Below are 238,641 nucleotides of genomic sequence, written 5' to 3'. Positions count from 1 at the left end.
CTCTCTCTCTCTCTCTCTCTCTCTCTCTCTCTCTCTCTCTCTCTCTCTCTCTCTCTCTCTCTCTCCCTCTCTCCCCTGCTGTCATCCATGACAACTCTGCATGCCTGCTGGCAACTGGCCAACTGTCAGGGAGAGAAGGGCTCCATGGTGGGCAGAATGGGATTCACACACCTCCCTTCTGTTTCCCAGACCCTGGAGCAACCCAGAAAAAGCGACGCTGCCCTCTAAGCTTCACTTGGATGTCTGCGTATCTACTTCCCAGAATTTCCTTCTTCTCCACTAACCTATGTCTATGTCCCCTGGGCCTCCCTGACCCCTGTGCCCCCCATGCCTTTGTCCTGTACTCGTGAATGATCTAGACCGAGGACATGGGGCTGTCCGGACCCTCTCTGGGATGTCCAACAGTTCCGTGTGACTCTAGGGAAGCTGGCTCTCTTTTCAGTCTCTTCATTGTGACCCCGGGGTAATCTTTCCAAAATTTTAACAATTACAAAATGTTTATATTTGCATGTGACATCAGTGGTGGGAGAAGACAGAGCCGAAGCCATAGCAAATGTTCCAACTTCTAGTGTTCTCTGTGCTCCAGGAACTGTCGATTCACAATCTGATCACTCGGGACAGATCTACTACTCAACCTTAGGCTGACCATGGAAGCACTGAGTTTTTGTCATTCATTCATTCATTCATTCATTCATTCATCTATTTGGAACGGAGTCTCATGTAGCCCAGGCTGGCCTTGATCTTGATTTTTAGCTTGGGATAATCCTAAACTTCTCCTCCTGGCACCTCCCCATTGTTGGGATTTCAGGAGTGTGATTCCAAGGGCAGCTGATGCTTTTGTTGGGGATGGAGTCCAGAGCTTCCTGCATGCTAGGCTAGTGATTCTCCACTGGAGCCACATCCCTAGCTCTAGCTGAGCATTCACAGGCTTTGTACCGAAAAGCGAGACTCAGTACAGTCATCAGTCCCATGCAGGCTCAGCTCAGCAGAGAAGGCACACGCTGACACCTCGGGCTTCAAGGAAATACCGTTACCGTTGACCCGTGTGCTCTGAGGAAAATGGAGAGGCAGTCCCCTCCTCCCCGGGAAATGGCATTTTGGCTGGAGTTCCAGGCAGCTGTCATCTCCATTTGAGCTCCCAGAAGGAGAAGGAGCAAGGAGACTCTGGGTGTGGCTGCAGTCCTCACGGTGAGACGAGCAGGTGACATGGGGAGAAGAAAGAAGCCGCACGAGGCGCCTGGTGGATTCAGGAGCCACCTTAGAGCTGCCTGGCAACCCCGGGAGGCCGCAAGCATGTCCCTCAGACCTTTCCCAGCCGGGAGCTGTGAGAGCCTGGTGCTCACCCCGGTTCTCAGGCTCACTTCTAAGAAATGCTGCCCAACGGTTACTCAGCACTCTGCCCCATGCCAGGACTTGAGTGTCCCGGAGACATAGTGGTCAGGTCTGTGCCGTGGTTGTGACTTTGTGAGGGGCAGTTTCTTTGGGCTCCTTTTCTGAGGCTTCATCCTGCAGTCGGTCAGCTCCCTGGCTTCTGGGCCTGTGTGGTTTGAGGCAGAGTATCGCAGCAGGAAGCCTGTGCTGGAAAGAACCATCTCATTCTGAGGAGGGAGGGGGAGTGGGAAAGAGAAAGATGGGGGCGGAGGGGGGGAAGCTCTTTGAAGATAGTGCACCCAGCCCTTCCTCCAACTATACCCTACTGCCTGGCTGTCTATTCGGCTCTTAGGTCATTCATTCAGTCAACTCCCTCATAGTTGAAGAACTGTGGGACCAGGTTACCCACTGGGGACCAGCCCAACGTGTAAATCTTCTGAGAGTCCAGCAGCACGCTAGGGCTGCAGGCAGCTGAACAGGCTGGCCTTGCCCAGAAACGGGGCTGCCAGGGTATCTACACAGTAGCGAAGGTATCAGTGAAGAGTGAGGTCTGGGGGTGCTCCTAACGGAGGGAACAGTGCTGCACGGGCACTCAGTGGGAAGAACGAATGTGTCCCCGATCCAGTCTATGATCAGTGTGTGTCCCTGATCCACTCGACAACAAGAATGTGCTCCCAATCCAGTCTATGACAAGCAGAGAAGCCAAGTTCAAGGTTGAGCCGGACTGACTCAAAAAGTCTTAATTTCTGAGACGTCCGGTTTCTACTGCAGAGTTCAAGATGCAGATGGGGGATCACCACGCAAATGGGGATCACCACGCAGATGGGGGAATCACCACGCAGATGGGGGGTCACCATGCAGATGGGATCACCACACAGATGGGGGATCACCACACAGATGGGGGATCACCACACAGATGGAGGTCACCATGCAGATGGGGGATCACCATGCAGATGGGTTATCACCACACAGATGGGGATCACCGCATTGATGGGGGATCACCACATGACGCTTTGCAGAGCTGTGGTTTCATTGCTGCAGTGCCTGGGGCTTTGAAAGCTGCACTTAAAACACAAGAAGGGCTCTGTGGCCTGGCTTTCCTGTCGGGACTGCTCCTGGGGGCCCGTCAAATCCCAGAATGCCTTTGTCTTTTTTTTGGCATCTCCAGCTCTGTAGTCTTCCTCTGTTTTCTTTTTCCTTCCAAATAATTATTTACACGGAGCATAATTAGCAGCTAGGAACGGCATCTCTGCCAGGCTCCCTCACTCAGTCCGCCTTTCTCCTCTCTCATTTGAAGTGATGTCTCTTGGAAGACGGACATCAAAGCCGCTAAGAGTGTTTTCACACAGGGATTTTTTTTGTGTGTGTGTGGGGGAGTAGGTCTGGCAGAACAGCAGAGCGCCACCTCCTGTTTGTCTCTGCCAGTTTCCCAGCCTGAGAGGACACCCACAGCCCAGATGTGGCCACAATAATACAACACTCCCCTGAGTAGGGGTTCCCTTTCTTGGGATCAGACTCTCTGGATCCTCTCACCATGGGTCTGTTGTTGAAGTGCGCACCTAGTCATCTCAAATGCCGGAGGAGAAAGAGGCCGTTCAAGGAAACACACCCAGGTTGCAGTCATGGCCTAGAGGTCAGGAGCATGAGCTGAGTGGAGCAGGCTCCAGTGGGGGACGACGGATGGGAAGGGGCAGTGGATGGGATCCGGGTGTCTCAGAGACTGAAGCAATCCCTGAAAACTGGGCCCTGGTTTCCATGGCAATGGGACCCAATATGGCTGACCACTTGCCTGTTGGTTCTTGAGACAGGGTCTCTTGTAGTCCAGACTGGCCTCTCTTTCTACGCAGTTGAGGGTGGTCTTGAACTCTCGAGGAGCCTCCACCTCCTAAGTGCTAGGATTGCAGGTGTGCTGGGACTGGAATCCACATCCGTGCATGCTAGGGTAAGCTCTGCACCCACTGAGCCGCAGCTCAGCCCAGGCGACCTGAGTTTTCTCAGGTTAACTTGCCAGTTTTCATACAACAGGTTGCCAGATGCTTCCGGGCCTTGAGAAACCACAAAAGCAGGGCTTGATTCAGCCCGGGCTACCACTTGTCAGCTTCTGTTCTGTTCCAATCCCACTTTCATGCCAGCAAGGGAAACTGAGGCTTGGGAGGTGGTTACTTAGCCATTATCTTGGGTAAGAGACTGAGTTAGGACCGGAATCCAAGGATTGGCGTAGCTGTGGCTAGCCTGGGCATTCAGTCATCAGTGCCTGACTTTGAGAAGATATTCAGATTAGTTCTCAACTAAAGAATGACCCCTTTCTTCTCAGTTGTCTGCGCTGCTCCCTTGCTGTGCTGGGTGTCATACATCCTCAGTGTATTTGATCAGAACTCTGGGTACAAACCCACCCATCTTTGCTAGCTCGCCAGCCCCATCTCTCCATTCATACAGTTCAGTACCTTTGCCTATGTAATTAGGATGATTCTCTACACACATGCCCACAGGCCAGCCCAGTGTAGACAATCCCTCATCGAGGCTCTGTTCCAGGGGCAATCAATTAAAACCATCGTCAGACTTCTTTAGGAACTATTAGCAGATCTGAATGGTTGTGTTTGAGTTCGCCCAAGAGTGATAAATCTGACTTACTAACAGGGCACTTGCCAGGACTCTCGTTGGCATTTCTAACCACTTCCCACTACCCCAGCATGCATGGGTGTGTTAAGATGTCCTACCAGGATGTAAGCCAGCAAACTGACCAGCATAGCTGGAAAGGAGCCCTGTCATATGCTATCCCTGCTCTGATCGTGTGGGGTGTCTTTCCTCAATCACTCTTCAGTGTTTGAGGCAGGGTCTCTCACAGAACTTACAGCTCATAGATATGGCTGAGCTGGCTTGGCAGTCAGCTTAATGGATTCATCTTTCTCCTCTCCTCACCTCAATTCATTGCTAAGCCGGCTTCTCGTCACAGTTTCTATAGGCCCTGCTATAGAAACGACCAGGATTGACTTGGAAAGAAAAAGTGTCTCTTAGCCAAATGGTGTTTCCTGCTGGAAGTGTCTGGGAAAATGGGAAAGCCAGTTGACCAGAGATGGAAACCAACTAGCCAGTCCCATCTGACATGCAAACAGAGCTGGGTGCAAGCTGGGTGTGTCACCTTCCTCTTCAACTGTCCCTGTGACTCTGTGACCTCCAACACCTTGGGTTACCCTGTAGTCTCTGCTGCCTTGATGATCTTTTCTGCAGAGTGGGGGCCAACTTCTTCATTCAGGGGACAGGGTTGGGCCTGACAGGGTCACCCTGAGCTCCTTGCTGATGCTGAGTGGTGAGGCGATGCTCCCTTCACACCGGATGTCCTCATTTCTGCCATTGTTTACCCCAGTACCCTGTGCTCTCTGCCCATCCTGAAGGAGGGATCGTCAAGTTAGAACTGCTGCCCAGCCTGAAGGCCTTGCAGTCTCTCATTTATTAGCTGGCCTATCATCCAAGCATCGTGTTGGCTCGCAGTTGAGCCCAGTAAACCACCTGTGGTCGGATCCAAGCTTTTTGATCTTGAAATATCTCAAGAAACAGAAATCCAAGAGAAACACAACTGTGGCAGAGACTGATGTGGGGAGAACGATGCCTGGTGGTCTGCCCTAAGTTCCCCCTAGAGGTTACATGGCTGAGTCCTGGGTACTGAGCTGTGGACCAAACTCTTGGGTATCAAGGATGGAGGATGGACGTACTGAAGCTGCTGTGCGCCAGCTCCACATGCAACCTCCTGCTTCCTAGGAGCCATAAAAGGGTGAAATGCCAGCTGCAGGACTTGCCCCTGGGGTTGTCAGCTAAGGATTCAAGGTCGGCAGGGTCATCTTGAACTAGTACCATGTGCCTGTTGCAAGACAAGGAGGCTCTGCTTCCTCCTTGTTGGGCAGTAGGTTGCATTTTTGAGAAATAGTGAACCCAAATTTGCTTCAGCAAAAATGAAAATTAAACAGGAGTTAGCGGCAGTTACTATCGCATGTGATGAAGAGGGTGGTGGAACGGACCCTCTTTAGGTGGAGGGCTCAGGGGTCCAAGAACCAGGGCCAGGGATCCCGGCTCTGCACCACACAGTTCTGATGTTCCTCTTGGCTTTGCTTTCTGTTCCAGAAGATTCTGTCCCCCTTAAGCTGTTTGACCCCTTGGCCTACTTGCATTGTTGAGATTCTCTGTCCCCAGTGGGAGAAAGATCAAGGCTTCCATGAGGCTCTCAGTAGAACAACTCAGTTCATTCAGACCTTCTCTCAACCCAGTCAATTACTGTGGCCTCAGCTGGGGACAGTGGCAGTAGACCTGCCCCACCTTCACTGTGGGAGAAGACTCTGAGATGAGAGGACACTGTTAACAGAAGGTGGCCAGGGAAGGGAGAGGGTGACAGTCAAAACAACCACCGTTTACTATGCTGAACAGGGCGCCAGCCCCAAGTTTTGTAAGATGGTGTTTGCACACAAGTGCACACACACACAAACATACACACATAAGCCCACATACATACAAACACAGAAACACATAGACACACACACACTGATTGGCTTTGGAAAGCACTGTAATCTCATGCGCACACACACACACACATGCATGCACACACTGATCATCCTCGGAAAGCACTGTGATCTCACGCACGCACACACGCACACATGCACACACACACATGCACGCACACACGCACGCACACACTGATCATCCTCGGAAAGCACTGTGATCTCACGCGTGCACGCGCACACACACACACACACACGTATGCACGCACACACTCATCACCCTTGGAAAGCACTGTAATGTCAAGGGCATCATATTTTCAAGGCTCCGTCTCTCAACGCCCCGAACCCCGTGTCTCCTGGGATATGTTGGTCATCTCATCTTTAGCTTCTTCAGAATCAGTTTACATCCCAGCAAAGTGAAGACGTGGACAAAGCAATCCAGAGTGGGAGTGAGGGTGGAGTTCCTGTACCAGAGACTTGAGCTGGGCAGTGGTGGGGGGAGAGCAAGCAGCTCAGAAATGAGCAGAGATCACCCTACATGGCCGGGGCAGAGCTTGGGTAGGGGATCCCTCAAGAAGCCAGCAGCTGGAAGGTAGTGCCTGTGCCAACTCTGTGGGGGATACATCTCAGACTGCCTGTGGTCTCCAAACACACAGAGGCACCATACCCAAAGCTCAACAGCTGGTTCCATCAAGGCTGGAACTCACGGCATTTCTCACAACCTTCTGGGCCATGGCCCCAGCTGTTGAAATCCATCCACGAAAACAAAACACATGCCTATGGGTTTAAGATAGAGAAAGTGATGCGGGGCACTTGAGGTGGGTGAAAGAGGCTGAGAGGCTGAACAATGACGGGAGACATCCGTGTTATACATCAGGAATCTCCCGCTTGTGCCTAGGAGGTATGAGGGCCAGATCATGTCACCAGTGCAGGCCCAGGGTCCCCAGGAGAAGCAGTATCAGAGTAGGCCAGTCCAAAGAAGCTGGGGGCACAAAGAATTGACTGCTGTATGTGTGAATGAATGTGTTCATGCACATGTGTGTATATGTGGGTGTGCATGTGTGTACCTGTGTTACATGTGTGCATACACATGCCACCCTTGTCTTCATGTTCCACTCGTTTCTGTGCCTGCTGAGCTGGATTCTGCCAGCAGTCAGCTGCCCCAGGGGCCTCGATGCCCTGGCCCAGCTCTGGGATCAGCAGATGCCTCCCTGAAAAGGGCCAGGTAATAAAAAATTTTGACTCTGTGCTCACTGAGCTATGGCCCTCCTCAGCTTTCCTGTCACAAGCCATAGTAGCCTCGGACCACAGTAGAACTCAGCATGCATACCAACAATGAGGTGAGACACCCAGAGGAGTGTGCATGCATGTGTGCACGTGTGTACTCATATGTGTGTGCATGTATCTGTGAGTGTGCGCATTGTGTTGTGTGTGCATGTGTCTGTGAGTGCATGTGCGTCTGTATGTGTGTGCATGTTTGTGTGCATGTGCATACTATGAGTGCATTGCATTGTGTGTGTGCATGTATCTGTGTATGCATGCGTGTGTGTGTGCGTGCGCACATGTGCACTAGGTGAGGTTGGCCTGATGATCCCTATCCTGGAGAGGTCAAAAGGGGGTGCTGGGGAGGTGAGTGTCCCCTTCATGCCTAGCAGTCCCTGAAGGACTGTCCTAACAGCACAGTTATGGGCTCATAGAACATTTAAAATCTTTGTGTGGTTCTAAACTGGAGTCTCCCAGGATTCCAGTTGGAGCGATTGCCCCAGGCTGTCACAACAAGCCATTGCATTGTCACTACACGAATCTGTAAGACATGTGACATGGTGCAACCTCAGCCCACACCTCCTTCAGCCTTCTCCGAGGGCGACACGTAATTTCTTCTTCTTCCCATAGCCTCTGTGAAGGGTGAGAGCAGTGGGGGGTTGATTTTGAATTGCACATAATAAATCCTCAGAAGAGGGCTGATCTTTCATTGGTTTAATGAGGCTGGATGCTGTCTGTGTGATTGTGAGAATAATTCTGTGAACTGCCGCCCTCTTGGGGGGTCTGAGGATGGAGCTAGAAGGCAGTAGCAATGGATTCAAGCTGGAATAGATCCAAAGGTAGCATTTTGGCTGATTAGCTAGGGGAGGTGTCACCTATGTCTCCAAAGTCAGGACACATCTAATACCCATCTGAGCCCTGCCAAAGGGACACTCCACACTGCATGAGAAAGAGCTCTGTGATCGATTGGTAATGTCTGCCATGAATATGAGAAAGTGGTGACATCCTTTCCCTGTCCCCTTAAGGTACACCTCCCTAAAGAACTCTTTGAAATTGCTAAAGGAGATAGGGAGTCTCCAGGCCTTTGCACATGCCTTCACCTCCCAGCCTGGGTGGCCTGGGCTGGACTCATCAAAGCTCACCAGCTCTCTCTCCCTTGCTCCAGTTTTGGTCAGATTTTGGTTTCCTTTTCTAAGTACTTTGGCTCTGTTGGTAATGTCTCCAAGAACCAACATGTGACCATGGCCCCCAGGCTGGCCACACAGCATCTACAGGAATCAGGTGATACCTGTCTGAGTCATGGTCACATCTATAAACTCCCATACCCTATTGCCCATCAGAGGCAGACTCCACCAGACCCACCTGCAGCCTCCCCCCCCCCACCTCGGCTGCTCCTGCAGAAGGGAGGAGAGCAAGGAAGAGACATCTCATATAGAGGAATCGATACACAAGATGGTTTCTTTGTAAGTGGTAGGGATCGAACCCAGGGCTTTATGAATGCCAGGCAAGTGTTCTGCCCATGAGCTACAACTAACCTTCAAAAATGAACCATGTTTATCTTTCCGTCAGGGCTGGCTTAGCCCCCGAAGCCCACGTGCTCCCCCCTGCACAGCTCCCCATCTCTCCTTTCAGGTCAGACTGGCACCCTCCTCTTCAGCTTCAGAGACACACCTTGCGTCTTCCTGTTCCCAACCCTCCCAGTCTTATGTGTGCTCTTCCTGGTGGTTCCCATCTTTGTATCTTGATGCGGTAAACATAAACGGTAACATCACCTATCACCAGTGTGAGAGCAAGTGGTGTCGCAAGTACTCGGGACCAGAACTGTTCAGATTTCAGAGCCTTTCCCCCCTTTTTCTGGTACTTGGAAATGTTTGCCAAGACTCTGATTGAACATCCTAAGTCGCAAAATACAAATAGAAACTGCCCCCAAATTAAAAAAAAAAATTGGAAAATCACAGGGTTAAAAAAAAAATCGGAAAATTTGGAGCACTTCTGACGGTACACTTGAAGTAGGAGCGCCTGTGTTGTATTTCAAAAGAATTTACTTTGGATTGGAAGAATTTTTTGCAACCAACAAAAATGTTGACTGCAGACTGCCATACTGCATATTCTTTGTGTTACAGAGAGGGTCTTTGACAGTGTAAATAAACAGGTTTGATTTTCTTGCAAAATCCAGCTCACTGGGAGTTCCTAGCTGTAACTATTTAAGCTCTGCAGGAAAGAACTCCACGATTAGTTATGTCTGCTCTGGTGTAGATTAGGGAGGTGGTGACAGGCTTGTCAGGTATCAGCTCCTCCCATGGTATGTGTCCATGATTACCACTGAAACCACATAAGCCGCAATGAACTCAGAACCTAGACTCCAGTTTAAACACGGGTTTAAACTGGCTGCGTTGGTAACTAACTGGTGGACATGGACAGGCTTCTGGGTCTTTCTGAAAACCTCCACTGCATTAACAAGTAATTAATAAGTCTGAGATCAAAATAAAAAAAAAAGATTTAACTTACAAAAGAAATTGAAAGTGCTTCCCCAAAGGAGACCCAACTTTTTGAAAAGGGGGGACGACTTTGGCTACCACTAGAAAGACTTTGGGGTAAATCGGTGCTCGGAGCTGGGTGGGCGGCCCTGTGTCCTCTCCTTTGAACTGAGGACACATTGTGACAGCCTCACGAGGACCAAGTGTGGCGAGGCTGTGAGTCCCTTCCCTGGGCTCTGGTGGGCACCCGAGGAGCCATTTCCTGCGGATCGCGTTCTTGGTTCTCGTCTTTCACAAGCACCCTGGTACCAGAGCAATCACCGACTCCACAGATCCAAGGCAAATGCATCCCTTTGAGAAGATCAGAGCGATTAGGGCTTCTGACTGCATCCTTCAGAGCAGGGACCCCAAGAGAGGGAGGGAAGGGTTATCAAAAGACTTCTGATGTGGAGGAGGCTCCCAGGAGAAAGGCCCACTGGGCCCCTCCTGTGCTGAAGGTCTATGTATTTCTCAATGAAGGAATGCAGCTCCGTGGGGCCTGGCAGGCAGGCGGCTCTGCAGATGGGAGCTGAAGGCTTTCAGGGATTTTCTGTGCTATTCTGTAGCTCTATGTACAGTCTGCATCCCCCGTTGGGCCAATTACTGACTTAAAATGTTGTTAGCAAAAGGCAGGCACACTCATTATTGTAGCAGTGAGCACGAAGGCCCAGTAGGTTCCTATTTATGCTGTTGCAAAAAGCTTTTCTTACCTGGTCCTTTGTGTGTTTGTCACCAAAGGCGTCCAAATCACAGGACATTTGTCCTAGGTGGCTGACTATCCATCTCCTTTTCTTAAGCCTCTCTCTCCTGCTCTGCAGGGGTCGTCAGGACTGGACTGCTAGGAGCCATTTGGGCCAGGAGGAAGCTGATGTTACTGCCAAGAAAGATGCTAAGTCAGGTGGGAGTGGATGGAGAAAAAGAACAGGATGGAAGTGTGGGTCAGGACCGTGTTCTTATACATCCAACCGTGGGGAGATCACATGATATGGGAACACCAGTGAAGGGATTTGAAACCCCCACAAGCTGTGAAGAGGAAGTAATATCCAGCCAGGGGACTTGGGTTCTAGGTACCTGTTTTGATTTTGAACATGTCTTTGACATTTCCTGGCTCCCACTTCTGCAGATAGATAGAAATGCCTGCCGAGGTCTGTGCTGTGTTCTGCACCTGCAGCGGTATGGACCAAAGCTAGCAGAGAAACTCAGTTCCACAGTGGGTGCAAAATATGGACGCATCCTGGACTCACCAAACCTCCAGGCACAGAGCTCCAGCTCCAGCTGCCTGGGATGTCTCCAAGTCACCCAGTCCATCTGTCCTTTATTAAATTATTTTATATTTTCAAAAAATTGTGTTTGTGTTTGTTTGTGAGTATGGTGAGTGCATGCGTGTGCATGCATGGTGTATATATGTATGTGTGTGCATGGTGCACGTGAGTGTATGTGTGTAGTGTATATGTGCACGGTGCATGTATATGTGTGGTGCATGTATGTGCATATGTGTGTGGGGGGAATCCATGGCACATGTTTTTGTGCATGGAGCATGTCTGTGCATGATGCATGTGTGTGTATGTGCATGCACATACATGTGGAGGACAGAGGACATCTCAGGTGTTGTTCCTCAGGCACTGTCCACCTTTATTGAGATAGGATCTCCCACAGACCCGAGGCTCAACACACAGGCTATGTTGGCTGACCAGGGAGCTGCAGGGTTCCACATGCCTCTGACTTTGTAGAAATGAGATGCAGGTGCTGGAGTCTGACCCTGGTCACCATGCTTACACGGTGCTTTACTGACTAGACAGTCCTCCCAGCTCCTTGATCTTATTCTAATTCCATGATATCTTATCGCAAGAAAGCAATGCATAGAAACTTTCCAGCCATTCAAGGTTGCTCTCTGTCAATCAGGGGACAGAACAATGCTGTCACTTTAGTTTCCCAAGCAAGCAGAGTGAGTAAAGTCCACCCTTGTCCATGCTCCTCTGCTCTACAAGGCATGGGCTTCTCTCTTCCCAAAGGTTCCTGTCGTCTGCCATAGCCATGGAGTGCTTATGGATGTAACACGACAATCGTCTCCTTAGCAACGCCACTCTCCGGGATTCGAGTAGACAATCCTTTCTGATGCTCCAGGTTGCAAAGCTCCCGACCTAACCCTGGTGCCTCCCTCCCCACACTGGTGCACAGAACGCCACGCAAGCAGGAGAACCACGTTCAATTCATGTTCCTGGAGGCTGCTGTTAGTGACCTGGGCCAGCCATGCAGTGGGTACAGCTCCGCACCGGACCCCTCCCTGTTGAACTTAATGCTTTAAACAGAGAAGATGCTGGGCTTTCTAGAACTCTTACTTTGTAGGTTCTGATTGAGGTGCCAAGATGATGACTGGCAAAGGATGGGGGTGTCTGGTACCCTCCAGGGTAGTCGGTCACAGGCAATTCTGGGCCATGCAACATGGGTGCCAGGAGCCCAGGTTCTGCAAGAGCAGCAAGTGCTCTTAACTACTGGAGCCTTTCTCCAGCATCATATCAAAAAAGGACCTCTCTCTCTCTCTCTCTCTCTCTCTCTCTCTCTCTCTCTCTCTCTCTCTGTGTGTGTGTGTGTGTGTGTGTGTGTNCCCTCTCTCTCTCTCTCTCTCTCTCTCTCTCTCTCTCTCTCTCTCTCTCTCTGTGTGTGTGTGTGTGTGTGTGTGTGTATGTGTACTTGAGTACACATATGCACGCCACATACATGCAGGTTCCTGTGGAGGCAGGATGAGGATGCCAGATGCCCCAGAGCTGGAGTTATGGGTTGTTGTGAGACACCCACTGTGGGTACCGGGAACTAAATGCATGTTCTCTGAAAAAGCAACAGGCTCTCTTACCTAGCCCATTAAATACATTCTCTGCATGTTGTTTCAAGACACCAGATGAGCCGGGTGTCATCACCATAAGGCACAGAAGTGATGGGGTCCCATAGCCCATGGCAGAGCCAAGTTCTTCCCATACCTACCCCAGTAAAAATGGGGACAGATCTGGACAACTCTATGAAACAGACTCAGCAAATGCTTGCCTTGTCTCTGAACTTTGGGGGGTGGGGTTACAAAATAAGCCTTGATTCCTCTCCAGGATGTCAGCTTACCTGCTGCGATGACAGAAGCCGGTGTGATGGGGATCTTCAGGGCACCACACACCTTTGCTTTGAGATGTGGAGGCTCCATCTCCCCACACCACTTCCCTTGCAGTTGGCTCTGAATTTGAAGCTGATCCACAAAAGAAAACTCACTCTCTGGCTTCTCCACAGTACATTTATCCAAATTAATCACAGCAACAGAGGGCAGAACATGTTGGCATGGGGCTCGGCTGTCTGGGAGATTTTCATGGCAAGGAACGCACCTGAGGGAGCACACGGGGCTTGGGAGCCAGGTGGGCTCTGCGCTCATTTTACTGAGCCCTGAGAGGAGCCGAGAGCAATTTTGTGTGGGACAGAAATGAAGAAAGGAGGCAAAGGGCAGCTGTGGCATTGGGAGAGCCACTGATTTGGGGCACAGGGCAGGGCAGCGCAGGGCACAGCAATCAGAGGATGTGGTAGATGTGTTCGAGGCTGTAGTGACCTGGGACAACACTAGCAGTCACATTAGGATCCCACACCACCTCCAGGCACCTCTGCCGCATCGGTCTGCAAGTCCATCGGTGTCCAGGCCTGTCCACCTTCTCCGCCAGGGTGTGCTCATCTTTGCTCTCCTTCATAGGCCGTTCCTGTTGTTCTCCAGCCCTTTCCACGGCTCTGCTGTGCTTCTGCAGTGATTGGCTTAGAAGGAAAGTCTATCCAAACCTCCCAAGCTTGTCCCGTCATCAACTGACAGCTTGTAGCTGGCACTCCCATCTCTTCCTAGCTGGGTTCCGTCTAACCCTGCGGGCTCCTGGGTTGTGCCAGACCCGCCCTTCCTGTGGGGGGGGTTTTGGGGTTTTCCCCCCCCCCCCCCCCCCCCCGTGGACAAGCATCTGCTTCCATCATCCACACACACCCTTGGGCCCTGCTGCCCTTTGGACACCAACAAGGCTTTGATCTTCAATCCTGTGAAACCTCAGGGACACTTTAGGTGACCATAGATGTAGTCAGCTGTTCTCTGGGCTCTTTATTCTTTTGTTTCCTTGGGGCCAACCAACTCCCAAATAACCACACACAGAAACTTAGTTCTTACTTATAGACACCCAGCCTTGCCTTGGCTTATTTCTAGCCTACTTTCCTTGACTTAAAAGATCCCATCTACCGTTTGCCTCTGAGCTTTCTCCTTTCCTTACTTCTGTATATCTGACTTGAACTTTTACACCGTGACTGGCTGTGTGACTGGGTGGATGGCCCCTAGCATCCTTCTCTCCTTGTTCTTCTGCTCCCTGACTTTCTCTCAGCTTTGTCTTCCTCTTTTATTCTCTCTGCCTGCCAGCCCCATCTATCCCTCTATCCTGCCTCGCTATTGGCCATTCAGCTCTTTATTAGACCGTCAGGTGTTTTAGACAGGCAAAGAATCACAGCTGCACAGAGTTAAACCAATGCAACATAAAAGAATGCAACACACCTTTGCATCAGTAAACAAATGTCCCACAGCATAAACAAATGTAAGACATTTTAAAATAATATTCTACAACACATGGATTTTGACTTCCATTCCTCAGAGGCTTCAAAGCATGTTACACAAATAAATTCTAAACACCCCTGCTCAAGCCCAGATTTACTAAAGGGCTGCTTACGGGGACACAGGCTTTTGAAGTCTACACCTGAGGCTGTCAGTGGCCATGCTGGTGCCAGCCATGAGGTCACAGACATTGTGCTGAGTCACTGTCTGGGAGGTGTGACACAGCATAAGGGTGGCGATGCTATCTACTGTATTTGTTATTAGGTAAAGCATCAATGACTGTTTCCCACACAAATGCGCTTTACAGAGAAGTAGTGAAGGCAATTTGTGTGGGGACAGTAGTCATAGTAAACTCAAGGACACCCTGGGCATCACCTTGTCCAGCCTGGGTGTGGCTGTGATGCTCACAGCCCGGAGGACTCACAAGATGACTCCCATGCCTGCTCTCCTCAATGACCCCCCCCAAAGAATCTCGACTTGTACATCACAGATAGTCAGTTCCCCTTCCCACTTCTTCTGGGTCTGTGCTGAAGCTGCCTCAAGTGGGGCCCTCCCCAACTCCCCATAGCTTAGCCTGGTTGCTGTTATGGTGATAAAACACTGGCCAAAAGCAACTTGGGGGGTAGAGTTTATTTGACTTATGTGACTAATGTGTCTCAGGTCATACTCCACCGAGGAAGGCTAAGACAGGCACCCAAAGCAGGAACCTGCATGCAGAAACCATGGAGGAGCATTGCTTATTGACTTGCTGCTATGGTTTGCTCAGACTGCTTTCTTATACATTCCAGGGCTACCTGCTCATAGGCGACCCTGCCCACAGTGATCTGGGCCCTCCCACATTAATCGAGAAAGTGTCCCACAGACTTGATTACAGGCCAGTTTGACAGAGGCAGTTTCTCCAGTGAAAGCCCCTCTTCCCAAATATGTCTAGGTTTATGCTAAATTGACACCCCATAATACCCACCTTTAAACTGTCACCATCATTGTCATCACCATCATCATCTTCTCACCTCAACACCTGACTTCAGCTTCTTCTCATCTCTGGACTAATGGTCTTAGCCTCGGCTCCTTGGCTCTCCTCACATAGAGCCTAGGGAAGGAATGTTGAATTCACAGAAGATGTAAATAATTGGTAGTTTTTGCCATCTCTCGCCATCACTTGTTCACTAACTTGAGCAGAGCAAGTTTTCTGCAGGAAAACAAAGCTGGAATCGCGACATCACCGCTGATGCCATCTCAAAGCTACTTGGAGCAGCTTGGACAGTCGGAGTCACTCGGACACCTGCATCTCAGTCTTGGACAATCGGAGTCTGGTCGTACACCTGCATCTCAGGCTTGGACAGTTGGAGTCTGCTTGTACACCTGCATCTCAGTGTAGTCAGCATCTGGTGCTGGACTGCTACAGCTGACCTCAAAAACATAGTCCAAGAGACACACAATCCTGGATGTTGGTAGGACGGAATACAAGATCAGATTCAGCTAGAAGTATTCATAGAGCCCCTGGAAAATGCTTGGCGACCTATCCATGTTGTGGCTTCTCCCAACAGGTACAGGGAGAATATTTGTGATCTCCTTGGTGTGTTTTTTAAAATAAAGAGATGAATGTGCAAAAATGTTCACAACCAGCCTTGTGTTTTCTGTGTCTGCGTGTTTGACCCACCAGATCAGAGAGATTCAGAAGAAACAACACCTACACTGAACACCCAGAGACTTGGTGTGCTTGAGTTTTGGCTGCCCACAGTAGGACATAGAATCCATCTCCACAGACACTGGAGGATGACTGCATTTAACATGGCCCCCATTTGTGCTTTTTTAAAAAAATACACATTTCAAAATTTGTGCATTTTATATTTATACTTGTTGTGTTTAACAAGTCTATCAGGTTTGTGAAGGAACACATTTAGCTAATTATGAAGAGAGACAAGCTTGTTAGGGACGACAAGCAAGGAGCCTCTTGGCTGGTTGCCCTTCAGCTTCAGGTTCAGAAGAAAGACATTGCTCTCTCTTAGTCCTGCTTTTCCCAAAGTCAAGCCTAACTGCACCTCCAGACTTCTCTTTAGGGAGGAAATTACAATTACTTGGAGCAAGACCTGTTTCAATTGCAGTGTTATCCTTTATTGGCCTTGTGACTTTGGCCAAATTTCTCCCCTCAGGTACCTCTGTTTGCTTTCTGCAAAATGGAAACAATTGTCTAAGTGTTGCTTGCATATAAAAACTGAGTGACCACATATAGACTAAATACCCAGCATGCATCAGAAGATCATAGATGGCATTGTGACTGTTTTGGTGTATGTCTGCCTCTGGGGCTACAACCCATATCTAGACACTGATTCACTCCTTCTCTCCTCAGAACCACGTCTACTACTGAGACCTTTCTGCCAACTTTTCTATCCAACTAAAGCCAGCCTCAGGGTCTGCAATGGGACCCATTAGTGGCAGGAACTTCCAGGGGTTTCTAATCAAGGCCATGACATCCAGGGCTGGAAGATAGCTCTGTCCGTAAAACACTTGGTGTGCAAGCATGAGTACCAGAGTTCGATTCCTAGAGCCTACATAAAAATTAGACATGGTGGGATGCACTTGTGACCCCAGTGCTGGGGAGCTGGAGACTGTTGGATTACTGGGATTCACTGGCAAGCCAACCTAGCCTTATTGGTGACCCCCAGGACCAGTGAGAGATCCTATCTTGAAACATAAGGTGGATGGCTGCCCTGGAAACCTCTTGAGATCGATCTTAGGCTTCCACAGAGGCACACACACACACACACACACACACACACACACGCCACACACACATGTGCATGTTCACACAAAGGCACATGAATGTACACACATTCACACACACGCATACACACCCATGCATGTGTACACAGCACACGAGTGTACACACATGCACACACAAATACACACACATGCATGTGCACACAGACACATACACGTCACAGAGGTATGTGAACATACGCACACGTGCACAGAGGCACATGAGTGTACATGCACACACACATGTGTACACACTAAGATTGAGTCTGCAATGAAACACAAGATTCGTGGTAATCCTGAGTAGGAGTGAAGATGACTCTGACCCTCGTGTCCAGATGGGGATCATGAGGTGAACGGCAGTGGCGTAGGAGTCAATGAGAACTAGAGCACAGCTTCTCCTTCATCATCCTCCATGTCATGCCCGCAGGATAAGGAGCCTGTGAATTGCCCCAGCCTCGCCCAGGAGTACTCCTGAGCTCTACACACCTATTTGTCCACAGTCTGGGCTTAGCGCCTCCTACTCAGCCTGCCTTGCTACACTGTGACCACAGTTCAAACTCACATTTGGAGCTTGCGCTGCGACTTGTGGTGCAGTTATCTCGCAAGGGCATGTCCTTGCATCCAGGTCCAGCTACAGGTGAATGGCTCCTGTCCCTACACTGCACGTCTGCATCCAGGTCCGGCCACAGGCGAATGGCTCCTGTCCCCTACACTGCCACCCATTATGTGAGTAGCGGAGTTGTCAGAGAGGTTGTGTCTTTAACAAACACCCACCTGGAGCTCGCCATGCTCATTCGATTTCTGATCTGATTTTCACTGAAGATAAAGGGGGCTAGGCCTCTGGGTGCTGTCCTTGATGAGACTTCTCGTTTACACTCTGGAGGTCAGCTCTATGCCCTGCACATCATAGGTGCTTCCCCACAGGTTTGCTGTCCACAGCTACAGAGGAGGAAACCGAGGCTCAGAGAGTCCAAGTGAGGTGTGGTCTGAAAACAAGCTTCGGCTTCTAGAGTCCCCGGCCTTCAACCACTCAGGTCTCCAGTACACACGTGTTCTTAAGCCCCAGGCTTGAGGATTCCATGGTGAAGGAAGTGGTCACACACCTGTGCCTGTGGGTCAGGAGCACATTACTGTGAAGGATAACCAACTGCCTCCTTTTTGCCAAGAGCTTTGAAGTGAACAAATGCATGCATGTCCTTTATCTCATCTGGGGTGAATATGCTTCACTTTCGATGGTTAAATAAATAGCAAACGTGACCTGCGCGTTTGGAGTGGCCTGGCATTGAAAACATATCTTTTTGACTCTCTTCCAAAACCAGGGGCTGGTGTTTGCAGCCCTTGAAGCAATTGCATTTAAATTAAATTACTGTCTTTCCATTCAGTTTAGCCTTGGCTTTCTACTGCTCCCAAATATTCCTTGGGTGGCTTTGCTCTCCATGGCCATCACGTCCTCTAGTGGACACAACACCTCCCTGATCAAGATCAATGTCTGCCTGGCATCATCTGAAGGACAGTGTATGTGTGTACATACAAGTGTGCACACACATGTGAACACACAAAGGTGCACACATACATGCACATGCATCACACATATGCGCGCGCACACACACAGGAGACAACCAGCAAGCTCTCTTACACTTGGAGGTCAGTTGCATTTTTTGTGGCTCCGTGGGACACAGTAACATTGAATTTTCACTCTTGTTACTGCTTGGGACCTCACAATAGCATGGTCAGATGGTGGATCCCAGCTGTAGAAGAATCAGTCACGGGGCTGCAGAGATGCCTCAGTGGGACAGAACTTGCTGTGTGAGCACAGAGGCCTCACTTTGGATCCTCAGCATCCACATGGAAAACCAGGTGTGGTGGCATGTGTCTGATTTCAGCACTGGGAAGACAAAAGGGTCCCCAGCGCTCCTTGCCTAGTTGCTCTGAAAGAAACAGTCAACTCCAGGCTCATTGAGAGACATCTCAAAAACAAAAGGTGGAAAATCTAGAAAAAGATTGCTAGAGCAATAGCAAGAGATGCCTTACATCCATGGCTGTAAACATGTACTTGTATGGGGAACATGCCTGCACACACACATGCACACTCATTCATGTACACTCATGCATGCACACTCATGCATTTTCTGCACTGCTTAATTTCTGCCGAGAAAGACCCTGCAGGTGGGAAGTAGGAGGCAGCTACAGGTAAAGTCCCAGAAGCCAGCCAATAAGGACAGCTATGATAGCCTGCAACAGGTGCACACTGCTGGTAAGTCCCATGCAGCCTCCCGCATGTACCAGCCTCACTGGCCAATGACTGGCTAGGACAGATGCACACACACACACACACACACACACACACACACACACACACCATAGTTCTTCATTGATTCTTTGGGAATTTTGCATCATGTACCCCAATCCCTCTCAATTCCCCATCCATCCATATTGGCTCCGTACCACTGAAGCATCCCTCCCCCAAAAGAACCCAACATATATTTTATTTAACAAAATATTTTTACTTGTGTTGTATGTGAAGTCACTAACGGCTCACTCTTCATTTCCTTCATGTGACTTACATTTGCAGTCTGGCCTGCACTTATGTTCACGGCATATCTGAACTTGGATTGGCTGCATTCCAAGTACCCACAGCCCTGTGCAGCTGTTATACTGGGCAGAACCAGGCCAGTTTATGGCCCCAGTCGCCGTCCACCATATTGGTGGCACCCCTCTCCTGAGTGAACTGTGTCCTTCCACGGGTGGGACATATGTAGTCACACACACACAGGCAGATGAGAGACAGCGACAATGGTGCTGGGTGGCCCTAAGATCACTACGGACTTCTGCAGTTCCAATTTCCTCTTTCCCAATGCCTGCACTCTGAGCTCTTTGCAGGGAGGGGGACACCAGGAACCAAGGAAGGGGACATGGAGGCTTCTCAGGGTTTCTACAGTTGTGAAGAGACACCATGACCACGGCAACTCTTATAAAAAAACATTTAATTGGGGTGGCTTACATTTTCAGAGGTTTAGTCCATCATCATCACGGTGTGATGTGGTGGCGTGCAGGCAGTCATGGTGCTGAAGAAGGAGCCACGTGTCCCACATGTAGGTTTGCAGGTAAGAGGAAGTGGTCTGAGGTATAGCTTGAGCGCGTATGAGACCTCAAAGCCCACCTTCACAGTAACACGCAGTAACACAAGGCCACACCTATTCCCACAAAGCCACACTTCCTTGTAGTGATACTTCCTTTGGGGGCCATTTTTTCAAACTACCATAGAGGCCAACTTGGCCATCCAGCTGAAGTCTAGCTGAACTCCTGCCAGCTCTAGCCATCGATCACACAAGCAAGGTCCCTTTGGAGGTTCCCTTTGTCACCACCCTATCCTGTTCCTCGGGACAGAAGCACGTGGTCAGTAAACTGCACGTGACCCCCACTAGTGCCTTCAGCTGCTCAGTCCCAGGCAGTTCATTCCACACCAGGAACCAGCACAGGGATGGGGAGGGTGGGAGGATTGTGAGTCGGGTAGCGGCCTGATGTGACTTTGTTTTTACCAAGATCACTCTCACTGTTGGGACTGGGAGAGCCCCAAGGAATAAGGGTAGAAATGAGGTCTAGGTGAGCAGTGACCACATCATGCATGGAGGGACCCCTCTGCTGGGGACTGTGACTGGAGTAGCAGGTGACAGTGGACAGCAGTGGGGTATTTGATTCTCTCCCTCTTGTGTATGTATTTGTATATGTGTACATGAGTGGAGGCCGGAGGTCAACCTTGGGTGTCTCTGACACTATCTCCCTTGGTATTTTGTTACAGTCCCTGTCACTAGCCTGGAGCTCACCACTGAGGCTCATCTGGCTGGCCGATGAGATTTGGATTTCTCTGTCTCCGTCTCCCCAGCACTGTGATGCACGCTGGCACACACAATTATTTTCATGGAGGTTCTGGGTTTTGAACTCATGGCTTTGTGCTTGCAAGGAGAAGTGCTTTACTGACTGAGCCATTGCTTCAACCTCCGTTCAGGATATTTTCATGGTAGAGTCGAAAGTCCCCTAATTGGCTGGCAAAAGTAGTAGAGAGAGATGCCCAAGATGTTTGCAGAAAGCAACAGGCCTTTCTGCGTGTATAGTGTCCACTCACAGTCATTCCGAGAGTCTATGCAGGTTGAAAGGTAAAGTCCCTGCACTCCCTTGAGGCCACTTCCCAAGCTCAATGAGTGCACACCAGCGACGTTGACCCCATGCCCCAGCTCGAGAGTGCACAGTGATGGACATGAATTATTAACACTCACCTTAAGGTTCCCTGGCAGCTGCTGCCTTCAATTGCTTGCTCTGATTCTCCTCCCCCTCCCCCGGCCCCAAGCCCTGGAGGCTGCCAGAGTGCCACAATTGCCTCATCTTTACAAATTGATGCCTAATGAAGTTGGAAGCATAGACAATGTTAAATGGCCATGGGTTGGCTGGCAGAGTCAGGCTTCCCTGCAATAAAGATTAACCACTGTGTACTTGTTGATCTGGCTGGAGCAGAGCCCTGAGCTTTTCCTGTCCCCACCCCAAGGGACATGAACTGCAGAGCTCACTCACCGCAACCGTTTTTGTTTTGTTTTGCTTTGTTTCGCCACGGTAATGCTATATAACAAACAGTCATGGTAATCCAGGAGCATGCAGAACTCAGTGTGAACTGCATATGTGCCTGGAGCTGGTAGCCAGGTGTGTGGCTTCGTTCTGAAGTCTCGATGGATCATTTGCCTGTCTCTGCAAAGGCCTGTGTGCTGAGCTCTGCATTTTGCTTCAAAAAGAATAATTCAGTGCGTATCAGTGAGGCCCATGGCTGCTGCACGGTGCCTAGCTCCTGGGACCTCCAGGCTCCTCACCAGCTTCCAGACTATGATGACCAATTTGGATCCAAGACTTTGGCTAGTACTGAACCCAGCAGAAGCCACAGCCCAGCCATATCTGGTCCTCGCTGGAGTCCAAACAAGGGCATCTTTGCCCCCGCATCAAGTTGGCTTTGTTGAGTCCAGGTTTAAGTCATGAGCAGAGGCTCAAAGCCTAACCTATCTCCAGCAGGTGCTATATCTTTATGGGGTTAGAAGCCTTTCCCTGCCCAAGTCCATCTTCCCAGACAGATCTTCCACAATAACCTTGTTCTCACACCTAACTCTTTGCATGTCTCTCGTTTTTCAATGAGCCAGCTGACAGACCAGCTGGTGAGGACCAGGGTGAGCTGGTGAGCTCTGTGAAGCATCCAGGAAGCTTGACTGTGCCCCCAGAGCAGAGACAGGTATGGAAGCCTGCAACCAGCCTGAAGCCCAGGCTTTTCCCCTGCAATGCCCATTGACTAGAGAAAAGTCTCATGGGGAGGAAGTGCTCTACCCTTCTGGTAGGACTATCAAGGTCACACATCAGTGTGTCAAAATCAGGTGAAAGAAAGGAGACTGTGGCCATTGCTGCAGCTGACCCTGGTCACTGCCATTGAAGGGATGTCCACCAAGCCAGCCTTGGAGCCTTGACCCCCGTGACTCCTTCCCCCGCAGATCTTCTTGCCTCCAATTTGAACAGTGCATTTTACCCAGCCTGCAGCAGCCTCCCAGATCCTCTGTCACCCGTTCTGCCCTACCCTGGTGCTCTCTGTACCATGGTGGAGAAATTCTCCAATCCGCTGGTCAAATCCAGATCCAAGCACAGTCATCAGCTCCAGATCAATGTTAAACAGGAGGAAGGAAGTGAAAAGTAGCAAGAAACCAAAGGAAAGGTGTCCTCCACAGCAATGGAAAGAGGATTCACATCACTGAGTGACTGGATGACCCTAGGGACTAAGCACAGACATGTCTGTGTGACTTATGCACCACCGCACACCTGATCATAAGAAGGAAGACAGACAGGAAAGTTCTAGAAAGAAAACTGGGAATGATTTTGGTGACCTTTTAGGTTTTATGACCTAATATTTCTTAGGAAGGGCTCACAGAGTATAGAAAGTAATGGAAAAGAATAAACAAAGTGGAATTCACAAAAAAATAAAAATGTCTGCTTCATCTAAATACACCTGCTGTTGGCTTGAGAGATGGCTCAGCTGCTGTGGTGGTTTGAATGAAAATGGTCCCCATAGGATTATATATATTGAATGCTTGGTCCCCAGTTGGTGGAACTGCTTGGGAAGGATTAGAAAGTGTGACCTTGTTAGAGGAGGTGTGTCACTGGGGGTGGGCTGTGACATTTCACAAGGCTTGCACCATTCCAGGTATGCTTATGGATCAATATGTGAGCTCTCAGCCACTGCTCCAGCACCGTGCCTGCCTGTTTGCTGCCTTGCTCTCTGTTGTGATGTCCACAAACTCTTCCCTCTGAACTGTGAGCCCCAAATATACTTTCTTCTCTAAGTGTCTTACCATGGCAACTGGCAATAGGCTTGCCTTAAATACACCTCCCCCCCCCATTGTTGTTATTTTTTGAGACAAGGTTTCCTGTAACCCAGGATGATCTGAAATTTTCTATGTAGCTGAAGCCGATCCTGAACTCCTGCCCTTCTCTCCTGTATCCTTACAGGTAGGTGTGCACCAGGCCCAATTTTATACAGGACTGGGGACTGAACCTGGGACTTTGTGCATGCTAAGCAAGCACTCTACCAATTGATCCACATTCCCAGGCCCCTGAATGCATTTTTAAGAAAATAAATAGGCATGCCACAGACTGGGGTAGGGTGAGGGGAGAGGGGCAACCTTCTAAAACAGATCACTGACTAAGGACTTGCCTACGGAAAATGTAAAAAATCGTATAACTGGGTGATAAAGAGACAAGAGCGCCAGGAAAGACTCGAGCAGATATTACATGCAAGAACACGTGCAAATGGCCAATGAATACTTGCAAAGGTCACTAAGCTTCATTAGACATCAGAGAAATGCCCAGTACGAGCACAGCAGACTGCCGGGCAACACCCAGAAGGGAAATAGAATTGCCAGCCATAGCCACTGTGGGTCAGAGTGTGGAGGACCTGGGTCTCCCCTATTCTTCCAGGGAATAGAATGGACATTCCTGATGGAAAGCCATTTGGCGATTTATCACCAAGTTAAATGCATAGTACTATAGGCTTCTGATGCTCAGCCACTAGGTGTTTGTCCAGGAGAATGAGAACAAAAGTCCACAGAGATGAGCCCAGTGTCCCCAGCGAGACGTCTCTGTGAACTGGGAATGGTTGTCTGTAGGAAAATCATAGAGCGACTGTGGCTTCTTTAGACAACGAAAGCTTATTCAACACTTAAAATGGACTACTACTTCATCCAGCAGTTACATAATTCACTCAGTGAAGGAGGCCTTTCCCCTAAGCGGCACACTCTGTCTACAGGAAAACCTCGCTGTGATGATGGGCATGGGGGCAGAGGTGGCTGCAAGGGACAGAACAGCAAACGGTCAACTGAAGTGAATAAACAGTTTAATTTACGTGTGCAAGTCTCTGTGTGTGAGTATGTACATTTGAGTACAGTGCCCTTGGAGGCCAGAGGAGGAGGTCAGAGCCCCTGAACATGGTGTTCTAGGATCATGGCCTACCTGGCTTAAGTGGATGATGTGAACCAAACTCTAGGGTGCTGCAGCGCGTTCTCTAACCACTGCGCAGCCTCTCCCGTACACAGAGATGTGAACTGAACTCTAGGATGCTGCAGCAATGCTCTCTAACTACTGTGCGGCTTCTCCTGTGCACAGAGATGTGAATCGAACTCTAGGACACTGCAGCACATGCTCTAACCACTCACTGCACAGCCTCTCCTGCGCCCAGTGATGTGAACTGAACTCTAGGACGCTGCAGCGCATGCTCTAACCACTCACTGCGCAGCCTCTCCTGTGCCCGAAGAGATCAAGAAATGACAGTGTTGATGGCATTTGTCAGAACAGACAACAGCATGCTTTCCCTTGGAGGGCGCCACTGTATACAAAGTAGACCTTCTCAGGCAGTGGCACACATCTTTAAACCGCGCACTCGGAAGGCAGAGGCAGGTGAATCTCTGTGAGTTCAAGGCCAGGCTGTTCTATAGCGCTAGTTCCAGGACAGGCTCCAAAGTTACACAGAGAAACCCTGTGGGGGGTGCGGGGAGGGGGAGACTTCAATTAAAAAGCAAGTTAAGAGTATTGTCGTTATTTTCCACACGACACCCATCATTACCTTATCTTGTCACTCAGCTGTTAGGCGTTCTATAGATGGGGCCCTGTTCCTGAGCCTTGGGGCTCCCTGGTACACAGCAAACGTCCCGGAGGCATTTGGTGAGTGCATCCATAAACTATCAAATGAGTCAACAAAGGGGAGTAGAACGGAAGAGACTCCAGCTTGGAGAGACCAGCCCTGTATTTACAGCCCTCCGGTGTCTTTGTTCTCGTTTTTTTTCTCTGGACAAATGGGGCTCTGAACACTCTGGTCTGTGTATTTACGTGTGGCCTGGAGGCTGCTCGGGTGCTAATCAGCATCCCTAAGAAATCCCTTACCTTTAGAAAAAGAGGACATAAATATTCCCTAGCCTGCGGCCAGAACAGCTCCACCAGAATTGGGGGTGGGGGAGGCCCAAGATCAGCTTTCCCCTGCGCAGTGACAATTGCTAGGGGCCCTGGAAGGAGGCAAAAGCTGGGCACTGGATGGATCCATTTCTATCGCCTGGCCCCCGGTCAGTTCTCTCTATTTTTCACAGGATGTTGGCGGAACCGGCCCTCTCAGCATGCCATATATTAAATAAATTACTCAATTATTCAACACTAAAAATATGGCTGTTATAGATCATGTGGATCATTTTTCTTCCGGACGGACCAGACAGAACATGTCCCTACAGGATTCCTCTCAGAAGCTGTCTGCTCTCTGTCCCCTTGCTCACGTCATTCCATGGATGTCAGAGTCCTAAAGGTGTTCAAAAGGCCATGGCCGCTCCTGCCTCGGGGCCTTTGCGCTGGCTGCTCTCCCTGCCTAGGAAGCTCTTCCCCAACTTGTGGACGTGGCTCTTCCCTTGCCCTTCTCCTCACTGGGAACATTGCCTGGGCTGAGCTGTTTTCACCGGCTGACCCCGTGTGAGGCTGTGCCCACCACTGGGAGGGTGTTTTGTCAGTGAATAGCTTCAGCATCAGTCAGGAGCTGGGTCCTGAGTGTCACAGCTGGCAGACACAGTGGTGACCTGGGAGGACACAACAGTTGCTTGAGTGGACTTTAACTTTGCAGAGGGTTGTGGGCTTTGCTGTACCATCACAGGGAGTGCATAGTGGAGGCTATGGAGAGACTTGCCGCCACTTGGAAGTCAAGGAAGCTGATGTCTGAGGAAGAGGCTCACCTGGTGAGCTGAAGGCAGGTGAGGCAAGTGTGAGCCCACAACCAGGAGCAGCCACTGCTACACTTGGTATCAGTTTGGCTTCAAGCACTGGGACTCTACAGTGGATATAGAATATGTTGTCATAGCAACGGCTATGCTTTAGGAAGCCATGGGCTCTCTAGTCATTTGATGAAGCCAAGAGAACTTGAGAAAGTTCGTGAGATGAATCCAGTACTGCCAGTGTCATCTGACCTTCCAGGAGAGAAACTGAGCCACAAGGAGACTCTAAAGTGTCCCCATCATGTAACCAGCCTGCATTTGTGGCCCTTCGGGACATAGAGGGGTCCAGTTTTTGAGAGAAAAATTAAGACACACCAACAGGATTTTCCTCTGCATCCTGGTTACTTTCAATCCTCACAAACCCTGTATGAACACCCTACTCCCTCCCCCTCTAGGAGGCAGCAAGAAAGGGGGAGGGCACCTGTGGTCCACTTTGGTCTCAAATTGCTGTGTGACTTTAGGTGATGGAGGCTCCCTCCCTGAGCCCCTTTCTCTGTATGAAGGTGATGGGACCAGTCTGCACTGGTTACAGGTAGACCCGCCACAGTGTCTGCTCTCAGCCATAGGCAGTACTTTGCCTGTCCCCACTAGGGTTTCCAAATCCCTGCTAGGAACGGCGTTACCCAGAGATGGTGACCTACAGCTTTGGTGGCTACCCAGCTCCAAACAAGATGGTCAGTGGATCTCCAGCAGTGAGAATCATTTCCAGGTCCTTCTTGTTTCTGGAAAAGGCTGTCTGCACTATTCAGTAGCATCCTGTGCCATGGCAATTTGCTACAAGTCATTCCAGCCACCGGGCATGATGTGGGATTCCCTGAAGACAGATGGGAAAACAGGCTGGACACACAGGGGCATGTCCCCCACCTTTCCCATGTGAGGCTAGACACACAGGGGCATGTCCTCCGCCTTTCCCATGTGAGGCTAGACACACAGGGGCATGTCCCCCGCCTTTCCCATGTGAGGCTAGACACACAGGGGCATGTCCCCCGCCTTTCCCATTGTGAGGCTGGACACACAGAGGTATGTCCTCCACCTTTCCCATGTGAGGCTGGGGATGGGGCACTAGAAGTGAGCATCCACTGGGTCAATAGCTGTGCTGGGGCCAGAGGTGGTAGACACCTGCCACCCTAACTCAGGAAGGCAAAGGCAGGGGAATGCTGAGTCCAAAAGCTGGACATTGTTTCAGGAAGACACTCTGGGGTAGGAAGTACTAGAATGAGGGCGAGAGGAAGCTGGGATGATCTCGGGGCCAGTCTATGCCTGATCCCAAGGACAGGGTTCCTCACCAGGAAAGGGGTAGTTCCATGGCCCAGGAGCTAGACGCAGGGGCAGTTCTGTGGCCCGAGAGCTGGAGGAAGGGGCAGTTCTGTGGCCGGAGAGCCAAGGAGGAGACAGCTGGTAGTCTAGAGCTGGGGAAGAGACAGCTCTGCAGCCTGTGGGCAATTCCCTCCAGCTGCCCTCCTATCTAGAGGGCCAGGCTTGGTCTGCTCCATTATTGCCAAGATTACTGTAATCTTGTCTCTGAGCTCTGGGTTCAGATTCCCACTCTTGGCAGCTTCTGTCTTCTCTGAACTTCAGTGCCTGGAGTTAGAAAGGCATTTCCCTGCTTCATCCCTGTTTGAGTATAGTCTGAGCCCATTAGATCAGTGGCCTTTAGCAATGCAATGTTTCCCATACCCTTTGCAGCAAGCCTGGGCAAGATGACCACAAACTTGGGGTTCTGGGAGAAGAGGGGCCCCATATGCTACCCCACTGAACTGAGAGTACTGGGGTCTCACTCAGCTAAGCATAAGTCATTTTCTATCTCCCATAGACACTGACCAGGCAGGGAGCCCCTGACTCTGCCTCTTGGGGATGTCACCCAGCTCTGGGCTTGGCTCAGCACAGACACACAAGGAACTGGGGGTAGAGGTTGGTGACAGGTCCTGCTAGCTTGTTACCTAGGCTGCTGCTGTGCTTTGAAGCTGGAGTTCCCCGACAGGTAAATAGGCAGTCAGGGCTAAAGAGGGGCTGCCTCTTCAGCTTCTCAGGTTGCCCACGGCCTTCCAAAGACAGCGGAGGGAGCTCATCCGTGGACCTCCGGGCAGGGTGGAGGTTGCCGGAATGGAGAGGTGTTGGTTACTGACACCAAGCCTCAGGAAAGCCGCACCTGGGCTCCTCTGACCTCAGAGTCTGCAGCACTGTTGCTGATGTGTTTTGCTGGACGGGTAAGTATTAACTAACTTCCAAACAGCCTGGACACCGAGCACCTTTGGTGAAATTTTCCTTTCCCTCCCTTCCACTCTTTTCTTTCCTCCCCTACCCTCTCCTCATCCCCTCTTTCCCTTCCTCTCCCCTCCTTTTCCTTTCCATTCCTCTTCCCACTGCTCCTCCCTCCCCTCCCCTCCACTGCTCCTCCCTCCCCTCCCCTCCCACTGCTCCTCCCTCCTCTCCTTTTCTCCACTGATCCTACCTCCCTTCCCTTCCCTCCTTCTATCCTTCCTTCCCCCTCTCTCTCTCTCTCTCTCTCTCTCTCTCTCTCTCTCTCTCTCTCTCTCTCTCTCTCTCTCTCTCTTTTTTTTTTTTTGAGACACAGTCTTATGTATTCCAGCCTGACCTTGAACTCAACTATATAGCCCAGGATAACCCTGAACTTCTGATTCCCCTGCCTTGCCTCCTGATTGCCGCACTGGTGACAGGTTAGTCTCAGACCAACCACTGTCTGAGCCTCACTTTGGGGATTTTCTCTGAGTCCCTCTAGCACTGTGTGTCTAAGCTCTTCCTGAGACCTGGACACAGAGCTCAAAATGCCCTCTGTGTGGAAGAGGAGGTGTTAGTTGTGGCCACTTTCCCACTGGGTGGGCTCTGCAGCCCGGACATCTGGTTTGTATTGGAGGATGGTACATTGGTGTGTGTGTGTGTGTGTGTGTGTGTGTGTGTGTGTGTGTGTGTGTGTGTGTGTGTCTGTGTTATTCTCTGTGCATGTAGGCCACAAGCAGATGTCTGGTGTATTATTCTTTTAAAGCGGGTGTGTGTGTAGACAAACACAGGACAAGACACGACACGCGCGAAAGGAGGAGACAAGACACGCGGCTCCCACGTGGGTGCACTTTAATGGGGGGGAGGGGGACACGATAAGGGACAGGTGTGCAAGATACACAAGGGTAAAGGGCAAGAGAGAGAGAGAGCGAGACCTCGTGGAAGCTCGCTTTTTAACGGGAAGCGCGAGGGTATCTGGGAGAAATGTCCTGCACCTGTGCATGCCTGGGCGTGCAGGTATCCGTAATCCAGGAGGAGTCTGGGAGCTGTAGTTTCCAAAAGGAACAACATGATATCTTCCTGTCTCTCTACACTTGTTATTTGAGCAAAGGTCTCCTGCTGAACTTGGCACTCTTGGATTCAGCCATACGAGCTGGCTGGCCTAAGGCTCTTCCTGCCCCTGACTCCCCGGTACTGGGTGATGCTTTACTCTGCCTTTCCACATTGATTGTGGGGAATCTGAGCTCATGTTTGTACAGCAGGACTTTGACTGTCTCCCTGCCCTGTGGTGGTGTTTGGAGACAGACTCTGGAGAGCACAGACGGCCTCCAGCATGCCTTCTTCCTGCCTGACCTTGGTACTAGGATCACAGGTGTGAGCCACCAGGTCTGGCGTAGCAAATTGACTCTTAATGATCCTCTTTAGGACGTCTGTTCCTGACTGAAGGAGGAAAGCCTCGTTTTTATTAGCAGGTCTGACCTTTCTGGAGGCGTCAGTGTATGTAGTGGAAGCTGATGACGCTTTTCCTCTATAAAAACATGTTTCTGAGAATATGTGTTTCCTCAGCTTTACTCTCCCCACAGTCTCGCTCTCCGGCTGTGGATTTGTTTCCTTGCTTCTTGTCCCAGTCTCTGCAACTACAAAGTCCCCCACAGAGAAGCAGGGCCTTTTGCCTGTCCCTTTGCCTTCCCATGTGTCCTCAGCATGGGGACTGGTGCCCGGTACCGAGTGGGTAACTACAAATCTTGGTGGAGTGAGACTCAGGTATAGAGAATCTTCCAGGAGCTCTTGGGTTCCAGGCTCAAAAGAATCATGAAACAGAGAGGGCCCTATGAATTTATTTCCAGTATCCAAAATAGCCTTGCTTTGGGAGCGAGACTGGGAGAGGGGAGACATGTTTACCTGATGGTTACACAGATAGCTGCATTGTTATTAAAGTGTTAAGCGGTCACAAACTACTACACAGTACATGCCATACGTCAAACTGTGATCCTCTAAAATGCAAGCCATCTTGGTACCATCTAAAGAGGTCTTGTTTATAGCAGGCCTTTAAAGAAGGGATCATCACAACCAAGCGGTTAGGGTGGGCTAACCCTAACTGACCCATCCTGAATGTGGTGAATGGAAGTTTGCAAGTCCAGAGAGACTACAGATGGACAGACAGAGTGAAGGTGTATGAGGACAAATAGACAGACTGAAGGTGTGTGAGGACAGACAGACAGAGTGAAGGTGTTTGCAGACACACAAACAGTGAAATCTGTACGCCAAGGAGGAGATGTTCCCTGACAGAGTCAACATCTGTGGCCCTTGGTTTCAGCCCCCAGGCCTTGGTATTTCCTGGTGAACCCCCGTGGCTGAGGTCTTTCGTCCTGTACGGTTCTTCTGTGGGTCTGAAGAAAATGATGGCATTCGTTTCACCCATGTCTTCGAATCTCACTGGACTCTAATATCCAGTGTTCCCATTCCGGAGATATGAAACAGAGGCTCACGGAGGCGAAGGACTTAGCAGAGGACCTATGATCCTTCAGCACCTGTATGTTCCCCACAGCCATGCCCAGTAGGCTTTTGTGTCATGCCCCCCTTCCCTACCAGGACCTTGAACCCACAGAGGTCCTGCCTGTTCTTTGCAATCCCACTGATCACTGTTCCCTGCCTGGGAACTCTTGGATGTGTTCTTTGGGAACACAGGAGTCCACTGCACCCCAGGTGTGCTGCACCTACCCCAGCCTAAGCCCTCAGCCTTCCTCCTTCCACTGTCCCCACAGACCATGCTCAGAGCGGATGTGTTTTTTCTTTCTCTCGCCCGTTGTTTTGTGTTTATTCTTACACCACAACAGAGAAGCATCGAAGTCTAACAGGACGCCAGACCATGACCTTATCTAGAGACAGGCAATCAAGTTTTAAAACGTTCATTACGGTGGGTGCTTACAGATGTGCAGAGAGGGGAGTTGGTGAGAGGAGTCCAGGGGCAGAGAAGGGGTTCCCAAAGTCCTCAGAAGGCTGGCCTCTTGATCATCAGCATCCATCCCCCAGAACTGAGAAGTGACAGCCATGCTCCCATCCTCGGGGCTTCATTACCGCCCCCATAACCTGGCAAACAGGACACACCCACAGTCCACACAGCCACTCACACCACTCAGACACAGTTGGGAGGACTTGGACACACAGGAAGGAATTCAGGGGCCCTACAGTTCTGTGTGTGGCACACCCCCTTGGTTCTATTTTTGTAAGAAGAGGTCTTTGCTGTTACCTTTCAGGCCTTTCTGTAACACTGCAAGGCGACAGCTGCAAAATGCTGGCCCGGCAGCAGTCACACAGTGCGTGGTCAGTGACCACTAGCTGGCTGTTCTTAACTGGTGATTACTATTCTGACTTCTTCGAGGGGATTGAAAGAAAAAGGTATCTTGGCTGTGAGGCTGGAAGATGTGCCCAATGCAGTTTACGATTCCAGTGTGTTGAAGTGTGGGTACTGGTGCTGAGTGTGGGAAGGGCTGTAAGTGGGAGGGGCCGTGAGTGGGAGGAGCTGTGAGTGGGTATAACTGAGCATAGAAAGGGCTCTGAGTGGGTAGAGCTGAGCGTGGGAGGGGCTGTGAGTGGGAGGGGATAATTGTGGGTAGAGCTGAGTGTGGGAGGGGCTGTGAGTGGGTGGAGCTATAAGTAGGAGGGACTGTAAGTAGGAGGGGCTGATTGTGGGTAGAGTTGAGTGGGGGGGCTGTGAGTGGGAGGGGCTGTGAGTGGGAGGGGATGATTGTGGGTAGAGCTGAGTGTAAGAAGGGCTGTGAGTGGGTGGAGCTGTAAGTAGGAGGGGCTGATTGTGGGTAGAGTTGAGTGTGGGAGGAGCTGTGAGTGGGAGGGGATAATTGTGGGTAGACCGGAGTGTGGGAGTGGCTGGGATGGGAAGGACTGTGAGGTGGGAGAGGTTGAGTGTTAATGGTGCTGAGTGTGGTAGGGGCTGTATGGGTAGGGCTGAAATGTGGGTGAAGCTGACTGTAGGTGGGGCTGGGGAGTACATATTCACAGGTTCTGGGACACACTGGTCACATATTTATGACCTGTTTGTGTGCTCAGGGTGTTGGGCTCTTAAGGGTTCATGTGTTCTTGTACACTCACAAAGAAGAGCAATAAAAATGACAGGGCAGGAAGGAAGTAAATGTGTGCATACAGGGAGATGGAGGACAATGATCTGGGCCCAAGATATGACTCAGTCAATAAAGTACACAAACATGAGAGCCTGCATGTGGATCTTGGCTTGGTGGTCCGGGTGGTTTGAATGAATGTCCACCATCGGCTCCTGTGTTTGAGTGTTCAGTGTCCAGTTGGTGGCATTGTTTGGGAAGGTTCAGGAAGTATGACCTTTGGAGGAAGTATGTCACTGAGGTGGGTTCTGAGAGTTTAAAGACTCACACGGTTTCCAGTTGTTCTCTATGTTTTTGCTCGTGGTTCATGATGTGAGAGCCCACACATTCTGGCTTAGCTCCCATGCCTGAGACTTTCTACCGTGATGGCGATGGACTCTTATTCCTCAGAAACCAAGAGCCCTTCCCTCTCTAAGTTGCCTTGCTCATGCTATTTTAGCCCAGACAGAAAATTGACTGCACAACTGTAATCCCAGCACTAGGGAGGGAGTTGTCCCGGATGCCTGGGACCAGCCTGGCAGGCGGGGTTAGTCAGTGCACACTCAAAGAGCCTCTCTGTCTCAGAAAACAGGGTAAAGAGTGACAGAGGAAGCTACCCAAAGTGGACTTCAGTCTATGGTCTGATGAAGAGGCAGGCCAGGGCTAGTAGACATGGTGGGAGGGAACAGACAATTAACACACCTCATTAAGTCCTTAAGCTGGTCCCATCCTTTGGGAACTCGCTCTGCTCCCCCATCTACTTCTCAATAGAGTCCTGAACAGAGAAGTCACACAGATCCCAGGGACGCCAACTTTATTTAATACAGACCAAGTGTATGTTCAGCATGGTGGCCTGCTGGGGCATGTCTCTTTGGGCCTGTCCCACATCCTGAGGGTGGCCAGGTTTCCTGGCTCTGGATGGAGGGCCCCATGAGCTTGGGGGTCTCTCTCTTTCTCTCCACAGGTTTGGAGTAGGGCGTCTTTCGTGGCCCCGGTGCTGGCGAGGCTGGAAGCAAACAAAGGGGAGATAGAGAATGAGGTGCAGGCTGGCAAGTCTGGCATGGGGAGGCTTACCAGAGAGAACACGGGATGAGGGGGGATGCCTCTGGAGGAAGCAGGACAGATTTCTAAGGGGCTGCTGTTATTTGGATCTGAGTGGTACCCAAGGCCCAAGTCTAAAGGCTTCTTTACGTTATGTTTGTGGGATGTGTAGAAACTTCCAGTTTAGGGGTCCCATGGGCTAATTGGGGTTACTCAGAGGAGCCCCTGTAAGGCCACTATAGATCCTAGTATCTGCTTCTCTCTCCTCTTCCCTGTCTACCCTTGTAGTACTCCCTACATGCCCTAAGCCATGGAGCCATGGACCAAGCTTCCAGAACCCTGAGCCGCTGTAACCTTTCCCCTCTGTGAGTGGATCACAGGGATGGGAAGGAGCCCACGTGGGACACAAGTGTCAAGGTTAAAGCAACCTGCTCTCCACTGAGCTGAGGCCAGGCTGGTTCCATTGCTTGTATTTATTTGTGTGTGTGTGTGTGTGTGTGTGTGTGTGTGTGAGAGAGAGAGAGAGAGAGAGAGAGAGAGAGAACACGCGAGAGAGAATGTGTATATGTATGTATGTGTGTGCATATATGTACATGTGTGTGTAAAATGTGTATGTGTATACATGTATGTTTGTGGACATCCTTTCTCTCTCTCTCTCTCTCTCTCTCTCTCTCTCTCTCTCTCTCTCTCTCTCTGTATGTGTGTGTGTGTTTGTATTTGAGACAAGGTCTCATTATATATCCCAGGCTGGCCTTGAACTTGTGACCCTCCTTCCCAAACATCCCCAGCATGAGAATCACAGGCATGTAACACTAACCCAGCTGATCTTTTAAATTCTCATTACTGGTTACTGTCCACTAGCCACCCTACTGGAGACATAGATGTTGATTAGGTCCCATGGCTCACCCATGGTCTCATGGTTAGCAGTGGGGGGGGGGGGGGGGGGGGGCTGGAGCTGGGGTATGTCTGGGCTGTTCGGTATGGTTTAGAACCCCAGCCTGGGAATTTGGGAGACATGCGGGCAGTGCTCTCCAGTAGAGTGAACATTCTCAGAGAACTTCCCTCAGAGAGAAGAGGGTACTTGAGTTAAAAAAAAAAATGGCAGAGACAAGGTGTCCGGGCCAGTGTGTACCAAGCACCCTCCCCTTGTGGATGCATGCCCTTTACTTGGCCTTTGAAACTGCTTCCCCTGTCCCTGAGAGCATAATAATGTAAATGAATATCAGATCTTTACTCAGTAATTGAGAGCAGAGAGAAGGCCAAGCTAAGTCAAATTAATTTGCTCAGATATAGCCCGAGCTGGTCTCTGCAGAGGGGGCAGTGACTTGACCATGGGCTGAGGGTACCTCTCAAAGGAGCAGGTGAGCGTGAGCATGGGCTTCCAGGAAGCCTGGGGGCTGTGGCAGTGCACACACTGAGACCTGTGTGCCACAGCTACGTTAGTGCTGCCTGTGTAGGGCATACAGAACAGCAACGACTTCCTTTCTTAAGACACCTGTGTGGTGGACCTAAGGACGAGCCTTGGAGAGAGATGGGAGGATTCTGGAGTCCAGGGCCTCAGGCCTGCCTGGGTGATTTTGAACTCTCTGATCCTTAGTCGGTCAGCCTGGGAAATGGGGATAAATGGTAACTAGTGCTAATCACCTCGTGGGTTATCGTGAGTAGTGAGCCGTGGCTGATACATGCATTTGACAGAGGTCAGTCTGCATGGGAGGGACACCCGTCCTGTGCTTGACTTGGGGAAGAAGCAGGATTAGGGCTGGGAACAGAGATGAGGTGGAGAAAACCTGGCTCCTCTCTTGCTGGGCTCTGGACTCTGCACATGTTTCCATCCCATCCTTGGGGTACCAATTCCTCTCTACAGACAAAGCCAAAGCTGATCTCACTGTTTGGCGTGCATTCTCCAATCTGACCTTCGGTGGCTCAGTGAGAACATTCTGTAGACAGAATGCCCCACCAGGCCCCTTCAGTTCCAAGTGGAAAGAGGTTAAGAAAAGAAGGCTTAATGGGGCCACCAAAAGGCCTGCACCGTCTTTGTGTGCATGTGTACGTGTGTTTGTGTGTATACATGAGTGTGCCTGTCAGAACAAGAAGGACAACCTCAGGAGTTGTTCTCCAGGAGATATCCACCTTGCCTTTTGGGACAGTGTCTCTCACTCAACCTAGAACTCACTAACTAGGCTAGTGTGGCTGGCCATGAGCCCCAGACACCCACTGTCACCTCTTCTCTAGTGCCGGGGATACAAGTGCATGCCACTACACTTGACAATTTTTACGTGGGTTCTGGGGATAGAATTCTAATCCTTATGCTTGCAGGGCAAGCAGTCCATTGGCTGAGCCACCTCCCCAAACCTGTCACTCACTTTCGCATGTGTGTGGATGCACATGTGTGCAGATGTGTGAGCACATGCCTGTGGTGGTCTAAGACTGACAGCGAGTGAAGTCTTCTAGAGCCTCTCTCCATCTTAGATGCTGAGTCCGGGTCTCTCTGAACCCAGGGTTTGTCTGTTTGTCTAGCCCAGATGTCAGGCAGGGTTCCTCGGTCTCCACGTCCTAGGTTGGCCATCCGCCTGTTTGGCTTTTACATGGGTGCTAGGGATCCAAACTCAAGTCCCCATACTTGGAAAAGCACTTTAGCCACCGAGCTGTCTGCCAATGTCTGTCTTCCCCTCTGTCAGCATCACCCCCCCCCAGGACCCCTGCTTTCCGATAGACATCATATAGTGCCGCATGTGACTTTAGCTACAGCCCTGCCACCTTGGAGCAAGCCAGCCCAGGATTTCCCTGGAGGCTGCCTGGCCCGGGGCTGACCTAGCTTGCCGTCCTTACCTGCACCAGCCCCTACGGCTGGAGATACTTCCTCATTATGCTCTCAACGTCGTCACCTTTCCTCACAGCGCCAGGCTCTCTGTGCTCAGGGGACATCCGCTCACCACCGTCACCTTGGAGTCTTGGGACCCTTGGACCACTCTTGATGCTGTCTGAACTTTTGAAGGATATGATGGAGCTGGAGGATGAGGAGGAGTCAGAGAGGTGAGCAGGGTCCTCCTTAGATTCTGGGTTCTTTTTCAAAATGGTCTTGATCCCCGAGAGAAAAGAGCGGTCGGCCTCTTCCGTCTCAAAGTGGACGTTCAGATGTTTTGAAGCCTCCTTCCCATCTTTGGCAGCCTCGGGCAAAGCAGAGCCGGGTTTCCTGATAGCTGGGAGAAAGTCTTCAAAGTCCACTTTGGTCTGGCGTCTGTGATTGAGGCTTGGAAGCTTCCAGCTTAATGGGTCACTGTCTAGAGTTTCCTCCAGCAGATGAGAGAACTGGCGGTTCTGGAAGACGAGAGATTCCTTTCCAAGGTCTAGGCCTACGGCATCATCCACAGAGGACTCCAGACACCGCCTCCTGGGCCGCAGGGTAGGTGATAAGAGTGGGTCCCTGAGTGCCATGGGGGAGCTGGGGTCCCTGAGTGCCGCAGGAGATCTGGGGTCCCTGGGTGCTGCGGGAGAGCTGGGGTCCCTGAGTGCCGCAGGAGATCTGGGGTCCCTGGGTGCTGCGGGAGAGCTGGGATCTCTGAGTGCCGCGGGAGAGCCCGACTTTCTCCTTGTGCTGGGTCCGGACTCTAAGAGGGACTCACAGGAACCAACCCGTGCCTTCTGCTTGTAAGGCAGCAGGCCGATGTCCTCAGTGTCCTCTGAGGAGATACATTTGAGACTGGTGGACCGTGAGAGACCAGCTGTGGCCTTGGGGATTCCCTCTGCTCCCAGAGGAGATTTTGCCCGGGTCCACATTGAGAGGTCTCCCTCATCGCTGTTGGCTCTGCCCCTCCTAAGCGAAGACGCCCCAGTGGTCTGGAAAATGGGGAGCGTGGGTCCCTCCCCCAGGTGCAGAGAGGAATGCTGGCCTCTCTGGGCCCTCTTTCTGCGGAGCTCTTCCACAAATTCCGAAAGAGCAGCCGAGGGGCTCGGTAGTTTGTCCCTGGGCGGGGGTGACATAGCCATGCTCTGAGAAGTGGGAGACGAGGACAGAGTGCCTGGTCGCTCTGGGGTGGCTTTTCTGTGGACAGCAAAGCCTTCTCCATCCCCCAAATGGTAGGGCTTTGGTGGGAAGACTGGGTGGAGAGACACAGAACCACCCCTTGAGGTCTCTCTGGGAGTGTCCCAGGCTCCACTCAGTGCTGATGATAACGGTCTCAGCCTTTCAGCATCTCCGGCCTCTTCGCTTACCCTGTATCAAGAAGAAAGATGCAACCGCTAGAAATGGCAATTCATACGATTTTCGAGTACCACACAAGAGCTACTGAGCCCAGGCGTGAGCATTATTTTGTCCTTTGTAAAGGCGGTCCCTGCTGCAGCCTCAAGTGAATCATGTGATTTGATGTGGAAACTCCAGCTGTGTAAATGATTTTGTGTTGCTTTCTGAGATGCAATTTCTATCTATAATTAAACGCGGCTAACTAAGTGCATTTGAGTGGATCGACACTGGGGCTACTATGGATGACTGGGACTTATGGGGCATTCTGTCTGACACAAAAGAACATCCCTCCAGAGCCTGGTGTGTGATAAGCAATCCATTTTTCCATGCTTGCAGGGGAAACATGCAGGGTGACTTATTCAAGACCAGACTCAGAGGGTGACTCTAACAAGTGGGGTGCTGGAGCATTGGGTAGCACCCTTGTGTCTTGGTGAGATACTTCATGGGACCTCTGATGGCTTCATGGCATGGAGGACAGGGGCAGCTGAGAACATTTTCCTGTGAAGGAAAAGATTCACATGAAATCTTGAAGCCAGAGGTTGGGGAGCAGGGGGCAGGGGTGGGGGTGGAGCGGGCAGTTTCTATTCTGGGATGCAACAGCCTCTATTGTTATGTAGCAGTGTGTGGCAGCCCTGCATCATATCCCCAAAGTCAGAGCCTTGAGTGGTGTGTGTGTGTGTGTGGGGGGGGTGTTCTTTAAAGGAACAAGGTGACAGGCCAGCAGTGTAATAAAATACTTCTGCGCTCCCTTCTTAGGGAAACAAGGCCCTGTCCACCCACCACTGAAGTCTTGTAATTTATTTTAGAAACAGAAAGGAACACCAGATGTTAGGGCTGGGAAAGGCAGACAAAGCTGCCCAAGCAGGCCAGCAGTGAGGTGAGAACCAGGTGTCCTCAGGCTCTGGCTGCTTGTTGGATCTGTGACAATGGGACGAGTAAGTGTAGGGGCTCTGCCACATGCTAAAGGTGGCTGGGATGCTGCTAGGAAGCTTTCAGAAAAGCATCCTGCTCCTGGCTGGAGTTTGCCACCTCCACCCAATCACATAGGGTAGTTCATGGGGGAGTGGAACTCTGGAATCTAAGGGTATAACCACACTGAGGTCCCCAGAAGAGATGATTGACAGGGACAGGAGGGGACAGCTAGGCTAGAGGGCCAGGTCTTTGCCAACCTCCATATTCTTAGGTTGTGATTATACCCCACGGGAGTTAGGCAGTGGAGTCTTGGGGGTGACGATATTTGAGGGTGAGTTCTTGTATGGGATCAATGTCCTCTTTCCACCCTTACACAAAACTCCAGGGGTGGGGGGATGGTTCAGTTGGTAGAGTGTTTGTCACACAAATGTGAGGCCCTACATCTCAGCACTGAGGAGGGAGAGACAGGTGTTCCCTGCAGGTCACAGCCGGCCAGGAGCTCATCAGTGAGCTCCAGGCTACTGAGAGGGCCTGTCTCAAAACCCGAGGTGGATGAATTCTGAGGCTCCATCTGAGGTTGATCTCTGATCTACACACACACACACACACACACACACACACACACACACACACACACCCTAGACAACCCAGTTACCCCATTCTTCCAAACTGGGATAGTGAAGACAGCCACCCATGAGCCAGACAAGGAATCTACTGGGGCTGTGAACTTGAACTTTCAGTCTGCTGATGCTGAGGAATCAACTTCTGTGGTTTGTAAGCTGCTTGGACTGTAGTATTTTGTTATCATGGCTCCAAGGACACTGGAGGCCAGAGCCTCACCCATCCCATGGGTTTCTCTCCTAGGGGGTCCTGCCAGCATGGCATCTGTGAGACGCTGCCAGACCATCCAAACAGTTTCATGAGGATGGAGCACAGGGCTGGCTGCACCCATTGTCCCCTGCTCTGTGCTGCAGACTAGGCACAGCAAGGATGCACAATGACGAGCCAGGACCTCCCCATATTCAGCCTCCGTTCTACGTGTCCTCCTACCCTTCAGGGAGCCCTGATTTCCCTGTTCTGCAATGTTGGCCTCATGGGCAATTGGTTAGGGAGAGTCAAAGACTCCAAACTCATGTCAGCAGGACATGCCTCAGCCCTGTACTCAGTACTCAGCTGGCTCACACGAGGTGCTCAGTAAATGGTGAGCTCAGTCAGGGTGGAGGAGAAGGGAAGGGGCAAGATGAGAAGAAGGGAAGGACAGAGACACCAGAAGAGAAAAGCACTGGGGAGAGAAGCTGCTGTAGAGGGGGGGAGGCACCTTGTAGACCATCATGGGGTGGGGGAGAGGCGTGGACTGGAGGGAAGATGGAGGGCCCAGCTGGTAGGGGAGAGGAGGGTGAGACAGAGGTGAGGGCAAGAGGATGGAGAATTATAGGAGGGACTGTTTTTTTTTTTTTTCATCTCTGAAAAAAAAAAAACAGAGGAGGGTGGGGAGCAGTATCAGCCAGGACCTCAGACGGCGGTCTGCAGCTGTGTGTGTCTATGCAAGGTGCAGGTGGTCCAGGCTAGTGGCCCTGATGGCTACAAGTGTGGCTTGGCTTCATGAGCAGGATCCAGGGCTGAGTCCCGCCTTCCTGGGAAGGTCTGATGCCTTTGAGGGATCAACAGGGACACAAACCGCAATGCGTGGATTCCTGGGGGGACTGCAGAGGATGGGGTGTTGGGTGAGAAATAGAGAACTCCTTCTCAGCTCCACTGCACAGAACTCCACGCCCCCCACCCCCATTGCTCTCAGCCTTCCCTGTTGTTGTCTGCATCAGCTGTCTGTGCATAAAGTTCCTGTAACCACATTCTGTGCATACACTGTGGGATTTATCGGTCCAGACATCCTCTGGGCTTTGGGGAAGAATTCTGCCTCTGCCACTTGAGGCTGGCAATCCTGTCCTGGCTCTATAACCTTCAAGTATAGCCTGTGTTCAGGTACACAGGCCTGGGACACTCACTCTTGCCTTTCAGGTGTCCTTCAGGGTGGCCTGGCTGAAATGCCCTTGCCAGATTCCCGTGAGAGATGTGTGGCAGACAGTAAAGATGCCCACCTGACTCTCAGCCCTGGCCAAGGAGATGCTGCAGCACTGAGGGCTCGCTGAGTGGCTGGGACAATGAATGCCAGTGATGGGGTTAGTCTCTGAAGAGAGGCTCCTGAGATATGCGGGCACTTCTGCAGCCTACCCCTTAGTCACTCCAAAGGACAGGCATTGAGGTGGCTCAAATACAAAGATGGTCGATGGTCACAGCCATGGCAGCTTCAGGAACATCTGTGCTGGGCCCTGTGCTGGGATCAGGGAAGAAAACAGGCTGGCATCTCTCCCACTCCTTAGCAACCATGAGAGGTAGGAGTTTTGACCTCCAGGTAGAAGAAGGGACAAGGGGACCTTGTCTGGTGTTGTCCCGAATGACACTGCCATTGGGATTGCTGCCTTCCATTCTCCAGGCCAGAATTTCCTCAGCTGAGAAATAGGGGAGTTACATCCACCTCCCAGAGTTACAGAGAGGAAAGCCCCGTGTTAGAAGTATCTGTTATGTTCAGCGTCGCTGCCTGGATTAATGCCCTAGTCCACAGTAGATGCTTAGTAGATCCACATGGAGTGAGGTAAAGGGGTCCCAGTATTCAGAAACCCCATGAACATATACTGAATCCAGAAGGGTAGTCTTCAATCCTCTGGCACACAGTAGGTGCTCAACTCAACTGTGTTCAGCTACTAGTGATGCTCCAGTGCTTATCACACAGTAGGAATCCAGTAAATGCTGGTAGTGAAGCCACAGGGACGTTATACAGGACATTCTGTGTGTGATGGTGAGAATCCATAGGATAGCTACACAGGACACTCTGTGTGCTGGAGAGAATCCATAGGAATGCTATACAGGACATTCTGTGTGCTGGTGAGAATCCATAGGAATGCTATATAGGACATTCTGTGTGCTGGTGAGAATCCATAGGAATGCTATACAGGACATTCTGTGTGCTGGTGAGAATCCATAGGAGCACTATACAGGACACTGTGTGCTGGTGAGAATCCATAGGAATGCTATACAGGACACTGTGTGCTGGTGAGAATCCATAGGAATGCTATATAGGACACTGTGTCATGGTGAGAATCCATAGGAGCACTATACAGGACACTGTGTGCTGGTGAGAATCCATAGGAATGCTATACAGGACACTGTGTGATGGTGAGAATCCATAGGAGCACTATACAGGACACTGTGTGCTGGTGAGAATCCATAGGAACGTTATACAGGACACTCTGTGTGCTGGTTTCCTGATGTTACAAATGACTGTTAGGTACACTAGGATATAAAATCTTTGGAATATTGGAATTTCCAAGGTTAGAAAAATGAGTTTTTAAGCGAGTAACAGTGGGTTCAATCCTGGCTCTTCCCCTTTCTGGGAAGGTGCCTTAGGTCTCAGGGTCGTATTAGGAGTGAGAGATGAGCTGCTCTTGCTGGTCAGCCTCCATCTACACCAGAGCCTCAGAGAAGGCAGCACATCCTATACTTTTACCGCATGTACTGTTGACCCGGGCCATCAGCAGGTTCTGCGTCCATGGACTCAGCCAGACAAAAACTATTTTAAAAATAACCATGACAGCACCAAACTTGCACAGATAGACTTTCTGTCATTGTCCTTAAACAATACAAAGACCCGACTGCTCTTTAGGTTGGTGAGGGCAGAGTGTTGGCATTATAAAGTGACAGGGCATGAGGGGTTCGTGGGGGGTCTGTGCAAATCCAGACCGTAACACAAGTGTGCATCTGTGGGGGCTTCAGAAGCCAAGTCCCCTCACACACCTGGGTGAGTGCATGCTGATTAGCTTCAAAGTGTTGTTCCTCATTAATCTGATCTTTGCTTGTTTGTCCTTGAAAGCTCTGACATCAGGGCTGAGGAAGACCCAGGCTGAGCACAGACGTTAAAGAATAAACAAGACCTACCCTGGCAGAAGAGGAGAGGTGACCTCTGTCTATGGTTCACACGCAGAAGAAGCCAGCTGCAGAGATGGGATCACCTAAGGGGCATAGCCTTCCCCTGCCAGGTTGTCTCATGGATGTCTCCTGTGTTTTTATTCTGAGCTTGGCCACCACAGCTATACTCCAGGGACATCAGCTGCTTCTGGTAAAACCTCTGGCCACGTCTCCCAGGTCAGTGTCACTGCCCTACCTTACACACAGGAAAACTGGGGCTTGCTGCCATGAAACCACTGCTCACGGTCTTCCTGAAAAGTGGATTAGGACCTGGACCAGGACCCTCAGTGGTAAGACAGCAGTCACTCCTTGCTCTTTCCAGGTCCCGAGCCCTGAAGGCTGAGGGATGGGGGCCCTTAGCCAAGTAAAGTTTTGTTCTGTTTTGCAAATATTTGCTAGAAGTCCGTCATGACACAGTGCGTGAGAACGGTCAGGTCCGACTCACCAGCCTGGAAGCTGGCATCAGACACAACTACACAGTGGCATTTACAATTCCTGCCTCAGCGTCCAGCTAGAGCCAGAGCCAACTGGAGCTGCAGGAGACTCCGTGCAGAGGCAACAACACTATGAATCACCCCAGGGGTGAGCTGTCACCCCCATTTTGTACCCACACCCTAAAACTGTAGAGCAAATAAAAAAGATGGTGCTGTTCTTTAACACTGGTGAGGTCTGGGGCGAGGAATCGGCTCCCCCTGAAGATGGCCCAGTGGCACAAGAGCCAAAATCCAAGAGGCAAATGCTGAAGACTGGCATGGTGCCTGGGGCTGCGCACAAGGCACACGTCCCTCGGCTGCATTGGCACCACGTTCCCCTGCAGCATATGCCTTTGTCATCCATGAGGCTCAGAAACATGAAGCCATGGAACACATGATACATGGAAGGATGTGGGCTTAGCTCCTGGTCACTCTGCTGCCTTACCGCTTATTGTCCCATTTTATACATGAGAAAGTTGAGGTTCAGAGGGGACAACACACTTGGTGAGGAAGCAGCTGAGCTGAGATCCTAGTCTGGTCAGTCTGCCTCAAGACTGGGCTGAGTTACAGAAGTGGAAGACTGGCTACCTGTGCCCTTGGAGTGAAAATCTTTGGTGCAATTTTGGGATGCATTCATAAAGGTGGGAGGGCTTGCTGTGCAAGACGGTCCAGGTAAAATGCTAAGCTTTCAGAATGAATGCAGCAAGGGGTTGGCAAGGGAGCCTGTTAGTTGTACTGAGCCCGGAGCACAGACTTTCTGGAGGTGGAGATGAGTCAGGCTTTGGAGGAGGGGAGGCAATGAGTGGTGTTGATGGTTGGAAGGATAAGCGTCTGCAGGAGGGAAGGTCCCGCCCACCAGTTATTAGTCGATTCCATCTGCAAAACTCTCTGAGGCAATGACGACTACCTACACATGCAGGCAAGGAAGTGGGGTTCAGCGAGGACAGCAGGCTGAGAGGGAAGGTGTGAAGCAAGGAGGACCAGGGTGATTGAGTCAGACACATGAGTTCAGCAGGAGGCTGTCCTGTGTGCACTCCCTCCTGACTTGTCAGTGTGGACACTCCAGTGACACAGGCGTGACACAGGGGGCAGGATGGCTGCCAGCCTCGTTTGCAATTCCTTCTGCTGCTCCGGTAGATGCCAGCCTGGTGAGCTGCCTCAGGGGACCCCACCCACAAATCTTCCACAGGGCGGCAGAGCAGCCCAAGCTTTGCCCATGCCAGCCTCACAGGTACTGGGAGTGTGGCAGGGGTATTGGGGGGAGGGCTGTCAAGTTAACTGGAGACTGGGATGGGTAGAGACAGATGTAGGGAGTAAAAAAAGCCTAAAATGGGGATCAAAACCCAGATAAACATTAGGGCTCAGTCCGTGTCCTATAGCACAACACAGAAGCCAAAGCCTACTGGGACTTGTGATGGATTTTGCAGTAACTAGAGGACTCTGAAGATCCAGACACATGGAAATGGTAAATTAGAGGAGATTGGAGGGCCTTGATTTGAACACTGCAGATTGTACACACATTGAATTATGTCCTGCGCTCTAAAAATGTGGGCAAAGGCTGTGTCAATGAAAAAGAACCATTCCTAGAAACTTGATCCCCAAAATCCATTTCAATGAAGGAGGCAGAGTGTAGGGACTGAGTGTAGGGCCAAAGACAAACAGATGGGCATGTAATGGGGTACCTGGTGGGGAAAATTGGTCAGGAAGCCCCAGACTTCTCCAACACAGACAACTAAAGTCAATAAGTATTCCCTCCTAAGATCCTTCTTTTTAAAACCTAGCAATGTGAGACTGGAGACGACTGGGTGAAATGCATATTGGGATCTGAGATGACGCTGTGTGTTTGCTAATGTCTGTATTTCTGGGATCACCATGAGGACGAGGGTGCTTTTAAAAATCCTATATTTGTATGATTCTTCAATGATCAGTCCCACCGAGAAGACTATGGTTCTGAGGCTAGATTGGTCCAAGGGCATTCCTTCCCCACACGCACACACACACACACACACACACACACACACACACACACAATACATCCCCACCATTCTACATTATAATTTCATGTTTACTCATGTATGTTTTCCACAAACAAGGAGTTTCTTAACTACACACATCTTTCCTTTCTGAAGTCCCAGAATCCAGAAGAGGAGCCTGAAGGGTTTCACGGACAGGAGGTCATCGAGAGCTGAGGAGTGTACTGTGGGGGTGGAGGACAGCTGTGTCTCTCTCACCTAGGATGCTTTATTCAAACCCCAGTCAACCAAAGCCACCTCCTGTGACTTAAAAACAAAACTTCTAAACCCACTTTGAAGATGTAGTCTAGAACACACTCTCCAGAGCATGGCCTCACTCCTATAGGATGATATCCACCTCCAGATAGCAGATCTGTGAAGGGCTGCAACCTTTCCTCCCGGAAGTCCTCCATTCTACCCCTGGACAAAGAACAGGAGGGACCTTCCCAGCCTTGCACTGGAACAGAGTACACACTGGTTCTATCGGTGAGTCTTTTGAATGTATTTTCTCTAGGATTTGAAAGAATGCAACCTCAGACATGAGGTGTGATTAAAGTCTATCTGGATTATGGATTTATGTGGACCAGCATTTCTTAGGCAAATCTTCAGCAACTGTCATTTCTCAGACTTAGACTTCAACTGTTGAGTCAAGGTATAGACTTATTCGTGAAAACACTCAGTTTCCTCTGACAGTGTAGTTCTAAGTGGATGGAAATTATTTATTCATCCACCCACCCGTCCGTCCATCCATCCATCCATCCATCCATCCAATCATCTGTCCATCACCCATCTATTTACCTTCCTGCCCATCATCCATCCATCCATTCCTCCATTCATCTCCTCATCATTCATCTGTCTTTACATCCATCCTTATATGTGGCCAGAACCATTTACTTAATACTTCCATGCTGCAGGCTGGGAGTAGAAGTTGAATAAGCAATCATTCCAAGGAGCTGACAACCTAGAAGAGGAGGTGACTTCACTAAGCTATGACTAGGGGCAGATGAGAGAATCTGGTTTGCATGAAAACAAAACAAAACAAAAATCTATTGATTTAGCAGAAGAAGTTTGAAAGTCTAGAAGAACCTAGATGGAGCGAACCAGGCCACACCAAATCTTTACTTAGGAACATCATACAAACAGAATCCGGATTTAAAGAATTTCAGAGAAATAGCAAGGCACCCAGGAACTGAAGACGGATTCTAAAAGAGACAGTGACACACTGAGTGTGAACAGTGGTGTGTGGGACTTTCCTTGAAAGTCGGTTGTTGGTTTCAAAGAACCCAGTGGGCTCAGACTTTCCAGGCAGACACTAGATTGTATGGATCCATTCAGCTAGGGCAGGCTGTACTTGCCCAAGAAGTGCTACAAGTGTAGTGGCATGGGTTCCTAAGTGATCTGGGTACAGAGGGTCATGCAGTACATGACAAATGACGCTGGCACAATGTGGAGAATACATTTTCTCTAGAGTCTATACGTACCTCTCTCTACATCCTAAACTTGCTTCCAGTGTAGAGAGCAGCAAATTTTAACCCTGACCTCCCACCACAGGCTCCAAGCACTGTATAATTAGACAGAAGTCTACAGTGCCCTCAGGATGTGAGGGAATAGACTCGTGGTTTCAAAGCCAGCAGGCCTTTCTTCGGCAGGACACAAAAATACTAACTATGAAGGGGAAATTATGAGTTGGGTCACAGTGCAGTATTAAACATAAAGGAGAGATTATCGACTTGGGTGACGGTGCAGCTGAAAGCCCTTTACCAAAATAACAGTTGATTGGCTGTAAAAGGCCAGCCTCTGATGGAGCGGGGATCCATTTCCCTATAGAGAATGTGTGTCTGGAAAAGACAGATTTACTAGATCACTAACAAGACAAAACTGGAGTGGGGGTGTGGAGGGGAAGTGCAAAGAAAAGACTGAAGAGTCTTTGTGAAGGAACACCTTGGCTGCAGACAAAGGCAGAGATGCAGAAAACAGACTAAAGCTGATATGTGTCTCTAGTCATTTCCACTAGAATAGCTACTAGTTAATGATGGCAGAAGGAGGTTCCTAAGGCGCATTACACCAATGACTCTGTGTCACCACTTGGCTGGAACTGACAAGAGCTGCAGTGTTCCTGGGAGCCCTGGGCTGCACCCTTCCCAGAACGGCATCGCCCTGCAGCAGAGCGCATGCGCCCAGTCACTCACTGCAACAGCACCTCTCCTGGCAGTGCTCAACTAGAAAGAACCTAAATGCTCACAGATGTTTCAGAGAAACCTGTTTGCCAGGCTAGCTGACCAGAAAGTCTAAGAAGAAGCAGAGAGACTGAATGAAGGTCACCCAAGTGCTGGCTGAAGACCAGGAGAGAGCTGGAGGCCACCATAGCAAGACAGGATTCCCACACTGGAGTCAAGAGGAGGGGTTGTGTTAGGCCAAACAAAGGGGGGGCTGTAACCAGCGAGGTTGCCCTGGCCTTTGACCTATAAGCATGTGCAACATCTGTAGGGAAGGCAGTCTCCGCACCACAGCTGTTGGGACCAGCCTCCATCACAGCTGTTGGGAGCACTCAGCTGACAATTGGGCTAACTTTATCAAAATGAACCACTCCCAGTGCAAGGAGGAAAACCACGTGACAGGAAGGTGGTGGTGATGTCTCAGATGGTCCCGAATCAAGAATAACAAAATTACTACTTACTCACAGCCGAACATCACAGGGCAAGCTTCCTTCTGGTGGAAGGGGTGCCATCATGTGGGTCCTAAGATGTCTGGCAGTGTCTCCCATCTCTACATACTAGAGACAAGTAGCGACCGTCCCCACATGGCCAGCCTTGTCCCCGGGAAGAGATGCAGATGTCCTGGGAAAGTTACTATGATATTACCTAGCCCTAAGCCTGATGACAGCATCCGGGATGTGACAGGTTGTCACCATGCACAACACTGCCGACCAACCTCACAGGCTAAACACAAACATGGAAGGGCAGAAGCCTGGTGCAGGAAGCACACACATCAGGGACTTCCATAAAGACCCTCCTCTCCCTAGAAAGACATGCAACCTCTTCCTGAGAGGCCCGGTTGCTAAGGATGTTCAGAGTATATTAAATCATCCTGGGCTTCAGTTCTAGGAACACAGAGAGGGTAAACACTGGGCTGTAGAACTAGGGTAGGCAGAGACGACTAAAGCCTTCTTTGAGAACGAGCTTTTTAGCTAAGACCCATCCATTCACATATCTATAATTAATGAGCTAATTACAAATGAGTCTTATCTAATCATGGAAACAGCCCTCCTGACAGGTCCTTGGCTTTAGTCTGGGGCAGAGTAATTGCATTTCCTTGAGTAATACAACTTTACTTAACAAACAATACCCTGTAATTTAGATTTTTACTAATTCAAGGCAGACAAATAAAATAAAACCAAGTGGGGCAGGGTGGGGTGGTAGTGCTGGTGTCTAACTGGATCATTTTCTTTAAATAAAAAAAAAATACCAAGCCAAGAGTATGGGCAGAGTGTTTATAGAAGGAAGCCCCTCCGCCAAGGAAGGAGTAAAGGTGCAATGCCATCTTTTAGCCAGACTGAGGCAATTCATTCAGTAAGCACAGTAGTAATTAGAGGAGACCACATAGCAATTAAGAGCTCCATGACTGTGTGAGGTAGACTCCTTCATATAGTGACCACCACCAGCCTACCATGCTGGGACCATCCACAGGTGTGGGCCCAGGGAGAACCCAAAATGCCTCAGTGTTGATTATGGACTGACCTCAAGTAATCAGCAATGACTGTATGCTGACTGACAGGACCCCAGCATGGACCCTGGATGACTGACAGGTCAGCAGCGCTGACTGTGGATGACTGATGGGTCACCAGTGCTGACTGCAGATGACTGACGGGTCAGCAGCGCTGACCGCGGATGACTGACGGGTCAGCAGCGCTGACCGCGGATGACTGACGGGTCAGCAGCGCTGACCATGGATGACTGATGGATCACAAGTGTTGACCGTGGATGACTGACAGGACCCCAGTATGGACCCTGGATGACTGACGGGTCAGCAGTGCTGAATGTGGATGACTGACGGGTCAGCAGCGCTGACCGCGGATGACTGACGGGTCAGCAGCGCTGACCGTGGATGACTGATGGATCACAAGTGTTGACCGTGGATGACTGACAGGACCCCAGTATGGACCTGGATGACTGACGGGTCACCAGTGCTGACCGTGGATGACTGACGGGTCAACAGCGCTGACCGTGGGTGATTGACGGGTCACCAGTGCCTCTCCTTAGAAGGGATAATACTTTTTTCCTGTTTGTTTGAGTAACTCGAGCCTCTTTTCACATCATGTATTTCCACTAGAAAGCCTTGCAGACTCCAGGACTCCAGGCAGAGCCACAAATGTTTTTTGAATCATCACTTTGCTAGATGTCCCCAAATAAACTAAACCCATTATAATTCAAACAGAGCTCACCAATGCCCCATTTCCCCACTGAGAGAGATGGGGTACCAGTATGTATCTAGCCCTGACCTCCTGCTCCAAGAACCCCTGGCTCAGTCTGGAATGAAGACCACAGGCTGGGGACACTTTTTGGTTGTGAGGTTGTGAATGGCAGCATGGTTCCAAGCCTCGTGTGGCCAAGCCATAGCTGTTTACATTTCAGTACGCAGGCAGTCTGTCAACCCCACCAATAGTGAGGCTGGGGATGAAAAACAGGACAGAGCTGACCAATCAGGCAGCAACAGGCAGAAAACATAGCAGAAGTCAATCAGGCTGGGTAGACGCCTTGTAGATAAAGCACTTGCCACCTGCCCAAAGGTGAAGACTCCAATGTGGATCCCCAGGACCCATGAAAAGCCAGAGGAGACAGGTGTGTCTGTAATCCCAGCACTCCAGCAGCAAGAGGGGAGGCAGAGATAGGACCCGTCCCAGAAGCCCAAGGCTCAGCTAGCCTGGCACCCATCTGTGGATAGTAAGACCTTGTTTCACATGGAAGACAAGAACCGACACTGGAGCTTGTCCTCTGACTCCCACACGTGCACCATGGTACACGCATGCCTACCCACGCCCTGCAAAAGAGAATCAGATCTATCAGCCTTCCCTCCACCCTTCTGTGTATTCCTTGCCTGCCTCAGTTTACCTATCGTCAGGCTCCCTGCCTGCTTTTTGCTCCAACACGCACTAGGGGCTGAAACCCCAGACCTTCAGCCCTACAACACAGCCCATCTGTCATTTTCCACAGTGCTTACTCTGTGACAGGACGACAGGACGCGGCGGGTCCTGCATGCCCTTACCCTGTGACAGGATGCGGCAGGTCCCGCATGCCCTTGGCTCTGGATAGCAGCATCACCCTTTTAACTGACCAGTGAGGGGCCTTCAGATATCTGCTCCTCAGGCACTTCCCTGTTTAGTGGCTATTTTTAAGCACTGATTATGAGCCTGACACTATACTATATGGTGAGGTCCAGAGAACCAAAGACAAGGCTTGGAGCCTTTGGAGTTCAGAGTCCAGTGACAGACCAGCAGCACCCAGAGCTCATCTGCACAGTAGAACAAGTGCCAGAACTGGTTGAGGGACATTTGGGAGGCACAGTGGAGGAGCGGCTGGCTCGCCAAGGACTCAGAGGTGGATTCCAAGACGGGAGATATATGAGCTGAGTCGTAAGGCAGAAAAAGAAAAGATATAATAAAGAAACACGGGCAGTGTGGCCACACTAGAGCAAAGACAGCCAGAGAGCAAACAGGAACAAAGCAGCAGGCATGAGAAAGGCTGCAAAGTCACAAGGGAAAAAGGGAGAAGGTGACACCACAATCAGGGGCAAGTGTTCCCTGGAGGGCACCATCAGCTAGCTTACACATTTGAACGCTACTCCATAGGGCATATGTCAAGGCAGTTGATCATAAGCCAACAGTGGGCATGGCTGTGATTTAGTAAAACTTTATTGACAAAAACAAGATGAAGGCCAGATTTGGCCTGTGCCGTGGAAACCAGATTACCATTGTGGAGGGACCACTCGGGCTGAAGTACAGAGGAGGGGATAGAGGAGGGGCAGGTTGCAAAGACTTTGCCAGAGTCCAAGAGAGGAATGACAGTCACGGATGTCAGGTGTTGGGGTAGCTGTGGGTGCAAGGGACCAGCTGAAATGGGGACAAGAAGCTGAGGTGAATTAAGGGCTACAGCCGGAGTGGTCTGATGCCTGGAAGAACCCCCGCGGCATGGGTGACGCAGGTGGGTGGGAGGGATGACTGCCGTCAGCACACCTTAGGGGACAACAGGTATGAGAGACACTCTCCTGAAAGACTGGGGTACTCCAGCGGAAGAAGTTCAAAGTCTGGGGTAACACAAGAGCCACTGTGCTGGACTCGAACACTTGTAGCTGGGGAGTCAAAAGTCACAAGAGAATGAACAGCTCTTCAGGTAAGGAGAGAGAAAAAGAGCCATGTGGGTGACAGTACCTAGGTACACTAGCATTTTGGGGAGGGATAGGAAAGAAGAGACCAAAAACCCAAAAAGGTGTTTGAGGGGCCCTGGGAGGAGAGATGTTGGCATGGCTACAGAGAGCTGGATCTTCTGATACTGAAGAATCGCCAAGAAAAAAGACAGGTGGGGAGTGGGACTCTACTGCGCCTCTCTAGAAGCTGCTGACATAATAAGAAAGTTCATGGAGGCGCACAACTTCAATCCCAGAACTGGGGAGGCAAAAGCAGACAGCTCTCTGTGAGTTCAAGGCCAGCCTGGTCTATGTAGTAAGTCCCAGGACAGGCAAGGCTACACAGAGGAAAAAGAAAAGAAAAGAAAAGAAAAGAAAAGAAAAGAAAAGAAAAGAAAAGAAGGGAAGGGAAGGGAAGGGAAGGGAAGGGAAGGGAAGGGAAGGGAAGGGAAGGGAAGGAAGGAAGGAAGGAAGGAAGGAAGAAAGAAAGAAAACAAAAGAGAAATGGATGAGAAGAATAACAAAAAGTTCGAAGAATTAAGTAAATATGTACATGAGACCCTGGGAAACCAAGAAAAAACGATCAAACAGGTAATGGAAACAGTGCAAGAATTGAAAACTGAAAGGGAAGCAAGGAAGAGAACACAAAGGGAAGAACAGCTGGATATGGAAAATCTAGGCCAACGAGCAGAGTCTACAGAAACAAGCATAATCAATAGACTACAAGAGATAGAAGAAAGAATCTCAGATGCTGAGGACACCATAGAGAAAATAAATGCACTGATCAAAGAAAACAGCAAAGCCAACAAATTCTCATCACAAAACATTCAAGAAATATGGGACACAATAAAAAGACCAAACCTAAGAATTATAGGAATAGAAGAAGGAGAAGAATCACAGCTCGAAGGCCCAGAAAATATTTTTAACAAAATTATGGAAGAAAACTTTCCCAACATAAAGAAAGTTATCCCCTTGAATATTCAAGAAGCATACAGAACACCAAACAGACTGGATCAAAGAAAAACTTCCCCTCGCCATATAATAATCAAAACACAAAATAGACAGGTTAAAGAAAGAATATTAAGAGCTGCAAAGGAAAAAGGCCAAGTAACCTATAAAGGTAAACCGATCAGAATTACACCTGACTTCTCTATGGAAACCATGAAAGCCAGAAGGTCCTGGATAGAGGTACTTCAAAAGCTAAGAGACCATGGATGCAAACCCAAACTTCTGTACCCTGCCAAGCTAGTGTTCACTATCAATGGAGAAAACAAGACATTCCAGGATAAGAACAAATTTAAACAATACGTAGCCACAAATCCAGCTCTACAGAAAGTAATAGAAGGAAAATCGCAACCCAAGGAATCCAACAATGCCAACACTGACTACAATAACTCAGGCATCTAGTGAACCTTCACCAGCACAACTCAAAGAAGGGACACACACACAAACTCTACTACCAAAAAAACAATAAGAATAACCGGAGTAAACAACAATTGGTCATTAATATCACTTAATATTAATGGTCTCAATTCACCTATAAAAAGGCACAGGCTAAGAGATTGGATACGAAAACAGGATCCAACATTCTGCTGTTTGCAAGAAACACATCTCAACCACAAAGACAGGCATCTACTCAGAGTAAAAGGTTGGGAAAAGGTCTTTCAAGCAAATGGTCCTAAGAAAAAAGCAGGTGTGGCCGTACTAATTTCCAACAAAACGGACTTCAAACTAAAATCAATCAGAAGAGATCGAGAAGGACACTTTATACTCATAACAGGAACAATTCATCAGGATGACATCTCAATTCTGAATATCTATGCCCCTAATATAAAAGCACCCACTTATATAAAAGAAATATTACTAGAACTCAAGGCAGACATCAAACCACACACACTAATAGTAGGAGACTTCAACACACCTCTCTCTCCAATGGACAGGTCAATCAGACAGAAACCTAATAGAGAATTAAGAGAATTACTGGAGGTAATGAAACAAATGGACTTAACAGACATCTATAGAACACTCCACCCAAATAGGAAAGAATATACCTTCTTCTCTGCAGCTCATGGAACCTTCTCAAAAATTGACCATATACTCGGAAACAAAGGAAGCCTCCACAGATACAAAAGAATATCAGTGTCCACCTGTGTCTTATCAGATCACCACGGATTAAAGTTAGAAGGCAACAACAATGCTGCCCCCAGAAAGCCGACAAACTCATGGAAACTGAACAATCAACTACTGAACCACACCTGGGTGAAGGAAGAAATTAAGAAGGAAATTAAAGTCTTCCTTGAATTTAATGAAAATAAAGAGACAACATACTCAAACCTATGGGACACGATGAAAGCAGTGCTAAGAGGAAAGTTCATAGCACTAAGTGCCCACTTAAAGAAAACGGAGAAAGCATACATTGGGGACTTAACAGCACACCTGAAAGCTTTAGAAAAAAAAGAAGCAGATGTGCCCAGAAGGAGTAGAAGACTGGAAATAATCAAACTGAGGGCAGAAATCAACAAAATAGAAACACAGAAAACAGTCCAAAGAATCAATGAAACAAAAAGTTGGTTCTTGGAGAAAATCAACAAGATAGACAAACCCCTATCCAAACTAATTAAACAACAGAGGGAGAACACGCAAATAAATAAGATCAGAAATGAAAAGGGGGACATAACCACAGACACAGAGGAAATTCAGAGAATCATTAGATCTTACTACAGGAGCCTGTATGCCACAAAACTGGAAAATACAAAAGAAATGGACATCTTTTTAGATAAGTACCATATACCAAAGCTAAACCAAGACCAGGTGAAAGATCTAAATAGACCTGTTAGTCGCGAAGAACTTGAAGCAGTTATCAAAAATCTGCCCTCTAAAAAAAGCCCAGGACCAGATGGTTTCAATGCAGAATTCTACCAGAACTTCCAAGAAGAGCTAATACCTATTCTCCTTAATGTATTTCACAGTATAGAAACAGAAAAGTCATTGCCAAATTCCTTTTATGAAGCTACAGTTACCCTGATACCAAAACCACACAAAGACCCAACCAAGAAAGAGAACTACAGGCCTATCTCACTCATGAATATCGACGCAAAAATTCTTAATAAAATACTGGCAAACCGAATTCAAGAACACATTAGAAAAATTATCCATTATGATCAAGTAGGCTTCATCCCAGAGATGCAGGGCTGGTTCAACATACGCAAATCTATCAATGTAATCCACCATATAAATAAAATGAAAGAAAAAAACCATATGATCATTTCATTAGATGCTGAAAAAGCATTCGACAAAATCCAACACCCCTTTATGATAAAGGTATTGGAGAGACTAGGGATACAAGGGTCATACCTAAATATAATAAAAGCTATTTACAGCAAACCGACAGCTAACATTAAATTAAACGGAGAAAAACTCAAAGCCATCCCACTAAAATCAGGAACAAGACAAGGATGTCCACTCTCTCCATACCTCTTCAATATAGTGCTTGAAGTTCTAGCAATAGCAATAAGACAACATAAGGGGATCAAAGGGATTCGTATTGGAAAGGAAGAAGTTAAGCTTTCGTTATTTGCAGATGATATGATAGTATACATAAGCGACCCCAAAAACTCTACCAAAGAACTCCTACAGCTGATAAACACCTTCAGTAATGTGGCAGGATACAAGATCAACTCGAAAAAATCAGTTGCCTTCCTATACAGTAAGGATAAGGAAACAGAGAGGGAAATCAGAGAAGCATCACCTTTCATGATAGCCACAAAGAGCATAAAATATCTTGGGGTAACCCTGACCAAGGAAGTGAAAGATCTATATGACAAGAACTTTAAGACTTTGAAGAACGAAATAGAAGAAGACACCAGAAAATGGAAGGATCTCCCTTGCTCTTGGATTGGGAGGATCAACATAGTAAAAATGGCAATTCTTCCAAAAGCAATATATAGATTCAATGCAATCCCCATCAAAATCCCATCAAAATTCTTCACAGATCTGGAGAAGACAATAATCAACTTTATATGGAAAAATAAAAAACCCAGGATAGCCAAAACAATCTTATACAATAAAGGAACGTCTGGAGGCATTACCATCCCTGACTTCAAACTCTATTACAGAGCTACAGTATTAAAAACAGCTTGGTATTGGCATAAAAACAGAGAAGTCGACCAATGGAACCGTATAGAAGACCCTGACTTTAATCCACAAACCTATGAGCAACTGATTTTCGATAAAGGAGCTAAAACTATACAATGGAAAAAAGAGAGCATCTTCAACAAATTGTGCTGGCAAAACTGGATTTCAATCTGTACAAAAATGAAAATAGATCCATGTCTGTCACCATGCACAAAACTCAAGTCCAAGTGGATTAAAGACCTCAATATCAGTCTGAACACACTGAACCTGATAGGAGAGAAAGTGGGAACTACACTACAACAAGTGGGCACAGGAGACCGCTTCCTACGTATAACATCAGCAGCACAGACAGTAAGGGCCTCATTGAATAAATGGGACCTCATGAGACTGAGAAGCTTCTGTAAAGCAAAGGACACTGTCGCTAAGACAGAAAGGCAACCCACTGACTGGGAGAAGATCTTCACCAACCCCGCAACTGACAAAGGTCTGATCTCCAAAATATATAAAGAACTTAAGAAACTAGACTGTAAAAGGCTAATCAACCCAATTATAAAATGGGGCACTGAGCTGAACAGAGATCTCTCAACAGAAGAAGTTCAAATGGCCAAAAGACACCTAAGGTCATGCTCAACTTCCTTAGCGATCAGGGAAATGCAAATCAAGACAACTTTAAGATACCATCTTACACCTGTCAGAATGGCTAAAATCAAAAACACCAATGATAGCCTATGCTGGAGAGGTTGTGGAGAAAGGGGTACACTTATCCATTGCTGGTGGGAATGCAAACTTGTACAACCACTCTGGAAAGCAGTGTGGCGGTTTCTCAGAAAATTTGGGATCAACCTACCCATGGACCCAGCAATACCACTCTTGGGAATATACCCAAGAGAGGCCTTATCATGCAACAAAAATATATGCTCTACTATGTTCATAGCAGCATTGTTTGTAATAGCCAGAACCTGGAAACAACCTAGATGCCCCTCAATTGAAGAATGGATGAAGAAAGTATGGAATATATACATATTAGAGTACTACTCAGCAGTAAAAAACAAGGACTTCTTGAAGTTTGCAGGCAAATGGATGGAAATAGAAAACACTATCCTGAGTGAGGTAAGCCAGACCCAAAAAGAGGAACATGGGATGTTCTCACTCATATTTGGTTTCTAGCCATAAATAAAGGACATTGAGCCTACAATTCGGGTTCTTAGAGAAGCTAAAGAAGAAGGAGAACCCAAAGAAAAACATATAGGCATCCTCCTGAATATTAACCTTCATCAGGCGATGAAAGGAGACAGAGACAGAGACCCACATTGGAGCACCGGACTGAAATCTCAAGGTCCAAATCAGGAGCAGAAGGAGAGCGAACATGAGCAAGGAACTCAGGACCGCGAGGGGTGCACCCACACACTGAGACAATGGAGATGCTCTATCGGGAACTCACCAAGGCCAGCTGACCTGGGTCTGAAAAAGCCTGGGTTAAAACCGGTCTCACTGAACATAGCGGACAATGAGGACTACTGAGACATCAAGAACAATGGCAATGGGTCTTTGATCCTACTGCATGTAGTGGCTTTGTGGGAGCCTAGGCAGTTAGGATGCTCACCTTACGAGACCTGGACGGAGGAGGGTTTTCCTCGGACTTCCCACGGGACGGAGAGCCCTGATTGCTCTTGGGGCTGACGAGGGAGGGGGAATGGATTGGGGGAGGGGGAGGGAAAGGGGAGGTGGAGGTGGGGAAGAGACTGAAATATTTAATAAATAAAGAAAGAAAGAAAAAAAATAACCAAACAAACAAAAAACAAAGAAAGTTCCAGTGAAATGATGAGGGCAGGTTTTGGGATGAGGTAAACTGAGGCACATAAATGGAGAGAGGAAGTGGAGACTTGTAGACTTCCCTTTCAAGAAGTCTGGATGTGAACAGAGGAAGAAAGGAATCAGTCAGACTGTGAAGTGATGGACAAGACAGGAAGGAGAGGACCCTAGAGCAGGGAGGGAGGAAAGGGAAGGACGCAGGAGAGGGCAGGATGCTGCATGGAACAGAGTGTTAACTTCTCACCACTGAGCACTGTGTGCAGGTGGCTGGGGCCTGTCAGCACATAACACAACCTGTGACCGAGGCTGGGGTTCTGTTGGGTGTGGAATGAGGGGCAGGAATAAAGGCTTACTGTCCTTGTGACTCTCAGTGCTCTAGAGACAAAAGCAAGGAAGTGATAGAGCCACCCATTTGAACAGGTTCCAGCAGGGGACAGTCTCAGAGGGCCAGAAGCAGGTGATGGGCATAGCAGAACTCAGGTAGCAGCAGCCCCCACCCCCGCCACCCCTGGTCAGCCATGCAAGCACGTCTGCCAGATGTCCTGATGGTGTTCCTGAACCAAGTCAACTGTTGCCACCAAGACATAAGCTCCCCCTCTGGGGCCGTGGAGGTAATATAGTGTCTGCCTCTAGCAGGGCTCACATTTATCAGTGGCAACTGCCTGGTCCCAGCTGGCCATAAGTCACAAAGCTTTAGGTGTATTTCTCTGGCATTGACGTCCTCTTGTAAATAACATGGGAATGCTCTCAGCTCCTGGCAGAAGCCTGCCTTCTCTCTCCTGTTCTTAGTGACCTTCTTTTTTTCAGCGAAACTGGAAGAGTTCAAGAAGCTCATTTACGGAGTCCTGCCAAGCACAGGTGTGTGGGAACCCTCCCCTGTCTATGGTGGGCATGGTGCTGATTTTTGTGACAGTCAAGTGCCCTTGACCCAGGGAATCAGCACCTAAGGACACAGCTTTGTTGGAGCCTGACAAGACAGTGACAAACATCTAAGAAGCCCCAAAGGCTGAACCACGGCATCAGTTAGATAAAGCCTCTCCCATGAGGATTCAAGAAGACGAGATAGAGTCAGGGCCTGTAAGGAAGGAGCCCCAGGCAACTGTGGATGGAAACACCATAAGAAGTCATGAGGAGCACAGGCCACACAGTGCATCGTTTATGCCTTCTGAAAGCTCACAAAAGTGCTCTTGGCTGTGAGTGTGAGAGACGTTTGTAAGTAAGTATGCAGAGAAAGGCATGGAAGGGTGCCCACCAAACTGAAGAGGGATGGACCCTTTTGGGGAGAGTGAAGGTTAGGGAGTGGTAGGGGGTGTTCTTCTGTTGTATCCTTAGCTTCTTAGTTTTTTAAAATATTGAGTGATTTAAGATGAACAGTCATGCACACCCATGTGTAAAATGATCCTAAGATGATTCATTTGGCTTTATTCACAGTAACAGGAAATTAACCCTTTATCTGATATAGGTTTGATGGTATCCTTTCTTTTCTCGTCTAAGTTTTTCAGACAAAAACTAATATTGTCCTTTTTTTCATAATAATAATATTTATTGTTATTCAATTTTTTTTCTAGTGGATGTTTCTTTTTAAAACTCTCAGCTTAGATACTTTAAATCCAGCCACAAATAGTCATCTGAAACTGCACATAGGTTTAAATTCTAGTCCCTTGTAGGGGGAAAGGAGTCTAAAATTCTGTGTGATAGGAACCCACATGGAGAAAGTCTCTGTATTGTGATAAGAGAGGACAGAGAAATAGCCACGGTGATTAGCATATACACCAGATTATTAGCATATTAACCAGGTGGTTAGCATATCAGCAAGGTGATCAGCATATTCGCCAGGTGGTTAGCATACCCACCAGGCAATTAGCATATTCCCTGGGTAATTAGCATATTCATTGTTCATAGTTTTTGAAAACAGAGAGTGGTGGTTATCTGTGATAACGGGTTTCTGGGCATGCCTGTGGGAGACTTTCTTGATGTGCAAAACTCTCTTAATCACTCCTCAACTGAGATCCTGGTCTGTAAATGGGGAAAGGATCTCAGTCCTAAAATGTATTCATCCAGAGGCTACCTCAGGGGTGCTGTAGCCCCAGCATAGGTAGACAGGTATGTAGACATAGATAGGTAGGTAGGTAAGTAGATACATACATACATACATACATACATAGATGTAGACAGACATACAGATGAGATAGATAGAGATACAAGCAAATGAAAGTCCTTTGAGCCAGCGCTTACAATCGATTTGGGTGACAGATTTTCATTGGCAGTCCTCAGTTTCTCTACCTTTATAGTGGGCACATTGAACTAAATCATGCCAGGATTCTCTTCCAACAATAGCTCTGCAGAATTTTCAGTAATAAACACGCTTCAAGGAAGGGTTTCAAGTCAGAATAACTGAGTTGAAAACTACAGGTGGCCACGGTGTTAGTGGAAGTGGGAACTAGTGCAGTCACTGGAAATTAGTGCAGAAGTTTCTCAAAACGGTCTCCCTCCCCTAGACAAGCACCCCAAAGACTCTCTCTGACTATGGGGATGCCTGCTTAGCCATGTTCATTGCTGCCCTATTCTTAGCAGCTAGGGAATGGAGCGAGCGTAGATATCCATCAGCAGGAGTAGGTGAGGAAGATGTGGAAATACACAGGGCAATATTACTTAGCTGTAAAGAAAAATGAAATCAAGAAATTTACAAATAAATGGATGGAACTGGAAACACCTACAAAAGTCAAACCTCGCATGCTCCCACTCACGAGGGCCCTCTCTTTGAATCTTTTATTTTGTATGCTTAACCTGATACAAGTGGAAGCTAAGAAACCAGAAACAGGCTCCTGGGGTGGACAGCAAAGAGAGGAGGGATGGGAAAATACAAGTAAAAGGGAAGGGCAGAGGAAGAGTGAGGACAGAAAGGCTCAAGCATAGGAAGGGGAAGGCTTAAAAAATGAAGGGCGCCTGAAAAAACTGCATGGAAACCTAGGATCTTCCGGTGAAAGGAAATAGTCAACCAGAGGGGACAACAGAATACAGGTGCCATGGAAAGAGAGAGAAAAAACCACAGGGTTAAAGGTTAAGCAGAGAGAGGAATATTGGAGAGGAGAGTGTATTCGTGTTGGGGGGAGGATAATAAAAGCCAAGGGTACACAAGGAAGCCTTGGAAATCCACTAGTTTGTAAGTTAATTAAGAAAATATGATACACCACACACGCACACACACACCAGTTTCAACAGAAGCTCTCTGTACGTGGGTAGACAATGTGATTTCCAGAAGACATATGTGAAGTGGAATTGTCACAGCCAGGCATGGGACACCTCCTTAGCAGTCATGAGTCAGGGAGGGCTCAGAGGTCTCCAAATCTGCATGAACTATCAGCACAGCTCTTGGATGTCCATCCTAACTACACGGTAAGACCCTGTTGCTGAGGGCACCAGTCAGTTCAGGTGCGAACCATAGAGAAACCAGGAAACTCTCTCCTGTGGCTAATGTACTGTGCAGGCTGTGGGGTAGAAGCTGGGAGGGAGCTTACGTGGGCCATTCTGGGGAGCTGGAAGGAGGTACTGGTGGATGTATATAATTTATATATATATATATATTATAACATGAATATGAATTGAATAACATAATATGAAACTTTTAAAGAATAAAATAGTAGTAAGATGATTTAAAAAAAAAATAAAGAAAACATTCCAGCATTTCAGGACTTTATACCCGGAGTGTGGCATCCAGCAAGCCCCTACCTAAGCGCTCCTGACTGTATTGCATATTAATCCTTAGACATTGTCAGCATGAATAATTGATTCTAGAATTCTCTACCAGGTGAGCAATTTGCGGTGAGGCATGTACAGACAGCGGCATTGGAGGAATTCACACCTAGGTTCAAAGGCCTTTCCCCTTGTTTGATGTGAGACACTGAGTGAATTACTGGCCCTCTCTGGTCACAGCAAATAGTAAACTATTGCCAAATATAATTCATATTTCTACTCCAAACTCTGGTCAGTTATTCATTTTCTTAGAGAGAAATGAATAACTGGACTATAGCTTGCAAACCAGCCCTGGGGACACAGACATAAAGGCTATGGGCAAGGGTCCCTTACTGCAAATGTGCCAGCGCATACACCTCCATGCTGGATACAGCTGGCTTGACCCAGGACTTGCAGGGGGCAGAGCAGGGAGCTCAGGAGATGCTGGAGGGCATTGTCTAGGGCCTCTGGAGATGCTCTGCCTGAATGAGGGTCAGACCTGCTCACCCTCTGTGGTCCTCGGACCATCTGTAACAGGTGAGCAGAGTCGGCCACCTGGGATTCCTCGGGGCACCAGGTAGATGCTTGTGTTCTTAACTCAGCACCTGGCAGAGCTCTTTCTAGATGCCAGCTCTGGAAGTCAGCTCGTTCAGTCTTCATCTTATGATATCTGACAACGGCCTGACTTCCTCACGAGGGCACAAGAGCAGAAAAGTCAAGTGACTTGCCCAACTCATATAAAGGATTGGAGTTGTGAGCTCTGCCTGCAGACCATGCATTGACCCCCATCCCACTCTCTCTTATGCAAATGGGGGGCAAACACCTTGGAGCACAGTGATTGGTGATGGGTCCTCAGACATGGTCACCACTTTCTGACTTCTTCACCATGGACAGTGGACTCAGCGGAAGGGAAGACGTATCCTCTTCTACACAGTGGATTTTTCTCTATATACTGATATAATCAGATATCCTGGTCCTTGTGAGGGGCCCATATGTCCCCATTCTAAGCACCCCAATTTAATGTTTCTTGCATCAGATATTTCAACCTGAGATATTCTTCAGTCAGCTGCCATTGGCTGAGCATGTCCCAACAAGGGTCTGCAAGGCTCCACCTAGTCGTTTTCCTGAGATACCCCACTTCTGGGCAAAGGCGGTCAGAGCAGATTGGGCTTGTCTGGGTCTGTTCCATACGGTGGTGGCTTTCCCATCTGTCACTCCGGTCCCTCTGCCACCACAGCAGCAGGGAGTGGTTCATCTTAATTTCATATCTGCTGGACCCATTGTTTCTGACTCACAGACATTAGGCCCTGATCACACCAGGGTCACCCTTGCAAGGGAAAATAAGAGAAACACAGCGGAAATGCAGAGAGCAAAGGACAGAAGTCACGCCACTGGGGAAGGACTGTGACATCCAATGAGGAGTTCTGCTACCGGCAGTCTCGCGGGTTTGTGGGCATCCTACTTTGAGTTATCACCAAGCCATGGGTGGGACTGCAAACTGGTGAAGCCACTATGGTTATTAGTGTGAAGAACCCTCAAAAAACTTAAAATAAATCTACTATATGACCCAGCCATACCATGCCTTGGCATATGCCCAAAGGACTTTGCATTTTCGCTTAACCATTGTCAAGCTCTTTGCTGCTCTACTCATACTGTGGAATAGAGAGAAAAACGAACTTTTCAGGTAAAAGGATGGAGCTATGAAGTTGAGTGAGGTAACCAAACCAGACAAGTGTCACATGCTCTATTTCACCAGAGGCCTCCAGTTCCAGATCTTCAGAATGCGAATAAAGATCCTGCAGAATCCAGGAAAGTAAAACAAGACCACTATGGGTGTGGGTGGGGGCCAAGCAGAATACAAATGATCCGAGAGAAGAAATGAGAAAAGGGCAACTCTAATTAGGGGAGCGGAGGGAGACATGTACAGAAGAAGGCGGGAGGAAGATAATAACAGGAGGGATGTCTGAAGTCATTAGGACTCAACTATGAACTATCTAAAAGTACCTATAAAGCACACAGTCAGTGACTGAATCAACTTATGCAGCTTAAATCATTTTTCATTTGAGCTAACAATGCTCTTCAAAGCCAAAGACCATCTAACACAACTTCCAACACCGGGCATAAAAAGACCCCTTTTGGGTTGTTGGTCAGGGTTATCCGAGAGACTCCCAAAGCACTGTAAACTGTTGCTATTGCCCTTGGCTGCCTTCAGAGACACGTCCCTACAGCTGAAGACACCACGCACTTTGGATGGAACCCAGAGGACCTGAGTTGGAACTGACCTGGATGCCTCCTTCCCAAGGACTAGCTTTCATGATAGAGAAGGAGCCACACAGGCTTCCAAATGAGTGAGGGGAGCAGCGGACAGTCCTACCCAGCTTGACGCCCCTGGACTGAATATGACAGTGAGCACACAGCATGATAGCACCAGGAGCAGGGGTGGTAGGCGTACCTCGGTGTAACCAACAGCTCTCTAATTGGACTCAAGCCTTGCTGAACAAGAGGGAAATACTTGTACTGGAAACCTAGCCAGCTACCTAGGGCTATTAGGCATGGATCTTGGAGAAGATCCTACAACAGTCACTTTATTAAACCAGAATAAACCCGAACTACACTCCACGTACCTGTCCTTACAACCACAGATAAGTGTAGTTCTCAGCCCTCATCAAGAAAACCTCTCTTTGTAACATATGGACACTGTTACAGAAAGCTACAACCAATCAAAAATGCAGAGCTACGGAACCTAATCTCAACAGATACATCAAGACAACACCTGAACCTAAGATTTGGAGACCACTGAGAAGAAGGAGCAGAGTGATTCCAAGAGCAAAGGATCGGGAGTTCTCTGTAAGACTGTGTTTCCTAGCAATGTCAGAAGCTGCATCCACGACATACCACCAATACAACTGCCCAAACATGACCTGACAAGAATGACCCCAATAGACACGCTAAAGTGGATGGTAGTGTGTGGGCGGGGACCATGAGGCCTCAACCCTCACAGAGAACTGGAGGCAGCTAAGGAGTGCTGGGAGTAGGAGAAATCATCTTTCCCAGACAAGAGCACACCAGCTGAGCATCCGATGCCAGCTGGTCAGCCCTGAAAATATACACCTACAACTGACTTGATTCAGACGGAGCCGGTCTACATGTATTTAGGAATACATGTGCATGCACGCACACTTACATATATGTATCTAACAACAATTAATGAGAAAGAAACCATAAATTTGAAAGAAAACAAGGAGGGTTATCTAGGAGAGTTCAGAGGGAGGAAAGGGAGGAGGGAAATGATGTAATCATATAATCACAAAATAAAATAAATAATTAAAAAGTTTTTTGTATTCTTAATTATTTGTAGGCTTTTATGTCTAAATTGTGTATATACACTTGAGTGCAGTTGCCCTAGGGGGTCCAGAAAAGGCCATTCAGTCCCCGGAGCTGAAGTTACAGGCAGCTGTGATCTGCTCGGTGTGGGTGCTGGGAACTGAGCTCCGGTTCTAGGCAAGTCTTGCTGGGCTGTCGCTCCCACCCCCAGATTATAAAATCTTACACTCAAAACTTAATCAAATTTCCCATAAGAAACATAGCTCAATAGATATTTATTTTTTATCTTGTGAAGTCTATAGCTCACCATATCACAAGGTGTCTTCAAATTTCTCAGCTCAAGAAATCCCCCTGCCTCAACCTCCATAGCAGCTGAGATAAAGGGCACTGAACCAGTGTGCCTGGCTTTAGTCCAATTTTCTTTATGACTCCACTCACAAACAACAACTAAAAGTGAAACAAACCGTAACTGACCATGCTTATTCATAAACCAAAGACTCGCTAGTGTGACACCCGAGACAGGAGCAGCCATAAAGAATTCCTTGTCCACACTGAACTGTTCAGAATAACCGATGCTCCGTGCCTTGTGGATGTCTGTGTGGCAGCTGCATCCTTACTGCTATGTGAGTTGGTGACCAGCATCAGACTCACACTTCTCAGCCCCTGAGAAGACAAGCAACCCCCTTAAAGCAGCCACACAGCTGGGAAGGGGTGGGCTCCCTGTCCCCCGCCCCCCAGGTCAGCCTGTAAGCATTAGCCTTGGAGCCATCAGCCAGGCCACAGGCCAGGGCTCTTACCTGGGACTGAGGAGAGAGCTGCTGACAGCCGACTGCCGAGAGGGTGTCCTCGCGGCATCTGTGGCTAGGGACAGGGAGCAGCTCATCCAGGACTGTAGACTACCCTCTGGCTGGGAGCTGGTGACGGAGACATTGTCCCTAGAAGCCAAAGTTAGGACACTGATCACAGTGGCAACCACAATAGGACCATAACCAGACCATCGCTACACGCTGTGAGCCTGGGCCCTGCAGAGCATACCACAGGCAATGCTGTAGACAGAGAACTGGTACCGGCCTGTGAAATGGGAGGAAGTACTGGCACTTGGAGGGGCCAAGCTAGAGCGTAGATAAGGTCACCAAACTGGTGCCCGATGAAGTCTGGGTGGAAAACTCACTTGTTTTCATCCCAGTACCCTTAGATTTAATCATAGCACTCTTGGGGATGTGTGCACACACGCATGCACACACACACACACTGAGATGTCAAGCTTGCCATTGAATTTTGTACCAAATGATACGTTCATGGGATATGCAGGGGCGAAGGTCCTCAGTTCTCCCTTACCCTTTGGGGATCGCCTTGGCAAGTTGGGTCTTCTCTTTACCAGGGGAGGGCTGCACAGCTACTCATATGTATGTGTGCACACGCAAGCGCCCATGGGCCTATACATGCACAAGTGTGTGGCTTGTTTATGTGACACTGAGTTCATCACCACAGGACAGGGGCTTGACATTAATCCTGTCCTCAATATGGCTTCCTAGCAGAGGGGATACATATGACTGTTGGAAGCCACGAAATGAAGGCTCTATCACCACGTACAGAGAGGGGCAGAGGGCCGGCTCACAGATTGAGAAAGGAACCCCCATTTCCTTCCTGAAGGAAAAGTGAATCAGGGTGGCAGCTAGCCCTGCCATGGAAGATGAGGGCATGGTGGGAATAGTGTCCACACAGGTGTGCAGGTCAGGAAAGGTCAAAATACAGACAGTAGGAAAGCAGGAACCAGAGGATCAGAGGCCAGCAGGGAGCACAGGTGCCTCTCTGAAAGGTCTCTCTGGGCAACAGGGAGCCACTGAAGGTGTAGGGGACAGTGATATGATCACCCCTGACTTCCCTCTGTCTGAGCTAAGTCAGGCAGGTAGACAGAGTGTGCCCCCATGAGGTCCATGCTAGACCAGGAACCCAGAACTTCACAGGCATTGCAGAGAGTTCTCCGGGTGGAAGCCAGCTGCACAAACAGCCAGGGCTTCCCTCTGCAATCTACACGGGGACATACTTACTCCTCTTTTCTGCTGCGGCTGCCACAGTCCACGGCCGTCTGGACACTAGGAGAGATACAAGACGAGGCCTATCATGATTGTGCAGCCAGGACTGGGGACCTGGTCTCCAACACTGCACATGCCTGGGTTTGCATCACATTTCCTCCCTTAGTCGCTGTGTGGTTGTAGGGCAGTGAGCTGTCCTCATGAGCCCTCTGCCTCCCTTTGCAAACCATGTGTGATTACTAATATAGGGGTGTCTGCCTCTGCACTTGTTCAGCACAGTTTCTGGAATGGGGGCAGCCATTATCACTACCCTTTAAAAACACAACTGGGGTGAGGCTCTGGTTGAGAGCACTGGCTACTTTTCTAGAGGACTCGGGTTCAACTTCCAGTACCCACATGGGAGCTCATAATCATCTGACAACATTTCCAGGGGTTCCAATGCTTTCTTCTTACTTCCAAGGGTACCAGGAACACACATGGTAAACAGACATATATGTAAGCCAAACACTCAGATAGAAAAAACAAAATCAAACAAAATTTTGAAATGCATCTGGCACTGCTGGTATTAATCATATAGTTATTGACAAAATGTCTGGAGCTTGCCTCGTATTCTTTGGAAAGCCAACAAATCAAGGCACATAGGCAGGATAGCTTTCCGATGCATTGTGGGAAAATCCTAATCTAATTACATCAGTAGCTATTCTTGAGGGAGAAACACTGTTCACACACTCTGCCCACACCTCCTGCCTCTATTTTATAGATGAAGTTAGTGCACTCTTATGCAAGGGCACTGAACCTCCAGCTCTCTGATGATCACAGGGCATGCTGATAGTCAGTTTGCCACAGCCGCCAAATGGGGAGCAGGCAAGACCAAAAGCCCCTGCATGTAAGTTGCCTTAACTCTGAGTCCTCAGACTGCACCTCCAGCCACAACATCTGCTGGGATTTGGGCAGGCCCGAGGAGATGCGCTTGTTGTCCCTTTCTTCCTCTAAAGATCTGCCTCCTTAGAGGCCTCATATTTCCAACCATCTCCCCAGTAGACTGATGCCCTCATGGACCACAGGCATGTCTTCCACATCCTTCCAAACTATGACTCACAGACCAGAGAGCCACAGACCGAACTTGATCAGTTCAATAGCAAGGGGCCACACACGGCACCACAGCAGCAACAAACTATTATTTATATCGAGTACGTGTTTGAGAGAGGGAGAGAGACAGAGAGAGAGAGCATGTGCATTTGAATGTGTATGTGTGTGTGTGAAAAAGAGAGAGAGAAAGAGTGTGAGTGTGTGTGTGAGAGAGAAAGCATGCGTATTTGAATGTGTGTGTGTGAGAGAAAGCATGCACATTTGAATGTGTATGCAAAAAAGAGAGAAAGAGAGAATGAGTGTGTGTGTGTGTGTGTGTGTGTGAGAGAGAGAGAGAGAGAGAGAGAGAGAGAGAGACAGAGAGAGGATGTGCATTTGAATGTGTGTGTGTGCATGATGTACGTGTGTGTATACATGAGATCAGCCTTATCTTTCCTCAGGAGCCATCATCCATCTTTGTATTTTGAGGCAGAGTCTCATTGGCTGGAGTTCACCAAGAATACTGCCCAGGCATCAAATCCCAAGGAGCCTCTTGTCTCTGCCTCCCCAGTGCTAGTATCACAAAGCTTGTACCATCCCCCTGACATTTTATGTTTTTTTAAAAGAAGTACAGCAAGCACTATGGGCATTGTGCTGTCTTCTGGCCCCTCCCTACTTTTACTATAAAGGTGTGCCCATCACTGCCTCCATGCTACACAGAGCATAGCTGCTGCAAGCCTTCATTTCCTGACCCAGCGACAGCACAGCTTTTTTTGGTGCAGGACTGCATGGAGATAGGGCAGTAGGGTCCTCAGAACCCACATGTGAAGGTCTAATCTCAAGGGCTCATTTCCCTCTCGGTGAGGGCTCATTCTCAGTTTGAAACCTGCACTACTTGGACCCACTGGGGCAGCTCTAGACAGTCGACCTAACAACAGAGCGTGCGTGGGTGCTGACACTCATCCAGTCTGGATCCCTGAGGGCTGCTGTGGGGACTCAGCATTCAGAGCCACTACCTGCCTCCTGGAGGGACTCTTTCCTGTAGAGATGCGGCTACTGTCTGCGGTCATGCTGCAGTACTGTCTACTGGTCCACACTGGCTGTGTGATGCTTTTGGACCTGCTTTGTCATAACAGATTCCACAAAACCTGTGAGTCCCATCCATGTGATTCCTGACTATCTGACTTCCCAATGGGCTCAGCCGCTAAGGCAGAGAGGCCATGGTGTTTGTTCCCTGATTTTCTTTCTGCTGCAGGCCACTGGGCTGTTTAACTTGCTGCAGCCTCCTCTATGTGACCACCCTCCTCTTTCAGAATTTATACTTTCTCTTGCTCTTTTAACCCACTGGAAATTATTGGTCCCTTTCTTGGCCACCCCTGGATGCTATCCCCTCTGTGGCTCCTACTCCACACACAGCTTTGTTAGCAGAATCTTCATATGGGTTTGGCCTTCATGCTCCGGCAGATTGCTCTGATGGTCCAAGTCCATGATGTTTTCTAGCCAAGCAGGGAGATCTGGGTTTTCCATGCCTCAAGACTGCACCATGTAGCCTGCCATTGTGGGAGAGGTGATAGAGCCGAATCCATCTCACAAGAAACAAAATTGTAACTACCATCACTGAAGCTACTCCCCACAACCCCCACCAAGCCTGTGCTTGGAGAAGGCCACGTTCAAGTTAGTAATCCTCTATTAAGGGCAACTGGAGGCTGAAGAGCTGTCCGTGGTGCTGACCCGGTTAGCTGCACAGGCAAGACTCAAACCCTAGCCCTTGGCTGGTGTTGGCAGTTCTGACATCTCGGTCAGTATTGTTTTCCAAAAGGAACTCGTGCCAAGAATTTTTAAAGAGGCATTGGTGAGGATCAAGGTAATTGATTAAATGTCTTCTAATATATTCCTTCGGGGCACCTTTGCCTGACAGCCACAGTCTAAATGCAAACACAGCTTAGGAAGCAAGGCCTGGCTTCATTTGCTCTGTGTCAGTGACTGAGAGAAGCTCACCATCATGGCAGCCCAGACAAGAACAGAGACCTTGATATGAGATAAAGGGCATATGGCATGTCCTGTGTGATAACAAAGCCACCGTTAGCTGGCAGTAAGGCCAGCCTCAAAACCAAGGCATGGCTCCATCACTTAACACATGTATCATTTAGACACCTGTGAGACTCATTTTCCTTATCTTTAATTTGGGAAAGATGGTGATAGGAGCCCAGAGATTTCTGTCAGGGAGTGCCAAGCAGTAACAATTGTCTTCCAGGAAGGGCACACGGCATCATCATCACCAGTTCCTGTGCTGATGGAAATAGACACAGTGAATTGTGGGAGCTTTTGCTCTCCGGGAATCTATCTTATCAGCTTAGAATCTTATCATGCTTAGAAAGCCAGGAAACCTGCACAGCACTGTTTAAACATGTACTACAGGGCACAAGGACTCACACTGTGACTCTGAGTGTCAGCCTTCTTAGATAAATGGAGAGCTCATTCAAGCTGCTCTTCCAGGTCAGGTCATGTTCATCACTCATGGGTATAGCTATAAGGAAAGAGCCATGGGGAGAACTGTCCTCTCATACAGTGGGAGACTTCACATTCTGACCAGGGCAAGGGCTTAGCAGTGAGTAGCTGACTCACAATATATTATCAGGGGGCCGGTTTCTGGTTCCCTCCAGATCTATCTGCCCCTATCCCCTCCACAGCCTGATGTCAGACTGGTTATTAGGATGTGTGTGTGTGTTGAGGAGTGCCCTGCTTCCGGTCTCCCCAGCCTCCCAGGACATGCTCGCTCACTCCCAGATTGTCCATCTCAGATGGGCCCAGCAGGAACTGACACACTTGGGTCTGTGACTCTGAAGTCAAGGGTAACCTGCAAAACCCTCCGCATCCTACCGCATCCCCAGGAAAGGCAATAGGCAGAACAGCTGCAGATTCTGGGGCCAGGCATAGATGGGGTCGCCTGTCAGTCAATGCAGTCCTTTCATGACCTATGAGCATCTCCCAAGCCTGCGGGACAAACTGACAACATTTCCCCCATTAATCTATGGAGGCTGATGCCACAGTCTAGCCGACAGTGCCAGCCCCTGGTGCAGAGTCACACAGTCTAGCTGACAATGCCAGCCCCCGGTGCAGAGTCGCATAGGCTTAAACACCGCTGTGTGCTGCCCGACTTTCTGAGTGCATCTGGGAGCGATCTCTGCTCCCAGCCTGCAAGGCTTGCTTCATTAAGATCTAATTCCATGTGAATTGTAGAATTGTGATTTGGCATAATGTGAACGAGTCACTCAAAGACTCTCATCTGGCAGTTTGGAGAGTTAGGTTTTTCTCTCTCCCTTGACTTCTCCCACCTCCCTCTTCCTTTCACACCCCAGTGGTCTGAACCCTAATTGAGAATTTATAAAGAAGTATTTAGGACCAATCCTTCGGGCTCCAATCTGAATCTCTTATTCAAGGTAAGCAGGTACAGCCTAGAGCTTCGTGCTGCTGACACGGGCACTGTGCTGTCACTGGGCAGCAGCTGGGAGCCCCGTTCTGTGCAGCAGACCTAAAGCAGTGCAACACATTTTTCTCTTTGTCTCCGATAGTCAGTGCTGTTCCTCCTGGGTTGTCCTGGTCATTTCCTTGTTGGCTTGACACAAATTAGAGTTGTCTTGGAAGAGGAACCTCAACAGAAAAGAACACCTCCATTCGAGTGTCCCATAGATGAGTCTGTGGGGGATTTTCTTGACTAATGATTGTGGGTGGTGGCACCCCTAGACAAGCGGTCCTGGATGTCATAAGAAAGCAACCAGTAAACAGCATTCCTCCGTGCTGTCGGCTTCAGTTCTTGTCTCCAGGTTCCTGCCTTGAGTCCCCGGTCTGACTGCCTCTGATGATGGACTGTGATGTAGAAATGAGCTGGAATGAACCATCTCCTCACCAAGTTAATTCTGGTATGGCGATGACCAGCAATAGAAACCCTAACCAAGACAGTGGCGAACAGCAGATCTGAGCACCCACTGACTTGTTGGGACAAGCCAGGACTCTTCTGTGCATGTCTTTTGCTTCCCACTGTCTGGAGAACTGAGAGTCTCAGTGGGCTTCAGCAAAGTGTCGTGAGAGAAGAAAGAGGGAGAGGGGAGGGGGAAGGTGAAGAATGGAAAAGGGTGAAAAACTGGGCCTCTGGCCTGAAAGCCCTCCTCCGGGACCTGAATCTGACACGATCCTGCCGTGGGATGCTTCACTGGGCTCAGGTGGTGGCACTGCTCTGGGGACTGTGGGAATAAGGCAGAGCCTTGGAGCTGTGTCACCCTCAAAGGTGACCTCAGCTTCTGGTCCAGAATGTGAACATGCCAGGCTGTATGACCTGTGTCTTCTTTGCTGACACACTGCCTTCTACAAGAGGTCACACCTATGAGTCAACCCTCTCCTCCCCTAAGAAGCTAATGAAAGTCTCTGGTGCTTTCTAGAACATTCCTCTCTTGGTCCTTGTTCATTTTTCCTCAAAATCTCCTCTCCTGGGTCTATACTGCTTCCTCATTAGTGACCTGGGGCCACTTACCCCAATGATCACCTGCCTTCAGAGGCCTTTTCATTCCCCCACAGAGCCAGGCACATGCTTCTGTTTCTGAATTTGTATGAATTTATCTAACCATTTATATACACACCCCAGCATGCAGGCTGTGTGAAGACAGCCCCATTCCTGAACTGTTCTCCATCCCTTAGTCATTCAACAAACCCAGGCTTCAGGCACGGTTCTCATCTCAAACCCTGATATTTGGCTCTTCCCATGAAAAAAAAATCATGGTTGACCTATAACCCTCTCTGCCTGCCTCGCCTCACCTGCCAGGCTTGAACCCTAACTGCAGGAGTGGTGGCACTCAGAAGGCAGGGGCTGGGGGATCTCTGTGAGTTCAAAGGCAGCCTGGTCCATGTGTTAAGTTCTAAGATAGCCAGGGCTGCATAGTAAGAACATTCCTCAAAGTCAAAACTTTTCTTTAATGAAAAGAGGTTTACAAAACTTCTTAAGCTGGGTTCCGACTCTACACAGAGCTAAGGTGCCCTGTGACTTGGAACGTCCCAGAAGCCAGGGTCCTTGGAATAGAAACACTTTCTCCCCAAGGCCTGCAGTAGTAAAGAAGAGCAAATGCATTGGGGCTGGCAGGTTCTCCGTGCAGTCCTGTAGGTGGGGACAGAGGCAGCAGGGCCGTCAGGAGGGAGCCACGCCTTCAGGCTGCTCACCACAAGCCTATGCCACAGGTTGCGCCATAGAGATGCAATGGGGCAGAAACAATGCAGGAATGGGCATAGTGCTGGCAGGATAGACACCCTGGAAGGGCAGGGACAGCAGGGGAATGGGCCACCACTCCTTCCTGCCAAGATGGACTGTAGCCCCTGAGCCCGCACTTAAGTGGCCGATTCAGTTGTGGCACAGCAGCAAGAACGTAATGAGCACAGGCCTAGGACTGGACAAGCAGCTTCTCCAGGACCCCTCACTGCTCTCTTTCCATCCTCCTTGCTCATGTCCAACAAGCCAGGTCCCATGCTTCACAGGTGACAAGGACTTCGTCATCTCTCTTCCTTCAGTCCAAACAAATCAGCTATGCCTGCAACCCTCAAGAATTTTGGGACCTTAGAAGATGCAGCCTGGGACTTCTAGGGACTACAGAGCTCTGCAGGGATCCCACCTCTGACCCAGCCATCACCAGTTACCTTTCTGTATCACTATCACTAGACGCCACCTCTTCCAACGCTGCCTGCAGGTCTGCGATGCGCCGGATGGATGTCTCCAGGTCTGCCTGCAGCGTTTGCCTCACAGCGGCCAGCTCCTCCACATACTTCTCCTGCAGACATAGACCACAGAACCCATTGGACTGTCGTAACAACTCCACCCCACTCCAGAGTCCCTGGCATGAGGGGACACCCTGAGCAGAGCTCATTAGCAAATCCTTCCCAGGCTCTCCCTGCAGATGGGGAAATGTGAAGCCCTGGGGGGCCCAGACAGGTACAACATGTTCTACACAAGAAGGGATAGAGTATAGAGGACCCTCCTGGCATGCGCCAGGCATACAAAGCTAGGTCATCCATGCAGGGCATTGTGAGTGTATGTGTCTAGAGACATGCTTGGATTTATGTCACCATCACCCTGAGATCTCAGCCATCTTCAATGGACCAGTGAGTGGGTCAACCAAGATGGCTCAGAGGCTCATGGGGGAACTGAGTATGAAAGATGGACCTGGTGCAAAAGGTATGGGACAGCAGAGGGCAGGCTCTGCTGGCTGGGCCGGCATCTTCTACTCCCGGGGAAGTTCCAGGCCATGGCTGGCTATGTGCTGTAACACCCACCATGCCAGTCACGGACCAGCCCTCTGGAACTGCACGCAAGCACTCAGATACGTGCTTCCTTTCATAAGAGTTTCCTTAGTCATGGTGTTCACAGCAACAGAACAGTGACTATGACACTACACAAAGTAGGATTCCCTAGTGCCCCCCCCCCACAGAGTGACAAACTTGTCAGGCATTTACAGGCCACTTTCTGTTTGAGCCTAGCAGGTGAGTCACAATAGTCATCTCACCTCAGAACTGAGGGGCTGAGGCCACTTAGCACAGGTGCTGGAACTCCAGCTTAGTGTTCCTGACTCCCTTTGTGGTACTCATTCACTGAGCTCAGTACTCTCAGGTACTGCCATGACCCAATTTTGTCCTGACTCTTTGGGATACCTCTGATGTCCACAGAGCATCTATTTTTCAGTTTTTCCTTTAACACCAAGCTTGTTGATGGAAGGTGAGTTGGCTCCTGGAGACTTTAGGTTAAGTGTGGAGAGAGAGTTGGCTACCATACCTTAGAGTACACTGTGACATGCAGCAAGCCAGATGTTGCTATATCCCACAATGCACCAGACTCCCCAAAATAACGAATCATCTAGCTACATCCAGAATTGCTCTTCTGGAAATGAATTCCACAGGGGATAGACCAGAGGCAAAGCAGGGCCTTGAACATGAGCCCAGGGCAAGTACGGCCAATGAGATGCAAAGCTGAAAGGCTGAAGCTGTACCCAGCATTGGGATGGTTAGGGAGATCACAGAACGTCGCTTTAATGTCATTAGATGAACGTTAATAAAAATGTAGCAAGGAGAAGGCATCCTTGAATACCATGGAGTAAATAGAACTACCTAAAGGACTGTCACCTGGGATCTACAGCAACCACACACAACACACACACTCATTACATACATACCATACCTGACATATACATCATCATATACAACATACTCACACACCCCACATACACCACACACACACACACCATATACACACCACACACATACACCATACCTCCCCACCATATATACCACATACACACACAACACCACAAGACTGAGGAGCTTGGAGTCTGAGGGATATTATGGGTGGGGTAGGGTAGAATGGGGTGGGGTCCTGGGAGATTTTTTTTAAAGCTGCTCTGATCATCTGGTTTCTTTTTGGTCGACTATTCAAGGTAACACACATAGCTAATGATGAGAGTGTGTGCAAGGTGAAGATTATGGCTCATATTTGAGTGCAATTCCCAGACCCTCCACCCACTCCGGCAATCCTGTGACAACAGACAACTTCCCAAGCTTCTCTGAAGAAACTAAGGACAGAGGCATCACTAGAGGCAGCAGAACAGGATCTGATCTGAACCCAATCCATGGGGCTATTCATCCCAGTAACCCAGCTAGGACCATAGATGTTTTCCATCACTGGAATGAGCTCGGTCAATATTCCTGTGTGGACTACCGCCCCCGTTCTCCCCACAGGAAGCTGGCACCTTAATGAAGGCATGTAGTCTTTCTGACAGGATCGAGCATTGCAGCAGGGATAGCCTAACGCCAGGATAGCCCTTCACAGAGATGAAGGGGGAAGAGAAATGTGGAGAACAGTAGGGCAGGGTCAGCTTACATTTCAGGTGAGCCTGCTAGCCACAGAATGCCCACCACAGGGTTGTACCCAGCCCCAGACCACAGCCAATGGTTAGAAAGGGACATCAGGACAGTGGGCATGGGAACGGTGAGTCAAAGTTCATACAGTAACAATTGCATTTTTGGAGAAATATGAGTCTCTGCTGTAGCTGGAGACCACTCATTTGTTCCTGGCTGCCCAGACCCAAAATAATCACACAGAAACTATATTAGTTTCAATACTGTTTGGCCAATAAATTAATCATATTTCTAGATAGCTCTTACATCTTAAATTAACCCATTTCTATTATTTTATAGTTTAACATGAAGCTTATGGTTTGTTTTTTTTTTTTTTTTCGAGACAGGGTTTCCCAGTAGCTTTTGGTTCCTGTCCTGGAGCTAGCTCTTGTAGACCAGGCTGGCCTTGAACTCACAGAGATCCTGCCTCCTGAGTGCTGGGATTAAAGGCGTGCGCCACCACCGCCCAGCGAAGCTTATGGTTTACCAGTAAAGTTCCTGGGCATCTGTCTCCTTCAGTGGCTACATGGCATCTCATTGACTCTGCCTTCTTTCTCCCAGCATTCAGTTTAGTTTTCCCTATCTAGCTCAATTCTGCCCTCTCATAGGCCCAAGCAGCTTCTTTATTCATTACTCAATAAAAACAACACATATACAGAAGGACTTCCCATATGAGGAAGGTGTGTGGACCAGGGACTTAGGGATCTGTGGCTCCCTCGCCTCTACTGCCCCCATTCTCTACTGCCCACATTTTATCTGCTATCTGTGGGGAATAGACTCAGAGCTCCTGCTTCTGCTTGGGAACCTGGGGGAGTCTGCTGACTATAGAGACGAAGACATCAGTTCCAACACTGTAAAGCCCAGCAAGGGCAGACAACATAAAGCCCCTCGCCTCCATCAGAACCTAAAGAGATAAAACACACAATAAGAAGGGGCCAGTTGGAGGCAGCTGGCTTGGGCTGGGGACCGTCAGCCTCCTTATGAGATCCAGGGACAGATGCCTGCTGGTATGGCACTCACATCTGATCATGCTGAACCTTGGCTCGGCTGTCCCTCAAGAGCACAGCTGTGTTCTGAGGTCTGTTTGAGCTCAGGACCCTCAGTTGCTAGTCCAGAGCAGGAAGAAGCTCAGGGGTGAGAGGTTAGTAGGATGTAAGCCTGTGTAGGTATGTGCATGGCAGAACTCCCACAGAAACCCACCTGATGCTCAGACAGGCCTACAGCGCTGAGGCAGGAAAAGAAATAGCCTCTACATGCACCACTGCATGCTGCATACTCTTTTACTGCCCAGTCAGTAAAATGCACCTGCTCATTAAGTGAACATTTATTGAGCGCCTATTGTGTACCAGCTTCCGCGGAACTGACACTGTCACAGCACCTGATCCACCTGTACTGCTGACACACGACACATGGCAGGCAGACACATGTTTAGGGTAAAGAGTCAGTGTTACTATATGACTCTCAGTGACAAAAGACAGGACTGATGCACACATGAATGCGCACCAATCATATATATTCACCGAGATAAAGACAACACTGGGCAGCGTGTACTCCTGGCCCGGCATCGCTCGAAGGAATCCGGAGCCCTTTAGACTTCCCGACTGATGCCTTCCCAGGGGCACTCCAAGCATAGCCACTACATGGGAAGCAGTTCAGACGATAATTAATGTCAGCAATTAAAACCGTCTTTGCTCCTGACATTCAATTAGAGGCTAACACCAATATACCGGTGCTGTCTGTTGTTTGCTGTTGTTTCTTTACGCAGAACACGCTGCTCTCCAGAGATCTCCTCTTGTCGGAGATGAGAGGGAGCTTCCCCCTCAGGCTCCTTACCCCTGAGGCACTTTCTCCAGGTTTGGTTAACCTGTGCCAGGGTTTGCCTAAAAAAAAAAAAACAGATCTCACAACACTCCTGAAGTTCATCCATCTTGCTGTTTTCTGACACAACAAAGACTCCTGCTGGGTAGGACGTGGGTGTTCGAGTGCACAGGTTGATACACACGTAACTATTGCCAGTGGCTTGCTTAGTAAACACAAGCACACATCTATATCTATCAATATCTATGTAATCAGCAATGGCAAATATTTTCTGACTTCAGCTTTGTAGCCCAGGCTGGCCTTAAACTTTCCATCCTCCTGCCTTCGTTTCTCCAGTACCTGGGCTTATGGGCTTCCACTATCACACCCAGATCCTGTTCCAATATAAAAATCCAAATGGCCTTGAATGTCCCATGGACAAGAAGATCCCCAAGCTGTCCTGAAACATGCTGAAAACATGGAGTGTTTTTATATTCAGCACATGTGTTTGCAACATACCATGAGCGCGTGGTGACTACTGTTGAGTTAGTTCATAAATGAACGTCTTGTTCTGACTAGCACTCCTCCGAATGGCTGACATATCTCATCTTGCTTAATATTAATGAGATTCCTTAGATCCAAGCACCGTGGAAACAGAATATGACCGGAGAATGTTGAATTACTGCTGTGGCCATTCTCCCTGGCATGAGCTATCAAAACATGCTTATGTTTTCTTTTTATGCTTTTCCAGATTCTCTACAGGGACGACAAATTCCATGCATTATGAGAAACTTGGAAAATGGCCTTCATTTCTCTGGTACACTGCAATTGAACTTCTCTCTACCTGCTCAAGAGTGAGAACGAGCCAGCTATCAGCAGGGAGCAGGGCCAGGGAGCCTGCAGTTGCTGCTCCACGAGGTCATTCCTTTAACCATCCAGAAAACACGCTGCTTCATTCTATTTTTATGGTGCAATAATAGATGCAGAGAGACTCATCAGAGACCTCATTTTAGTTCACTCTCTGTGGCTATAATAGAACACCCGAGACTAGATAATTTATATGGAGAAGACGTTTAGTTTGGCTCAGGGTTCTGCAAGTCCAAGGGCATGGCACCAGTATGTGCTTGGCTTTTGCCAGAGGCTATATGCACCTGACAGAAAATGGAAAAAGAGAAAGGGCCTGAGACACCATCATTGAGAACAAGGTGGTGCCAGGGTCCCTTGTAGTAGTTGTTGACAACTACTCTGGAGGCCGTCACTTTGGTCTTCTGAAAGAACTCCGGTGTGTGGGCATGTGTATGGGGGGAGGTGGGTGTGTAAAACCTTAACCCCCACCTCCATAGACCACAGTACCTCCTAAAGGTCTCACCACGTTTTGGTACTGTTATTTGGATACTTAGAAGATCAAATATCAGTTGTTCTTTGCAATCAGATTCAAACCTTAGCAGATTCCAAGGACACGCTGGTAGAAAGGAGCAGGGAGCCGGATGTGGCCGTGCACGCCTTTCTTTGACCTTAGCACTCGGGAGACAGAGGCAGGCAGATCTCTGTAAATTTGAGGCCAGCCTGGTCTACATAGAGATCTCCAGGACAGCCAGGGCTGTACAGAGAAATCCTGTCTCAACAACAACAAAAAGAAAGCGGCAGAGACATACACATTGAGACAAGTTTACAGAGCCGGCAAACATCTAACTGTTCCTCCTCATTCATGCCTGGTGGGTCCCTGCACAGACTTAAGCAGCCAGGGGCCAACATCTCTTCTCTTCACCACCCAGCTGAGTGCTTCGGCCTCCAGCTGGCCTATGCTTTGCCTGTTAGTAGCAACCAGAATGCCAGACCTTATCACGCCTGAAGTGATGGCAATCTGCCCAGGAGTGCCCCTGAGTCCTCAAAGAACACAGAGAGACATATGGAGCACAATAGGTTTTCAGCATGAAGTGTCACTTCTGTGCTGAGGGCTTGATCGTCAGCTGGTGGAGATGTTTTGAGAAGCACCAGAAACTTTAGCTGGAGGAAGTTGGGTTGCTGGGCATTTGTCCTGGCACCATCTCTTTGCCCTGCCCACTCCTGTCTCTCTTTCTGATTCCTGGTTGCCATGAAGGAAGAAACGTTGCTCTGCCATGAACTCTCACCACTACAACACTCGGCCCATCACAGGGTTCATCGCGCACACCCCACAGGGTCTAACACAGTAAGAACATATTTAAATCCAAGGCTACACATGCTATAAACCACAGAGAGCTTCCTCAGAGTCAGTACGCAGAGCTGTGTCCGTGGAGGCCACAACTGTATCTCAAGCTGATTTTGGAAGCATGGATGCTTCAAGGTTAAAGGGGTCCTGAGAGAAGCTGAGGTTTGGCACTGTGTGCCAGGGTCGGAGTCATTGAAGAGACCATGAGAGGCCACTGATGAGGGTGCAGCCTTAGCTGGAGCAGAGACTCCAGCATATTCGAGATGGCAGGCTATGGTACAACCATCCAGGTCAGAGGCAGGTATGGAGTGGAGCTAAGCTCTGTGTGCTGTGAATGACATGGCTGGGGAGGTGGGGTTACCTAAGCCCTCCAGAGCCCAGAAGATCATGAGTGAGCCCAAAATGCTGGACACAGAGATTTTTATACTGTTGAAGTTTGGCTTTGCTTTGATCTGCTCATGACAATGCTCTGATTTCTCCCCTCTTAGAATAAGGAAGTACGTAAGTTATTTAATTTTTAATTTTACAGGAGCCTACAATTAAAAGACTTTAAATTCTTTTTTGAGACAGGGTTTCTCTGTAGCTTTGGAGCCTGTCCTGGAACTAGTTCTGTAGTCCAGGCTGGCCTCGAACTTACAGAGATCCGCCTGCCTCTGCCTCCCGAGTGGAGTGCTGGGATTAAAGGAATGCGCCACCACCGCCTGGCTGAGACTTTGAATTTTTAAAGAGATCTTGGACTTTAAAAGTATTAGAATGTTTAAAGACCATGGAACTTTTAAAGAAAGAAAAGATCACGACTTAATAGTGGTGTGTTTGTGTGTCGGGTTGAGAAAGGTCAATTGCACTGGTTAGTTTCCGTCAACTGTCAACTTGGCACAAACTAGCATTGCCTGAGGAAGGGAACCTCAGCAGAAGAAATCACCTCAATCAGACTAGCCCAGAAGCAGCAGGGGCATTTTCTTGACCCTGAGTGTGGTAGGAGGATCCGGTCTATTGTGAACACTGCCACCCCTGAGCGGGTGTCTGTGAGATGTGTAAAGAAGCAGGCTGGGCCAGCCACGGAGAGCAAGCCAGAAAGCCACATTTCTCCATGGCCTCTGCATCAATGCATGCCTTATAGAGGTTTTGTCCTTACTTCCTTCAGGGAGGGACTCCGACTGGGATGTGTAAGACAAAGAAAACTCCCCCCTCCTCCCCAAGCTGCTTTGTCACCGTGTTTATAGAGCAACAGAAGACAGACTAGAATGGATTGGGGTGGATCAGGGTGGACCAGGATGGAGTATTTCTAGTTAACAGAATCTGGGTATGATTAAGTCAATCTTTACATTAAAATGTTAACAATGGTGAAAGAACTGAGGACTTTAGTGTTGTAATCAATTTATAGCAAGTTATTACTAAAACTGGTCTAAAAGTTTAGTTTCCTATATAAAATTGATGAACTTTTCAATAGCTTTTAAAGGGAATAATTGATATAGAAACCATGAATAACAATAAATAATCTGCCCTTTTTCCCAGTTGTTTGTCACAGTAGTGGGAAGTCTGAATGACAAGACCTGGGGTAGCTCAGTCTGAAAGCATGCGCAGAGCGAGCCTGGTGGCCTGACTCCATCCCCAGAAGCCATGTAAGAGCCCGTGCAGGGTGAAGAGTGTGGGTGATCCCTGCACTCCTGGGGGAAGAGGGAGGTGGAGGCAGGAGAAGGCCAGAAGCGTGCCAGCCAGCTAGCCTGCTGTATGCCTCAAAGCACCCTAAGTTGTCCTCTGACTTATACACATGTGCAAGGTCTGTGCACACATGAGCTCACACACACAGACCTGAGAAGTCCCTCATTACCGGCATTCAGCACATGATCCTTTGGCTCCACAGCAATGAAAACCAAGGCACAGGCAGCACAGAGTGTGCTCTGAGTTTTGAACCTGGATCTTCTCCTGAGCTCAGTGCCAGCCATCCTCACAGTGCGGGGCAGTGCCAGCCACAGCTCCTGGTTAGTCACACAATCAGGAAGGGGGACTGTAGCGGGCAGAGTGACACCCAGCCTGCACACAGGAGCCTTGGCTCTGGACCACACGAAACCTGCCTCTCTGTGAGAACTGTGGCAGTGTCCACTGTTTGTCACCTTCACTTCCTGGTGACAATGGCAGTTCTTGCTCCTTGGCAAAAGCTCTTTGTAAGAAGAAAAAAGGAATACCATGCGGATCCACTTTACACATCGTACAGCACAGTTCTTTCTGGTGAGGATGCGGGAGCACAAAGGCCACCAATGCCGCACGGGCAGGACAACCTCATTTTCCAGAAATGAGTCAGAAAATATATTACCTTTTGGTTGAAGGTGAAAGGATTTCAATGCTCACACCGAGGGAGTCAGATGAATCAGAATAGAAACTGCCCCAAGTCATTCAGTCCCAGGAATCTAATACAGGGGGCTGAGCAAAGGAATTGAACAGGGAATCAGTTTCCCTCATGGTGGGAAAGGAGAAGCCTGAAGAGACCAGCTTAACTCAGATGCTAATTTCTGTGGTCCAAGTCCTTTCCAGATGTGGCAAGGATCCCCAGGTGGGTAAGTAGGCAGATGGACTCTCTGCGTGTCATTAGCAAGATGCTTGGAGAATGCGGGCAAGAGGGGCCATAGGAGACAATGGTCAGCACACTGGGGAACACCAAGCCTGGGGTGATTGATACAGGCCAGAGCAAAAGAGGCCAATGGATCTTAAAGCCAGAGATGCAGGAAGCAGGACAGCAAGGCTGAGCCAGGGATGAGAAGAAAAGTTCCGGCCTTCCCATAAAGTAAAGCTCCAACAGTGTTCCCTGTTGGAAGCTGGCTTTGGGAGCAAGAGGACCCATAAGGAGATATGGAATGAAAAAATGTTACAGCTTCCAAGAGTGCCCAAGGCAGAGCCTCCTTCTCTGCCCCACCCCCACTGCCCCAAGCAGCTTCCTGCTAGGCAATAGCTGAGCTGAGAAAGGAGGGAATGGCAGTTGAGTGGTTCACAGTCAGAGCACCCTGGCTTCATTATTTAAGATATAAGTGATGTCTCCGGCTTATAAATTCCCGCCACACCATCTGCCAGATCTTTTCTTCATCTGTAAATTTTGAGGAAAAAGGTTGTAAGACTTCTAAAATTACAGCTTTTGAGTCTATGTAACCCAGTAAAAAAAAAAAATCACAAATCTGTATTGTGTATCAGTTATTTATTGATGTGTAACAATTACTTCAGCTTGGGAACAGTAAATTATTAGCTTATGTGATTTTTATAGTGTGGAGGGCTCAGGCTTGGTTTAGCTGGGTGGTTCTGGCCCAGTGTCTTTGCAGGGCCAATAAAGGTCTCTGGGTGCTGCCTATGCCAAAAAAGGACCTACCTACGTGACAAGGATCTCAGAGTGAGGAAATTATCCACATGGGCCCCAAATGTCATCTGAAGGGCCCTAGGAAGCAGGACAGGTGTGGCCTCAGAGATGGAAGCCAAGGTTGGAATGGTGCCGACGTGCACTAAGAAAAGTGAAGACATCATCCCGAGACCAGCAACCAAGGCCCTGATTTGAATCCCTTCGCGTTGGATTTGGGCTTCTAGCCTCTATACTATCCAAGACTCAGGCCGCACTGCCTAATGCCCCCATGTGGACATCTCCAGTAGCAGCAGCATGGGAGTCTCAAGGTGTCTCTTTTGAGGTTATAGTCGTGATGTCAGCCGGGGCAGGCCTTGTCTGACGTCAGGTATGACTGAACCTAGGGGACCTGTTTTCAAGGATACTCGTTGGTCATTGATGTGGGTTTGGGCTGCAGGTCTCAACTGCTGTCTGGTGACAGGAGTTCAGTGCTCTGTCTTGGGGTTGGGTGATGCAAGCTGTGTCAAGAAGATACCCTCCCTGATGCAAACAGCCCAGAGAGAATAAGACAGAAGCCTAGAATCCTCTACAGCCTAGTTTAGGATGGGGTATGTTGTTTCTGTGGGAGCCACACAGAGGTTCTCAAGAGCCTATTGGAGGATAGTCACCAGAGGGACACCAGATCGTCACAGTCAGAAAGCCCACTTACGAGGGAACCCTGTGTCCATTGTGACCATGAGCCAAGCACAGATGTCTAATGGCTGAAACAAAGTCCCTGCATGTCCCAATCCTGAATACCTCAGGAAGTAGCTGGGTGTTGACATCTGGCCCTTAACAGGGGCCACCATGCTAAAATGAACTCACAATCTGGGTCCCAACTCAACAAGGTCGACAAGCCTTGTGTCATCCTAAGATGGCAAATGTAGGCCCAGAGACACACAGAGGGACAGAAAATGCAGACGCTGAGCCTTGGAATGACAACATGTGCAAGCCAGGGGACATCAAATCACTGGTGCCTGGCAAAGTTGTCACACCTGTCGTACTAGTGGCATTCACAAGCTGAGACAAGATGATTGATACTTTGAAACCAGCCTGGACCACATGCAAAATTGTCTCAAAGCAACAGTATCCAATTATTCCCAGTCAACCAGCCAGAAGTAGGTGAGGCTTCCAGAGGGACCTGCAACACCTTGGCTTTTCAACTTCTGACCTCTGGGACTGGGAGTCAGCACCCATGTGCTATTTTACTGGGAATTGGTACCTGTGGTACCTGTGTGCTGTTTTAAGTCCTCATATAGGGTGCCATGTTATGGCCCCAGCAAACTTAGAACCATAGGTTCTTTCTGTATCCTGTTAATTCAAATAGAAGCCACAGGGGGACTTGGAAAGCAAAGAAAGCGAAAGGACTGAGTGGCAGCTCAGTGTGTAAAGTGTCTGCCACACGAAGGTGAGGGCAGAGAATGAATCCCAGCTCTCCTGTAAGAAGCCCGATCTGTCTGTACTCCCAGCATTGGGAAGGCAGAGACGGGGGAGTCCCTGGGGCTTCTGACCAGCCAGTCCAGCAAAGAGGGGCTGCAACAGGGGAAGAGGTCAATGTCTGACCTCTACAAGCGTTCGTGCACTTGTATACGTGCAAGAATACACACATACAAATAGAAAGAAAGTAGGAGCAAAAAGCACCTTAAAATTACCCTTAAGTTTGTCACTTCCTATGGGACGTTAACAGACAGGCAACTGAGTTGTTTAAGAGCTGGGTGATGAAGATCTAAAGTGCGGAAAGCCAAAGTCATGGGCTCAGTGAAGTTCCCACTCTGTCAGCCACGCCCATCTGTGCACAACATGGAGAGTAAGAACAGCCTGTGGACCTCAGGTCTTCACCCTCTCTCTAAGAGCACCCCTGACTCCCACTGTGCTGTTTTAATGGTGATGGGGCTAGAACCCTGGCCCCTGCCTGCCAGGCAACACTCTACCGTGTCTTCTTGCACACAGACTCTAGCTACCAAAAGCAAGGAGATGCCAAAGTCTCTGATGGTGAAGAGGGGTCACCAGTCTCCCCTGATGAGAGGCACACTCTTGAGACTCTCACAGGGAGCCAGGTATAGTGGCACACACCTTTGAATCCAGCACCTGGGAGACAGAGGCAGGTGGATTTCTGTGAGTCTGAGGCTAACCTGATCTACATAGTGAGTTTCAGGGCAGCAGAGCCAGAAGTAAGACCCCACCTCAAAAAATTAATTAATTAATTAAAAAGAAGACCCTAACATGGAATAGGCTATGAATGAGGATATTTTGGGCCTTTGGGTAGATGGGATTGGAATCAGGGTGTGTGATGTCCCTGTGGGACATAGCCTTGGGTCTTTGAAAAAAAAAATGCCAACACTTCCTTAAAGCCCTTCACAGCTTTCCAGTCCCCAAACTCACTCCCTTCCCCCATCCTATGTCCTCTGCTTCAGTGACCACAGAAAGGGGTGACAACCTTCCCAGTGTCCACACACAGCAAATTTCAAAATGTATTCACACTTCCTGACCTAGAGTGAACTCCAACCTCCTGGCTCTAGATTTCCCAGTCACCCACCCACGCCATCATTTCCCAATGAAAGAAAAAAGCTATTTCAATTTTTCTGCTCAAATGCAAATATGACATCCGAAACACCCAATCTTCCTGACGAGAGAATAATTATATCAATATAATTAAGTCTCAAATGCAAAGATTATCTTTAGCACATACACCAGCATGACGCGTCCCATGGCAGAGACCACTGCTCCAGCTAGGGATTCTCCAGCTGCCTCCGGCATGTCTTCCTTCAAATCAAGTCAAAGTTCTTCTCCGCCCACGGGCTCATGCAGTTGCGGAAAGAGGGAAATTAGGCTCCCGGAATTCCCCAGTGGCCACTGAGCTTCCCCTCCAGAGAGCTTTCTCAGGGCTGAGGCTGGGACTCCGTTGGTGCTGTGTTCCTCTAGAGTGCTGGCAACCCCGGTTCAGTCCCCAGGATTACATAAATGGTGTGTGGCCATGCACACCCGGACTCACAGCGTTCAGAGGGCAAAGGCAAGAGATCCAAAAGTGCAAGATCGTCCTTGACTACAAAGATACTTGACACAGCCTGTAAGTACAGGAGCCAGAAGAATGTCACTGCAGGAAGTCGCCTGGGCTGGTGGGACCTGGAAACTGACACCATCTGTCTGCCTCCCTTATGCTGTCTGTGCCTGTCTGTCAGTTCCTTCCCTTCCTACAGAGTGATGTCCAGGGACCTTCAGCAGTACCTTCTGCAAATGAGGTCATGACAGGCCATGTTCTACAGTGACACTTGAGCCCCAAATAGACTGCACATGTGATAGTGGTACCAAGAAGATGTAACAGTGCAAAAGTTCCCCCTTGTGTACTTGTGTGACACTGATGTCAACACACCTGTGTAGCACAGCTGTGTAAGGGACAGAGTGGTGGGTGATATCAAGAGACCGAGTCACTGACTTTGCATCTCTTTTGGCCAGGCTCTCAGCCATCATTTGAGTGCACTCCTTCAATGTATAAAAGATAGTGTTCTGCTTTTATGTTGGTTGTAATAAAAATACCCCAAAATAGAAACTTACGGGGAAAAATTGTTCATTCACACTTAGGGTTCTAGATTATACCCCATCCGTGTGGGGAAGTCAAGGCAGGAACTTAGACACCTGATCATGTAACATCAAGAGTGAAGTGAAGAGAGAGATGAGTGCATGTGTGCACGCTCACTTGTTTATCCTCTCTTACACAGCTCAGGTCCCTGGGGCCTAGGGAATGGTGCCGCTCACAGTGGGCTGCATCTTCCCACATCAGTTAACAACGATTTCCCATAGACATACCCACACCATCCAGTGTACAATCGCTCACTGAGACTCTTCTCAGGTGACTCTAGGTTGTGTCAAGTTGACAGTCAATGTTAACCAGTGAACATCTAACACTGAAACAATCTACTGGGCTATACCGACAACAGCCACTGCTCTCTGGAAAGACTGAAGACCATGTGAAGTGGCTGTCTCTGCTATGTAGGTCTAGGTAAGGGCACTCTTCAGGATTTGCACCCAAAAGAAATGGCTTGGTGTACTTCTCAGAAAGTCCCTCTGTCAGTCCTGACAGGGGACTGCATAATCACAAGGCCTCCTTCTTCCCCTAATAACTAAGCCAAAGCTACCCACTCCAAAAGGCTGAAGAACTCTCCCAAATGCTCCAGAGAGCAGGGAGAGAAGAGGCCTCCTGGGCAGGCCAATCCTCATCAATAGTCCTGCATTGTTACATCTGTTCTCCCAGGAGATCCATCAGGGAGGATACAGAGAGTTGCTGCTGGCACTGGCGATCGATGCCAGGCCCCAGCTTCCCTAGATCTGGAACATCAATGCTGTCTAGCTGAAAACCGGGGTGGAGGTGGGAGCTACTATTGGAGACGACAGTGCATGCGACATTAACGGCAGAGGATGCCAGTGAGCAGCGTGCAGCCAGGCATGGTGATGACCGAGAACAAGACAATGGCATCTGGGATGATGGGCTCCCATCTGCTGGGGTGGGAGATGCCCTGTAGTGCCAGACGTCACAAACCCAAAGTCACAGCGTCACAAATGGACTGCTTGGCATTGTTCCAGCCACAGTCACACTCTTATTCATCCTCTAACTTGGGGGTACCAGGTAGTCCCCAATAGGTTCTGGAGAAATTCTTATCCTCTGAAACACAGGACTCTGATCCTGAACATCAGGCATATCAGAGCCCAGATGTGAAGCTGAACCCTGACCAGCCCTCGCTATGTGGCCTCCCCTTCAGGATGGAAAGCCTCTGCTATGATGAGGAGGTTCTGGAGTAAAGGAACTTGTGGTTGGCACCAGATTCTCCAACTCAGCCCTGGGCCACCATATCCCCTATCACCTGGCTGTAAATGCAGAACCTTGGACTGGGCATGGTGATACCTCCCTGTGACCTTTAGCACTTGGGAAGTGGAGGCAGAGGATTATAAATTCCAGGCCATCCTGGGCTATATGGTGAGACTTGGTTGAACAGAACAAAAGGAGATGAGAGAAAGAAAGAAAGAAAGAAAGAAAGAAAGAAAGAAAGAAAGAAAGAAAGAAAGAAAGAAGAAAGATGGAGGGAGTGAAGAAAGGAAGGAAGGAAAGAAGGAAGGAAGGAAGGAAGGAAGGAAGGAAGGAAGGAAGGAAGGAAGGAAGAAGGGAGAAAGAAACCTAATACTATGGAAATCAGAGCAACAATTAAAAGCTGAAAGTGTAGAATGGCCGTGTATCCCTGCTGTGCCCCTGGAATGTACCCTAGGGAGAGTAAGACAGTATCTATGGAGCCACCCTTCGGCTCACAGTTGCTGCACTACCCAGAGTGGCTGATAGACAGAAACCATGGAGGCACCCATAGGACTCACAGTCAGTGGCGCTCTGTTCAGCCACAAAGAGCAAAATGGTGACCTTTGTAGCAGTCTGGGTGGAACTGCGGGTTTCCAGATCAATAAAGCCAGACTCAGAAAGACAAATATCATGTCTTTCCTGTTACAAGTGACATGTATATAAGGTGTGTGCATGTACATATGCATATGTGTGTGCGTGTGTGTGTATGTTATGACGTGAAGAAGAAAAGAAGCACTTGTAGGGAGGAAGAGAAGTACAGGAGGAAGCAAGCGAGGATGATGGGAAATAAGAACAATGATATACACACCCAAGAAAGCCACAGCGAAGCCGCATTTTGCATGCTAACCAAACCAAAATAATAATCATAAAGGACCCGCAGGGCTGGTGAGAGGGCTCAGTGGGTAAAGTTGCTTGTCCCCCGTTCTGTCAAAGACCTGAGTTCAATTCTGGGGACCCCCATGGTAAAAGGAAAGAACCGCAGGATCCCCCAGGTGTCCTCTGACCTGCACATGCATGCCTTGGTATGATTACACACACGTAGTCATGTGATTTTTTTTAAAAGTTTTTCCTTTTTATGAGGGTGTCACTCTGATGCCTCGCCCCTTCTGTCGGGTCAGCTTGGCTGAAGCCACCTCCCCTGGAGAGTCCTTTGGGTGACACTGGGAAAACAGGCCCTACACTGAAAGTACAGGCTTGGGAGCAGAAGCCACTGATGACCCAATAGTTGTCAGCCACCTGGCTCTCTGGCCTTGGGCAAGGCCAGGCACTCTACTCAAGAAGCCTTCCCTCACACTGTGTAAACAGAGATTTAAGAGGTCGTTTGGGCAGAAGGCAGAGTTCACACTTAATCTAAAGGGCCCTGGAAAGCATCTGTGTTTGCATACCTGCCAAGAGAGGACCCTCACTGCTCCCAGGCTGTCTGCCCCGTCCACTAGCTACTGCCACCCTCACAACATGGGGAATCCAGCTCACTGCACGGCACGTGAGGCGGTCTATGCTTCCTCTGCAACTTTTGCGATGTTCCCTTTGATAGAGTCTAAAATTATAGCAGCCACTTGGCCACTCACGGTCCATTTACCCATTTATTGACTCCACGGGGAAGAAAAACAATGGCTGAGCAGTACACGCTCTTCCCTCCACATTTCAAGGTGATGGCCGGGCTGTGCGTGTCTCTCACACAAACAGATCCATCACAGCCTCCTCACAGCTGGGGCCTCCTGGGCTTGCAACCCATTCGTTCCACCCTCCCTGGCACTTGGGAGTGCCTGAGTCTGATGAGGATTTGGCGAAGCATTGCCACCGAGGGCCTCCCATTATTTTTCTTCAGTCTGCAGTAAGATGCTTCCCTGGGTCCTGGCATTACCTTAGCCTCAGACTCTCGAGACACCTGTCTTGTACCCTCTCTGGGCATCAATGACTCTTCTGGGGAAGGCAGTGGCCTAAGCCAAGAGAAACTGTCCTTCAGTTTGACTCTGTACTGGAGTCTGATATTGTGTGTGTTTGTGTGGTGTTGGCTATTGGTGTCTGATATTGTGTGTGTATGTGTGGGGTTGTTTATTGGAGTCCGATATTGTGTGTGTATGTGTGGGGTTGGTTACTGGAGTCTGATATTGTGTGTGTATGTGTGGAGTTGGTTACTGGAGTCTGATATTGTGTGTGTATGTGTGGGGTTGTTAGTTTTCATTTGTTTGTGAACATTTGCAGGTCTAGGAGATACCTATAGATTTCTTAAAACTAGGTACATGTTGGAACCTTTTCAGCCTTATGCTCCAAACAAAGCAGTGCTGATAGCCAACTGGTCAACCCTGGCTCCGCACATGTGTTTGTCAGTAGAGTTCTGTGGATGCATCCATGCTTTGATTGCAGACAGTTCAGAGGCCAAAACAGAAAATGTGTGGTCTGAAAAACTGAAATTTGAGAACCAGCCTCGCAGACAAAATATAGTCACCCTTCAGACACCTAAGAGGTCCATAATACCTGGAGCCTGGGAATCTATGCATGGATGGGGTTTCTGTACTGCAGGCTGCCTTCGATGAAATAACTTGAAGTCAGCTGCATCTGGGGCAGGGGGCATAGCAGCTACACAAACACCATTTCACAGGGCTCAACTCAAAGGTTTAACTCTTGTTTGTGACTCAAGGGTCTCTCATTCCTCACGTTTCCTGGTCTTCAGATTCTAAGGTGTCAGGCCTTAATGGCCAAGGATGCTGTCATCCTAAATGTCAAGATTTTGTGGGTCTGAATGACAAGCAGCCATATGGAGAATGAGACAAGCTCTCTAGTTAGGGAGCAGAAGGCATGGGTATTAATTAGCCAGCATCAGAGTTTAGCGACTGAATTAATCTTTTTAAAAGGGCAGGCTGGTTTCACCTTGTAGGGAAAAGATGACACGCAGATGGGAGTTGACAGTGTCTTTGCCCTGGACATCCTTCCATAGGGACAACTGGGATGTAACCTGAAGGCTCAGAGGAGGCTGAATGAGGCTCGACTGAGCACACGCATTGCTCTGGGGACTCCACAACAAGTCCCTTCTTTACATCTCATCTATGATAAGAGACTGAAGATGGAAACTAAACAGGCAAGGCACGGCCAGCTGGAGAAGCCCAGGAGGAAACAGAAAAGAACGCCAAATGGAAGGGAAGAACCTGAGTACCGCCCAAAACGCACACCTAGAGGTGGTACCTGCCATCCAATATGGTGGCCAAGCATGGCCACTGAACACTTGACCTGTGACTGCTCAGACAGGTTGGATTTTACATCTTGTATCAATGGACACCACTCAAATTAAAACAGCCCTGTTGGATGGAGCTGCAAGTTTAGCTAGAACTAACCAAAACAAGCTGGCTTTGTGGGGCCAGGGTCTTTGCCTACTGAGCCTCGTGGCACCTTGGTATTCACATGCCATAAAGGCACAAGAAGCATTATGCTTGTCTGTTCTTTTTGATTCATCCATTACTCCAGGGAGAAAACTGGAGAAATGGCAAACTAAGAGCTGTTGACTCCTTAGCTTCCACCCTCACTGTTTCCATGTCGAACACTCTAGAAGGCCTTTTGGTCCTGCATCTGAAACCTGACAGACTGAGACGCCACTACCACCCATCCTTTCTATGAGAGCATGACCTGTTTTGCATATGCAAATATGTTACAGAACCACTCGATAGCAAATACCTGTGTATCTGCCTGGTGACATGGTTGATGTGGGGAGCCCATGCAGGAAGAGTAATAGCAAAAATGGAAAACCAGACAGATGTGTAAACAGGCAGAGTTCAGAACCAAACTATGTGCTTGGGATCTGGACGGAGGAGACTTTGTGCTTCACCTCCCCCAGCTCTGAGGTGACAACAGCATCAAGGGTCACCAAGAGTCGCTAAGGAGTCTGGAGTAGAAGAGGGACTAAGAGTCTGTGTTTCTATAGCCAGAGCTGTAGACCCACTATTACACTTGAAACACCAAGGTCAAAGGTCTAAAGGAAACAGGAGACAATTCAGCCAAGTGAGGCCTACAACATGTCCAGGCATGATAAATAATAGGATGCTATGGGAACAAGAATGGCCAGTCCCGAATCAATAACAGAAAGCCACACCCACTCTAAGAGCGACTCTTGTTTTACATATACAAATGTGTCAGACAGCAGCAGGTAACCAGGACCCAAATTAAAATCAGCCCCAGCTGAAGCAAAACAAAAGTCAGGGTTCTGTTACACTTCTTTTTGCCCTTGCTCTGGTCAAATAAGCCACGACTGTCAGATGCCATCACAGGGAAGCCGTAACTGTCCCCAATTCCCTGTATGAACATTTCACTCACTAAAATTCAACCTATTTCTTTGATTAGTTCACCGTGTGGTGGCAGACTGGCCCAGCCTTGAAGGTCTACCCAATCTTAAGCCACAAGGACAACAGTTCCCTCCAGCAATAACTTGCTGTAAGTACTTGGACCTTTCCAGATAATAACATACTTACTGCTGTGAAGTAGTGGAAAGGGACCAGCTGAGCCTGGGGAGGTGCCTGGCTGAGAGAGGAGGAGCCTAGCCGGAATGGAGAGGTCAACTTTGAGAAAAATCAGCACCTGTGGATAGTCAAGTGAACTGCAGAAGGATCTGCATAGCTGAGCTGTGACCAAGGCCAGGGGCAGGGTGAGTAGAGGGCTCACGCACCACTTCATAGGTGCAAGGCATTGTCTTCTCATTGCCTCAGCACCCCATCTTACAGATGAGGTAACATCTTACAGCTGATTAGGGCGGCGATGATGATGATGGTGATGATACTGATGGTGGTGATGATGGTGATGGTGGTGATGGTGGTGATGGTGGTGATGGTGATGATGGTGGTAATGGTGATGATGGCGTGGTGATGGTGGTGATGATAGTGATGGTGATGATGATGGTGGTGATGATGATGGTGATGATGGTGGTGATGGTGGTGATGATGGTGTTGGGGGTGGTGGTGATGATGATGGTGTTAATGGGGATATGAAATTGATGATGGTGGCAGGGTGATTTTCATGGTAATGGTTGATCATGGTAAAAAGGATGGTGTTTTTGGTGGCTGTGTTTATTAGAGGCTTTAAGAGGATAGGCAAGACCAGGCAGGTGACAGTGTGGAAGAGCTAGAGTGAGGGTTTCAATTCAGCTCTTAGAATCAGAAGCCAGCAAGTGCCAGTGGCCAATCCAGCCATGTAGCTCAGGTGGTACTGGGGTACAGTGCCCCCCATTCTCTCACGGCCACTGCTGCTTGTGTGCTGTGCTGCAAGGGCTATTTGTTCTCTGACCCTTACAGCACAAACTTGTTGACCATCAGGGTGTTGCACCCTGTTGATAGCAGCGCTCAGGGAAAGCACGCAGAGGTGAAAGCCCTCTACTTTTTGCCTTTGGTTTGGTAAGAAGTGACATCAGCCTTTTCTTCTTTAATCTCACAAACACACGAGAGGCTGGAGGATTTCCCAGGAGGGTCTGTTTATAGGCATCTCTCCAGCAGGATAATGGTCTCTAAGGCATAGACAAACTAATCACACGGTACCGCATCATCCCCCATTACAAGCGAACAGGATGCGGAGACTGCACCCAGCTGAGTAGATGTCAGTGCGGACAGCTGCAAATTGCTTGAACAAGGACAGATGCAGCCTGTTTTCGCTTTCTTTTCCATTTGAAAACTTCGCAAGGGGGAAGATGAGAACACCACTAGGGAAACGAATGTGCTCATTCTGATTATCAAAGTGGATGTCGGAGGAGCCCAGTGGCAGGCCAGGCTCCGAGTCATTTATCTGGAGCTCAGCCAAGGAAAGACTGGGGAAGGGTGTTCAGTGAAGCTGCTGGGGTCCTAGCCCAGAAGAGGTGTTTATGCACTCACAGGTTGAGGGGCATAGAGTCTGGGAAGGCCAGGAAGGAGCCCAACCTGGTTGGGTTTGTTCCTGCTGCCCAAGGGGCTGTGTTGGAGAAGCGCTGGGAGACTCTCCCATTGTTTTTACTCTGGTGGTGATGGTGGTGGTGCAATTGGTGATTGTTGTGGAATATTATATTTAACTAGGCAAAGATGTGTTACGTTTGTTTAACGATGTAAGGATGCGTGTTTAATTACATAAAGATGTGTTGCATCTGTTTCTCCTTGCCTGCCTAAGGCACCTGATTGGTCTAATAAAGAGCTGAATGGCCAATAGCTAGGAGAGGAATAAGTGTGGCTGGCAGGCAGAGAGAATAAATAGGAGAAATCCAGGCAAGGAAGAGGAATGAGAAAAGGAAGAGAGAACCAGGCACATGTCCAAGGCAAGAAGTCAGGCAGCCAGCAGCCAGTCAGACACAAGAAGCAGTGAAAGTAAGTTATTCAGAAAGAAAAGATTAAAAAAAAAAACCCTGAGGCAAAAGACAAAAGAGAGAAACAGGTTAATTTAAGTTATAAGAACGAGTCAGAAACAAGCCTAAGCAAGGCCAAGCATTCAAAACTAATAATAAGTCTCTGTGTCATTTGGAAATTGGTTGGCGGCCCAAAAGAAAGAGAGAGCCTGGTACAGGTGACTGTAATGATAACAATGGTGATGATGGTGGCTATGATGGTGATGGCGGTGAAACGGTGGTAACAGTGGTGGGGTGATGATCTTCATGATGGTGTTGATTTCTCATCGTGATGAGGAGGGTGTTGGTGGTTGTGGTTTATTAGTTAGACACAAAATCAAACCCAAGACTGACTGACCAGATGAATGAATGTGACTTTTGCTGTCTCTAAAGAAAACTTCCTCACCTGTTCTGGAAGTAACCTCGTCACCCACATTTCCCCTGGCACCCGTAAACTCATTGCCCTACCAGCTGGGCCTCCGTGGGACTACTGTTTTGGTCTGTCACGCACGCTGTCATGTCTCCCCAGGCAGAGTCACACACAACAGTGAACGGCCCCCCAAGGAGAAAAGGAAAACACGGGTTCCCATTCCTGTCTTTGAGCAACCCTGCCCACAGTGCATCCCAGCCCCAGAAACAAAACCAGAAAGCAGAGGAAAGGAGATTGAAGCAGGGGACAGGAAATGAAGCAGAGATGAAATCTAAATCAGAGGCCCCAGTAGGAGCCAAGGCATGTAGCCGTGGCTTCTGCAGGGGCATCTCAGGGCCCCCTCCCTGGGAACCACCCTGTATTCTCCCAGCACTAATATTCTACTGGTCCAAGCTTCCTCCCTGACTTCCTGCTATGAGGTTACCATGGAGCTGACTCTGCTCTGCATCAAGGTGGCACACATATCCTAGAACTGTCTGATCAGACGGAGATCACATCCTTCAAGCACCAGAGGGCCATTCTAGGAGTGGCCATAGAATGAACCTAAGTCAGGGATCAAAATCCACAAGGCTTCGTCCGTATTTGGGGTTTGGATTGTTCGGTTGGGTAGGAAGTGCCCTCTGTTCACTGTGTGTGATGGAATAGTCATTTCTCAGTGTGGGCTCTGTGGTCCTGAGATGGGACGCCAGCTGCAAAAGGACCATCAGTGCAGAGGGTGGGGAGAAACATCTAGCCAGGAGTCTGCTGGGCAGTGTTTAAACTGGAGCCCTGGTTATAGGGTGTGCCAATCCCTGGGGTGTAAATATTCCCATGGAGACCAACACCAGGAAGCTATGGTGATGTCACTGAAAAGAGCTGAGCAGAACTGTGAGCAGTTCTGGCAAGCTGCTACAAACCGAGCCCAGGAGCCTGCACTGAGCCTGTAGCCATCACAGAGTCTTGAAGCCCAAGGCTGCTCTGTTAGGTGACCTGTGAGTTCCCTTTTGCATACCCCAAACAGAGTTTGTAGATTATGTACAACAACAACAACACAAAAGCCACAGCCTTGACAAACTCACTAGTACTTCACTCTAAACACATCCCCTTTAAAACACGAACTCTCCTGTCCAGCCTACTCTGCTACCCCATCCGTTGGTGCAGCCTCACGTTCTAAGTTTCCTTCTCCCCATTAAGACCAAAACCCGTTTCAGAATCACAGAAAAGGACATCCATATCTCTCGGAGTGAGGCATAATCTGGACAAGGAGGAAGTCGAGGCAGCAAGGCTGACTTATCAGACCCCGGATTTCCCTGGACCACTGTTTTCTGAAGGATGTATAACTTAAGGATGTCGACACTGCTCTCCTAGATACCAGTCTGCTGGGCTTCCCTGAAGTGGGATGGAGGGAAGTTTGATCTCATCCAAGCAACCCGCTTTGGATTGATTTGAATAATCTAACGTACACCTGCAGGATGCAGTCAGTGCCTCCCCCTTCCTTTTCTTAAGTAATTAACATTGTGGAGTTAAATGACTTTAATTCCCAGCAAAGTGACGCGAGTGTAGCTGATGAGGTCTCGGGGGACAGGATCGCTATCTGCTCCTCGGTGCGCGCCATCCTGAGACTACACACACAGTCTGTAATTGGTATTAGCAACTGTAAATTCTGATTAATTGCCAGAGAGCCACTTTCCAATTGCAGAAACAAAGCCACAAGCCAGGGAGTAATGGACCCAATTATTCCTAGGTAGGCTTTCAGTAATAGATTTTTACTGTCCGGATGCCTCATCTCGGAGGCAGATGCAGAGAAACTCATTTCATTAGATGCCAGCACCTTCTGAATTGTGACGAGCACAGTCAGTGTCTGGGACTAAAGACGGCGTGGAAGAGACCTATTGCAGAAGCACTGGAGGCTGGAGAACCCAGGGCCTTAGCCCCATTTAAGACCAAGTCGTTTTGGTACTGGAATGCTAATAGGGGCCAGGGAGTCTATCAGAGATCACGGTTACTGGGGGTACATGGAAACCCCCACGGCTGCCCTGTGGATGGAAAGTAAAGGAGTCTGTGAATGCTGAGCCTTCCTTGTGTTGGGCCATTTGGATTACACAGAGATAACGGTAATGGGCAATAATTAGGAAACTACCTCCCTGTTGGGGGACCATAAAATACATTATTTACACCTGGCTTGTGGCCCCAAATGCCCTCCATATGGAATGACTTTTTAAATACTTCACTTCCCAGTCCAATTAATTCATCTTTCTGAGCTCAGGTTCACATTTGCAAGCAGAGAATGCTCAGAGCTTTTGTAGAATAAATCCTCAGCCCTGGGCTGGGTGGAGCCATTAATGGGCTGTGTGCCAGTCCGAACACTGGACACTTGGCTCACTGAGCACAAAAACAATATAAAGAAACAAAAGCAAAGTCCAACACAGAACAGGGTCTGGCTTTCGACTTCTGAGGGCTCTTCTTGGTTGAGGGCAGAGTCTGGGAAAAAGAGGAAAAAGTAGAGAAAGGGGGATCTCTAGGAAACACAGTACAAACAGAGCTGAAAGAGTGGCCTGCATGGCTTGCTCCAGAGTTTTGTTAGTGTGTGCATGCATGTGAGTGTGTGTTCATTTGTGTATATGTGTGTGAGAGCGTGTGTTTCTATGTGTATATGTGTGTCTTCTGTGTGTACATGTGTATGAGTGTGTCCCTGTATTATGTGTGTGTAAGTGTATGTGAGTGTGTCCACATGTGTGTATGTATGTGTCCACGAGTGTGTGTGCGCACATGTACATGTGCGTGCCTGAAGTCAGTCTTGGCTATGTTTCTCCAGGGGTAGTCCACCATGTGTTTTTTGAGACAGGGTCTCTCAATGGGACTTGGAGCTTGCCACTCAGGTTAAACTGGCTAGTCTGCAATCTCCGGAGATCTCCCAGTCTCCACAGTGCTGGAACTGCAATCATGCACTACTGATTTCTTCCCTGGGTGCTGGGTGGGCATGGAACTCAGGTCCTCACGTCGGCACGGCAAGCACTTTCCCCACCGAGCTCTGGTTATACCGAGCTTACAGAGCCGTAGGACTCGGGCCTTCTGGAGTGGCACATTTGCTTTTGAAAAGAGATAGTGGGCCACGAGATTTGATTTCACAGCCTTCCGACTCGAAACCTCTTTCCTTCCGCTTGCCCGGGATCCTCTTAAGCAGAGCACTAGAGCCCCACCCCGTGTGGTTCCCACTCTAGAAAGACTCGCAGGCACACGGTGCTAGCAGGCTTGTTATTAGACTGTCAGCAGATTTGCAAGCAATGTGTCAAACTCTGCTATTAGTAAAAATTAAATCATATGAAATGTCAGTGAAATAATTATATCAAAAAAAGAATGTCACATTCCCCCATCTCTACGAGCACTTTTCTGTGACCCGAGCTTCTGGGGCTTCTCTTCTATCTGTGAGGGGATGGTGTAAGACAGCGTCCAGTGTGCCTGGAGCCCCACTGTGTTTAGTGAACCGTACTCAGCTCCAGGTGGGATGTTTTACACCGTGGGCATGGGCAGACACAAGAAGCCAGGAGATGTCTCCATGAAGGGTCAGCTGAGCACTCGCAGGCCCTCACTCCAGTTTCCATCCCAGGGTCTGGTGGACGCTGTGAGATCTAGCTCACTCATGCATTATGCCTAGGGAAGCCTTTTTCTTTAAAGGAAAATGGATGGACACAGAGGCGGGGCCAGGCCCCTCATTTCCTTAAGGCCAGGATTTCTTTTCATTTTTTTCCCCATTTGAAGGTGGAAAATGCACCCCAAAGCAATGGAAGATCCATAATTCATGGGCATATAAAATTGATGCTGGGTTTAACAGAAGGAGAGCTGTAAGTGGCTGTCATTAACTATTTATGAGCCTGCCAGGGTGCTGACAAGCCAGACGTGGGGAGGAGATCACACCCGTGCTCCCATGTTTTATTTAAACATTATTAAAAGTACACAGTCTATAACGAGGCTTTCAATTTCGCCCAGATTGGAATCCACTGTGATGTTGCCTCTGGGTCTCCAAAGGTTACCACTAGGTGCTCATGGATGCTACTGTCCTTTTTCCCTGTACGGGAACTGAAGTTTCTCTCTTTTCCCATTCTGGACTCTGTCTTCTCATGCGGCCCCTCTTCAGCTGCCTTGGGACCTGGGGTATATCCCATGGTCTCCCTCAGCCTCAACTGAGTCATCTGTAAGATGGGACATTGCACAGATGTCACCCTTGTGGTGATTGTGAGAATTTGATCAGACCTCTTTGAAGCATGTGACTTTGCCTCTTTGGGATTTCAGCAGTGTTTGGAGCCATTTTTTGATGGTGGTGCTATTTGTTCCTAGTGAACAGAGGACAAGGATGCTACTACATGTGCTAGACTGTACCCCACAGCACCCCACCCTGAGAATAACACATGTGCTAGACTGTGCCCCACAACACCCCACAGCACCCCCAGAATAACACATGTGCTAGCTTGTACCCCACAGCACCCCCCCAGAATAACACATGTGCTAGACTGTACCCCACAGCACCCCCCCAGAATAACACATGTGCTAGACTGTACCCCACAGCACCCACCCAGAATAACACATGTATTAGACTGTACCCCACAGCACCCCATCCCAGAATAACACTATAGTTTGAAAACCCTATGTTACACAATAAAAAGTAATAATTTTTGTGATTTTCTTGAAAATGAACTTCAATTAGTAAACAGCATGGACCTTAGATGTTTTGAGTCTGAAAATAGGCCTTAGAGAGGCTTAGGCCTGGGTTCAAATTCTAACTCCGTCACTTCCTAGGACTTAGAGAAGCTGCCTGATTCCTTTACTGGTAAAAATAAAGGATGAGACCTGGATGTAATGCCCATGGCCCAGAGCCTGGCAGGGAGAAGTGGAGGGCACCCACTGTCACTGCCACCCAAACCACCAACTGAACTGAAAAGATTCGTGGGGGATAGGACACAGAGCAGGGTGAGGCAGATCAAGCTAGAGGGAAGGAGAGAGCCCAACTCTGAAGGGAGAGGAGAAAGAACACAAATGGAAACTCTCAGTGTCTGCCATGTGCTATTATATGGGCATTTCTTGTCTCTCTCAACTTTACAGCCACTTGATGGGCAAGGGCTGCATCCCGTGTCTCACAGGTGCCAGGAAGTCATGCAATCCTAGCAGAGACATCCAAGGGTTTGTTCCTTCTGCCGCCCTATGGACGGCTAGGTGGGACTCCAACCCCCATTTATATCCATTTGGAGCCTCAAAGTATGACTCTTAGGAACCAGGGTCTTTGCAAAAATGATTAATGAAGGTGGTAAGACCAGGTCAGAGTCTGGTAATGGCTTGGATATGAAATGTCCCCACAGGCTTACAGTGTGGAGAACCTTGGTGGCACTATTTGGGGCAGGTTCTGAACACTCAGGGGATGAGGTCTGGATTTATGTCATCCCTGAGTGCTCCCGTTTTGCCCCGAGTGCTCCCATTTTTGTCCTCTGTTCCTTGGCCTACCATGACTTGAACTGAACTCTCCACCACAGCTTCCCCACCATGATGGACTCTCTAAAGCCACGAGTCAAATGGTCAGAATGAAAAGAATGGTCACAGACGCTGTAGCCTTAAATCCAGTGAATGTGGCCTCAGAGACAATCAGTGGGGAAGAGAAAGTTGTGTGAGGACACAAGTGGAGACCAGCTGTTGCAGCCACCTGTCAAGGTCACCTGAAGCCACCAGACTATGGATAAGAGCACATCTCTCCTGGAATCTACAGGGTGTGGTGTCCTTGCCAATACTTTGATTTCATACTTCTGGTCTCTTGAGCTGGGATATAATGGGTCTTTTTTGTTTTATGACATCCATTTTTTAGTAACTTACAAAAGCCCAATAGGACCAACGTACACTTTGATCTCCTGTGCAAGTAAGAACAGTTCCATGAGTAACGGCGGGAGGAGAGCTGGGGAGGGGAGGCAGTTGTCATTCATTGGCACATGGTGGAAGGATCTGAGATGAGAAAGATGGGATGGGAAGAAGGCTGAAGAGTCAGGCTTGCAGCCCCACAGCCAGTCTCTTTCTCGGGGGTCAGGTAGGGCCTGGGCACACAGCAATCATTCTCAATACTGAGTAAGATGGAGCCTGGAGATAGCAGAGGACAATTTCCAGGAGTCAGCTCCTTCCTTCCACCGTGTGGGAATCAAACTCAGGCCATCCACATCGCTGCCAAGCACCTTTACTCACAGAGACATCTGGCTGGTGCCAGACTGCAGTGACTAACCTCCCATAGCAAGGGAACCCAGTCTGTCTGCATGGCAAGACGAGTGCAGGTGCTGATAAGGAACAGGTGAGCCCCACACTGTGTAGGAGCCGGGCCACCTGACACCAGCTCTGAGTTGCTGAGGCAGCCGCAGGCAAAGGCACGAGGCCAGTCAAGTAAGAAGGTGGTAGGTCTCAGAGCTGAGGTGGGAGAGCAAGGTTCGTGAAGCCCACCATCAGCCCACAACTTCCCTAGACTGTCCAGGGACCAGGTTGGTTCTCCTGGGCTCTGTGACAACTCAAAACAACAGAATATAAATTCAGAGGCGAGCTGTCTTGTACCCCGATGACAAAGGAACTTGAGTGATTTAGAGCCAGAATATTCTTCTCTCCACAATGGTGCCTGGAGTTGCCAGGAATAGTACATCCACTAAAATTAATGGGCAGAGCTCATTTTTCTTATTTCGCAAGGAGAGAAGTTCCATTGGTGGGGTAATGGATGCTGATCTGGAGGTGTTGGCGAGCCAGCTGGGGGATCAATCACCCACATGCAACAGCTCATAGCCCTTTAAACCAACACCAGCTGTGACAAATGGAGCTGGCCAGGGACAGGCGGAAAGGAATGCAGACAGAAGATCCATCAACATCCTTGTGACAGCTCATGGGTCCCAGGGGCCCAGAATCCTACTTGGTCTCCTACAATGGAGCCATTTTTCAGCAGAGCTGAACTGAAAGGCCAGGGATATCTCAGGAAAGACTTCAGTGCTAGACACACATGGTCAACAGTTCCAGCTCTGTCATTCCAGGTTGCCCTGAGCAACCTCCCACCTTTGCCCCTTTATGGTCCTGGCCTGGCAGAGTTGATGGTCAATATTTCAACAAACTCAACCTTCACTGAGAGAATCAGTGGATGGATGAATGAGGAGATGGATTGGTGGGTGGATGGGTGAGTAGACAGATGAGTGGGTGAGTGAGTGGGTGGGTGGGTGAGTGGGTGGGTAAGTGGGTGGATGGATGGATGAAGGATGGGTGAACGGATGATGTGTAGGTTGGTGGTGGGTAGATAGATGGATGGCTGGATGGATGGATGGATGGGTAGGTGGATGGGTGGGTGGGTGAGTGGGTGGAATTTATGGATCAATGAGCGAATGGATGGGTGGTGAATAGATAGGTGGATGGTAGATAGATAAGATAGATAATGAATGATTGAATTATAGAGTTAGGAAATTACCTTTCTTCCTTCTGGGAGATCTTAATTCTAAAATAGAAGGTACAGATGGCAAGGCTTTGCTCTAGACGTGGCTCTGTGGTGAAGGTGTACATGGGAGGAACATTCAGTGCTAACTGGGACATGACGCTGAGGTTTCCTGTGAGGATTCTGGCCCATTGAATAGGAAACTGCATCTGTGCAAAATACACGAGTGATGGTTACCTGATGGAGAAGGGTCATCTGTCTATCTGTTGCTTTCATTGGTTAATTAATAAAGAAACTGCCTTGGCCCTGATAGGACAGAAAATTAGGTAGGCAGAGTAAACAGAACAGTTACCGTGTTAGCCTATGAAAAACACCTGAGGTAAACAAGGAGGAGGAGGAAAGGTTAGTGTGGGCTCACAGTTTCAGGGTAGCAGTCCCTGACTTCCTGCCCTGGTGCTTTGGAACATTGTGGTGGGAACATGGTGGAGGTGATTACTCAACCTATAGAAGTCAACAAGCAAAGGAAGAGGCAGGAAGTGTCTGGAACCCCAATATTCCCTTCAAGGGTGTGCCCTCCAGTGACCTAACTTCTTGTCTCTATACCTGGCCTGGGAAAGGCAAGGACCCAAGCTGTAGCAGTTCTGTATCTCACACATGTGGACTGGCCGAGAACACCTAGCCCACCTTGGTGCTGGACACACAGTAGGCACTCTGAGGACACATCTAGGGTGAAGGACGGGACCAGGGCTCTGACTTCTGCACAGAGTTGTGGAGGAGACGCAGGGGAAGATATGCTGGTCCCGGCCGTGGGCCTTGACCAGGATGCCAGAGCAGGGAGACAACTAGCCTTAGCAACAAGGTATCCTCAAATGACAGTAAGCATGACATTTCCCTGGTGTCCTCGCTCCATACCACCTCCTTCCTGGAGACCCACCTCCTTCCTCATCATGTCTGTTAAGTGCCTGTGTTAGCCCAGACCTCTTTCTTCCTGATGTGGAGTCCTTGGGACCCAAAGGCCAAGAATATTCTGGTAAACTGGGAACAACCACTCTTAGCAAGAGACAGTGTGTGGCGATTTGAATTGGAAATAGCCCTTTCAGGCTCACGTTTTGAGCTCCTGGGCCCACCCAGCTTGTGGCCCTACTTTGAAGGTTATGGAACCACTGGGTCATGAGGCCTGACAGACTGAAGTATCTCACTATAGGTGGCTTTTGAAGGTTAAATCCTTGCTTGGTTCAGGTGTGTTCTTCCTGACCCTGGTGTGAACAGACGATGTCACCAACCTCTGCAGTCACGGAGTGGGTGGCTCCCACCTGTGTCTTCCCAGCCATAAGGGCTAAGAGCTCTGGAAACCCGAACCAAGATAAGCCTCCCCTCCTCCCTAACTGAGGCTGTCTCTGTTGGGTGTGTCAATCACAGAGATGGAAGTAACCAATGCAGACCTCCAGGTGAACTTGCCCATGTAAGCCTTGCCCACATCAGATGCCATAAAAAGACTGTGGGATATACCAGATGTCTTTGCCATGGCAAAAGTGATGCCTGCACTTCTAGGGTAAGTTCCGGGTGGCCTTCCCTGACACACGTGCACCCAGGATTGTGAACGTGAGCTTACTTGCACAACCAGCTCAGCCTTCATTTAGGGTACACCCCAAATCCATGGGTCCCCACTGGTACAGAAAGACAGCTGAGGCCTGCACCCTCAGGCAAGAAGGTTTGTGGAGACGGAGGCTCAGACTAGAGCTGTGCCGCCAGCTGCCATTAGCCAGGACCTACAGCCATCAGGGAGGCAGGAAGGGCAGGGTGGAGTGTAGGGGGCGGTGTTCAGAGTGAGTGTGGCCTGGTCTGACCTCCATCCACAACATTTGAGAACTCAGCCTGTGGCTTTAACCACACCCCATTTGCAGTCTCTTGTTATGAAACCCACAGGGGACACATCTTAAGGTTGTTCTGAGAAGTTCCAAGCAGCCCTGGGCTTTTGCAACAGCGGCATCTGTCTAATTTCTCCAGCGGTTGAGAGTTTCTAGAGAGCTGCACATTACCCTAGGGACAGAGGCGCAGAGCGGAGAAAGGAAAAGAGGGAGCGAGGACATGGGAGCAGGGCGGCCGCACAGACAGAAGAAAAGCTGCCGTGTGACAGACCAGTGTGCCCGTGCGTGCAGCCAGCTAACAAAGACATCCCGGGAGATGGAGGTTAGGGTGGCTTCCCTCCAGGCCAGAGGTGATGCGGACAGGCTATGACAGAGGCAGCGGGTGGCTAATGAACCCTGCTTGTCAGCTGGAGGAAAGCCTTTCTCTCCCTTAGGGTGAGAAGGGAACTTCAGTCAGGGACCTGGACCGGTCTGGGGAATCTCAGGCTTTGTAGAGCACCTCGCCTGTCACCGCATAGGCAGCAGGCCTGTCAAGGACAGAGCTGACAGCTCGACTCTGGCTGTGGAGGATGGTGGCTCCGGAAGCTTGATTGTAGTAGAGGACAGTGGGCAAGCCCTTTCGCAGGAAGGCAGGAAAATGACCTCATTTTGGGGACCTTAAGGACAGTGTAAGTGCAGGCTCACTTGCTGGAAGGTTGAGTGACAGTAGGCAAAGAGGGGTGCTGCCCCCACATTGCAGATTAAGAGCCCTGAAAACTTCAATATACCTGTCCCAAGACTAATGCTATCATGTGCCTTGTGATCCCACAGAGAACTGTTCTTGGAACAAAAGATGGAGGATATTCCCACAAGGCAGAAAACAAATTAAAAAATGTACTTGCTCCATGTCATGGATGGCTTGAGATACAGACACCAGTGACTAACAGCGTGTCTAGAGATACAGACCCATGTCCCTTCACTGAGCCTCATTTTGGCATGTTGGATAGCCCAGAGCCTCAGTTTCCCCATCTTCACCACAGACATAGGATTCCTTTCTGAAAACAGGAAGCATTTCACTCAGAAAAGCATACTGTTTGTGCCCAGTACCGGAGTCTCTAGATGCCTCTTCCACCCTCCACGTTTGGTGTCTCTGCTCCAAGCCCAGAGATGAATCCACATTTACCACAAGTGGCAGTTGAAACCTCAGTTTCCCCACTCGACATACCATAGTTACTGTGAGCATTCCACACTGAGACGGGTGCTGAGACACTGTAGCGAGCTGCGTGGTGTCACACCTGATGGAGATGTATAATCAACTCCTGAGATGGCTAAGGCCTGACCTATGCTATGATCACGATCACGCAATGATTATTAGCTGCCTGCATATGCGTGAACCTATGGGCAGTGCCCACCTGGCAGTTCGGGGTTGGCAGTCCATGCCTACTTAAGGGCTGGGAGAGGTTTGCCCGGAGAGAGAGACGGAGAGGGAGAGAGGGGAAGAGAGAGAGAAAGTGAATAAAGTCCTGGAATAAACTGCAGTGAAAAGAGCTCCGGTGGTCGCGTCATCCTTGCGGGTCGAGGGTGGCCGCGACAAGACACCAGGAAAGACAGACATTAAATATACCATGTTTCCCTCCATGTTGCCCAAGGTCACCCTGTCCTTGGCATTGCCTATGCGAGGCAGAGAACACAGGCCTGAGTCTAGATGCTTCCAGCAGCACAGAAGACCATTGTCTGGCTTTGGGTACACCTCAAGATTTTGCAGCCAAAGACAGTGCTGTCTCTCAGCCCATGTCTTCTGTTTCTCCCTTCTTGGTAACCCTCCCCCAAAGGCCCAAGAGGGCAACCTAGAGTCTCCCAATAAGAAGGCTTCCCCACCCACCAAAAGGAAGTTTCCACCCCAGCCCAAATGCTCATCTACACAAGAGCCCATGAGGGCCGGCCCTCACCAGCTCCATGCAGCGCCGGCTGGCCTCCTCCTCCCGCTGCACCAACTCCTGCATCTCTGCCTTTAGCTCTTCCAGGCGCCGCTGATAATATTGGCTGTTTTCTCGCTGCTGGGCCTCTGACTTGGCTGCCTGAGACAGCTCCTCACCCATCTTGATCAGGCTGTTCCGAAGCCGGATTACCAGGACCTGGGAAGGGCAAAAAGCCTGGTTGGTCTCACCTGAAGAAACCAGAGGTCCGAAGCAAAGTCTCAAAAGAACGGACTCCTTCGCTGGGCCTCTGTATGTGTGTGCCAAGTGATCCGGGTTGAGAATTGTGGTTTCTGTCCAGACAGCACACTAAAGCTGACCCTGCTGTCAGGGACTAAGGTGGACCAGCCCTGAGGGCATAAGAACAACAGAGCTAATGCCGGCACACCCCATCTGCTATGCGGTGGCATGGGTGACGGAAAGATGGCCTCCCCCTTCCACCCCTTTCGACCTGTGGCCGGAGAGAGCTGGCCTCAGGGTCCTGAGAGTGAGAGAACTAGCCCTGCCCCTCACTAGCTAGGAGCACCCAGGAAAACAGGCCCTGCACCCCACCAGCAACACACTAGAGACCCTGTTGTCAGGGTTGCAGATGAGCTAGCCCTGAGGCCAGGAGAGTTGATCCCACCCCCTCATATGTCCCCTACAGAGAGCCCTACACTTTGCCTGGGCAAAACAGTAGAGCTGGCCCTGGAGATGTGAGTGAGGGGGGACCTCAATCTAATGACCCTAGAGCAGGAGAACTGGCTCCACTCCTTCCTGCAGGCTGCATCTGGGAGCGCTGGCTGAGGCAGCGCTGGAGAGCTCACCTGTGACGATGAGGGAGAACTAGTGAGCCAGGCCTAGAACTGGGGCTATGAGTTGGTCTATTTCAACAGCCACTGAATCTCTGAACTGTAGGAGCATGTGAAGGGGACGAACTTACAGATGGGGGTGGGGGACAGGCTCCTCAAGACACAGGACAACTGGATATCCAAGAGGAGCCCCCAGTGAGAGAGCAATATCAACAGTGCAGCAGAAACCAGAGGCCTCGAACCAGACCACTTTCAAGTAAAGACGAATGGACTAAGGGGTAAACTGTGTCTCCACAGGCCATATTACAGCTTCCATGACAAGATTCTTCTCGTGTTTGGGAAGGGGGAGGTTGCAGGACAGAGGGAGGATGCGAGAGGATGGGGAGACGAGTGGGAGCAGAATGCATGATGTGAAATTCACACAGAATCAATAAAAGTGAAAAAAATTTAAAAAACTGTGGTTCCTTAGTTTTCCCCTGGGAAGAACACTGACTGGGTTAGCCAGCATCAGATGGTCAGTCCTGAAAATGTACACAACAGATCGAGCAGGTTATGTTTAGGAATAGATATCATGTACATACCTATATGCATGTAAAGCAAGCAATGAAAAAGAGGCCATGAATTTGAAAGAGAGAGAGAGAAGGGATAGATAGAAGATCTTGGAGGAAGGAAAGTAAAGAGGAAATCATGTGATTATATAATAATTTCAAAAATAAGAGGAAGAAATGAAAAGAAAAAATATCCAAACCAAAACAACATTAAAAAAAAAAAAAAAGAACTGTGATTTCTGCCCTGCCCTCCCAAAATAAGAATTCACTTTGAAATAAGAACTATCTGGAGAGACTATGGGACAAACACATGAAGAATCTGCCTCCAAGAGGCTCTGGGTTCAAACCCTGCCTCTACCTCTTCCTGCTGTATGGACCATGGGTGGGTGATTGGGTGGGGGCTCTCGTGTCTGTGTCCCAGGGCACTGCCAGGATATAACAGACTAAGACAGGCATTTGGCCCAAACGGGGCTGCAGAAGGGTGGCCTAACAATCCTTGGTTCCATGCCTCCCAAGGTCTAGGAAGTGGAGGGACACGATGGGGGGGGGGGTGCTGGATTAGTACTCAGCACAACCAAAGTTTTGGCTTTATGAATGGGAGCCTTGGGTGAGGGTGAGGTCACTCCTCTCTGGACTCTGCCTTTCCCGGGGACAGAAACCCATCAGACTTAATGAGGGGATGAAGACAAAAGCATCCAGGCCCCTGCGCCCTAGAAAGGCCTCAGTGTTATCTGGATCTATTTAGGCAGCCAGCAAGCCTGGAATCTGGATCTGTGAAATGCCAGTGGGCAAATGGCAGAGTGTCAACACAGGCAAGGGTCATGTGACTATTTCAAGCCTTGTTGGGAGTTCTGGCAGCCGTGGTTGGAGGAGACAGAGTCAGGGTCGGAGACCGTCACCCAAAGGGGAGCCGCCCTATTAGGCCCCATTTTAGAGACTGTCAGGCTGGAAGGGAGAAAGAGGCATCACACGCGTCTTCAGTGATCCTTCACAGCAAGGACACAGGTTCTGTTATGCTTGGATAATGGTGACAGAGGGGACCAGTGATTACAGGCTGGGATCTTCCAGGTTCTCCCATCAGGTCTTTTCTTTTCCTGCTGACAGCTGTCTAAGCTAGAACTGAGTAACAACTCCACAGATGCAGACAGCCATGCGGTGCCATCAACAGCATTGCCAGGGTCTGGAGGCCCCTGCCCGAGTGTCCCCTGAGGCTACCTGGAAAGTCTAAGAAGGTCAAGGCCAACAAGAATTTCCCTGTTTATCCACAGCAGCCATATCTAAGACCACATGACCTGGGATGGGGAGAGCTTCAGGGTGAGGGGACAGCCTGAGAGGGTCAGGACAGGTACCATCAACTCCTACCTGACCCCGCGCTCGCTCTCAGTGGTGAAGCCTGTCCTTATTTTTCACTCTGCATGGCATTGCTGAATGTCTAGCACAGAGGACTATGGGGGAGGATTTTGATAGTGGAGGTGACCTCTGTACATGTTTCATGTCCTTGGTCCACAGAAAAAGTGAACACACACTGAAGTTATCGGCTCAAGATTGATGTCAGTGTCCTTGCTAACCCCATCCAAGCCTACCAGGGTTTCGCTATACTGCAGACATCCTGGAAGCCAGGTGGGTTCTCCATGCTAGAAGGTTCCATCTGTACATTCATGGCATACTCTGTACTGTGGGCGTTTGTGCTCATATGTCTGTCCTGTACATACCAACACGGAGCTGCATAGATGGCTGTGAAAGAAACTGACCACAGGAATTTGAGGTCTATGAAAAGATGAGCAGATAGACAGAGATGGAGAGAGTGGTACCCATGGACTCAAGGGTGGGCAGTGGAGCCTAGGCTGAAGAAGGCAAGAGGAGGGAAAGGGGAAGGGAAGGAGAGGGGAGGAGATAGGAGAGGAGAGTGATGAGAGTCAGGATCAAAACAGGCTACAAGAGAGGAATGGGCTGAAGATGATGGCAGGAGTGGGCAGAGGAGGAGAATGAATGGGTGCACGGTGGCTCCAGGAAATAGGTAGAAGAACAAAGGAAAAAAAGAACAGGGGAAGGACAGGAACAGAGGGAGTGGTCGGATTAATCTCAAGCTAAGCATGAGAACCAAGTGATATGGGGACTCACACAGCAATCCCTGCCCCCGCTCCCAACGGCTCATAGGGCTTCAATACCTCAAATCTCTTCATCTGCACCTTCTGGAACTCTGTCTTGTTCTCCAGGTCACAGATGACAGCTTCCTGCCTGCTGACAATGGCGCGGTCCACGGTGGACTGCTCCAGGTACTGGATACGAAGCTGAGCCACCTGCAGCTGGGCACATTGAGGAGTCTACTGGCACCATTGACCCGAGTCCTGCCCCTGGTACCAGTTCCCTGCTCCACTGCTGCATGTTGACCATCCACATGGGCCAGCGCCATCCAACAGGCATGCGCACCGGGACTCGGCACCCGCGTGCAATGGGACATGGCCACTCCGACAGGCATGCGCACCAGCTCTAGCAGGACTTAAGAGAAGTTGGTGGCTCACAATAATCAGCTAGGTACTGAGGCTTAGAGAAATCATGGCTACTATGGAAGAGCTCCCAAAGGGGTGTGGGCCTGACTCACAGGCATCTTCTCTTCTTAGGACCAATTTCTCAGAGGGGGAGAGAGGAAGGGGGAGCCAGCACTGACTGGTGCATTGGGCCGTCTGTGTATGGGGCAGGAACCGGCAACTGTGACAGGAGTGTGTGGAGCTGTTTCTCCACTGGGACTTTCTCAGTGCACTTGGCACGTGACTGAAGTGGAGCAGATGACCTGGTGATCCTCCCATCTCCCACAGCATGGCGGCTCTGAGCACATACCTGCTCCCGCAGCTTCTGCTTCTCCTTCTTGGCTTCTTCCAGCTGCAGCTGCAGCTCCTGAATTTGCCCGATGTCAGCAGCAGACTGGTGAGACAGAAAACAAGATAAAGAAGCCTTTTCCAGAATCCCTTCTTCCTCCGCCCACAGACATCTACAGAACTTCTGTGACAATGATAGCACCTTGAAAGTTGCCTTTTACCCCTTCCCAACACCCCATCTCGGTTTGCTGAGTCACAGCTTCCCAACGCTCCATCTCTGTTGAGTCACTCCATGGCATCAGTCCAGGGACTCAGTGATTGTCGAGTTCTTGATGTCACACACTGGAGAGCCCAGAACAATTGGGGATGCCCCTGGATCCAGTAAACATTCCAAGCATGGTACTGTGGTTTGAATGAGAAGTGTCTTCCACAGTCTAGGTGGTATGGAGTTGCTTGCCACCGAAGGGCTTTTGGAAAGTGGCAATGGGGCTCAGGCTGCAAGGAATGTTTAATCCATCCATAGATCTCCAGTTTGAACCTATAGTTGGTGGAACTGTGGAAGGTGTGGCTTAGATGGAGGAAGTAGGTCACTTGGGGTCACAGATCATAGGGGTGTGCCCCGTCCGGGCTCCTTCCTGCTGAATCTCTGTTGCTTCCTGTCAGCCATGAGCCACAAACTCCTGCCACAGTGATGTCCTCCCCAGCACTTGGGGTCAAACAACCAGGCACCAAACTCCTGAAATCACGAGCCCAGGTGATCCTGCCCTTTAGCGACTTCTATCCAGTCAGGGTAATGATAAAACCGACTTGGGAGGAGAAGCACTGTGTCAGGGAGCTGGGAACCTGCACTTGGACAGCAGCCAGAGTGAGCCAGGGACTCTCTGCTCCTTGGTATCCCCATCTAACTATGGGCAGAGTGTCTGCTTGGCCCCCTCCATAGGTTAGTTCCAAGGTCAGAGAGAGAGGGGAGTCAAGACCCCTGTAGGATGTGGAGGCAACGGCTGAGCTTGGCAGTCTCTGAAGAACGAGTTTCCCGAGGATGTGGAGACCTCTTGGCTCCTGCTCTGCCACATATCTGGTTTTGCTCACTTGTCACGGCTCATGCATGTTTAGGCCTGTGGCCAAACAGAATAATTTCTACCTTGGACAAAGCTAACCACAACTCAGGCACAGGCTCTCTGGTGGCAGCTGTAACCCTGGTGATTCCACTCCTTATTCAGGTTACATCCGCTTGTCTAGCAGACATGCCTCCCCTCTGGGGATGAGTGTGGAAGATGTCTGATGCTCCTGGACTGAGCTTGTGTCCCTGGGATAAGGCCAAAAACTGGCTGGGTGCCTCGGTCCATCCCCCACTCACTCCAACCGAAGCTCCCATTTTTCCCAGCCACCTTGTCTCCTCCCTGTCCAGGTGCACATCACACCCCTCACTTTCCCTCCAATTTGCCTGACACTGTGGTTTTCAGTGCCTGCCCCCACGCCTCAGCTCTAGACTCCTGTAGGACAAGGCAGAGCTGACAGGGTGGGATAGCGTGCTGGCTGCAGCTCTCCTGCCCTGCTTCCCACCTCCCCTCAAACGAAGCCTTCTAGGAGCCTGTCCTGTCCTTCCTCTCCTGGCCTCCCTGAGTGCATGGCTGCTGCCTTCCCCCACAACCTCCCTTCAGCCTCTGCAATGCCCCAAGGACACTTTGCATGCACCTCCCTCCCAGGCACATGGGTTGCCCTCCTGCCAGACCCCATGGTTCCACTGCAAGTCCATTAACTCCTGACCCTCATCTGGGTTTCGACCTGGTACCTCCTCCTCGGGGAAGCCTTCCCTAATTTCCGTCCTTTTCTGGACTCTCCTACCGCATGCTGCTCTGGGTAGCTTCGTGGCAACATCTGTTCAGCTCACAAAGCCACAGGGGAAGTCTGGATGTCCCTTTGCTTACCAAAGTGTCCTTGGCATTGTTTATAGTATCTAAAGGAGAACTAGTCCTCAGTAAACAATAGATAGACAGACTGGATGGCTGAGTATATGGGTGGTGGCTAGGTACAGTGAGTAGATAGCAGATAGGTGTGTGGGTGGGTGGGTGGGTGGGCACATGGGAGGGCAGACTGTGGTGGTTTGAATAAGAATGGGCCCCATAGGCTCATGTACTTGAATGCTTAGTCATCAAAGAGTAGCCCTATTTGAGAAGGATTAGAGTCCTTCCCTCCTCCTCCTCCTCTTTCTCCTTCTTCTTTTCCTCTTTGACTCTCTGTGTATGTGTGCGCACACGCGTGAGCACACACACGCATGCACATACGTTAGGATGTCGCTCTCAGCTACTACTCCAGTTCTGTGTGTGCTGCCACATCCCCCGCCATGATGATAATGGACTAAGCCTCTGAACTAAGCCAGTCCCAGTTAAATGTTTCTTTTATAAGTGTTGCCATGGTCATGGTGTCTCTTCACAGTGGTGGACCAGTGACTAAGACACAGCTGAATGGATGGATTGGTGGACAGATGTGTGCATGGTGGATGTGTGTGTATGGGGACAGGGAGGTGGGCAGATGCGTGCGTAGTGGATGTGTGTGGACAGGGAGGTGAGCAAATGTGTGCATAGTGGATGTGTGTGGACAGGGAGGTGAGCAGATGTGTGCGTGGTGGATGTGTGTGGACAGGGAGGTGAGCAGATGCGTGCATGGTGGATGTGTGTGTGTGGACAGGGAGGTGAACAGATGTGTGCGTAGTGGATGTGTGTGAACAGGGAGGTGGGCAGATGCGTGCATGGTGGATGTGTGTGTGTGGACAGGGAGGTGAGCAGATGCATGCATGGTGTATGTATGTGTACAGGGAGGTGGGCAGAAGTGTGCGTGGTGGATGTGTGTGGACAGGGAGGTGAGCAGATGTGTGCGTGGTGGATGTGTGTGGACAGGGAGGTGGGCAGATGCGTGCATGGTGTATGTGTGTGGACAGGGAGGTGGGCAGATGCGTGCCTGGTGGATGTGTGTGGACAGGGAGGTAGCAGTACGATGTCAATGTTTGCCTGGTGGAGCCGCCCTCCAGAGGACACATCAGCTTTACCCAGGGCTTCATGGAACTGACAGCCCCTCCCTAGCTCTGTAAAATCTGCACAACTCACAAACTGGGAGAGGTCCTGACCTGTGCGATGAGGTCTTTGTGTTTCTGCATGAGGCCGTTCAGGTCGTCCTGGTCCTCGTCGATGCGCTTCAGGAGGTCTGCCCTCTCAAACTGCAGCCTGTACAGCTGTTCATCCACCTGCAGGGAGGCAGTGTGTGACTCAGTGTGCGCTCGTGGGTACTGAATGCTCAGTAGATGTGGATGCAACACGTATGAAGGGTTCTGGCCCTGTGGGAACCTCTAGGAATCCATTCATACACATGTAAAGGTCTAAGGCATAGGCATGTAAGCACAAACCTGCATTGTCTCTGAGAACAGGGACTTTGTCCCACACACAGGCATATATCCCAGCACCAAGCACCAAAGTTGGCATCCAAGAGGTGCCAAATAAATATCTATTGTGTGGGTGGATGGATTTGATTGGGGGTTTTCCCTCCAAGGTAATTTCTTTTGCATGTGTATTTAGTGATTTTATGTATATGTAGGCATGTGTGTGGATGTGTGTGCTTATACATTTATATGTGTGTCCAGGTTAGTTTTTAGTCAACTGGACACAACTTAGAGTCATTTGAGAAGCGAGAACCTCAGTTGAGAAAATGTGTGTGTGTGTGTATGTGTACATGCATATACATATATGTGTGTGTATGTATATGTATGCATGCATTCTGAAATTTTCTTGATTGGTGATTAATGTGGGATGCTCCAACCCATTGTTGGTGGTACTACCACCTAAGTGAGTGGTCCTGGGTGTATAAGAAAGCAGGCTAAGCAAGCCATGGAGAGCAAGTCAGGAGGCAGCACTCCTTTAGGGCCTCTTCATCAGCTCCTATCTCCAGCTTCCTACTCTGATTTCCTTCAGTGGTGAACTACAATCAGTAAGAAGAAACAAACCCTTTCCTTCTCAACACTCTTTTGGCCATGGTGTTTTACCACAGCAATGGAAACTCTAAGTGTGACAGAAATAGGAGCCGTGTGTGGGGTTATTGCCATGACAGACCTGACTGCATGTTTTTGAAAGGACTGTGGTGGTATTTGAAGTTTGGGCTGCAAAAGCCTTTGAATGCTTGGAGCTCAGTGGGCTGCTGCGTGGGACCCTGGAAGACAGGAGTGTTGAGAGAAGGGCAGACAGTGGTGGCCTGACTTGGGAAGGACAGCATCGGTTGCAGAGTGGAGCTTGCCTGAGCCTACCGACAAAGCACAGCGCTAGGGAAATGGAGCCTCATGGAGCCCAGAGGATAATGGGGCCCTAGACACCAACTGTTGAATTTTTTATGCTACTGAAGTTTGTTTCTGCTTTGATTTGATTGTGACTGTGCTCTGGAGCTTCCTTTTTTTTTCTTTTTGAGATAGAAATTTTGTAACTTTTTAAAAATAGGTGCCCACAGTTAACAGACTATGGAATTTTAGAGAAATTTTGAGTATTTTTGAGAAAGTTTGAACTTTGAAAAAGACCTTGTGGGTTTTAAAGATATTGAAATGTAAAGTGTTTGTATTTTCTAAAGACTAGGGGACTTTTACAGTTTGATAGTTTTAATTCTGTGATATTAATATTAACATGTAATCTTGGGGGTACATGAGAAAGGAAAGGCAATAGTTGGATAGTGACGTATATGTGTGTCAAACTGACAAAGGGTCAGTTGCTTTGGTCAGTTTTTCATCAATTCTATTGAGAAAACACCCTCTAAATTGGCCCGTGAAGCATTCCTGAGCAATGATTGATGTGGAGGCCCAGGTCATCGTGGATGATGTCACCCACTGGACAGGTGGTCCTGGGTTGCAGAAGAAAGCAGACGCAAGCAGTAAGTAGCAAGCTAGTAAGCAGAATTCCTCCATGGCTTCTGCTTCAGTTCCTGCCTCCAAAGTTCTTGTCCTATCTTTCCCCCGTGATAGAATGTGATGTAAGCATCTAAGCTGAGATAAACCCTTTCCTCCCCAAGTTGCTTTTGGACATGGTGTTTATCACAGCAACAGAAACTCTAGGAAAATGTGTGAGCACATGTGTGGGTTTCTGGACGTGTTCCCCTTAATTGAAAAAACAATGAAATAAATACAGGACAAAGGGCTTGTTAGGATGCCGCACAGCACGAGCTGGCGCCTCCCCACCTCTATGCAGACTATAGAATTCTGTATAACTTTAAGTCAAGTATGATCATCTGGACTCCAGACATTGTCACCAACATGATGGATATATGGCTCTTTCGTCCCTCTCAGTGCTGAGCATACAATAACAGAATGAACAGCCAGGTCTTCTGGGTGCAGGGAGTTGACGTGAGCTCTTAGAGAAGGTGGCATGCAGCAGTCTGATGGTAAATACCAAGAGTCACATGGTGATAAGAACACAGTAAGGCTACGAGAGGCTCCCGAGAACCATCTACAGCTGTGAGCACACAAATGGGCACATGATCAGCTGTGTTTATTATCACAAGTGAAACTTCATGCTACTGAGCACACAGTAGGTCCACAGAAGGTGTCCTTGCTTGCCTTTGTAAATGTGATCTCACACCCGTGTGTGCATTGTGTGTGCATGTATACGTACATGTGTGTGTGCTTGCATGTGTGTGTGTGTATATTCTGTTGAACTCAATATCAAGCACCCAGTAGGCCCATAACAAATTGCCTTTGCTTCTTAGGGAGCCAAACATTCAGTAGGTCCACAATAAGTTCCTTTATACTTCTTACAGAACTGAATACCCAGAAGCTCTACAACAGAAGTCTGTACCCCCCAACAGTGGGGTGACTCAGAGGGGTCTCAAGGGGATGCCCACATCCTAAGTGTTTCCTTTCCAAGGCTATGTCCCCAGCAGGACAAGGCCAGACCATGAGCCTGCTCTTCTGGGTGGGCTGTGGGAGGTACAGTACCAGGGTCTTGCTCCGGGTCACATTCTCCAGTTCACTGTGCATGTTCTCCAAGTCCGCAGTCAGCACCTTCTGGGTCTTCAAGGCGTCCTCACATTTGGCCTCACTCTGCTCCAGCTGGACAGAAACAGGAGCAGAAGGAAGTCACTTCTCAGACATCCTTCCTCCCTAACAGCCCAGCCCAGCCCACACCTTCACACCTGTCTGTCAACACACATCCTGTGAGCAGGGTGTTATGTATGCTTGAGGCAAACACCGGAGGATGCCTACTCCCCAAGCAATACCAGGCCCAAGATGATTGGTCCTGTTTTCCCAGAGGAGACAGGCAAGGTCAGTAGTGACAGCCTCTGGGGAATGCAAGGAGTGACAAAGGGACAGTGTGAGGATGGCAGGGCCAGCCAGCCCTGACCAGGGCTCGGGTTCAGCTTGTCTGCAAACCCGCTAAAGTAAAAACATTCTACACGGAAGGGTCTTCCTGTGCTCGCCTTCGACCAGACCTCAAAGGCTGAGCCAGTAACTCAAACTGCTTTCTTGTCCTCTACCTTCCCGTCTATTGGTAGGCTACAATTACCAAGGCACATGCCACGCCCCCCCATAGTGACCTGTTCCATTGAGAAACTCATATCAGCACCCAAACCCTATATCCAATGTCTATGTTTCCCATGACCCCTAGAATTAGAATCTTCAGACAGAAAAAAAAAAAAAACACAGAGAAAATACTTAGGACTCAAAGTAGGGTCGTACCTTGCCCAGAGCTACACAGTTACAAGAAATAGAAGCAAACCCAGCATTCCCCAACACACAGACTTTCCCTTCTGAAACCACTGTCTCCTGAAGGGTAAAGGATCTGGTCATGGTGCCACACACCTGTAACGGAGCATTAGCGAGGCTGAGGCAGGAGAATGGCTAGTCTCAGGCCGACTCTATCTCAAGAAACAACAAAGTGAAACAAAAGAGCTTGAAGGGGGGGAGGCGACCAGGGTCCTACTGAAGAGGTCACCGAGGGAGCCAGCAGCAAGCTGACTAGGAAAGAAAGGCCTGAGTCCAGGCAGAGGCTGTACACCACTCACGTGGGAGCAATCCCACCTCCCCCGAACAAAGAACAGCTCCAATGTCAAGGTGCTCCACCCATGTGCTACCGTGGCTGTGACAATAACCTAAGAGCTGGGGTCACTGGTGTGAGCAAGGCACCATCCACAGAAGAGATGAGACTTCAGAATGAGCTATATATGCCAAACTGGAAAGCCCAGGCTCGGGTGAGGCAGAGAGGCTAGAAGAAGGGCTCTCTATAGAGGCGGGGAGCAGAACTTGGGTCAGGGCCTCACTGAGAATGAATCTGTGCTAACATAAGTAGGGTAGAGGTCAGAGCAAGTGCAACAGCCCTGGAGCAGAGTACAGGACCACAAAAGTGTAGCCAGACAGCTGCTCCTCCAGGGACAATACCAAGGGTGTACACAGGGGTCACAGCAGCGAAGCAAGGGGCCGGCTACAGGCTTGGATTCTAGTCTAGCCTGTTGGGCTTCTCCTAGTGAGTGGTGGGTGCTCCCTGGCTGTTAGGTGGAGGAGCAGACAGTGTGGGAGCTATGATGTGTGGTGAAGGCACAACAGAGTCCTCCTTGAAGGGGACTGGAGTGCTCCAGCAGGTGGGGAGGGCTGGGCTTGGAGAGAAATGGAAGGACCCACAACTGTGGGGGACTGTATCATCTGTGCAGTGCTGGGGAAGGACCCAGGGCACATGGACCAGGCAAGGGCTCATCCCCAAGCTGCATCCCCAGCCCCTCATGTGGGGATTTTAAATCCCATTTTGGAGTTGAAGAACATGAGTTAGAGCCTTGTCCCCACCACATACACCCCAGCAGGACAAACACAACTTATTTTAAGGAGGCATTTGAGGCTTGGCAGGAGCTGCTATCTATGGGTGGAGGGTGGTCCCTGATCCCAGAAGTGCACAGGGAGGTGGGTCTAACCTACTCTACATGGACTGAGCAGAAATCTCATAGACCGAGGCCTCTGTCGGGCAGCTGGGGCTACAGTTGCTATGGAGTCTCATTTCGGATCTTAAAGGCTCCAATCATTATGCTTTAGGGGACAGGAAGAAACACAGGCTGCAGGTCTACTTTCCATTATGGGTGAACCACGGCAAGAATCATTATGAGTGTAATTTCCACACTGAATGTGGAGTCAACTGTAAGTTACAGAAGGGATGAGCTCAGATCACCCTGTCGTAGTGATGCAGGCTGGAGTCACCTCAGCAAACACCTTTCCTCGGCGTTGTTACCACAGCATTCAGAGAGCAGAGGCCACGGAGGCGGTCAGTCAGCAAGTGAGGACTCTTACAGCATCACTAGCAGGCTGTTCTCTGCCCCTGAGTGCCAGCTTGGCGTGCGAGGTGCAGAGTGAGGGCTGCCGAGAGTCACTGTCCCCTCCACAGTCAAGGCCTCTTGTGCTCAAATCAAACATTCTCAGTGGGGCAGATCATGTTCAGGCCTACTTCTCTTAACCTCCTGCTGGACCACAGCAGACCTTGGCAGCATGGTGTACTTGGTATTTGCTGAAGGCCGTCAAGGCTCAGACTATCTTATGCACTGTGATTTTTGTTTGTTTGTTTGTTAAACAGTATAAATGTGGCTGTTGTACCCAGCGAACACCAAATGCCCTCCATAGCTGGAACATTCCTCATCCTGGCACATTCAGTCAGCCCATGGTTTGCTAAGGAAATCAGCCCAGTCTTCAGAGATCTGCTCCAGTCCTGGAAGCTGGCTACCAAGGACCCTGGAGCTGTTCTTCCGTTCAGTGGGTCTGTGTCCATCCCCAGTTCAACCCTGACCCTCCGGAACCTCTGGATATAAATACCACCAGACATTATGGGGCGAGACACCCATCTACCCTGAGGTGGGCTTGGGCATCACACTGTGAGTAGGAACAAAACAGAGAGCAGACAAAATGGAGTTCCAGTGTGCCCATGACCTGGAGCATATTTCCCAGAGCCTTTGAGTTTTTTTCCCAACCACAAAACATGGGGGTGGGGTGGTTCAGTGCAATGAGAAGTCTACAGGGTACAGCCAATGAGTTGTACTCTATATAATCTGTGGATGGCATACACACGGGCCTTGCTCCTAGACCTGCACCTGCCTGGACACTTTCAAGTGTAGCCCATCTAACCTGTACAGCGGTCATTCCCATCCTAGCTGGTTGAAAGTGGAGGGCTTGGTCCTTTGTACAGTCATAGACACAGTAAACGGCCGGATCTGAACTCAAGCCTGAGCACCACTCAGTCTCCACCCATCTCTACAGACTGTGAGAAATGTCTGTCTCCCAAAGGTCCATGTGTTCGTGATCGTGACCTCACGCCCAGCTGTAGACAAGCCTATGACCCTCCTAAGATGAAATGGCACCGAGAACATTGAGGTAAAAGATAGCAAGAGACCTTCCTTCTGGTAGCACAAATGTCTCAACTCAGGGCACTCACAAGCTGAGCAAGCCCAGTCCAAGAGACACATTTGTAATGATACAATTGGAGCATCGACATGCAGCCAAGCTTGAAGACATCTGAACAGCAGACCTTCCCATTTTCTCTGCAGCTTCTTTCCTACTTCAGCTGAGCTGAGCTGAGCTGAGCTGAGCTAGGTGGCTCAGAACCCTGAGATTGGCATGTAAACAAATCAAAGGTGTATACACACACACACACACACACACACACACACGGCATGGACTGGGAGAAAGCTGCAAAACTGATGTGTGTGTGTGTGAGAGAGAGAGAGAGAGAGAGACGGAGAGAGAGTGTGTTCTGTATGAGTGTATGTGAATGTCTGTGTGTGTGAATGTGTGAGTTATGTATGAGTGTATGTGTGTATGCAAATGTGTGTGTGAGTGTATGAATGTGTATGTGAATGTGTATGTGGGGGGGGGCACAAGTGCAAGCTTTCTGTCATGTGTAAAGGGTGGAACAGACCCCTGTGGTGGGGTGACAGGTCTCCAGGCTCTCCACACACAAAGGAGAACATCCTCCTTCCCATGGGCCTGGGGAGATGGGAATTTCCACACTCCCTCTGGTCCTGTGTGGCCACTAGATACAGCTGGTGACCGCAACCCATGAAACAGCCCATCCTTTCACAGATGAAGAATCCTATTGCAGTGGCAAGGGAAGAAGGTGACACATGACTTGACAAGGTCAGCTTCAAGTCTTCATGGCTCCAGACCCAAGTGTTCCTGGATCCCCCATACCCATCTGTACACAACTCTTGCTTACAGACCTCTTCCCCATTGTAGCCTTCACCAGAGACCTTCCACTGTCTCCCCCAACTGCCTCCCTGCCCCCACTGCCTCCACCCCCTCACTGCCTCTCCCCATTGCCCACTGTCTTTCCAGCACCACCACTAGCCTTCAGAGAGGGAGACTGAGATCCCTCCACATACACAGCAACTGTAAGGCCAGGGATGACTTTGCTTTCCTGTGAGAAGCCATCCACCGGCTTTAAATACTTGGGGAAATGTTTTCTTTGGATTTACAGGGCTTCTAGACAGGCAGCTTGACATATGGAGAGAGGTGGAGCAGAAATGCTGTATTTCGTAGAGAGCTTAGATCCTAGATATCTGGGTCTGGTAGAACAACTTGAGGGATTTGAAAATGCCACAGGGGACATTCCACAGAGTTTGCAGGGCTAGGCTGGACACTTTCATGCTGGGCATGCCACCTTGGCACTTGGGAGACTCCACCTTCAGCCTGAAGAGTTTCCCTAGAGAGGATCACCTACAGTCCACATTGCAGACAGCCCCAACCACGTTCAGCAAAAGCTGTCTCTGCAAATGGTATCCACTGAGGACTGGGAGGTGGCTCGGTGGTTAGGAAAACTTGCTGCTCTTCCAGAGGATCCAAGTTTGGTTTCCAGAATTGGTGTTAGGTGGTTTTCAACTGTCTCTAATCTGACTCTATCTGCAGCGTCTCCAACACCCTCTTCTGGCCTTCATGGGCACCTACATACCCCTACACACATACACATATGACTCTGTGTGTGTGTGTGTGTGTATTTATGTTTTTAAGCTTTAAAAAATGTCAACCATGTCTGTGGACAGTAGATCCAATAGGCAAGTTCCAACACTACCTGGTGACAATCATCGTCATTTGGGAGTTCTCTAAATGTTCCAGGATTGTCCTGTTCTACATGGAGACTATGGTTCATGTGTCTCGAGTAGTCTAAAGGGGCTTGCCCACGCTCAGCAAGCATTTGTTCACTCGGGTACATCCCCAGACCATCTTTCGTTTTTTCTTTCTTTGTTTTATTTTAAGACAGGTTTTACTCAATTGGCCAGGCTAGCCTTGAACTAACTCTGTAGCACAAAGAAACTGCTGCCAAGGACGAAAGTGAGGGCAAACCCTAAAGTCTCAGTTTGTGGGTGCCATGGGGACCCACCTTTGGGTCAGAAACAGGAAAAATTTTGCCCCTGTGGCAGCTTCAGGGCCCAGACTGAGGATGCATGCAGATATTTATGTGGCAAAGTGAAGTGAAATCAGCCCCCACCCACGGGCTGCAGGGAGGCAAAAAGCAACAACAGCAGCAAAACCCAGAAACTCGGTGTGTGTGTGTGTGTGTGTGTGGTGCATGGCATATATGTGTACGTGAATGTGCAGGCGCACGCGCGCGCACACACACACACACACACATACACACACACACGTTCAGGGTCCAAGCAGGACAGAGGGGCTTTTCCTCTTATCACCCTTCACCTTGCTGCCTTGAGACAGGGCCTCTCTCTCTCTGCACTGGAAGCCCACGGCCTCAATTAGGCAAGCCAGTGAGTGACGCTGGTGGTACAGGCACCCACAGCCAGGCCTCGCATTTTACGTGATACTGAGGACCTAAACTCAGGCCTTATCCACTGAGCCATTTCCCTGGCTCCTGCACATCAAGTCTCACCCAGTTCTTGTCTAGCAGGGTTCCCTCTTCCCCGTCCTCCCTCCCATGGGTCGCAGTGCTCCAGCCTTCAATGGAGATGGTGGGCAGCCTGTATGGTCACTGGGGAATTGCTCCTGCAGACACATTTCCAAGCACCAGCCCTGGCTTCCCAGAAGCCACTGGGTTCATGTTTTCCTGGGGACACAGTTTGCACTGCACGGTGCCTGGTGGTGGCCAAACAACTGATTCTCCTGTTAGTGTCGCCTTGGGGGCTCAGGGCTTTGCAGCTGGCTTGGCCCGCCCCAGATAAGGAGAAGCCATCCCTTAGACAGACAACTAGATTTCCCTGCCTGTGATGTAAAAGCGGGGTCTTCTTCATGCTTCGTTCATCACTGCCTTGGAAGTGTCAATATTTGTGGGTGAACAGACCTGTGACCACCACGTTTCCAGCCAATTACAACACAGTCTTTATCTCCCCTGACAGGGGGTTAGGTTAATATTGAATCAATTCCCTTTAACATCGTCTTTACAGGAAAAAAAAAAACAAAAGTTCTTCAAATAAAACACCTAGTGAGGCCACTGCTCTGGGCTGCAGGCTGGGGAGACACATCTCCAAGGTGCCTGGTCACACAAAGGCTCCCATCAGGGAGTCTTTCCCAGCCTGTTAATTACCTCGACTGTCTCAAGGAGGCGTAGGTGACACATGGTGACAAATGCCCCAATTAAGGGCACTGGGGATAGATCCGGGGTTATCAGTCTTCTCTGATGGGAGCCCAAGGCTGGTAGTTAATCACAGCTGGGAATTTGTGGTGGAGATGGGCAAGGTCTGGGGGAAGGGCCCACTGGAGCACTGAGTTTCTGGAAGGATGTGATGCCCCAGGGTCAACCTCTGGACCTCTGGACCTCTGGATTTGAGTTCAAATTATAGTTTTGCTTCTTAAAGCCTCCGTGACCTCAGAGGAGGAGGAAATTCGATGGCTAGTGACACAGGAATGAGGGCAGGACATTGGAACCTTTCACCCCAGCCATGGGAGGCGTAGATGCACTGAGAGAGGATGCTGAAGTCAACTTCAGAGGACAGATACCCACTGGGCAAAGAGGAAGCTGAAGGGGAAACTAGAGTCCCACAAAGGCATAGCTCATGAAACGCTGACAAGGTGGAATAGACATGAGGGACAGAAGTGGGGGACACTGCTGGAGGTGATGGCGGGACTGGAGAGGAGCTGGGCAGGACATCGCATGGGTCAGACTAGAGAACCTAGACTTGCTTCAAAGGATGGTGGGAAGTTTGTAGATCTTGCATGCAAGCAACCAAGACTGTATTGAGGTCTTCAAAGGTCAAGTAGTGGGCGGGGTTGGGCTGATGGCAGCACCCAACTGGACTATGCAAAGTCCTGGTGATGTGGGATTTCCCTCTGTATGCTGTGATTACCATTAATGAATAAAGAAACTGCTTTGGACCTATAACAGGACAGAACTTAGGTAGGCCAGGAAGATGGAACTGAATGCTGGGAGAAAGATAGGTGGAGTCAGAGAGAAGCCATGGAGCCACCAGAGGCAGATGCTTGGAACTTTACCCAGTAAGCCACAGCCACTTGGGAGACAGAAGCACACACCTTTAATCCCAGAACTTTGGAGGCAGAGGTAGGCAGATCTCTGTGAGTTCAAGGACAGCCTGTTTTACAGAATGAGTTCTGGGACAGTCAAAGATACACAGAGAAACCTAGTCTCAAAATGCAAAAAAATTAAAAATAAAAATAAAAGAAATAGAGTTTAAAATAAAGCCAAGTAAAGATGGAAAACACACAGAGAATCTGGATACTATATGTTATTGTGTTCTCTTTGAATTGTTTCAATGCTGAGAAAGGAGAAAAAGTTGATAAAAGACATTTGATTATAAGTGCTGCTAGATTAATATATATATATATAAAACACTTTGACTTTAAAATTTAAGTCAAAAGATATGTTACTTTGTAGAAGAGGTTTTGCTTTTGTTTCCACAGGAAATGAGGCACTGTGGATTCATTCTTCATTAAGAAAAATCAGGTTTGACCAAGGAAGACCCCTGAGAAATCTCTGATAGGAGGAATGGCCCAGATGTCTGAGTTCTGCATCCCAAACAGTTCAAAGACTGCTGCCTGAGATGATCAAGCCTCACAGGATACTCCAGTCAGGACTTGATCATAATTCTAGATTTTCTTTAGGTTCCCATAAGATTATCAACTCCCCCAATCAGTAGGAAGTAGCCTAGAAAACTACACCCACATTCCCTAAAAATGGACTATGGATATTGTCCTTTGTTTAGAATGTTGACTGCATGTTGTTATGGATAATGGTCAGGCGAAAAGCTAAACTAAAAATATTAGATTCAGAGTTCTTGTTTAAAAATAAAAGGGAGGAAGTACTGTGGGGCAATAGTCTTTTATCCTGTCACTCGTATTATTTTATTGCTCAGTAGCCAGGCAGGAAGTATAAGTGGGGTGACCAGGCAGGAAGTAGAGGTGGGGCCATGAGAATTCTGGGAAGAGGGAAACATAGTCTCCAGTTATGACCCAGCTGTAGAGGAAGTAAGCTGTGACTGCCTCGCTGAAAAAGACACCAAGCCACATTGCCAACATAGACAAGAATTATGGGCTAATATAAGAATTTGTTAATAAGAAGAGCCTGAGATACTGGGCCAATCAGTTTATAATTGATGTAGACCTCTGTGTGATTCTTTGGGACTGAATGGCTACAGGACTGAGCAAGACAGAAACCTCTGTCAACACCCTGGTTTTCATCTCCAGCATAAGGGACCCCAATGAGGTATCATAAAACCTCTCTGGACAAGACACAAAGTCAGCAATTTGAGAGATTTCCAGGCAGGAGATATACAAGTGGCTTTTAACAAAGGCAGGCAGAGCACAGGACACCAGTTTGGGAGCACCGTTGAGGGCAGTGCCAGAGACCCGCCATAGGAGCTTTGATCTTAGCGGGCAGGACAGAACAGAGCCCTGAATATGAGGTGGGTAAACAACAGAGCCGTGTGCAACCCCCTCATCCCCCGGTTAACAAAACCAATCACAGGGAGATCACAGCCATGGATCCAATGAGGACTAAATGAACAGAGAACTAATCAGAACCCGGGAGCCGCCGCTGGCTTCCACTCTCTCCTTGGAGCAGGTGGCTCCTGCCAACCCCTAGTCTCACAGATGTTACTGGCACAACGATTATCTCAATTATCCATCTTGGTTGTTGGAATGGCTTGTTTCCAGGTTAGTTTCAGGGGAAACACCCCGTGGGAATTGATTAGCTCATTATGAAAACACTGTACCCAGAAGCCAAAGATGCTCCCCCACCCTTCACTCTGAGGAGGAGCCCTTACAGGTGAGTGGAGGAGGGAACTTCTGCCCACAGCGTTCTTTCTATCTGTTGTCCTAGAGGCGTTTGATTTTAGAGGGTGTTCTTGTGATACAAGGTCCTGTGTAGCCCACACTGGCCTCAAACTTGCTATGTAGCTAAGGATGACATTGAACTTCTGATGCCCCTGCTTTCATACCCCAAGGCCTGGGATGGAAGCTGCCTTATCCAGGTCTTCACACATGCCGGGCAGGCGTTCTACCAGCTCCATCCCCAACCCCAGTCCTTGAGATCTTACAAAGGGATGTCTACAGATCCTGTGATCTGATGTTCTTTGGGGGCACGGCACCTTCTATGAGATACGATGCAGGTGACCCTGAAAGGCAGGGCTGGCTCAGGGTTACCCAGGCAGGTGTTGAACCTGTTGCGCACCTCTCTCCATGACCCTTACCTTCTCTCTCAGGGTCCACCCTTCCATGAGCAGCTTGTAAATGCCCAGGGTCCATCCCTGTGTCTGAGGCCCCCATTAGTGTGTTTGCAGCAACAAGTGATGACCACATTCTACTTTACGGAGAGTTGGATGTGTCCCCTCCCAACATGAAATTAGCAACACCAGACAAAGTGCTCTGGACTCAAAATTCAGATCTTTTCCAAGTAACAGAACTGAGGTAGATCAGATAAATATCACCTCATGGTCAGCAAAATGATTGAACTGCCAAGAGGAAGGGAATTTTGTAGGTAAGAGGTTTCTGGCTCCTGATGTGGTTGTTTAAAATTCAGATCTGAAGTTGGTCGTGGTTGTTCACACAGAAATTGTTGTACTTGGAAGGCCTAGGGTGAAGAGTTCAAGGCCAAGGCCAACCTGAGCTAGCCAGATCAAACCAAGCAATCAGCAGAAAGCAGATTCTTTCTAACCCAGACCTGATAACAAAGAGAAGGAAGATAACTAGAAACGTAATATTCTAGAACAATGCTCAGCTTGCTGCCGTGCAGCCGTGTTCAAGGCTCTGAGGTCAAGCCTGGTTCACACCAGATTCTGGACATAGGTTAAGAGGACCGCATCGGGTGAGCTAGTGTTCAAGAGCCCAGGATGGCTGGCACCCACAGCTCCAGGCCTGTCTTGTTACATACTTTTGGAGAAAGTGCTCAGTCAGCCCCCCAGATTCTGGCTTCTCCTGAGCACAATGGGCTAATGCAGGAATCCCTGACTGCTTAGGCAGCAGCAGAGCTCCTCTGACCAAATCCCACCTGTGAGTCCCTTCAATGCAGACAAATCAGGCTCCACTGGAAGCTGCCAGTGACTTCTTTCCTACCCGCTTGGGATGAAACCCAAGCCTTCCCTGCTTTCTTCCTTCCTCCAGGCATAAGAAACTGACCCCAGATAGCGGACACCTCTGCGTTTCCCTACCCAGGACCTTGCCTCTTCCTCTCTCCCTCAAAGTCCCCCACTACAGGCATCTGGGCTGCTGTTTGTCTTTTCCGTCAGGTATGGATTTCATAAGGTGGGTACCATACCTGCCTTACTGACAATCCTTCCCGTACCTCAGCCATCATGAGGCATACAGTAGGTGCTGCATAAATACCCGATCAGCAAACATATGGGCAAATGGAGGAAACTTTCCAGTGCTATACACAGCAGCTACATGCAGAGTTGGCTTGCTCTCCCTCTCGCTTTGCCTGCCCCGTCTCTGTCCCTGAGGCCTTCGGGCAGAGGACAAACACCAGACACCAGACAAGAGTTGAAGTGATACCAGGAGCCATCACTGATTTATCTAATTAGCTCTGACTCCTGCATCCGGACACGTGTGCCAGGGGCCAAAGCGACTGTACCCTGACCCGTCCAGGAGCTCTGTCCTTACAGTCATTTCCATGACAACAGCGGCAGAGTCGGGGCTGTGGATGTCTTTGTTGGGAGCCGGATTCAGAGAGCAGGAAAGAGGAATTACAGAAGAATGAGGCTCTTTGACTGTGCCCAAGCTGCCCTCATTAAACGGCTGCTGCTTCCTGGGAACACACATCTTAACCCTGCAGAGGGATTGCAGGGAACACTTTTAAAGGAGGGAGAGGGGAAGGGAAGAAATCTACTCTGTCAGAACACCCACTTGAGGGTAGGGGTAACTTGGAGGCTGTGAAGCAGGAACAAGGGATGTGAGGTCGTCACTCTGTGAGGTGCTCAGGCCCCAGCTGAAATAAGATGTCCAGGCCTCCCCACTCTCTTCCTAACATAACAGGTTGCAATGTGACACAGAGAGACCCTGATTCTGAACTCAGAGTCAAAAGCTTCAGGTCCCAGGTCTGTCACTTACTGCCATGTCACTTAACCACACATCACCACCACTGGGCAAAATGTCCCATCTATAAACAGCCATGAGGTGCCCTCTGCTCCCCTGGAGCGCTCATGACAACTAAGTGCATCTGGCTGAAATCACAAAGAGTGAGCGAGTGCCCTGCCTTGCCCAGGACACAAGACAAAGAAGGTCTGGAGCAAGCCAGAATGGTGGAACAGGGTGAGAATGGCCCACTAAGGGAAGAGAAAAGGTCACAGAGTGTGAGATGGTGGCACTGTGTCTCCTGGGTTGATGGAACTTTGTTTAGTGCCCCCCTCTCCCTCCCTCCCTCCCTCCCTCCCTCCCTCCCTCTCTTCCTCCCTCCCTCCCTCCCTCCCTCCCTCTCTCCTTCTTGGCCGTGAGATGAGAATCTCTGCTCTCCCATGCCCTCTCTCCCATGGTGTTCTACCTCAGCACAAAGATGGAGTGCAGTGATCACAGACTGAACCACTGAAATCCACAAGCAAGCCTCTGCTCATTGACTAACAGGATGGTACTAAGCTGTAGAGATGGCAGGTGACAACATGCACGGAGCATTCAGTACGTGGGAGGCGGGCAGGAAGACGATTTGGGTCAGTGGCAGCTGGTAACCCTCATGAAACCTTAACCTGCATCATTAGCATCCACCTAGACAGCCAAATGGCCACAGCTGTTCTCAGTTCCATGAGGAGGTGACAATGCAATATTAACCCTGCAGCTGTGTCTCCTATACCCAGCCCTGGTAGCCACCAAAAGCGTCCATACACTCACATACACTACCTTCAGCCAGTTACCCAGTCCTAATCTGCTCATGCCCTCCAAACAGTCACAATTGGCTCCACCCAACAGAAGGGAGCAGGTCCTGCCCCTCACTCCCTACTGCCTTGTGGCTTCCTGGTCCATATCTCCACCTCCCTATAGGTGGGAGCCTCTGACCGTGTTTCCCAGAAGAGCTCCCTCTCCCGATGAGGGCATTTCTCACCTGACTGTGCACCTTCTCCAGCTCTTCCTTGCTGACTGATGTCTTGCCATCCTCCATGGTGGCCAGAAGGAGCTGAACATCAGACAACAGAGCGTGTGTCCTCCTGAGGTCCCGGCGGAGACGCTTTTCTACATCAAAGTCACGATGGCCAATCTGGAAGCCAAAGAATGGTTAGTTTAGATGGAAAGCAGTGGCCGGGACCAAGGTTCTTAGAGCTAAGCTCCATGGGCTCAACCTTGCCTCTCATGTGGCACACCTTTAAAATGCAGCACCAGAGAGGCTGAGATGGGGTCCTGCTGTGAACTGGAGGCTAGCCTGGGCTACAGTGTGAGATCCTATCTCAAAACCACAAGACAAGACAGCAGAAGGACTGTTTTCCACTCTCATATGCCAAATGAGACAGCACCAACCACCAGGATGCTATGAAACTAGATACCTGCTCTCCTTTGTTCAGCCCCAGGGTTGCCACAGGACCATGTACAAGACCCCACGGATATCACCATAATCTGGAAGGCCCAGCTCCTTCCGTTCTGTCCTCTGCATCAAGCTAAGAGTTTCTAGATGCTTTAGAGAAGTTAGGGCAGCCCAGGTGGGCATGAGGGACCTCCTGGAGGGCTCAATGACACTCGTGATTCAGTGAGTGTGTGTGTGTGTGTGTATGGGAGGGGGCCTGTTATAAAGGTCAGGTGGGATCCACACAGAGACCCTCTCTCCTTCACCCCCAGTTACACTGCCGGTTTCTATGGGGTCCATCATGGTTCTCAGCAAAGAGCAGCTGTGTTCCTTCCAAATACCTAAATGAAGCTTTTGATATACAAAGCAGCTTGCCTTTGCCAGATTAAAGGCAGGCACAGGAGCCATTTTCTGTGGATGGAACTTTGCCCAGTAGTGCATATATTCCTTCCCCCAGAACTCTAAATTTGTTGGGGAACAGAAAAGGGTCACAAAGATGCCACACCCTATCATGAGGATCAGGGCAGTGACTTAGATATCTTGATTCCCAGAGGCCAATGAGATGGGTGCAGCCCAAGCATGGGATAGAGAGAATCACACTGGGACCCCAGTGAACTTGGTAAGTGTCCCTTAAACACACCAGGAGCCTCTTTGTCCCAGGAACATCCAGGGATAGAGAAAAGACCCTGGGGCCAGCCAATAGGCGGGTACTGAGAATAAAATGGGTGTCTCATCATAAGGCAGTGGCTCTCAGCCCGTGTGTCATGAACCCTTTGGGAGTCAAAGGACCCTTTCACAGAGGTCACCTAAGACCATCAGAAAACACAGATATTTACACTATGGTTCATAACAGTAGCAAAATTACAGTTATGAAGTAGCGATGAAAATAATTTTATGGTTGGGGTCACCACAACATGAGAAGTTGTATTAAAGGGTCACAGCATTAGGAAGGCTGAGAACCTCTGTCATAGGGACTTCTGCTTGCATCTTGGGGATCTCTGCCTACCTGCCTGCCAGATGCCTCCTCTCTGCTAAGGACGCCCAAGAATATACCAAAAGGAATACAGGTTAAGACTGAGGTGGCTTAGGCTCTAAACCCCAGTACACCATTTTCTGGTGGCAGGAACCCTGGCGAAGTCCGCCATCCATCAGAATCAAGGCTTCCAGTCTCTAAGAGGGTTTTGAGAAATCCCTGTTCTCTGTGTTGAGATAAGAAAAGGATCAGGTGTGATAATGAGCCGCTGAGCCCTCTGCGTGCCGAGGACTTTACAGGCGCAGGATTACAGCTACTGCTGGGTGACCTGGTGCATGTGCCCGCAGATCTCATGTCACGATTTCTCCATGGCCAGCTTGGAATTCTTTGAAAGGTGAGTTGGTTCTTGAAATACAGACTCCTCCCTCAGACGGATTACTGTGGTAAATTTAAAATGTTGGTCTGTGGTATAAATACACAGCCAGGGGGGGATGGAGCTCAGGAGCTCAGCTCAGCTCAGCTGTGCTGCATGTTGGGCACCCTGTCACACTCTGTCATGTGTGGTCACACTTAACTCCTGTGGCCATCCCTTAAAATAAACGTTGTTGTTATTATTGCCTTTAAGAATGTAATGCCAGATCACATATATGGGATGGGTTCTAAGCAACAGGAAGGATTCTCAATGCTTTGTGGGGTGAACTACATGTAATACCCGGGATGAGCACACAGCCTAAATCCATGGGGAGGAGTCTGATGATGATAAGGGTGGTTTGCTGGGGAAGACACAGAGTTGGGGTATGAACTCAGCTGCTGTGTCAAGAAAGGGGCAACTTTAGCAAGTTATATCACCAGGGAGGTGTGCTTGCTGCTGCCGTTGTCATCATCACCATCATCATCATCACTATCATCATCATCACCGCCATCATCATCATCATCATCATCATCACCATCATTATCATATTTCATTGTATAAATGTTTTGCCTGCGCCTCTGTCTGTGTACTGTGTATGTACCTGGTGCCTGTGGAGGCCAGAAGAAGGCTTCAAATCCTCTGTAACTGGAGTTACAGACAGTTGTTGATTGAAATGTTTGTACTAGGGTCTCTGCAAGGACAGTCATTGCTCTTAACCATGAAACCATTTCTCCAGCTCTTTAATTTTTATAAGAAGTTGCTCTGAGACACAGAGGAGCTAGGCACCAGAAGTTGGAGCTAGCTGCTCCTAGCTAGTAGTTCAAGGAAAGTGTCCCAGATAGAAGGCCCTTCAGGAGCCAAGAGAGAGGATATGTAGTCTGGCATGTGGACTGCTGTGTGATCGATACAATGGCATACAAACCTCAGGTGTGGGCAGGTCACATAGTTAGAGATGGCCTGGGCCTCTCAGAACACAGGGACGTGGAGGCATGCCACAGACACGAGATCTGCCTGGGCCACCGTGCCACCAAGTGGGAATGCAGAACCCAAGGACCTCAGCTCAGCATGTGGGTCTCTAACTACTGCTCCCCTGTGACAATGGGATGTTTCCTGAAGCGCACACTCCCCTGCTGCACACTCAGATTTTCGCCATGATGAGCACGGGTTCTGTGCTTTTCCCGCTCTTTTGTCTGCTCTCCCTCTAGTTAACACTCAGCTTTCTAAGAAACAAGTCGGCATCAGTGCCTCCTCTGCTAACGGCACTGGCCACGTGGTTGGAATGGCTACGAGCCTTGTTGCCACTGCAGTCTCTTGAAACGTTGGCATTGCCGGTCTTTTCCAGGAAGCTGTGTAAACAGAATCCACAAGAAAACCTCAGCTGGAGCTGTCCTTTCCATCTTAAGGGTTACAGGGAGGAGGGAGCAGAGAGAACTTCCTTTCATTAATGTGAACTAAGTAGCACTCTGAGAGCTCAGTGATTCAAATTTGGATAAATGAGCCTAATGATTAAGGGAGGAATCTGCATGACTCACGCTGTGCTGGAAACTGCATCCAACCCGGGTTGTTTCCCTTTTATCATAAAGGCAAGCTGTTGGGGGGCAGTTGTGAAAACAAACTCCTGAGCACTAGTCAGTGTGATTCAGAGACATAGCTATGGACTTTGTGGGTAGGGAAACTGTGGCTTAGAGAAAAATATGTTGTGTGTGGTTGCACAGCAAAAGGGTTACAGAGAGGGCCTGCCTGAGAGCACAGTCTACAAAGATGGTCCACAAGCATTTGTCTCTGGCTAGTGGGACATAGAACTTTTTGCTTTAAAAAATGTTCTCCAAGTAGCCAAGTTGGCCTTGAACTCTTGAACCTACTGCCTCCACTGTCCAAGTGCTGGAATAACAAGTTTGTGCCACCATGCCAAACTAAGAAATTTTAAGCAACAGCATGTTACTAGATATGAAAACTACAGACTTACAAAAAGAGCACAGGCTGAGTTCACTTCAAGTCCACTTATGCCACTGACCAATCACCCAACCCTGGACAAGTCACTGCACTGTCTCAAAATCTTACATCTTCCAGTTATGTGGAGCAAACACCATTGATATATTTTAAAAAACTAAAGTACATTAGAAAAATTATAACTGAGAATAGAAATATAGTTAGTAGTTTCTAGTAGTAGAACAAAAGAAAAGATAAAATCATCGGTTTATTGAAAAACAGAAATGGCATGAAGTAGGACAAAGACAGGAACCAAAAACTAACAAAAATAAACAGAAAATAAGAGAACCCGAGTAAGTTCAAGTAGACTAGTCATAGCAATAAATGTAAATGAACTAAATTCTCCAATGAGAAGTTAGAGACTGAACTATCAGATTAAAATTGTCCGGGTGTTTAGAGGTAACATGAGCTAGTCATGTGCACGTTTATGTAAAGTTGTAGAGGTTGAAAATAAAGAGATCAAGGGGGTCCTGAAGGCAGAGTGACTGGAAGAATCAAATAGAACAACATAAGGCAAAATCACTCATGGAAAAGAAAATGCTATCATGTAGTCTCCAAGTAAACAGTCTTCCAGGAAAACAAAACCATATTAAACTCAGGAGTATGTAAACAACCACAAAATACATAAAGAGAAATTATAACCCACTCATTAGCAAATCCACACTCACACTGGGGTGTGAAACCCCAAGCTACAGAGCAAGCAGATAAAACCAAAAGTCAGCAGTAACAGACACATGAAGAGGTATATACACATTTTTTCATACTTTAATGATGCATGGCTTTCTATTTTTATGTGATCTTTAAATCACAAAATTAACAACTTTGATCAATTAACTGTGTACAGAGCCCCCCACCAATATAAATCAATAATTTAGTGTCTTATTAGACTTGAACACAAATTAAAGTGACCTGGAGATCCAAGCAATGTCAATGAAAAGTACCAGGTATCCCACCCTGCTACTGTCAGAAATGCCATTATGTTGAAAATTCCTTCAAACGTTGCTCTAAATAATCCCAAGTGTTCGTCACTTAGCGTCTAATTCCTAAATGATGTGTGTGATAAAAAAAAGGGGAACTCGAGGTAGGTGACAAACTCGAGGATGTCACGACACCAGAGACACAGCAACCCAGGGGTCAGGGCATTACATCCATCAGATTAATACTTTAATTTTTAGTTCTTCGTTTTTCTGCAGTGCTGGGTTTGAACTCAGGGCTTTATACTTGCTAGGCAAGTGCTCTACTAGATAGCTCTGCTCCTAGCATTTGAAATTTTAAAAGATTTATGCAGTTCTAAACCATCCAGTAAGGAACATTGAATGTAAGTTAAAAATTTTCAACTCAAGCTCAAAATAGAACAAAGCCCAAACTAATAGAAAAGAGAAGGAAAGATGAAGCAAAGTTAAGAGTGGGTGTTTATAAATACACAAGAGGGGTCTTTGACAATGACCAGAGACGGTTTTTCCCAAGTTCTGGTAGCAGTAAAAGAATTGTAAGCACGATGCTGCTGATTGCGAAAGCAGATCATGTGATGTGACAGACTCGCTCCAGTCAGAAGGAAATGTTGCAGAAAAAGCTCCGAATCAGCATATATACAAAGTTTGATACAAGGTCAGAGATTTAGTAAGATGTTGTTCCCAAAATCATTCACTAAGGAGAGGAGAGGTCAGACTTCATGCTTGACGGCAACAGCAGCACCTAGCAGTGTCAAGCATCTATCCCGCACCCCAAAGGGTTAAAAAGCAGTATTTCAAAATTTCAAGAACCACATATGCAAACTTTAAAAACCACTATCTTGAAAACAGGTGCACACGGATTTTACAAGGTTAGTTTGATCTTGAACAAACACTACAAGGAAAGAAAGTTGTAAATATCATGATTTCAGTTTTGAAAAATACCTAAAGTGTCATCATCCAAATGGACAAATGCTAGCAGTCTGGTGACTCGGGGGCAAACAAGGGATCACTGATCTTCCAGAGGACCCAGCTTCAGTTCCCAGCACCCACATGGTGGCTCACAACCACTTTAATTCAACACTGGGGTATCCAACGCCCCCTTCTGGTTTCCTCAGGCACGACACTTATTTGTATATTCCAACACAGGACTTACACACACACATAATAATAATAATAATAATAATAATAATAATAATAATAAATCATTAAAAATCAGATGACTAGGTAAATCAGTGTGGGAGAAAGATTGGGAGACCCTGCATTTCTGTCTGGGCAGAGCCGACAGAGTGGAGTTCTCCGCTGAGCAGCAGGAAGTGAGAGCTGACAGTTTTCCAGATCTGGAAATGGGTGAAGATCATTTAACCAGACAGGAATTACTGATAGCACACACACTGGAGATAGTCACATGAGTAATTCTTAGTGGCATTCACACAAGAAAAGCGCATTTCCTGATATGTCCGCATGCAGCCCCGGCCAGAGGCCAGTGGGTAAGCTGGAGGGGAACCAGCAACACGTTTCTTTTGGAAACAGTTGAGATTTTTCCTTGCCCCCAAAGGCAAAAGTGTTCTCATTTCCAAATTGTAAGATCATCAATGTAGGAAAAGATAAAATAATTGACAGGTAAAACATGGAAACACGGGGTTCGTTGAGTTTGCTAGATACAAGGCTGATGTTGTGGAGGTGTCTCACGGGCCTGAAGGCAGCTTAATAAAAATCAAAACACAGAAAATATACTGGCCATAAATCTGAGGAAACCAAGAGTTTGCTAGGAATGAATCTAATTAAAATGCTTGTGAGCTGTACGGTTAAGAAATAAACACTGTAATAAATAGAGTCAGGATGGGGCTGTGGACAAGAACACAGTGTGCTAACAGGGGCTGTCAGTTGTCTCCAGTCTGACCTGCAACGCAGCCATTCCGATGGATCAAGTGACCTCTGGAATCCCTTTCCTTACGTTTTTAAATTTACTTATTGTTATTTTATGTGTATGTGTGCTTGCCTACATATATGTTTGCATATCATTTGTGCATGCCTGGTAACCACAGAGGCCAGAAGGGGGCTTTGGATACCCTGGAGGTAGAATTAGAGACAGTTGTGGCCACCGTGTAGGTTCTGGGAATAAAACTTGGGTCTTCTGCAAAAACAGCAAGTGTTCTCCAGGCTTGAAATCTTTTCCTGTCGGGTTTCTGTGTGTGGCACATGGGGTCCTATGTGGGCTAGGCCAGTCCTCTATCACTCATCGACATCCCAGCCTGCATCTTAAGGTCACTGGAGACTCAGGAGGACAAGATTATTTTCAAAGACAAGCAAAATATGATGCCCTGTATTCTAGTTTCTTTCCTGCTGCAGTGATAAAAACACTTGGTGAAGGAAGGGTGTGTGTGTGTGTGTGTGTGTGTGTGTGTGTGTGTGTGTGTGTATGTGTAAATGGCTTACACTTCCAGGTTACAGTTCACCATTAAGGGAAGTCAGAGGAGGAACATAAGCAAGAATTTGAAGCAGAGACCCTGGAGGATGCTGTTTGCCATGGTTTGCTAGCTTCTTTATATGGCCCAAGCCCACCTGTCTAGGGACTGGCACCACCCACAGTGGGCGGAGTCCTCCTACATCAATTGCCCACATTCAGACCCACAGGCCAACCTGATCTAGGTAATCCCTCAGTCATAATTCCTTCCTAAGGTGACTTGAGCTGCATAAAATTGATGGTAAAAGCCATTGAGAACACTGTAATTTATCGAAAGCTAATCAGGAGGACCAGATAGTGCAGAGGCAGAGAGGAGCATGGAGCAAATAGAATGGGGACCTGCACATACCCATGGCACGAGGGATGGCGAAAAGATGAAGGTTAGACACAGCAGAAAAAGATAGGTATTGACTTCATACCACACACCCATGTAAGATGAATTAAAACCTAATCATAACATAAAAGCAAATTTAGAGCTTTAAGACATATGGTAAAATGTGAACTGAAGTTGATGAAAGCAGATCTCAAGGAGAAAAGCATAAGCTATAAATGTGGTTAATTTGGCTGCATTAAAGACTCGGTTAGCTGAGGGCTGTTATTAGACAAAGGTGGGGATTATCCACAGGCAGAGTCACTGAAACATGTATTATCAGAAACTAATTAGCATTTATACGCAGATCATGAATGATTCCCAGAAAATACAGAAGCCAGTCGTCATGACTGGATGAGTCCTGGAGAGGAGACCACACAGTTCCCCAGGGACAAGGGACCTGCAGCACTGGCTTCCGGAAGTTACGGTACACACTCTGGCTAGGCCACATCTGTGGGGTGTGGAAAGGCAGATCCTCCCCAGGAGCTCTTTTCTCTCAGTCACACACCCTGGAGACGATGCTACTCCCACAGATGGTAAGCCACGAGTGAGGATAAGGCTGTGGTTTGTTTCTGAAGAGGCAGACACAGGGCTCACACAGACAGAAAAGGTTTACTGAGGTCAGAACAATAGTGAGGCCATTGGATTCCAGTTGGAGGAAACCTCTGTGTACTACACTCAAAACCAGCATGGGAGGGACAAGGGCCAGTGTCAAGCTTTCTTCGGTGGGAGCAAAAGACAAGGGAGGGCGATGTGGAGGGAGATTAGGAAAGAGACCTCCGGATGGCTGGGAAGCATTGTGTCCCTATCAGGTGGTCAACAACGAGGCAGTGTTTTGTTTGTGTGACCCCTGTGACCGCACACACACCACCCACGTGTGTGCCTGCTTTTCTGTAGGTTTAACAAAGATCACAGGTGGTGGTATTTTTGTTTGTGCTGTAGCAAATCAAGTTTGTCTGAAGATCAGAGTGCAGAGCTAGCTACTAGTTAGCCACAGCGGCCTGACACTGGTGACTCACACACCTTTAATCCCAGCACTCAAGAGGTAGAGGCAGGTGGATCCCTGTGAGTTCAAGGTCACCCTGGGCTACACAAGATTGATCCAGTCTAAAAGAGAAACAGAGCCAGGCGGTGGTGGCTCACAATCCTTTAATCCCAACACTAGAGAGGTGGAGACAGGAAGGGATAGGGCTGGGCTGAGAGAGGTGGGAGGTGGGAGAAGACAGGGGCTCATTGAAGTCAGTCTGAGGATTCCGTCTGAGGACTTGTAGAGACAGGCTACCCCATTTGGTTTGAGGATTTCACAGAGGTAAGAACTGGTAGCTGGCTGCTTTGTTCCTCTGATCTTTCAGCTTTCAGCCCCTAATATCTGAGTCTGAGTTTTTATTACTAAGACCCATTAGAATTCATGCTACATCACAAAACATCAACACGACGTCAGCGTCATAGCTGGGATGTGAAGTGGTTCTGGAGGCTCAGGTGCGAGGCTCAGGTGCAGAAGGCCTATCTCCTGCTGCTGGTGTATCTCAGACGTGGTCTGGTCCTGGTATGCTAGCCTCCACCACTGGTTCTCCCTAAGTGTCACCTAGTAGAAGGATCTGGCTGGAGGAAGTGGTCTACTGCGGGAAGGGGGCGTCCTGGAGGTCTCGTCTATATCCCCTTTTGTCTCTCGTGGTCCTGGCTGCCCTGTTTGGAGCCCATTGCTTCACCTCATGTCCCCTCCAAAATGTTCTTCCTCAGCACATGGGCCTAAACCCAAGGGGACCTGACAAGAGCTCTCAACCGCAGCTTGGTGCTGAAATATAGCCTTCCTCCTACTGCCCAGCTTGTCACAGTAGCTGGGGCAGCTCTGAAATCAGAACGGCTTTGAGCTCTGCTGGCTGCTGTGGACAGTGGTGGAGGGAGATGGGGAGAGTGATGTGTCTAGGGACACTTGGAAAGGTCTGTAGGCTTCTCTAATTGGCATATTGGGAAGGGTGCTGAAGGCAGCTCGTGGTGACCAGAGTGCTCAGCATCCCACAATATAAGACTGTCCCCACCACAAGAAACATTGTTTTCAGAATGCCTTAGAGCTATTCCAAGGACCCCAGGACAGTGACTGATCCAGGCCTGGGGAATTCTACTGCTCCACGTGCTTAGACCAATTAATAAGCTCACCTAAATGCAGAGGTGGAAGACACATCTGCCTGACTCCTGGTCTGGCTACTTTCCTGGAAAATCTTGTCCCTACAAGGTTTGCTGTGGTCGTAGTGGCCATCCATACCCACCCTGATAGGGCAAGAGTTGTCCACAGTTCACAGCCAGTAGCCACTGAAGATCACACAGCTTCATCTGCCCACCCACCCGGGGCCCTTCTGTTTACTCCTTGGTGTGTTCTAAGAACTCTGTTGGTCACCATCGAAGATCGCACAGCTTCATCTGCCCACCCACCTGGGGCCATTCTCTTTACCCCTTGGTATGTTCTAAGAACTCTGTCGGTCACCATTCTGGAGATTTTTGATGGGCCAGTGAATGGAGGCAGGAAGGATGGATGGAGAACAGCTTTGGGAACACAGGGAAGAAGAGGCTCTCCCTGCGGCTGGTCTTCTCATGCACCTATCCATCTCACTGAACCAAGAAGTGGGTTTTGATTCCCCTCAGATGTCCCCACTGTGTGTACCTTACCTGGTCACACAGGGTTCCAATCAAGCCTTCCAAATCACGCTTCTCATGCAGAGCCACCTGCTTTTCCTCATATTCCTGCTCCAGTTGCATCTCTAGCTGACGGAGCTGTTGGCACAGGAACAGAGGTGAGCATCCTTGAATGAGCCCCTGGGCGGAAAGAGTCCTGGCTAGGGTTCTGGGAGGAGGGAACCTGGAGCCTGTGGCCATACTCTAAGGGAGGCTGCCTAGTAAATGAGAGGGGTGTGTCTGTGAGAAAGCCTAGGAACCTAAAAGCTTGGGACCTAGTCAAGTAAAGGAAAAGCTGGCCAGATTGGGGGGCTCTGTACTCCACACTATGAAGTTTATAGTTATGGCTACTGCTTGGGTGTTTTCTAATCTTAGCATGTTAAGTGTGTGTGTGTGTGTGTGTGTGTGTGTGTGTGTGCGTGTGCATGCATGCATAAGGATATATATTGACCTATGTGTGCACATGTAAAGACCAGAGTTTGATGTTTGGTATTTTCTTTTATCATTCTGTTCTTCATGTTATATTTTTGGGACACTGTCTCTCAAGGAATCTTGGGCCTGCCCATTGACTAGACTGACTGGACCTGTGAGCTCTCAGAATCCTCCTGTGTCTGTCCCCCAGAGCTGGAGTCCCCGAGACTCCACTCACACTCAGCTTCATACAGTGGGCGGGGATATCCAAACCCAGGTTGCCATGCATGTGTGGCATGTACCTTAACCCCTGAGCCGTCTCCTCTCCCCCAGCACCCTGAACTCTCAAGGCCGTGGATCACCTGGCAGCCAGGCTGTTAAGGTGCACATGGGTCTCCCTGGCCTTCTATTATGATGAGCTGAAAGAGACACCAACCTAGGCACGCAGGAAGGTACTTGGTGTTATGGGCTGTGTGAGTTCCCTCTAACCTCCAGTGGGATGGGATTCAGAATGGGCTGTTGGGAGGGTTAAGGTCAGAGGAGGCTATGGGGGTGGGGCCCAAACAGGGTTAGCACTCTTAAAAAGAAAGACACCAGAGAACTGAAATCACTCTTTCTCCCTCTCCTTCTCTCCATTAAGAATACAATAAGAGGCTGCCATCTACAAGACAGCATCACCGGGACCTCTTGTGCCAGCACTGGGCCCGGGGTCAGTAAGTAGAGACTACCCTCACGGAAGCCCCAGGCTACCGCGCTCTCCCCAACTAGGAGATCTGTGAACAGCACTTCATTTAATTTGCGGCTCACTCAGAGTCCTCAGCTAGAACCCAACAAACAGGGCGTCCTGTACTGGAGTGCCCAGCAGGAGCTGCTGACTCTCCACAAGTCTCTTTCACAGGTGGGATCCCATCCCCTCTGTCCTCCACTTGTGCCTGGAGCCATCTGTAGCCCTGGCACTCCTGAAAGGGGTTCGTGTCCCTTCTGCCACCACACACCCACAGCATCCCCTCAGGTCTAACTGTTCCTTGCTGTGGAGAGGGACACTGAAGAGGGTTGCCAGTCAAAAGGAAGCTGCTCTCAGTGTCTGTCATGAGGAGAACAAGGCTTCCACCTGCCTTCAATAATTTGTCCATGAAAAGCTGAGTTAGAAATAGTCTGGGTCCGCAAGATGGCTCAGCAGGAGATGCTCAGCCGCCCGAGTTCAATCTCCAGGACTGAACTCGCATAGAGAGAGAACTGACTCTCACATGGTGTCCTACAACTTCCACACATATACATGGCATGCATGTCTACACATGTGTGCATGCAACCACGCGTGCGCACGTGCACATACACTAAATAAATAAATAGTGTCAGTGTAAAAGGCCCAAAAGAAATATATTGTCGTGCTCTTGTCTGCTTCCAAAAGATAAGAGTGAAAAGTTGCTCAGAAAGATACCCCGTCATAAAATATCTGGGTCAAACACATCCCGGGAAAGTGTGAAGACTGTTTCCCTGTGGCCCTAAGTGTGATGAAGGATGGGAGGAGGAGGGAAAGGGTGCTAAAACTCCACTGTTGAAGGAAGGGATTCACCAATTCCTCATCCAAATGAGAGCCTATGGGCCATCACAGCAGAAATGAAATTGGCCAAATGTTCAGCAACAGGGACAGAGCGTAGGTGAGGACACTGGCGGCAGACTGTATTAAAGTGTCAAGTGACAAGGGCTGACGAGTGCGGAGTGGGTGGAGGCGGTACAGCCGCCTTCGGGGAAGGCTGTCTCCATGGTCGTGCATGTGCACTGGCGATGGTGAAGGAGATAATGGACTGACCGGGACAGCAGTGACCCGGTTCTCAGGTGCAGAACACTGAGGAACATGAGCAAAAAGTGTGGGTCAAATGTAGGGACACAGGGCAGGGCCACTAGAGAAGCCCAGTGCTGCTCCCTGCACCCACAGCCTGTCATGTGGCAGAGGTTGTGTTGTGCTGAAGTTCTAGAAGCTTCTGTGATTGCACTTAATGACTTTGGACCCCAGACCCTTGAAATCCCTGAGGGAACAAAGGTCTCAGTTGGTCATAGATTGAGCATGCCTACAGATCTTAGGTTCCAGCATCCTCCCCGGTGGGACCTTGGGATGCACTCTGCCCACAGCTCACGCACCCGCTTCTGGCAGGACTGACGCACATCCTCCAGCTCTTCTTCCTGGTCCTCTCTGTCCTTCTGATGCATCTGCTTCATCCTCTCGATCTCCAACTCAAACCGCTGGCGAAGCTGGGGAAGCAATGATGGGGCACGAAGGTCCACACATGTGTCCCCAGCCCTCCACTCCACCCTTGACACCCCTGTCTCCAAGCCTCCATGCAAGCAAGGATGGAGCATGAAGATCCACACCCATGTCCCCAGCCCCCCCCCACACCACCCTTGACATCTGCATCTCCAGACCTCCACAACATCTTTGCCTTTCCTTTCTAATGTGTGCCTCAGAGTGAAGTCGCTTCCCTCCTGCCCTGAAATGGCAATAGAAACAGGCAAACACCCCAGCACGGCCTCTGCCCCTTCCCATGGTGTTACTCATCCACCACATTCTCCCACTGGGTTTAGGCACAGCCTGAGAATCCTTTTTGATGTTCCCCAAGGAACCTAAAGATCTTCTGTTTTAGAATTTTGCAACTGTTGTCTCTAATGTGGAGACAAGAGTAAGAAACAGAAGAACAGACCTGGGCTCCTAAAATGTGGGGAACCTGAAGACACTAACAGACCATGTGTGTCAGAGCCCCTGGCACAGCCCGATTAAATTAGCTCCTTCCCGCAACCTCGCACAATGGCAGGGGCTATGGAAGGATGATCCCACATGAGGGGTGGTGTGAGGAAATACAATATTTCTTGTTCATTTTTTCCAGCCTCGTGGGCACTCCTGACATCTACAATACCATTTATGTCAAGCTTATATGAGTTAACATAAAACTCCCAGGAAAAAGTGCCTTATAGAGATCAATAAATATCTGCCCGGCCTCTGGGAGGACACGTGCAAGGCTCGCTCTCTCTCTCTCTCTCTCTCTCTCTCTCTCTCTCTCTCTCTCTCTCTCTCGCTCATGTGACTGCAGCATCCTCTCAGCCTCTCTTCCCCACTAGTTTAAGTTTAGGCTGGGGAGCTGGAGGTGTGTTGTCTCCACACTTAAGGTCACAGTTCCTTTATTTTGCTTGTAACTCTCACTGGTGCTGGGAGGAATCTTCAAGAAATGATAATGGGGTTTTCACAAATGCCCCATGGCTTGTTTGTGCAAACATCACCCGGGGCTGCTGCAAAGTGCTCTGCCAGCCTTGACGCTCCCACCAGTGAGGACACTGCAATCTTCATCAATTAGACCTGAGGCTTGAGGGTTGGCAGGGTTCCCATCAAAGAAGGGAACCATCTAGAAAACCCAACACTGGCCTGGGATCCTGCGGACAATGAGCGGACTCAGGAGTCCGTCTGAGTTGCCACTCTTTAGGTATCACATGACTCTGTGACCTCTGGGCCTTTGCGGAAGCTGTCTGTCTTGCCTGGAGCTCTTGTTCAGCAGATTCTGACTGTGCCTTCAGCTCTCCATTCCTCCAGTGAGTCTGTCTCCCTCAGGCCTTCCCAAGAGTAGAACAACACACTCAAGGTGCTCTTGAACCCAGCAGGACTCTGAGCTTTGGGGAGGCAGAGAGCACCAGGTGCCAGATTTGCTCCTCCAAAACCAACAAGGAAAGCGCGCTGGGCCCTTGTGAGCATGGGAGACCCTCCAGACCCTGATTCTGCACTGCTCATGTTTGTGTCTCCCACCCATGAGGCCTCAGCCTGTGAAATGGCACCCGGCACGTGTTCCCACCGTGGGAATTTAGAGCTAAGCACTGGAACTTCCCTCTCCTTGAAAAGATGGGAGGCTTTTACACCACAAACAGAAAAACACAAGGCCCATACTCTCTGTATCTCAAAAAACCAGGAATGCTAACACTGCCGCTATTGTATACGGACATGAGTTTTCTGTGCCATTGTCCCCCTCTCTCCTCCATGTCTATTTCTGGATGGGGGACTATTTTGAGGTGGGTGGGAGCAGGGTCTGTTATTGTATCCCACACTGACCTCAGACTCTCTGTGTAGCCCAGGCTGGTATGGAACTCGTGGTATTCCTTCTGTCTCAGACCCCAAGAATTTAGGGACAGGTGTTAGCCACCACACTGGCTCTTAGCATCTACTTTAACTTGTGCTTTTTTGGTTTGCATTGCTGTATTTAGACTTTTTCTGTTGCTATGCATGTGTCTCCTAACTGCTTCAAGCCCCGTGGATCAGCATGTACCAAGACACCAGGTGCCTTCTTAGGACACTGGAGTCGCCTGCTCCCGCAGTCACTGCATGGTCTCTAGAGCTTAGAATGCTCGTCTTCCTACGTCTGTGCCCGAAGTAGACGTTTGAGCCACTGTGGTCTGAGGACTCCAGTTCAAATCCCACCCCACCCCCTGACTTTAGGCCTCAGCTTCCACATCCATGGAAGGCATGATCTTCCAATGTCCTATGAGATTCTTGTAAAGTATTACAAGAGGAGGCCAGGCAGAGCGCAGGGCTGAGTCTCATACACAGACAGTGATCGATAATGCTGGATACTTGGTCACTAGTCATGTGTGAGCATCAACAGTTACACTTGGTGTCATCCTTGACTATAGGCAGAGGCACTGAGAAGAAAGTGGGACCAACCAGTCAATCAGAAAATCTTTTCTGTTGGGGAACTTGTATCTTAATTGGGGAGGGCACTGCAAAGTGTGCCGTCTGGCTAGGTGTGGCCATTACCAAGAATAGGCAACAGCAAGGGACAGCCATGAGGCAGGACTCCTGCAAGGGGCTGACTTCTCTGAGGTTCTCGAGGGGATGCTGAGGAACAGCAGTGAGGTGGCTCTGTGGAAGAACCTGGCCCAGGGCAGAGCATTCCCCAGACAGGGAGGGTCTCTTTACCTGCTCCAGCTGCTTAATGGTGTTTTCCTGCTGGCTGTGGACCTTCTCTTGCTCAAGGGCGCTGGACTCCAGCTCCCAGACCCTCTCTTTCAGGCTGGCCACGCCTTGCTCCCCCACAGAGGCACAGTTCAGCAGCTCCTGCTTCTGACCCTGCAGCCTTTCCACCTCCTGCTTCAGCTTTGAGGCTTCCTTCTCCTTTTGCTACAAGAAAAGGGGCAGAGGGATTGATGGAGATGCATGGCCACATGACCTCTCCCAGAAGGTCTCTACCCTCTGCTAACAAGCGTAGTTGTATGCCACACTCAAAACCGTTAGATAAGGCTTCCCCGTGCAGCACATGCTGACTTCATCCTCAGGATCCTCCTGCCCCAGGTTTTCCAGGTTTGAGATGACTACCCATATGGTAGTCATCTCTTGGCCTTTCTCCATTCTTGGCCCCTCACAACATTCCTGGAGACACCAGTATGGTTACTCTTTGAGAAGGCTCAGGGGAACACTGGTGAATGGAGGAGGAGGGAGGGCTTTTCTGGAGCTGGATCTCAGGGCTTGTCAGGGAAATATTCTTTTTGTCCTGTTGGAAAAGGAAGCCTGGCACCATGCTAACCCTCAACTGGGGCCAGGCTGAGGCATTAAGGAGGCGGAGGGCCCAGAAGTAACCGTCCAATAAGGAAGCAGATCCAGGGCAAAGTCTGCAGGCTTTCTCATAAAGAGGACAACGGCTAGCCTAAGAGTGCACAGCTCATCCTGGGGGGTCATAAGGAGCCAAGGAAGGAGAAGGAGCAGCTGATATCACAAACTCCCTCTGTATCAGAGACTGTCTGGGGCAGGCCGTGACTCCTGGATGAGGTCATGACTGAGCCAGATTTATTTTCTGCTGATCCCCTAGGACCTCCCAGGTAGCACCTGGGACTGGAGCACAGTGTGTGGGCATCATGAGGGCATGCTGAGAACAGTGGTGCCTGGTGGACCATGGCACCCACTCAGGGCCTTTCCTCTATCCACCACAACAGTGCATGCTGGGGATTCTAGAGGGTCCAGAAGGGTTAGGGTTAGGCTTAGGGTTGCGTCAGTCCCCGCTGCTCACCTCCAGCTGCTGCTGTAGCTGGCCCAGCTCCCAGCGAACTCCACTGTTCTCCTGGCTCACTTTCTCCCTGAGAGTCTTCTCAAACATGGACTCCCCCAGTGCCTGGGCCAGCTGCAAGTCAAACCTGACCAAGGCAGAATGGATACATCAGGGAACTGCGGTAGGGGAAACTGAGGCAGGGTCAGGTGTGGATAGAATTGTGAGTGTACTGAGAAACGTGAGATGAGAAGGGGAACTAATGGGTTGTCCCTGTGTGAGGTTGTTGGGCAGGGGGACCTCCAGGTTGTTCCAACAACATGGAGGAAGTTTCAGGTTTCTAAAGGATTTCTATCCAAATATTGAAAACCTGATAAAAACTGAGACAAAAAATTCAAAGTATATTTAAATAAGAAGTAAATTAAAGAATACGTGTTTATACTAAAGAATTTGGACATTAGGGAAGATGAGAGAGAGGAGAGAGACAAATGAGAGGAGAGAAACAGACAGAGGAAAGATAGGGAGGGAGAGAGAGAAATAGAGATAGGAAGGAGAGAGAAAGAAAGAGAGAGAGGGAGAGAGAGAGAAGCTAATTCATCCTGTTGGACACTCCTTCCCCCTCCTGGCCAGCTATGCATGTAAGTGTCCCTGACCAATGTGCAGATGGCCATGGCTCTATTTTCCATTTCATGACACAGGGGCTAGCACCATCTGCAGATGGCATGCCAGGCCCTCACAAGCCACCTGTTCCTTAGGGAACAGGAGGTGACTTACAGGTCATCAGAAGAAGGAAGGACCTCCTGCCCTTCCACAAAGGTGGCCACCGTGGGGCTAGCCTTCTCATTTGTCCTGGCTTTCCACCTCATCAGTGGTGAGCCTCCCTCTAGAGAGCCTTGCTAGGCCACAGGGAGGGTGGCTGAGCCACACACAGGAAGCCCAATGTCCCAACAATCCTGGATCATGGACATTAGTGACAAGGACTCCCTGTGTAAGATGTCACACCGGATGTCCTTCATTGCCCCAGGCTCCCAAGAAAGCCAATCAGAGCTTTCTTTAGAAAGCTTCTGAAACAGCCCAGAAGCTTTCTGATTGGCTGTTGGTGACATCATTTCAGAGGTGCTGTCTGCTGCCCCTGAATCTAGAGGATGGTGATGATCAGGCAGTTCCAATATCCTGAACCTTGGGCTGAGGTTTCTGCAGTCACCAAAACACAGCACACGATAGCAATAGGGAGCCAAAGGAGGATACAGAACAGCAGAGGGAGGTACATGTATGAAAGAAGAAGCAGGCATTCAAAGAGGCGTGAGGGTTAAGCCCCAAATCCCACAGTGGCAGAAGTGAGCTTGAGCCAAGCTTCCCTAGCCTCATAGCCAATCTACCTGTCCATGCCCTGGGGCAGATGAGGTAAGACAGCAGGGGGAAGAGAGTGACCAGTGTTCCAGAGGAATTCTTAGCACGACACCTGAGGCCAAAGAAAGGCTTCTATAGACCCAAGCTTCTGGAACGTGTGTGCTCGCGTGCACACACACACACACACACACACACACACACACACACTCACATACACACACACACAAATGCACACATACATGCGCGTGCGCTCCTATAGACACAAACTTCTGGAACATGTGTGCGCGCGCACACACACACACACCATGGGTTTGTTTAGGCCCCAATCTCTGTAGGTGGTGCAGGGTCAGTAGGCTGACATGAGACTCACTCCGAGAGCTCCATCAGCTCATGGAATGAAGCTTTGTGACCCATGCATGGGGGTATCTATGGCAACAAGGCTCCACCACCAGATAGAACCACTCTGGACCACTTGAATGCAGAAGCCAAGATGAGGATGGAGAACTCTAATGGTGTGGAGCTGTAAATGATGGAAGCAGCTGGGCCTACAATTGAGACGACCCTAGAGAGACACACAGGCATGCCTCTGATTTCTTAACATTCTATCACTAGAGGTGCTCAGCCAAAACGTTCATTGAACCAAGATTTCAGCCACCCCATAGGCTCCCCATACCTCTACCTGGAAGCCCCCTGTGTGTGATCAGCAATTAAACATCAAAAGCTGCTTCTAAACCAATGCTAATAGTGAAGTGGAGGTCCCACAGGCAGGTGAGTTCCGAGAGAAAAGCAAGGATGAGGGATGAGGCCCTTTCCAGGGCTCACCATGCAAGTCCCTGGGGCAAGGGAATCCATAAGCCGAGTGCCCCACACCAGTGCCTCACTGTCAGAGAGATGACACCCTCAGGAGGAGGACCAAGAAGCTGGCGACTAGGAGAAAGCTGAGAGGTGCCAGTGTGTTTACCACTCAGCTTATAGCTACAGCCTGTCAGGGGCATTCTCCAGTGACCTAAGAGGCAGTCTAGGATACCCCTAAGATACCAACAGTCCCATGGCTCAGATACTTGGCACTGGACAAGGTCATATAGCAAGCAGTTGACATGAGGCCATATTCCCTGTGCAAGATGAAGGCTTGCCCTTGTCTGCGGGTGGGCATGGAAGAGAAGAGAAGAGAAGAGGAGAGGAGAGGAGGGGAGGGGAGGGGAGGGGAGGGGAGGGGAGGGGAGGAGAAGAGAAGAGAAGAGAAGAGAAGAGAAGAGAAGAGAAGAGAAGAGAAGAGAAGAGAAGAGAAGAGAGAAGAGGCCAGCCTGCCTTTGAGAGGGTGTGTTAATGAATCTGTGCAGGTCACCATTGGATAAAGATGCCACCTCAGGAAGCCCCAGATAAATGAAAGCAAGAGACAAGAGTGGAGCCAGGTGGTAGTAGCTCACACTTTAATCCCAGCATTTGGGAGGCAGAGGTGGGTGGATCTCTGAGTCTGAGGTCAGCCTTGTCTTCTGAGCAATTTCTAGGATAGCCAGGGTTACAATAGAGAAACCCTGTCTCAAAAACAAAAACAAAACAAACAAACAAACAAAAACACCAAGAGGATGGAGTGGGACCTGAAGGGATAGGGATAGGGAGAGAGAGAGAGCAAGAGAAGACAGAATCCACCATGCCGCCTATAGAATGTGACCCTGCTTGCCACTACTTGGAAATGATGCTGCTCAGAAAAGCCGTGGCTGGCTCATCTGGGACATTTATCAACATAGCATCATGGGTATTCTAAACCAACATACATCCTAAGTATTCTAGCAGAAACAGCATTGCCGCCACTCACAGCTTAGGAACGCACTACTGTGGTAACAGGCCCTGCTGGACCCCTTTACCCCCACCAGGAGGGAGTCCCAGACTGGACACAGTCAAGCTCAGGGATGGAGAGCCACAGCTGCTGGAGGGTGTGGGTGTTGGTACCAGCTTCAGCTTCTTTATTGCTTAGCCATATCAGCAATTGCACAGGAAAACGAGGGCAGTGCCCAGGCACACCATCAAAGCTGCCAACACATTTGTGTGTGAGGTCCAGGTCCCGCTGGAACTGCTTCCCACCCCCCTTTTCATTGCTGGGGATGGGCAGCTGAGTCTACTCTACTTGGAAGCACTGAGCATGTCATACTTCCCAGCACGAGGGAGAGACCTCACACCCATCTACAGATGGGCATCTGGGACCCAGAGGCATTGAATGCCCAGCTCAAACTCCCACAACTAAAAGGGAAAACAGTCAGACATGAACTGGTATGGTCTCCTGAGAGGCACAGATTCTTGCCCATCACACTAGATCACATCACTTCCCACACAAACCCCTTTGATGAAAAGAGATGCTGGAGCCAGAGAAGGTGAGCGATTTCTCTGCGGTCACAAAGTCACTGGGAACAAGGCAGGCTGGGTAACAGTTCCTGGTTGGAGTCCTGAGACCCTGACAGGAATTCCACATGGGAGTTGGAATGGGGGTCTGCACTCTGTGCTCAGGGATGCCCAACAGGAGTGGGAGGGCTTTGGAAGAGAACCCAGAGGCCTCAGTGTACCCCCTCGCCCTGTGGCCCACCCTGCTGGGACATGACTCACTTCTTCTGCCTCTTCTCCAGCTCATGGTTCCTGCTCTGCTGGTTCTCCAGCAGCACTCGCGTGTCCTCCAGCTCCCAGGTGAGGTGGTGGCACTTCCTCTTCAGCTGGTGAGCCGTCTTCTTGGCCTCTTCATAAGCTCTCTGTAGATCCCCCAGCTATGGAAAGAAGGGAGTCAAAGGCTCCTGGGAATCTCCATTTCCAAGGTCAGCGCCATGTAAGGAAATGGATGCTGGGAGACAGAAGACCTTGGAGGAGTTCCTGTCAGCTCCAGGAAGCTGCTTCCCGGAGCCCCATTTTTGCCAGGAGGTAGCACAGGTCGAGCGCCAGCCTCCTGCCCCACACCTGGAATTCATTTCCCCTGCCCTACCCTGACTCCACACTTGGATCAGCAGGAGACTGGCGGATCTGTCCTCTGGAGAGACTGTGGAGGACTAGTGCATAGTCACCAAGAGGGCACTCCCAGCCAATCCGAGCAGGCATCCCAGAGGCGGCCCCTCAGGAACAGGCACCACATGGTCCCTGGTGCAGGCTGAAGCCCCAGGACTCACGCGGGGCCATGAACATCTTTCCCTGAGCACGGCTCCCCCCACAGCGTTCTAGTTTAGATCTGGGGAAGAGTGGGACTCAGCACACATGCTTTGAAGAAGTGGCCTCATTAAAAAGGCTGCTTTAAATAAGCAAAACTCTGAGTTAATGAGGCCTGTAATTCTAAATTCAGTATTTGAAGGCAAATGGGATGTTTTCTTATGTTCCGCTGCTCGGAGAAGGTTGCAGGTTTATGACTTTTTAATGTAGTGTGAATATCCCCTTCCTTGGGGAAAGCGACCCGAGCTGACTTTGTAATTTGTTGTTCCGGACCCAGGCTGCCTCCCTCTTTGTCACTCTGCGTGTGGACACCCAGGATGTCTCTGAAGACTCACAGTACTGTGTCCATCTTGGCGGTGACTGTTAAAAGCTCCGCCAGCAACACCCTGAGGGGCTTGTCATGCCTGTCTTCCACAGTGGTCTGCTGCAAACCCCTCCATAGAAGATCACAGTTTAGTGTTTTCTTACTTTAAAAATATAGTAGCAGGATCAGTCAAGAAAAGCCTCCACCCTGTGGCCCCTTCAGCAAATGGGAGGGACCGAGAAATAGATGCCTCTACTCTGCAGGGTGTATTGCAGACTCCAGGGGAATGGCGGAAGGATTCCCACCTTAGGCTGTGCTAGTCATGGCTTTGGAGAGACTGGCATCTGAGGTCTTAAGCTAGGGTGGGGGTTTGTAGACTGAAGAAGAGAGGCATCCTGCCGCAGCGCAGACAACGACCCTGGGCCGATGAAGGAGGAGCATTGGGGGAGGAAGAACTCAGGGTGGCTCGGGAAGGGGCTTGGCTGGAGGGAGGCTCAGATCTTCCAAATCTGTCCTCCTGACAATCTGAGAGGATGAGACAATCCCTTTCAGATTGAAAGGGATTGTCTCATCCTCTCAGACAGAGCTTCGTTGGCTTGGGCTTGTCTTGAACTTGCTAAGAAACCAAAGCTGGCCTCAAATGCCTGATCCTCCTGTTTCTACCTCAAGTGTGTGGGTAGCAGGCATGGGCTACTATGCCTGGCTCGGGATGGTAATTTGAAACTGACCAAGTTTCCACCATGGAACTTGGCCAATGAGGTGCACTGTGGGAGTTTGTGCCATTTGCCTTCACCCCACGGGTAGAGTGACAGCGAAATAGCAAGCGGCAAGCCAAGAGCCTGATGGTCCCATCCATCCAGAGGAGGAGGGATGGTCCATGACATTGCTACCAATGAGCTGTGCCCTCAGGAAAGAGTGGAAGTTGGGCCTGGTCATCCCTGCTCGCTGAGGAAGAAAGCTCACAAATTCAAGGCCACCCTAGACAACACAGCAAGAGGCTGTCTCGAAAGCAGTGGAAACGAAGCCAGTAATATATAGCGTCATAACAGAGTGGTTGTCCAGCACGCCCAGGGCAAGGCTGTGTTCAGTCTCCAGCACTGAGAAAGAAAGGGGTGGCGTGGGGGATTCCAGGGGTTTGGATATGCAGTTGACACATAACCCGGGCAGTAGAGGTGGTCACCAGCATCCTAAAGATGAGAGCAGTCAATGGGTCCCCACATCTCCTCAGGGACAGACAGACCCAGGAGAGGGACCCTGGGCTCAGACCCTCAGAGAGAGGCACCCAGAGAGGAGAAAAGGAATGGGATACCCCAGCCTGGTCTGTGGTAGGGATGTCTGAAGCCATGGATGAGGGAAGGAAGGATTTTCCAAGCAATCTAAGCCAGGCCTCTTTCAAGTGTATCGACAGGGATCCCTCCGTGGTGATTTGAATGCAAAGGGCCTCCACAGGCTCAGAGGGAGTGGCACTATTAGGCGGTGTGACATTGTTGGAGGAACTGTGTCACTGGGGGTGGGCTGGGAGGTTTCAAAAGCCCAAGCCAGGCATAGTCTCTCTTCCTGCTGCCACCTGTGGATCAGGATGTGGCTCTCAGCCACTGCTCCACACCATGCTCCCTGCAGTGATGATAATGGACTAAACCTCTGAAACTGTAAGCGAGTCCTCAGTTAAATCCTTTCTGTTATAAGACTTGCCTTGTCACGGTGTCTCTTCACAGAAATCTTCACAGTGAATCAGATAGCGGGACAGTCCCAAGAGTGTGCTGTAGTGACTTTAGCTACCTAAGGCCCGGGTACCAGAGATTTCCACTGGAGCCAGACCTCTGACATGGATACAGATCCAAGGGAGTTGGGCCCCCTTCCCTCCGAACACACGCTCTGCATCCCACAGGGACAGCATTTATTCCAACAGTAGAGGTCCCACTCCCTCTTTCCCCAGGACCAGACAACACAGTGGCCTCTCACAATGGAGGGGAGAAGACACCAGGTCCTGGGGCCTCAGGAGTCCTGACCCTACCTTCTCTCTCTTACCTTCTGCTCCACCTCTGCCCGGGCCTTCATCTCGGAGTCCAGCCTCTCCTCACACTGCTGAAGGCGCTTGCGCAGGAAATCATTCTCCATCTGAGCACAGTCCAAGCGCATCTGCCACTCTTCCGCTATGTGGTGGGGTCGAAGGGTGAGTGAGGCAGCAGATGCAGGGATTCCCCTCACTCCTGAGCCCTGCGCTCACCACTTCACAGGGCCCATGGCCTCTGAGCCTCAGCCTTGGCTTCAAGGTAAGAACTGAAGTCCAAGTTAGAGAAAAGGCCAGAGCTTCCTCCACGCAGCCTGCCCTGAGCACATCCAGCCGTCTAGAGTATGGACCTCACTGCTGTAAGGTCGGGTCCCTTGCACTCTGCATGGTTCCCAGTTGTTCCTCCCATAGTCTGTAAGGCAGGGAGCTCTCTGGTCATAGTGTGTTCCCAACATCATATAGAAACTTTTCAGACAGAGGGAAGGTACACGTTCTAGCTGCCAATGCACCTGGCAGAATCATGGGGCAAAGAGAGCTATGCCCCTGGCCACAGGGTAGGAGGCAGACTGTTATTGTTGATTTCTGGTTGAGTTATTAGATAAATGAATGGGTAATCACTTAATAAACTTGGCCCCAGGGTGCCCTGGGAGATGCTATATATACTAACCCCCTTGCTTTGGTTAAAAAAAAATCAAGCATTTGTTTAATTAAAACTGTTTGGCTGAATTAGGGATTATGGTGTATTATCATTTGATAACCAAACAAGAGAATAATGTTCCTTAAGTTAATGGAGCTGAGAAAACATACTTAAAAAGTAGTCAGCCCAATTCTTTGTCATCTAGGTACCTTTCTATTATCTCCATCCATCGTTACCCATCCACCTGTCCATCCTTCCACCATCCATTCATTCCTTAGCTCATCCAGCCATCTATCACTCATCCATCCACTGAATCATCCACTTACCCATCCATCCATCCTTCCGCACGCCCACCTATCAATCCATCTATCCATCCTTGGGCTCTCATTCAATGCACTGCTTTTTACCAGTACAGGAGATAATTGCATTAATAACAGGTTGTTTCTACTCAGCTTCTTGTATAATTTAACGAGAGTGAGAAACATGTGCCGAAAGTACTACAAACTAGATTTCTCTTAGGAAAAAAAAAACACTTATGAGAATCCAGAAGAGGACTCATATCCAGAATTACTATGCTAGGACCTACTACAATGTTGAGCATATGGTAAGTACAAGGAGTGTTCAATAGATAGATAGATATAGATAGATGGATAGATAGATAGATAGATAGATAAATAAATAGATGATAGATAGATAGATAGATAGATAGATAGATAGATAGATAGATAGATGAGAGAGAAAGAGAGAGATGGGTAGGTGGATGGGTGAATGGTAAGATAAAAGAGTAATGGATGCTGGTGAATAAGTACTTATGGTAGATGTTAGGGTGGGAGGCTAAGTGGGTGCATAGATAATGGATTGATGGGTAGGAAGGTAGATGAATGGATCAATGAACAAGTTGATAGTTGAGAGAATGTTGGTTTGTACAACAATGCCCTGCATTATCCATTTGCCCATTTCTTGGCTTTCTGTAATCTATCTCCACACTTACGGCTAGCTTTCTGGGAACAAAACCCAACTAGAATTCTTCTGTGGTGCCCAGTGTCCAGCCTGGTGCTAGCTGTGTATTATAAAAGACCCGCTGTAAGCATTTAGGCAAACATAAAGAAAGCCATGTCTTTTTATGATGCGCGGAGGCAGGCGAGAAAGCACAGCAGTGGGTGTTTTATTGCCTATTTCAACTTCCCTGTGTTTGAGAGGTTTCGTGTAAAGAGTATGTGTGGCTTTCATAATGAAAAGCAGATCCTCTGTGGCCTGGCTTCCCAGACTGCACTTCCAGAGTGTAGAACCTGCTCCTGTGATGACTGATGTGCCCGTTGGCTAAGTCCGTCTCCCACATCATCAGCCTCCTGATCACTGCAGAAGAAACACACCTGAGACGTCTCACCCAGACAAGCCTTAGATGGATGGAGCCTATTCTGGGATGCCTCTTAGGAGGCTGTGCTACCCCCACAGAGTTGACTCTGTACCAACAGGTCCCTTGCTCCCATGAAAGTTGAATCTCCGGGCAGTGGCATGACCAGGGTACAGCAGAAAGGCCTGATGCCACCTGCCTCTCACTGCACAGAAACCCTGAGAGTCAGCCCCAACTTCCTCGTGTGTAAACTGGGTTTGTGTCAGAACCTGTAGGGACCCCATTCCTCACAGTGGTAAGATAGCGGGTGTCTACAGAGCACTCTACTCCGTATGACTCAGCACTCCCCAGTCATCATCTGTGATCTTCTGCACTTGAAGATGGGGCACCTGAGGCTCAGGGAAGGCTTCGGATGACATGATCCAAATATGGAGGTGCAGCTTCCTGGGCTCCACCCAGGGTCATTTTCATCAACACTTGTTTTTTTAAGACACGGGAATAGAAGACTGTCTAACACACAGACACCAACTCTTCTTGAGTGAGTGTGTGCATGTGTGTATATGTGAGCATGGAGGCCAGAGGTCAACCTTGAGTCACGGTTCAAACACCATCCACCTTGTTTCGGTGAAATAGGGACTCTCTCACTATCTTTGGGACTTAATAATTAGGCAAGGTTGGTAGCCAGCTAGCCCTAGAGAGTCTCTTGCCTCTGCCTACTCAGTGCTGGGATGACAAGTTTATACCATTGTACCTAGCTTTGATTGAGTATTAGCGGTCATTCCTGAAGTTGGCATGGCAAGCATTTTACCATATGAGCCACCTTTCCAGCTCTTCCAGGCCTCTAAACATGGCCCTTCACCCATGTAACACCTCTCTCAATGACCAGTGTTGTTCTGAGTGTGGTCAGACACCACAGTGGCTATTAACATCAGACTATAAGCTGCCAGGGGCAGAACTGTGCCTATTGGTCCTGGCAGATGTGGTGTAGCAGGGACATAAGTGCTCAATGCATACTCATGAACAAATGAACCGAAAGGGAAGATATTCCACCTGCCAGTGTCCAACGCCAAGGGTCCCCAGCTGCTCACCTCCTCCTGCGTGTTTCTCTTCAAAGTTGGCCAGCTGGCTCTTCTGCTGTGCCTCCTCCAGCTGCTTCTGTACTTCCCCCAATGCCTCCTGCACTTGCTGGTACTTAGCCTGGAAGAAAGGCTTGGTGATGGCTCAGATTTGGAAATGAAAGGGTCTATACTCCCGACCCTAGGTTCATGTATTGGGAAACTAGTCCTCCGCATGACACTGTGAAAGGTCAGACCCAGCAGAGGTCTTCATGTCTCCGGGGCCCTGGAAGGATTTACTGTGGTTCTTGTGAGGCCCTCACTTTAGTTCTTACAGGGGGCTATTATAAAGGGAGGGAGCCCAGAGACTCCCCATCTTGAGCTGTTTGGTTCAGTGATCTTTTCTTCCTGCTATGATGCCAACTACTCTTAGGTTTTTGCCAGATGCTGACCCAATGGGCCAGCCCAAGACCTCCACCCTCCAGAACCATGAGCTAGCTTGCTTTATCAAGAAACCACTTTGAGGTATTTCACTGTAGCAACGAAAGTGGACTCAACCGGACACTAAGCCAGGGTTTGGTCACTTGTTACATACTCGTTTGACAAGAATAGTATCCCCTGCTTTTTTCCCACTCAAGGGTCCTCCAATGCCATGGATCTGTTACACATAGCCTCCATTGCTAAGGTCCACTATCCACAGTACCTCTCAGGCCTTGCCTTAGAAAGGCCCAGCCAGGAGCCAGGACACAGAAGTCAATCAGCAGGTGTATCTCACTTGGGCTGGCAGGTTCTGGAGAAGTCCTAGTAACCAGGACAAACCACTTGTGGCCACCCACTAGATCCCCATGACCCCTCACCTTGAGCTCCTGAACCTCTCGGAGTGCCTGAAGCCGCTGTGCTTGTTCATTCTCCAGTGCCTGACAGGCCATATCACCTTTGAAGCGTTCGTCAGCAAGCTCTGAGGTCAAGTCTGTGATCTGAGGAAGAGAAACCAGGAGGCCACTGACCCTCCTTCCCTGCACACACTGCACACAGCAGAGGACCATCCGAGGATAAGCCATTCCTAGGGAGAAGAGAGGCCACCTGCTGGGCAAACAGGAGGCTGAAAGCTCATACTTCAGGGTGTACCTGTTTCTGCTGTGGGAGAACTGTCACCCAGCACACACTAAACGGGGGGAGCAAACTAATAGAACCGATATGGGGAATAAATGAGATAAAGCCCTGGAGAGTTTAGTACAGTGCGTAGTACATAGTAGATACTCTACTAAGGACAGGTGCTTAGCAGAGGTTCTCCGCTGTCAGGGAACCTGAGCTGGCCTCTAGAACTGAGCATCCCTATCCCCGAGGAAGGCACACCACAGTTGGATGCTCTGTGTGGGGCGCTCTGTGGATCTCTGTGGGCTGTGGTACCCACTCTCTGCCTTCCCCGCCTGTCTTCCGTAGGTACACCTGACCTGTAATCTGTTGGTAGTGATTACATAGGCCCGTTAAGAAGGGGACAGGGGATTAACAGGACACATGAGCTGGGTGCTTCTGAAGGAGTTAATAAAGGCGCTTTGGCTTCCTGCTGAGCTGACAGACAAAGACACCACCACTATAGGAGGGAAAATAAAGTGGAAAGCTAGCCCCTGGGTTCGCAGCACTTTCTTCTTGGCTGTTAGACACCAGAACCAGAGAGCATGGGACTGTAAATTGTGTGTGTGTGTGTGTGTGTGCGCGCGCGCGCCCGTGGTCATGAGGCCCCATTTCCCTGAGCTGCTCATCTGTGCTGTGGATTTAGTTTTAATGCTTTTCTGCAATCAGAAAGCAGAACACTGGGGCCAGGCGGTGGTGGTGCACGCTTTTAATCCCAGCACTTGGGAGGCAGAGGCAGGCGGATCTCTGTGAGTTTGAGACCAGCCTGGTCTACAAGAGCTAGTTCCAGGACAGGCTCCAAAACCACAGAGAAACCCTGTCTCGAAAAACCAAAAAAAAAAAAAAAAAAAAAAAAAGAAAGAAAAAAAAGAAAAGAAAGAAAACAGAACACTGTCGTGAATGAACTTTCCTGGGAAGAGCCCCGCCTCCCACACAACTCTGCAAGGCTGACTGGCCGCTTCCAACTTCAGTCACTTGGGAGGCTGGAGCTGCGCAAGTGCAGAGCCTAACACAATTGTCTTGAGCTATCTGTAGCCTGTTTGATAGCCTTGTTCTTTGTCTGACCTCACAGCCTGTGACACCAGGTGAAACCTTTGGTTGTGTTATTAGCACACCTCAACTTCCTAGTCACAGGCTAAGAATGTGCCAGCATCTGTGGCCTGTGGTAGAAGTTCCTCGATTCCCGTAAACTATGCTGATGTTTCCACCAACATACTCAAGCAAGGTTGACTCGCGGTGTCTTTGCTCCATTACTGTAACACATCAGGGAATGGCCACCACATTGAATGGTGGGATTATGGGTAGCCTGAACCTGTGCCCAGATGTGACCATTCATATTTGGATCCAGAAGGAATGACCTCCGAGGTGAGAGCTGTGTTGCTGGGGAAACAGCTGCACTACACAAATCGAGGCCACCATGTGTCTATGAACCCTCTTTCCCACTCGAGCCCCATCCTTGCCCTACTGTGACCCAAATCTTCAGGGCAAACAGAGAGAGCCTGGGAGTGAGAGATAGTGAAGAACTCTCAGATCACAGAGCAAGCAAGCAGCAGAGCTGAGACTTGACCTCACATCTGCTGCTGCAGCTAGCACAGTGGCCACAGAACTGGGGTTTTCAAGGGCTCGGGGTGGGTGGCCTCTGAGAGGAGCCTGTCTGGCTCTTCCTCAGCCTTCCGGCTTTCTTAGTGCACCAGAGACGCCCTGCACTCTTCAGAGTTTGTTAAAGCGCAGTTTCCCTACCAGAGTTCCCAAGGCACAGCCAGGAAGCTGAGCTCAGGTATCACAGGGGACCCAGTGTCCCCCTCCTCCTAACCCTGGCCTCTCTTTGCTTTGGGCAAGTTAGATTTGCTTGTGGCCTTGCAAACACTCCATAGGGGCTGAGAAAGTGATCAGTACAATCCAGGAACATCCAGGGCCACACTCCCAACCACCTCCCACCCTGGGAGTCGGCCTTGATCCCAAGCAGGGGTACAATGATGGCTCGCTTAGACAATTAGCATGAAATTTAATTTGTGCTAATCGGCCTGAGCATGGGGAGCACAATATTAATTTAATGAATTAATTTTGAGTCTCATGGAACCCGCAGTCTGGAGCCTGAAGGACAGTCAGTTCTTTCAGCTACCGGAGACTACTGGATGTTTTTACATGGTCAGGTCCACACAAACCTGCCCCTTCCTCCTTCCCTCGCCCTTCCTCCCCTTCCTTCTCCTCCCTCCCCTCTTCTTCCCTCCCCTCTCCTTCCCTCAAAGCATGGGCAGAAGCCCTGTCTTTGGAGGGGAGGTGGAAACTCCACACTCAGAATTATGAAAACCAATTTAAGGATGATCTGGCTTGCAAACATAGTGGAGTTTTTACAGATGTCAGGAAATTGCTTTGACAGCCCTCCCCAGATCCACTGAGTGCTGGGATCAGCAAAAATGTCCTTTCTACTTAGGGACAATGGCCGGGGAGGACAAGCTGGACAGAAGGGAACAGGAATGTCTACCTGCTTTTATAGAGTCTAAGAGAAAGGAATTGGTTTGGCCTGGTGGCACAGGCTGGTAACCCTGGAGACCCAGAGACTGAGGCAGAAGAACCACGTGTTCAAGACCAGCCTGAGTGAAACAGCAAGACATTGTCTGCAAGGGAGGCTGGGGTTGCAACTGAGTGGTGTTCACAGAGCATGTGAAGTCTTAGATCAGTCCCCTGGACTGAGGAAAAAGCATCCCATTCAGTGTGCAACCCCAGATAGATAACTAAAGCTCAACACAGCTAGGGTTGTGGCTGCCATTATTTATAGATCCTAGAGGCATCATGCGCACACCTACTGGGTGTCAGGTACTATACCGAGAATTCACAGGGTAATTAGAGATCAGTAACTACTGGGGACCCATACATCTTAGCCTGCCCCAGCCTTCAGCTCCAACTTTCAGAGATTCTCAAACTTGGTAAGAGCCTGGGGACCTTGATGGAGAGAAGAGGCTAGGGAGGGGGGTGGAGAGAAGAAGCTGGGGGGATGGAGATAAAAGGTGGGTGGGGCCACAGCGTGACCAGAGTGCTTAGCTATTAGAGCCTCTTGTGAACTTGAGGGGTCACTGGACCTTTATTCTTCTTCCCCAAGTGGTCACATTGAATAAACCTTTCCCCGCTTTTCCTGACACGTCTAGTTGGCCTGGGCTGTGGAGCCCAAGTGCTAACATCTGAGGATAATGCCAGCCACACCAGCAAGTCATCTCTTGGGTCTCTTACAAACACACGAAAGAATCCAATAGAAAATCGAGGTTTACACAGGCCTGCCCTGTCAGAGAAAGTGGGACCATGTTGTTAGGACATAGGGAGAGGAGTCCTGAGGGCAGGGCACATGGAGGGGACTGACCAGCCTTGGTGGACTTCACCCAACACTTCACCAGAGAGGAAGCAGGCAGGCCCTCCCTCTGTCACCCACTGCCCGAACCTGAGGCCATAGTTTGGGCTTTGTTCTTCCCTATAGGCTGGGGACCGCCCTCCTCCATGACTATCATGGCTGTACCCATGTGACACTTAACGTTAGGCCTGTGCCTGCCAGGCCAACCCCACCATGTGTCTCAACCCTACCTGGGATGTATCCCATTTCCAACACCTGGTCAACTCTTGCATATCCTTCAAGGCCCTCTGATGTGGGATTCCCCTTTATATGCTATGAATACCATTGGTTAATAAACTGTCTTAGGCCTGTGATAGGGAAGAGTAGAGCTAGGTGGGGAAAACTAAACTGAATGCTGGAAGAAATGAGGTGGAGTCAGGGAGAAGTCAAGGAGACACCATTGGAGACAGACATGTCAGAACCTTGCTGGTAGGCCACGAGCCTCATGGTAAAATATAAAATAATGGAAATAGGTTAAATTAAGGCATAAAAGCTAACCAATAAGAAGTTAGAGTTAATAGGCCAAGCAGTGATTTAATAAAGGCAGTTTCTGTGTGGTTATTTTGGGAGTCTGGGTAGCCAGGAAACAAACAAGTGGCCTCCTACTACAGCCCTCTAATGGCAATAACCTTTGACCCCCATTCCCAATATGCATAGCCATTTTAGAGCAAGCCAGATCTGAATTCAAATCCCACCTCTGCCGCTCATCAGCTGTGTGATATTAGATAAGCCACTGCACCTCTCTGGGCTTCATTTATGGTACAGGGACATTAATGCCTTCCTAATCATTTATGTTGAAGGTAAAACTAGACAATGCTGGTTCTGGTCTCATCCCAGAAACCCTCATTAAAGGTGAGTCTCCATTTGCCATTGCTCTGGCATTAGGAGTTTTGGGTAGGCAGTGAAAGGTGAAGGTACCCAGGACTTGCCTGCCTGTGATGAAGTGGCAAAGGATGCGCGTGTTGGTGGCAGAGGTGGAGGGCTCGATTTATGAAAGAACATGACTCCTGGACCATTTTCCCGATGAGATCCGGTGATGCCCACGGTGCCCTATAAACCAGGACTAACTCAGCCACTTCTCCACACTCAGCACACTGCTGGTCCCTGAGTCTTGTTTGGTGGGCACAGAAGAGTGTTCTATGGGAATAAACTGGGGCAGGCAGTCAAAAGGAACATTGTAGCCATGCCCTCTGAGGTCTCACTGAGTCTACAGAGCTTCTGTGGTCAGCTCCATGGGAAGGAGAGCGTCGTCAGTAGTTAAAGCCCAAACAGCATGCCAAGTCTGTGAGCTGCCCGGCCGCTGCGTCTCCAAAGATGAGGCACTCACAGTCCTCAAAGGAGCAAGGTACCACTGTAGGAGCCTGGACTGAGTCAGAAGATCCGGGCTGTGACCTGGGATGGTCACCAGCAAGCTATCACCCTCCCTGCTGGACGGTCCACAGATGTCACCTTCGGACTACCACCTCCAGGCCCTGAAGCTTCCTGGTAGATTCTTGCCACAATTCTTTACCAAACCCCAAAAGCTGTTGGGTTAATACACCCAGAAATCTCATTTTATCCTCCATATTTGGCCATGAATTAGATTGTAGGAAAAACCCAGAAGTTAGGAGGAAAAGGCCCCACCCCTGATGTATCTCCTGGACCTCTGCCCTTCACCGCAGTGTCCTGTTAGTGAACATGAGAGCCCCTCTAACAGGGCAACCTCTCTCTGGCTCCCATCCGCATGGCTTCACTGCAGACGGGCAGTTAGATCTCTCTGCAGTAGATGTCTAATAAGCCAGGGCATGATGCAAGCTGCTGCCCACCTGCTGAGACAAATGGGTGGAGTCCAGGGGCAAGGGACAGCAGCAGAGGTGTGTTTGTGATGCATGGTCCCAATCAGGGTCTCTGCTCCCCAGCTGTTAGTACAATAGAGCCACATAGAGCTGTGCATACTCTCTGATCTATGGCCTTGTGACCCTTTGTGTATCCTAAGACGCAACTCCTACAATGTCTGAGAACTTGCTAAAACAGCAGGAGTGCTGGGGTCACCCTAAGCCTGGGTTCAACATTGCTAAGCTTGAGGTCTGTGCAGGTGTTTCAGGGTCACCCCAAGCCTGGGTTCAACATTGCTAAGCTTGGGGTCTGTGCAGGTGTTTCAGGGTCACCCCAAGCCTGGGTTTAGAACTGCTAATTCTGAGGTCTGGTTGTGTGGGACCTGTCCCAGATTCTACTCTAAGACCCACTCATCTGCAATTAGGGTCATCTCAGAGCTGGTTAAAGAGGCAGTGAAGGTGGGGATCCCTCCCGGGTCAAACCTTCCTCAGATGAGGTTGGAAGAGCTGCAGCGCTAAAGGCACCCTACTGGCTCCTCAGGCAGAAACACATGCAAGCGAATAATAGTTGTTTTCTAGCAGGAATATCAGCACCTTTCTTCAGATACAGTGTTGCATGGTGCCGGACACAGCAGTCTCCAAACCTCATGGCAAGAGATGAAGGAGTGGCACCGGCAGTGGGCATGAGCTGGTGCTGATCTAAAATTGATGCCCGCCGCCTGCTACAGGCCACTGGGGGGAGAAAAGTCACCAACCAGAGCTGTGCTACAGTATTGACCTGCCAGGCAAGATGTACCCACAGGAGCCATAGTGGCATGAAAGTTATGGGGGTGACCAGTAACTTCCTGATTAGATCTGAGGTCTGCTCCCCAGGAACATGGCTGACACTGTAAATCCTGGTGGAAGCCCACGGATGGAGGGGGCCAGAGAGAAGGAACAGGAGAGGAAGGAAGAGTGGCCTTCATCCTGTGAGGCAGCCTAGATCGTGACTACTATGACTTCATGGTCAGCTACGCTATGGAATTGATCCTTTGTTTTTCAGTCAAGCATGGCACTACAAAAAATGCTTCTACAGGGCCAGCAAGATGGCTCAACAGGTAAGGATGCAAACCCCAGAACCCATCTGATAAAAGAAAAGAGGCACCTCTTGTCCAGAAGCCTACAGCGGCATTGTGGGCTGCAGGGTCCTGGCCACTTATCTACGCGACACCAACTTGTTCGCCCACAGTAACATCAATTTGCATGCCAGAGATGTGGGGCAGCCACACGCGTCCTTGCCAACCCGCCACTCTAGCCCTTTTCCATTTTGCCTGTCTGAGCCCTGAAGAGGCTCTTAGCAAGGCATTGATTTGCATTTCCTGATTGCTATTTAGACTGAGACTCTTCTCGTGAGTCTATTTGCACTCTTGAGCATGCAAATCTCTGAAATAAGAATACCCCTGATGCCAGGACATCACGGAAGATGGAGAAGAAAGAATGTAAGAGCCAGGAGCGTGTGTGTGTGTGTGTGTGTGTGTGTGTACATGCTGTGAAACGCTGTCTTCTGGTGGGACTCCTGAGCTCACAGCAACTGTGCTAGCCTGCACAAGATCAAGCTAGTCAATGTTCTAGGAGAGAGGGGTGGGAGGATAGGGGCTCATGCATACCCCAGATGAGACACTATTGCTGGGAGGAAGACTCATTTTCTTCAGTAGCATAACCACTGGTAAATTACCTGTGTTCCTGTAAGTGAACCCAACACACACACACACACACACACACACACACACACACATGCATGTGTACACACAGGCACATGTATACACACATGTACATGTACACACATAGTCATATGCATGCACACAGTCATATACACACATACACACACAGGCATACACACACATAGACACACACAAACACACAATACACACATGCATATACACAAACACATACACACGCACATGCACACGTGCACACAAAACACCTACACACATACATGCACACACAGGAATACACATATGAACATACATACACACATGCACACATATGTACATGCACATACACAGAGACACATACATGTACATACATATGGCACACACATATACATTCACACAAATGCATTCACCAAGTACATGCACACACAGGCACATACATACACACATACACACATGCACAGACGCACACATACACACACACACTCACACATACAAATGATGCTAATTAAATGTGGTGGATCACAAAAAAAAAGAACCAGGAAGTAGGAGAGGACTTGTTGGGAGGTTCAGAGGAGGGGGAGGGGTGAGAGGGGAGTATGAACAAAATAGATCATATACATGTGCAGGGTGGAGAGAGAGTGCATTTTCAGATGGCTCGGTGATTAAAAGGACTGGCTGCTCTTCCAGAGGATCTGAGTTTGGTTTCCAGCCCCACATCTGAAGACTCACAACTGCCTGCAACTCCTGCTCCAGGGAAGCAAGCGCCCTCTTCTGTCCTCCTTGGGCCCTACACTCATATGCACAAACCCACACAAACACAGAAGTAACTAAAAAAATAAATAAATTTTAAACAAAAAGTTTACCATCATCCTTGGCTACACCAGCTGAGGCTGCATGAGACCTCGTCTCAGAAAAGGAAAATTCAGCAGAGGAAATCCCTGGGCAGCAGCAATGTTAGCAGTGGACAACATTTCCCATGCCCAGGAAAGGTGACCTCAGAGTGAGGCTAGATTTCTCATTCGTGTGTACAGCTTTTAAATTAATTATCAATAATTTGAGGAAAAGCAAAAAGGAAGCAGCCGGTCCACCACAGGAACCATCTGTCCATATTTTGGTCAGTTTTTAATTTCCACTTTTGGAAGGTTTGTCTTCCAGCAGACTGGAACACGTCTGGGTGTTCTGGACTTTACCCATACGCGTGTGACAACTTTGACTCCGTGTATTTGTCGGTAACTATTGTGTCTTCACTTCGCACTCTAATCAACAGCCTCCCCTTATTTTGACACGGTGAGGCGCCCATCACCCAGTGCTGCTTTCTCCTTCATGGCTTATGTAAGGACAAAACAGCATTAGCTGGTACTGTGGGGTCAGGAAGATGCCACACACATCCCCGGTGTGCCAGGGCCTCATTTCCCTCCACCATAACCGTAAAATGGGTCCCATAGCTGCCCAAGCATCGTGGGATGTAGCACAGGGCCCTTCTCCCCTCAGCAGATGCTCAGGGAGTGTGGGTGGGTGGGCGTGGATGGCGCACCTTGCTCTCCAGCAGGTCCGTGCTCTGTCTGAGCTCACTTCTCGACTTCTCCGACTTCTGCAGCTTCTGCCTCAGCAGCGTCAGTTCCTCCTACAAGACAAACGCCCGTGTGTAAGCTGCCTAGGGCAGGCCTTTGGGTCCACTCCTGTTAGGAGAAGTCTCACGGGGCAAGGCTTCAGGGACAGGCAGCAACTCAGCGAGCTCTTCAAGGAAGAGCTACACAGATGCCCCTGCAGTCAGCGGTTGCTGAGTGTTTGAAGGGCTCACACCTTGTTAGTTGGGGCCATCACTCCACACATTAAAAATCAAACTTTAAAAAAAAAGAGTGGCTGGTGGTGGCATGGCTATCGGTCAGCATGTTTGTGCCGTCACCTAAACCTGTCCTTCTCTTTTGTCATTTCCAAATACCAACACCTCTGCTCCTAGGAGTCTGGACACACAGCCTAGTCTAGGCCTGAGTGTACGACTCCAGATGGGGAATGTGTGTGTGTGACTGTGCAGAGGGCATCCATCCTCACAAGTGTCACCCCGCCCCAGAGACAGCTCTCCAAGCTGGTGACGGTGTCATTGGAAGGAGCGGCAGGTGGCAGAATGACCATAGGCTGTGAGCCCAAGGGGATGCTCTGCTGCTCTAAAGAAGAACGAGGAAGTGCACCCTGAGATGTCCCTGGGGAGATTTAGAATAGATTGGCAAGAGCACAGCACGTGCTTCACAGGGGAGGCCTCACCCAAAGTGCCTGGGATCAAAGTGCCAGATTTTAGGCTCTTTCCGGTTTGGGGAACATTTGCTTGGACTTTGCTCATAGTTTTAGATGAAGGACACGTAGCCTACCTCATGTTTACTGTTTGTGCAAGAAATGAAAGAGCCTTGTGCATAACTCAGTCATTTTTGTAAAAAAATAAACATCAGTATCTGTCCAAAACAGCTGACCACAGGAGGTGTGTGTGTGTGTGTGGTAGTGGAGGATTGGGTGTAGGGGGGTGTATGTGAATCTGTGTGTGCGTGTGTGTTTATTGGAGATTGAGGGATGACAAAGGTTTCTCTAAGAGATGCAAAGAGTCCATGACTGAGCTTAGAATGAACCACGTGACCCCAGGGTGACTGGTGCATTTGATCAGCCTTCCAGAGAACAACTGTATTCCAGAACATGGCCTCAGTGGATAGCAGCCTCCAATCAAAGGCACGGAGGACCTCTGGGTTGCTGGTCACTGCCCACAGTAGCCCTGGGGGCTGGGTATAAGCATGAAGGTGAGCGCCACTGTCCAGAGGCACAGACCCACCTCCTTGGCACGAAGCTGCTCCATGCTAAGGGTGGGACTCAGCAGGGGCCGGAGAGAGGCCAGAAGCCCCCACCATGGCCAGTCTTTGACTTCCAGGAACACAGCCAAGTTCTTCTGGATGCACTGTGCGGCCAGCCTCCGGATCTGCAGAAGGAGAATGTGGATGTATGGGGTCCACCCACCTGGGAAAGAGGACAAGGAGGACAGAAGACAGAGGGCAAAGCCATGGAGGGAACGGGGCCACAACCTCTTGTCTATTCCAGCTCATCTACAGCACAGGCCAGCAGAGGGTGGCCCACAACATGGTGAGCTCTTGCAAAAGTACTTGGTCTGTGTGTCATGGGGGATGCACAGTCATGCATGTTCACCCCAGATCCACAACATCAGATCGGCTGGTTGACACAACACAGTACCTTCAGCTTCTTATACTCCTGGCGAGACAGAAAGCCTCTGCAAGCCGCTTGGAAGAGAAGGATATTCCGGGCCACTAACTTCTCTCGTTGCCTCTCCAGCCTGGAAACCACACCTGCCTTGAGGAAAACCTGGGGGCAGAAGAGAAGGCACAGGTAAGGCATCTGCCTAGCTGGGTGTCTGGGGTGCTACTCAGAGCCCATCTCTCTTCTCAGGCTGCAGCTGGAGCTTAATGGAAGTCTAAAGGATGGAAGTGGTCTTTCTTCCTGTGGCTCCTCCTCCTGCCTCCAGCCCCTGGCTACCCAGTGTGCTCCAGGATGCATGGAGCAGGATGGATGCTGCCCTAGGACTTTTAAAAGGCAGAATCTGGGGCTGGAGATCTGGCTGGGTTGGCAGAGCACCTGCCTAGCAAGCAGAATGTCCTGGAATCCTTCTACACGGCATGGAACTATGTGTGGGAATTCTAGCACTTGGGTAGAGGAAGCAAGAAGATCAGAAGTTCAAAGTCATCTTTGGCTAGTCGTGAGTTCAAAGCCAGCCTAAGCTACATGAGACACTGTCTCAAAACAAAAACAAACGAACAAACAATGACAGGAATACAAAGAAAAAGAAAAAAGAAAAGGCCCTGCTGAACCACTGCCTGCATTCCACCTGATTCTGGAAGACAGGTGCCTTGGTTTGACAATCACTGCCAGCACAGATGTGTCTAATGTCCTCCTGGACAAATTCATCCCTGGATGGTAGTAAACTCAGTTTCTGAGGCCTTGTCCCAGGCTCTTTTCAGCCCATGCACTTGGGCTGGTCCCAAAATGTTCATTTTTAATCATTGACAAAATTACCTGAGATATGATACCCCAAAACACCCAGATTCATCATGAAAGGAGTGGAGGGGAAGAGGGGAAAAGGCTGTGGGAAGGGACATCACCCTCCTGGTTCGTGCACCCCTCCCCTGAGCTGCTAGGCTCCTGCCAGAGACCACACCTGCCAGGCTTCAGAGCACCAATCACCATGCAGCATCCCATGGAATGGTCCATGAACAGACTGCAGGGGACAAGATGCAGTGACTCAGAAGCCCAGGGATGTCTGTCAGTAGAAGTCAAAAGGGAACAGATTCTGGGTTTGAGTTTAAAGGGATTTATGAGACCCGAGGCTCTCCAGGTAGGGAGTGTCCTTGACTACACACCCTACAGTTCTGTATATTCTCAGTATACCCTTAGTCCACCTCCCTGCATGCCAAGGAAGGATGTCTTCATAATGGACTTGACCCAGTCCTGCGTTTGTCAGAAGGACCCAAGGGTGTTATCTTCTCTTATGTCACTGCATGGCTCTGAGTTGGTGGCACTGTCAACTAATGGATAATGTTTATTGAGTGCTTAGAATAGACTAGAAGTTAGCAGGCAGGATCATAGAGGGTTGCTATTTTGATTTTCATTTTGGTATTGCTTTGTTTTTTTCAGACAGGGTTTCTCTGTGTAGCCCTGGCTGTCCTGGAACTCACTCTATAGACCAGGCTGGCCTTGAATTCACAGAGATCCCCTTACCTCTGCCTCCCAAGTGCTGGGATTAAAGGTGTGCACCACCACTGCTGGGTGATTTTCCCATTTTTTGGAGGGAGAAACAATGGCCTCCTCAATGCTGGACTTTACCAGAGTGCAGAGTGCACCACCGCACCCAGCCTTTTACACAGGTTCTGAGATGGAATTCAGGGGTAACACTAATGGCTGAGCTGTCTCCCCAGGCCTGGGCATCTAGTTCTCAAAGTCCTTTGTTTGTCTGTGTCCAGTCTTTAAACTCCAAATTGTCCCATTGTGGAAACCAGTAACTCAATTAATTCGGTATCTATTGACCCAGAAAGCTGAGACTCGAACTCAGGATCTGGTTCACACATCAGAAGTTTGAATTCCAAAGGGAATTTGAAACTAACTGGAGCAAAGGTACCGCGAGTTTTCCACCCATTCTAATGGCGGGGTTCCTTGGTCCACAAGAAGGTGAGAATGAGCTCTGTGAGGGTCCAGCTGTTTCATAGATCAGAGAGTGCTTGCTGTGAGCCACCAGGAGGACCAGCCTCACTGAAATAGAGACATCAGCCCTTCCTGGCTCTCAGGTTGCTTAATAATCACTGTATTAATTTCACAAGCTGGTGAGTCCCAGAGCTGCCATTTAAAAAAAAATCGATGATCAAAAATGATGACAGCATTCTTCATGTTCCAGTCGACGGCAGGTGCTCCCCAGCCCAATATTGATTAAGTATGAGGCTTTCATTTAAAAGATAATTGGAAAGGACTGTGCCCATGGCGGGAGTAAGTCCATAAGTCCTCGGCTCTGTGGAAGCGACTCGATCTGTGTCTTTCTTTTCTCTCCTTCCCTTTTTGAGAACATGATATTACTGAGCAGTCTGACTGTAAGTGGAATCGCACTTGGTCAGAACTGTCAGTGCCCAGAGCACAAACCTTAATAAGGTGTCAGGGGCTGGGAAAAATCACAAGGAAAAACCTAAATGATTCCCTTCTCACGGCTTCAGCTGCTTGTCGGATCTGAGCAGAGAGGAGCATCCTGCACCCCACTTCTAAGGAACGTGCCAGGGCCCACTGCTGTTCTTGACCCAAAACTGCAAAAGCCAGGCTTTTCTAAAGGTCTATGTCCTCTCCTTGGGGTCATTCCCCAGGTCAGAGGAGTTTTGGTTCTTTAACAAAAAAACAAACACAAAAGAGATCTTCCAGTGCCCTAAGGATTCCTTATTTTTAATATGTATCTATGTTCACCTGCATGAGTGTATGTGCGCCACACACACACAGGTGCCAGCAGAGCCCAGAACAGGGCATTGGATCCCCTGGAACTGGAGTTACAGGCAGTTGTGAGCTACCATGTGGATGCTGGGAACCAAACTCAGGCCTTCTGCAAGAGAAGTGCGTGCTCTTAACCAGTAAGCCATCGCTCCAACTCTGAGGGTTTTAGTTCCGTAAGCAATAAAATATGACTTTCTCTGATAAATTTAGCTTTACCCCGCTGATAGATGCATTCTGTAAGGAACAGTAGCTTGGCCCTGCTAAATGACCCGGGCAGGAGGCATAGAACAGGTTCCATGCTGCAGTTGTGGTCACTGAGGCATGAATCAGTTAGGAAGCTTCAAGTCTTGGCAGGGACAGGGTAGCAGCTTCTCTCTATCCAACTGGGTTTTCTGTGGACTTCCGCTTTCAGTACCAGATTCTACAATGGCAAGATGTTTTACCTGTCCCAAGGAACCCAAACTGGTGCTGAGCCTGGCCTCCCAAAGGTCACCTTGGCCTCCATCACTCCTGGTGAGTACCAAGCACTATGCAGTGACAATTATGTGTTGTTATAGGAGGTTTCGGCTTCTAGATTGCCAACCCCTGCCGCTGTAAACCACACACAGTAGCTTCTGTTCTCTCCCTTACTCTACTGTGGCTGCTGGGACTGTGGGGACCAATTTCTGTATTCATGAAATAACTGGGTAATTATCTAGCCCAGTGGTTCTCAGACTCCAGCATGCATCTAAGTCGCCTAGAGAGCCTGTAACAACAGCCACTGGGCTCCGCCATGCAGTTTCTGCTCCAGTAGGTCCTGGTGGAGTCTGAGGATTTGGGGTTTCTGCAAGCTCCTGGGCAGGATTTCTGCAGATGGACTAGAGGGACGTAGTGGGTGGAGCTGAGGAGCGATCCTTACCCCCACTCCAAGTCAAGACCATGGGACCCGTTTGAACACACTCTCCACTTCCACCAGTGAGCAGCGGGGACCTCAGTGTGTGGGGAGGGCCTTGGCACTCTTCAGCCTTCACTCCCTGTGGGTCACTAGAAGTGAATTAGTTACCCAGAGCACAGTCTCCTCATCTGGGAGGAAAAGACAAAAGCGTGGAGCCTTCTGGAAGTCTGTGGCTTGCCGTGAGAGCCCAGGAACAGGCTGGTGTATTCTTACTGCCAGAAATATCCGCAAATAACCACAGTGGCAATCTGGTCAAGCCCACAGTGAACTCCCAGCTTGAGTCAAGGCCAGAGTGAGATGCTAGTGTATTTAGAACAGGTTGGTGAGCCCACCAAGGAGAAGACATCTGTAGACATCCATGTCTACAGGGAGAACAGAGCCCTTCCCCAGGGCTCATACGCACCTGCAGTTGGGTTCTGACCATTCAGGTTAACTGGTTATGCTAACCAATCTGTGAATAATGGGGCAGTTAGACACCCCTCCTTCCCTGTCTGGGTGCTGAGTTTGTCTGTAGCATACTGACCACCACTCACGTAGTTCTTGGGTTTGAAAACTCATGCTCATTTCCCAGACAGCTTCAGAGCTGATAATGAGTGTGTCCCAAAAACAAAAGACTGAAGGCTCTAGGGTCAAGGAATTCAGGAGCCCTAAAATACCATGTTTCCTTTCTTGACAATCAACAGCACATGGCATGCTAGACAGCAGAGACTTCTATAGACATCTCATCAGGCAGGGGAGAGTTTGAGCTTCAACCCCTTTGGTTTCTCTCCCCTCAAATCATCCCATTCCCTTCTCAGGCTATTTCCTCCATCCACTGACTTCAGTGGAGTGCCGAGGGCTAGTGGACCACCTAGGACTAGTGGACTGCCAAGGACTAGGGCTGTGCCACAGCCACTTGCAAATGGGACAGTAGGAGCCCACATCTGCAGAAGCATGCTGCCTTCTGATACAGAGTAGACATGCAGTTAAGACACAGTGTAACTGAGGAAACCAGATACATCTTGGTAGCCATCTCCTGGTCAGAACTCCTCTGTTGTTAAATGTCATTGACATTGAACTGTCAGGTGCCTGCCCATACCTTGTCATCCCACACATGCACAAGAGGGTCTGTGCTGTGGTGTGAACGTGAAACACCCCTCGCAGACTCATGTGTTCTAACATCTGGTCCCCATCAGCTGGTGGTGCTTTTGGGAAAGCTGAAGGAAACGCATCGCTGGGGGGTGGACCTTAAGTTTCATGGGCAGGCTGAACTTCCTGTTCTCTCACAGCTTCCTACTGCTCATGCAATGTGACCATATAGCCACCTACTCCTGCCACCACCCCTCCCCTGTCATGGTTGGCTACAGCCCTGGAATTATAAACCAGAAGAAACCCCTTTCCCATTAAATTGCTTTGGTTGGATGGATATTATGCTGAAGCCTGCCATCATTAGCACATGGTTTGCATAGCGGTGTTGACACCCTTCTCCATTTGTAGGGACTGTGAAAAGAAATGCCCATAAAGGAAGATCTGGGAAAGAAAGGGTCCTCCTCCACCATGAATATGCCACCTGCATCATAGATATTCATAAGCCCTCCTCTGTCATGAATATGCCACCTGCATCACAGATATTCTCAAGCACTTCCTTAAAAACTCAAATCCACAGGGGGGGGGGTCCCAGCCACGGGTCAGCCTGTTCAAGTCTCTCAAGTGCTTTCATTGTTCTGATAACTAAACTTCTGCAAAAACAGGTAGTCTCCTGCCTGAGCTCTCTCCTTTAAGGATACTTTACAGCTGTAAGCAGTTCCTTCTGGAGCTCAGAATGTCATTTAAAGACCCAAGTCAACTCTTCCAGACTCTCGAGGCTCCTGGGCCAGTGAACTCTAAGAATGACATTTCTAGTGTCGTTTCCACCTGTGTGGCACCATGTCGTCTTGATTTTGGAAGAGGGACAGGGACAGAACTCGCTTGTCCCCTGTAGTCTAGGAAAGAGAGACCCAGAGTGATAATGGGTCATTGGGTGAGGCAAGAATTGGGTGCTGAGCTCCTGTAAGGAGCGTGAGTGTCGGTGTCCTTGGCAAGATAGTCACTCACTTGGCTGTGCCCCACGGCCACTGCTTTCTTCTCCAGATCCAGGGTCTGCAAGAGTTCCTCCACTGCCTGCAGGGGCGGGGGTGAGAAGAGAGAAATTCAAAGAGAGCATGGCACAATGAGACCCACGCTGAAGGTCAAGCTCACTGCATGGCTGGACGCAGGGAGGAGGAGCAAGCAGAGCCCCAACTCAGAGGGGCGAGTGCAGAGAGAAGCATCCCCCAGGCCCCTGCCGCACGCAGCACACTCCACTGGAACCCCCAGGAGGCCTGCATGTTTCATCCCCCACCATTCCCAGTCCACTGAAGACATCTAAGACTCCAGGTGAAATGATGCAGGCAGCTGCTGTCAAGATACAGATATCTGTATCTGTGCCCATCTGGCCCACCCTCAGCCACACAGGGGGAGCCTGTGTTTGTCATCTTCTTGTTCCTCCATGGCACTAAGATACTTCTCCATGCACACAGTGAGGACTCAGTGAACACGGGAAAGGGGAAGCAGAAGGAGCGGGGAGAGCAGTGTGTGTGGGGGGGGGGAGTCAGAGAGATCTAGACAGAGGTCAAAGGAGACAGTTCCCTGCAGAAGTTAATTTTCTCAGAGATTTTGGAGAAGGTAGACATGAATTCCTGCGGAATCTTCCTTTTGTCTAATAGTCACAGAAACTGCGAGATAACCTGCTCAACTGTGGTCCCTCAGCTTGCCCTGCCCCATATGACCACCATCACCTCCCATTCCGCCATCCCTATGTGCACTCCCCCATAGACTGTCTGAAAGGCTGTTATCGGGATAAACTACCATGAGCGACTGCAAAACTTAGGAAGAAGTGGGGGCAGCAATTGAGTGAAATAGCTGCCAGCCTGAAGGCCCGGGGCATCATGGGATACTTCCTGAAACACCCCCTAAAATTGCTTGTTGAAAAACCTAGTCCCAGATCACAATTGGCCTCCTCTCCTGGAGCCCTGGAAAAGCCTCCTATATAGCACTCCCCCTCCAGTCTGAGTGGTTTCATTTATTATATTTTAGCCAAAAAAAAAAAGTTCCAAGGGAGTTGAAGGCAGCCAAGACACATAAAGCCAATATACCCAAATATAACATCTCTTCTCTCTACACAGGAAGAAAAGCATGATAAAACTGGCTGAGAGCAAGATGGATGGGCAAAGTGGAACCCCAGGCAGAGACATTTTTCTGCATCTCTTTTAGAGGCAAAGGCTAGAGTGTGTGTGTTTGGAGAAAGGGCGTGAGGATCTGGGTTAACCCCAGCACATTGGGGAGCTGAGGCAGGAGGATTGTGAGCTTAAGACCACTCTTGGATACCTAGAAACACCCTGACTCAAACAAGACTTGGAACTGTATCCACCTGGGACCAAGTCTTACTTCGTTCATCCATGAAAAGATCTGAGGCCAGTACCTTACTGTCAGCCTCGGTCTCCTTCTGAAAAGACGGAGGAATGGATCTCAGCTGTCTGTGGGACCTCACACACTGTTTGATCTACAGGCATCAAACCAGGATAAGTTGGGCACCAAACACACACAACCCTGGGAGAGGTTCTAACACGCGAGGAATTCTGTATTCTGAGATGCAATACAGACACCACTTAACAGGGCACTCAGACGCTATAGGAACGAAGGGTGCGTCTCTAGCTCTTGATTTTCTTAGAATCCTTCAGATGTGAACAAAAATACCAGCCCTAGAAAATAATGTGCCTGCTTTGTTGACTTCGGAGAGAGACCTTTGAGAGAGCTCTGGTCCAGCCGATGGAGAGCAAGTGAGTGATGTGTCTCTGATCCCCTCCCTGGACTGCAAAATGATGATAATAGCCCTGTCTAGACCTTAAAGACCCCAGGGAGGCTTCATTGAGAAAATAGGAAAAGGAATTTGTAAATGACTTTGCACTTAATTATTTAATTGCTGTTTGTGTTGTCTTCATTAATATTAATATGTAATTGAACCATATGGAAATGCTCTTTGTTTAGGCCAGATATCAATTATTTAATTTAGCTCAACACAGTGCAATCATTGTCCAACAGCCTGTTATATAAAAAAATAAGAAAGATGCGGCAGGGATCCAGGTTGCTATGTCGGATGGTGTCATTGTCACATCAGCTCTTCCACAGACACCTGAGGTTCATACAGCATGCATGGAATGCTGGTCTGTGAGAGAAATACGGGCCATTTTACTCCAAAGAAGCATAGTTGAGTAATAGCACACGCCTTTAGTCCCAGCACTTGGGAGGCAGAGGAAGGTGGATCTCTGAGTTCGAGGCCAGTTTGACCTACACAGAATTCCAGGCCTTCTGGTCAACATAGTGAGTTCTAGTCAGCCAGAAGGACATAGAGACCCTGCCTTAAAAAAGAAACAGTTTTCGGCCCGCCTTCTGATCCCAAGCACTTTTCCAATGGCCTGTGTATAATTTGTATCCAAGCCTTTGCAATACATTTTCCACCTTCACCAAGGAAGCAACTGAAGCCTGGTGCAATGGGAAGGGTAATGCCGCAGGAAAGGATGCCACAGGATCCAGGAGCTGGTGCGTGAACCTGCTCTCTCCTCTCTGATGCTGGTACCCAGCCCAGATCCTCCACTCCCTGGCTGTGTGACCCTGGGCAACCTGCTCCTCTCTGGTCCTCAGTCCATGGGGGTCACACACCTGGCTTAGGGAAGGAGACTTACAGAGGTCCCAGGACTGGTATGCAAGAGAAGTTCCCAAAATGGTGGAGCAAGGAGCTTCCAGACCCTTCTCTGTTCTGCACAACCATCATGGCATCATGGCAAGGAGCTCGGAAGCAGTAGCAGCAGCAGCACGTAGGGACAGTCACAGCCAAGAAGGCTGTTCTAACAGAAGCAAGTGGACTCTACAACCAGGAACCTCACAGAAAAAGGAACAGCCAGTGGGCTTCCAAAGTACCTTTGTATTTCTTTATGGTTTCTATTGAACTATATATTTTTCTTCACTCCCCTCCTTTCCTTCCCCCCCCCTCTTCTACCCTCTCCCATAGTTCTCATGCCCCCAATTTACTCGGGAAATCTTGTCTTTTTCTACTTCCCATGTAGATTAGATCCATTTATGTCTCTCTTTGGGTGCTCATTGTTGTCTAGGTTCTCTGGGATTGTGATTTGTGAGCTGGCTTTCTTTGCTTTATATCTAAAAGCCATTTATGAGTGAGTACATATGATATTTGTCTTTCTGGGTCTGGGTTACCTCACTCAATATGATATTTTCTAGATTCATCCATTAGACCACAAATTTCAAAATGTCAAGTACCTTTGTATTTCTGACTCTATGCTAAAGACAAGAACAAGAGCCATGGGTGTGGGTGTAGGAAGAGAAAGGACAAACAGCTGTAGACACTGGAGTGCAATGCTGACACCCCAGATGCAGACAGCTCTCCTGTGTACCCAGACTCATCAGTAAAATAGAAATGTGCACAGAACAACCTCTGCAGATGTGGCCCTCGCTGGGGAGGAGCCAGGCCAAACAATAAAACCACGAGCCTTAAAAAGCAGGTAGACACCAGGGGTTCACACCAGTCAGGACAAGTCGCCAGATGGTTAGGAAAAAACCTATGCCTAAAATCATTGTCTAAGACACCCAGGTTTCAACAGAAATGAACACACACACACACACCACTACCAGAAGTTATGACTCCTACTGGGAGAAGGAGGGTGTGGCCAACAGAATAGACCTCCTTGGCTCAGAATGTGTACTCAGTGTGAGATTTCCAAGTATTCATTGTGGATCTGTTCAAAGACCTGAGAAAAGGGCCACTTTGCGAGTTAAAAGACAGAGCAGGCTGTGGGTGACTGTGTGGCAGACTCCCTGCTGAGCAAGATCAGGGGCTGGGTTTGATCCCCAGCACCAAAAAAAAATTCATATACAGATAAAAATGGCTGAAAACTACATATGGAAATTCTTCACTTTGAAAAAAAAAATCAAACAGCTGAAATGACAGCTTCCCCATGGGGCTCAACCGCAGACCCAGGCTGGCAGGTGAGCTGGTGAGTTGGGAGTGACATCAGAGGGAATTACCCATTTGAAGAACATAGAAAAGCGGGAATAAAGAAAACTGAGTCACACCTGGCAACAGAGCCATGTTCAGTGTCTGCATGGTAGAGTCTCGGAAAGGAGAGAAGAAGGGGGAGAGGGAGGGAGGGGGAATGGGACAAAGGGCTATGGCTTCAAACTTGCCCAAATTTTACTCCTTCCAAATATTACAAACAAGATGATGTGCTGGACAATGACCTGTAAGCTGAAATAACCCCCTTGTTCCCTAAGTTGCTTTTGCTCAAGGTGTTTGTCACAGCCATGGAAAGCAAACTAGAATGGTAATGTGCAGAAGGCTGTGGGATTACAAAACAAACATGCCGGGAGGGAAAAGGCCCTGCCAATCAAGCCCTCTACACCTTACAGAGCTGTGCTCCCAGTCCTCAAGAAACAAAATGACTCAAAACTCTGCCCGGGCACACACTGGCTGAGGAGTCACTACTATCAGATCTTGTGTTTGTATTAAAGGCTGGAAGAAATAATGACTCAAACTTTCAAAGATTCAAGAACAGCAGAAAGCATAAACATGAAAGAACAGGGGAATGGTGTGAGCCTGTGTGGTGCCAGCGCTTGGGAGGCAGAGGCTGATCTCTAGGATCTGAAGCCAGCCTGGTCTACATTGTGAGTTCTAGGACAGCCAGGGCTACATAGTGAGACCCTGTCTCAAAAAAAAGAAAATACTATAAAAATATGTCAATGTATTTAAAAGATAAAAGATTAAATGAAAGAAAATATAAAATTGTATTAATGGACTTATATTTGTACACATAACACTGGCACAGAGGTGTCAACAAGGAGGTGGATCCATGGAACACTCTCGAACCAGAACTAGGTTAATATTAAACTGAATGAAGATACACTCTGTCTCTCTGGAACACTGCCAGCTTCCTCAGACAGTCCACAAGAAGAGCAACCGAGTTAATACAAAGTAAATCAGACAGCTGTTTGCAAGGGATTCAGACCAGAGCCCAATGAGAGGGGCAAAAATGGACGAAACAACACCCTTCAAATGGCGAGCATAACAGAAATGGCGTTCGCACCAACACAAACAAAACTGGACTCAAGCCAATGGCTAGAGACATGTCCAGTGGTGAAAGGGTTAACCTTCCAGCCAGACAGGCACATTATCTCAGCACCTAGCCAGAAAGTCCCAAGACATGAGAAGCAGAAGATGGATAGAATTAAAGAAAAACAAGACAGCTCAACATTAGTGGCCAGGGGCATTAACACCTGTCTCTTAATAATTGATAGATCAATTAGATATAAAAATTCTGCCCTCGAGTTTTGTCAAGAGCTTCCTGTGTCCTGGATATCAGGGAAGGATGTAGCCAGGAGGGCTCGCAACGGAGCTACAAAGTCCTGAGAACAACGCAGGGCTGTGCTGGACGCTGCTCTGAGCTCACCTTAGTTCAGATGGCTACCAGTTAATAGATTTCAATCCTTAAAAAGCCGTGGAGGAAGATGCAGTTTGAAGCCCGAGCCTCCAGCTCTAATGCTTGCTCATCTAGAACCCGTGCATCCTTCCCTTGCACACTGACCACATCATGGTTGAAGGCAGACAGCTCCGTAACTCCTAGGGTGCTGGCTAAGCAGAATGCCAAGGGCACACCAGGAAACACCCCACACACGTGATGGCATTGGCCCATGTGATGGAGAAAAACAGTGACTGAAAGAATGTCCACGGTGAGAACCCAGCAAATGAGGGGGAAAGCGGTGGAATTAATTTCCAGAGAGCTGCTCTCCCCAGGATGAGAGCAGCCAGTTCAGCACACTGAGTGTGGACAGCTCCCACTGGGGGAGGGGTGGGGCAAAAGACCCGACTTCAGGTGGACGCTACTGAGCAAGCAGCCTCCTGGCCCTGCTGCTGGAGATGTGTGTCATTTCTTCTACCACCTTCTTCCTCTGCCAAGACGGCCTGTGCCCAGAGCTTCCTCCCTTCAGTTGCTTCTCAAGAGCCCTCACAGAGAGAAAGGGGTACAACTATAGTCACTGACAATGTTTTAATTAATTAATTTTAAATGCATGTGTCTGTGTGTCCAAGTGAGTGTATGTGTGCCAGGTACCACAGGTACCATGGAAGGCAAAAGAAGTTATTGGATCCCTCAGAGATACTACAGGGATGGTGAGCTCTCCAATGTGAGTGCCGGGAACTGAACCTGGGTCCTCTGCAATTGCAGTTAGGTGCTCTAAGATCATGGGAGAGCAATCTTTCTACCCATAATAGTTATTTTTAATGCTCCGCATAAGGACCCAGAGTCAGAGTCCGGGTCTGAGCCCCAGCTGTCTCCGCCTGGCTCTGCAGTCCTGCCATCTCTGCCATCTCTGCTGAGAAAGACTCCCCTGAGCAGAAGGCTTTGTCTTGGAACACTGTCTCAGGCTGGAACTCTACCACCTTGTATCTTGGGGATGAGCGTGAGCTGATCTGTCCACCTCTACCTCCTTAGTATTGGGGTCACAGGTGTGCACCCCAACACCAGGAAGCGATTTTGTGATGTGAGTGTGCAGACACCCAGGATGCGAGATCTTCTCTGAGGAGCTGGCACAGCGTGCAGAGACACCACAATCAGGCACAAGGGGGACCCGCTAGGGCCCGTTTTCCACCCTGACAGGAATCCCCTCTGCTGCCGTCTAGCGTCTGATGTCCACAGTGACCTTTCCTGGCTGTCAGACCTGTCTCACGGAATCCTGAGGTCTTAACCACTCTGCATGCAGAGCCTTCCGGCTTGCCCACCAGAGTACATACTCATGCATAATTCAGAGCCCATCATGTTGCCTGACAAATGAATATTTATCAGCTTTTTCATAAGAGGCAGGATGGTGTTTTCTTTCTTTGCTACCAAAATTCTATGCCCCAGCAAATGAAATTTGTGAACAAATAAAAAAAAAAAGGAATGAGAAGCAAAAAATACTTCCAAGCAAGTCTGCTGCACTGGTAACTTTCCATTCTCCGCGCCTGGAGTGTGCACGGAGGTAGATCTGGTTTAGTCACAACAGAGTCCTGCTGACTTGTCCAGAGTCCAAATGCTGCTGTGAGCTGTGCCCACAGGAAGTTCCCTCAGGCCCCAGCCTTTCTCATTTTCCACTGCACAGGAACCCCAGAGTCTCCAGCACTGTGGCCCCTCTGTGTGGTGGTCATGCGTGGACCAAGGAGAAAAGACCTCACATGCTGTTCAAAGCCAAACCAAATTATGGGGCTTCCAAAATTCTGAGAAGGGGAAAAGTACCCAGAAGGAGCTGGAGGTGCCTTGAGTCCTACTACAGTGGACAGAAACCAAGACGTCTAAGATTGTGACTCTGTTTACCCTTCCAACCTTAAGGTTCACTGAGGATGACAAGGTGGAGGATTCCAAGTAAAGTTGGGCACACGCGCCCGAGCACACACACACACACACACACACACACACACACGGAGAGGATGATTCAGCATGGTTGTAACAGTCTGTGGATCACCCACCCATTAGCCTGACCCTGAAAGATGCTGCAGCGGCCACCACTGCTGCTGCTATTGACAGAAGCTCCTCCCGCGTGCCAGGACCTGTGCAGGGCAGGGAGACAGCTGCTGTCGCTGTTCCCACTCTAAAGATAAGGAGACACCTGAGTGACAGCTGAAGTTTCACGTGTCCGACTCCAAGACCCACAATCTTTCATCTACCCTCCCCTGCAACTTAGAAGCTGACTTTCTAGGAACAAGCCCATGAACACCAGTGGAATTCACTTTTAAGGGCCTGAAATTTGCTTCATCTTTAAGGGCCTCATTTGCCAAAGAGGCTGAAGGCACTAGCTTCTCAGGGATGCCACGTGATGCCACCAGGCTCTAACCACTGACAAGCCCACGGTCATTCATCATGGGACAGCTCCATTGTAGAGAGTGAGGGGTGAGGGGCAAAGGTGAAGTTTCATGGATTTAGAGCAAGATTGGAAACAGAAAAATCAGGATTTGTGTGTGCGTGTGTATGTATATGCCTATGTGCATCTATTTGTGTGTGTGTACAAGCGTGCGACTTGTGTGTGCCTGTGTATGTCTGTGTGCATGCATATCCTCACATACACATGTACACACGAATGCTTGTGTGTGCATAAACACATGTGTGTATCCAGCTGTCTGATTAAAATTATTGAGTACTTGCTGGGAAACTTAATTTCAGTTAAGGGCAGGGACTCCTGAGATACCAGAACAAGAAGACCCGAGGTTGAGTGTCCCTGAGCTGGGGTGGACAGCAAAGGATCCAGCAGAGAGCGTCCTCTGCAGAGAGGACAGCTGGTGCAACAGCTGTGGTGGCCTGTTGAACACATTCTCATGGGAGGTGCTCCTGTGGGCCACTGCATCCTTGTGAGGTGGGACACACCACTCTATTTCCTCCTATTCTTTTCTGTGCACACTCATGAAGGCTTCAGGAGAGCCTTCTGGGTAGGGTGAGGTCTGACTCAAATCACAGGCTGCTCCCCACTGTCCTCAAACCCTGCTCTTAGATCCCTGCTCCAGCTGTCCTTAAACAGTCCATGCAGAATAGCGGTCACACGGGAGCATCTGGCCTCCCCTGCCTGTGAGCCAAGCTCACGTACCTTTCTCTCGTCCAGTCCCTCAGACGTCGAGTCAAGCTTCTTCAGTAGCAGAGGGTCCAGCACCTGGAACCGACGGCGGAACTGGGCAAGCCCCATGTGTTCAGCGTAACCTGGGGACACAGCAGGCAGTCATGAGTGGGAAGGCGCAGGCAGCGCGCTGGGAGGCGGTACTAATGACTGCTCACGTGTTGCTGCTCTCAGGCTTCATTGTAAATACCTCCTCCGTCACAAGACCTTCTGGAAAACTCTACAGCATCTTCCCAGGGCTGTCACTCAGGAAACTCTCTCTCAATAGCTCTCGAATGCCAACACCCTTCCTTCCAGAGTCCCACAGGACATGCATCTCCGTTCACCCAATGGGAAGGATGGCTAAAGCCTTTGTACACTGACCAGGGCATCATGCTTCTCATATAACCTAAGGGGTGAGCAAAGTACTGGGCATAGACAGGAGCTGCCATACACACCACGTACCACATGCATATACACACCACACATATCACATCAACACATATCACATACACTCCACACACACATAATACAACGCCACACCCACATGCACACACACGAACTCATGAACACACACACATATATTCACGCTAATCACACACATGTATACATATACACACTCTATGAGGCAGCCACACCTGCTGTTAGGCAGGCAAGTCTATTGGCTGTGGGACCCGGCTGCCAGCTGTGAACCCCTTCTTTTCCCTGTGACGTTATCCACTTCCCTCCACCTGTGCCGATGCTCTCGGTATTCAGTGGGGAGTGGGGTGTCTCAGCTTTGTTTTTAACGACCCCCAGCTTCTTTGTCAAATGTTCTGTGTCCAAGGTTCCACTATTGACATGGGATTTGCAGTGACCACAAGCTAGGACATCGGAGACCGCAGGACATTATACACACAGGCCACATGAGCCTGCTGCCCGGCCTCTGCAGAGAGTGGCTGAGCTCAGACCTTCGAAGGCCGAGTGGTAGAAAACAATGGGGGCGATTGCAGATCAAACTTGATGCAGAAACCACAGGCACGGGGTTGCATGCTAAACAGATCTGCACACTCTTTTCTTTGCTGAAAACCCCACATCCCCTGCCACTCCATCACCCAGCTGTACCTGGCAGACGCTGAGAGGTCAGAGAAGGCAGCTGTGACCTCCCCTGGAGGAGTGTTAGCTCTGCACCCAGCCTGACCTCACTCCCAGAAACCCCAGCTCTGTACTTGCCTGATCTTACCCTGCTTTTACCCTGTGGTCCCTCTTCTAACTGTCCTCCCTACTGCCAGATGGCAGCCAGTTCTTCTACCTCAGGACCTGATTATTATTTTACCTCTGCTGGGGTACCCCACCCCGAGTAGGAAAGTCCCCTAGGCACCCATGGCCCTCTTGCCTCTGCACCTCATCTTGTCACCCTGCATGCAGAGATCTTCACACTGGCTTACAGTCTGAAACCTTAAACTTTTACTCATTTGGGGACTTCCACTCTTCCCATGATGGGTATAAAGGCTGGGCCTAGCCCTCTGGAGCCAGAAGCAATTCTGGAAGCCACATGGGAAGTCAGGGACACCTGATATCCCAGTGCTCCTATCCCTGCAGTGTGACCCTGAGGAATCCTTTACTATTTTGAACCTCAGTTGCTTCATCTGTAAAATGGGAAGCAGGTACAACTTTTCTCACTGCATGCACAGCACAGGACCCACAGTGGGCGCTCGTGTTCTGTGACTCTCTGAGATATAACGAATATTCCTGTCCTGTGGCTGACTAGTGCATAGTGAGTGCCACCAGGACAAGGGCACCTTGTTCCCATCTGTTTCTTACCTGCCCTGTGCAGTCTTAATGCCTCTAGGATATGAGAGCCTGCGAGTTGAACCCTCAGGGCTGGAATGTCCAGAGCTGGGGGCTTGTTGGCTCCGCCTTGGTCTCCGCCAGGCTGTGGAAGTGATGGAGTCCCCTGCCCAGTCTTGCTTTCCACTGAGGTTGGCACAAGGCAGTGGATGAAGTGCAGCTGAGACCGACTCAGCAAACTGATGAGAGCATCCTGGGACCAAAGCAGACAGGATCAGAGCTGATGTCTCAAGGGGAAGTGGACGGGCACACATTGAGTATCGCCTGGACATCCTTGGGGGCGCCCTGTGTCCCACACCCAAGACATTGTGCTTATGCTGGCTTATGTTTGGGAAAAATAAGCGGCCCGGTGGACACAGCTGGGGAAACTGAGGTATGGGAGAAGTCAGTGTGTGTGACTAGGTCACAAGGACACCCCCAGCAAAGGAACTATGACTAGAACCCAGGACTCAGTACTTGGGGTTAATATTCTGTGACAGTTTCATTCTTCAAACATATTCTTCCCATGGTCTACAATCTACAACCACAGTTCTCATTCATGCTCAGCCTGCCCAGGACCAGTCCGACCTGTTAGCAGGTTAAAGTAGCATGTTCACATGGATGCTGGATCCTGCTTCCTGAACCCCACCAGAGAAGGTGTCTCAGGGAGAAAGGCAAGGAGAACTAGTCTAACAGTCCAGACAAGAGAGCAATGCCCCTTCACAAGGTCCTCAGCTCAACACCAAATGCCCAAGCCTCTGGCCTTGGACCTGGGTGAGTCATTTCTCAGGGGTAGCCATGGTCACGATTCTCCAAGACTTGGAACCGCTGTGTCCCTCTCAGTAGAGCAGGGGGAACCTATCTCTGTGATTTTGCAGGGTGCAGTAGAAGTGAACAACCTGGTGGGGTGGTGGTCCGTGTGATGGAGGTCCAAGGTCACATGGGACATAGCCTAGCTCACCCACTCAGTGAGCAACCTGGTGGGGTGGTGGTCCGTGTGATGGAGGTCCGAGGTCACATGGGTCATAGCCTAGCTCACCCACTCACCATCTGCAGCTTGATCTGGGCACAGGGAGCCTTCCTCTTCAGTGCAGCAACGCTGCTGGCAAAAGCCCTCCGCACTACACGACTCCGGTGCAGAGCCTGCTGGGAGGTGCCCTCAAGCCCTGCCACCGCACGGCACACAGGAGGCAGCTTGGCCCGGGCCTGGAAGAGGTTCTGCAGCTCCTTCCTAGTGAGGAAAAGGGAGGGGTTTCAAGGGACTCTCTGGTAAGCTCACCCACGGGGAAGGAAGGCATGAGTACGTCTGTTCACAACCCACCTGCCTCAGAAATGCTGACTCCCTCCTGAGCAACTCCCTCCCCTGCCCATGAGAATCTCCCTCCTGGCAATCCTACGAAGCCCCTTCCATCCATCCTGAAGGCATTATCCCTAGAGCAGGCCAGGTATACAGCAGGTGCCAACTTTATGACTGTAGGAATGAATGACTCGCTGCTACAAGACAATAATGACGTGGCCAGGCTTACACCTAAAGAGTCTCCACCTCTTCTCAGCCTCCCCACAACTGGCCTTTTCCAACACGTATTGCAAGGCTGTCTGGCTACTAAGGCTCCCTAATGGACCCAAGCTGGTTTTGCTCAAGGGCAGAGATACAGAACCAACTTAGGTGCCCAACAGAGAAATGGATAAAGAAATATGGCTTGTATCACAACAGAATTCTTTGTGGGTCACGCAGAAGAATGGAGTTAGGCCAGTTTCAGAAAAATAGCTGTAACTGGAAATAATCACATTAAAAGACCTCAGGCAATCCCAGAAAGACGGGATCACTGTTTTCTCTCATCTGTGGACCCCAGACCTGATGGAAGCATAAGGTCATATGTGTTCTCATTCCTGACAGTAGAAGCAAATCCATCTGGGAGCAGAAAGGACTAATGGGGGGCAGAAATAGTGAGGTAGAGCGAGAACGGGCCCAAAGCACATGTATGCTACACAACGGTCGCCATTCAACCCTTCAGATAGAGCTGTCTACACGGGGACCAGGAAAATAGCCACCCATAATCCTGCATCATAATTTTGAATAATATATCAAAGTTTTTTTTTCAAAAAGAAAAAGGCAGCTGGACAGAACCCACTACTCCAGTGGAAGGAGCTAGAAGCCAAAGGCCTGGTGCCTGCCACATGCCACCTGTCCTGTCTCTTCATTAAGCATTTGGGGATCTCTCATCACTACCCAAAAGCCCAAGTCCCACTCCAGATCCAGACCTAAAGTCACGTGATCCATATCACTGCACACTGATTCACGGGGGCCAGAGGTGTGTGAAATGGGTTAAAAGCGTGACGAGGTAGCAAGATTCGACAGAGGTGTGGTGTGTGATACCCCAACATGCTGGTACAGCACCCCAAAAACCACAAGCTAGGGATGGAGATGGCCGGTGCGCCCAGTCCCAGCCCTGACCTGATGTGTGGTACTATCCCGTGGAGTGGATAGAATCTTCTGGTCTTCTGTTTTTCGTGTGACTTTGGGCAAGTCCCCTGTTCTCTCTGGGACACCTCAGCTCCCCAGTTAGATATGACCAAAGCAATATTGCTGTAGCTTGAGGAACAGCCAGCCTTCTGAAAGCCCTTGAGACTCTGCTCCTGAACTCGGTCCTGACACTCTGACTACAGACCTTCACTCTAAGATCCAGTAGGGCTTGGTCTTATAGTCACCAGGGTAGGCAACCAACTGCAACAAGCTCAAAACATTCTTTTGGTTTTGGTTATTTGGTGTTTTGTTCTTGTTTTTTTTTTTTTTTTTGTTATTTATTTGTTTGTTTTGAAACAGGGTTTCACTGTGAGACCTGGCTAGCCTAGAATTTACTATGTGAGCCAGGCTGGTCTCAACTCACAGAGGTCCACCTGTCTCTGCCTCTGGAATGCTGGGATTAAAAATGTGCTTCCTCGTGCCTGGAGAAACATTCTAATAGGATTTATAACCAGTGCTATTATGCCTTTCAACCCTTGTCTGGGCACCAAGACACAGATTCACCAGGTCAGTATGAGTTTGCCTCCCTCCCCTGACTCAACACCCCTCACTTGGCTTCAGATGTGGGGTATCAGAGCAGGAAGCAACTCTTCAGGACCCCAAGGTGTGCCCTGAAAGTCTGCTGCAACTTAGCCTGCTCCCTAAGTTGCCTGCTACTTTATACTGTAGAAGTGTTACTAAGTAACCATGTGTGGCTACCACCCCCACGTCTATGCTATGGAATAGGAGGCCAAGGCTTTCTGGTGTGCGCCAGAAAGAAACTGAGGCACAATCTGCATGCCCCATGCTTGTGAAGGAGAACTGGCCTGCTGAATCTTCTGCTTCTGGCTTTGAGTTTATGGTGAAGGAGGCCACGGGAGACAGCGTGGCTACTCACCATCACACCAAACGATAGAACTGTGGCTTGACCCCAGTGTCCTAGATCCCCGTTCAGTAACCCTCTTTCTGCCTCACTCCTCCTCTGGGTCTCTACAAGAGCTATGAACTCCCTTGGCCTTCTGAGTTTTGGGGGTTACAATGAACTCTGACCATAAGACCCTAAGAGCTTCCGTGAGCATTGCTGAGGTTCAAGCAGTATCCTGGCTGTGCCAAAAGAGTCAAAAGCAAGAGGCTTCACCACTGGAGACACGTTTCCCCGGCTGTAAAATGGAGCTAAGAATGCGTATTCCTCTGAAGAAGAGTAAGACAGAGCACACAGTAGGCACTCAGCATACGTTTCCTGATTAGTCTACCTACCCGAAACACAGGTCCCTCCTTCTCTGCCCGCCTCTAGGCTCTGCCCCAGCAGGTTTCCAGCACTGAACTTGAGAGGCACGCACCCTCACATAGCAAGTGTTTTCTATTAACCTGGAAATGGAGTCTGGATTGCTGCAGGCCTTGTTCCAGTGCTTCTGGGACGAGTGAGCAGGGAGCTCGAAGAGCTTTTTCTACTGCTACAAAACATATCATTTTGGTTTTATGAGCCCCCGGGTTCTAGGATGTCCATAAAAGTTACTCCAGTCGCACCATCTCTCAGATACTTAATGAGAGGTGGAAAGCCAAAATACAGAGACACGGCTTCCTGGCTGTGAGCCGACTCCCCCAAGGCCTACTCCGCTAGGCCACCAGGTCTGCTCTGCCCCCAGGTCTGCTCTGCCCCCGGGGAGACATTGTGCTACTCCAATTGGAGTCGCGGCCTTCGTTCCGCTACTGCAGACAGATGGGATTTCTAGACTGCCGTCCTCACTCACTGGCTTGTTGCTGAACAGAAACAGCCACAGGGACAGATGTGCTGCCCTGTCCCACACCCAGCAAGGCTCACCTTTTGGACCGCTGCAGGACCTGGGGGGCCTCCATGGCTGAGAGGTTAGGCTTGGCTCTGCGAAGCCAGCCTGTGAGGTCATAGCGCACAGGGTCCAGTCCCAGCTGGTGGAACAGCTCACACTGAAGGGGCTGCTCGCAGGTCCGCAGCACAGGGGGTCCTGGAACGAGACGGGGGCGCGAGTATTGGGTGTCTGTCAGGATTGTGAGCACTCTGTTCACATACCCACCACCAAACTTAAAATGGTCAGTGTCTTTCTAGACAGCTAAAGCCGGTAGTTCCTGGTGTACACACTCGCTGCAGCAGTGAGGTGCATGCCTCACTTCCAGATCTGTTCCTTTTGGTGTTCTTAAGCCCCAGACGCCTATTCAGCCCAAAATCAGAGAACACACATTCTTCCTGAGTTTCCCATATGTACCTAGCTGTCACCTGGGTCATGATTTACATCAGGTTTTGTTTAAACCGACTCACTTTTCACAGGCACATTCTTTTTAAAAGAAGCGTTTGACCGTGAACCTAGCGTGAATAAGCACCATTTCTTTCCCACCATGCGTGGAGATAAGTGGCTGTTAAATACTTTAAAACATGCATCCATGGGAGACCTAGACCCTTCTGAAGTACCACGAATCAAACAAAGGCTCCTTTGGGAGATAGCGGAACCCTTGTAAACAACAGACAGGATCAGAGACACAGAAGACCTGGCCTTGGGGTTAGAGGGAAAACAGATTCACTGGAATGCTCTCTCCGAGCCTTAGTTCTCTGGTCTGCAAAGTGACGCTTAAATAATACATACTTCCCAAGGTGGGGAAGGGTCTAAGGCTGCATAAAACATTAGCCAGCACGTGGCACGTGGTACTCTCTGAGCAAGCGGCAGCCTTGTCTCCACTGTTACTAACGTTAACCTGTGGGTGCTGCTTCAGAATCAGTGTTTATCTCTCGGTCCTTAGTGTCTTGCTTGGCATATGGATTGTAGGAAGCACTGGGGATGGACGGATGAGTGGATGGACACTAGTGGGAGACAAAGCCTTGTCTTGTATTGTTTCGGTCCTTCCTTAACTCCCCCATAAGACTGGATCTCCAGGCAGGGTCTTTTCAGCCCTCTCTATTCAGAATGGAACAGAATGCGGAGCAGAACTCGACTGTCTAGAGACACAGGCTCCCTGGAGACTCCCCAACCCTTGTTGGGCTCTGTGGTGCTTTGAATGAGAATGGTCCCCATTTATGCTCATAGATTTGAACACTTGGTTATCAGGAAATGGCACTATTATTTGAAGGGTTAGGAGGTGTGGCCTTGTTGGAGGAGGTGTGTCGCTGGGGGTGGCCTCTGAGGTTTCAAAAATTCTGTTCCAAGTCATGAGTCTCTCTTCCTACTGCCTATGAATCCAGATGTGGAACTCTCCAGCACGATGTCTGCATGCCACCATGCTCGTCGCTATGATGAAAATGGACTGGACCTCTGAACCGTTAGACAGCCCTCAATTAAATGCATTCTTTTATAAGAGTTGTTGTGGTCATGGTGTCTCTTCACAGCAACAGAACAGTGTCCAAGACAGTCTCACTGGCCTGTAAGAGGACACTCGGCAGAGGTCATAGTATCCATTTATTCTCAAGAGCCCAGAGCTCATTAGAAAGATCTGGGGACGGGGAGTCTTTGAAACCAAAATGCCTGAATTAACATGTCTGTCCTGACCAATTCAGGACAAAGGACAGAGTCTCCCCCTGGGAACAGAGAGCCTTGGAGCAACCAGCTCAAAGTACCTGGGGCTGGACAATCAAGCCTAAAGGAAGAAAGGTTTACAGACTTTAGTGGGTCCTTCCTACCCCAGACACGCTCCACAAGACACCGCCCCCTTCTGACCCAACTTCCAGCCTCTTTGCTTTAAAGTCAGGGTGCAGATGACACCCATTTAAGAATTTCGTTTCATTGGCTCCACATCACTGACTTCACGTATTCATCCATTTTGTGTTAAGAACCTGTGCACTTAGTCACACCTGGGCTACTCTAGGGACTGCCTCTGTGAGGAAGCCAGCCCAGCTCTCATGCTGGAGGAGCCGGCCTAGCCTGTGATGGGGATGTCTGATGGAAAAGTGTGTGATGTCAGGTGGTGGAGAAAGTAAAGGCGTGGGGGTCCCCAGTGATGTGGGGTATTGTTTTACACAAGGTGATGGCTAGGGAGGACCCCAGACTCAAAGGAGGTGAGGAAGTCCACCCACTGTGCTGGGATGAAGTAGAAGGTGCCTTTGTGTAGAACTGGCAGTACACGGTCCCTGGAGTGAGGAGGGTGTGCATGGCACGTTTGAGGAGCCACAGAAAGGGGACCGCTGTGCACTGCTCCATTTTCATGACCATAGCCGGAGACAAACGTTCTAACTTCATAGTTTTGGAGGCTAGAGGTTCAAACAGCATGGTGTGGAGTTTCTCTGGGGTTTCCCTGGCTACATTATATTATAGCAGGTATGTGTGTGCGCGCACGCGCACGTGCATGCATGTGCACATGCACGTTCAATCCTGCTTTACAAGTGTTACAATGTACGAACAGGCAGACCATATTACTAACATACAGGCCTGCATTACATGTGTATGTGCATATATGTAAACATTATATTTGACCTGATTTTTCCCACTGCATTTAATAGATGTTAGCACACGTTTGTGGCCTCCTAAAACAGACTCAGGTACTGTGATTGCCCAGCAAAAAAGTCAAAGCCTTTCCCAGCCAGTATAGACAGGCTTCCACACTGAGGCAGGACGCACCCCCATCCCTACCCCTGCCTCCCTTACCATCAGCCCCAGCCAACTTCTTCTCAAAGGCTGCACGCAGACGCTCAAGTACCACACTATCACTGGAGCCTTCTACCCGGACCTCTTCATCCAAGACCCAGAAAAGGCCCCTGGCATCCTCAGAACTTCTTCCAGCCGGTAGGTGGACCTGGTAGGAGATGCAGTGTATGCGAGACTCGGTTCTGGACACTTTTCCCAGCCCTCAGGACTAAGCGTGCCTGCTAGGCCCTGTGATCCTGCTCAGCTTTCACTCTCATACTGAAGTCAAGAGCTGTCTGCAAAGGGTATGACTCCTCACCACCTCCATCTTTATGACCCTAAACAACCTACTGTACCCCCTCTGAGCCTTGTTTCCCCATGTAAAAGGGAGCCTGGAAAGGCCCTCCCCAGAGGGCTGCCCTGGGGACTTGAGAAGCGTGTGTCTGCTTGTAATTCCTCCCCAGCCACACAGGAAGCGCCAGCGTGTTCACAGTCGGCCCGCCACACCACTCCCCTCTTAGAAATCTTGGTGTTTTGTTATACTGAGATCTCAGGGAATAAATTTAAAGAGATAAGCACTCAAGGAATATTCTAGAGAACATAAACTTGATTCCAGAGCAAACATGGAATTTTAAAGCTACCCATAGCAACCTTCCGGGAATCCCATGGATTTGCCGACTGGTATATGAGAGAGACCTGGTAAGGCTGAGCTGGCACAAGGAACAATGGGCTGAGTAGTGCTGGGTATCAGATGTGCCAACCCTGCCAATGCCAGGTGCCTGGGGCCCTGGGCTGCCCACCAACTGGGGCTCTCGGAACTGAAGCAGGGCTCTGATGACAGTTCAGTCTCTAAAGCCTGGGGAGGGACACAGTCAGGGTCCCATGATGGCCACAAGCCTAGAGGACCACTGGTCCTTGTCGCTGGAATCAAGATGGACAGCTAGTCCATCCTTACTTAGCAGAGGGCCTCAGAAGCCACAGTTCCGGTCCCTCTGACCACTGCACTCTCCCAGATGACCCTTCAACAGATGATGGGCTATGGAGGAGGCTTCACAGGGCAGCTGATCCACTGTGACCTGAGGAGCAACAACTGTCGTAGCCAGCAGGAGACAGGATGAGGGGCTGCAGCCTGCCATAGTCCAAGGCAGGGCAAGGGCCACTGACAGGACCTTCTGGTCTCACTCAGTGGCAAGTGCTTTCTGTTCAATGTTTCGGTGAGGTTATACCCACTCAGGGAACTACACCCTCCTTACTTGGAGAAGGGGAAACTGAGGCAGAGAGAAGTGAAAAGATGGGCTTAAACTCATCAAGACTGAACCCATGCCTAGATTGCTCCATAGCTCATGAACTTTCACACTAAAAAGCAAAGGGCAGAAAACAAAAATAAGAAGCTAGGGTTCCAGGTCAAAGGTCTGTGACAAGGGTGAGCTGGGGTACAGTCATCAAGTTCTGGGAAGGAGGATGGTGAGCCCTCTCCCTCAGAGGTCGCTCCCTCCCTCCAGTCTCTGCAGCCAGCATCTGCAGCTGAATCGTAGATGGCTCCAGTGGGAGCTGCTGCAGTCCTAACACGTTTGGCTCCCGTCAGGCCCATGCGAGTCTGCTGTAAGACCAGCACAGAACTGAGTGCGTGTTTTAGGCTTCAGGGCACTTCCACGGTCACACCCCACACCAGTCAAGGTCTGTAACTATCCCTGAGGAACCCTGGTTCAAAGAACTTAGAGAACAGGCACCAACAAAGCCTGAGAGCCCCCGGGCCCTGGATGCTCTCTTACCTGAGAGGGATTATGATCCACAACAGCCACCGTACTTCCTGGGGATGGCTCTGGGAGGTCAAAGTGCACGGAAATGCCTTCCTGAAATTCATACAATGTGTATGTTAGTTTCCTCTGTAAATTCAGGGGGGAAAGTGAAGCTTCCAGCATGACTAAGTCATCCTTTCGAAGTTACTTTTAAAATTGTGAAATGTATGTAGCAGAAACTTTGCCCCCTGACCATTTGTAGATGAGTGACATTGGTGGCATGGATGCCAGTGAGCAGGCATCCTACTATGCTCCAGAACTGTTTAAAATTACAGTGCAGACGTCAACAGTGTTCAATGCATGCCGGACGTTCCCACCCTGGGAAATGAAAATGGCCAACTACATAGCTCCCACACTTCCTGCATGCTAAGACTGCAGACATCCCACCTTCCCGGCCCATGACTTCACTGTCAGCACCCCACCCATGACTCTGCTGTCAGCACCGCACAAAGAGGTATCAGCTAGTGTGTGCATCCTTTGCTGACTGCTGCGTGTCACTTAGCAGAATGTCTTCAAAGTTTGCACACACTGTAGCAGGAACCACAACTAACTTTCTAATGATTGGGCGATGTCCCATAGAATCTGTCAGCCGTGTTTTCTTGGTATGTTCCTGCATAGCACAGTTGGGCTGGTGACCTAACACAGCCTCCTGTCTGCAGTGCTAGTGTTGCTAGGAACATGGGTGTAGAAACATCTCTTCAAAAATGCTTGGCATGTGGACCACAGGCCCTAGAGCCACGCCCAGACCAAAGTGCTGCCCTGGTCGCCCAGAAACTTCTGAGCAATGACAGAAGGTCTCTTGTGCCGTGTCTTCAAGGCAGTGTATTCTGCAGATGTGCTGTCTCCAGTGATAACAGATGTAAGACGACCACTCTCTGTTTTCCTTGTGATGAAATCAAGGGTCAGAAAAGGTCACCAGGTTTTCTAAGGCGACACAGCCAATCAATGCCATTAGATTGGGACTCTCCAACCTGTAATTATTCTTTTCTGTCTGATCCATGTCGGCTTCAACTAAAGGAATAGCTGAGTCCAAGCCCCTTATCCTCGTTATCCACGCCCTGAGCGCTCACTGGAGGAGAACCCGGTAGTGGATACACACTGAGTCTGTCCGGATACGTTCTCTTTGTTGTCTGCTCAGGGTTTGTGCATTCCTCTGTGCTGAGAGTGTGAGTGTGCCCCCTCTGATGGCCAGCATGGACACAGGAAGAAAGAGGCCGTTCAGAGGCGACTAGGCCTTATGTGTTCCTGGCTCACATGCTGAGAATTTCTGGAAATCCCCACAGAAGGCATGTTCCAGGTGCATTCTCCTGTTACTCCATTGGAAGTGACTGCTTGTCCCCCCAAGAGTAGTCAGCCCTGTGTCTGGACACAACAGCAGCTCGTGGGGAACCGTCTGCACCAGGGCAGAGGTGGAGGTAGCCAGACCTGGAGCAAGGTGTCGCACAGGTGACTCGGGTCAGTTGGAACGGATATTCACTCCACCCGTTTGGCCTCACCCCTGGGCACAGGCCTGGGAGGCCCCAGTCCCACCGACACACACCTCTTGGTATCTCTCCAGGGTAGAAGCAAAGGTCCTGTGGTAGAACAGTAGCTGCAGGCGCTCCTGGGCATAATTGTAGCACAGCTCCTCAAAGGTGGCCGCCCGGTCCTTGCCCTGGTGCCGAGGATTCTGAAAGCCTGGAGAGTCAACCACCATGATGGAAGCCATAGACAGATGGTGGGAGGAGAAAGATCTGGAGAGAGAAAAGATCTGCTGGTTCAACCCTCCCCTAGCAGAGATGGAGAAACTAAGGCAGCGTTCTAGGTGGATCTGGCTCTGAACCCAAGCTCACCATGTATAGACTGTGTGACTCCCGCCCCAGGTGATCTACTTAACCTCTCTGGGCACGACTTTCCCCAGCTGTTACATGATGGCAGGAGTGAGTTGGTCCAGGGCTGCAGTGAAGGAAGTGGGTTTAAGTGTCAGTGTGTCTTGTGAGGCGAGGATGCAGCAAGCTTTCCGTCAATGTGATTTCTCCATCGGGGGCCTACGTCAGAAGCCACCAGAGAAGTCCCTCTTTCCCCATATCACACTAAGCTGAGAGATACATTGTGTATGTTATCACTTCCCTGGATACTTCCAATGTTTCTGTCTGGACAGGCAGCCCAGACTGCTTGACTCAAAAGACTTGGGCTGCCATTCTATTCCGCCCCAGAGGGCTGTGTGTCTCTGGGGAGCTGCCTGAGCTCTCTGGTGCTGGGCTGTGAAATGATTCAAGGCAGAGGCCAGCTCCGAAGGCTTCTGGGAGAGTGGGACATTACACCACATCCACTGCTGGGACCACACAGCTTGCCCTCTGATTGGTGCTCAGCAAAGTCCTCTGCTCTGGCCATCACCAGCAGCATCTGCCGTCAGCTCTGGAGAGCAGGCTTTGGACCTTAGTTCTCCATTCTCCTTATGAAGATTTTTCTGTCTATACAAAGGAATCGAGCGGGGCAGCTGCCACAGAGACGTACATGAGAGGAGGGTGAAATTGGGGAGGGAGGCACCTCCTAGATCCCGCAATGAACGTGGTGACCTTCCTTCTCAGCAAAGCCTCTGTTGTAGAGATGCTGGCAGGCCACGGTCGGGAGAGGTGGCCTCTCTGCTCCCCTTCCCTCCAAGCTCACAGCCCTCCCTTCCTCGAAGCACAATGATCCCCCAGTTTCTAGATATGGTGCCTGTGCCTCCCGGCGGATGGTAATTACTCAGATAGCGATAAAGGGAGCGGATTCCAGGGCCCTGGCAACTGGAGATCCTGGCTGCTCGGTTGCTACGCAGCAGCGGCTCATCCCTTAACAGGATTCCGAAGTCTAATTATGCCGCGCACTCTTGCAGAGAAGGGGGCCCCCTCCCCGTGTTCCCCACGGGTCGTGCTGGAGCTGTTCAATGGACTTCTGAGGAAGATGGACTCGGAGCAGCCTGGCATTTTCCCTGGACTGCCACCCCACAGGCCACCCTGCTAGTCTGTCCTGCTCGTCCCCCACACCCAGAAGGAAAAGCTAGAGAAATAAATGACCCAGGGCAGTGCACTGAAAGACAGCAGCAGAGGGCAGCATCTCACAGGTTCCCTATTCCACACCTTGTTCTTCTCATCTGCGCACTGGGCACTCGTGAGAAGAAAACACACAAGGCAGGGTGAATCATTAGGGCTGTCCTCCGCCCTTAGCAGGTGTTACCAAATCCATAAGTTTTGTTGGGGTGTGAGTGTACGTGTGTGTATGTGCATATTTGTGTATACACGTGTGTGCATGTGTATGTGTATGCACATGTGCATATCTGTGAGCACATGTGTGTATGTATGTGTGTGTGCATGACCACGTGTGCCCACACAGGCATGTGTAGGTATGCGCACATGTGTGTATGGGTATGTGCATCTGTACATTGCATGCATGTGTATGTGTGTGGACACATTTGTGTGTATGTGTATGTATGTGTGCACATGTGAGTATGTGTATACATGTGTGTGCATGTACACATTTGTGCCCGTGCATGCATGGGTATGTGTGTATGTGTGTGTACACGTATGTGTATGTGTGTGTGTTTGTATGTGTATACAGAGGTCATGCCACCTGCTGTTGTTCTTCTCCCTGCTTTTTAAGGCAGGGTTTCTCACTGAACGTGGAGCTCAGGGCTTTGGCTCGTCGACAGTCTGCCTAGCCTCACCTCCCCAGGTCGGGGATTACAGGTCTGTGCTTCCATGCCTGGTTTGTTTAGATGGGTTCTGGGCTCTGAACATTGTTCCGCTAGCTTGAGTGGGAGAACTTTGCCTTTTGAGCTGCATCCCCAGGTCCCACGTCCCCAGGTCCTGCGCCCCGAGGTCCTGCTCTCCCAGGTCCTGCTGCTGGGATTTTCACTGTTAGAAATGTACTTCAATGTATTGCTCACTTGTTCTAATGTCCCCGTAAGCCCAGAGGAAACAACAGCTTTCAAGTTGTAGAAAGCAGAGGAATAAACGGACTTAGGGAAGTCACATAGCAAGGACGAGATTTAAGGCCAGCTATGCCTTAGAAACCTCTCCTCTGTTTACAGTATCCCACTCTGAGAAACGCCCCTGGTTTGTGCCCATTACATACTGCAGAAGGCCTGGGTTCAGTCTGACAGACCACTGTTACCTGTTGATGAGGGAGACCACAGCCACGAAGAGCTCTTCGTACAGGCCAGAGGCCATCCCCTCCACACATTCCGCACCTGTCATCTTGAGCCCTGGGATGGGGGAGACAGAAAACGATTAGTACTTGGAGGCCATGACCTCTCCCAGGGCCAAGAGCATCGATACCAAGCAGCCAGGGTCACCAGAGAGAGAAGCCACCTCCCTCAGTGCTCAAATAATGTGTGTGTGTGTGTGTGTGTGTGTGTGTGTGTGTGTGTGTGTGTTTAAGAAAGGTGCTAACAACCTAGTGAGGCCCCAGAGTGTGTGCTGTGTCTCTCCCAGTGTCTCACATGCTCCTCAGAGAGTGACTGAAATGTTTGGATGAGAGTGGCTCCCATAGGCTAACACATCTGAATATCTGTCTCAGTTGGCGGGACTACATGGGAAGGATTAGGGGGTGTGACCTTGTGGGAGGAGATGTGATCTTCAAGTGTTTCAAAAGACTTGAACCATTCCCCATGCTTGGGGCTTGAGATGTAGCTTTCTGCTGTTTTCCCAGCCTGTCACCTGCCACCACGCCAAATGCTTCTTCTAGAAGTTGCATTGATAATGGTGTCCTATCACAATGGTAGGAAGGGAAAATGCCACTGTATTTTGGACATGGCGCCACATTCCATGCTCAGTCCTCAGGCTAGCACTACCTCGAGGTGGCAGGAACTTGAAAAAGCAGGGCCCAGGGGGTGGGGGGTTCTAGATCACTAGGAACATGTCCTGGAATGGTGGGACCCTTGATTGCTCTCTTAGTCCAAATAACCCTTCTGAATATGACCAGCTCCTGTCCTTTGAACAATAGAGAGAGCTGACTGTGGGGTTGGGGAGCCAGTCCCAATCTGGGCATATAGCATCAGTTTTATACCAATGCTTTATAATTATACTTTATATCTATTTTTTTTTTTTGCTTTCATGGTCTTTATTAGTTTAAACTGTGTCTCCCTTCTGAGACTGGGAGTGCCCTGAAGTGAGGAACCGTCTCTGGGGTTGGGGCTTTAAATCCCTGGCACCAGGCACAGAATGGAAGCGTGGACGGCGTGCGTGGTGCTCATTCCTCTGGACGCAGTCACGGCTTCACACTCAGACCCAATCACTTCACTCCTAAGATTTACTCGGGTGAAATCTTCTGGGTTCACAGAGTCTTCCAACTGTTTGAATTGGCCAGAATCACGTTGTTGAGATAACTTGGTCATTCAAGCAGAGCGAATGGTGAGGTAATTGGACTCTGTCAGCCCAGAGGCACAACTTGGACACAGAACAGTGGGAAACGGCAGAAGATCTCTCTCCGGCACTGGGGGTAGGGAGGTAGCCTCAGCCTTGACTGAACACAGGGGCACGAGTGTGTCCCATGAAAGTAGCTGGCCTGGATGAGGCTGTGCAATGGAGAGGAGCCAGTCACAGCTCCTGACCTTCCGCCCAGCTCCCGTCATAGAATTAGAATTAGAATCCATTTCCCCTCAAGACAAATATTTCTGCTTCACATTCTAGACAGCCTGCCCACTGCTGCTCCCATCCCTCCTTTATCTCCATCCCCACCCTGGGCTGTTGCTAGGCAACGCACAGCCTCACAACATTGATCTGAGGCACACAGGTCCCTTGCCTGCTTAATGTCTATCTCTGAGACCTTTGTGGACAGACCAACTCAGACTCAAGAAGTGGTGTGTCTGTCTTGTGTGCATTCTGCACATGTGTCTTTTCATGTATATGGCACACCATGTGTATACATGCTGCTTATCTATGCATATGTATTGTATGCACATATATGTGTACATGGTTGTGCACACACAAGCTTGCCGTTCACGTGTGTAGTGTGCTACAACTGAGAGGAGGAGACAGCAGAGTTCAAACTGGGAACAAGACAGAAGAGCCGTCCACCTTATTGGAAGATAGACAGCTCCAGAGACCCACGGGACAAAGAGGTTTGTCCCCGAAGTTGGTTCACACAGCCCCTCCTCCTTATCACAAACCCTGCTGTCTGACAAAGCACACCTCTGTCTTCTACACCCACAGCCTCAGGACCCTGGAGAGCCACCTTCATGGGTACAGCCTCTCATCTGTCCTTCACCAGTGAAAGACCCAACCTTTCCCCATGGCTCCTCAGACCCAATCCAAGATGGCGCCCCAGCACTTCCGTGTCACCTCCGTGTGTACCCTAGACCCAGCATCTGCCCCGTTTCCCTTTCATGTAGTGGCATGTGTGTTTGTGTGTGAGTGTATGCATGTGTGCATCAGTGTGTTTGTGTGTGACTGTATTGTGTGTGCATCAGTGTGTGTTTGTGTAAGTGTATGTGAGTGTTTGTAAATGTGTTTGTGTTGCATTTGTGTGTGAGTGTGTGTGTGTTTATGTGTGTGTGTGTATGAGTGTGAAAGCCAGAGGGTGACACTGCTGTCTTCTTCCATCATTTTGCACCCTATTTTTTGAGACAAAGCCCCTCACTGAGCAGTAACTCACCGGCTCAGCGGGCACCAGGGCCTTCTCGCCTCTGTTTCCTCAGGGCTGACACACCCTGCTGTGCCCAGCTTTTAGGTGGGTTCTTGGGAATCCAAACTCAGGTTCTCACACTTGCACGGCAGAACTCTGCCCGCTGAGTCACGTCCCTCACCTATGGTTTCTATAGGTTCTCCGCTCTCCTCCTTGTGGCTCAGCTTTCCAGGTGAGATTTCCTGAGAACAAGCCTCATCTTCCCTCATTAAGCCACTCTTCAGCTTCCCATCAGTCACTGCAACTGTGTGTGCTGATAGGTACCTGCCTTTCATCCTCCCTCCCACATCCCCCCAGCTCCAGATGCCCCGGCCTCGCCCTCATCCTCACACAGGTAGAACTTCCTCCTCTACCTATCAAGCGCTCCACAAACACAAACCACAGTAGAAATACATCAGCCTCTGGGCACAGCCTGATGTCCCCTCTCCCAGCACAGAGGACCCACCCAGGACTCTGCAGCCTCCATGGTCAATGGCCAGAGAGAGCTGTTTGACCATAAGCATCAGTCAGGGAAGAACCGTTTCCTTTTCCACCGACACTGGCATTCCCTAGCCTGGCACTTGTACACAGAGCACCTTTCCTCAGCTGTCGTGATGAACACGTGGAAACACAGAAAGCATATAGCGCAGCCATCAGCACAGTCTCTGCAAGGAGCTAAGCACCTAGAGTGTGGTCTTGGGTGCTTGGTACCTGAGCAGGCTTCGTTGTCCTCCAGGCCCTGGCGCTGCGGCCCTGATGTCATCTGCTCGAGAATCTGCCTCAGGTGGTGCTTGAAGGTGGCGGAATTCAGTTCCTCATAGTCACAGCCCAGGGCCTCGGCAGCGCGGCTGGCCCACTCAAACCGCATGAACTGCTTCCGGCCCACTGTGCAGAGGACAAGAAAAATGTGGAGTGAGATGCTAGGCACAGGGTGGCTGCATGCCCAAGAACACCTCAGGGTGTCCTGCCGCTCTTCCATCTACTTTGGTCTTTTTCTTTTCAAGCTAATAAGGGAAACAGTTTAAATGGAGAACGGCATATCCACCCATGTGTCTATTTATGTGCACATCTACTGTCTGACCCTTGCCTGCCCAATCAACCACCCAAACACTTACCCAGTTACCCAGCCACACATCTAACCAGTCACCTGCATGCTCAGCTCGATTTACAGAGCACTTTTGACACGACAGAAAGTCACACACAGTGACTGCCTCATACAGCTACCTTACAGTCCAGGCAGGGAACTGGGCAAGAAACAAGCAGACAGGCAGACAAGGGAGATGGGTTCAGGCAGTTCATAACGCAAGGAGACACTAAACCAAAATAATGGACAAAGAGAGATGGATGTCCGCTGCCCAGAGGAACCCTGGAGAGATGCGACATTGGGCTTGGGCTGTGACCAGCAAGGAGCTTAGAGGTGAGGAGGCGGTGGGAAAGCCCCAGGGGAGGGGAAGTGAGGGTGCTGTGTAAAAAAACAAGCAGTCCACCTGGAGCACAACAAGGAGGGCAGCAAGGTGGGGTTGTCAGAGAATCACAGAAGCCATTTAAAACACTTCCTGACTGTGTAGCACACACGGTGCTCACAGATGCCGTTAAGCAAAAGTGGGTGGAAAACCACCCTGCAAGATACCGTGACGTCGTTTCTAGAGTGCTGGTACAATGAGAAGAGTGAGGAGGGAGGGCATGGTGGGATGGCTCAGCAGGCCAGGTGCTGCCACCAATCCTGAAAGACCCGAGTTCAGCCCCCAGACCCACACGTCTGAATGAGAGAACTAGCGTGTGGTCGTTGTCTACACACGCCACACAAAGAAACAGATGTTTTCACATCTTTGAAAATTACACGGCAAGCAGGAATATAGTCAGACAGAGTGAAGAATCGACATTTTCTAAATTCCCTACAGTAGCTGTGGACTGATTTGTGATCCAGATACAAATAACTGACTAATTAAAACAAATCACAATGTCTCCTGTCTTCTCAGAAACCACGGCTCCCTGCAGACATCCCTCTGCCCCCCAGGTGGCTGCCAGGGCCCAGTGGGCCAAGGAGACATCTGAACAATCAGTCTCGGGGCAAAATTGGAACCCTGTGGGAGAGACTCTGCCTGAGACTTTAACCAGTGCTACCTGGAGAAGATGGCAAATAGCAGCTGCTTGCTGGGTGCTCCTGGGGGCCAGCTACGCAGGAAGCTCACCACAAATGCCACTTTGCAAGGATGATGAAAATGAGACCTGAAGAAGTCAATCATAGCTGATGACACAGCTGATGGTGGTGGTGATGGTGGTGGCCATGATGATTGCAAGTGATGGTGATGCTATAGCAATGACTGTGATGATGGTGTTGGTGGTGGTGATGGTGATGATGGTGGTGGTGGTAGTGGTAGTGATGGTGGTGGTGATGGTGGTGATGATGGTGATGGTGATGATAGTGGTGATGACGGTGATGATGATGGTGGTGATGATAGTAGTGATGATAGTGTTGATGATAATGATAGTGGTGATGATGATGGTGATGGTGATGGCGGGGGTGATGATGGTGATGATGGTGATGATGGCGATGATGGTGGTCATGATGGTGGCAGTGAGTATGGTGTCAACAATAAGGGTAGTGTAATAGTTAAGCTTTATTGACCTTCTCTTATTTAACATGCTGTATTTTTCACTCCCCTCATTTGGAACTTGGGAGTCTATATGATGTCCCCATCTTGGTATGTGTTAGCCCATCCCGTTTGCCATCACTACTAAATTTTCAGAGCATTCTAGCACTATTACCATTCGTGCATTTTTGTGCACTGTTTCTTTGAGACAAGGTCTCACTACCCAACCCAGGCTGGCCTGAGCTCACTATACTGCCTGAAGCCTCAGCCTCCCTCCTTCACCGCGGCTATAGAGGTGGGTGGTCATTGTCACTTAAAGATGCGAAAAACAACTCAGAAAATCAACAGACAATAGACAGCCACTGAGAAGCAGAACCTGCTGTCGCTTGCCAAAGCCCGTCCTTCAAATGTCACCTTTAGGAAACTCAGCACGTCCCTAGGACCCCCAGATCCACAGTCCCCGATGGGACCGCGTCATCTATTTCTCTTAGACAAACACATTGTGAAAGGAAACGTTAGTTCTGTGTCTAGTGAGAATCATTGTCACCTGTCACAACAGAAAGCAGAAATACGCAGGTGCCAGCAGGCCATTAGATTCTAATTAGATCCATTGTCTCCCAGGCTGAAGCCAGCCAGCTCTCTCTTTGTTAAAAAGGGAGCTGAGCAGGCATGAGAGAGAAGTTGGACAGCCCATTACCCCAGAAGAGGCTTCCTTCTTCCACCATGCACATCTGCTCTGGAGTGCCTGCTCCCATCACACCGACAGTGACTTGTCCAGCCTCGGGGAGCTGATGGAGCTGGGGAGGGGGGTGAGGTTTCTGGGAGGAGTTGGGGGTTCTGAGGTTGTCTTCTGGGCTCTGTGGGTCCTCCTGGCCTACAGACACATTTCCAGGGTCTGTTGAAGGGTCTCCAGATAGTGAAGCCAAAGTGGTCTGAAGGGAACTTGGTCAGTAGCACAGGAGCTTAACTAAAAATTGACTCCTCATCTTTGGTCAGACAGGGACAGTGGCTGCAGCCCATCCCAGGAGTAACAAGAGCTCAGGGGTGCTACTTGAGGGGGAGAGAGACAGAACCGGGTGAGATTGCCAGGAAGAAACAGCCTCAGTTTCCAATTTCCACCACTGCCTTTCTCAGTAGTAGCCACTACTCAGGTGGCCGCATAGTTATTACGATCCATGAAAGATCAGAAGAGCCCCCAAGATCCTTTTACAAGGGCACAGGACAGGGTGGAGCCCCACAGGAGTGCCCAGCTCATTGTCACTGCAGCTTCACCTGTAAACTCCAGGGGACACTCTTTTCCAGGTTCCTGCAGGGCAAGCACCACCACCACCACCACCCCCCGGCAGGTCTGCTGACTACTTCCAGAAATGGCTATGTACCAAGGAGACTGCTAGCTAGCATCAGTGTCCCTGCTGGGCGCCCTCTGTTGACTAAGGTTACTTCTCTACTGAGAGAAGGTCCTGTGTTAGCCCAGTGTCTGTTACCAACTCCTCCAAAGCCAGGGACACTGTTGTGCTCCTCAAAAGGTCACCACTGAGGTTGCAGTGGGGGGTGACACGGAATGGGGGGATTCCCAGCATCTGGAAGAACAAGGCTTTCTGGGTTTGATCCCTTCCTCCACAAGGCTACCAGTTAACAGTAATGATAATCGTTGAGATTTGAGTACAGGGTACGTGCCAGGGACTCTGCCTGAGCCCCGTCTATAGATAGAGTTTCTCCTCTGAAAGAATGCGCAGATGGAAAGACAACTACGCACGACACGCTCAAGCTTACTGTCCAGGGTGTTACAGGAAGTGGCCCGGAGCCTGCCAGGCCCCTGTGGAGAAGCTATTTGGCTCTTCTGCCATCCACGGAGGAGTAGAGAACTGAGAGCTCACTGCTGTCACCAGGCTTCTGCCTTGGCCTTGGGATAAGTCACCCGGTGAGGAATGAGTCCAGGAGTGGATGAGCTGCACGGCTGATGACCAATCCTGGTCACCCCGCCCTTGCCTCATTTCCCAAGACTTGACGGATGAGTGATGGCCCCAGAGGAGCCAGCTGTATGAACCATCAGAACAGTGGGACAACATCAATATGAAGATAAAACAAAAGGGAGCTGGGCAGAGGGGCAGAGAGGGACTGTCAAAGAGAGAGATGGAAACCAGTTCTGCCAGGGAGAGGGTGGGCCTCTCCTGCTGCGGACTGACGCTCTTCTCATTACCTTCTAGGGGTCCAGAGGCTGTAGCTGGAATATCCTCTGAGAACAGAGGTCACTCCCAGTGTGTACACATTACCAGCCATTTCTTGAGTGTCTGGTGAGAATCGCCAGGCAGCGCTGCCTCTTGCTCTCCGGATCTCTAGCACAGCCCCTCCTGGCCTTCTAGCCTCAATCACACATGCACCCTTGCCCTGAACTCTCCCCCTAGCATCTTCAGCCAAGGCTCGGGAGGGACCACTGGCCATGGCCACAGAAACCAATGTCTAGTGGGCTTCCCTTCAAATGAAGGTGGCCCAGGAAAGAGTCCAGAGAGAAAGGCAAGCTCCCGGCAAGCTGCCTTCTTTCTTTGACATCTTGTTTATTCCCCAGAGGCTACCCGCATGTCTGACTGAGACCAGTCTCAAGCCAACAGCAACCGGGCCAGGCAGGGCTGACTCGGTGATTCTCAGTGACAACAGAGGTGTGGAACAGGGCAGGTGGTCTCAAAGTTGTGTGTCAGTCTCCCCAAAGTTCATCGAACATACTCGAGGAAAAAGGGACAGAAATGGCCCCATCAGTAAAGGGAGGGCCTGAGTTCAGATTCCCAGAACCCATGGGGAAAGCCAGGGGTGGCAGTACAGGCTGCAGTCCCAACACTGGAGAGGTGGGGATGGAAGTCTGGGGCTTGCTGGCCTTGCCAGTTAGTCTAGCCAAAGTGGAATGCCCAAGATACATTGTTTCAAAAACAGTAAGGTGGAGAGAGATCAAGGAAGGCAGCCAAAGTCACCTTTGACCTCCAAAATCACAGGCAGCTGTACACACACACCTAGGAAAATGATTCCTGTATCATATCCTTGTCACAGCCTGGCTATGCATCACAGCTGCGGGACTTCTCGGAGCCCTTAGAGCAGTTTCTGTGAGCCTCCAGCAGAGGACATTCTTTTTAACCCAGTTTAACCTTAGAACACCTTCACAGAGCCTGCAGCAGTTCCCGTGTCCCATTAGATACTGGTCTGGGAAGTTCAGACTCAGCTGAAAGAGCCCGGATGGTTATTCTGTCTCCAGAGTCTCCGGGCAGGCAAAGCTTAAACAGAGAGAATGAAGGGGGAGTGAGAGGGAGAAAAGAAAGTTGCAAGAGAAGATCCTGGGGCTGCAGAGTCTATGACTCAAATCTACCTGCAGAGGCAAGGTTTGAGGACTCGGGGAGGGGAGGAGGAGAGTGGGGGCGGAAGGAGAGAGGGAGGGAGCAAGCGAGCATGCATGCAAGTGCACAATGGCATAGCTATGTCCCTGCACACAGTGGGTTCAATTGCTATCAATTACTGTGACCTCCTGCATTTATTAATAACCGAGTTATTTCTCCTTCCGACAATAGCTGAGTTGTTCCTGATTACTCAACATTATGGGGCTTATTTATAACACCAGAGCATCTGGCTCCCTCTGCCTCACACAGAGATTTACAGTTCTGAAGCCTGGAAAGACTATGGCCACCTGCAGAGAAGAGATAAGCTCAAAGGATTGTGGTTGTGGTTGCTACAAGTAGAACAGGAGTTAGCTCCAAGGACAAAATGGCTGGTTCGAATCCCATCTCTACCACTTGGTGCCACAAATGAAAATAAAATTTATGCCCTGGCAATGCCGAAGTATGCATGGGCAGCCCGTGTGCGGCGTTTCTGTGCCCTGGCAATGCTGAAGCATGCATGGGCAGCCCATATATGGCAGTTCTGTGCCCTGGCAATGCTGAAGCATGCATGGGCAGCCCATATATGACGGTTCTGTGCCCTGGCAATGCTGAAGCATGCATGGGCAGCCCGTATATGGTGGTTCTATGCCCTGGCAATGCTGAAGCATGCATGGGCAGCCCGTATGTTATGGTTCTGTTGAACTTGTCCATAGCAGTTTTCATGGTCTAAGTTGATGAAGATGATTGACCAGGTTTCTTCCTCTTGATACCACACAATGTCCTAAAAAGTCAGGTTGACTCCCAAATACCCAGTTTCATTCTCCTCAAAATGAGGACAGCAACGGTCAGAAGAGAGCAGTGTGAAGACTTGGAAAGTTTGTGGGTGCCCTAGATCTGCACCTCAGAACCACGCACCCTCGACACGTCCTAAGAAGAAACATTCCAGGAACTGAATCTCTGACCCAAATTCCAGGCAAATGCTGTCACGGGCACCATGGGAAGCATCGTCCCTCACTCTTACAGAGCTTCCTGCTTCACAGAGCTCCTACCCTGACACTTTGCCCACCCACACGACTTCCTCCTGCTGCTTTGGAGGAAGTCGGCATCAGCACCAGGCTCTGCTGCTTTCACATCTGGACAAAACCATCCAGAAACTGCTGCTGAGTTACACCTGACCCACAGGGATGGGCATCATGGCTAAGGCTGCGGAGGCGGGGGGGGGGGGCTTCCTGGAAGGTGACACTGTGGACACTTCAGGTGGGGTAACTTACAGACCCAGCAGGCTTTGGCGAAGGGTTCTCAGAGGCTCCAGTGTGCTCTGTGCACTGAGAATTCACGAGGGGAGAGGAATGGGCCCTAGGGAGGTCTCTCGAATTAGCATAATCAAGACTTCAGTGGGGAGTGGCTGTCAGGGACTCTTCGTGGTGCTGGGAGACTGGGAAGAGCCAGAGGCCAGAGGTCCAAAGATGGTTTTGTTGTCATTGTGATTTCTCAAGTAAGAGATGTCCTCTTTCTGGGTCTTGGTCTTTTTATCTGTGAAATGGGCTGGTCGTTTTCCCATTGGGTCGTTTAAGAGTAAAGTTAGACACTGGATGTAAAGCTGGCTAGCAGTGACCCTACACAGAGGACACAGTTGTGGAGCAGAAAGCTCAGGGAGTCCTCAGTCAGGAGGTGCCACACAAAGTGAGAGCAGGACCAATAGCACGGAGGGATCAAAGGCGAATCCGAGAGGGACTCACCTGAGGCCACTCTGCTAGAAAAAAAAAAGCACCAGGAGGGACTTGAATCTAACTGGGCCCAGTCCAGAACCCTTTCATCAGCCACATGCTCTTTGCAACAGCTGGTCACATGGGTCACTCCACAAATCCCTTGGGAGCTACTTAGTCACCACCATCATCACCATTACCCTTCTCATAACCACCTCTGTCATCAGCATCACCATGACAGCACCACCATCATCACCATTACCCTTCTCATAACCACCTCTGTCATCAGCATCACCATGACGACACCACCATCATCACCACATATCCTCAACACCCCTTCCTGTGGCTGTGGAGCACCCAGTGACCACTAAGGGACATCATGGCCTGCTGGACGCCAGAGGCCCCTCGCTGCAGCTTCCACATTCACCCCCAAGGCCAGGAGCTGCCAGGGCTCTGCCTTCCAGCCCCAGCCACTTCGGGGAGTTCATTTTTCAGAAACTTCTAATTGTTTCCATCCCAGAGCAGCCATCCCCGCTTAATGAATGAATTCAATATGCTCAGAAAATGCAGAATAAATCCTTGCCTGTGGCCCAGAATAGGCCTGCTGCACAGCTGCTGGGACGGAAGCCAAGCTACCAGCTGGGGCACGGAGGACAGGCACAGACTTGGCCTTGAGAAGCACGTGGGAAGAAGGGACAGGGAGGGGCTGGGTCTCGGGACTGATTGATGGAACGTCCATGGCACCCAGTCATGTGACAGTCCACTGCTGTCCATCTACCACACTGGGATGGGGATTTAGGTGGGAACTCAGACCCCAGGCCTCAAGTGGAGATAGAAGAAAGAACCAGATGTGCAGATCCTGCATATTACAGCTCCAGAGCCCGGAGCACTCTCCCTGTGTCTGTCTCATAGGTTCAGCTGCCTGCAGGACCCTGTGGGCCCACCCGAGGCTGCTGCCTGCCTAGAACTCTTGTCCCCAGCATTACCGCACTTTCCGTAGGCAATCTATGTGGTCTGGGAAAGTGAAGGCAGGGTCCCAGGGCAGCTGGGGGTCTGCTGTAGACACAGAAGGGTTGGGGGCAGGGGGGCTGAAGAGATGGCTCAGTGAGTAAGGGCACTGTTGCTCTTGTAGAGAACTTGGGTTTGGTTCCCAGCATCCATGTGATGGCTCACAACCTTCTATAACTCCAGTTCCAGAGCAACTGAACCCTCTTCTGGCCCCCCAGGCACTAGGCGTGAATGTGATACAGACATACATGCAGGCAAAACACCAACACACATAATATAACTAAACTGAAAAAAAAAACTGTAAGAGAAAGGAGGAGTGAGGGGGAGAAGAAGGGAAAGGGGACTTGAGCTTCATCATGTGACCGTGACAGTACCAAGACCAGAAGCCACTTAGGGGAGGAAAAGGCACAGCTCGGGTCATCCACCAGGTCCTGGGTGCAGCCAGAAGCGGGGTGTGAAGCAGCTTTACTGGTTGGTACTGAATCCTTTCAGGGTGTTTCTGTTGTTCAGAGACACTCGGTGTAGACCGAACCACAGCCATGAAACAGCAGAGAGGGGCGCCCTGGACAAAGCAAGGAAGACACTGCCTTGTGCCCATGCTTGCTCTGTGCTCAGGGGCTCCCAGCCTAGAGTGCATCAGCCTACCTCCTCCAGCTACACATAGACTGACTCCATTAGTGTCCAAAAAGGATGGGGTGCTGGGTCCTTGTCATTACTGACACTACATAGTGAGCTCCTTGGGCCCCCAAATTACAGCCCCCATTCATTCAGCAGCCAGCATCTTTACAAGGTGGCGGGTGTTGACTGTGGCCTTTGCTCACTTCCCTCCCATCACCAGCCCCTTATATATGGTCCGACTGCATCGTGCCTTAGGCGACGGGTCAATGCTAAGCAGGCTGGTGAGTTTAGTGAAGGCAAATAAATGAAGCATGTTTCTAGCCTTCAGGAGAACAGAAGCCAAGCCATATAAGCCAGAGACATGAGCTGCCCTCATTCCTGCTGCCAGACCGGATTCTATTTGCTGTGGTCCTCTTTGTCCAGCGGCGAGGGTCAGCAGGCACAGTGACATATGGCTTCACTTTCTGTGGAGAGCTACAGGGAATGAATGGGGAGGAGTGAAGATAGGCCCACGCTCCTGGCTTATAATATTCACATATGTATTAAGGAAACCGGGGGGGGCTATAAATGGTCAGATTAAAGAGAGTCAGTCCTGCAAGTGTATTGACATGGATATTACCATCACATTTTAGAGATGAGAACATTGAGTCCCCAAGGACAGAGAATTGTCCCAGTTGGAAAGATCAGCCTGGTCCTGGGAGCACCCACAGTCTCAACTTGGAATTGTCCCCCATTCTGCTCAGCTCAACCTCTACAGCAGAGTGCTGTAGGGACATCAGAGGATTGGATGGAACCAAGGAAGGGCCCCTACGAAAGTGTGGTGCTCTGAGCACCCAGAATGCACCTTGGGATGAGCACGACCAGGCAGCCTCAAGGAAACTTTAGAGACAGTCCCTGAGCTCAACACTGCAGGATGCTGTTGGACTTTGGAACCATGGAACATCTCTGAGCCTTGGTATCTGGAGCCAAGGTGACCCCTTCTCTCTCTGCCAAGTCATCTCTGAAAACCAAGAGACAAAGCCACCCATCCACGCCGGCCTTAGATGGAGTGGCCAGATTCCGGGATGAGTTTGTTCATGGAGACACTCTTGTTCAAAGAGCACTGCCATGGCTTTTAGGCTCATGCAACCAGAGGCCCCCATATGGAGAAATGGACACCAGTGCGTGTTCTAAGAGCAAATAGATTACCTCTTTTAGAAGTGTCCTTGGGAGACATGAGAAGACCCCGGTCAGTCTCTGTCCCCTCAGAAGGAGCTGGGCAGTGTGTGGTAGGACATCCCTGAAGCCATCAGAATCAGTTTACAGAGCTGATTCTTACACTACACCCGAGAACCCAGCAGGGCCCAGTGAGTCACACAGCAGTGACAAGCACAGCATATGATACACAACCCTGATATCCAGGGACACTATTAGGGAAGCCAGTGCTCTCATCTCTGGGAGTAGATTCTGCCTCCTTTGACCGTTGAAGCTTTTAACCAATAGAACAGGACAAAGTACCACAGCTCAGAAAGGTGACAGTTTCCAGCGCTGTCCTGACAAACATGTATTGGGGTCCCGGAACCTTGAGACCCCATGAAGCCCAAGCTCCCCACATGGAGAGACCCGACACCATGAGCAGAATGGAGCTCTCCACTCAGCCCAGGAGAGCTTGACCTGCATAGCTTCTATCAGCCACATGTAGAAAACAGCCACATGGGGAACCTCACAACAGGGACCCCAAGGGGAGTGAGCCCTTTGAGTTTACAAATGCCCCAACTCTTAGGATGTAATAAATCATGATGAAGCCCCGGAGTCTGAGGTTAGCCCTCACAGAGGTACAGCATGCATGTACAGGAACGCTGGATTCGGCTGGGTCTCAGGGCCTGTGCCCTGACCACTGTCTTACACAGACGAATCTGCAGAGGGAATCTGAGCCTGTCATTCGCCAGCACCTTTAAGTGGAGTGACACCATGCATGGTCACTCATGGGAGACATTTCACAGCTGCACCCATGGAGCATACCTAGCGTCAGTGCCACAGGACAGAATGGAGACCAAAGAGCTCACAAAGACAAGAGAGTCCCAGCTCTGCAGACGTTTGTGGCACACGGCATCTGTGCCCTCCCTAACTGCGTCGCTGTGGTGGGACAGCCTGTGGGGAGGAGCAGGTGGCCTGAGGCCCAGTCTGGTGGCCACCAAGGGAGGTTGGAGAGAAGGCGAGGACCTACCCAGGTTGCGGCTGGGTCATGGGTCACAGGAGATCCACACGACCTGCAGGGCTTGGCTGTACCTGTGAAATGCCACTGAGACAATCTTTGCCACCCCACTCCCCGTGTTGTCCCTAAGCTGCAGAGATTTCACACAGCCTGTGATCATTTATCTCAGGAATGACAGGAACCCAAGGGTGCAGCTGCCGTGTGGCACCTGATGAGAGGCTCCCATTTCCTCACATAGAGAACATAGGCAGACAGGAGTGGGTGTGTACGGGCCCCACTTTTATTAATGTTCTGTCGCTCCTGGTGTAACCACGATGTGCACTCAGTCTACTGTCACGTGTACATGTTTGTGTGCCTGTGCACCTGTGTGCTGTGCATACGGAGGGCAGACGTCAGCATCAGACATTCTCCCTGTCTCTCTCCATCTTGTTCTTCGAGACAGAGCCCCTCACTGATCCTAGAAACCAGTGTGCAAGCTAGACTGTCTGGTAAGCAAGCCCATCCGGGATACAAATGACAGCCACCGTGCCTAGCTTATGTAGGTGCCAGGGATCCAAGTTCAGGTGCCCATCCGAGCCTCCTCACAGTCTCAGCAAGGAAACTGAGGCAGCCCTCCCCAGCAGCCTCCCCGTTGCAGTCAGACCACGTATGCTAGTGTTCTCGAGGCTTCTCAGAACATTGGTGCATTTGTCACCACACTGTCACCTCGTAAAGCCCCCATCCAGGCACGAGACCCCACACCTTCCTCCCCAAAGCACGCTGGTTTCAGGGCTTCCAAAGCAGGCTGAGGAGGCTCAGGCAGGGTCTCTGATTAATGAAAATGAGCCTAATATATTTCAGAGCGATCTGTTGTGACACAAGGCAGAGGCGTTTACACACGACTGTGGATTTTTAATAGCTGATTCTAGAACAACCCATTATGAAATCTCCCAAAGCAGAAAAATACAGTAAATCACGGGGCAGGGCTTCCGGGCAGACTGACACGAGCTCTCCGTAAAATAATGTAGAGGGTGGGGGGGTGGAGGAAATTACTGCCATAACCATGAGTTAATAAAGTATTTATAGACATGGATTTCTCTCTTATCATCTTGAGCATGTCCACACGAGGGAGCATCTGACTGTACATCCGAGGGGATGCCCACTAGCCCAAGAGGAGAGGGAGTCGAGTAGAGCCCCTCTTTACCATAGCAGGTGACTGCAGTCTAGCCCAGTTGGAGGCAAAGAGCAGACCCAGTCGACACGGGAAGGCAGGACCAGCTGTCTGCTGGACTGGTCCTCTGCCTTCTCCTCCTTTTCCTCCTCACCCTCTTCCCCCTCACCCACCACCTCCTCTTTCTGCTGAACCTGTCCTAGAAGGCAGGAAGCCTCCTCCAGACAGCCCCGCCCACTGTGTGCAGCCTGGAGCTGCCAGTCAAGGACTCCTAGCCTATCAGAGCTGAGAGTTGGTCACATGAGCAGCTCTAGTCTCTTCCTTCTTTCTAACTCTTGGGCATGGCCCCCTCTACTTTGGCTGCACTCAAGACAAGACCAACCATGGACACCCAAAGACCGGTGTTCTTAGAAGTTACAGAAAAGGAGATGAGAACCCAGAAGGAAGTGCAGGTGATGGCAGAAACAGGGTAAGATAACAATGCTAAAGGAAAAAGGCCAGAGACAAAGACTGGAGAGGGAGGTGCTCCAGATACCTGGCACTCAGCGCTGACAGAGGAGAGGCTGGACTCCTGTTCTTTATGTCATCAAGATGTGGACATTTGTCATAGTGCCGCAGCAGTGAGAGAGACAAGAAACCACTGCAGCAGTCCAAACACAGGTGTGTAAATGGGCAAACGCCTGCTGTAAAGAGCTCACGAGGGCAGTGGCACCAGGGCATCCGGAGGGCAGGGAAGGGCTGAAGAGGAAAGGGCCAAGATGCCAAAGCCACAGAGACACTGGTGATGAGACACAACCAGGAAGCTGTCAATCACAGACCATGGGGATGAGTGGTGGAACCCAGCCTGTGTGATGGGGACACTCGTCTATGGCACAGGCAACCTCAACTCAGAGCCTAAGGCTTCTCTGGACAGCAGAAGCCACTGGCTACTTAGTCATTAAAATTACGTACAACCAGGGCCAGGGAGATGATATGGTGTGCAAAGTCCCTGCTGCACAAGCGTGAGTCCATTCCCAGCACTCGTGTGTACAAGTCAGGCATGGTGGCCTGTTGCTAACCCAGAGCTAGAATGCAGAAACAGGGGCATCTCTGGGACACAACAGCCAGTCTACCATGACTGGGCAGCCCCAGGCCAGTGAGAGACTCTGTCTGAAAACCCAAGGTAGACAGAACCTGAGGAAGAAGTTCTAAGGCTTCCTCTGTCCTACAACACACATACACACCACATACCACACACATACACATGTGCACACACACACACATGCACGCCCACACACATACACATACATGCACACACATACTCATAGACCACACAGACATGCATGCACATACACCACACACACCATTCACACAACACGCCCATGCACATACATACATGCACACAAACATATACAAACACCAGATATATACACACATACCACACACATATTACACATGCACACACACACATGCACACAAACACATACAATACTTTCACACACGTACACAGACACTTACATACAATTCTAAATTCAATTCCATAGATACAGGCTACATTTCAAGTGCTCTGTGGCCTATGTGCCCGGTGACTGCTGTGACAGACAGCAGAAATGACAGGTTCTCATGGACACCACTGGCTGGGAAAATCACTGGGGAACTCTGAGACAGGAGTGGTGACAGGTAGAGTCTGTCCCCACCTTTCTGAGAGAGGCGCCACATCAGACAACAGCTGGCAGGAGGGACTGACATACCTTTGCATGCCCCTGCTGCACCCAGGTGGTAGATGGCTGCCAGCACCCGCCAAATGGCTCGCTGCTCATTTTCCGAGATGCCCAGCAGCTCCATGGCGCCCTGGAGCTGGAAAAATGCAGCCCCCGCCTTCTGCTTGTCTTCAGGCTAGGGGAAGGGGAGAGAAGAAAAGGCTGTCACGGTGAAGGCACTGGAAGTCACAGCTCAGAGCTGAGGTCAGTCTGTGGGGCGTACGGTTGGTTTACGACCGCAGTAAATTACCCACGGTTAAGCCGGGCTGGGTTTGGCAGACACATTCAGACTTATGGGAAGATTGTAAATGTCATTGGTGTCCAGTTTGGGGTGCAGGGTAGGTTTTACTCTTTTTGGAAGGATTTATCGAGGCTCCGATTTGCACTGAGTGCTGGTCTGGATGCCAAGATAAAGGAGCCTGAGCTCCAGGCCGAGCTCGGGCCCAGTGCCCAGAGCCCCCCAAGGCAGAAGTGAGGAGACATGAAAGCAATGGGGCGTGGGAAATGGACTGCATGGTGGACCCCAGACCCGAGCAGGCACATGGGAGATCACCGAGGATGAGCAGAAACCGGGGTGGGAACGTGAAAGGCAGATGTGGGGAACGGACTGATTGAATGGTTAGAGGGCCCCACCCATGAGGGTGACAATGACAGCAGGTGGCTGGCCAAGTGAGGACCCAGAAGTGGTTTTTAGTGGAGGTGAGTGAGGCAAAGATGGAAGAGAGACAAGGCCTGAGGCAGTCGTGGTCAGTCATGAAGGCCACAGACACAATTCTAAGGCCCTAAGTTTCTAGCTGAGACCACTAAGTACTGAGACCTGACCCCACTCCATTTCTGGACCCGCAGCAGACATCACCAATCAATCAAGAGCCCATGGCAAGCCAAGTAGACCCAGATTCCTTTCAGAACACCACCTTTTGCCACCAAACCCCAAGATATACCTCAGAAGCTGGAGTAGTGTTTGCTTTCCACCCCCTGTGGGAGGAAGAGAAGTTGGCAGAGAATTTGAAGCAGCAAAGACTGGCCCAGTGAGATGTCTATGGGTCATTGATCGTCAAGTGTCTTTTTTTCTCTTTCTGTCAGATTTATAGTCCTAATTATATTTGACTGAATATTAAAATTAATCTAAAAGTAGTCCTGTGTGTGAGCCATCTGGCCACGGACACACGATTCAGAAGCCTGGAAGGCAAAGAGAAAGTGAGGCGAGAACAGGAATCTTTTTGTCGGTAACCTGCCACAGCACATAATGAGGTGCCAATTCGCACCTGATCCAAGTAAAGAATTTGGGGGATACGAGGCAGGGCAGTCTGTTAGAGCTGACGAGTCTTGAATTTTGTTGAGTCCCATGCCCAGAGAGGGCACGACAGATGCCAAAGGTCGCACAGCCAATTAACTGCAGACATAAGACCAGAGGCGTCCTGAGTCCTGCCCGGGCTGTTTCTTTTCTGCTCCAGCCACAGCGGGTAACTGAGAGACACACAAGGATCCTTGGTCAATTGGAGCGACATCAAAGCGGGTGGTGACATTGAGAGATTCGCCTTGGAAGTGTTTCAATTAACAGCAGAAGCATGTCCCAGCGCTCCGTCGTATTTCTGGGCCACCACAGAACCACAAAGTCCCTAGCAACCAAGGACTCAGCCTAGCAACCGCAGCTGCTCCTCCACAGCACACAGGGAAGGGGGGATTCCCACAACAAGAGCCTGGTTATTCATGAGATCTCAAAGTAGCAGGGAAAGGACACGCAGAGGACAGGATGTGGGGTTGCTTTGGCTCCTGATGTCAGCAAGGAGCACCTGATTTTGAATAATAGGTAGAACCTATCACCCAGCACTTTGCTGTCGTGAGAGGGCGGGGAGACTCCCAGAAAGCCTCACTCCTCTGTCCTCACAGCCCGGGTCGCTTTGGAAACAGAGAACGTGTGTTATCAAGGAGGTGTCTTCCTGTCAAATGTGATGAGGCTCAGGACGATGGCAGAGAGCCCATTGTTCTTTAAGCAACTGCACAGCGCCCTGACAGATCTGCTCTTGAGTAAAAACCGTGAAACCAGAAATAAATCAGATGAATGGATATGTCACCCTGAGCAAGCTGGGTACTAGGGATGAAGCTGAGCAGAAAGTGGTGAATCCCGAGCCCAGGGAAGGAGTTCTACATGGCAAGGAAAAAGGACAAGCCAATCATATTCACGTGTGTGTATGTGTGTGTTGTGTGAGTGAGTGTGTGTGTATGTGTCTTCCAAACCCAATGCTGAATCAAAAGAAGTTGGATCCAAAGGGTTGCTCTTCATTTGCAGCAATTTTAAAATGTCTAAGATAGGCTAATGCATGCCTTCCTGGGATGGCTGTCTGGGAAATCCCAAGCACAGCACTGCATTTGGAGGGGCCTCGGCTGCACTCTGAGCTGGCAGAGCTGGCACGTAGTGAGACAGAGAAAGCTGGCTGGCTCAGGCCACCAACACCATCATGGGAGCCCACCCTCAGGGCATTATTGATTCCTGAACACCTCCCAAAGTTCCCATTCCAGACACCGAAGACTTTAGGGGTTAAAGTCTCCAACATTTCAGGTTCATTCACACCACAGCAAGCATGCAGTGTCATCTCCGTGTGGCGCTCAATCAGGGCACAGTGGTTACAGGAAGGCTTAGCGGGCTAGAGGCATGTGTGGTATGTGGGATGCATGTATATCCATATGTGCATGTCTGTATCATGTGTGGCATGTCTAGGGCGTATGTCTGTGCTTGTTTATAGCATGTGTGGAATGTATGTGGTATATGTGTGTGTCATGTGTGTGTGCCTGTGGTACGAGTGTATGTGCATGTCCATAGCACATGTGGCATGTATGCAGTATGTATGTATATGTCTGTGGTATGTGTGTCTGTGGTATGTATATGTGCATGTCTGTGGTATGTCTGTTTGTGGTGTGTGTATGTATGTGCATGCATACGTGCATGTCTACAGCAATTGTGGTGTGTATGCTGCGTCCATGTGTTCAGCAGCTTGCTTAGGCTAGAAATCACAAGAGCCACTTCCCTTCTCAGGCTGCCTCACCCACAGGGTCACACTTCAGACCCTCAGAGCTACGGACAACACGGCCCACTTGCTCTCCTGCATACCCACCAGGGGGAAACTGAGGTGGACAACAACGGATAATAAAATAGAAGCACAGCACAGAATGGTGACCAATTGAAAGCTCTGACTTGCTCCTCTCTGGCTTTTCCACTGCTCACAGCTGACCTCTGGAGATGGGGGCATGAACAGCGAATCTCAGGCAGGGGCTGCCATCCACCTGCAGGACCATAGCCACAACAGAGATACTGCTTCACCCCATGGACCCTTCCTCCCCGGCCTCGCAGCCCCTGTTTCCCCTTTCCCATCCACATCATATGCACATCTCCGATTGTATCTATCTGTAGAAAACCCAGGAACCACAAGTGCAGGGACCACACGGCTCAGCTTTCCAAAACCATCTCAATTCACTTAACCCGAGTCTCCCATCGCATTCATTTCCCTCAGGAGCCGGAGCTCCCTTCCCCTTCACAGCTGCGGGCAATGCCACTACAAATCCCACATTCTCTTTGTCCACCTCTGTGTTGGTGGACACCCAGGCTGGTTCCAGAAATTACTGCAGTAATGTGGTAGATGTTGGGGTGCCAGCATCCCTGTGGTAAGTTGACCCAGGGACATTTGTGTCAGCACCCAGCTGCACCTCTGGGTCACATGGACCTTAGTTTCCTGAGGAGCCTCCCCGCCGGCTTCCCTGGTGACTGGATTCATTCACCCTCCCTCATGGCACATGAGGGGCCCCTTGGCCTGCATCCTTGTCAGCGGTTGTCATGTTTCCTTAGCGACATCCATTCTGACTGGGGCTGGTTATGTCTTGTCATTTGAGAAGCATCTGCTCACTTCATTAGTTCTCTGTCAATGGGTGTTTTGGTTTCTTGTTGCTTCATTATTTTTGGAGTTCTTTGTGTACCCTAGATACACATTCTAGATAATTCTCTGCCAGCCTCTGGTGTTCTGTGGGTCACCTTTTCCTGTTGTGTCCTTTGTTGTACAGAAGGTTTTTTTCCCCCCACAGTGCTTCCTTCGTCAGAGTTGGCATTGTTCCCTGGGTGACAGAAGTTCTCCCCTAGCAACTCCAGAGTGTGGAGCCTCGGACTGGGGTCTGGTTCATCTGAAGTTGGTTTTTGCGGGGTGAGGAGAGAGCTTCATTCTGCACCATTTGCTGAAGACGCTTGTCTTTCCTCAGGGGGTATTGTTGTTGTGGGTACACCATCTCGTGTCTGGGTCCTCAGTTCCATCCCATTCATCAACACATCTGTCCACGTCTGTCCTGTGGTGCTCTCACTGCTCTGTCTCCGTGGGTTAACCAGAAACGGCGCACGGTGACACCTCCCACAGTCTCGCTTTTTCTCAGAGTTGCTGTGGCTGCCCCGGGTCCCTTCTGCTTCTCTGTGAGTCTCAAGACTGTTTTTCTACATCCATGAGGGATGGCGTTGGAACCTGGGTGGGGATGTTGAGTCTGCAGGTGGCCTTGGTAGGACAGCCTCTTAAAGCACTGATCCTGCAGTGCCTGTGGGCAGTCTTTTCATCTTCTAGAGTCTTCTTCAGTTTCTTCCCTCAGTGTCTTAAGGTTCTCGCTGCCTGGGGCTTTGGATTGCTGGGTTGTGTTTATTGCGAGATGTTTTCTGTGGTCATTGTGAATGGGATTGACTCCTTGATTTCTTTCCCTGACATCTGTCACTGGCACAGAGGAGGGCTGCCCGCTTGTGTGTGTTATTTGTGTTCTGCCACTCTGCTGAGGGTATCTGCAAACTCTGAGATTCCTGGTGGAGTCCTGAGGGTCACAGAATCAGGTCATCTGCCGCTAATGATACTGTGACCCCTTCTTTCCCTGTTTATTGTCGGCCTCTCATCATTCTGTCCTGGCGCAGACTCCACTGCTGCTGAGTAGGAGTGCAGTGTGGATGCCTGGCTTGCTCTTCACGTCTGTAGGAAGCTTCAGGGACTCCTGTCTTGTTCCTCACGTCCGTGGGAAGCTTCGGGTACTCCTGTCTTGTTCCTCACGTCCGTGGGAAGCTTCGGGTACTCCTGTCTTGTTCCTCATGTCCGTGGGAAGCTTTGGATTCTTCCATAGCATTCGTGTTGCTGAGACAACTTCTACCCCTAGGCTCCTCAGGAATTTTGTCATGAAGGACGTTGGATTTTGTCAACAGCCCTCTCTGCATCTCTTGAAAGGTTTGTGACATGCGCCCTGATTCCATTTCCACGACGTATTGTATTTATTGACTTGCATACACTGAACCATCCCGGCACCCCTGGAATGCAGCCAATGTTTAATGATGAACGATCTTTTTAATGTGCTCTTGGATTTAATTTGCAAGTATATTATTGAGAACTTTTTGCATCTGTGTTCAGAGAGGGACTGGTCCTTGTACCTTGATCTGGTTTGACTCCTCTCTACCTCATATTCATACTCATTCTCATTCTTATACTCCTTCTTTAGAACCCAATGTCCCTGGCTATGAAACCTGCCCTGACTGAGGTCAAGCACCTCTTCCAATCACCCCCTGAAGCCCACAGTCTCACTTCCTCCTCCATGTTCTTCTCTCACGGCCACATTTATTCCCTTGCCTGACTTCCTACTACAGTGCCAGAGTCCTGACCTTAAACCAGTGTCCTCACAGCTGAATGAGGGCAAAGGAGGTTCAGAAAGCACTGGAGAGGAAGGTTTGATGCAAGATGACACCGATGTTTAGATACAGTCAAATCCAGGTTTGAAGGAACCCACTTGCTTAAGGCCTCACCCATACGCCCCTCTCTGTTCAGAGACAAGTCTCACTTCCTCAGTCAGCCCAGACTCTGTGAAGGCAGCTCCTGCATCTCCCACATGACCGCCATTGCCAACTGCAGAGCCAGAGCAAAAGGACCTTTCATCACCTCCCAGCCTGGCCCTGGGACTGGCATGCACCCGGGAGGTCGATCACTTACCTGGGGCCACACGCCCATGCCAAAGGCACTGCTCTCTGCCATCTGGTGCAGGTTCAGCTCTGTCCTGGAAGAGAGGATTGGAAGCGAGGGTCTGCCCATGCCAGAAGCAGAGAGCAGGAGGGTCCCCCTGCAGGGTCACACCCCAGCTCCCCCAGGACACACCACGGTGTACCCATCCTCCATCACTGTTTGTACCAGGGCCTCTCTCCATAATTACCCCATGCTCCGACCTCACACAGTGCTCCCGAGAAAGGGACTGGGATTTCAATCTCAAAATGTGAGCAACATCCCTCAGCCCTTATGCAGAGCCCAGGCACCTGGGGTCCTCAGCACCCCAAAACCCAGCCTCTCAGCTCTAGCTGGAGCTTCACACTGGGCTCTCTTCATCCCGCTGCCCCAGCTGGTCCAAGTACTCACCTGAGATCCATATCCAACCCAGCTAGGAGCTGAGAGAAAATTTCAAAGTTGCCTTCCCCTCGTGGCTGCCAGGCCACGTGCCTGCTCCCCAGAAGCATTGTCTGTGAGGGCAAGATGAGCAGTGTGAGGCCAGGTCCCCAAGACTTGGTCCCCAAAGGCCCCACCAGAGTGCCCCACCTCCAAACTCCCTGAGGCCTCACCACAGGGATGACCTCACCCCAGGTTCAGAACCCCACAGGCAAATCAGACAAGCTACAGAGTCCTCCAGCTTCCATGAAAGGCAAGAGAGCCGTCCTTATCGAAGCCTGCCACCCTGCACCCAGTGATGCTGAAGAGCCAGCTCTCTCTGAGGTGGGCTGTCACAAGACGCTGTGTGGCCATCCTCCCTAATGCTCAGTTTTATTTTCTGCTCAGCTGGAATGTTGAAGAGGAGGACAGGCCGCATGTCCGGCACACAGCGACAGGCTTCTGTGTGGATCTGTTACATTTCAACATGCGTGTCCACTAGCACCTGGATTCTGTTTGTACTGCATCACACCCCTACCCCAGAGCCACACCATGCTAGCTGCTTTCAACATTCCGGGGTGCTGAGCCTCGTGGAACCCTTGTCCCTGAGGAGCTGCACGCATTCAGACACATCCCAGGGTCCTGACTGGAGAGTGGGTGCAGGCCCCACACCTTAAGGAGCCCTTGTCCGTCCCTGAGCCTCACCTGGAGCTGAGCAGCAGTGATGCGGCCTGTGGCACTGAAGTCCAAGCTCATCACCATGGCAAAGCGGGTGGCCCTGCAGCTGTGGCCAGTGGACACAGAGCCAAAGGCCCGCAGGACAGTGAAGGCAGCCTGGAGCTTCTCCACTGTTGGGAGACAGAGGGGAGGTGTCACTTGTGCCTCTTCAAGTCCCAGAATCATGGGTAGGACAGAGACAACCTCTGTGACAAGGGTGTGGTGCTGGGGTTCTCCTAACTCTTCATTAACACCTGAGGGCCAGCAGAGAGCCTGAGAGTCCTGGAATCTCCACATCGGTATTCTGAGTTCCCACAATGCCCTGCATGCTGTGCCAAGCACCTGGAACCTTCCTATGGGTATTCTGAATACCCACAGTGCCCTGGCATGGCTATTCTGAGTTCCCACAGTCCCCTGCACGCTGCACCAGGCACCTGGATACAGACTGTCCTGTCTCCCACCTTCACAGACACAGCAGAAACCATCTGTGAGAGAGTCTGGGGCAGCCCCACCCTCATCCCCAGCCCAGAAGCTAAGTGCTAGAGCAACCACAGAGGGGGCAGCAGGCAGAGTACCTAAGGGAGGCCCAAGGGGGCTCTGCCCAGCAAGGTGTTCTTGTTTATGCCTCAGGTAGCCCATCACTGGAGGCTGGAGGTGGTAATAGTGAGTCCCTGGCGTAGTCCTGAAACACTGACTGACCTAACAACCCATGGTGATAGGAAAGCACCTGTAGGCTGCAGTGGTGGCCGCCCGGGCACTGGCATCAGAGTGTAGCACCGTGTGGTCCTGGGGGCAATGGTCCCAGGGTGAGAAGACACCGCTCTGGGAGGAAGTGAAAATGCTACTGTTTGCCTGTAGAGTACACAGGTGCGCGCGCACACACACACACACACACACACACACACACACTCACACAAGCTCGTGTGTGTACTTTCTAAATAAACTGTGTGACTAAGTGGAGGGGGTGGGGAGGGATTAGCTGAAGCACTGATCTTTCATGCCTGGGGCATGATGAGGTAAGAAATGCCTATGATGGCTCCATGGGGACATTAAAACCTGAGTAAGAACCCTCACCCCAGGTGGCTTCCAATCTCAGCTCTCTGGCCAGCTTGTTCCGTGGCCTTGGACAAGCTAGTTGACCTCTCTGATTCTTAATGCCCTTATTTACAAAATTCAAATAATAATAACTACCTCCCAGTTCTGTTCAAAATCACAGAGTTCTTGTGCTTAGAAGACCTGGCACAGGGTCCTTGGAGGTGCCCACACTGATGGCTGTGACTACTGTCCTTGTCATTACAGTTGGGTCATTAAGGCCCACTGCACCCCTTCGGGACACTTGCATCTTTGCTTCTTGGATCCTCTGTATGAAGCACACAGCCTAGTACGCCGCTCAAGGGCACACACTCCCGAGGTACTGACAATTTCTCTGGCAGGATGGCTCCCAATAGGTGGCAGCTGAACTTTTGCTTCTAATTGTCCCAGCTGTGGAGGGTGCAATGGCCACCAGTGTCATAAGAGAGGGGCATTGTTATCCTGGCAGAGGTGTACAACAAAGCAGCAGCTTCTTGGGTCAGCAGCTAACACAGGGCCCTCGTCTATCTGTGCTCAGTGAATGGCAAAGAAGAGCCACCCAGGACACTCCCACATGAGCCGCCCAGGACCCCCAAACTCTTCCCTCCCTATTCCCATCCGCCTGTCACCTGGAAACCCCCATACCTGACACCCTGCCATCCACGCTGCCTGCCATGCCCACCAGGTGCTCCAGCACCTGCTCACAGCAGGTGGTCTTCCCAGCCCCGCTCCGGCCCAGTGCCACAATGCTCTGGTCTCTTCTCTGGCTCAGCAGTGCCCAGTAGGCACGCTGGGCCAGGGACGTGACATGGGCAGGCAGACCATCCTGGCGGCCTCGGGGTACCTGCGAGAAGATGACACACATCAGCCCTCCTGCCAGCCTGCAAGTGCCATCTACCACTGGCTCACCGGGGGTCCCAGGAAACCTATGAGCTCATTAAAGGCTCCACCCAGAAGGGGTTTGTTGCATTTGCCAGTTTAGTCATTGGGTAGAATTTGTCTGAAGTGGGGTAGCTGGAAAACCTGACACAACTGATTAGCAATGCTGAGCATGGAAACAGGGGATGGCCGTGTGTGTGTGTGTGTGTGTGTGTGTGTGTGTGTGTGGTGTGTGTGTGTGTGTGGTGTGTGTGTGTGTGTGTGTGTGTGTGATGTCTGCCATGAAAACAGATTGAGCCATATCCCTGGCCAAGAAACTAGTCGTGACCAGTCACTGCTGGGTTCCGAGGAAGACGTGGAACAAGCAAGACCCTCGGACCACGCGGGGGGGGGGGGGGCGCTGTGAGGCTGTCGCTGCAGAGCACAGGCAGGAGCTCTCTCCATGGAAACTCAGGCAGCCCACACCGCTGCTGCAGGTACATGTCCAAAAGAAAGGAAAACGTGTTCTTAGAGACCCTTACGTCACAGGTCACATTGAACACAACAGCATCCCAGCCCTCCAGCAATCCTGGGGTTGGTACAGCATGTGCCAGGTCCCAGAAAACACCTCAAACTCAGGAAAACAGGTACAGCCTGAGTGAGTCACCAGAGAGACAGGCTTGACGGCAGACAGAAGGAGCAAGCAGCAGGAAGTGCCTCGGGGGCCAGCTCCTTTGGATGCGGAAAAAGGCAAGACTACAGGGCCAGAAAGCAGATATAGGGGTCTGGGAACATGATGGGTGGGGCTGATCACAGAGAGCCCACAGCCCTCTCCAGATGCTGCGCTGTCCTGTGGAGGGTTGTGACAACCACAGTGGTCCAGAGAAAGCTGGATTGAACTGGGTACAAGTTGGGTATCATCAGAGAAGGATGGAATTCCAAGGCCCCAAGATCCCACAGTGACCACTGGGTCCAGCCTAGCCTTGACCCCTCCCTGAGACTTGGAGAAACCCGGGCACATACCCCAGAGCCCTCCGCATATCTCGGACCTCTAGCTGAGGCTGCGTGAGGCCCCAGAGGTGGAGTGACCTCACCCTGCTTTGAGTCTTTTATTCTAAACCGCTGGTCACCAGCAGCCAGCAGAAAGCCATAGGACAAGGCATGCCCTACTCGACGTAGCCTCAGAGTCTGGGAACTCCAGTTCACGAGCCACACCCTCCCCTACCCCGCCAACTGTCTGGAGAACAGATGGGGCATCGTACACCCATGGGCACACACAGACCTACATGTGACACCTTGGGCCTCCTGCAGAATGCACAGCAACCCCCCTCCACAGACCCTCCCAGCTGTACCCCACATTCACATGTGAGCTCACACCCATAGACACTTCAACGTGTTCCAACCCCAAAGGAGCCTCTCACTGTGTCCTGAAGCCACCCAGTCCAGACCCAAACTGTTCCTAGTCCCAGGCCACACTGCAGACCTATCCCCTAGTTGGTGGCTGTCTGGGGAACCAGAGGTTGACTGAGCCAAGACAACTTCCTATGAGATTGAGAGGTGGGAGGACTGGGGGAGGGAAAGAGCCTAGTGCCCTCCACACGGAGGCCAGGGCAGTGGCACTCACAGCTCTCCCCGTGCCCAATTTATAACATCCAGTCTGAGACGAGAGATGTTGGGTGGGCGTTGTACCATGGGACTCCAGTGAGTATAGTGTGACTTTGAGGCCCTGAGTGACAGTTGAGAGTCAAGGTTAGGGAGCACCATGGCCTTCCCAGGGCCCATCTCCACAAGTCAGGAATAGCGCACAAAGGACGTGCTCACACGCCATCCCTGTCTCCATCTGTCTGCAGCCCAGGGTCTTGGGCATCCTCCGTCGGCTCCTGTGATTCTGTCACTGTACAGGACCTGTGACGCGTGCACCTCGCCCACTGGCTTCTTCCAGTCCCACCCTGATCCACGTGTGTCCAGTCCACTCTGGCCACTGTGGATTTTACCATCTGTGACTGTTTCCCTCGCTAGGAGCCAACAGGGCAGCAGAGCTGGAGCTCCTGAGAATCCAACACCCACCAGCAAACAGCTGCCTGGAACAGCTCAGAGGGCACAGGTGTGGTCCAGGCCTGCCCACCAGGTGGCGCCATGAGCCTTTGCTTTCAAGCCTACTCGCGACCAAAAATGCCTTCTACTTAGTGGACAATAAATATGGGGGGGGGGGACAGGGCTACTGTCTCACATGGATGTGGGTACGGGGGACTTCTGAGTCTAGCATATGTTAGGAGCTAAGAGGAGCTGCATTGCTCAGTGAAGGCTTCCCAGGTGGGTGTCCAGCTAGTGTTTCCAGCCACCTGGACTTTGGACCAGAGCTCACTTTTGCCCTCTAGGGAACAGGGGGTCACACGGTCCTCAGCACCTGTCAAGTCCCAGATTCTCATCCCGAGTGGAGTTGAGGGTTTCCCTGGGTGCTGGACTCTGTCCTCCCCTCTAGTGTCCAGGAAAAGAGTAATTCACCTGTCCCTGCCCCCCACCATGGTCCCACCTCACCTTCCCTGCAGGGGGCACTGTGGTCGTCTGGGGCTGCATGGCTATCAGATCAGGGCCCGAACGGGTGTGTGGCAGCTGAGCCTGGTAACGTTGTAGAAGCGTGTTCAGAACGCTTGACTCGTTGACGCTGACCAGAGAAGCTAGATCCTCGGCCTGGTCCAGCTCAGACGGGTTGGCCTGCAGACATCACATACGGTGTCTCCTGGCTTCCTCGACCCCTACCCCATCCACACCACCATGCATGCACAGACATGTATGTGCCTGCACACACACGCCTGGATGCCTGCATGTACCCACACACTGCTTGGTCTTGTCATTTCAAACCCGTGTGACAAAGGCCAGCACACAGATGAGAAGTGATATCCCCTCTCCTTGTCCTGCCTATTTTCTTTGTGTTTGTCCCCCTTCCTGGATTCACTGCCCTGTGAGACCAAGTAAAACCCAGAGCTCATCAGGCAGGGGCTTCAGGTGGGCACGTGTCCCTTGCTGTTGTCTCCTTGTCTAGGTCTTAGAAAGACATGCTAGACATGCCCTGTGACACCCATGGGTGGAAGTCAGTGGCCAACTCTCTCCTTTACCAAGGCTCCTATGAAGAAACACACAACCCCCTAAGAGAAAAGTTGATGCCCAAAGTATAGGTCATTGTAACCTACGCAACAACAACAAATTCCCATTTAACTGAGTTCCCTGGCATCCAGGATGAAAAGGGAAGCATGTCCATAAAATGATCTTCACAAAATGCAGAGTATTCTGTTGCTCGGGTCAGTCAGAACTACAGCAACAGACTGAGCAGCCTGTCTTCACAGAGAGGCTAGAGGGAGTGGTCCCATGATGGGATCCCACCGGCAGAGCAATGACCACCATAGGGCTCTTCCCACAAGTGCTCTAGACGTCTGTAGGCAGGGTCAGGGAAACTTCTGGCAGGATGGGAATGGAGGGTACAGAGCATGGTGGGAGGGAAGGGCAACTCACTCGGTGAACCTGTTCCTCGTCCACCTCTCTGACAGTCTTGTCAGCGTCGATACAAAGGCGTACCCTGCCAGCCGGCAGGTCAGCTGTCCCCTCGTCTGGTTTGAGCACTGTGGCTGTGTGGGTAGCCAGAGACAGGAGGGAAAGAGGAAGGGGGAGAGGAGGCGAGGAGGGGAGAGGAAGGGGAGGGAAGAGGAGGAGAGAGAAGGGGAGGGGAAGGGGAGGGTCTCTGAGTCAGGTCAAGGAGCTGGAGACAGGACTTGACAGGCTGAGAAGTTCAATTGTCCCTGTTCGCATAAAGGGCCTCAACTGTGACCCCCTAACCCAGCAGTTCTCATGTGGGTTGTGACCTCTTCAGGAGGGTCAAGTGACCCTTTCACAGGGGTCACCTAAGACCACCAGAAAACACAGATATTTATATTACAGTTCATAACAGTTGTAAAGTTATAACTATGAGCAGCAATGAAAACGGTTTTCATGGTTGGGGTCAGTAATGAAGAACTGCCCTGGGTCACAGCGTTAGGAAGGATGAGAACCATTGCCCTAAGCCCTTTAGGGACAAAGGCTGAGTCTGACTTACAGGGCCCAGCACTGAGCAGGCCCCTCAGAGGGTGGGGCCCACTGATCCACTCCACACCTAGGTCAGGTCAGAACAGTAGCCTCCAGTTCCATGTTCTCTGGAACAAAAATGACTTAGAATGTAGCCTACAGGCTCAACCAGTCAGGAAGCTTGGGCTCGGGAGAGGGCATCTCTCTGCCCGCTAGCCCTGGACTGCGGTCCTGGTCGTGCTTTGGAATCCAAGCTGTGTGCTACTTCTTCATCCCCAAGGCTTAGACGCCTCTGAACATCCCAGTCTCATCTGGGTTCCTCATCTCCCTCCTTACTCTGAGAGTGAATCTAACTGGCTGGGAACTGGTGGTGGAGAACAGGGACCCCAGCTGAACCCACTCACCAAGTGTGAATCCCTCCTTCTGCACCAGCCAGACTTTCTGCGCCTCGTACCAGCTGTCCCCTGAGGCCTGGGAGCAGAAAGAGCAGCACCTGAATCATCAAAGGCCACCAGCCCAGGCTTGGTGTGGGGACCCCACACCTGCAGCGTCCCACAGCCGCCAGAGGTTGCAACCTTCTAACGGAAGGGCCTGAGAAACTACATGTCACTGCAGAGAATCGTAGGTGACATGGGACATGACAAGCACTAAGTAGCATAGGGAGTGGACAGGGGAGAAGTCTAGCCTGGGCAGGGGCCACTTGGAGCCCAGGAGCCTCACTTTTCAGGGAAGAGCTCTCCTGGTCCCCTGATGTGCTGGGCTCTGGCCAGTCCTCTGCCCCCCCCCCCTGTAGCTCCCCTGTAGCTCCCCTAAGGCATGTCCTTCCCATCCCTCAAGCTCCACAGCCCATAGCCCATCACCTGGTCAGATTCTCCACTCTGGCCCCCGCTGCCTGGGTCCTGCAGGACCTGCTTCTCTTCCACAGGCTTCTGTATAGAAGGCCTTTCCGAGTGAGGCTTGGGAATGGATTCTACATGCCCTTCTGCCTGAGACTCCACAATGTCCACTTCTTCCTCTGCGTGCACACAAGGTTCCTTGGCCACCTGCACCCTGCTTTCTAGTTGGTCCTCCTTTCTTGCAGCCTCTGCCGAGGTCTCTTCTCTAGGTATTCCACCTGGGGCCTTGCAGCTTTCCTGGGGACTCTGAGTCTCCACTGCCACCTCAGGCTGCTCCTGGCATTTTTCTGGTGTCACCGGCTTCTTCTGGGGTCTCTCAGCCTTTTCCATGCTCCCTGGAGCCTCCTGCGGCTGCCCCCTGGGTTCCGCTTTTCCCATCTTCTCACCCCTACGTTGAGATTCACTTTCTCTGTTCTTGCTCTGAGAACTGTCCCATTTGCTCCTTCGGCCCAGGGAACCGCCCCACTTCCTTGTGGGGACTGGGGGCTCCAAAGGTCTCACTTCAGCTCCTGCGCCCTTCGACCCATCCCCTTTTTCCGTCTTCTTTGGGGGACCCCCTCTTTCTTTCTCTACTGTTCCCATTTGTCCCTTTTTGCCTACCCCCTGGACTGCAGACGGGGTCCCCTGCCCCTCTGTGCTCTGGGACTCACGTTCCTTTTGCCCTTTGGTCTGGGGGTCCCGGCTCCCCTTCCCCTCTTTTGTGCCCTGGCCTGTGGCTCCATCATCCCCATTCACATTCTTCTCAGGCACGGGTGCCTGAGGGCCGCAGGGAGCCCCTGTGATTGCCCCTTTCTTTGTCCCTCCAGGATCTGTGGTTGGGGCTGGGCTCTTGTCTTTGGGGGTGTCACGAGGTTGGGTCTTCTGCTCTGGCTTGGCCAGCTCTGGGTCCAGCTTGGCCACCATCAGCAACACATCACCCCTCCTCACGCCCCTCTTGAGGGGCAGTGTCCTTTTGGCTGGTGTTCCTGCAGGACTCAATTCCTGCGGCTTCTCTCCACTGGTGCTGGTCACAGGGGTGGAGCTCTTGTCATCAGCCCCTGGGGGCTCCTTGCCTGGAATGTCTGCATCCTTCTTAGTGGCTGATGAACTGTCCTGGGAAGTCTGCTGGCTTCCAGACTTGGGGACATTGTTGGTCTTGTTGGCTTGGTTAGTGGGAACTTCTGGGGTCTAGGAAAGAGACCACAAAGTATTTAGCTGCTGGGTGACTCACCGGTGGCCATTTATGCCCAGGTTCACCCACCCAAAGATGCCCAGGCCCTTCTGACACTGTAGACTCTGTACTTGGCAGTGAGCTTCAGCCCAGACAGAGGCTAAAGGTCAGCAAAATTGGGAGTGGAAGTTTGACGCGGGAGTCCAACAGAACCAAATTCAACTCTACCTCTGTCTCTCTCCACTGTGTGTCTTTGGGTAAGTGCCTTCTCCTCTCTGGGCCAATTTCTTACCAACAGCGTGAGGCTCATCAAGCCCTGCCTTGCAATGTGGTGTTAGGCCGGGCAGTGGCCCAGTACAGTCAGCTCTCAGGAGCTGCTGCGACTGTGGCTATTACTCCTGTTTCTCCCTCGGTCCTCCTGATGAGGTCGTCGGTAGGGAGACATGTTCTTGTCATGGGCCTGGTGACTGTGGCCCATTGTCTCCTACCTTCTGTGAGCTCTGGTTCCCACACAATACAGGCATGCCGTTTAGGTCTTCTGGAATCTCAGAGTGGGAAAGCAGAGGCAGCGATCACTGCAGCCTTCCTGGTTCTCACATTTGCTGTCCAGGCCACCCGCCCATCCCCCACCCATCAGCTGATTGTCGTTTCATAACCCATCAGGACATTGGTGGCCACCCCAAGTCTACAGGAAGTGTACCACACACCCTCAATGGGTTCCTCCAGACCTGTCAGGGTCAGCTTGTCTCCACTGACCCTACACTCTGGCTAAGCTGGGTACCTTCTGGTCCCTGGCCTGTCCACCCCTTCCTTCCCTGCCACCTCATGCCTGCTCATGCTGATGGTGACACCCAGCAGGTGAGCCCTTTCTCCTTCCTCTGTGTCTCACCCACATGTCCTGCTCCCCCCTCCCAGGCAGCTATAGAGCGCAGACTTTGCATGGCCTGGCTCTGCTTTCTGTTGGTCTTGTGACCTTGGGAAAGTATCTTGGCCACTCAGGGTCTCAGTCTCCACTTCTGATAAATGGGTATGACCCCCATACCCACTAGGGCACTGAGTTTTAAACAGGGCCACAAGCACTAAGTGAGCATTGTTTGGTGACAGACAGGGGCATTTGTCACAACTGGATCCCTATCCACAAGGCATGCTGTGGCCTCTGCTTGTGCTTTCCTGTGACTCTCTTCTATGGGAGCGGACTACTGTCCCCACAGCTGCTGTGAGTCGATTGTGAGCAGCTCGCTGTCGCAGAGAAGTCTATATCACTAGACAGGTGCAAGCGCACGTGACATAGATGAACCGAGGAGGAGGCCAGGAAGGAGCAGGGCTGACTCTGGACTGGGGGCCTAAAGCCTAAATTTGTCATCCCTGAGCCTTCCAGCCCAGCACTGCCATCACTTTCTTCACCACAAGAGGGCGCTATGGAGGCACCAGGAGCTGGAGCCCTGTCTGCCTAACACAGAGATACTCCCAGGATGCACTGTACTCCAAGCCTGCCTCCCCAGTGTCCAGCCTTGGAATTCTGCCCAGCAACACTGGCCCCTTCCGTGGGCTAAGGAAGCGACGACACTGCCCCTTCCGTGGGCTAGGGAAGCGACACTGGCCCCTTCCGTGGGCTAGCTTTGGTTGGTGCCATTCAGAACAGCGAAAGTTCTGCAGTGGACCTGCCACCAATCAGAAGGGTACCATATCGAGTAAGCAGCCAGGCTCTCCGACCTGGCTGAAATTAACCCTTTTGTTACTGGGTGATGGATGTTTCAGGAGACTTGGGAGGGGCTGGGAGACCTGCAGCTGGAGGGCACTGGGGCGGGGGACCCCCAGCACATGCACCTGACCCAGAAGGATGCTGATGCTCAGCTTCAGGCTAGCCCAGTAAGTGCTGTGTCAGCATCTTTTCTGCTTTCATGAGGGAACTGAGCCAGGCCTATAACCACAGCTACCCAGGAGGCTGACACTGAGGAGTAGAAACTCCAGACCCGCCTGGAACAGAAGGAAGTTCAAGGCCTGAGAGCTGATATAGAGCTGAGTGAGCGGCAGCTGCCGCTGTTAACAAATTCCCAATAAGACCTGTGATCAAGAGCACAGTGTGGTCTCCAGAAAAACATGCATGGGGGAATCGGGGGGTACAGCAATGTGAGGCCCTACAGGGGTGGGCAATCGGAGATGGGTTTTTTAGTTTACATAGGAGCTCAACAAAGCAAGTACAAGAAACAGGAGGAAGGTGGGAGAAAAGAGGGAATGACTGACTCAGGGCAGGACGGAGGTGCCCAGTGCTTCCCCCCCCCCCCACCACCACCACCACCACTTACCTCTGCTTCTGGGGAAGCGAGCGCCGCCTCTTTCCTCCGCCTAGCCTCTTTGGATTCTTTCTCTGTCTCTCGAACCAGCTGCTTGATGAAGCCCCCGGGGATGACGGAGAACAAGGGAGGTGGGGAGGATGGAGGGGGGCTCTTATCCTCCTCTCGAATCTGTGTGTGGAGAGAGTTGGGAGTGAGCCTGCATGGTTAGGGCCCCCTCCAGACAGTCTGGGACACTGCCTGGGGCTTGCCTAGGGGACAACACAAGAGGAAAGTGGAAGGGCTCTGAGGGATGCCAGGAGGCTGAGACAGCGTGAGAGAGAGAATGGATGGACCAGGAATAGCAGCGTCTACACAGGAGAGAATCTCCTCCTGAGAGGAACTCAAACCATCAAAACCACAGGGCTCCTTCCTGTTCTCAAAGCAGTTTTGGGGATGTCAAGGGGGTGAATCACACATTGGGCCCCCCTGCCCTAGTGCTTCTGGCCCCAGGTGGGCACTGGAAGAGCTCTAGGAGAAGATGCCTTTCCCACCTAACACAGATATACTCCCAGGGTGCACTGTGCTCTTAGCTTGCTTCTGTGGTACCTCCCAGTTGCTTTAAAGAAGCCTCCTGGGGACTTGGATTAAGATGACAGATTATTCCTGTGTGCTAAGACCACAGAAGGCGGGAAAGACCTTTAGCCATGGCCTATGCAGTTGGATTTCCTATTTGTGTCTATGGATTTAACCAGCTATGGAAAAAAGAAAAAGAAAAAAAGAAAGGAAGGAAGGAAGGAAGGAAAGAAAGAAAGAAAGAAAGAAAGAAAGAAAGAAAGAAAGAAAGAAAGAAAGAAAGAGAAAAGAAAGGTTTGGGGAAAATTGTCTATACAAGGGGAAGAAAAAGGATAAGAAGGAAGGAGCAAGGAGGAGAGGAGACAGGAGGGGAAGAGAGGAGGACGGGAGTGGAGGAACAGAGACAAGGGAGCTCTTAGCGCATCCTACAATAGGTGTGAATGGGAAGAAACAGGTGACCAGGGTAAGAACCTTTTCTAGGTCTCTGTGGTGACCAGAGAAAGTTCACCGAAATCTTCCAACATTAGACTGGCAGCCAACAGCTCACCTCCGCTCCCTCCCCCGCCCCAAGCCGTGGAGAAAGGGCAGAGCAGGTGACAGGTGTGGAAGGAGTCACCAGGCCCTGGAGACAGTGGGCTGTCACTCTGCCTGAGGTGGGAAGGTGGCCCGTGTCGCCAGGGTAGAGTCCCGGCCCTGTGACCACAGCCCAGGAACACCACTTTCCTTCTGCTCCCACAGGGCGAGGCGTGACGATATGGCCATGGCAACACCGCTGGCTGGGCTGCAGCTGACAAGACGAGGTTGTGCTCCGGAGGCCGACACGGAGTGAAGTTTCACAGGCTTGTGGAGAGCGTGAGATGAGCGGACAGAGGCCTGACGGCTGACAGAGAGGGTAGAGAAGAGAGAGACTGGTTAGAACTGGCTTAGCTCTGCTCCCACCACTGCCAGCACCACACGGGGAAGGGACAGCACTGTCCCATCTGAACCACAGAGACCTGGAAGAGGCTTTTGCCCTGGTCAGCCATTTCTTCCTGCCCACACCAATTGTAGGACGCTCTACTATGACAGACGTCCACTCGCATGAGAGTGTGCCCAGCAGTGAAGCCTCCAGCTACACACTGGACAGTGTGTGAAATTCTCCTCCTCACGACTCGACACCATAGCTTCGTGTCGAGGGAGAAACACACATGGTCTTGTGTGTGCGGCTCCTAAGCACTTGCACAGAGACCATGCCTGCCTAAGCAGCGTGGTGATCGAGTCCCCGAAGAGTCTACTTAGCTCAGGGTAGTAGAGATGAGAGGAGTTTCGGCTGCAGGGCTGTACAAAGGAACTTTCTGGAAGGCATGGAATAGTCCACATCCTGACCCAAGTGTGTTACACATGAAATCTATCTCACAGAAACATTAATACGGTTATCTGCATCACAATTCCAGCATGATTTTCACAGATATTGGGGGAGAAAAATCAACCTTCAGCTTCATATTGGAACACAGAAAACCCAGGATAGCTGAAACAACCCAAAACAATAAAAGAACTGCTGGAGGCATCCCCATCCCCAACCTCAAATTTTATTACAGAACTCGAGGAATGAAAACTGCGTGATACTGGCACAGAAACAGACACTGATCAGTGGGATCAAAGGGAAGATTCAGGCATAAGTCCACATGCCTATGTATACCTGGGTTTTGATAAAGAATCAAAAACTATACACTGGGGAAAAGACAGCATCTTCAGTAAATGCTTGTCGGTTGGACAGCTGCCTGGAGAACGCAGCTAGAGCCATGGTGCCCATCCTGCAAAACATCCAGCTCCAAATGGATCAAAGCCCTCAACATTAAACCAGAGCCGCTGAAGCTGATAGAAGAGAAAGCAGGAATAGCCTTGAACTCTGGCACAGGAGACGACTTTCTGAACAGAACAGCATCAACACAGGTGCTAAGATCAACAATTAATAAATGTGACCTCCTGAAACTGAAAAGCTTCTTCTGTATGGCAAAGGACACCATCATCCAGACAAAGCAGCAGGCTACAAAATGGGAAATTATTTTTAACCAATGACACACCCAGTAGAGTGCTAATATCCAAAATATATAAAGAACTAAAAAAGACATCAAGAAAACAAATAACTCAATTAAAAATGGGGTGTCGGAGTCAGGTGAGGGTGGCGCACGCCTTCAATCTCAGCACTCGGGTGGCAGAGGCAGGCGGGTCTCTGTGTGTTCGAGGCCAGCCTGGTCTACAAGAACTAGTTCCAGGACAGTTAAGGCTGTTACACAGAGAAACCCTGCCTTAAGAAATCAAAGGGGGGAAAATGGGGTGTAGAACTAGGCAGAACTCTCAAAAGAGGAAACACAAATGACTGGGAACTTAAAGAAATGTTCAACGCCCTTAGTCATCAAGGAAATGCAAATCAAAAATCACTTTGAGATTTCCTCTTATAGCTGTCAGAATGGCCAAGATCAATAAGACAAATGAGCAAACGCTGGTGAGGATGTGGGGGAGGGGCACACTCCGTCATTGCTGGTGGGAGTGCTGAGACAGCCACTGTGGAAAGCCGGGAGTTTATCTACCCCAAGACCTACCTATGCCACCTTTGGGCATGTACTCAGAGGCCTCTACAGTCTATTCCAGAGATGCTGCTCACCTACGTTCATTACTGCTCTTATTCATAATAGCCAGAAATTGGAACAGCCCAGATGTCCACCCACTGACGGTGGCTAATGGACATATTCAATAAGAAACTGAAATTTTCAAGCAAACGAATGGATCTAGAAGTATCATCTTGAACGAGTAACTCAGATCCAAAGAGACAAACGTGTGCTTCCTCCCTTATGGGGAACCTAGTTTTTAAGCTTTCAATCCAATATGCCTGCCACAATCCAAAAAACCCAAGAGGCTGGGTACCTAGGAAGGGTCTAGGGGCAGGAGGGGATCTTCCAAGGAACGGGAAACAGAGCCCAGTGTTAGGAAGAGACAAAGGGGAAACTGGAATATGGGATTAAACAGGGGACGGGAGAGCAGGGTGAAGGAGGATCTCAACGCTGTTTTTGTTGACTTGTTTCATTTTGCTTTAACCATCTTTTTTTTTTTTGATTATTGGTCTTTTCCTTGTTTGTTTTGATTTGGGAGATTTGAGGAGTGTTCTTTTTGTTGTTTTGTCTTTTTGTTTGGTTTTCTTACTTTTGAGAGAAAGAGAGAGAACATCAAGATGGGTGGCATTGGAGTTGGGAAGATCTGGGAGGAGTTTGGGGGGGCGGAAATACGTTCAAAATACATGAAAAACTTTTAATTAAAAAAAATAAAATATGGGGCATTTGACTGTAGGAAAACCAGACATCAGCTGAGATGGTGGGAATGTACCAGTGTGGAGGGTCTGCTACACCCCGAAAATAGAACTGCCACACCAGCCAGCCACATGTCTCCTAGAAATGTTTTTGCAGGACTTACATCAACAGATCAGATACACTGCGCCTCTGCGCCAGCCCCAGATGCCCATCAGTGGAGACAGAGAAATACAGTCCAGATGCACGATGTAGTTTTATGCAGTCATGCGGAAGGACAGGATATTGTCATTTGCAGGAGAAAGGGCACATCTGGAGATCAGTGTAGAAGGCTCACAGAGGCTGCTGGATTTGCTCTCCTTTCCGGATCCTATACTTTGTACTGATAGTAAAATCATGTGTGTGTGTGTGTGTGTGTGTGTGTGTGTGAGAGAGAGAGAGAGAGAGAGAGAGAGAGAGAGAGAGAGAGACTTGAAAGTGGTAGTGAGACCAGAGGTACACACTTATGTGTGTGAGCATATGTTCTAGAGGTACACGCTCATGCGTGTGAGCATGTGTCCTGGAGGTGCACGCTCATGCGTGTGAACATGTGCTGGAGATCTTTTTTTGTTTCATTCCATTTTTTGTTTCTTTTTTTTTATTTGTCTCTTATGCCAGGAGTCAATATCTCATCTTTTCTCAGCCCTGTAAGTTGGGAAAATTTGTTCAGAGTGTTGTGTTGTGTTGTACAATAATTTAAAAAGCAAAGAGGGGTAAAATATCTCTCTCTCTCTCTCTCTCTCTCTCTCTCTCTCTCTCTCTCTCTCTCTCACACACACACACACACACACACACACACACACACACACACCAGAGCCTTCTTTGGTCTCTGACTTCCTACAGCCGCACAGGCCTGGAGCTTGGCTATAAGCACATTGCATGTGCACTCACAGTCCATAGTCACGGGCACTGCAGAACACTGGGACCACAGTTTCTATGCACAGCTCTTTCTAACTCGGCCCCAGCAACGCCTGGTGAGCAGTCTGACCTCGTCCTCAGAGAGCCTGACCCTAGGCATTGGCAGCTGCCACACACAGAGATTGGGTGCAGGGAGCTGGTTAGCCCACAGTTATTGGCTGGCCTCCCAGCTCTCTCAATGCCTGGGCAAGGAAGAAACTCCAGGTTCAAAGATCCAAGAAGGGACATTTAGGCTTGAAGAGACCACATACCAATGGGAGGCTGGACCATGACCTTGTGCAGGTGGCCAGAGCAGCCAGGTCTTTCCCTATGGAAAAATCCCCACAGTTTGAGCTCAGTGTGCAGATAGCATGAGGCCATCCCCTTCCCCACAGTAGGTCCCTTGGGAGACACTGGAGAATGCCCTAGTGACTCACAGGCTCTGAATTCGGGAGCTGAGCCCAGGGCAGGAATAGATCTGACGTGACACTGGCTGTCCGGCTACCATGCCCTCCCAGGCTCTGGCCATGGCCCTGAGATGAAATCACTCACCATCCAGAGACTCAAGGAACATTGGCTGTGACAACTCTGAGCTGCTCGCTCTCCCCCAAGTCTCAGCTGGTGTCCCAGTGCCCAGCACCCCGACCCCACCCGCAGGCTAGTCTCACTGACTGGGGCCAGGAGCCCTTTGTACTGCAAGGCCCCATCTCCCCTGCATTTGCATGGTGTTCTCAAGTTGCCGTCCCTTCCAGGCCTGACCCACAATGCTGTCCCATGCCAGCTTAAGCAGTTCCCAGTGCTGACTCTGGAATGCTGTGTCCTCTCCAGACTCCTGTGTGGGGGAGGGCCAGTGAGAGAGGCCAGTATCTGGATATGTAAGTGACCTGGAACATTTCCATGTTCAGGCAGGACCTGAAGGTTCCACCATGACCCTCTGAGCTTCCCCCACCACCCATAGTGTCTAGTCTCCAAGATACAGCCACTGAGTTTATCTGCCTCCCAAAATAAATGCCCAAGTCCTCATGGGAACCAAAGAGCCCCTCATGACCACCTGCCTACCAGCTCCTCCCAGCAAGGCAGGTAAACTAAGCCCCAGGCATACCCTTTCAGGTACATTCTCACCCCAGGCCCTTTGCAATGCTGTTCCACCTGCCCCAAATGCTGTTCCACCTACATAACTCCCATCTTCACTCCCCTGAGATCTCAGCTGAGAGACACTCTCTCGGTGAAGTAACAGAACAACCTCATCCCGTTCCGCTTCCTGTGACATGGCTCCTTCCCATGAATGAGTGAGAGAGAGAAGGAAAAAGGTACAGCTCACAGGGCGAGCCCACGACAGGATCCCTGACGTCCCTCTCACAGAGCAGGGACTCTGGGTGAGCCCACGACAGGATCCCTGGTTTCTCACTCACAGGGCAGGGACTCGGGGTGAGCCCACCACAGGACCCCTGATGTCCCCACTCACAGAGCAGGGACTCGGGGTGAGCCCACGATAGGACCCCTGGTTTCCTACTCACAGGACAGGGACATGGGGCGAGCCCACGACAGGACCCCTGGTTTCCCACTCACAGAGCAGGGACTCGGGGTGAGCCCACGACAGGACCCTTGACGTCCCACTCACAGAGCAGGGACTTCAGGTAAGCCCATGACAGGACCCCTGGTTTCCCACTCACAGGGCAGGGACTCAGGGAGAGCCCACGACAGGACCCCAATATCCCACTCACAGTGGGACTGCATGGTATCCTGACCACTACGCACATCCTAGGAGACCTGGAAAGCTCTTGGTGTCCTTTGCTGTGAAGTGGGAGGCGCCACATGGAAAGCAACCTGAGTTTGTCTTGACTCAGTGGCCATAGTCATCTGTTCCCATGGTCAAGAACTGACCGTGTGTGTGACCCTGAGGTCCTCACAGTGAAACTGCCCTAACCCTGCTGGATCTGAGCCAGTATGTATGGCCTGAGTCACCAACGGGGCAGACAGCTGCTCAGAGAAGTCGAGGTCCTTGCCTGGGATCACCAGTGAAAGTCCAAAAGTCCCAGGAAAGACCTGCCACAAGCACTAGTGTCTACTGAGGGGGAGGACTGGGAGTGTGGGGAGGAAGAGCTGGTGTCTGGGGATCAGAGAGGTGGACTATGGGCACATGGTCACACAGCAGGGTAGGGGGATGGTCTCTGAGCCCAGGCTCTGAACCCTCTGCCCTTCCTCCTTTGGGGGACAGCACAGCTGTAATGACATCACTTTGGGGAGCCTTGCATTTCATTTCCAATGCCTGTGTCAGGAGTTTTAGGGAGGGACTCCAGCTTGGGGTTCCCTCCCTCAGGCGAAGGTGTAGGAAGCTCCAGGACCCAGCTAGGCAGTGGAGCAGCTTCTGAGCTCAGATGGGTCAATGGTCCCTAGAACCCGGTGGTCCCCCTGCCTGTGGCCTACCTCTGCGTGGCTCATGTCAGCTTCCCACACTAGGTTGGTTCTCTCTCTTACTTGATCCTGAAATGACTTTGGGCCTCCTTTCTCCTGCAGGCAGGCAGAGGGCTCACCCTGTGAGCCCTCCTGCAGAACCAAGAAAGACTGGATAGCCTGTCACCTGGCTCCCTAGGGTCACCCAGGGGCCAGGTACTCAGGAAAGCAGGGACGCTGGGAGAATGAAAGCACCTGCCTCAGCCCTGGCACAGCCTTGGCATGGTGCAGCAGCAATCTACCTTTTCTCTCCTAACAGGGCTGCAGCTTGTGTTGCGGGCTTTGTTTTCCACTTTGCAAGGTCCTGAGCCCACTAGAGTCCCCCAGCCCAATGGCAGGTGTCAAGGGACAGTTCCTTTATTCACTAGTCTCTCCAAAATTCCACCAAATATGCCATTTTCCAGAAAGATTTGACTGCTACAGGCAGGGTCAAATCAGTTCCAGTACCCAGACTGATCCTTAAGAGTATAGCCACTTAGAGTGTTACATAGGAAGAACTCTGAGCTGTGTCTACACTCGGGGACAAAGGAGACCTCTGGTTGATGATTAATGTCTGCCCGAGACCTGGGAGGAGCGGATGGACCACCTGTGTCTACTGGCTAAGTGACAAAGGTGACAGCTGTGGCTCACTCACTCTGACCTTGGCTAAGTAACCAAAAGAGGTGGCTGTCCGTCTTTCACGGTGCAGACCTCGAGACAAACCATAACAAAAAGGAATAAAAAAATAAAAACCCTTTTTTCATTAGAGGCAGGAGAGCCTGTGGCCAGACACAGCTAGGTATATCTACAGCAGTGTGTCTTACTCAGAACTGAAAAAGCACAGGGGATGAGCCAGGTGTGGTGGCACACACACACCGGGAATCCCGGATACACACCGGGAATCCCGGATGTGGGAAGCGAGGCAGGAGGATCTTGAGTTCAAGACTAGCTGGGGCTGTGTAGTGAGCTCCTATCTCACCGGGCCACTAAAAAGCACAGAGAAGGTGAGTGAGGAAAGTGCTGGAAGCTGTTCTGGGTAGCGCGCGTCTAGGGCGACAGAATCTTCATGGAAAACACGCCTCCATGTGGGCGGGGCCATCCCTGGACTGATGGTCCTGGGTTCTATAAGAAAGCAGGCTGAGCAAGCCAGTAAGCAGCAACCCTCCATGGCCCCTGCATCAGCTCCTGCCTCCAGGTTCCTGCCCAGCTTGAGTTCCTGCCCTGACTTCCCTCAGGGGAGACTGTGACCTGGAAGTATAAAATGGAACAAGCCGGCCTTCCCCCTCCCCCCCAGCTGCTTTTGGTTATGGTGTTTATCACAGTACTAGAATCCCTAAGGCAGATGGTGAGGGGGAATGTGGGCAGAGGAGAGGGGAGGGGGGAGAGGAAAGCAGCTGCGACAGAGGCAAGAAGCGGGGGGGGGGGGGGGGGGGGGGGGGG

The 238,641-nt window shown here is 50.0% G+C and overlaps 1 protein-coding gene across 1 annotated transcript; it reads right to left on the bottom strand.

The window, feature by feature from the left end:
- Nucleotides 1–33,538: 33,538 nt before the first annotated feature.
- On the bottom strand, nucleotides 33,539–230,684 carry Myo18b (myosin XVIIIB). Its single transcript, XM_050121133.1, has 44 exons — nucleotides 230,675–230,684; nucleotides 230,222–230,247; nucleotides 230,009–230,167; nucleotides 226,517–227,719; nucleotides 226,061–226,127; nucleotides 225,111–225,223; nucleotides 224,139–224,315; nucleotides 221,388–221,586; nucleotides 219,660–219,802; nucleotides 218,949–219,049; nucleotides 218,532–218,595; nucleotides 212,536–212,680; nucleotides 198,888–199,061; nucleotides 195,687–195,777; nucleotides 193,093–193,285; nucleotides 191,526–191,606; nucleotides 189,775–189,922; nucleotides 186,993–187,152; nucleotides 183,715–183,898; nucleotides 182,662–182,881; nucleotides 180,853–180,962; nucleotides 172,252–172,317; nucleotides 166,461–166,589; nucleotides 166,048–166,191; nucleotides 164,767–164,856; nucleotides 156,066–156,185; nucleotides 155,242–155,350; nucleotides 152,180–152,304; nucleotides 149,263–149,417; nucleotides 145,339–145,462; nucleotides 144,255–144,455; nucleotides 141,443–141,553; nucleotides 138,887–138,991; nucleotides 128,609–128,761; nucleotides 116,092–116,205; nucleotides 113,254–113,370; nucleotides 110,152–110,235; nucleotides 109,482–109,619; nucleotides 105,948–106,133; nucleotides 73,556–73,686; nucleotides 66,824–66,868; nucleotides 65,570–65,707; nucleotides 36,544–37,927; nucleotides 33,539–33,679 (listed from the first exon to the last, which is right to left on the bottom strand). The coding sequence occupies exons 1-43, from the start codon at nucleotides 230,682–230,684 to the stop codon at nucleotides 36,556–36,558; spliced, it is 7,725 nt and encodes a 2,574-aa protein (XP_049977090.1). The 3' UTR covers nucleotides 33,539–33,679; nucleotides 36,544–36,555.
- Between the last annotated feature and the right edge of the window lie 7,957 nt (nucleotides 230,685–238,641).

Source organism: Alexandromys fortis, unplaced genomic scaffold, assembly GCF_014885135.2.
Source record: "Alexandromys fortis isolate MF-2015 unplaced genomic scaffold, M_Fortis_MF-2015_v1.1 scaffold_197, whole genome shotgun sequence".
NCBI classification, from domain to species: domain Eukaryota; kingdom Metazoa; phylum Chordata; class Mammalia; order Rodentia; family Cricetidae; genus Alexandromys; species Alexandromys fortis.
Note: the sequence above shows the minus strand (reverse complement) of the source record. Positions and strands in the feature narration are given on the sequence as shown.

Coding starts and splice junctions, on each gene's coding strand:
- Myo18b (XM_050121133.1), bottom strand. Junction 218,596..218,948: donor GGGTTGGATATGGATCTCAG/GTGAGTACTTGG, acceptor CCTCTCTTCCAG/GACAGAGCTGAACCTGCACC. Junction 180,963..182,661: donor ATTAAGACTGCACAGGGCAG/GTAAGAAACAGA, acceptor CTGTGTCCCCAG/GTTACGCTGAACACATGGGG.